Raw genomic sequence first — 284,524 nt, 5'->3', positions numbered from 1 at the left:
AAAGGAGACAACTTTGTAGTTGGCTGTGTGACAAAATAATATTGTCTGTGTAAGGCAATGAAGAGGTTTTCTGTTGAAAAATAAAAGTACATGTTTAATATCATCGGCACTGATGACAGCCACTGGTAAAAATTTCCAGACCTTGTCTGAATCAGTGCATTTACAATGATCTTACAAACTCTCAGATTAGCAATATTTATTCTCCTCCCTTGTTTGACTGGTAAGGAATATTTATACTGGATCTATAAGTCTGTGCCACTTTGCTCTTTACCTGACTGAAGAAGAAGAAGTCTCGCAGATGGACATTTCTGGATCCCCCAAAATTCTCAATTGTGCAGGCAGGTGTAAAATTACCTGTGTCATTTCAAATCAAGAATGAGACACTCAGTTGTACTCCACTCTATCTCAAAATACAACCAATACATGTCTGTGGAATATAAACAAGAAACGTTCGACTCCCAACACTGACATCAATAATTAACAGCGGTGCGCCCAAGGTAATTTACCTTAAAGGATATGCAAGGAACCGCTGAGCAATTTCCTGTTACGTGATAGGTGAGGAGCCGATTATTTGCACTTCCTCACCAATTGCAAATGTATACACATATTTTGCTATTTTAAAATGTTTTACATAAAAGTAAACTTACCAGACTCCAGTTATTGAGGAAAGCTGTGATGAACATCTCACATTTCTGGTACAAGTTCATCATCCAGTCCTTCTTGTCTTAAAAAAAAGCCTAAAGGTGCGATAACGTTTGTAAGCGACCAGTGGATTTAGTCTTTGTTCATTCAGTTGATGCTTTTCTCCAAAGAAATTTTCTGTTTTAAAATAATCATAATTACTTACATTACCCTGGATGGGTATTTTTTCTGGAGCAATTTTGGGTGAGTACAATGATACTGAAGCAGGAGATGAAATTTGAATCTGAATCACCTGAGTCCAAAGGTCGCAGCTGTGACCACTACTCTACCTGCTGCCCCCAGCCTTATATTTACATTTACATTTGCATTTATTTATATGATATAGATTTACATTTGGCTTTATTCATTTAATTATTTTTGTACCAAAAAAATTTAAAGTTTGCAGAAAACTCTGTTTTGGGACTCTCCCCATTATATAACTGCGAAGATTAATACGATGTTGTCTATACATGAGTATGTATAATTTATACTCTGCCGTAAACCATACCTAAGGTCGGCAGTGAGCAAAACCTATGGTGATTCTCTTGGGCCAAACTGAATTTTGAAAGGAACAGCCAACAGAAACTTAAAGCTGTTTTTTAATGATGCATTTAGTGTAAAAGTAAACAAGTGCATAAGTGGCAAGAAAAATCCCAGAAAAAAACATGAACTGGCATTTCCAGGCAGTCAAAACTAAACATTTATTTTCCAAGTGTGGTTTGTCTGGTCTATGTGTTTCTTTGTTTTCTCTTATAACTAAACGTCGAAATGTTATTATACTGTTTTGGACATGAACACGAGAAATGCACTGAGTTCAGATAGTCTGACAAAAAAATGTTCATCTCTTCATCAGGTGGAAATTTTGCAAATTTTAATTTACATAGATGATTTGGACAATTGAAAATCCTTGATTATTTCAAGTTAAACTGAACAGTGCTTGAATGAATACTGTTTTCCGGAATTTAACATATTAATGTAAACATTAGTGGTTTTTTTAAAACTAAACATGGTGAATGTCATGTTTTATTTATACCCTTTGCTACAGTACAGATGCATTTGGCAATGTGGGCCCTGTGCTTTTCAACAGAAAGAATTTAAACCGTTTTACAAACTATGTAAAACCTAACAAGAGTCAAACATTTAAAAATATGCTCTTGCTGGATTCACATAGTAAACACGGCTTATATTCTTTCCATGTGGTGAAGTACACATTGGTTCAAAAAGGGCAATTCTTCAACTGAACACATTATTATTATTATTATTATTATTATTATTTAGTAAATCCTGTGAGCCAAACTTCTGCTGCCTTCGGTGAGCTCTCCCGTCGAGATGCGGGTGCAAGTCCAAGTTCTGCTAGTAGTGAACTTTTACCAATGATGAATAGTTCAGAACTAGCGGAATTCCAGACATACCCCCAACACAGAGCAGCACCTAGCATGATGTCGAGCGGGAAGATGGCCTGAGATGGAAAATCATTGGAACACTTCTGAAAATACATTAACATTTATTCATTTGTCTGACACTTTTCTCCAAAGCAACTTACAATGTTAAGGTTACAATTATTTACTCATTTATACAGCAGGGTAATTTTACTGGAGTAATTCAAGATAAGTACTTCGCTCAAGAGTACTACCGCCAGAGGTGAGGATCAAACCTGTAACTTTTGGGTCTAAAGGCAGTTGCTCTAACCACTACACTACCAGCTGTCCCATATACTAATTAAGTGGTAATGCAGGAGATCTGCTAAAACTTAATCCTTGTCAAGAACTTCATTATTAGGCATGTAGTCCACATTGGGATAAACCAGTAATTCACACAACGGCTTCTCACTATGTGAGGTCAAAGAACGTGTGTGATGGCACGGGGGAAAAGCTATCTGCTATTTACATGCACCATACTGGCATATAATAGACAGTTTTAAAAAAAATATTATAGCATTGTGTGTTCAGATTTTTGAATTGGCCAGTCTGTATTGAAACTTTACATCTTTAACAGTTTAATTTTTCATTGCTGTTTGATAACCACAGTCTCATGAAATATTGAATAGCATATATATTAACTTTACATTAGTGCTGGAATTTAAAAAAAACAACTATATTTACAATGAAGTCGCTACTGTCATAGTGAAAATGTAAAAGAAGGAAATGTTGATTCATTTGGAAATAAACTACATGAACTTATTCACCTGAAGTCAAATAAATCATTATGAATAGTGATGATGTCAGTCATCTCTGGTCTTCAGGAAACCAGCATGTTATTTTACCTTCCAAGGAACAATCATAGGTGTGGAGCTACATATTTTAGATATTTTTTAATGTAAAAAAAAATCCCCTACATTTCTATTTTCACATGATGTGAAAGTGAACCAGTTGTACCAATAATCAATTGCTGCAAACTCAAATACAAAGCAACAACTGCATTCATCCAGAAAAGTTATAAAGCATACCTACCTATGAAAGATTTTACTTACAGAGTCCACTCGTCTTATTCCCAGTTGGCAGCAACATTTTTAGAATCATCTTATGATGATATGGAGGTGATGATTTAGAAAACGATTTTCCTCAAGGTTTTAATGCAAGCAATATATTTACAGAAGCAGTGAAATACAAAACCATTGTTTAAGAAAGAGCACAAAGTCAAGACCTGCAAAAATAAAGGCGAATGACTGAATGGCAACGAAAACAGGGGAGAGGTATTTACAGTTCTCGTGCACCGCAGTCATGGCTCCTTCCCATGAAGAGTGACTTGAGTGCTTCCAGCGGTCCATCCCAACACACTCTTCAAGAGCCACTTAACAAGAGTGGGAAGAGAGCGTTATGAAAAAAGGCACGCTACAGCATGCAGCGAGATTAAAACTAGCTCTCAAGAGGTTTTTGGATAAACTCTCCTTTCCCTGATCTGAACCATAAATCCTGTAAGATTAAGGTGGTTTCTATCTGCAGGCGTGTCAATATTAATCAGAGTTAAAGAAGACGCGACCTCCGACACCCCAAATGTCCAATTAAGCTGCTTTGGTCAAATGGAAAAGCTAAAAACTTAATCTACATTGTGCCACTATTTTTAGTTTCCCAACATACATCCGAAAAACAGGGCAACCTGAAAAAATGTAATGAAAGCCAAGATGGAACCTAGAATGAATTCTCTTAGTCTTAGAGGCCAACAGACACACAGAACTCTAGATTCAAAGTACAAGCGGATTGTTAGAATTTAAAACATTGTTGCCATCCTCCAGAAGGAGGTCATGTTTTTAGCGATTGCACTCATTTTAAATTTGAATTCAATTTAACATGGATAATAGAAAATATTATTTTCAAATAATCAATTGTCCTGCACCTTGACATTACAGACATTTAACACTTGTAAACTGTTGGCTACTATCATGGTGAATTGTTGGAAATGGGCCTCATGTAAATTATACAAACACCACAGTGGAGGTTGGCATCTGGGTACTTGTTGCTTTGTAGGTCCTGGCTTTTCTCATAAAATGCCACAGTCTGTTTAAATTTGATCACATCAGAACTTCACCCGATAATCAAAGTGCTTTAATAACATGCAAATGAGAATGAGACCTACGATCCGAGTTTCCTTTACAACTGCGTCCTGATTTCTTTGTCAGAGAGAAAAGATGCTCCAGTAACCAAACACACAAAGGATCTACTCAAATAAAATGGCTTTTATATGTTCCCGTGTGTCCCTGGTTACCACTGCGCCCTGGGATCCTTAGCATGAACACCTACCTGTCTTTAGCAGAAGACATATGGTATCACATCATGACCTGAAATTACTGAACAAGTGATCTTTTGAACACATCTGAGTCATTAGACATCTAAATCTTTAAGGCCTGTAATTGTAAGCAGCTAACGGGACCCTAAAGTACCGGACTGTTGTTGAGAGCATCAACTTAAGGTGAAAGACACTCTGCCATTCACCATCTGGGGCAGCACAGGAAGGTGGTAACACACTCCGTAACATCACACTGATGGCCCAGTTAGAGTCACATTTCATTCTGAACTTTATTTAACTCCCCAAAGCTGAGAGCATGGCAGATCACGCTCTGTTTGCTTGTTGTCAAAAAGATGTCTGATTGTTTAACATTTTGATTTATTCTCTGTATTGTCTATTGTCTGAAACATGTGTTGGACATTGAGACTTTTTTGTTTCATTTGTATCTTGGACTTTTTTTTTCAGTTAATGTTTCGGTGTGTTATGACATGCGAGGCAAGATTCAGGTGTCCTGCCGGTGTCTCCCAATAATAAAAACTACATTCCTTCAGTCTAAGTCCTGTGTGTGTCTTCTTTCTGACCACCAGACAAGTATTGGACATCTAGACAAAATAACATCAGGAAAATATTTTCAGATAATTAATTCCACCGCACCGTTTTGAAGACACAGAATAAATATAAATTTCAAGTGATTAGTGAATTTATGGAAGTTGCCTCCACGTAAACACTATAAATATTGCTAGGACAATGAGGCTTTAGGTAATTGGTACTTTCACAACATTCATGCAAACATTATTGAATTTATCTGTAGAAAATTTACCTTCACAGGCAGAATTCTCATAAATTGAAGTGGTAGTTGCAGCCATAGCTTTACCTTTTAATTTTTGTTTGTGAACCACAAAATCTACACCCATTTTTGCCAAAATATCAGTAAATACCATTAAAATGACACATTTATCTCAGCAGACAACATTGACCTTCATAACAAACTGACAATATTCCCTTCTTGAATTACTCTGAAATAATGGAAGACCTTCGTTCATTTGGCTGTTTTCTAGCTGTTATGTATCACACTTAACAAACTCTCATTGAGCAAAACAAAACAAAAACAAAACAGAAAAGACCAAACATATCAATGAAGACTAGTCAAATTATTTTTATTTGACTTCTATGTTTTGTCAATGGGAATTGTCGGTACGTTGGTATGTTGTATGTGTGTATGTATGTTGTATGTTTGCACGTACATTTTACGTCACTTCAGGCAAAGTGCAGCAAAGAATTTCCCGCAGGCATTAGCAAACTTTCATCCATTTGTTAATGTGTTCATTCAAAATCAAGCGTAAAAAGCCCAAAATGAAATCTGAGCATTCAAGAAAATGTTTTATTTTATTACAACTTGGTCAGATCAGTGGTTACACACACACACACATTCAAGTAAAATAGTTTTTAGATGCTCCCGAGATTTTCTGGATACACCATGGTTAGCAGGCCTTAGCAGCACTGCCTACATTGACTTCAGCAGAAGACATATGCTAAGATGCCATGACCTGAAATTTCAGAATAAGTGATCTTTTGGCTGTATCTCAATCATTAGAAACCTAAATCTCTAAAACCTGTAATTGTAAGCAGCTAACGGGACCCTAAGGTACTAGAATGATGTTAACAGCATCAACTTAAGGTGAAAGACACCTACGCCAAGTAATGCCAGGAAATAGGTGGATTAACTTTCAAAGAATCTCTTTTTGTCCCCTTCAACCCCTAAACGTATTAGGTAGGCGCCAATGCTAATCCAATGTAACTTCAACCCAGGTATAAAAGAGAAAAGACAGACATCTGAGGGATGTTGGCTGTACCATCTGCAGAAGAAGCAGAGAGGGTAAGAGTAGCCAGCCTCAGGAGGACATCTTCAGTGTGTTCATAGAACCCAGTTGGTTTTGTCAGACTCACTGAGAGCCATACTGAAATGGCCCAAGAGTGGGGAAATGCAGTGTTTGCAGCCAGACGGCGAAACGATGAAGAGACAACAAGGGAATCGGCTTTCACGTATACCAACAGCAACAACACCAGAGGTAAAAAGGATTCCTTTCACTACTGTATAGACATCTCTGTGGAACCATAATATTGAAATACAATGATTACTTACTGTATTTTAATAATGGTTAATAGATTTACACTGAAATACAACACAAATTGGATGGCTATATAGTACTCTGTAGAGCACTGTAGCTTTTGTACTTTGACTTGAATTTAGTAAATATAAATACAACTCGCTTTTCATACCTACTAAATATACACACACACTTTCCAAACCGCTTGTCCCATACGGGAACGTGGGGAACCGGAGCCTACCTGGCAACACAGGGCGTAAGGCCGGAGGGGGAGGGGACACATCCAGGACAGGACGCCAGTCTGCCGCAAGGCACCCCAAGCGGTGCTCGAACCCCCAGACACACCGGAGAGCAGGACCTGGTCCAACCCACTGCGCCACCGCACCCCTTACCTACTAAATATATTTCTTCTAAATTAAAAACACTATAAGTGCATCTTCATTTTATCCAACAGATCCTTTTGAGGGTCCGAATTACCACATCGCTCCCCGATGGGTGTACAATCTCTCCACAATGTGGATGATCTTTGTGGTCATCGCCTCCACCTTCACCAACGGACTGGTGCTGGTGGCCACAGCCAAGTTCAAGAAGCTCCGCCATCCGCTCAACTGGATCTTGGTGAATCTGGCAGTGGCAGACCTTGGTGAGACCCTCATTGCCAGCACCATCAGTGTCACCAACCAATTCTTTGGATACTTCATCCTGGGACACCCAATGTGTGTTCTTGAAGGCTTCACTGTCTCCAGCTGTGGTAAGATGCACAAGTATTGGATAAAATGCTTACAGCACACAAACACTACCAAATTTTTGTTTAGATATTGCACAGAATAGTGATCAAAATGCCTAAAGCTCTTCTGATTCTGGAAATAGGCCAGAAAAGGAATAAATATCAGAAATATTAATGTAATACATATAAAAATATATTTGAATTAGGAGACATTTCTGTGTTTTCTTTTCAACTGATAAATTCACTTGTAAGTGACAAATACATTTTATTTAGAAATCTAAAGAAAGCGAATTTTTAAACATTTGAAAATACTTGACTGGTTAGACATAATGAAACAGAACAATACATAACAATACAATGGATAAATGTAAATAACACATGAAAACGTTACACTGAGCTGTCTCACATTCAGTCTCATGATTTATGTTTCCACTTCACATAAACTGAACAGGTATTGCAGCACTGTGGTCCCTGACTGTCATCTCTTGGGAAAGATGGGTGGTTGTGTGCAAACCTTTTGGAAATGTCAAGTTTGATGCCAAATGGGCAACTGGCGGCATTCTATTCTCCTGGATATGGTCCTTGGGCTGGTGTGCACCTCCCATCTTTGGCTGGAGCAGGTTGGCATTTTCATTGAAGTTTTTCTGTGAGCACACTGACCAAAAACATGTCTTCAGAAAAGAAAAATAAAAACAATTATTTCCTCCATCTCTGTCTCAGATTTTGGCCTCACGGTCTCAAGACCTCCTGTGGACCTGACGTGTTCAGCGGCAGCGATGATCCAGGAGTTTTGTCCTACATGATTGTACTCATGATTACCTGCTGTATTATTCCACTTGGCATCATCATCCTTTGCTACATTGCTGTCTGGATGGCCATCCGTGCTGTAAGTAGCCAGTTCGCAATTACCTTGAAATTAATACTTACAGTGTATTTTTGGTAATTAAATGACAATTAATAGAAGATACTACTATACTGAATACAGTTAAATGAATGAGCGCTTAGAGCCCAAAATGCACGAACCCTAAACTTGTCCCATCTCCCACAGGTTGCACAGCAGCAGAAAGACTCTGAATCAACGCAAAAGGCTGAGAAGGAAGTCTCCAGAATGGTGGTTGTCATGATCGTTGCTTACTGTGTCTGCTGGGGACCATACACATTCTTTGCCTGCTTTGCCGCAGCCAACCCTGGATACGCCTTCCACCCCCTGGCTGCAGCGTTACCCGCCTACTTTGCCAAGAGCGCCACCATCTATAACCCCATCATTTATGTCTTCATGAACCGACAGGTGAGTATAGCTTCCAAGGTATTAGCAGTCGGTCTCACTGGGTAAACTGTGACGGTACTGAGTCTATGCGTATTTATGCATATGCCATCTTTTCAGTTATGAGTGTGCTTCTTTTTTCTTTTTCTAAATCTGTTTGATTTTGCTTTCCCCCCAGTTCCGTGTCTGCATCATGCAGATGTTTGGCAAGAAAGTGGACGATGGGTCAGAGGTGTCCACATCCAAAACAGAAGTTTCATCTGTGGCTCCTGCATAAACGCACCTGTTTTTCGTTCAACTTGGAACCTAACCTGGACAGCTCTGTCGATCCGAGCTGAAGAGATGGAAGAAAAGCAGAAAAGGAACTGTTTGTTTATACTGTACATCTTTTACTTCACATCGCTTTCCCTGAGATTACTGTGGAACACATAATGCAGTTAACATGTGGATTTGTAAAAGCAGCCCTCTTCCCATTTTGCATTCACTGCAGTATTTTGGACCGACCCTTACATTTGCATTGTTTTTTTTCTTGTAAATCTGCAGGGTCTAAACCATGCATACAATGCTTATTGATCCTCTTTGGCTGTTTTTACTGGTACATGTATTAATTTTGTCAATTTAGATACACTTTTGAAAATACAGCTAATATATCTATTTTTCCAAGCTGTCCTTACGGAGTTCCCTGTGAAAGTGAACATATTGCAGAACTGCATAGAACATAATCCACTACCGTTGTAAAACGTGTTTCCACAACGATGTGAAAAGATGTGATGAGCTTATTTTTGTTTATTTCTTTGGAAACCATAAAAATAACTGTAATCATTCTATAGGAATCTGCCTTAGGTAGATTTGTATCTGAATGACATCTTGCAATTTAAAAAAAAAAAAAAAAGTAAAATATTAGAAAATTTATATATCTAATATTGTTTTATGTTTTTTGATGAAAATAAAATGTGCAGCAAATTTAAAACACAAAAATGACTTGCATTTTTCATATATCGACCCAACATCCAGGAAATCGTGATATTGTTCTGGTGTTACTTCAAACAGCAGCAATTAACACAGTTACAAGGGCACATATTTATAACTTAAACACTGCCAAAGTACAAGGCCCAGGACAAGCTCTGCTGTAGCACCACTGCGTATAGTACATATCCTAAGCTGTTCCAAGAGAAATGTTATTTAAATGTGTACAGTTCTATGTCTGCTTGGGTAAAGCAGAGGCCAATCGAGTAAACTATATTAATTTTAATATTTCTAACAAATGTATTTTTATGCAAGAAATTTCATGTCACACTTCCATAAATATAAGCAGGGTGAAAAGTACTTACCCCTGAAAACAATCTTGTTCACAGTTTCTGTGGGTTTCTACATTGTAACTTATTACTCTTACGCAGAATATAAAAATACTCTCAAATTTAATTTTTTTAAATGGTATGGATGCTAATAAATTAGCAAAGGCAATTACACTGCAATTACATATTAGTCCTGAGCAGCTACAAATGCGTTTCCATTTTGAGCTTTAGTAAAAAGACAATTTCTTTGAGTTTCTCTTAATCCCCAGATGAGATGAGGAGGCCAAGGCAATCACTTATTTTGAACATAATGGAGATAAGCTTGTCGCCTGAAGGTGAGAAACATGACACAAGAGCAATCTTATCCAAGGAAGATTAACCTTAAAGCAATACCCTGACTTAAGGTTGACACTTTAAGCGTGCACCTTTTATTTAGAGTCACCAATTTACACAAAGTCTTTACTCCCGAGAGTTGCGTCTTCTCGTACTGGCTTAAATTTGATCAGAAATAATCCTGATCATTTCCGTTCACTATAAAATGTCTAGATGGACAAGCAACACAGCTCAGAAGGAGGAGAGAAGTAAGTCAAACACAAGCCACATGCAGGAAAAACAATTAAAAGAATGGCTGAAAATTGGAGGGAAGTTGTTTTTGCTGCCAAAATACATGAAGGCACAACAAGAGAGTCGCCCTTTACCTACACCAACAGCAATAACTCCAGAGGTGAGACTAGCATCACAGTTTTATGTACAACATACAGCTCAGTTTTTTTGGAATTTCAATAATTTGAAAAGGAGAGTATGCTTTAACCGAACTCTTTAATCATGTCTTTATTCGCGTAAATCAGAGCTAAACGATTTCAATTACTGTAAATATATCTTTCTAAAAACACGAAACTGTTCTTTTGAAAATGTGAGGACATGAACAGAATTACTTTACGGCTAGTTGTTTTTTTTGTCCCAGCATTTTGCATTTTTAATTAAATGTGAGAGAAAACTATCAGATGTGGGACTTTAAAGATTGTAAAGACCGAATTATATATCTATATGCAGTAAATACATATATAATGGATATATAACTATAACCATATCTACATTTCAATTAAAGTTCTAAGGTTGGCCTGAAAAAAACTTTAATTTCATTGAAAACTGAATGAAACGTGTAATTACGGGTACCAAAATTGCAGCTGATAGATCCAGATCTTTGTTTCAAATACTTTATCCTTCATTTTATCCAACAGATCCTTTTGAGGGTCCGAATTACCACATCGCTCCCCGATGGGTGTACAATCTCTCCACAATGTGGATGATCTTTGTGGTCATCGCCTCCACCTTCACCAACGGACTGGTGCTGGTGGCCACAGCCAAGTTCAAGAAGCTCCGCCATCCGCTCAACTGGATCTTGGTGAATCTGGCAGTGGCAGACCTTGGTGAGACCCTCATTGCCAGCACCATCAGTGTCGTCAACCAAATCTTTGGATACTTCATCCTGGGACACCCAATGTGCGTTCTTGAAGGCTACACTGTCTCCAGCTGTGGTAAGATGCACAAGAATTGGATAAAGTTCTTATGGCACAATAGCATTTGAGCAGGTCACTATGCCTAAATCTTAATTAGTGTGGGACAGTAACCCAGTAAAACAAACAAATCAGTACACATATACCCTGTAAGCGGCTTTTCAATAAATCTGTATATTAAACAAAAATGTAACATTTATACAAAAATACATGTAAATATGAAAATCTGTAACGTAATAGTGTCTCAAACAAATATAAATATAAATGTCTATAAGTACATTTTGAAGATACTGTATTATGTATTGGAATGGGGAGGATGCAGTAGTGCAGTGGTTTGGACTGGGTCCTGCTCTCTGGTAGGTCTGGGGTTCAAGTCCCCCTTGGAGTGTCCTGTAACAGACTGGCATCCTGTCCTGGGTGTGTCCCCTCCCTATCCAGCCGTTTGCCCTGTGTTGCTGGGTTAGGCTCTGGCTCCCCATGACCCTGTATGGGACAAGTTGTTCAGACAGTGTGTGTGTGTGTGTGTGTGTGTGTGTAAGAGACAATGTATTGAAACATGTTTAAAGCAGTGTTTTGAATACAGTGATATTTGTTCCACTGAACACAGGTGAACAGCTAGTAGTGTAGTGGTTAGAACTGCCCTCTTTAGACTCAAAGGTTGCAGGTTCAGTTCACATCTATGGCTGTAGTGCCCTTGGGCAAAGTATTTACCCTAAAATTGCCATACCATACCATCTTCCTCCGCTATCCGGGGCTGGGTCGCGGGGGCAGCAGTCCGAGCAGAGTCCTCCAGACTTCCCTCTCCCTGCACACCTCCTCCAGTTCCTCTGGGGAAACCCCAAGGCGTTCCCAGACCAGCCAGGAGACATAGTCTCTCCAATGTGTCCTGGGTTTGCCCCGAGGCCTCCTCCCAGTGGGACATGCCCGGAACACCTCACCAGGGAGACGTCCAGGAGGCATCCGGAACAGATGCCCGAGCCACCTCAACTGGCTCCTCTCGATGGGGAGGAGCAGCGGCTCTACTCCGAGCTCCTCCCGGGTGACTGAGCTCCTCATCTCATCCCTAAGGGTGCGCCCAGCCACTCTGCGGAGGAAACTCATTTCTGCCGCTTGTATCCGCGATCTCATTCTTTCGGTCATGATCCAGAGCTCATGACCATAGGTGAGGGTAGGAATGTAGATTGACCGGTAAATTGAGAGCTTCGCCTTACAACTCAGCTCCCTCTTCACCACAACAGACCGGTACAATGACCGCATTACTGCGGACGCCGCACCGATCCGTCCGTCAACCTGCTGCTCCATTTTTCCCTCACTCGTGAACAAGACCCCGAGATGCTTAAACTCCTCCACTTGAGGGAGCAGCTCCCCCCTAACCCGGAAGGGGCAACCCACCTTTTTCCGACTGAGAACCGTGGCCTCGGATTTGGAGGTGCTGATTCTCATCCCCGCCGCTTCGCACTCGGCTGCAAACCTCCCCAGTGCACGCTGCAAGTCTTGATTTGATGAAGCCAACAGGACCACATCGTCCGCAAAAAGCAGAGACGAGATCCCGCGGCCACCAAAACAGACACCCGCCGTTCCCTGGCTGTGCCTAGAAATTCTGTCCATGAAGATAATGAACAGAATCGGTGACAATGGGCAGCCCTGGCAGAATCCAACATGCACCGGGAACAGGTCTGACTTACTGCCGGCAATGCGAACCAAGCTCCTGCTCCGGTCATACAGGGAACAAACAGCCCGTAGCAGCGAGCCCCGAACCCCATAATCCCGAAGTACCTCCCACAGGATGCCACGAGGGACACGGTCGAATCCCTTCTCCAGGTCCACAAAACACATATGGACTGGTTGGGCAAACTCCCACGAACCCTCCAACACCCTAGTGAGGGTATAGAGCTGGTCCAGTGTTCCACAGCCAGGGCGAAAACCGCATTGCTCCTCCCGAATCCGAGGTTCGACTATCGGTCGGATTCTCCTTTCAAGTACCCTGGCATAGACTTTCCCAGGGAGGCTAAGGAGTGTGATCCCCCTATAGTTGGAACACAATCTCCGGTCCCCTTTCTTAAAAAGAGGGACCACCACCCCGGTCTGCCAGTCCAGAGGCACGGTTCCCGAGCTCCACGCGATGCTGCAGAGACGTGTCAGCCAAGACAGCCCCACAACATCCAGAGACTTGAGAAACTCGGGGCGGATCTCATCCACCCCGGGAGCCTTGCCACCGAGGAGTTTTTTGACTACCTCAGCAACTTCAGCCAGGGTAATGGACGAGTCCCCCTCCAAGTCCCCAGCCTCAGCTTCCTCTACAGAAGGCGTGTCAGAAGGATTGAGGAGATCCTCAAAGTACTCCTTCCACCGCCCGAGGACATCCTCAGCTGAGGTCAGCAGCGCACCACTTCCACTGTAAACAGTGTTTGTGGAACACCGTTTCCCCCCTCTGAGTCGCCGGATGGTTTGCCAGAATCTCTTTGAGGCCGACCGAAAGTCCTCTTCCATGGCCTCACCGAACTCCTCCCAAGCCCGAGTTTTTGCCGTGGCGACTGCCAGAGCCGCGCTCCGTTTGGCCCGTCGGTACCCGTCAGCTGCTTCAGGAGTCCTATGAGCCAGCCAGGCCCGATAGCACTCCTTCTTCAGCTTGACGGCATCCCTTACCTCCGGTGTCCACCACCGTGTTCGGGGATTGCCGCCGCGACAGGCGCCGGAGACTTTATGGCCGCAGCTCCGAACCGCCGCCCCGACAATGGAGGCGCGGAACATAGTCCATTCAGACTCGATGTCCCCCACCTCCCTCGGGACCTGGTTGAAGCTCTGTCGGAGGTGGGAGTTGAAGACCTCTCTGACAGAGGCCTCTGCCAAACGTTCCCAACAGACCCTAACTATGCGTTTGGGCCTGCCAGGTCTGTCCAGCTTTTTCCCCCGCCATCGAATCCAACTCACCACCAGGTGGTGATCAGTTGACAGCTCAGCCCCTCTCTTCACCCGAGTGTCCAAGACATATGGCCGAAGGTCAGAAGAAACGACTACAAAGTTGATCATCGACCTCCGACCTAGGGTGTCCTGGTGCCAAGTGCACTGACGGACACCCTTATGCATGAACATGGTGTTCGTTATGGATAAACCGTGACTAGCACAGAAATCGAACAACAACTCACCGCTCGGGTTCAGATCAGGGAGGCCGTTCCTCCCAAACGCCCCTCCAGGTGTCACTGTCGCTACCCACGTGGGCATTAAAGTCCCCCAGTAGAACGACAGAGTCCCCAGTGGGAGCGCTTTCCAGCACGCCCTCCAGGGACTCCAAAAAGGCCGGGTACTCTGCACTTCCGCTAGGCGCATAAGCACAAACGACAGTGAGAGACCGTTCCCTGACCCGAAGGCGCAGGGAGATGACCCTCTCATTCACCGGGGTTGACTCCAGCACATGGCGGCTAAACTGGGGGGCTACTAATAAGCCCACACCCGCCCGCCGCCTCTCACCCTGGGCAACGCCAGAATAGTGGAGAGTCCACCCTTGGTCGGCTAGCGCCCGAGGTTTGGGTCGGCCAGGCACTCGGCCCCGACCACCACCCAAATCACAATGCACCGGCCCCTTACGGTCTCTCCGGCAGGTGGTGAGCCCACCGAAGAGCCTAAAATTGCTCCCCTGTATAATTGTAAATTGCTTTGGGGAACAGCATCAGCTAAATGAAAAAAATGCAAATACATATTATTTTTACATGTGCATAACTTTAACTTTTATCAAATACAAACAATGAACAAACTCAAAAGTAAATGTGCCTAGTACATTCCATTGTGCTATCTTAAATTCAGTTGTACTAATTATGATCTCAATTTCATCCTTCCCTTGTCCCTTCAACAGATATTACTGCACTGTGGTCCCTGACTGTCATCTCTTGGGAAAGATGGGTGGTTGTCTGCAAACCTTTTGGAAACATCGGATTTAATGGCCGTTGGGCGTCAGTTGGTATAGTTTCCTCTTGGACGTGGTCCATCATATGGTGTTCACCGCCAGTCTTCGGCTGGAGCAGGTTGGCATTTTCATTGAAGTTTTTCTGTGAGCACACTGACCAAAAACATGTCTTCAGAAAAGAAAAATAAAAACAATTATTTCCTCCATCTCTGTCTCAGATTTTGGCCTCACGGTCTCAAGACCTCCTGTGGACCTGACGTGTTCAGCGGCAACGAGGATCCAGGAGTTCTGTCCTACATGATTGTACTCATGATTACCTGCTGTATTATTCCACTTGGCATCATCATCCTTTGCTACATTGCCGTCTGGATGGCCATCCGTGCTGTAAGTAGCCAGTTCACAATTACCTTGAAATTAATACTTACAGCGTATTTTTGGTAATCAAATGACAATTAATAGAAGATACTACTATATCGAATACAGTTAAATGAATGAGCGTTTAGAGCCCAAAATGCACGAACCCTAAACTTGTCCCATCTCCCACAGGTTGCACAGCAGCAGAAAGACTCTGAATCAACGCAAAAGGCTGAGAAGGAAGTCTCCAGAATGGTGGTTGTCATGATCGTTGCTTACTGTGTCTGCTGGGGACCATACACATTCTTTGCCTGCTTTGCTGCAGCCAACCCTGGATATGCCTTCCACCCCCTGGCTGCAGCGTTACCCGCCTACTTTGCCAAGAGCGCCACCATCTATAACCCCATCATTTATGTCTTCATGAACCGACAGGTACAACAAGACGTACGACTTCACGACACCATCCTGCTTTATGGCCCTGTTCTTTCACTTTAGATTTTCTAATTTGTTTGCATGGCCTCTCCAGAAAGTTCTCTCATCTTATTGTGTCCTTAGGCTTGAAAAAGGTGCATCCACTGTCATTGCATTTGAGTCCATCCATCTGGATACTAGTTGTCCTGCTATCACATTTCCAGAAATATTTACATAAATAGTTTATGTTGGGGTGGAGGGTGGGTGCATGGTGGCACAGCAGGCTTGGCCAGGTCCTGTTCCCTGGCGGGTCCAGGGTTCGAGTCCCCCTTGGGGTGCCTGGTGGTGGACTGGCATCCCATCCTGAGTGTGTCCCCTCCCACTCCAGCCCTGTGCCCTCTGATGCCAGGCTAGTCTCTAGCTTGCCGCAACCCAGCTCGGGACATGTGGTTTCAAACTGTGTGTGTGTGTGTGTGTCTGTGTGTGTAGTTTATGTTGTTGTTTGCTTATACCATTACCCTCATGCTTATTTTCTATTTATTAACTCGTAACATAAAGAACAGATATTTTCTCCTCCCAGTTCCGCACCTGCATCATGCAGCTGTTTGGCAGGACGATGGAAGAAGGTTCTGAAGTGTCCCCATCCAGGACTGAGGCCTCATCTATGGCTCCTGCTTAAACCTGCTTTAACAATCCAGCTGGGAACTGTCACGGAAAAGAGGAAAAATGACCCCAAGAAACACGTCCGCATGGTGCTAATTCTTATGCTCACGCAATTTACAAGTCTTGAGCTCTATACAGATGGAATATGAAGAGTTCCCTAACTGTGTGTGTATGAATTCAACACAAATAACAGAAGAAATCAAATATGTCTGAACAAAATTCTGCTTCAAATTGCTGCTATTAATCTTTGCAACATAAATTATTCATTAAAGTGCAGTTTAAAATTTACTTAGACATATCCATTTTCGCGGGATAAAACAGGCATTGTTTATATTAATTAATGTTATATATTTAAGTCTCCCTAACAACAATGTAACCCGTTTATGTTTAAATGTCACCTTCCTCGAAATGCCTTCCTCCGTGAATACCTTCGTTAAATCCGTTTTGCTTTTGTATTTTATACTTTTATTTTGTCATATTACTGTAATGGCGTACGCTAATCAAAGGGGGGCTTTTATTTTGATACGGTGTCGTTATCCCAAGAGCTTTGCATTTACGATTGTCGGCAATCCTATAGGTCTATGCGGTTGGCGCGCAGATACAATTTAGCCGGGCCTGCAGATAGCTGCGTGCTTCAGGGACAAATAAAATAATTTAGTGTAAAGATTTAACAGCCATCCGAAGAGGCATAAGGTTTGTATATAATACATTGTTATGAATGCCCTTTATTAACTGTATTTATTTTCATTATCGAATGAGACGATTTGTTATGTTTTACGGCTGGGATTACGAATCAATGAATGAGTGTGTGGTTGCCCGTTGCTGGGAAGGATTTATGAACTGAATGTGAAATATCTGTATTTTTTTTACACCAGCTCGTTGGTGGACGTTCACAAGTTAAGTTCCAATAAATTATTGAATAATATAAAACAACCAAAACCATCAGTCAAGAAATTAGTCGCGTTGGCCGTCATCACTGACTCAACTCGGTCGGTCAGTCGGTGGGTACGAAAAAACGTATTTGCTAATTGCTGCACTTTTGCAGAGGTTGGTAACTGTGTTTGTAGGCTAGTTAGTGAGTCACTAGGACTGAGAGAGTGGCTTCGTGTGCGGAAGGAGACAGATTAAACTGACTAAAGCACTTTTATGTTTCTCAAAGTAGAGCGAAGTCGCGCGCGAGATGATGACCACGTACCGACTGCGCTTCACGCGCAGCTTTCACATCGGAACGTAGAGTCGCTGCGCCCCCACGTGGAGCACAGCGGCGAAAACCGTGACGATGACTGTGATCCTGACAAGCTGCTGCAGCGTCCGTTTGACTAGAACCACAAGATTCGGCCTTGTTGTTTTCCCCAAGTGTTGCAATAATCACCCGAAGCTGCCAAATAATGAGCTCAGGACATGTCCTTTCAAATCTTGCCATTTGATGCCCAGTTATGAGCTGTCACACCATGTGGCAAACTGCATCGACAGACAAAAAGTCAAGGCAGATATAATTGTGCAGCACTGATGTTCAGAAAAAGTGGAATGTCCCCCCCAGCACTGGGGCATATCTATGCTGCACAGAAAACTGGAATCAAGAGGCAGGTACCAATGTCACGCCATTCATCTGGGGGATCTCTATCTCAGTGATCCAAAGCAGTCTAGAATTTGGTACTTCAAATTATCTGACCTCAGCCTGTCGTGCACGGAGAATTTTACCTTGGAATGAGAGTCTGTAAGTAGCCTTAGGCAGTATTGATGGCTGGCCGTCTGTTCCTTCTGGATGCTGCAAGTCTGCACTTGCATTTTTACTTTGTGTCTAAAAATCACTGTTCTGATGCAAAATTTTTATTGCTTACCCTTTTTTTTTTTTTTTTTTTACAGAGCACTTTCTTTAGTTTTGTAATAAAAACAAATGTCACTTTGTCAAAGCATCGTTGAAGTTAAACTAACATTCTGTAGAGGTTAACTGTATTAATACATACTAGTCTTGTTACAAGTTGTATGTAGTAAGGATGTACTCTGCAGGTGTCATTCCTGGTTCTTTCGGTTTTTAAGGGACTTGAGGTTTGCCTTCTGCAGAAAACATTCACTGCAGTCGTGTGCCTGTGCATGTTTGTGTGTGTTGCGTTTTGCCGGGGACAGAACTGTGCGGGCAGAGTCGTGGATAGGCAGGCGCTGCAGCCACCAGTCGCCCCTTCCAGGCCTGTTCCTTGTAGCCTCTAACCCATTGTGGCAGTAGTCTCCTTTCAGCTCGGAGCTACAACTGCCTTCTGTCGCATACCTGCAATCACTTTGTAGCGTTTTCCCTTTAGTGGTTTCTTTTTGCTCAGTTACTAAAATGTTTTGATTCAGTCTTGAAAGATGGTGCCTAAAAATTCTGTAGCTGCTGCTTTGAACATCATCAGCCAGGACTTTTTTTTTTTTATTTTTTTTATTTATTTATTTAAAAATACAGCTCTTTTGGACAGAAAGAGTTCATCTAAATGTTTGACTGCTAGGCCATATTAAGTCTTGTACTGTTATGTTATTGTTCCCAGGTGTTCCCCTTGCCATCAAAACATGCAGTAAATTTGTCATTTTACTACTCTACAGCTGTTTCGGAACAAAAGGTAGCAATAGATGACCAGTTTCGACTCTTCTTGGTGGTATTCTTTTGGGTTAGCCTCAGTTTGTTTACAAGTGGTAATTTTTTGATGTTTAAAATTGAGCGGAAAACCTACGTAGTTTGTATTAAAATATTTATGTGTGCAGCCCTGATTGCTTGTTTGTTAAACTATTTTTGTGCATTTTAAACTTCAAGTTTAAAAAAAAAATAAATAAATAAAAATCTAGGCTATGCAACCCTAAGAATCTGATGAAAGCTAAACTCGGACAATATTACACTCATTATTGCACATGTCACAGCTGGTAATCACACAGTAACACAGTATTATTTTATTTTCAAATTTATTGAAAAATTTCTGTGTAGTTAAACTGTTCAAAACAAACCTGTGCTTCACAGACCCCCAGGGTTCATGGACCCCTGTCCTGTTACAAAACCTTCTGTTTCAGCTGTCTGTGCCCATGCAAATAATAGTTATATTATATCAATTCCGCTTGCAGATGCCCTACCATGTAACTGCACGTGTTACCGCTGAATGCTGCGTCGCTTTGATGAAACAGTTTTGTTATGAATACGTGACATGTCAAAAAAAAAAAACAATATAAATACAAGCAACGGGACGGCGAATCATCGTACCATTTCATAATATACACACAGCGGCGGATCTTCAGTTTTCTAGTAACACTTTTTAAAAAGAGTTTTTTTTTTGTTTGTTTGTTTTTTTTGTTCCAAGATCACGAGTTATATTTTGATTTCAGCAGCAAACCTTTGGGCACCCATACTTCGGCGCCCTAAACGCGTCACCAGCGCGCTGTCGGAAACTACCGTTTTTGCGACAAAAGGACGCGTCTTTACGACACGGTCGTGCTTTACGGCGCTGCTGTGAACGCACGCTGTCCGCCTGAGAAGCTATGTCGAAAGCGAGTGTGTACTTCTTTTAGTATACATTTTTCCCCCCCATTATAAATCCGTCTGTTCAACAACGAATTAAATAATATCTGTCTGTTGTTTGTTTGGTGTTACAGAGCAAAAAAGAGCAAAACGCCTCGGATTTCGCGGAAAAAAGGTGAGAATGACTGAGAATCATCAAGTATATTCAAATGGAATTTTTGCCTTCTTCAAGAGGTAAAAATTCCATCAGACCTACTAACAATTCTTGAAGAAATTGCTGAATGCAAAATGACAAGAGCTAAGAAGTTCTTCAAGAACTTGTCATTTGCATTCATCACAGTTGAGTTAAACGAACGAGTAGGTTAAAAATCATGTTTTCAAGTCAGAGTTGACTCAATTTCAAACCACTTTTTCTAGTTAAAATTATGAAATATTGAATAAACCTGATTTACTTCTAGTAGATTAGGTTTTAATTATGTGTATATAGGAACTTTCAGTCTTCAAAAGCCCCCCTCAGTTGTTGCTCAGTTTTGGGCAGAACACTGGGAGCCTGGCGTTGCATGATTTGTTGTAATTGTTTCACATTTTCAGATTCTTTAAAATGTTCAGATTTCTTAATTTTTACTAATTTGAGTCTTTTTAATTTTGCTGCTTGTTTAGTTCATTCATAGAGGACTATATTCATTGAAGGATCAGTGGCACACGTTGCTTTGACAGAGGACATCGTGGAGGGGGGGAGCGGATCGGTTTTGAGCTCACAGTTCCATTGACTTGTTCCTCTAGGCTCAAGATGGTCAACATACAAATAGCCAGGGCAGAAGGAAAGACGCAGGGATGCCCAGTGTACGACACATCAAAGCGTATGCGCAAAGAGAGGCCGAACTCAGGAAAAAGAGGGTGAGAGGAAGACCTTATGAGATCTGTCGCACACTGAAATTGGGGTGGCGCTCATTATCGAAGATGGATGTTTGTAGTACAGATGCGTATGTGGAACCAAAGGTTGCCGGTGTGAATCCCATCTCCAGCTGTTGTACCCTTCATCCATTTCTCCAGTAATATTACCCAGCTGTATAAATTTGTCAATAACTGTAAGCAGCTTAACACTGTAAGTTTTAGAGAAAAGCATCAGCAACATGAATAGATGTAAATGTGATGAGTCCTCAGTCTTCTGCATTAAAAAAAAAAATTGCTACATAATTACACAATTTAAATTTCAGCTGGAGGAACTGCAGGAAAAGCAGAAGGCATCGAGAGAGAGAGAGCTGATGAAAAGGCGAAGTCTGGAGACTTTCCAGAGAGATGTGCAGAAACGACAGAGAGAATTTGAGCAAAAGGTAGCTTGTCTGTAGTCTAACAATAACCGCTGAGTGTAACGTGTTCCGAACCACAGCAAATAATCCTTCTGTGATGTATATTTATACATTGTTAGAAAGGGTGACCTTTTGCATGTTTTATTAACTTTGTTTTTAATTTAAGGAAACAGAGCTCCAGAATTTAGAAAAACATGTCAACTTTGAAAATGAAAACTCAAGAAAGGCCTACTACCGAGAATTTAAAAAGGTAATGTTTTGGTAAAATGACATGTATTCAAGTATTAAATCATTATTGTTGTTTAATAGCAATGCTCAGCCTAATGGTATCTTTGTCAAATAGTGATAATTGACAAACTCAGACTCAATATAGGCACAATGCAAGGAAGGAAATGCATGGCACAGATAACAGCGTCATGCTGACACTACTTATGGCAGTTTTTTTTCCTGTTTTAGGTGATTGATGCGGCTGATGTAATTCTGGAGGTCTTGGACGCCCGTGACCCTCTGGGCTGTCGATGTCCACAGGTGGAGCAGGCTGTGGTTCAGAGTGGAACCAATAAGAAGATTGTTCTGGTGCTTAACAAAATAGGTAATGTATGAAAGAAATGTTCCATTCTGTAACATATATGCACTCTTTAGTATTTATATGCAGTAATTGCTGTGATTTTTTTCCTGTTATCTCAGTTGTTGTTGTTAATTTCAAAATAATAAGAAAACTTGATAAATCTTATAAAAATATCAGTTTAGAAGAAATTGAGTCGGTGTTTCAGCTTAGTAGTGCAAATTGCTTTTCCTATTTTTAGTTGTATTGTGAGTTTCCGCTTCTGTACTGCATTTGACGTGTTTTTAAATCTCCCTTCACACCACAATCTCCAGACTTGGTCTCCAAAGACATTGTAGAGAAGTGGATCAGGTACCTTCGTAATGAGTTCCCCACTGTGGCCTTTAAAGCATCTACTCAACAGCAGAACAAGAACCTGGTGAGAAACTCTTGGGGTGTGATTCCTGCTGCCCTGTGTCTTTGAGAATTGTGGTTGGGACTCTGCTCTTTAGCTCCCTGAATCTCTGTCGTGTTGCAGTTATTCTTTAACCAGAGAGCAGGGATTTCTGGCTTTGACGTACAAGGGTCTGTGACCCAGCAGATGCATACCCCTCTCACTGAGACTAGCCCTTTATAAGTGTGCTAACATTGTTTGTTACTATGATGACTGTGAGCTATTCCATATACGGTTTGAGTGACTAATAGCTAGCTGTGGGCTTGCCCCCTGCAGAAGCGCAGTCATGTGCCTGTCACCCAGGCCACCCCGGAGCTCCTCAGCAGCAGCGTGTGTGTGGGGGCGGAGTGCCTTATGAAGCTTCTGGGGAACTACTGTCGCAACCAGGACATCCAGACATCCATAACAGTGGGGGTGGTTGGTGAGTGCCACATGTCACACTATTGGGTCCTTCAATGTCATTTTTTCACCAAGGTTCCCCCCCCCCCCCGAGATATGTAGAATTATTTTCTAGTGATATTTGTAGGGTTGGACTAAAAGAGCTTTGGAAGTTTTACTTTTCCCTTTTTGGTTGTTTTATTCCACTCTTCATTAAATGCATTTTTTTTTTTTTCTTCATTCTGAGGTTCATTGAGTGAAATCGGAAGGTATTTTTCCATCTTTCAGGTTTTCCCAACGTTGGAAAAAGCAGTTTAATCAACAGCCTAAAGCGATCTCGTGCTTGCAGTGTAGGAGCCACCCCTGGAGTTACCAAGTATGTTGACCTGTTAATCCAAAATGAGTCCTTTATGCCACCATGCCAGTGGTTTAATGAAACGACACAGTATGTTGACCTTGATCGGAGTCATTTTGCATTTCCTATATGGTTATCTGCAAGCCTGTGCTCTTGCTTTCAGGTGCCTTCAGGAGGTACACTTGGACAAGCACATTAAGCTGCTTGATTGTCCTGGGATTGTCATGGCAACCTCATCAAGTGATGCTGCCGTGATTCTGCGAAACTGTGTGAAAATTGAGCAGCTGGTAGACCCCTTAGCACCAGTGGAGGCCATCCTGAAACGCTGCAATAAAGCCCAGGTTTGATCATTTTTAAATCTGTCTTATTTTTTTAATTGTATATTTCTGCACTCAGAACTACACGTATACAAGCAGTCGCCGAATTACAAATGAGTTCCGTGTCCTCAGTCTGTCTTTAATTCACATTTTCATGTAAATTGGAACAGTTAGGTATAGTGGGTATCTAATGTTAGTGTGTCCACTGTTTGTCTTAGTGTATTGTATATTGTGCACCTTTATGTGCATAAAAAAACATTAAAGAAACACTTTGGAGACACTAAAATATCTTTAATATAACAATATAGTATTAATAATAATACACACACATAAAAAATTAATGTAATAAAATAATAAATGTAGCTACATTATTTATAATAGAGGCATAAAAAGAGATAAATGTTACTACTGTGATGATGAACAGAGGACACGGAGGAGACTGGACCAAAGTGCAGGATCGTTTATCCAGAATCAAAGGACTAGACATGTTCTCGGGGACAGGCGAACGGTCGGTCAGTTGGCGAACTGAACAGAGGCGAGGATCCGAAATCATGGTCGAGGGACAAGGCAGGCAGTCGTTATCAAAGAGATGTGGAACGGGATTGGGGAGCGATGAGGGACAGGACTTGAAGAAGTGTCCTTTGTCGAGTGCGCTGTCAGAGAGAGAGAGAGAGAGAGAGACTGTGTGCGTGCATGTGCGGGCGCACATGCTAAAGATTAAAAAAACTTTAATGTTCGTTTTTCCATTTCTGTTGCGATTTCACCTTTCACTATATTCTTTAGTTTCAGTGGTGGGGGGTTTTTTTTTTTTTTTTTTTTTTTTTTTCCCTTCCCCTCCCCCCTTGGATGCATCACCTCAGTTGCATCACACTTACACTTTGGTGCCATGGTTAGGAAGGTAGAAACAAAAAAATTAAAGCCAAATACCGTAAGACACGAATCACTGTTAAAAGCACTGTGGCCTGACTGAAAAGAAGGAAGTCTTTGTCCTACCTTGGGTTCACGCTCCCCACCCACGAGCCGATGAACCGCTATAGACGCGCAATGTTTTGATGCGCTTTGCAGAGTAGCGCCCGTTAATGTATATACAATGGTTTGTAATAATAAACTCGGGGTTTTTTTTATATAATAGGCTTAATTATTAAAGTTTTCATTTGATTGTTACTGAAGGGTGACAAAAAAAACAACTTCTGGTCAGCAAAGGGGTGGTTCGTAAGTACAAGCTGTACCTAAATCAGATGTACGTAACTCTGGAACTGCCTGTAGATCTAACGAACAGAGAGGCTGGGCTGGACTTTAATGAAGGTAACAGTGTGTGGTGGGTTACTTACAAAGTAATATGTTGCGTTGCAGGAGACATTTTAATGATACAATGTTCAATTCTTGTACAGTGTCACTGATGTGCTATATCGGCTTATGGGAGGGGGTATTTCTGTGTTCTGATGTGAACGCTAAAATCGGAAGGAAGAAAAGCAAACCAGTGAGAACATCTCACCTGACTGACTGTTTGAATCCGAATATTCAAAAATAATCAGTTACGGCAAACACATCACGTGCCATACATAAAGTCAATAATGTTGTTCCGCATAAACATGAAAAGTCTTTTGCTAATCCATTAAAGCCTGTCACACACAGCACTGGTGGTACTGAATGCGGTATTTATTAACAAGGGTCTTTCCCTTGATTTTAATCTCTACCTGTTGTAGATTATGCAGCACTACGGTGTCTCCGACTTCCGCACGGCACTGGAGTTCCTGGCCCTGTTGGCACGAAGACAAGGCAAGCTGAAAAAAGGAGGGCTTCCTGACTATGACAAAGCTGCCAAGAGCATCCTGCTGGACTGGACAGGGTAGGGAGTGTGCCCAAGGGTCTCGAACGAGTTCCAGGGCGCTGGAGTGACGAGGTCTTAGCCTGTCAGTTTTCCCTCGTACCTGTCTAAATTTCTTGCTGCTTCTCACCATGGCAGGGGGAGGATCAGCTACTTCACACATCCACCAGAGACACACACACTGCCCACACATGTCAGCGCAGAGATTGTGGCAGAAATGGGAAAGGCTTTCGACTGGGAGGAGCTGGAAAAGGGCAATTTGGAGGCACTAGCTGGTATGGTATATACACAGTTACCGCGCTTGTTGAAAATTCACATTTACCCCTTGTTATTGAACTTGTACACTTTGAATTGTGGAAAAGCAGCTTTGAACTCAACTTTATTCATCCACAGCTGGGTTTCCCAGCATTACTGATACAGATTTTTGTAGGATTGTAGCTCTTAATTTGTCCGTGAAGGTATAATAAAATATTATAAATTTCAATGTGTTTAGCACCCCTCGTTCAAAAGATGATACCATGATATGAACATGTTTGTCAAGCTCTCTCCTCTCTCTGTCAATGACAAAATGACTCATAACGTCCAAACATTGATTACAGGAAAGTCCTGTTTTGTATTAATTATTTTTAACGAGGGACGTATTGTCATTTCGACTGTACTCTTGCACAACTCTCCCTGTTCCTTACCTGAAATATGCTTCCTGTGTTTCTCCTGTAGAGGTGAGCTGTCCAGATGTCCAGATGGGGTTCTGCATCAGTACCTCTGGGATGACACATGCAGTCGAGGGAGAATGCCCCCCTGACCAGCAGATGGAAGCTGGAGCCCAGGACATGTTTGAGTCTGATGAGGAGGTGGAGGACATGGAGGATGGTCAGGATCCTGAAGTACGTACAGTCTTGTATTTTTTTTCCCCCTTCACATTACTGCTCTGACTGTTATGAAAGGTCCATAAATCCAGCCAACGAACAACTGTTAAAGTAATTTTTTTTAAAATAGCTGGCATTAATTTTGCTTTTATGGTACCCAAGTGCAAGATTATTTTAAAATGACAGCAGTTCTGAATGCTCTCTTTTTTTATAAGTCCTTTATTAAAGTATGTGCAAATAAGACAATATTTGCACAAAAATAAAGCACCTCATGACTTATAAAAATTCCAGAAAAATGAAATTTTTTTTTCTTATAAAAAAAAATCATAATATACCTCTCAAGCAAAAAAAAAAAAAAAATGGTTTTGAAATGCAACTACTCAGTGTTCTCCTTTGAAAATTTCTTCTCCATCCGTTTCCACTGTCCTTATTTCATTGATTATTCACTGAAGTTTGGGCCCATGACGGTTGAAATAAAAGCATCAAGGGTAAAGAGTGGGACGGCGGAGACGGTGATCCCACGTGCTCCAGACCTCAGGGACATCGTGAATGTTGACCCCCTGCAACAGGGCCAGGCCCTTCAGGCTGCCAGGAAGAAGAGGAAGAAGCAGCAGAAAAGAGCTGGTGGGCCTCTTGCGATCATAAAATGTCATTTTCCGATGTGATTAACTGCTACATTGTAACAAGTGGCAGCAAGTAAAGCACTTGCTGTACCCTGGTAACATTCACTAGTATTTCACTTTTTCATGGTGTCATGCTGTGTAAGATTTCACATTTTTTAAGACACGTAACAGCCTGCATGTATACTAAAATTATTTATCATGCTTCATAAAATAATTATCTGTAACTTCGTATATTTTCATACGTGTAAGTTAACATTTTTTTTTTTTAATTTTATGCTGCAACATGATAAACTGCATTTCTAAAAAAGAATTTTTCTGCTCAGGATTACCATTTGTTTTAAAATGTCCTATGGATTTACTGGGATATTATACAATAAGCTGAACCTTTCTCTTCCTTTTTTCTGCAGACAAAATTGCAGTGAAGCTCTCGGACACACTGACCTCTGCGATGAATTTAGCCTTTGCCGACAGTTGAAAGATTCAGATGCACATTTGAAAGGGTGAAATGTATTTAATAAAAATCCTTTACTTATATGCATCCTATAATTCTTATATGTATTAACCTGTGTACGTAAATTTTTGAATGTTAAATTGAGTACTTTTTAAAGTGTTTTATACTCCGCCATATTTAAACATGAATACTGTATAGGTCAGGTCATTTCCCCATTTACTGTTGTAAAACAAATGTCAACAAATCCATTCCTAAACTGTATTTCACTGTGGGAAAGTATCCTTTTACAAAAATTGTTTTTGACTAAGTTCACCACTGTTTTCACATTTTTTAACCTTAACGCATACTATATACATATCACTCATAAATTAGTTCTTTTATGAATAGTCAAATTTTCAAAGGTACATTTTCCATTTTATTTCTTATTGCGTTTTCTTTTCTATTTTCAAAAATTAGTTGTGAATGCTAGTTAGTAGGCAACACTAAAATGCAGGCAAGTGTCAACTCCCTTCCACATTGTTTACAGGTTTTGTTTGACATTTCTAGAGGTTTCTGATCAATGGCAATACTGTATAAGGAACACTGCACATGTTTGGGATAAATCAGTCAACAGTTGACACCAAGTTGGGTATTTTAATTTTCAGTCATGTTCAGAAGAGTTCTAATTTTAATATAGCTCAAATTTAAAATGATTTTAAAAGGTATTACTGCCTTACAAAAATTTGTGTGCACAGTAATATTAACTTGATTGTACATTCGGTAAAAGTAACATTGGCGGTAGGAACAAAAAGAACTTGGAAGAGACTTCCTGTCTCAGTTGTTTGTAAGTGAATATAATCCATTAGTAACCATGTCGGAAGTTGTTAGTGATTGTTGTCCTGCCACCACTGTCTCAGAAGGCAGATCTCTCCGTAGGCCATTTCATCAACTGCTGGTGCTGGGCCTGTGATGGTGGTGTCGTGATCAAAAGACTGATGGAGTTGGAGCTGTATTTGTCCATGCAGTCATACATGAAGAAGCAGCAGAGCAGGGGGTTCAGCACACTGCCTTGTGGGAGGCCTGTGTTGAGGATCAGCACAGAGGAACTAATGATGCCAACCTGCGCATCTTGAGGTCTGACAGTAAGAATCACACAAGTATGGCTGTTACTGAGATGTCGTGTGGCAGAAAAATTGTCCCGCATTCATATATATATGTATATATAAAGACTGCCTTTAGCAGGGAGGACAGTCTCATACAAACAGGCACTACAGGGGGAGAGAGAATTTTAGCATGACCAGTTCACCTGAAACACGTCTTGGGGCTGTGGAAGGAAACGCAAAATGCTGGAGATGTGAGGCACCAGTGCTAGGCCCTGGGCCACCGTGCTACTGCCACTTAAAGGGTTATTGTATACAGTAAGTGACACTAACGTGGCTAAGGTCCACTAGGTGGCAGGAAATGCTGTGTTTTGAGAAGTCTTGTAATAAACCTCTTGGCCTTTCTAATTTGGACCTGTGCAAGCAATGTCCATGTAACTAGCAGTTTTTAGGTCGTCGTCTTGTCAATGAACAGCTAAGACAAAGTAAGATTCGTCTTCCACACTTTATTACATAAAGTTATTAAAAAGCTCCAAAACCAAAAAAATTTCAGAATGTAAAAACATCACAGATGGAATCTCTTCCTCACTTCCATAAAATGATCATCATAAATTCAAGTGAAACATTAAAGCCAGACCTTTATGACATGTTTCCTACATTGTACGCACACACACGCAACACTTAAAACACACCAACTAAATCTCTGAAGAATACTTTACATTTACTCACTTAGCTGACACTTTTCATCAGAGCCACTTACAATCTTAAAGATGAAAGGAGAACACTTTTACCACACATACAGTAAGTTCTGTTACAATCCAGTCATCGGTGACCCACATCCAACGAAGACCCCTCACACATCGAGTGCAACATCTATAAATGAGCAATAAAAAAACGTGCAACAGAAACACATTTACCACATCATGTACCACACCTGACAGCAACCCGAAAGTCAAGTCAGATCACCAGGTTTGAACAACCAACTGATCAAATCAAACACACATGTTGTGCGTTCATGAATAATCATGGACAGTACTGGGGGGGGAATGGGGCTGCGTTCCTATCTTTTTGTTCAAATTACATTTTTTTTCTCCTCTTTCAGTAAATGTTTCTGGGTGCCATGTCAATTTGCGTTCTCTTCTATTGTTTTGTTTTTTCCTCCCCAGTGAAAACAGGAAAACGTCCATTTGACCTCATTTGTGTTATGTTCATATGTGCGTTTCTGTATTTTTATTGTAGCGAGTGTGTTTTATTGTATTTTTGTATTTTTTGTACATCCATGCAAACAGTTGGTGTTCGTGTTAATCCCTGTACGCAGGCTGTGCTCCGTTCTGATTGGCTGTTATGTTGCTTATACTTACTTTATCACGGGGGAATTCTGGGGGATTCGAGGGGTGACCTCCTAACCGTTGTGTAGAGAAGGGGGGACCATAATGTGAGCTGGGGGACTCCAATATTTAGCGGTTGCTTTTTTAAAGGTTGTTGTGGGGAAGAGAAGTACGCGCTTGATAAAAAGCAGTTTCTGAGCTCCTCTCCAGTCGCTCTGTGGGGTCGATGCTGCATTACTTTACTTGCGTACTTTTTTTTTTTTGTATGTTTTAAGTGTTTCTCAATGTTATGATATTTTCCGCACTTACATTGAATCGATAGGATATGCAGTGTAGCGCGTTCCTGCAAAGAAATAAAGTTAAATTGAGCGATTACAGGCATGTTATCAGCTCAACGACCGTGTAGAACATGCGGTCTCTCTCCAGTAAGTCAGTATCTCTCCAGCCGGACGGTCTCTCCCCAGTAGGACAGTCTCTCCGGACTCGCGCTCCTCTGTGAGCCTCAGCGCTGCAAGGTGCAGGACTGTAAGTGGGTTTATATTTCATATGAATTTGTAACTGAAGTGATGTGGCCAAAAGGTGCTGAGCGCCCTGTGTGTTCAGCACTCAAACGGCTCTTTTTTTAATATCCATAATAATATTGCTTGCCGTGTGTTCAGTACAGAAAAGTTGTTCGGACGCCTTTCTGTTATAGCCTCTTATATATGATGTGCCCAGGCGCTACACACGCGTGTTACACGTGTGTGTGTTACGTGTGTTATGTTGCTTTTGGAAAAGAGACGATTCGCTGGCAGGTGATTGGCGAAACGCAACTAAGAGTTCTTAATATACGGTTAAATTGTGGTAAATTATGATCAGTGCATCTCGCTTGAAGGTACGATGAGTAATTAATAATTTAACGTTGAAAAATAAGAACATTGCGACTAAAACAGAATATTACATAATATAACATATTAACAGAATTTCATAACAGATTATTACGTCGATCAGCAAAATTCTTGTTTGATTTTTACGTTTTCCTAATCTTTGTTTTCTCTTCAAAGTGAATTCGATAAATTGAAGTCCCAGTAAAAACAAAAGTGAATACAATAAAAATTAAAATATATAAATTAAAAGAATACGTGTGTATATAAAATGTATTCAAAATATATGGAAACAACGCGTTTGAATTATTCTACACAAGTTATACTATGTTAATATTGTTTTATTTTATGTAGATGTATTTTATTTAAGTAAAATAGATGGGCAGATGAAATTTAAGTACTGTACTGATGTACAGTTCTGTTTTGGGCATATATTTTTAAGGGGGCCAGAGAGCGTTTCTGGGTGAATAATATTTTAAGCTTTTGAACTTCTCGTATTAGTCTGTTCGTGCTCTGTTACCTATTACTTGCAACAAAATTGACAGTGACTATAAGCACAAAAGAAAGGGATATCAAATAGTCATTCTAATATTGTAATTTCTTTGTTCTTATGCTCTTCATAATGTTTATGATCAGAAGTGAAAAATTACAATGGACTGTTTTCATTTTCATATTGTGAGAGCAATAGAAGACAAGCCTTTCCGCACTGTCCAATAGTCCAATTTGAGCCTTCAGTTAAAGTCCAATCTTGTGCGGCGGGAAGCATTAGCAGATCAGTGCCATTTGTGGCACCTAAACCAGTTTAATGTAGGTTTTCTGAGCTCAGCCCCAAGCAATCCATTTCAGAAACCGTAGGCTTCCGCGGTTAGTCAACTGACTGGAGGTTGCCCCATATGCGGTTTAATCCAGAAGAACAAAACCTCCAGTCAGTTCAATCCATCTCGGTCATCAATGACCAATATGTCCTTTTTCCACAATTAGGTCAAATATGTTCATTCCTGATCTCTTTTTTTCTGATGGCTCCAATACGTACTTTACATGTGGTGCAGTCACTAAGTCCCAAGCTAAGAGTGACCATCATGTGATGTTGATGTGCAGCGTGTGCCGAAGGCCATTTGTCAGGCTTAGGACTAAATCGCTGTACTACGTAAATGTCTTACGCTGAAAAGAGATCATCTGAAAGATCACCTACCCTTCCCTACTCTCAGCTGCTTTTTCAAAAGCTGACAGTAAGTGAGAGAAATGGAGCGGCCAGCAGTGACCGCTTTCCGACAATCCTCTCCCAGAGGTCCCGTAGTGTCAATCCAATCATTCATCATATGTAGCACTATAAAAACGGGCGTTGCAGCAGTCAGGTCAGTAACTCTGAATATGCGAGCTGTAAAAAATTCGGTGAAGAATGTGTACCCTCATGACAGAGTACCTGAGTACCTGCCCACCTAAGCATGCGTACATGGGGTTTGCCCAACAGCAACGGGCTTACCTGAAGCTTTTCTCTAAAGCTCTATACTTTTAAGTTATTATACAGCTGGATGTTTTGCTGAAGTCATTGAGTTGAGTATCTTGGTTAAGAGTACTAGTGCATATCCCCTAGTGGGACTTGGAACCAATCTGGAACTGATCACCGTCATATTACAAGTGTAATCGTTACCTTACCTTACCATGCTGATTTGTGCACTGCACATGATGCACAACAGTGTGGTGATTCAATGAAATAAACCAAGGCCCCTCCTCAGTCCATTTATCTAGGGAGCAACTATACACCTCTGCCACTCAGTATTTTGCTTATATATTGGCAGAAAGTATTGACATCATAGTTTCATTCTATTGATCCTTTTTGCGTTAGTGTTTCAATTAAAGAAAGGAAGTGAGCACATTTTAAAGCCCGTCACCATTTGTACCGATGTCTCTCTTAATGGAGCACACTTGTAGATGCAGCGCTTTCTAAGCGGCTGCAGCAACCTGTCAAGGGTTCTTCTCAGGACATTTCGGTATATACCCTTCCCTCCTATAATGATCCCACAATGGCGTATATAAATATATATAATTTTTCATGCAACAGGACTGTATTTTAGTACATCAGCATTTTTGAACGGTTACACCGTCATTTTACTTCCACAATGGGTATTTTATCTACTTCCTACGATGTCTTTTCCAGGGGGGCGCGGTGGCGCAGCAGGTTTGGCCGGGTCCCGCTCTCTAGCGAGTCTGGGGTTCAAGTCCTGCTTGTGGTGCCTTGCGATGGACTGGCGTCCCGTCCTGGGTGTCTCCTCTGCCCCTCCAGCCCCACGCTCGGTGTTGCCGGGTTAGGCTCCAGTTTGCCGCGACCCCGCCCGGGACAAGCGGCTTCAGACTGCGTATGTTTGTGTTTCGCTCTGCAAAGCACAAGGATGCTGTGCTTCTTGCATAACAAAGCCAACTACTGTACTATATACTGAACAGGGCCAGCTGGTAGGGTAGTGATTAGAACTACTGCCTTTGGACCCAAAGGTTGCAGGTTTGAACCCCACCTCCAGCTGTAGTGCATTTGAGCATGGTACTTACTCTGAATTGCTCCAGTAAAATTACCCAGCTGTATAAATGGGTAAATAACTGTAAGCTTGTCACTGCAATAATTGTAGCCTTAACATTGTAAGTAGCTTTGGAGAAAAGCATCAGCTAAATGAATAAATGTGCTGAACACTTCCTGCTTCCTGTCACATTGACAGTCTCAACCAATCAGAGCATCAATTACAGTAAATGTAACTCACAAAAAAATAGTACAGAAGTGTAGTATTCAGCATGGACTTTTAGAAATAAACTGTTAAATTTCAACTCGCATCATATTAACAACTTTTGTAACACGAATACCCTGACTCAGTCATACATACTGTATAATCCCATGGTCGAATTAAGTTCATGTACTGTTAAACATTACAGAGCTTCTCATCTGCGCAGTGAAGACACGGGATCGTCATAAACATCAGTGAGCAAAAATGTTTCCTAAAACGACTGAAAAGACAGAGGGGTAAATTGAAATTGGAAAAAATATAACCTTAAAAGGCAAGCTACAAATCTTTTAGAGTGTTATAATCATCCACTCTCCTGCAGAATTCATGGTACTGGTCGTAATCATATGGATAATAATTGACAGATACATTTTTATTATAAATTTATTACAGATTCTGGTGTTATAGTAATGCATAAAAATACCTTTTATTTTAATTTTTTATTTAATTATTTTTTTCATTAGAAATAACTGTAATTTAGCCCCTCACACTGGTACCTCATCTGATGGGGTGAGTTTGTGAAACAAGTAATCACATTCGGCAAGGGATGGGTATAATTCTGTTACTTTGTCACGCTTATCAGTTTCCGGTTTAGCAATGGGTCTGTCACAATATGTAACGTTTTACTGCACATTATTAGAAAATTTAGGACAGCAGCATCTAAATAATTTTTACATGAGAAACTTGGAAAAAACTATTGATTTTCTTATGTTTAAAAGATCGGTTTCACGTTATCTCCATCTTCTTGACCTGGAAAATATATGTAGAAATAGAGAGGACAACTTTCTTCTTATGCACAGCACAGGGAAGACAGTGCTTTTTTTTTTTTATTATTTTTTTTTATTTATAATGGTCAGCTCTTAAATGCCTTTGTGAAAATGGAAATATATTAATAATAGATTAATAGCTATCCTTTTTGTTGCCCGGTCGAAGCTGTCTCTGCACAGTCCTGCACTTTCGCTTGAATATGAAAACCTGATTTTCATTTTACTTACAGCAATGTGTTGCAGTTTAACACATCCAAAAATGCTATATAATCACTTTAAAATATAACTAAAACAATGCGGCATCCCAGGGTACGTCTGGCACGTGTATTGTTGGACATCCTGTTAGCGATGCTGCATTTTAACTTTTTTTTTTTTTTTTCCCTCCCCATTTAGTTGACACTTTTCTTTAAAAAAGCCGCTAAGTGTTAAGCAACCGACGAAGATTTGACCGTTTGTACAGACGGGCAACTTTTACTGAAGCAGTTCAGGGTAAGTCGGTTGCTCAGGGGTTCTACAGCTGGAGATGGAATTCGAATGTAAGACCTTCAAATCCAGAGGCGATGCCTCGACACGCTATCCCACCTGCTGTATCTTTTCAGACTCACATCAGCATTATGCCAGTTTTCCCCTCAGAATGAAGTGTTTGGCGTAATTATTTGTTTCTGAGAAGATAATTGAAAAATACGTTTATTTCCATTATTTTACTTCATCAAATGTATACAGTCCTAGCAAGCTGTCAGCAGAGATGGCTCTCAGCCGTCTGCCAGTTTGCCGTCTTTTCCTTTGCTGGCTTGCCTTCTGATCCCACCCTACCCTTATGGCTACCTCTCAAAGACATTTTTCTGGATTCATTGGTTACTCTTAAGTTGTCCCTCGGGGTTCTTAGTGCTTTATGATTTGAGGTTGCCAGAGGAAATAAAAGCATATGTGGTCGACACACGCAGGGCTGTCCAGAAAACCACGGGGAAGATCAGCGCTTCACTGTGTCCTTGTGCTCCGCTCATTGAGTCAGATTTCTTGGTGTGTGTTGTGCTCTTCGTTTAGATTGGCACTGGTTGTGTTCTCCTAGGACCGACAGCATGGACGCGCGATTTGAAGAAGACGCCAAAGACTTCGCTCAGGTTGGGCTCGATAAACGGGGTAGCACAGGCAACCTTGTCCAGGGCCCAGTGCTAGATGGATCCACTGAATACCATACAGGTGAACCTGGTTCTGCCATCAGGACCGAAGAAGTGCTTAAATGTGGTCTGTGTGATGTTAGTGTTAAGACTTACATCAGCTGGTGTGTTCAGTATATCAAATTCTGGAGTCTCTTGCATCTGACTGACATCTGAGAAAGTGGGTACAATATGATTGCTCAGTGGTTTCAGTCAGTGTGTGTGTGTGGGTTGTTCTGTATGTCAGTTTTTGAAACTGAAATGTTCTGATTTTTTTTTAACATTATTATATTTTTGACTGTGTTAAGCATAAGTAGGAAATCAAAATCGGTTAAGAGGTTCTATATTGATTTGTCCCTCTGGCAGATTCTTCAGATGAAGAGACCACAGAATGTAGCCAGGTTGGTCATATAAGTGCAAATCAGTCTCCGACTGATGAGATGTCCGCCAGCGAAAGCGCCTGCCTGCTCACCCTTCAGGGACTGAATCCCACCAGTTCAGCGGAAACAGGTGAAGTCTCTTTGTAAATCGTCGTGATTTCCAGTCGCCTCCAGGTAACGTAACTTTGGTGACTGCAGTAACAACGTTTGATGTTTTCACTATTTCACTTTTTTCCTGATCAACTTCAGTTTTGATTACAATTTTTGATTTAATGTAAAAGTGCCGTGGAGATGCAGTGGACAGTGCTGCAACCCCTGAGCAGTTGCAAATAGGCCTGACCCCCCCCCCTGCTCAGTCTGTGTGGGGTTGGCATGGTATTCTTGCAGGTGCTCCAGCTTCCTCTTTCACTCCAAAGGTGTGCTTGAGATGAAATGTTGACTGTAAATGACCTGTAGAGTGTGTGTGTGTGTGTGTGTGTGTGTGTGTGTGTGCGCTTGTTGCTTTGTTCCCTCGTGTAAATGAGCGAACGGTTGGCTTTGAGTCAAGGTGTCAGCTGAATACCACACAGCAACCACTGTACTGTGCTTTGGAGGAAAAAGTGACTAAATGTAACCATCTTGCCTTGTGAATTTCTTCTCAGAGCCCTCCGACACCAAAGCTCCTGCTGTTGCGAGTTCTGCATGCAGCTTCAAAAATGGCCACGTCTTTCCGAAGGAAGAGTCCAGCAGAGCCCCGCCCATCTGCACTCCACCGACCGCAGCCGCGAACCGACCCCGTCCGCTCTGCACACACTCGCCTGGCTGCGGCGGATTCTGCGAAGCGGAGAAGAAGCACGCTTCCTCCGGCTCCTCCCCCAAGAGCCAACGCAGCCTGAAAACCTCCACGAGTCAGATTCAAGGGGCAGCTGGCGATGGTGAGAAAAGGGTCCAGCTGTACATGGGTGGATGTACCCGTTGACACGCAATTTACACAGAACACCGTAGTAAAGGAAGCCCCCAAAATCAAGCTCAGGTTTGTCCTGTTGACCTCCCCAGGGCAGCGTTGAGCAAAAATGTAATAATTGTTCCCGAATAATGTATTCTGCCAAATGAAATGCATTTCTCCATATTCTTCGCATGATGTTGGCAAATACAGATGTCATCTAGTTTTATTGTTGATTTGTTAATCATAAGATACTTTTCAGGGAATTTTAAAATTGTCAGGGCAATTTAGTGTAGAGTATCCCAAAATGCTTCGCTGTGTGTAAATACAGCAAACAAAAAGCTGCCGGTTAGTTTCTTTTCGTTGAACTTTACGCGCTTTTCGATGAAGGTCCTCTTTTTTTTGTAGACCTTGCCACAAGCGTAGACGCACCAGCTCTCGTGGCTGAAATGGGACCTTCTCCAGACGTTCACGAGCCTTATCTCTCCACCGCCGTGGGCCTTTCTATCCACCGCTGCGTTTATCTTCCAGCGTGCCGCGTGCCTCCGTCAGCCCGCAACTGACAAACACGCAGCAGTCTGGGATATGTATCACGTTTTAGACGATAGCTTTGTCACTTTAGTGAAAACGACATTAGGTACAAGTAATTTCTCACTTAAACTGTGACAACAAGGTAAATAAAGTGTGAGTCGGTTGAAAAAAAGATAGTGTATATTAGCAGGCATTATTATTATTGTTGTTGTTATTGTCAGCTAATATAATAATAGTAATAATGAATAATAAAAAAGGAAAACCACACATAATTACCAATTTTTAAAGCTGGGCAATTTTTACTTGGAGTAATTTAGTACAAGTACCTTGTTCATGGGGACTGCATTGGGAGCAGGAATCAGATCCATGAAACCAGCCATTTATCTACTCATATGTGATGACATGTACACTTAGCATTGTGGTAATACTGTGGTTTTTACATGGAATCTGAATCAAAACCTTTATTCCAAGGTTCTTAGGCATTGAATTATTGCCTGGTCATTTTTAGCTTAATTACAAAATGTATTTAATCGCTGTTTGTGTTTTCTTAGCAGAGATCTCGAGAAAGGATAGAAACTTGCATTTTGCCCTAGAGGGGACTATTAAACTCAGTCCGTGAAGTTTCAGTGTTTATGCTACATAAATCCCTTCATCTCCGTCTTACCGCTTCTCCACATTTCAATTTCTGACACATTGCATAAGGTATTTTTTACAATTTTTTTTTTTTTTACATTTCTCGACAGTAACCCTCCGTTTTACTCTTCTCTCGTCACCTTCCTGTCCCACGTTGTTTACCATTCCCACCCTAGTTCATCTGCATCTCTTTCTGCAACCTTCACCCTTTCCCTGTCGGTGACGCCCCATCTTTTCTCTCCTCCTCTTCCTTCCAGACCTTTGTGCCTCTGTTTTGCTGGCCTGCCTTTTCTGCCAGCTGTGCGACTGCTTGCTGGCCACGGCCGAGGGTTGTCGACTGTGCTTCTCCTCGCTCTGCTCCTCCCTGTGCTGCTGCGACGCCTCATCCTTGGAGGTTCTGTTGGGCTTCGCCCCCCGCTGCAGCTGCGGGGGCTGCCTCGAACCACAGGGCTGCCTCTGCGGCGGAACCGTGTTCGACTGCTCTGTCCTGGACCTCTGTTTCCACACGACCGAGTGTCTGGAACTGGGCATGGAGATCTCGCAGATTCTCTTCCACTGAGGGCTCCGGCTGACATGTACGTGCGCTGCTCCTGCAGGCTCTGTCCTCCACATCTTCCTGCACCTTCTCACTTCCTCCAGTGTCTCGTTACGTTCGTCTCTTAGCACGTGAAGGCAGATTCTCCGTCTGACTTCTGTGTGAGCGCCTTTTTGAACAAAATGCTGTCTTTCTGTTTAATTTATATCGCGCACGCTGTCATTCCAGTCACAGTTCACGATCGTATACGTTGCTCTTTGGGGTGACGTACCTTAGAGCTGGCTCCTCAGAACACATGTAGCAGGTGCCCGCTTTGCTTTTACTTTCAGTTCCAAAATTTTTATTTAATACAATTTTTTTTTTTATATAAATCATTTGCAGATTGCCACAAAAGCACCAATTTCCACAGACAGAATGAAAGAACAGGGAAACGGGTGTGCTTTTATTCCTTACCTTCTTGTGACAGGGGAGGTCCAGTGAAAGGGGAAAATATCGTGTGTGTGTCTGTCTGTCTGTCTGAATGAAGAAGCAGAAGATCCTGTAACTGAAATCACTGTTGGTCATTGTTCCAGAATGTGTGGCGAACGTGAGCTGTGTCACTCAGTATCGGCGCCTCGAGACCGTGTGTGTGACGACTGACCCGTGTCTCCCCGCAGACCGCTGCGCGCGCTGCATCCTAGCCTGTCTGTTCTGCGAGCTGCTGTCAGCGTGTTCCCTGCTGATCCGGTGTCTGGACTGCGGTCCCGCTTGCGAGGGGGTACCGTGCTGCTGCGGGGCCGGCGACGCCGAGTGCGCGGCCTGCGGAGGGGACGCCTGCGGAGGCGGCCTCGACTACGGTGCGTGCTGCGAGTCTTCCAGCTTCCTGGAGCTCTGCATAGAATGTGGCTCCATCTGCTTCGCTGCCTAGAACCCCCGATCCACCGACCAGGACGCTGTGTGCGGATCGCCAGGGTCGCCGGATTGCTCGGTGGCATCGCACGCTTGTCGGGTCTGGGCGAAAGGAATAGAGCGAACAAAGCCGGAGCGGCGCCACTTGGCGTTAGAGCAGGCAAGTGTACACGCCTTTGGAGAGTATCGCGTGAAAACATTTGTTGCTAACATTACTACATTTGAAGTGTAAAATAAATAATTTTACCATTTTTGGAAATAATTTGCATACATTTCTCGAGAAATTATTTCCGACAGTGTTGTGCATCTATTTTATCCAAATGGTAATGAATGGAATATTATACTGCGTACTCTTTTCTTATAATTATGCACTTCGTAATGAGCACGATTTCACATAATTTTTAAAGTGTAATTTTTAAAAAATCGATACCCGTTCATGATATGCCTCTAATGACATGGATTAACAGCTTTGTTCAGTATATTTCCATTAACATACTACACGTGAAATGTGGTGCAGATATATGGAAATCGGTACTTTTTGAGGTACAAAAGTACAGGCAAAGTGCTATAATCCCGTCTTGACAGATGATGTCAGAATCACTGCCATAGTGGAGGCCTTTCAGGCTCCTGAAGGACACCTGAGCTACAGCTCGATTTAATGTAAGAAACTGAGAGAAGTCAGTCAGATCTCTCCTGCGCATTTTACACTATTGGGACTGGAATTTTTTTTTTTTTTTTTTTTTTGTCATTTGTTTCGCTGGTAAATCCAAAGTCACCTTTACCACTAAATCACAATCGATAAAAGTTGAATAATGCAAGGAACCCCTGCATTATGGGTTGAGCTCTGTGGAAAAACTCATATCAGAGAAAATACTCCATAAGGCTGTATTGTAGTGCGTTTTCTAATTTTATCCGACAGTAGCGGTCAAAAGTTTGAGCACTCTTGGGTAATCTGGCCACTGCTTGTATTGGAAGAATGGGAGAGAAGAGTCGAAGCAAAGCAATCCACAAGTGTCCTACATCTGTGGGAACTTCTGCAGAACTCAGAACAACTGGGAAGGCATGCTGGCTCATCTCCTGCTCAGATTTGTCAACCAAATACCTTTTGAAAAACCACTTTCAAACAAGTGTCCCCAAAATTTTGACCAGTTGTGAATATTAAAATCATTTTTGCAAAAATCCTATTTTCTGCATTAAATAATATTACTGCATTTTTTTTTGCACATTGTTAATGTTAGGTCTGATGATCATATTTGTTACCCTACATACTTAGCAACATTGAAGTACAAATAGTTGTCATGTCCGTCCAGGTAGTTTTCCTTCCAGTATCAACATTTCGACTACCCTCTTGAAATATTTTGTTTCCTACTGTGTGTCAGACAAAGTTTGCAGCCAGTGAAGACACCAGTGGCTCATGTCCCTTTCTTACCAGAGTGTGTGCGCACAGGGTGGGGCTGTGGTCCAGTGCAGGGCACTTATCATACATCCTTTTTTCTGTATCACTTTCCACAACTTGTGTTGTTTCCTCACTCTGTTTTGAATTGTGCTTGATGCATCCATCACTGAGAGTACCACTATTTAATAAAATTGTATAAATATCAACCTGCTTCTACTGCAATAGTTGCTGTTCAGTTTTAAAAAAAAAAAAACCACAACCACCCTGAGGAAAAACTGGATTCTCAAAGCTTAGCTCACTGTCAGTTGGGGATTTGTTCATTACCTATTTGAACTGTGCCAAGGCTTGATGTAATGCATTATATATGGTATTTGAATCATAGCTCTGCTTTGTAATTATTCTGAATTGCCTGCCACCACTGCATTACGTAGATAGTTAAATGATAAAATGACACAGGCTGTCCATCAGCTCATGTAGCAATGTGACTAAATATGTATCTAGGTACACAGGTAAATACAAGCATGGGACCACTATTTTGACTGGAATTGGTTGCTGTACACTTTTCCTGGTTTGGAAGATTGATGCGCCTGCTTAAGGAAAAGAAGGTACTCTTTACTGTTTTGAATTTCGCCACTTATACTGGAAGCTGTCATACCGAGAAACTCAGTTTTGGAGCAATTTTATACATTTAAAACATTTCAAAATAATGAGCACATAAGACTAAGAATATGAAGAATGTTTATTTGCAAACAACTGGAGGGAAACGACCATCTGAAGGAATTAAAATGCATTTGACTTCATAATTTCCCTTTAACTCAAAAAAGGTCAGGAAACGCAATACGATACAGTACACATTCGAATTACAATGGCTTTCAAAAAAAAAAAAAGAGTCAAGGTTCCTCTGCCCCTTCAAAGTTAATAGATGATTCCAACTTTATATTGGTAAATCCTATTTCTTAAAAATGTAATGCAACTCAGATTATAGACAATGACACTTTATAATTTACAATTAACCTGTGAATTAGGGCTTAAAGGACTTTGATTTACACCATATCTAAAATGTAATAAATAATTTGTTGTATTAAAGGAATGCTGAGATTAAACTCAGCAAGCTGAATATCTGTTCCATAAGTAGGACAGGTAGCAGGCAGCATAGTAATTAAGGACATGAACTTGTAAGTCGAAGGGTGCAGGTTCAAGGCCCAGTCTGTTATTGCTACTATTGATACTTACCCTAAAACACATCAGTAAAACATACAACTGTACAAATAGGCCTAATACTGCTTGGTCACTTTGGATAAGTGCTAAGGAGTTGTCCAAGCAAAAATTTATAAAAGACATGCAATAAAGGCACAGCAGTATTTTGTCATATATGCATATCCACATCTGTAAACAAACTGCTACACAGCCACACAGTGTATATTAACCAATTTATAACAGCAGTATTTTCATGCTTGTAAATCTTTTCTCCTTTAAATGGCACTGTCACCCCAAGACGTTTAATAAAAGCTGAGAATCGGAGTACTCGTGAGCTAGGGGTTTGGAGGTGGAAGGATGACTAATGTTAAGGGCTCCTCTTAGGTCTGTCAGTTGGAACTCTTCAACCTTCTGGACACATAAACCATCAAAATTACTAGATGCAAAACTAGCATCCAAATGCAGTTTGTATATATTAATGTTAGATCATAAGATAATACCTTAATGAACAATACATTGAGACAAAATGTTACTTAAGTTTTATACACAGTACATATACACAATGGCATTAAAAGAAATGTTTTGCTGCAAAGGTATTTTTCAAGCTGGTGATTATGACATCTTGCATATAATATTGCTTTCATTACACAGTTACAGTAACTAATACCCAGTTTATCCACAGGATGTGAATATTTCCACAAATGTGAATTTTGACTTTTGTATATTTTAACGAATGGCCTTTAGCAAACAGGATTCGAATTGCATCTCATTAAGGCGGTGCAGAATCAGATAGTAAAAGAGAAAAGCTTCCCTTCTTAAGACCCCCCCCATGATATCTCAGGGATCTGATAAATAGAGGTTACTGTCATATAAGCTGTCACTGATCAATCATTTTTTTACCACAAGATCGTATCAGATAAAGCTCCGTTTCCACTCTTTGGTACTGCTTGCCAAAGCCACAGAATGAGACCAAGCACATTTGCCAAGAGGGAACTTCCTGTGATTCATCATTTCTGCACTACTGGGACAGTCCAGTCATGCAATTCCATACCACAGACACGTACCATCGACTACTTAAGAGAATCTGGCTAGCATCAGCTCCGTCAACAAGCAATAAAAATTTTACTGAATGGAAGTGAGAGCCCATTCAATTTTTCTCCAAATGCAGGACTAAAGCACCATTTGGAAACAATGACACAAAATATTGCTATTAAAAAAAAAAAAAAAAAAAAAAAAACTGCTGTTCAGTCACAAGGTCACTTCTACACACAAATTCAAACATGCACTGATCCTGGCTCTTCCTGGTTAAGTTGCATTAATGGGCTCTACAAGAGAAGTAAAAACCAGTGGATCAAACACATTCTGTGACTCAAAGTCCATATATATGTTGTTTAAGGCAAGTCCTTTATCCCATTACACTCTTCCATATTCCCCCCTTCATATGTGCACATAAAATCCAAACAAAAGTATCAGAAAGAGTCAGCGGGTACAGTGACACGATTAAGTCCAGTTTGACCATTTTAACTTACATTTTCAATTTGTGGAAATATTCCTTCAGACAAACTTGGTGATCACTGGTGACTCATTTACATTCACAACTGTCACACCATGCGCATTATTGGATGAAAAACAAACAAGAACATGATATAAGGCAAAACGCATAGATGCCCGAGGGATTTTACAGAAACACGGATTATATAAGAAGTCAGATTCTAAATGCCTTCTGTTCCTCTGAAGGTGCAAAACAAGAGGTAATCATGACCATTTGAATGTTAGGGGCCACAGATGTTTTTACTCCACAGAACCCATTGACACATCTGTGCGGCACTGGTGGTCACTCAGTAAACTGGCAGACCGATCTTAGAGGAAATACACAGAAAGGGAGCAGAGCAAGGTACTGACATGCCATTTTCAAAGCTATTTATGTAACTAGTTTGCATATCTTTATAGTCTCTCTGCACTGTTAAAACAAGAAAGTGTGAAAGCAAAATAAATACACAAACATTGACAGTTCCACTGGATAATAAAATTATTTTCATTCAATAATGCTAAAGCTGTTCTTCAAATGACTATTTCCCCCAGATTACAAAAATTTGAGAATTATAGTATTGCTGTATTACTAAGGACTGAAGTGAGAATTCTACTGCAATAAAACTATACAACAGGATTTGACCTGTGTACAAAAAAAGTTTTACTGCTTTTGAATATACTGTACTGATACAGTAGTATTGGACAATCAGTTGATTTGTTTTTAGCAAATCACTCAAAGGCATGCTGGGAAGGCCCTTGATAGTCACCTGTAAAAGCAGTCAGATGGCAGTTAAACAGCTAAGGAGCTAAAAGCTCCTTGTAGGAAGTCCAAAAAAAAAAAAAATCCTTGATTGTGGAGTTTGCGGATTACTGGGAGAAACAGTAACCCTACAAGGGCTCTGCTTTGCAATGTGTGTTAATTACTTTCAACCCTGAAAGCCTTTACTTACCCTCAGTGGGCAAAAGCAATGGAATTGCCTACATAATTTGATTGTCTGAGCAACATCAGGCAAAGCATTTAAAACACCAAAGTCAGTCTGTGAAAGAAACAGCACGGTGTTAGTCATTTAGAGGCTGGCAGTTTTACATTTCACCTTTGAGGCAATGACAAAGTACATAAATTATGATGCAGAGGGTTTCCCCATCATAATAATTTATGAAATACAACAGTAACTATATAAAATAGCAAAGTGTTCAGATTGTTACATCTTCTAGGTAACTTGACTTTAGTGTTATATTCCCTTTTAGAGAAGCACCTCATTGTGACACAAGCACCAAGTCTCAATTTTAATGTACTAAATATTCATTTATGCACCACTGTAACACTTCAGTAATACTGGAGGTTACCTAAGAACAAATTACTTTTAATTTGATAACTAGAATTTGTTATCCCAATAACGGCAAAAATAACCACCTGTTCCAAATGGTGTTTGCTGGTGAGAAAGGCAACACTGGAAAGGACCAACTGGTGAATGAAAACTAGCAACCAGTAACATGGACTTGTTTCACAAATCTGATCAGAGTGGCCAGTTTGCCGTCTTGTTCATAAAAGAGGTACTTCATCTGCATAGCAGTGGCCAGCAAAGAGTACTTTAGCTACAGGTTACTTGCCCTATATGTAAATACAGGTAATACGGAGCTATGGTTTTCACATTCGACTGCAGCACTTAAAACGTGGCATCATGCTGTTTTACAAGTGTTAGTATCCCTTTGGTATTTCTGATCAAAAAATACACACACACACACACACACACACACACACACACACACACACACACACACACACACACAAATACATTCCCTAATTTGCCATTTCTGAAATAAAGCACTGGATTCCTGAGCTCGTCTGACAGTTTAAGTTCTACCGAAACAAAAGGAAAATTATACCTGAGGTCTATCTCCCTTCCTCAGAGTTCTTCACAACCCCTTATTTTTACAAACCCCAATTGTATAACAGATACCAAAAAAGAAAACTACAATATACAGTAAGTATCCACAGTTTACCATTTCTTGTTTCTGTTCCTTCCTGTATGCAGTAGAACATTACATCTGCAGCAGAAGCTTTCCACACCAATTTCAGTCTACACCTTTCTGAATTTCACACACAGGATACACAGCTCGTCAGAGGATCTCAGAAGGGAACACCATTTGTAGCTCACAAAGTGCAGCTGAACTGGGGAGCGGTTTAAAACTACATCTTTTCTGCTGCTCTGAAGCAGTACAAGCTTTAACGAGAACTCTGGGTAGTGTATGAGTGGAGTATTTCAATTCAGATTTTGAATATTTTCATCCTTCAAAAACAACATGACAAGAGACAAGGCTGCTATCTTGTGACAGGGAGCATTTAGCCATCTCCCACAGTACCTCAGGCCTGACAGCTCTGACCATTTTCCTGTGTGGACCAACTCAGAAGTCTTCCTCCATGCTGAAGCTGCTTCTCCGGCTGCTGGTCTTAGAGGCCCCAGGGGAGACGCCTGAGAACAGGGGGTCAGCGGCCCCGACGGGGGACAGAGCACATCCTTCATCCATGAGCATGTCCCCCAGACCCACAGTGGTGTCAAGATCCACAAAGTTCAAGGTGCCTAGGTCAAGAGGGCTGCTCATGGTCACACCCACCGGCAGTGCTGGTGGTGACAGAAAGGTGAGCCCAGAGGCAGCAGTAGGCCGTGCAGAAGCCCCACCCTCTCTTCCCATTCTATCCAGGCTGAGGACAGTGTGGGATAGAGGTGGTCCTGTCTGCTGCTGCTGCTGCTGCTGCTGCTGCTGCTGCAGGACCGACAGGTCAGAGCAAAGTCCGGTGGGGGCAGGAGGGGTTGAGAGGCCATGTAGCCGAGCCTGCATCTCCAGTTCCTTCAAAACACAATAGCAGACACTGAACCTGCACTAAAATGTGTTACCTGCACTAAGTATTATCTGCAACTCTATGTAAGGAAATCCTTCTCAGAATATTGTACTTGTAGAAATTTCTTTTCAGGACATGGTCCAGAATTTGAATGTCATTTAATAACTGTCATGCCTCACTTCCATAACTAGTGTTTTCCCAGATAATACTTCACAGCTCTGTGGTCAAGGGGTCAGGCCATGGTGCCAGCAACAGCTGTCCCTAGAGCCCCAAGCCATCTGCTACTTTCATACACTCACCTGGATGCGCAGTAGCAGGCTACGGTTGGCAAGCTCAAGCTTCTTTTGCCGTACCTCCACCTCCCTAGCACGCTGCTGCTCTTTCTGTAGCTTCCGGATATAGTCCACGGAGGCCTTCAAGATAGTGCCCTTGTTCCAGCGCATCTCACTGTCTCCAAGGCAAGGGCCAAGGATAGGGAAAAGGGTTTGAAGAGGAAGGGAAAGGAGGGGAGGAAAAAAAAAAAAAAAAAAAAAATTGTCACACTAACACTATGCTATAGACTTTATCCAATACCTTTAAAGGAACTTTAAAGAGTCAAACCACTGGACAGCTGGTAGGGTAGTGGTTAGACTCACTGCCTTTGGATCCAAAGGCTGCAGGTTTGATCCCCACCTCCAGCTGTAATACCATTGAGCAAGGTACTTACCTTAAATTGCTCCAGTAAAATTACTCAGCTGTATAAATGAGTAAATAATTAAGTAGCTTAACATTGTAAGTCACTTTGAAGAACAGCATCAGCTAAATGAATAAATGTAAACTTAAGCCTAGATTGTGATGTATTGATCACAGTTAGATTTTTAGGGCTTGAAATATTAGTCCTAGGATGCTCAGTAATATTGGTTTCATCTAATTCAAGGACAGGGATGGGGCTGACACTCACGGGTCACTGGACTTGGGAATGAGATCTCCCAACTCCTTTATGCGGTCATTGATGTTGAACCTCCTCCTTCTCTCGACTGCACACAACAGAAAGTGTGGTTCAGATGCAATGCAACACTGAACAAATTCTCTCCCTGCACTTGCCCTTTCAGTCAGCAAATAGAAACTATACAATTAATAAGGATGGAGAATACTGACAAACAAGAGTTACTCAACTGAGGTTGTGGTTGTCCTTCTTTTGCCTCTCCTTCAGCAGGGCTTTTGCTTCTGCATCTGAAACAGAGAGAATCAGTCACACTCCAATGTTATACTGGGGGAGAAAAATTTTGTGAACCTGGATAGGGAAACAAAAGGGACAGTGGATTTCCCCATATTTGGAGCTTATTCATCAGGGTGAACATTAGAATCCAATTTAAGGATAAGACCCAATCAATCTACAATAAAAGATTAACAACATCATGAATGCTTATTTTATACTGGCACACAGGAACAATAACATGGCTGTCAAATGGGCATTGGGGTCTAATTCATAAATAAACACAGTGAGCTTAGTGTTTTCCTCAAAGACATTAAACATGGTCAGATGCATCATTTAGAGTGGCATTAGCATGTTAGTACTAGAAAAGGCTTCTACAGGACAGCTCCACTGCAGACGGCCTATGAAGGAGGAAGAAAAGAGCTGTGGGAGCAGGTATTTGCTTTGGGACATATAGCAGACATAGATGAAGGACCAGGATGTTGATGCTTATGATAGACAGTGAAAGCAGATGCCTTTCTTCTACCTGTCAGCTCTGTCTTGATGTTGGGCAGGTCAGCAGGACAGGAATTGCTGACAGTGATGGCTGGGTTGCCCCCCCCTGCCCCGCTGTACACATCAAGGATGTTCCCCGACACGGGTAGCTGCAAAAATAGAGCTGTCAAAAGGTGGCCGTTGCTCCATTCTGCAGCCACAGCCCAAGAGCCATTGCACTTATTACTGAGAGACCAAATGAAACAGCTGAATGTAACATTATAAAAGCTAGAATAAGAAAAAACTTCAAACTCCCATCTTATAACCACTCAGATACTTAAGTATCTGTATGTTAAATGCATACATTCAAATTAATAAATTTCAGGGGCGTGTCTAGACAGGTGGCACAGGGTGGCACCTGCCCCCCCAACACCACTGGGCTGGAGTACTGTCAATGTTCAACATCACTGGATCAGAGCGCTGTCAGTTGCTGCCTGATTTGCAATGCGGAATCACAGCACCACATTTTTCAAAGAGGAGGAGAAACACGAGTCGACCACAGACCACGTCTCTGTTTATGGTATGTACACACTATATATTTTGAAATATGTGGACTGGGGTGTTCTCTGCAGCAAAAATATGCATACGTTAACTCCAGATAACAGCAACAGTACTAGAGCTTGATTGTCCTAGTAAAGATGACCCTCGCAGGTATAACGGCTTCAAAAACTCCCAGGAGACCCATTATATTACACAGGTAGTTTAGCTAACATCCCACCACTACCCCCCATCCATCTGTCCGTCCACGGGCCCTCCCGACTGGTTCTTGTTCCCCCCCCGGTGCCACCTCATTTAAAAAATCCTGGAATCACCCGATACACTGGTCATTTTTAGGATTTCAATAGATTTAATAACTAAAGTACACTAAAGGGATATAAAACAAGGTGCACAGTATATGTTGTTTCAGTATTACAAAGTAAGGTGTAACTGCTTTCAGTATACACTTAGAGGTATGGTAACGTGCAAATGTAGGGCATTATTAACATAAGTCATCTATCGGTTCCATTGAGCAAAACAGCAAAATACAACCTATGAGCAAAGACTCACAGTCCAAGTCAGGGAGATGATCAACTACTGCTAGAACCAATATTAAATGTTGCTTGGAATACTTTTTTCTAAATACAAAAACCACTAAATACTTCTGTCAACCAGTTCTCTCTCCGTTGCTTTTCCAGAACATAATGTGCTTTAGATAGATCACAGCTTCACCCGAACGGTCAACTGATATTTTTATCTATCATCTGATCTTCAAACATACAAAACATCCAATTTACACTACTCCAGTAAACTCAAACACTGCTTCCCCCCCACATCAGTTTACTTCCATGAACTAAAAATGTGTCAAGCAAAACTGATACATACCTCATTTTTTCTAACTTTTTCATGGTCTTTCATCAAAACCAAAATCCTCATACTTCAGTTAGGATAAACTTATCCCTGTGCGCTCACTCATGTAGGTATCAAGACACTGCAAGCGGTCCTGGACAAATGCCTCTGCAGTGCTCTCTACTCTATTCACCACAGCCTCTTCACCTCCACTCTTCTCCTCTCCTCTCTTCTACCCTGGTGGTTGACCCCTTCCTGGCTATGCAGGCCTGGCAAGTGGAAGCCATGTGTCAGAAGTCTGTTTACTCTCACTACCTGCCTACATGCCAGAGGCTCCTAGCACCCACAGCATATTGAGATTCCCAGAAAATCACCAGTTAAAGTGCCACTGGACTAGTCTTTAATCTCTGCAACTCAAAGTTACTTCAGAAATCATCTGAACCAGAATTTGACCAAATTTCTCTCAAAATTTGTTTAATACAATAGGATTTCAATGTCTATTCTGGTTAAACAACAAATTGTGCAGGGTGAATATACCGTATTGGGCAGCTGTAGTCCAGAGTCTATCAATGTCATGATGTCATCATTGAAACTGGATTCAAGGCTGATGATGTCATCAATAACATCTTCAATCTAAGCAAAGGCAAAAAAGGTAGTCAGACCAGTGCTTGTTACTCACTCATGCTGAACATTTGGACTGAAACATCTGTCAAAATTCCTGGACAACAATACAACTGGGTAATAAGTGTATGCAGCCCCCCATGACATTATCATGATGTCCTCAGCATATATGTACACCAGAAAGAGCTTATAAAGACCAAAAGGAGAGCAATATTTTGTCTATATATAAAGAAGAAATTACTATTTCATTCTTTAGATGTCTTGAAGTTATTCTCCTCCAATCCAGTTTACTAAATCTAAATGGAAGATGCTTTGGAGAAAAGCATCTGCTAAATAAATAAATGCATTTAACTAGTACATTTACGGCACCGATCTCATCTACTGAGAGAGAACACAAAGTAATTATGCTGTTTAAATGGCATATAATTAGAGCAGTCAAGACTTGGCATGTGTATATCAGGTGCAGATGTGATTAAGGTAGTCGTGTGGCATTTAGCAGTACATTGTGACATTAGGTCACAGAGGGCAAGCGGAGAGCAGGTACCTTCACGACTGGACTTCAAAGAGTTCAATTACACGTCAGACAAAACAGACAAACATTGCTCAACACCATTCCCCCCAACAAACAAACAAATTTCCATTCAGAGCCCATCCACACACAAGAGTGGTGGATTTACAAACCTCTGAATTTTGTGTTAGTTACCACATAAACACTGTAATGAATAGATCTCTACCTAAAGAATGTAAGCAAAGAAAGGACCAGTGATCCATTTTATGTGACCAGACGAGTTTCACTGAAAAACAGTGTGAATATAAACATCTTGTATTCTGTCTTGGGGAGATAAATAAGGAATACTTTATGACCAAGACCTAGGAGAATCCAAAACATTCTAAAAACCAAATCCAAAGTTCCAGTTTATGTTTATCTAATTCTATACTAGCCCTGTCCAGCACCATTAGTGTGTTGGTTCTGAAGTGGTGCTCAATCTTGCCCTCTCGAGAAGGGCTAGCACCTCTGCTTTTACCCACAATACCTTGTCATTATTAACCTCACTGGAGCAGATTACATTGAATAGATAGATTGAATAGATAACCACGTTTGATATTGAACAAATTCATTACTTTGGCGGTTTCTACATTTTATTTAGTCACACTGTGACACTATGTAAACCCTAGACCTTGTGGCTGTGTTTAGGGTTTGATTGATCATTAAAATCATTTTATGATTCCATTTCAGAGAGGAGAATGGAGAAATTACAATATTTTCTGATTTCACCAATAACTTAGTGTACAAAAATAATTTTGTTTTATTACATTCCATACAAAGTGTGTAACATGTTTGCATAGAAATGTGCTAAAGAACTATCTGGACAAGATTTAACAATACGTTTGACATTTATGAAGTAGTCACAATTCATAGTAGTAACAAACAGCTCAGCAACCCATTTGCTAAAATCTGGCAAAGCAACTACCAAATGGAAAAAGCTGGATACTGGTTAAAATAAAACATCATCACACCAAGGTCTAACTCTCAAACCATAATGCACATGTACCCCAAAGCCATATAAACACATTCCTTTTTAATGAATATTGACTGTATAACATTCTGAAAGGAGCAGTACTGAACAAGACAGCTGTACATGAAATTAACTTTATGCCCTGAAATGACATTTTCTGTCATATTTCTGAAACAAGCTATGGGCACTGAAAAACAATTACCATTATCTCTGTATCCAGACCAAAAATCTGTACATTGTTAACTTACATTTTATTCATTTAGCTGACACTTTTCTCTGAAGTGACTCACCATCTTACATTGCTTATAAAGCTACTCATATTTATTTATCCATTTATACAGCTGGGTTATTTTACTGGGGCAATTCAGGGTAAGTACCTTGTTGAAGGGTACTACAGTTGGAGATGGGAACAGAAACTGGAACCTTTGGGTCCAAAGGTAGCAGCTCTAACCACTACACTACCAGCTGTCCCATTGTGGTCATTCGTAAATTGTTCTCATCTCAGCGACTACAAGGAATAAGCAGATATGAGTGGACATTCTACTGTTTAATGACGTACTACCTCCTCCTTGCTGGATCCCAAGTTGAGCAAAGCCATGGGGCTATTAGGAGCACTGCTGACTCCAGGAGAAAGCTCAGGGGCAGAGTTGGCCTGTGGCACAAGCGATGCCCCCAAAGTATGACTGGCCTCCTTCGGTCCTAAGGTAGTAGAGAGGTATTGCTTCACCTGCTGTCTCTGCGCTTGCTGGATGTGATACTTTGTTGGGTTCTCAAGGTGGGTCTGCACCTATAGAGAGGAGAGAGAAGAGGGGAGGGGGGGAAAAAAAAAGGAAAAAAAAATCAAGGGGAAGTTTTTAAATTACAGCTTAACAGTTAACATTGTATAAATGCTCAGTTTTCAGACCGTGAAGATTTTTAAAAAAAAAAAAAAAAAAAAAAAAAAAAAAAAACTATGAAGGGAATGGCAGCAATGCCCACCTTAAGCACCTCCACAGGCACCTGTGCAGGGGGCAGACGGGGGCCCGGTGTCGGCAAAGAGACGGAGATGGCCGGTGAGGTCGCGGCAGCACGGAGCTGCTGAGCGGAGGCCTGCTGCTGCGCCTCACGCCTTTCTTGCTCACGTGCCTGCTCCCGCATCAGCTGCTGTCGCAGCAGCACACGCGACGTCATGGCGCGGTCTGTGTTGCACAGGGCACTCAACTGTGAGGAGGAGGAGCCCCAAGTTGGTCCATTTATAAACATCACTGTCTCAAATTCGGCGAAACAGAACAACTTTGACCCCCTTTATCACCTGGGAGGTTGACACAAATCACCACTCGCGCATACTATCTTCCACAGGTCAACATTTAAGGATGATACCACTGAAGACAAAAGTGCTAAGATTGACAGTTCATTGATTTCATCTGGAATGGCCCCCGAAGAAGTTCAGATTAGTGTAAAGAGTAACAGTTGAAGAATGCCTTAAACACAGTTTTCAATAACAACTTTTGCCCTTGCTCCTCTGAACAACATTACACACAAGAGCCCAATGATCATTTCATACTTTAAATTTACAGCCACCGTGCCAAAACATTATACATCTTCAGTTTAAAGAAAGAAAATTTAACTGTACAATACATTCCCAGACCCCTACTCTGATTTTACCATGGGATAATACTTTTAAAGACATGGCGTGCTTCTGCTAGATATACTCAGAAATAGCAGGAGTGCTACTAGTTTGGAGTAAGATACTGCAGAAGGTCAGCGATACACAAGAAGCTGATCATATAAATTAAAATGTAATTCTGCTGAGTCACTTGGAAGTCCCTGCAAATGGAAGAAACAAAACGGAAAGCAAACCCTTACCTTAACTCTCCGCTATTCAAACAGCCACACACATTCCATCTCTTAAAGTGGGTCTAAAAACTAGCACACACAGTTGTGTGTTTGTATAACGCTATTTCAACCAGCAGACAGAAGCTGTTCTGAAAGTGGGCTTACTTCATATTAGTCATTTCCTCTAAATGTATAAAGTACACTCACTGCTTCAAAAATTAGCCAATCAGATTTATCTTAAGCAAGTTTCACAATTAAAACTGCTGACAAAGAAAAAAAAAAAAAAAAATCCTGCCCTAAATCCTATCTGGTCTCCTTTCTCCTCATTCTCCCTGAGGGAAACTTAAATTGACAAGGAACATACACCCTTAGATTTCTTATTATTCATTTGGCACCTAGTCAAGGACCGACTGCCCCGCTGACTTAATTTGACTGAGGTTTCTAAAATCAAGTTTTCATGCAAAACATAAAATCCAAATACCAATAAAGGCAAGCTACTTTAAAACTGCCTGCATCACTTCTGTATCAATCATATTAAAGGATTTGGTAATGTAATCCTGAAAACCTATCTGATTGATGATTTCCTGCTCTGGAGCGAGCTCAAAAGGATGGGCAAACAGCTCGGAATTGTCCACCATTCAAAGACTGCATCTTAAAATAGGGTTCATGTAATAAGATACGTACAAAACAAGTACAAACAGAGAAGCACTGTCAGTCACTTGCCCGTGTAATGAAATCCAATTTAACGGCAGGGAAGTAGATGTTTCCCAGCCAAAGTCCCAAGACTAAGAACAGTTCTATACAGCAGATTACGGATTACTGCAGTTTTTTTGCAGAAACCTCAGCAGGTTGTATATATAGAATCTCAGCAACATCTTTGCTTGCTGGGCAGCTCATTAAATCCAAGAGTGCACATGTACGTTCCAACTCAGAAAATGGCACTAACACCTGAACGTCACCATTTCACAAATACACCATGAGCTGTGAGCTAAGCTTCCTAATCACCATGGAGACAAAAGGAGGTGTACTAGTTAAAGGAATGAACTTGTAGTGGTTTGCTGTACATGCGTGAGCAGGAACCCCACAGTTCCATATTTCACCAAAAAAAAAAAAAAAAAAAAAAAAACCCAAAAGAGCATAAAGAAAACTATGCAGCTGAGTACATCATGAAGGAGGAGAGAAAAAAAAAAAAAAAAAAATCATTGTTGTTACCCTGTTATAGTATACAGTAACTGCTGTGTAAGTGCACAGACACAAAGGAGCAGAGTGATGCAAGTCAGTCTGATAGAGTAATTACATACCCAAAACATTAATTTTGTCTAAGCAGAAGTGCACTTACAAAAATTACACATTTCACACGTTAAATACGGTGCCCCAACAACAAATACTTCCCTTTCAGGGATGTGACTAATCGGTTCATAAGCACTGTAAATGCACAGGCATCCACCAAAAGGCAGGAACTGAAGGACTGTCCTGCGGCCAATGGAAAAGTTCTTTTTATGTTTCATGTGTTAGGATATTGGAGAAATGAATGCCAAAAATCCATGTATGCTTTAGTAATGAGGGGTATGAACTCATTTCTACTTTCCCCCCTGGTTAGTCTGGTCATTCTAAATAATTCTTCAAGCTTAGTTACATACATTATTTTAAAAAATTATTCCAAGGTTATATTTGAACCCCATTTTTCTTTGGACGTAGCCAACTATGAATGTTTACAGCAAATAATTAATAATGCAACAACTGCAGTCCTCAGTAACATTTTTAATTCATATGCTAACAAGAACTCAAGCAAAAACAAAACTGCTTCATTCTCCAAATTAAAAAAATGCTTTAATTGCATTTTTAATGCAACTGCAGCAAAATAAATGTAACTATAGCTCTTGAACCACTGTTCTACATGCAAGTCTAAAAGTTTCCAAACTATGTTGCTGGTTTGTCTTCTCTGTGGTAAAACCCACTGCACTGCCTTTAAATAGCTTTGTGATAGATCCTTCTCTCTACCATTTGTAACAGTTATTAGCAGTGCTGATTTTTTTTTGTGCATCGCAAGCTTCTACACTACAGCTGGGAGGATTGGTCAACGATCAAGTTTATATGAAAATCAGCATTGCAACATTAAAAAGAATACTGAAGAATTCCCTTTGTGACACTGCTCATGTAAATACCTTATTAAATTTATCCTCTGCTCAAGCCATTAATTTTTCAAAACTGGAAAAAAGATTGCAAGTACTTCCATAACACAGAAATAGAAAGCAGGTAAAAAATTGTATTACTTTGTTGCACTTTGATGTGCACATTTCCACATGGCACCTTGAAAATTAAGAACTGACAATTTAAAATGCTCCAAAAAACATGGCTTACCCTCATGAAAAAGCCCAATTTTCTAGAGTGCATATTTGTGAATAATCTAGCCACATTGTTTCCTACTGACTCACTTACCTGGTGCTGCAAAACAGGGTGATTCAGAACATTATACAGAATATTATTCACACCAATAGAATATTTTGCTATCAGTTCACCGAACAAAGAAAGATCCAAAACCCATCTTCTCTCTACTTTCCTTTTAAAACTCCTGGAAAGGCACACAGAATGATGCTACATGATAGGTTGTAAATAATATTCTGTTAACCATTTATATATAGAAAATATTTATTCATTGTTATAGAGCACATAATACTGAGATCAGCCTTAACCAACATTACTTATTGTTCTGAAAATAAAGTGGCTATAAACAGGGTCTGTCTCAGACTTTTCCACATTTTAAAGAGTTAAGTTATACATCATTATAACTGACATACACAATTATACATCAATTCTCCTGGATAGTGCAATCTTACCAGTCTAAAATTATTCAGAATTACATTTCAAACGCAACGCAATTCCTTTCATGACATCTTGGTACGCCTGTGAGTTGAGCGTGTTGTCATTTTGGTATCAGCAAACTGACCTGAGGTTGATGAGCTGGATTCTGCACCGGTGGAAAGAACTCAGAGGAAGGGGTCTTCAAAGCATATATCAGCTTTTCTGCACAACCCGAGCAACAGGGACTGAGGGAAAGAGCATGGACACACAAAAAACTGAAACTGTCAGTTTGTGGAAAAGTACATTTCTTTGTTCACGTATTTTTGACATAAATATTACTTAGTAATAAAAACATTAGTAATATTATGCAGAAAGTTCACGTTAAGCAGTCTGCTAAAAGCTGAAACTACACTTCCTCTATGGCTTGAGCCAAGGAAGTTCAGTTCCTCAAGCTCACAAAAAAGCTGCAGGCAGTTCTTATTCAAATGGGGAAGTGCAATTGCCACTCGGTGTTCTTGCATCTATATGTGATTTCACAATGCATGCCAAAGTCATTTGATTGCTGGCTGAAAACAGTTATAATCTGATTAATTCAGGCTGCCTGGTATACATTACAGCGTGAGCTGAGGGCAAACCCTTAAGAGGCACCGAGAGAGGGGTCTTTCTCTGATAAACTGCACATCACTAAACCCTCACAGCCAGGGCAAAGCCTAAAAAGCAGCAGTCCCACAATGCCCCACAAGGTTCATATTAATATCTATACAATGACTTTAAACCACAGGGGCCCTTGCAGGAGAACACTGCTATTATTGCACGTGTGAAGCCAGTGTTTCTGCCCTGTAACAGGCAGATGTTCAGTGCCAAATACCCTGATGAGGGCTCATGAAATTGATAGGAGCAGAGAGGGAGGGGCAGAGGGAAACAAAGTAAAGGACTAAGCAAGGAGTGGGTACTTATATTCACCTGGGGGGTATCTTGAAGATGTCTTTAAACTCATTGGTTGGCCTTACACTATACGGATGCTGACTGCCATCAACATGTCCATTAGAACCTTCAGATGGATTCTATACGATGGCTTGCTTATTTCTAGATTTTCCCAAGTTTTTTTTTTTTTTTTACAAAGCTGCTTCAGTTCCTAAGCAAAGTAACTGGTTACTGATATTTGTTTTGTTAATACTGTGTAAGGTGGATTGATCTGAGTCTCACTCAAGAACTGAGTATTTTTCTGCAATGCATTTCTCTCCATGGTCTTCATGATACTTCCTATATGCAAAAAAGTATGCAATGCTCAATACCAGCAAGCTAATCTAGCAAAGAGGCAGCTGCTTGACTGAAAGAGGGATTTTCTACAAGTCCATTGTAAACGCATGCTAAAAATGCAAAATGTGCTAATCTACTTCCTCCAGAATGTCTTTCATCTTTGAGAGTTCATCTTGCACCACTGCTCTTACGCTGGGAGTTCCAAACACAGCCAAAAACTGTTCAGTCCAGGTCCGCTGGTGGATGTGAGCTGAACACTAGTGATGGCAAAATCGGACACACTCAGCAGGGCACAGGCAAACGCGGCGTTTGGAACACGCCGTAAATCCGCACCACACACCGATCAGAATTTTAAAGGCCAGTCCTCCACCCCCGCATGGGTTCAAGAACAGCAGAGCCCAGCTCCCTGGAGCAGCTGGAACAGGACTGTGAAGGCACTTGCTGCAGCATGGCCCTGTGGCAGACCGCCTGGCATCCAGGCGACTACAATGGCAGCTATGTAAACACAGAGAATGAAGAACTTTGTCGGCTCTCGGATGTCCCCCCCCGTCTACGGCCTTCCTGAAATCTCGTCAGGCTCACGTTCCAGTAGAAAATAAAAAGCCGAAAGCCTTCCTGAAACCTGCAACAAACAGCCCAATTAAAGATCTCACACAGGGTATTAACCTGCTACTGTTGAGTAAAGAGCAAATAAACATCTGGTGAGATACTGGAATCCCAAACCATTTCAAAAGAGTGCAAGCAAGGCTGTCTAATCCTGAACCTGCATGCAAAGACTAAAGTGTCAATGAATGTACCACGTACTTAATGATATTTATACATATCGTATCGTAGCAATATAGATATGATATGAAACAAACATCATGTTAGAAATCGTAGGAAACTGACGAACCATTTGCTCCTGCCGATACCGGGCAACAATCCGCAATCTTGAGTTTACCACATTATTTGCCGTCGACGAAGTAATTCAAGCTGTTAGGCGATATTACGACGTCAGTTATTTTTTCTCCCCTCCTAAATGTCAGTGCTGCTTCATAGCTTTTTTTGCGTTTCTCCCGGGAAGGCAAAACAAAAATACCAAAACAAGAGTAACAGGAACTGCAACTCCGACCAAAGCTGAACATTTCTAGCATTTTTCGTGACTCTTTCGACATCAACTTGATCAAGTGTATAAAAAAAAAAAACAACAAAGTTGGAAAGTAGGCTAACGTATGAAAAGCAAATATAAAGCAACAAAAAAAAAGCAGCGCTTAAGAAGTGTGACAATTTATTTGTGTCGAACCTGGTGTTACACAGTCAGTCATACCGCCGGCCGCGCTGACGAGTTTCAGTTTGTGTTGAATTCGTTTTCTAAAAACAGTTAGGGCTGAGGAAATGTTACAAATGTGAACCAGAAAGTTCCACCAGAGTCCCTGGCTGGAACCTACCAGCGGCGCCCCGCCGGTGGCCGAACCCGAGCGAGGCGTCACTGTGGGGGGGGCGGCCGTGCGTGTAACTGGCGCGGGCACGTCGAGCTCGTGCCGCCGGTGCTCCTCCGGCTCTCGGGCGCGAGCACTCACCTGCGATCACAGCCATGGCGCTCCCGCCGTGTCCTCCGCCCAGTGCTCGCGCTGCGTTACCGCAACGTTGCCGCAACGTTACAGCAAAGTTGCCAACTGTCACTGTGTCCAGCGTTCTCTCAAACCAAGTCCACGCTCACTTCAACTGTCGATGGGTTATACTTTCCGCCATCCGACGCGACGAGTCAGTCAGTCACCACTTCCCCATTCGATTCGCCCGGTTCTGTCAGCCAACATTCGCCATTTTGAAAGAGGAAACGGAGCCGGTTCCAGCACGAGGGCGTCTCCCCTTTCCTCCCCCTTTCTGTGGTGCTCCCCTCCTGTGGATAGATAGTACAGGAATATGTTTCGACTCTGGGCCTCGGCTAAGTGTTCGCGGTGCTCTCCGTGACGCTGACAGAAGCCACTAGTTACTACAGTTGTAGCCCAAAACGGGATTAAAACAACAATTAGATGCACCGACGGACACAGCTTCGGCCGATGTTCTCAAACGACAGCGTGTACGCCTACTACCTACTGTCTTCAGAAATTATTTCTTGTTACTACTTGATTAAATCGGCTCGGCTTCACAATGTGTCCCGTCCAATATGGCGCCCTGGTGGTGGGACACGGACACTGACACCGAAAGCGCTTTAAAATGGGGCGGGCGACTTGTTCTTCGCGCCTCGCAAAGCCTCCTGTTTCCTCTCCAGGCACCCAAATTAGTGCTTTATATAGCTGAAACACTTCACTTGCCACTCATCTTAGCATTTTCAAGAAGAAGACAGCTCTTTTACGATCACTTTTGATTATGACGTTTGAGAAAGTTAATCATTAAAGTGAACTGATCCGGGAAACTCCATCCATCCAATTTCAATAACCGGTTGTCCGCAGGGTCACGGTGAGCCGGAGCCTATCCCGGAATCATTAGGTGCGAGGCTGAGGGGGACGGGGGGCGCAGAGGGGGAGTAGTGCTACACACACTATTGCGATCCAGGCAATTTTAAAAATGCTAATAATACCTATTTCAGGCATTTTCTTCATATATTTTTTTTAATAAAAACTTGGCACACTGGTTATATTATGTTTACTTTTATTCATTTAGCTGACACTTTTCTTAAAAGCACTTACAATGTTTAGCTGCTTTTAAATATTTGCCCATTTATACAGCTGGGTAATTTTACCAGAGTAACTTAGGGTAAGTACCTTGCTCAAGGGTACTACAGCTAGCGGTGGAATTCAAACTGTAGGGCCTACTGAGGTCAAAATGCAGGGCTGTGTACTGCATAAGTAGTGATGATACAGTATTTCAAGAATTTCAAAAAGTATTTTTGAAATGTTGAAGGTAAGTATCAAGCAAAGATATATTTCTTCTACATGGATAAAGTCAGACACCTTGAACTGAACAAGACACTTTATTAAAAAGAAAAAAGAAAAATGACAGGCTCCGTCAATATATTTTCCAGTTCTTTCAGTTTCTTGCCTTGTTCCTGCAAGATGGTAGTTATGGATACAAGGAGGTAACAAACGTTTCACAAAAAATAAGACAATGTGAGGAGGCATCTTTACTGGGGTCGGGGGTTCTGTTATGTCACTGAAGTCGATCTCAGGTTTCTGCTCAAAGCTCTGGAATTATGTAATATTTTCCTCATAACAACACTGTTTCTCTCATGCAAAGTCATCTTCTGAGTCACTCAGAGCCTTCCTTCCACGTGTCGGTTTTAAGAATGATAATAATATACTTCTAGAGATCGGTCCTTTTTCAAGAAAGGAATTCAAATGTATACATAATTCTTACATATATACTGTGTGTATATACAATATATATAGTATAATATAATATAATATATAAACACACATATATATAATTTTCAACATATATTCTCTTTACACAGTTTTCCATACAAATTAATATGTCACTGAGAAACTCCTCTTTCACAGTTGTTTGGAAGCACTTCACAGATTATGGGATGAATGAAAAAACATGATGTTTTCACGGGTTTCACACAAGAGCCGTCGCTGCAACGTAACCAAATTCCACTTTTATTTAATATTTAGTATTGTTTTTGTGCTACAACAGCATTCTGTGAAGCGGCAGCATACAGTACATTGTCACTTTTCCCTATTACATCTTCTGATTAATCATATTGATCATATTGGCTCTGTGTCCCATTCTCACGTGTAGAACCTGAGAACCGCAAGATTCAAAACCTGGAGATGTTTTAAAATCTCGAAAGACCGCCTTTTTGTTTTGAGTAAATTAATTGTGCCACCTAGTGTGGAACAAAGCTTCCTCTAGATATGATCACAAACAATGGCCCATGCAGTTCTATTCCACTTTTCATGTTTTGCTGGGGGTGTCTTAAATTCTGTTTTTGGTCAATTTTAAAAGATATTTGGGATTAAAAAAATGAAGAAATATAAAATAAAGAGATCATACTGTATAAATATGCACTTTGTGCAGAAACACAAAGACAAGTAGGAGAAGGGGAACACAGGGTAATCAACTACATTTCTTATATACTTTCAGCTAATCATTACTGCATTTCATAAATTTTTATTCTTTTACTGTTTTAATAACAGTTGCTGTAATTGGTAACTTTTTATGATGCTATTGATCATATATATTGATCATATATGATACTATTATGGTAAATGATACCGTATATCACTGTACACAGAGGATGGACCGTAGAAGTAAAAGGAGGTCATAAGACACACATTTCCTACAACAAAAATAAAACCAAATTTTTAAACTCTAAATGAGGTTACAGTGTGTGCTCTTGTGGGTCTAGGGACATCTGTGGAGTTAAAGGTTTTAAAGTGAGAAATGGCCACAACTGAGGAGTGACATACCTGCGGTACAAAGTACAGGTGGGCACCATATAGCAGGGACCATCTGTATATATTTGTACATCTATTCTCAGTTGCAGGCATTTTGTACCATTAGTTTTGTTGAATTTCATCACACTGCAGAAAGAATTGCATTTCTACAACAACCACCAGAATAAATCATATGTAAACAATTCCTAACTCAGTGAGGGGAGAGAAATTGAGATCAGTATTGCTCTTCTTTACTTTAAGGAGGATTAGGTGCCTCCAATATAAATTTGTCAATTGTGGCTCAGGACATGAACAAAGCCAGTAAATTCAACATGGATCAAACCCTGAGAAGCCCGACTTTATTAAACTCTACACCATTTTCTTATAATTACATGGGATACATATTTACACAGAACTGGTGCAAAGGTTACCGTATATGCTGTGACACACTGAGCAAACAGACTTGTTTTTTACACTGATCTGGTAAATTTTGTAACTACAGAGTATGCTGCGATGGTCAAGTTGACCAGTTGTTCTGGCCAATGACAGACTCCTTTCAGAAGTTCCTCATCTACAGTGTTGCGTGGTAAAAGTCTGAGAAATTTCAGCTTTAGTTGTTTTGTCATCACAGGACATCAGTTTTTAATAAAAGCACGTGAGAAGATAACTGTTTGATGTATACCAATACCTTTGAAGCACCAGTCCAAAATAACTGATTTAGCATGATTTTAGTCTATTTTTAATTCACTTTTAGGAAACTACTATGCTATCATACAAATCTCCATTAATCTACGTTGCAGTTCAAGAACCTATCAATGTCTTGCTGGCCCAGTGTCCGTGTATTTGTTTGTGTGTAAGCGTATGGGTTTCTGAGTGTGTGTGTGTGTTTACATTTATCAGACCAAGGTCCCTGGAGCAGGCGAGTCAGCGCTCGAGTCTTTCACAGCCAGGTCGTGGTAGAGAGAGAGCTCCATAGACCTACTGGACAAAAAAAACAAATGAATAAAGAATCCCATCCCATCTCTGAAAGTCATTTATGAGCACTCATGTCCTGAAGCCTACACACACATTCAACACAAGTATACACAACAGAACAAGACACACTCGTGACACACACAAACACGTCGACCTATTTACCTGCTGTGCAGCGGGTGACCGTGGAAGCTCGCTGACAGTGTCATCTGTGGGGTGTGGAAGTGAAGGTAAGGATGGTCGCCCTGGACGGACTGGGGCTGGTGTGTCAGGGGGTGGGGGTGTGAGCTGTGCAGGGGGTGATGAGGGCGACGGTGAAGACCAGCCTCTGGCTCCTTAGAGGATGGTGCTGCGTAGCCCAGAGCATTCCTCAGGTACCAGTCCCTGAGGCCTTCCAAAGCCAGGGCCTTGTGCAGGTTGCGTGCTGAGTCCTCCGGGCCCGGGTTCGGAAAGTGAGAGGGTCGGCAAGCCAGCGGGGCAGCAGTCTGCTCGGGCTGGTAGGGGTACAGGGTGGCCGCTGAGGAGCTGGCTGAGACGGCTGTGCCATGGGGGGGCTCAGGATGCCCAGGGAGCAAAATAGCCCCCAGTGGCTGCGGAGGGAAGAATGGTCCACAGGATTTGGTCCGGGTCACTGTGACCCTGCGAAACTCACCCAGCTTGCTCCGGAGCATCAGTGGACTGTGAGCAGGGGGTCCAGTGGGACTCTGAGAGGGGGGTGGATCAGGAAACTGGGTCAATATGGTGGCAGATGAGATTGGAGAGGGATGCCCCTCGGTCTGGATTTTGCTGTTCCCACCAGTCGTGGACGGGTGCTGCCACAGCGGATATTGATGCACTTGTATCTTCTGCTGTTTGCCCCAGATGTAGTCCATGAGGACCGCATTGTAACCCCCTCCGCCTGCACGGCCTCCTACCGATGAGCGCATCCTGCCCTGCTCCCCAGGAGGCTCGCCAGGGTGTCTTTCAGGGCTTCCTCGGAGCACGTAGCGCAGCCGTCCATCCGTCAGTGTCTCGGAACTCTTGTACGGCCCGCCTCTGGGGGGCATTCCGGTGCGACGTCCACCATCCTCAGGAAAGGCTGACCGGTCCAGCAGGGCCTCTGAGCTGTTGCTGCGGCGTGCCTGTGTGCCGGAACCAGGGCATCCACCACGGTCAAAGGAACCTGGCGAGGACCCGTCCTGCAGTGGCACCAGCTGTGGGAAATCAAAGCTGTCTGAACTCTGCTCTGCTGTAGGTCCACCGAGCACTTCAGACCTGTGAGAGGTGGAAAAAAGATGCTGAAACACTAAAAAAATACACATTTGCTCTGTATTAACAATTGGTTATGAACTACTATATACGCTATCTGACCATACATGCCTAGACTGCTCAACACTGTTGGTCATTTATACTGATTATTTAGCTGATGCTTTTTCTCCAGATGGACTTACAGTGTTAAGCTACTTACAGTTATTTACCCAGCTGGGTAATTTTAGTGGTGCAATGTAGGGTAAGTACCTTGCTCAAGGGTACTACAGCTGGAAGTGAGATTCAAACAGGCAACTTTTGGGTCCAGAAGCTCTTACAACTACACTACCAGCTACCCCATTTCCTTCTTCAAAACAGGTTAGATGTCATATCAATTAAGTAAAACTGGTTGACAAAGCCGCAAACCTGTACTGACAATTATTCTGGCGGCCAAAGTAACGCACTAAAAAGAGGTCTTTCTGGATCTGGGGACCTTGGCAGAACACAAGACTCACCTCCAGTGGATGCCGGTTATCGCGGTCCGTGACAGCAGCGGCGTGGCTGGGACGCTCCGGCCCTCCATGTTGGACGTACTTCGCGGAAGGGAGTGACTCGGACTGCATATACCAAGGGTAACAAACTTAAAAGTAAAATTACAGCAGATCAGAGCCACATTTGCCGTGGTCAGTTCTCCCAGCGGATTACACCATGCTGCACTACGGTAGCATGGGTCTCTACAGCTGAGGACACACACCTGGCTGAGCTGGCCACCGAACTGCGCCGGTTTCTCATTTCATAGTAGATCTCCACGGGGGACGGCTTCCTACCGAGCCGCTTGTCGGGGCTCCCCTGGGCTGGGCGGGGGCGAGAGGGGGAGAGGTGGTTCTGGGTGCTGCTTGGGGAGGATTCCCCTGCATGCAAGAGATCAGCAGTGATGCTGACACAGATGTATGCAGGAAGCCATGAGGGAGCAGAATGAGGCTGCGGATATACGCTGCTGTCCATGCAGTTTTGATGAACGATCAGCATCATTCAGCGAGCGCTGCAACCCCTACACTGACTGCTGCTCTCTTGAAAGTTTACTCCTCCAGAACATTAGGTACGCAAACAGTCAACCCATATCCTGGCAATGTCACTGCTGTACTTCATTTAATCACAAAGAGCAGTTATTCTTATTTAGATGCTTAATAAAACAACTTGTATTTGGAAAAGCTTTGTGTTGTGTGTCGGGTGTAAGCACATCTCACCGTTGTCCTGGCCCATGGTGTTCAAAACAGGGGTGCTCTCTGTCTTCACCACTTCATCTAGAGATACGCACACACACACACAACATCATTTCAGTGAGAGGAAACACCAGTCGGTGTACGTCCTGCAGCCCTTCACTCCTCAGTAAGGGGAGCTCCCCTTGCAGCCATCCAGATAACTTTAATATCCTTTTAGTTAAAATAATTGCTCCTCATCAGCATTTCTTTCCAAACCCGTACAGGGTGCCAAATTCAGCACTTTTGCAACTTCCGCCAGAAAAACAAACTGCTGTATTTGCCTGGGGGTGACAAGGATTGGGAGTTCCACTGTTTTCCTTACTCTTGAAAGTAGCATCCACACTTGCTTAACAAGATGACAAACACTGCACATGTTTATTAGATAAACAAGCGCCACGTAGTGCGATTTTATAGCGACAAGGTATTTTTATTTTCAGTAATTTAAAATTTGATTTTAATGTAGTTTAACCTTATTTTCAATCATTTTAAATCAGTTTTAATATAGAATGAAGTTAATACATTTTTTTTTTAAGTCTTGCAAAGCATTTTTATTTATTATGGCTATATCCAAGACTTTTACAGAACCTAACTAGTAAACAAGTATAAAGGGATTTGTTTATTATTTATAATATTGTTTTACTATTAAACTTTTCATGATTTTGTAGGTAAGAAATTTGAAAAAGCCCATAACCTCACACATGTTGCACACACTTATATGATGAACTGCCAACAACCGAGACTGAATAAAAGGTTGTAGAAATGACAACTTTTTTATTCTCAGTAATTTTAAGATTTAAATTAAATTAAATTAAAATGCTAAAACTCATTCTAATTCTTTTAGTTTTTAATTTGAATGTTATTTGAAGTTAATAAAAAATAAAATGCAATAAAATTTCTGAGTGCCAAACTTTTTAATGCAAACATTTTTTTTCAGAATTTCATATTTTTTCATAAAAGGAAACCTAGCACACCAGTTGCGCACCAAAATTTCAGCTGATGTACTGAGAGGTGACAATTAGAAATAGCAATTGCTGCCTTAAGTTTTTCAAAAGGGTGCAGAAAGTGAAAAAGAAGCGAACAGAAGGTGAACGACCTGTAGATTATTCCATGGCTTCTACTTCTACCAATTTTGAGCTGCCAGCAAAGTGCCACCTCTCTGTCATCCTGCACCTTCATGTAACATCTCTGGCTCCAAGATGATGAACATCTGTTGCCTGCACGTCAAGGTCCCACCGCTCTTTTCTTGTACATAAAAATCCCACTCTTGCCATCCACCCCTACGGAGCTGTTGAAGTTGTTGACATTTATATTCATTCATTTGCATTTTTTAATTTTCATTTATTCATTTAGCAGATGCTTTTCTCCAACGGACGTACGACTCACACTAAACAAAAGGGCATTTCATAACAGAAGAGTTAGAGTTATATATGCAGAAATGCAATTTTCATAGCAAACTCAGTTTATCCAACACTGCCACTTTTGCCAGTGAAGATTACTGCTAATATAACTAATGACAAGCCCCCAACCTCCTTACAAAATCTGAGAAATTAACCAGTTTAGTCCCAATGAAGTTCTTAAGTGACCAGCTGTAAAAGTCTTACAATTTTTTATTCATTATAGCTTTATCTGAGGTTTTTACAAAAGCTGGCCAGTGAATAAATTGAGGGACATCCGTATTATTAAGGTTTTATTGTGACTGACTTTGGATTTAAGAACAATTGGAGTTATGAACACACTTCCTATCCCGTTGTATTCGGAAGGAGAGGAGTCATTGTATTCCGCCACCCATTTCTAGACAGTCTGCTTCATATTTAACCTTTTTGTGAGCTCTCACACACCACGTTGTGGCTGAATAATGGAATGCTTTGTGCTTTGAAAAGCAGTTTATATGCTCTACCTGTGTGACAGCCACGGTGGACCATCCTCTTGCTGTGTGAGTGGTGTTGCTCCGGCTCTTTTTGCCTGAGGAGGGCGCCACTGAAAAGTCCTTTCTTCGGCATCCTCTGACTGACCTCCTCCTAGTCACCACATCACAGTGAAGTGAGGTGGAGATATTTAGAGATACTGGATATCCCCACAGCGGAGATACTGTGGAGATATTGATATAATTAAATTCTCCTGCTTACCTCTTCCTTAGAATTCTGCATGGCAACAGAGTGAGCTTTTCCCATTATTGTCCGCACAAGGGGGGGTCTTTCTCCGGCCTCCAAGGGGAACTCACTGGGAAGCTCTCCAGTCATTTCCTGCAGATATTAATGTTGTAGCATCAGAAAGGTGACAAATGACTGCAATATCTTTACCGCATGGGAATGGCTGGTAGTATACTGGTTAAAGCTGCTGTCTTTGGACCCCAAAGGTTGCACGTTTGGATCCCACCTCCAGCTGTAGTACCCTTGAGCTAGGTACTTGCCCTAAACTGCTCCAGTAAAATTACCCAGCTGTATAAATGGGTAATTGTAAGTGGCTTAAAATTGTAGGGGGCGCGGTGGTGCAGCAGGTTTTGCCGGGGCCTGCTCTGTGGTGGGTCTGGGGTTTGAGTCCTGCTCCTGCTTGGGGTGCCTTGCGACGGACTGGTGTCCCGTCCGGGGTGTGTCCCCTCTCCCTTCAGCCTTGTGCCCTGTGTTGCTGGATAGGCTCTGGTTCGCCACGACCCTGCTTGGGACAAGCGGTTGTAGACAGTGTGTGTGTGTGTGTGTGTGTGAGTTAACATTGCAAGTTGCTTTGGACAAACGCATCAGCTCAATAAATAAATGTGATGTAACATCTTATGTGGAATAGGTTACACTGTCAATTAGCAGCAAAAAGGTGACCTTTTGAAACACCCCCATATATCCTAATCTATCGCAATAGGTATTTGAGGGAATTCACCCTTTGAAAAACCCAGATGACTTGTAACCGTGAGCACGGCCACGTTGCTAGAGAGGGATAAGGCTGGAGATGTGGACAGCTGGCATGTAGTTTAAAGGAACCATTCAGTTTCCCACAGCTAGAGCTGTGAAATTAATCACCTGGCAGGTGCTCTCTGCTTCTCCACAACGTGAAATACATAAACTGCTAAATAGTTTTTGTATAAACTCCGGCCATCAAGAGCCAACTGGCAAGCTGCTGTTGCCCTGATCACTCCGATGCTGTTTAAGATTAGTGCTGCAAGAGAACAGCAGGTTACTGTGAGTGACTGATTTAGCACAGGACGCCAAAGAGCACAGATCCATGACACCCCAGCCTGAGCCTGAGCTTTAGCATCTACTCTCTGCTATCCAGGAAAATCCTGGTGGGTTTGCATAGATGAGAAAAGCAAGTGCTCCTCATCAGGACAAAAGGCCAAATGCACACAGATCACCTCCTTTTCAACATGTTCACATCTTCTTGTACATGAAATATGATGGTCTGCATTCCGTAATAAATGACATTCTTTGACTAAGACTACGACTTCCTGTAATTTTACATGTACATTTATTAATTTAGCAGAGGCTTTTCTCCAAACGTGCATCTCAACGAACAATACGAAGAGTGCAGCGCATCAACAAAGGGAGAGATTTGGATGCAGACGTGATTGTAGAGTCCAGTCGATTTGTCACATTCCTCCATATGAACCAGCACACGTGATACGAGCAGCTGCATAAAAGTTTCTATATTATTCAACAATTTCTAATCACAAAATTACTGAACACACACCACATTGGATAAAGAACTGAAAACCTTTGTGCTTTTTGATTTCGGACCTTTCGTGTGTGAGACCACCAAGTGGGGAGAGGTGGAGGAGCGTAGGAGTCTGGTTGGGGTGTATTGAGTGATCAGGTCTTGTAGATATTGGGGAGCAGATCCGTTAATGATACATGACCCCATCCTCTAGTGACTTTGCTCATACCTTTACACACTTTCATATAATGCAAGGTATGTAATGTAATTTAACGGGAAGACATTGTATATTAGAAAGAGCAGGACAGGACACCGACCGCTTCCAGCAGGCAAACCCGTCTGAGCTCCGCCAGCCGACTCTCCAGCAAAGACTGAAGGCTCCGCTTTCTCTCCTGCAGCTCCAGGAGACGAGCCGCCTGCTGCTTGCTATCCCGACAGCTCTGAGGCTCTGCGTGGCAGCAAACACAACAGGCATTGACAAAGTTCACATGTTCACGTTCCCCCAGTTCTTAGAGAGCCAAAACCATGGCATGCATGGCTTGTAAAAGTCATTGTCACAAAGAAGAGTCAAGAGCCCCTTGTGGGTACAGTGATCTGTGATCTGTGACATGGTGTCAATCATTCATTTAGAAAAGACCTGAGAGCAGCTGTAATCTCTTTCCCCAGCTGGGGCACGAACATGGGCAGGATTGTTTCGACTGACTTCGAAACACAAAGCCACCGCTAAAAACACAACATCGCCCTCACCTGGAGCTGGAAGACCCATGGCAGTAATCAGCCGGCCTTTCACCTCCATCGAGTGCGATCGCCCAGTCGTACCAGTCAACTTGTAGCTCACCTACGGATGACAGAGGATGTGATTTACATTGAGAGCAGCTCTACGGTCATTGCGATTAAAGCGCAGAAAAGCACGGTGCATGATGAGCATCTCACTTTGCAGTTATACTCATTAATGCTGCTGTGGTTCAGACTTGTGGCCATTCAGCACTAGGTACTAACTAGCTGTGTCCACAGTGCTGTAGTGAGACCCAGAAGCCTCAAGGGTGCGCCGCTGTGCTTCTCTCTGCCACACAAATCTTCTCAAACACAGTGCCCTGCAACAACACAGAGATTAAACAGAACAAATTATAGTGGGTATAGAATGCACACATTTCATATACTAAACATGTCCAAAACAGTTGCATCAGTAAGAGTAAACAGGCTCAGAACTGCCTCACAGCAGCATAGAGGCACAATGAGCATAGCCAGAAAATGCACACACACACACACACATTTTCAGAACCGCTTGTCCCATACGGGGTCACGGGGAACCGGAGCCTACCCGGGAACACAGGGGCGTAAGGCCAGAGGGGGAGGGAACACACCCAGGACGGGACGCCAGTCCGTCGCAAGGCACCCCAAGCGGGACTTGAACCCCAGACCCACCGGACAGCAGGACTGTGGTCCAACCCACTGCGCCACCGCACCCCCCCCCAGAAAATGCAAATATACACAAATACATAAAGCAACTCAACGGCAGAGGGTTACAGTATTTAGCAGGGGTGGCCATGCAGCTCGAAGGTCCAGAAAGGTGACCAGAGTTCAAGAGTTTTTTCATCTTATTCCGCAGGTCAAGTATTAATGTTTATAGTAAAAGAAAGTTCAACACTTTGGTCAACTATATATGGTTGTGAGAAAAAGTTTGTTTGGAATTGTATGGATTTATAATTATGGCCATTGTACGGAAGAAAATGCTCAATGGAAATAAAATGACACAATGGACAAAAATGTCATTATACTGAATAAAAAGTCTTTTGTATGAAAAACTTAATGTTGAGGGGGTGCAGTGGTGCAGTGGGTTTGGCCAGGGCCTACTCTTCTGTGGGTCTGGGGTTCAAGTCCCACTTGGGGTGCCTTGCCATGGACTGGTGTCCTCTCCTGTGTGTGTCCCCTCCCCTTCCAACCTTGTGCTCTGGCTTGCTGCAACCCTGCTTGGGACAAGCAATTTCAGACTGTGTGTGTGTATATTGTAGTGTTTTTCATTACATGAGGCCCAAGTGTACCTGAAATGTGTGTGAGAAGACTGTCTTATAGCACAGAAACAACGTTCCCAAGAAGCCCATGTATTCTCCACCACACTGAGTTCTGTTGCTCCAGTTTACAGACCCTCTGATTTAACTAAAGCATCTATAAATCCGTCCACACATCCATCAATCCATCCATTATCAATAATGGGTGGCACAATGCAGGGTCATGGTTGTCTGCCTTTCCTGCAAGCATTGGGCACAAGGTATAAGGCAGGGTACATCCTAGATGGAGCACGAGTCCATTAAAGGGACTGATTTAACTGCAGTAGCATAAAGATTTTGAATAGTTTGAAAGGATCGATAGATGTTCTTGCCTCGAGGGACGTGACAAACTGTGAAACTCTGGAATGGCTTTGAGAGAAGGTCTTCCAATACAAAACCTTCTGTGTTCCATATCAGTCTAAATAGGCAGCTCTCCTGAAGGCCACCATATGTGCTTTGAGATCTTACCATGCAACCCAAAGTTCATCAGCACAAGCATCTTGCTGAGATACAGGTTCATAGTACATTACATGGAAGAGACACGGCATGCTCAGAAACAAAGGGTTACACCGAGCAGGAAACTCTAAACTCTAAAACTTCAATCCATCCCACTCCTATGGACAAAGTCCGCTCCTACGTGCTCGTTCTTCTAATTCCTTTTCAATATGTCACACCATCATCACAGGGACTCAGTCTGAGGGCAGTGAGGAAATAACCCTCTTTGAGGCTACATACTCATCAGCAGATGCTTCACAACTCAACCAGAACAAGGGCATTGTGTGTTATCTTCTCTAGATGAAGGAATCTAACATAATAAACTAAAGCTAATACACAACCTTTGGCATGTGTTTGCAGTTCTCGAGTCTGGAACATGCTTTTGAATAATAACGTGCTCTTGGAAATCCTCACAAACTACTCGGATATGACAGGCCTTCCAGAGAGGATCAGATCTCGTAGGCACTGGGATGCTGATCTTTAGACTGTCTTGTAGGAGACTCGAACCTGGGCAGCTACAGGAAGTCATCAGAGCTATTACAGACATATAGACAACAATAAACAATTACAACTTTTACAGAATTCGGTGTGACAAACCTGATCTGGAGAGCAACTGAAAATATCCAGATGTCTTACTCTGCAGTTTTGTGGTTTTTTTTTTTTAATCTTTTTTTATTTAATGCTGCCTGCCCTCCCAGGCTGCTCCAACAAGGGGCGGATGTGCTCACTTCCAGGGAGTAAAGCCTGGGTTTGGGGTGAAAAATGGATGGATCAATGGGCCCAGGGTGGGCCAGTTGACAACGCATTCACTTTCCTCCCCAGATGCAGCTGTATACACTCCAAACAGCAGGCAACGACACTCCAACGAGACAAAAAAAAAGTGCACATGCAGCCGCTACTTGAAACTGGCTGCACTGGTAGGAGGAAAAAATGTGTGAAATTAATACTGTCTGCAGAATGGATCTGCAACCTGGCGTTGGGCACTTCTTATAATTTACGTTCAGCTAAATATAGCCACACTGGCAAGGTGGAAAAAAGTAGAGGCTGCTGGGACCGCTGTCCCTGCAGTAACCGCCAACACAGCTGGTAGACACAGGCCTCCTGGACCCCTCCCTCCTCCTAGCATACCACCCGTAAACAAGGTGTTCAGCAAAGGAACTCTCATTCGGACCTTTGGAAACCTCTGTGGGTCCTGGGGGGGGTTGGGGGGGTGACCTCACATGTTGAGCTTTCCTGCTGCAACAACAGATTGTAGGCCACACACACCAGCAGAGTCCTTCACCTTTGGAATGCTTATGTTTTCCTTGTCTGTAATACTCTGTGATCGATTTATGTGTCAGACAAAGGCAGAATCAGATGGGGGAGGAATGTAGATGCTGGGAGAACGAGGAGATGGAGAAGGAGAGGCGGAAAGCGGAAGAACGATGAGGGAATGGACAAGGCGGACAGAAAAGACATCGGCTTCAGAGATGTGTAGAGGCAGGTAGAGAGTGGTGGAGAGGAACGCCGATTGGAAGACACTCTGCTCAGAAGGCACGGGAGGTCTCCACACACACAGATGACGTCACGCAGGTATAAATCCGAGCTCCTTGGAATCTCCCCTCGCAGTCCTTGGTGGCGGATCTCCTTTTCGGGCATATCTACGGGTTGCGGTAGAACGGTGAGCGGCAAGTAAAGCTTGCAGGCAGAGCAAATCCGTAAACAAGTGCTGTTTATACTCCGACTTCATTCGTTCCTCCCCCACCAGTAACACAAACAGCAGTGCTGAACCCGGGGTGTGTTTACGATTACGTTATGTTTACGGCTTGGCTCAGAGGTATCGTTTTAAACAACACTACTGCAGTGACATGCTTAGTGAAGTTTCTATAATACAAACCTGACTGACTCAGCGATTTACTAATTTCGCCGTTTTGGATCAGTCTGAGCGCTGACCCTGCCCTGCTCTTTTCCTTCAAAACCTGTGACATATAATACATTTCGTTAAAACACCTGACAAAGTCACACGAACCGTTAATGAAATATCATACTGAAACAACGTCCCGTGGGAATGTTCCAGGGCTTCCTTTGAAAAGATCGAGGAAAAAAAAAAATTGTTAAAGGAATTTATCATTGTGCCACAGACGATCTGAGCGTTGAGGAGCGTTAGATCACTAAAGCACACGTCTCCTGTAAAGACCAGTGTGGAAATGCCAATGTGCTATAAAGCACAGCGGCGTGTGCTGCCAATAAACCCCTGTTTGATGAGGAAAGGGAGGAAAACAAGGGGAGATCAGCACTACGTCTGACTCGGGGTTGCCGAGCAGGGCTTCCTGAATGCAGGAACGCCGCAGAGTGAGCCACGGCTTCGTGAATATTAACCTGGTGGGTGGTTTGCAGCTACGCAGGCAACACAACGCACGCCGGCCCAGGACTGCGGCTCCGTCTCCGAGACGAGAGGTCGACCTCAAAAATGTTCCTCTTTACAATGTCCCACAAACTTCGGTAGAAGACCCTCTTTAGGCTTGCAGGCACCCAGAGGTAGAAAACAGAAAATAAAACTTTAATCACTGCCCCAGAACAACACAGTATTCCCTTCCTGTCCTTAGTTTCAAGCACTGACAGCTGGTATGATTTTAACTGCTGTTCGTTTCTTATTTTTTCGTCACTTTTTTCCATTGTACGTAATGCATCTCTTCAGCTTCTCTGTTTTGTATTCCACTCTGAACATGAGCAGCAGGTACTGTAGTGGTTAGAGCTGCACCCTTTGGCCCCCAAGGTTGCAGGTTTGAATCCCACCTTCAGCTGTAGTACCCTTGACCAAAGTACATACCCTCAATTGCTCCACTAAAACTACCCCGCTGTCTAAATGGACAAGTAGTTTACCAGTGTGTGTCAATTTAGAGAAAAGTGGTAAATGAACCCTTCAAAAACTAGTGACAGTTAAATCAAAGTGGCTTCACTGTCATTTCAACCTCATACAGTGAATTGAAACAGTGTTCCTCCAGGACCATGGTGCTACATAAAAGCAATATATTATATTACAATATACACAATAAAAGAACAACATAGTTACAGTTAGTCACTGTGACGCACCCCTGAGATGCTGACGACTCACCAGACTGTTGTCCAGAGGTGTTTATTCAACTGCAGCTCAAACACAATCAACGAGAGTGTTGCCAGCTCATAATACAAGTGCTCCACTGCTTCTCATCCCTCACTGGAGACGGAATGCTATTTATCAACTACTATAGGCCATTTATTCTAGTCATTATTAAATATTAAAAAAATACCAACAAAGACGTGATTGAGAAACTGTATAGAGAAAGGAAGTGATGAGAACATTTATGTTTATTCGGTTAGCTGATGATTTCCTCCAAAGCTGCTTACAATGTTGAGCAACTTACAATTATTTACCCATTTTTAAAACACAGTACTTCTTTTTAACTGGAGCAATTCATGGTAAGTACCTTGCTCAAGGACATTACAGCTGGAGGTGGGATTTAAACCTGCAACTTTGGGGTCCAAAGGCAGCACTTCTAGCCATTATTATCGTTAGATTAAATGATCTTATTCATATCTTAATTATCATAACATTACACTTTATATACATTACACTTTATTATCATTACATCACACACACACACACACACACACATTTTCTGAACCGCTTGTCCCAGACGGGGTCACGGGGAACCAGAGCCTACCCGGCAACACAGGGCGTAAGGCCGGAGGGGGAAGGGGACACACCCAGGACGGGACACCAGTCCATCAAAAGGCACCCCAAGCAGGACTTGAACCCCAGACCCACTGGAGAGCAGGACCCAGTCCAACCCACTGCGCCACCACGCCCCCCTTCATTACATTACATTATCTAATTAATCATTATATTATATTCTTCTGAGATGTATGTCAAGCAGGAGAAAAGTATCTGCAAAATGAATAAATATAACCACTATACTACCAGCTCCCCCGTACTTCACACACACACACACACACAGAGTCTGATGCCACTTGTACCAGGCAGGGTTGCAGTGAGCTGGGGCAAGGGAGCATACCCAGGGCAGAATGCCAGTCCGTTGCAAGGCACAGGACTCGAACCCCAGACCACCAGAGAGCAGGCACAGGCCAAACCCGCTGTGCCACCACACCCCCCATACTTGACATCCAGGTATATTTGTTTCACACAACGTGGAGCCTGAGAAGCTGCCACAGAAAATGGGTGTCTTGTAAGATGCTCAGTATGGCAGCGTAGATGACTAGAACAAGGGACATCCTGGTCTCCGCAATGTCCCACACTGTCCTGCTCAGAAGACGTTGCAGCAGCAAGCGTTTAATACATGACGTGGCTGGCAGGTGAGGGGGCGGGATGCAGCTCTTGTGTGTACACAGCTGGCGGAGGCCTGGCCTCCACTGACCTCTCACATAAACACACACAGCGATCACGCACAGTTGTATGACGTTTAGATGTGAACAACACTTCTTTGCCGACAGCAGCACAATTTTGGGTTTATGAGTAAGGACACCATTTGCAATATAAGAAATATTAACATAAAGTTTGATGAAAGGCAAAACTGAGGCGTATTTCTTTAGCACAACATTTAGACTAGAGGCCCTAAACCTGGGGACCATGGGCCGCTTTGGGGTCTCTGGATGGGCTGCAAGGGGTCCATGAGGTGCACGCTTACTTTGAAAATAGCAACTGAAAGTTAAAAATAAACTGAAAACATGACTATGCCGTTTCTATCTATAACATAATTCTATTTGAATCAAGTTGGGGGGTGCAGTGGTGCAGGGGTGCCTTGCAATGGACTGGCGTCCCGTCCTGGGTGTGTCCCCTCCCCCTCCAGCCTTGAGCCCTGTGTTGCCGGATTAGGCTCCGGCTCGCCGCGACCCCGCTTGGACAAGCGGTTTCAGACAGTGTGTGTGTAATCAAGCTTCAGTGAAATAAATATTTTTGCGCAACATTTTGCAGGAAATTTTTTTTTATTCATCCATTTTTCTAGGAAGGGTTCTTCAGCCTTCAGAGGATTCTTAAAAGAATCTGCAGCCTAGAAAAGGTTAAGAATCTCTGATAAAGATGGTACCTCTGCAATCAGATGTTATTAGCCTTTATTAAATAAGCTATATTCCTATAAGATGTTAGTATACCCTAGAAAAAAGTGAGCTGAATATTTCTGGTGTTCTGCAAATATCTGCTCTGGGCTCTACAAATGGTGGGACAAATTGGAATACATTTTTGAAGTAGATGGCTGAAAAGAAACAAAGAATGACAAACAAAGCACACCTCATGTTCAAACTGCAAAAGGGAAATGCAGCAAAGCAAACTGTTCCATAAACAGTGAGAAAATGCTAATCGCAAAGGGGCGAAAAGGAACAAATTGACAGCTAAGTGCTCAGTTAGACGCCTTGATTGATCTTACTCAGGGGCAGCGAAAGCACAGACTTCGACGGAAAAATTGATTCGCAACAATTTCGCTGAAAAAGATGTGGCGAAACATCTATTTCGGCGAAACGGCGTTGTCGTGACACTACTGCGTTCGCGTGCTGAAAGTGCTGTTTTTAAAGGGGGGGGTTGTGAGTCAAAAAAACACACAAACAGGCTTAAATAAGCAGGCACTTTTGAATTTCAATACTGTGCCGCTACAGTTGCCAAAGGTCACGGCTTTATGATGGACGATGAAAGACGCCCACAAAAGAGGAACCGTAATTCCGTCCGGGAAACGAACGACCCAGCAGGCCTTTGTGTAAAACAAACACCACGTCAAAGGAAAGCATACGTGCCGACGTCGCACCGAGTCCGGCGTGTGTCGGCTGCGTCCTCCCCGTTGCTATCGCGCAACCTTGCCGGATCCGTGACTTGTACAACAGGATCTTCTTTCCATCCACCCCGGAGGGCTCCCGTTTCCCCTCACAACACACTTGTAGGAAAAAGCACTAGTACTGGCACTGGAGGAGCCCTTTTCTTCAGTTCGTGGCACTAGCCACAAGTCTAGTGTTTTCACTTCACTTTTAAGAGATTCTCCCACAGGCCAACAGACATGGTGTTTTTTGCTATTTTGTGGTAACCCTCCACTAGCTCTATACTTTTATTACCCACAACAATGAATATGTCCTCATATCTTGACTATGGCCCATTGAGGTATACACATACACACCCCCACATTGTCTGAAGCCACTTGTCCCAAGCACGGTCACAGCAAGTCAAAGCCTAACCCAGCAACACGGGAGCATAGGGCTGGAGAGGGAGAGGACATACCCAGGACAGGACACCAGCCCATCACAAGACACCCCAAGCAGGACTTGAACCCCAGACCGACAGGAGAGCAGGACCCGGTCAAACCCGCCACACCACCGCACCACCATTGAGGTATAGCAATATTAAAAGACAAGCAAACAGTTGAGAAGGGTATCAATTTTCTCTGTCCTGTCTTCATCTGACCATGTTTTTTTCCCCATCAGTTTATGTTTGGCTCTTTCAAAAGCATGACTAAGTTCTTGTTTTGTTTTGATTCTCACAGTGTGGATGTTGCGGTATATCCAAAGCTGGCTGTTTGTGTCCTTAACTGCTTGGAAAGCATTGCTCGCATGTACATCTGAATCCAAATCATCGCATCTGATGCAAACGAAGACCCTCGAGGACTTCAAGCTGCTTATATTGGGGAATGGAAAGTTAGCCCACAGACAAGCTCTTCTCCAGTCTCATCAACAGCAGCTCAACAACTTCCACCTGCAACTGATTTGAGAGCCACAACAGAACACCACCACCTTGCTTTTTCTAAACACTCGAGGCTGACAGAAGAACACTGCTAACACGAACACAGAGCTTAACCTGTGAACGTCACTACTAGTGTTTCTCAACACCTTACCTGCCACAGAACCATAGAATAAAGATGATCTAGCAAATGCAGTAGTCCTTCCTTAAAGATATAGATGCGTGCAGCGAGGATTTGCAGGTAATATAGAAACTTTTTATACAGGGTGAAAAGGCCAGGATTTCCAAGCATTCGTTTGAAAACCAAGCATTGGTTTTTGTAAAAAAAAAAAAAAAAACCCCAATGATCAACATTAGTGACTATTGATTTCACGGCACAGGGGGCTGCGGTGATGCAGCAGTTTTGGCCGGTACCCGCTGTGCGGCGGGTCTGGGGTTCGAGCCCTGCTTAGGGTGCCATGCAGAGGGCTGGCGTCCTGTCTGGGATGTGTCCCCTCCAACTCCCCCTTCAGCCTTGCATCCTATGTTGCTGGATAGGCTCCGATCCGCCGTGACCCTGCTTGTAGACAGTGTGTGTGTGTGTGTGTGTGTGTGTGTGTGTGTGGGTGTTAACACTGTAAGTTGCTTTGGACAAAAGCATCAGCTCAATACATAAATGTGATGTAACATCTTACGTCTAGGTAGCGGCTCCAAACGCTACACATTTCTGCACTACACCAAACAATTAAAATGATGTAATTCTCTGTATCGAATCTGGATTTCGAACACTTTTTTAAATCATTTTTTCATGCTTCTTATGCTTTTTTTTGAACAGTAGTTTCAGCTCAGACTTCAGACACAACACCACCAGTAATAGATGGGAACACTGACTCTTACAGCAGAAACAAAGACCAAAGTCAACACCCATCTTTCTTCAAATTCCAGCAGTTCTGGGATGTCGTCTGTAGAGATTCCCTTCTTCTCCAAGGCCTGTGGATCCTGACTCCACGTGCCTCGGCGGAGACAGGCAGCTTTATGCATAAATTCATACACGAGGCGGATGAAAAAGGCATCTGAGAAGATGAAAGGCTCTGCTAGTGGGAGAAACATGTGAGGGTTCTCTCTGAGAAAGCCGTGGGGACTCATTCACCAGCACAGCTGTGGGCTTCCTGCAGAGGTCTCCGTCCCCCCGGCCAGGGGTGGGGGTTGAGTGGAAAGGGTGGAAGGCCGGGTCCAGGCAGGATGGGGGAGCCCACCACACTGCTTTGGTGAGGGCTACGTCTCACGCTTCAGACGCCCAACGTTTCCTCTGAAATCGCCTGGAACCACGATATAACCAGTGTTTCCGACACTTCGTGCTGGAACGCTGGGTGTCATGCTGGGACCACCGCTTCGGAGCCAAAATTCAGTTGGAAAGCTTGCTGGGCTGCAACATGGTCATATTAAGTGGGTGTCACGGCAGCAGGGCACCAATCGCAAACGTTGCCAGAATCCCAGCAACACTCCCAGCAGTCACTCTGCACCTCCTTTGCCAGGGAGTACATTCAAACTTAACAGCCTATTTACCATTTAGCAATGTATTAATTATTTATAGGAGCTGCTTTGTAAGGTACAAGAAAAATATGGTAATATGAAACTGGAAAATGTTTTTAAAATAATGAATGTCCAGATGAGACACATTGTATATTGCCTTTTTTTGTCGATTATTTAAACATTTCCCCACTATGATCAGGGGTGAGAATTCCGCAAAGTTTAGAAAATCTGTAGTGGCTGTATGGTAAAATTGGCTGTGCGTATTTTAAGGTAATAAGACCTGATAATGTCTTGGTATGGTATTAAAAAAAATGGTAAACTACCATTTTTTACCAATGGGAAGTGAACTTTTAATATTGTTACTGAATTCAGGAATTCTTGCTAACTTTGTTGCCTGCACTGAGCATCTCTCCTGGTGTACCTGGAGTTGAATGTGTGTACCTGGGGTGTGATCATTGCTGACCTCTGAGGACCCTAAACAGATACACAGCTGCTCTCCTATCTCTCTGTCGTCTATGAAAAATTTGTGGGGTAAGGAGAGGGTTTCTGGTGTCCAAGATCATGGTAGGGACAAACAACAAGATTTGTTGTTTGTTTGTTGTCTATCTGTGTTCCAGCCAATTGAATGCAGGGAGTTATTTGATTCTACCACGTTCTTCCCATTATCAAAGAATGTGGTACGGTCAAATAACTCCCTCCATTCAATTGGCTGGAACACAAGTGAACCATTGTCTACTGAACTTTGTGGGTGGGGTGTGTGTTTTCAGTAGTGGCTCATAGGGGACATAAGGGGAAAATGACTATAGACCCCAGTTTCTTCATCAGGCATGTTCCAAGCAGAAAAGACTGACTCTAGAGGGACCAGCTAGGACTATTCAACTAGGTTTGGGTTCTAGGCAGGCCGTAAACCACGTCATGGCAAATGAGCTGCTTTAACTTCCATTCAGAGCTCTTAGCCAGGTAAGGAGAGCTTGGAACCATAATGGAACGAGCACTCCAGGAATGCGAATGAATTGCCCTGGAGTGGGTCATGACTGCCTCCTTGAAACACTGAGTGTGTGCGAAGGGGATTTGCGGACTGGCTGTGCTCAGGTGTGTTCATTTTCCTCTGAACGGGATCACTTCCACATCTCATCCAGCACTTGCACAAGTCTTCCACCACTCAGCAGTAAATGTGCTGGTAGGTCTCAAGGGACAGAAGTGTCCTTGATGAATCCCTGGAATGAAGCTCTTATTGTCGTCATCAACGGATATTTAATTTACTCTTTAAGAGGTGTGTTAAGGGGAAGAACTGCATCAAAATCTTTTTTTAATAAGCAAACAAAAACATGCTGAGGTTGCGAACAATACATTCGCGGAGAAATATTCCCAATCTCCGGTGATTGCCTTGAAAACATGACCTACATATTTCTGCCTATCATGGTTTCAGTTCTTCACAGCACCGCAACGCAAAATATGTGGAACGATGAATGGAAACAACGGCGAGGAACGCAGTTGGCGGTGAAGGCATATGTTGCATGGCAACAATGTGGAAAATCATATTCCAAAAATAGCTGCATATCATGAGTACGGTGGAGTACTGTCAATAACCCTTAACCCCACCTCGTACCCATTCATAGACATCTGGAGGATGGTTTGCGTCAATCAATTATGATCTGTAACTCATATCCTGATATAATCTATTATACTAATAGTTTATAAATTGATATATTTTTCCATCACTATATTAAGCTGGTCTCTACTAACTTAGCCTGGACAATTACTGAAATTATTTCCAATCCATTAATAATGTCCATGTTTTGTTGTAAATTACTGCAATGATGCAAAACAGAAAGCGTTGCTTAAATAAGTGTCTTTATCCTTCAAAGTAGCATCAAAACCCAATAGAAGGTAAAACTATAGACGCGCACTGCAAAATAAAGCCAAACAAGATGGTGTTGGCGCTTCATTCTGAAGCTTCTGTCACCACTTCATTCTAAAGCTAATAAAAGCCACAATGAGTCGGTGTTGTTTATTCCCAGGAATGTGCTGAGAGGTTCAGTCAGCCGGTCTGACAAGGCAGGGAGGATGACAACAAGGTCAATATGCAGTCTTCTGACAAGTAGCCGGCTGTACGGCTGCGCGAGTGTGTGTGTTTTGCGAGCATACACGCGTGCACGTGCGCCAGGCAGAGTGGCCTTCCGCCAAGTGTAGCGGTGCGAACGGCGCTCACGGCACAAGACGACCGCACCGAAGACAGCGGGAGACACTGCGGCAGCCACATAGCTGTGTTTTCCAAATCACGGTGACTCACCGTCTAGACGGGGCATGAGCACATCCGACCATGTTCAAACCAATATCCCCGCTGTAAAACATGGCTCTGGAGCTTAGCTACGTTGCTCACATAAAGGCCCCGCGGCCCTCATACCGCCGTAAGGGGTACGCTACGGGAATGTCCAGCACTCCAGCCACGAGCCACAAAACGCTCTTCGGCACAACTCGTGATTTGACAACACGAGTCAGTTACAGAACCTCCTTTGCATTGGTGAAGAAATGCTTTAAAAGTTGCGTGAAACATTGGCGGTGCAAGCCCTCGCGTTCATTTTCTCAACAAACTTCTGTCATCATGAGTATTGCTTTTGATATTAGATATCATATTAAAATACCGCAGTATGGCCAAATAAAAAAAAAAAAAACAGCCTTCGACATAAAAAGTCAGGGTAAAGACATATTAACCCCACTTTGTTGGCTCTTATGTTAGATAAGAATAAAAATTAATTAAGTCAGATTTTTAAAATTGGGAATGTAATAAAAATTCGAAATATTCGTTTGGTTCCTGCTTTTCCAAATAAACAACCCCCAGAGTTGATTAAGAATGTATTTAACACAGTGGATCTGACAGTTCCTCCTTGATCAAATTCTCTGGCCAGTTACTGTAGAACAGTACCGCTTAACCTCACGGTACCACCTTACTGGTAATGTAAAAAACAATGTATATTTCACTTTGAGCTCTTTTTCTATAAAGAATCCCTTGACATATGAACCAAGGGAGCAGCATACAGGTGAAGGAGGATTCATTATACAAGTGAGAAAAGAGGTATCGAGGGGTACAGCCATCAGTTCTTACCTGTTATTGCCCCGGACCCCTTCTGCTCTCTCACATGCCCTGGTGTCCCAGCCTCGAGGAGGTGGAGGAGATGCAAGGTGGTGTAGCCTTCCCCCTGAGTGAATCCACTCTGCTGGGGGCACAAGGACAGATCCTGAACACTACGCACTGTCGAAGACCCGGCACCCAGAGTTGCACGACAGTGTTCCGAGGAGAAGCAGAGGACCCCGTGGGGAGGCAGAGGTGGGACACCTGCTTTTGCAGCCAGCTAGCATAGTGCAACAGCCTATTTGAATTCAGCACTAACACTGGAAATTAGTTCAATCAGATAGACTTTACAGTTCTGTGTGCACTATGGTATATTACACACACACACACACACACACACACACACACACACACACACACACACACACACACACACATTTTCAGAACCGCTTGTGCCATACGGGGTCACGGGGAACCGGAGCCTACCCAGCAACACAGGGCGTGAGGCTGGAGGGGGAGGGGACACACCCAGGACGGGACGCCAGTCCGTCGCAAGGCACCCCAAGCGGGACTTGAACCCCAGACCCACTGGAGAGCAGGACTGTGGTCCAACCCACTGCGCCACCGCACCCCCCTATGGTATATTACTGTGTATAAAATCATGTGCAACTGAGAAATGTTGAACAAAGCCTATCACTAGTCCATTCGCCTGGTCAAAGCATAAAACGTAGATAAAAATAATATTACAGTAAACTAACAGAAAACCTTGCAATGGTAAAATATTCAAGAGCGACACAGATGTCATAATTAGACCCAAATTTATTCAAAACTATTCATGACTTTCTTCAAAAATTCTAAATACATTAAAACCAACTGACTGCAAGAGAATCCAAGGATAACCTTTTTTTTTTTATTTGTTCCATAGGGGGCGTGGTGGTGCAGCGGGTTTGGCTGGGTCCTGCTCTCTGGCGGGTCCGGGGTTCAAGTCTTGCTTGGGGTGCCTTGTGACGGACTGGCGTCCCATCCTGGCTGTGTCCCTTCCCCTCCGGCCGTACGCCCTGTGTTGCCGGGTTAGGTTCCGGTTTGCCGCGACTTCAGTCAATGTGTGTGTGTCCTATTTGTTCGCTGGTTATTTCTCTTTCATTCGATTGCGGAAAGTTACCGTTTGTCTCCGAAATTGCTGCGGACTGTGCCGTATGACAAAGGGTATCTCTTTAGGAGACAGCAGACCAAAGACGCCGTGTATTCTTAGGTCTTCACCGAGCGCACGAAAACTTAGTAACATGTATAATACCATAATAACACGAAGAGTATCTAGAGTAAGAGGAGGTGGAGAGCCACGCAAGTGTTCCTGAGCCCCTCTTAAAAGACTCTCGGAGAGAAATGCAGCGTAACTGTCTATTTTAGATTAGTGTAACCAGTCTGATTTTACAGCTGATGGTTAGCAGCACTTATTTGGCCCCAGTTCCATTTAAAAAACAAACACCCCCCTGTAGCATTTTGCATTTGCAGAAAATGCACAGTGTCCCACACAGTGGAGAAAGAGAAAGGGAGGAGAGAGACAGGGAAGGCAGAGGCCTTTGATTTTGGGATCTGATTAAAATATACGGCAAGCCTCCAGCGGCAGTGTGTGTGCTGCCCTGAATGTCTAATTGGAAAGTGGAAGCACGGCGAGCTCTAATTATACCCATTGCTGCGCGCCGTCTTCCTGTCTCCCTATCCGTGTCCCCTCTCTCTCCACTCCTCCCACTGCCCAGATCCTTCTTTCCCAAACAAAATGCCCCACTATTCCCGGGTCTCCATTCATCCCTTTCCTTTTCCACCCCTGGCTTTCAATCTTTCCCACTGAACTCCCTTCCAGGAGTCAAACGAGTTCACTTGAGAAGGACCTTGAAGAAATGCCTCTCTTACCGCCCCTCGTCAACAGATGTGTGTAAAAGCACGAGAGAAAAGGTGACACGGCACACTGGCCGGCGCAACAAGATCTCCGAGGCCTCGCCGAAGCCGCCGTCCGCTCCTCTTTCCAGTTAACCTTGTTTCCTCCAGAGAGGGGCCTCGACTCCTCTTCCACGATTTGCAGGCAAGAGCACTGCGCGCCTTTATTTTACCCTCCACATCACCCAACAGAAGAGTATTATTAAAAACTTGAAGGTTTTGTTTAAATTTGCATCAGCCACATAACAGCTCCTCGGTACTGGAGGGCACCAAAATATTATAAATAGTACTGGTGGTGGAGTTATAGACAAATTGGAGGGGGGGGGGAGCATAAGGGCTTGCAACACCCCCCTCCCATTATTAACCTCTATATATTTGATACATTTTATACATACATACAGCAGCACGCAGAACATTCAGTCCACGTTGTTAATGCAATGTGAAACACGTTACCGTTTGTTGTTATTAATATACAGGTAAATGGTGGGGCGGGTGGGTGTCGAGTGAGCGGCCACGCACCTGTTCGGGTGGATCCGTCCTGAGTGGACAGGGATGTGGATGTGGATGTGGGGACGACTCAGCATCACAGCATGCGTGCCGCGCTTCAGCAATGACACATGATCATGCCGCACCTGGAGGCCGCCGCCGCTGCCCTCAACACAGTGTCACAGCGACGGGCTGGGAACAGGGACGCGTGTTTTCGCCAGCATCAGTTTTTCCCACTTGCGCGGAGAGAATCAACTCCAATGGCATCGGAGGATCTTGTTGCTTCAGCGCAGGAGGAAGGAAGGGCGCCGTTCGCGCAGCTCATCGAAGAGGGAAGAGAAATGTGCGCAGGCAGAGCAGATGTGAGATGGGACAGCGGCGGGAGGAAGAAGAGCGTCTCTCTCTGCGTCCCTGCAGCCGGGTCTCAAGGAGCCGCTGAGGAGAGGTGTGCAGGAGCTCCGCGGCCGCGCGCGGCTCCGCGAGCGAGCCCCACGGCGGCGGGGGGGGTCACCAGTGACACGCGCGCACTGACACCACGCATGAGAGCGGCGTGCGGAGGGACTGGCCCGGGCGATCGCCGCTCCGAGGCGGAGAGCAGGTGTCTCGTCGCGCCGCCCGTGTCACGCTCGCACAGACGCGTATCGCGAAGGCGCAGCGCAAACACGCGTGCATCCGCGTGCCGCGCGGGTCCTGCAATTTCAACAAACAGGTAGTCTCTGCTCTTCTTCCTCAAAACGAGTGCTTGAAACGTTGGGCGCAAATCACAGCGAACGCTCCCCGCGTTGCCCCGCACACACTGCAAGGGGGATTTTTTAAAAAATTCATTCAACACTGAATGGAATGTCTTTTGCTGCAGTTCAAGCAGCCGATCCGCGGGCTTCGCGGCGCGAGGTCGAGGAGGAGCCGCGGCGCAGCAGGGCGTTGATTTGACGGAAAAACGGGGCTGTTGTTGCGATTCCTCACTTTCGGTGGGCTCACGTTCCCATTACTAAGGATTCATCGGATGCCTCCCCTCTGCGCTCTGCATGCGGGTCCTGCGGTCCTCGGCATCCCCACGGCCGTGGATCCGGGAGCTCCTCGAGCAGCGCACGCGTGTCACCCACCGGTCCGTGTGAAGGTTGGGTATCTGTTCTCTGCTCACTCACTCACTCGCTCTCTCTCTCTCTCTCTCTCTCTCTCTCTCACACACACACGCATACATACAGACAGACACACACACTGCGATCATGCTGCTGCTGCTTCCCCGCTGTTCAATATTCCAAAGCCGGCCTCTGCAGTTAACTCTTTCCTTGCCGCCACCCAATTAACGCGGATACCCTGCTCTTCGCTGAAGGACTCCATCCATGGCATCCTTAGAACTGAAGAAAATATTTACAATTCTTTGGCGTACGCCAAAGAACTGTAATTTTTTAAATACTTTATATTATTCTATACTATATATATAATAATGTATGCGATAACTTGCGTATGGGCGTAGCAATTTTACCTCACGATGTGATAATTGCTAATTGCTTACTCTAATGGAGGATTATAGAATGAACGAACGTGGCAAGAAGCTCGTTTAAAAATGTTGTGCAGATCGCGTGTAGCTCAGTACAAGAGCAGAAGGCGACACAGCTGCACCGCCGCACCGAGCAGGGAAACCGGCGGCGGGTTTTCGTTCACAGTTAAATCCCCGCTCTGTTGAACGTGGGCTTGGGAGCAGCGCCCCCTATAGGACTGTAACTAACTCATTTACGGCTCGCGGACGCTCGCGGACTTCAGGCGGCAAAATGAGGCGGGAGAAATTCTCGAGCGGGTCACCTCTCGGTGCACCTGAGCTCCTGTGGAGGGCGGTAACTGCTCTACTGTCGATGAGGCACACAGCCCCAGTTCGTCTGAACAAAGCAAACATTAAGAAATAGGCCTATTGTGCATTAGAAATAGGGTCTTTGTGCGACTTCAACAGAGCATCTGTGAAGTGAGGACTTCCCATAGTATCCTTAATAATCCCAGTTCATTTAATTAAAATAAAATTCTACATAAACTCATTGAGACAGTGATGTTCATAGGTTTTTGCTCAATGGAACACACATAAGTTCCAGGGGAAAAAAAATGCAGGTAATCAGTTGAGAGAGGTGATAAATTTCATAGTAATGGTGTACATTAATTCCTTTGGAGTTGTTTAAATCTCTACAGTGTTGTTTGCTGTATGTATTAAATCTATACACACAGGCCACTTCAATAGATACACCTAGCTAGCATTCGAAACCCTTTTTTAACCTTCAGAACACCATGAATTCGGCAACGAGGGGTTGATAGCTTCACACAGTTTTTCCGTTTTTTTTTTTTTTTGGATGGCACATTTATTCTCTATCTTATTCCAAAGATGCTCTATTGGCTTGAGGGGTAAGGACTGTCCAGGCCACTGGGGTAAAGTAAAGGCACTGTCATGTCACTGTCATGATCCTGAGTTGATGTGTATTTTGTGACTTGGCTCATTGTCCACCTGGAAGTATCAAGGCTGAGGAAGGCTGGACTGACCATGAAGGGATGCACCTAGTCAGCAACAATGTCTTGGTATTTTGTGGCATTTAAGCGATGCTCAGTTGATACTAAAAATCTAAAGAAATTCCCCACGCCATTGCACCACCACCATCTTCCTAAACCACTGATACATGGCAGGATGAGTTCATACATCCATTCTTTAACACCAAATTCTGACCTTCTCATCAGCACGTCACAACAGAAACTGGGATTTGACAGACCAGGGAAGGTTTTTTCCACTCCTCGGTTGTTCAGGTTTCATGAAAGCATATCCAATGGAAGCTCAAGTTTTTGTTCTAAGCTCACAGGAGATGAACTCAGCATGATCATCTGCTGCTGTAGCCCATCTGCTTCAAGCTTTATCAAGGATTCCGAGATACACTTCTTCACACCACTGTTGTACTAAGCCGTTTTTTCTTGTGGAGTGTTAATTTGCCCGAGTCCTGCCACTTTTCTAACCTCTCTCAACAAAGAGACTTTTTCAGCCTTATTACTGCCACTAAATGGGTTTCATATGACCATCATACCATTCTCTGTAAACTCTTGACACTGTAACATGTTAAAAACCTAGAAGGGCAGCCATTTCTGAGATGCTGGAATCAGTGGAGTATGACTAATGATCGATGACCATACTGCATTCAAAGTCACATAGACCACGTCTGTTTCAACCTTCAGTCAAACAGTAATTCGATCTCTTAACATTGCATGTTTTATATACTGAGCCACAACTAATTTGCTTACTAACTGTGAAGGAAGGTGAGTGCATATCCTGGTGCAAAACATTACGTTTTTTAAAAAAATACATCACTTGTCATACTCTATAAAAGGCACCGTGAAATAGTAGCGGTGGGCAAACCACACTTTGAGAACTACGGCAGTAAGCTACGCGTTGAACAGCAACTTGCTTGTGAAGTATGAATTGAGCAAAATAAATCAAAAAGCATGAATAAAAAATTGACTGCACTTCAGTCTCCATTGTAGGCAACTTTGCAACCCCTACTGTTTATGTTTCTTTGAGGAATCCTAACCTGCTTTCAACAAGCAATTTCAGTGACAGTTCTATGTCAAATCCATATTTCAAATAAATAGTGTGCTCCTTTTGTTTGATTCAAGAGCTGAACAGCTGTATTATAGCCACATTTCGGTGTTCCGATGTCATATCATAACTTTAACAGTGGACAAGTTGCAGCAGTTAAGTTGTCTTACATTGTTAATGCTGAAGTAATTAAAACAAGCAATTTGTTGAGCAGTACCAAAGTGTTTATTTATAAAAAAAATGTATTTTACAAGCATCAAGTCAGATAAACTGTAATCAGTTTTTCATACTATAATACATAAAGTTCAAACATACCACACATTTTCCAAAAGAAAGATTAAACAATCATAATTTAAAGCAAACATTCTGCATTCATACTTCACGCTGTTCTGATGCCAGAAACCTTGCAGTCATTTCTGCTCTTTCATATTTAGCAATTCAAATTTAGTGTAAAAAAACTTTTCATATTTATATACATTAATATAATCTTAAACAGTATCATAAATATGTTACCTTCAAAAGTCCTTCTAGACTCTCTACAGAACATCTGGGGGGGGGGTAGATTCTCATGACACAAATTGTTTTCTAAAGTTTTGTCTGTTTCAGAATGTGGCAGTAAAGCTGTACTGAGTAAATAGTGCAGTGTTTCTCCTGATGAACCTTATCCAGTTTCAATGGAAGTTCTGCAGTTCACCAAGCCCAGAAGAAACGGTGCCATTTTTTGTGCCCCAAGACAACCCATTTCTTGGTCGTTTCCACCTTACTGTGCCACTTTATAAAGTCTTAGTTGCCATACTGATTTATCAAGGAACAAAGCTTTCAGTCATAAAAGGTGATCATCATATACTAATAGCATTTGGGAGAGTTGCTGTACATTTTGTAAAGCTATGAAGATTTTCATGTCCAGTAGTTTTGGCAACATGAGCTTTGTAAACAAAAATATAAGGATAGCTTGATATTTGAAAAAATACCTCATCAATAGCAAATTACATTTACTCAAATGTTTCATCTCCCAATTTCATAATTCTCTTCTCAAGTGGTGAATGTAGGAAACAGAATTATAGTTTTATTCAAATTGCAGCATCATCGTACCAACATCACAGTGCTAAAACGTTAAGCCAATCATTTTAATACAATTTTTTTTTTTTACAGTTCTACTGCAAGAAGGAGAAAAAATAAAATGAACAAGTGGTGCAGAGTTTTCCCCTAAAGGCATAATGTGCAAAACAAAGCTGCCTCTACAACTGAGGAACTAAACAAATCCTATTTATAACTGAATCTTAAATCACATGAACAAGGATGTTCAACAGGTAAAAGAGGTAATGAAACATAAAACATATGTTATAACAGCCGAGCTGCAAAGCATATTGTAAATAAGCGCCCTACTATGACTTTGTCAACGTAGACCGTATTCATTCAGTTACGCTTGTCTAAGAGCAAAATGAGGTGTTTATGTACTGCCAGCACAGTTTGCCCAACACACACAGTTAATGCACCTTACAGACTATCAGAAGAAACTCACAGAAATGCACAGATGGTGCAATTAATGTCTCATTCACGATTCATGTTCATTGTTCTAGTTGTTGTAAAAGTATAACAAGGGGGCAATTCCAACCTTAGAGAGCAAATTAAGTTTTAAATATAGTTTTAACGTGATGAAAGTCATTACATGAACGAGATTTCCAGTTCTGCTAACATGATCTAAACAAATGAACCAGACCTATTATGATACCGTTAATGCATTTGCCTCTTCCTGAAATTGTTTGGCACTCGCTAATTGATTTAATATTTTTATTTCTACAATATGCACACAATTTAGCTTTTATTAAGTTCTACTTTCTCATATTACTGATAAGTTGTTCATTGCACAGGAGACAGCGCAAGAAGCAGCATTTATAATATTTTCATTTATAACACCACTGGCAATATGCATCCTGTGAGATTAGAAACCAAAAAGGAATTACTGCAAATACTCTGGGCAACCTTAAAAGTAGGGCACATGTGTTGGGTGTTTCATACACATCACATTGGAAGGTTGCCTAGGGAAGAACAACTATAAAATGTTTTACACCATATGAAAGCTTCTGAAATCTCAAAAACCCTTTAACTTCTTAGTGACCTTTTTTTTCTCCACAAGAGAAATTCTATACAACCAAAAAAATGGGTACTTCATCTTAATAATCAGTTTGAAACAACCCAGAACTGAAACAGAATGTTGAACAAAAACCTGAGTAAGAGGTAGTCAGCAAGATTATATCTTTTTTTCCTTTTAAATGAAATAAACATCTGGAAGGAAAAAATATATATTCAGGATTTCTATGGCACCATAACTTCACTGATTGGTGGTGATAATGGAGAATGTTTTACATTCCAATATCTGTCCAGGTCATCCCCAGCCGAGTACAAAATAAACCTGAAATAAACCTAAAAGCAAATGACAGGCTTCTTAGAAACCTTGACTCTGTATTCACATTCAGCATGCTTGGCTTTGCTGACGTTTGTGAAAATCCACTGGGAGATATCAGCAAAAGGCGCCTTTGAAGCTGCATAGAGTCCTGTAGGACTTGAGCAAAAGCCTCATGAGACGCATGACTTGATTCTTCACAGCCTCAGCGGAGCGACGCTGCACTTGGCGCATCGTTCCTTTGTCCGCGGTACCAGGAAGTCGCAGGTGGCTGCCCGCACGTAGGATGTAGGTTCGAGGCCAGCCCAAGGAACAGTGACTGGGTAGCCCTGACACACAGCGTACCTCTCCAGGTCCAACAACAGTGAGACAACATGGACCACAGAGACCAGGCGGGACGGGTGGACCTCATACAATGGGTGGGTGAGGAGAAGTGGCTGGTCCTGCACACTAACCTGGTAGTGGAAACCAGACTCAATCTGCACCACGGTGTCAGCCATGGTGGACAACTTGGAGCACTGAACCAGCTGCAGCCTTGGGCCTTCCACAATTAGTCCCACCCAGTGCACTGGCAGCACTGCCCTTCGCAGATCCTCAAGGAGCTGCAGGAGTTCACGGTTAATTGGGAGCTCTGTTCCAACGCCCGTCTGGGCATTGTCTGCCAGGCTAAATATCTGGGTGATCTGCAGAAAATCAGAGGATGAGAATTTGTTCAGAAGAAGCAACATCAAGATGTGAGTACAGGGCACTAAATACTGGCACTACGTGAAAGAACACACCATAGGTGTGACCTCCTGCACGTGAGATTCTCCAGTGTCCACCTCCACTACCCGCATATTCTCGCCCAGGTCCAGACTCGCCCTCTCCTTCCCAGAATCCCCCTCACCAGCTTTCTCGGTCATTTGCGGCACATGGTCATATGCCCATATTGCTTCCTGGTAAGAGAGCAAAAAGAAACAAAAACTAAAAACTATCGCTCCAGTTTTCAAAACATGATCTATATAGGAATCACTCACACAATGTACAATCTCATGGTCTTAGCAATTTAAACATTCCCCTGGAAGAGTGACACTCACTGAGACAGAGATGGAGGGTTGGTTGGCCTCAAGAACCTTGGAAGCAAAACCATTCTCTTTCAGTGCTTCTTGCCTCCCACTGGTTGTCTTCACATAGTTCTGAAGGAAAAGCAGCACAGGTCAGAGGCCTGGAGAATTTGGATGACACACCAGTGCATTAGTTCTTGAGGTAAGAAAAATCAGAATATTAATCTAGGATATAAGTAGCATAGATATACATAACCTACCAGTCTTTATGTATGAACCAGCTCCTGTAAACCAGTTCTGGCTACAACTTAGCAGAGAGACAAGTAGTGTATTGAAAAAATGTTGTCACCCCAAGTTCCCAAAAGTTGCATATCTGAGTGCGGATGAACTGCAGGCTGTTGGAATCCAACATGCCCTTAGCTGGCACCTATGCAGGAGACTGCTCACAACTGCAGCTGACTTAACCACTTTCCTCCCCTGGTCTAGACCTAGTCAATATTAGTGAAAAACACAGTTAACACAAACACTTCAAGTCAATTATTAGAGTAAATGTTTTAGTGTTTGTAGCAGATTCCTATCCCAACGTATGTTAGGTATTGCTTTTCAGCCTCGTAGCCTCAGTAGAGGACACTCAATAGTCTGGTATGACCAATAATATAATGCTATTTTAAAATTGTTTTTTTTTTTTTTTTTTTTTTTTTTTACACTTGAGTTATCTTTTCAGCATTTCAAAAGTGCAGTGTTTTATATATTATTAGGGTTAGGGTTCAGCTGTATATATTATCATAACCCTAACCCTCTTTTTTTGGAAGAAAAGTGTAAAATAAGAGAATAATGTGAGATGCCTGCAGCTTGTACTCGGAAGCTCCTTCTACACACAGTATACTTATTACGCATATCTTTATCTCAAACCTAAGGCGTAATGAATCACCATATGTTCATTTTTAAATCTGCATTCCTAGAGAAACACAGACACTGAGAACCAGAGTCTCTCTTAGCTCCTGTCTGCCCTGATATGGGTGAGATGTTAGTAGTGCTGATGTTGCTCTTCTGGTCCAGCAAGCAGTGTCCATCTATAACAAGGCGACACTCAACATTCTCCATAAAAAAGCCTCTACACAACAGACACTACAGGAGGGTGTTTCTCACCTGTGAATGTTGCGCAAAGTCTCCTCCATCCTCTTCAGTCACAGGCCCATGAAACCCTGGCTTGAATATAGCCATGTAGCCTTCCTCATTCTCATCATCAGTGAACTCCATATCATCCCACAACGCTTCAGATTTCCGCGATCTGCCCCTGCGAGCACCATACTGATAGTGTGGCCTTGGCCTGCCCAGCCCCACCCAGCCTTCCGGAGTCAGGTATTCAGACTTTCCCAACTGGAAAGGCAACAAGTGTCTCTGTCAAATACAGACACAGAAAGAAAATTACTACTGAGAACTGGTACTGTCTGAAAACACCCTACTATTCTTTCCCCGCTCCTCAGTTTCAACTGTGTAGAGTGATAATTGAAAAAAGTAACAGAATATTAAAAACGCAACGATAATTATAATGTTGATGTGTTCAATAAACAGAAAATTAAGTGGAAGACAGTAAAATAACAGGCCCAAAGTAATAATCATGGAAAGAAAATCCCAAACATGGAAGCTTCTCTAGGCTATATTTCTGCTATTCATTTTGAGAGAAGACACCCACCATAGCCTGCCTCTGACACTGGCGGAGTCGACACTTCTGCCTTTTCTTGTTGCTCCCCCCAAATTTGGGCTTGTCTATGCAGAAGTCACAGGAGCCGCAGTCCGTGGTGTGCAGGCAGGCATTGCACATCCCGCAAGAGCGCCGATTGCGCTTCTTCGGTCCGCCCTGCAATAAAGCGTGGAGAGAAGAAACTGCTGCCGAGTTCACACACCAGAGTATGTTCACGCACAATGTCTTCACTGGGAGGGGCATAGTAGTGTGTAGTTTCAATTTACACACTTTGCATGAAAATATGTATGTGTAAACAATGTTGGATGTGATAAAATTACTGATCACATCAAACATTTTTTTCCCTTGAGAAAACCCCTGGTGTATATTTGGTATAAAAACTGGCAGAGCAGAAAAACAGGAAAAAATAGATTAGTTTGTTCAAATATGGCAGCATCTTTCTTTACCTCCATGTCGTCATCATCATCCAAAAACAGCGAAAAATCTTCTGAATCACTATGTTGGAAAATGGAATATGGCTGTATCTAGGGAGAGATAGATAGATAGATAGATAGATAGATAGATAGATAAATAAGGTTCTGTTAGTTTAAAACTTTGCCAAATATGTATGTGATTTTGTTATACCTATGCTATCACTGTTATAGACAGACGGTACATTATCAAAACACTTAAAAGTAAGAAACTTAATGGCAATCTTTTTCCCTTGTAGTCACACTATCCAAATGTTAGATACGTATACAGTATATGTGAAATGTCTGGTATGCAATAACGTAACTTACTGAACTGCAAAGTACAATACTGGATAAGGGGCACAATGTAGACCAGAGAACCAGATTAATTTATAAGGATCTCATACAAAGCAGAGGCGATATATTAAGATGGTGCATACTTGCAGCTGCACCCTACAAGGTGGAAGTCACACATTTAAACATTTGTCTATATTAATACATATTTGATTTTAAGGAAAAAAAAAAATTTGTCCTCTAAAAATGGTTAAAAAAAGGGGTTTGTAAAGTGACAGGTATGTGTGTACATGTATATGCATACAGCAATTCACATTCTGAAACTACAAAAAAAATAATTCAAACTGGCTACCCTTTTTTAATCACATTATCACCACTAGAAAAGTTGCCTATAAAATGTCTACAGCATTTTCATTTATGTAATTTCTTCCCTTCGCCATTTGTTGCTTCGTTGTTATTTTCATATCCATGTGGCATGGCCTGTAACAGTGTGCTGCTATAAGTGTAAAAACATGGGCCTTTCCTGCCTCTTGGAAATCAAGATTCTGGCCCTCCCAAGCAGGGTAGCACCCTTCCTACCTTGCCTTTATTTTACTCTTTGCTTTGGACAAATGCTCTTGTGTGGTAGCAAAAGGGGGACCCCATTAATGTATACGAACTGCTCACACCCCCTAATATAACGGAGAAGTGGTTTCCCCATGAACTTCAATTTCACCGTGCTTCTGATTGGATGAGTTACTGGCCTGGTTTATGGTATTTCATGACACCATAATACAAGCTTATAATACAAGTGATACCTCAGCAAACACATACAGTTTAACAATTTGAATCTCACACTTTATTAGATAAACAATTCACTGAAGACAACTTAACAGAACCAGAATAAAGCCCAGCTAGTCAGTTAGACAAGCACAGAGAAATGATGGTTCAATCAGTCCCTTTGTGGAACCAGAAAATTAAAGCCATTAAACATATTACACACTCTTTCAAGTGAGCAGTTCATTTAAGTAAGAAGCTGCAAAATGGTCAATTTTAAAAGTACTGATTTTTACATTTATTCATTTAGGTGGCACTTTTCTCCAAAGCAATCACAATGTCAAGCTACCCACAATTATTTACTCATTTATACAGCTGGGTAGATATACTGGAGCAATTTAGGGTAAGTACCTTGCTCAAGAATTCTACAACTGGAGATGGGATTCAAACCGACAACCTTTGGATCTGAAGGCAGCAGCTCTGACTACAACACTACCAGCCTCTCCGTTATTACCAGAGTTCAGTACTGACCTGTTCAAAGACCGATGTCTCTTTTACAGTTAACACGTCAGACTTAATACTGACAAAAGCTTTTCTTTACAAAACAATGTTTTGGTTCTGATTTTGTTTCATAAACAAACTGAGAAAAGGGAATCAACTTTAAAATACAAGACAAAAAAGGGAACCCATCTAACCACTGCTTTGTTCACTGAGGCACCTGTGTACTCCTTAAACAGATGTACAGAGTTCCAGCAGCACACTCACCGGCATATTCTCCATCTCCAACTCATCCTTGGCTTTATTCTGGGAGAAACATTCAAATAAAAATAAAAGCCTTGTCATGAGTTGCCCCTTCAGCCTTAATTTCATTTCTGTGGTGTGGTTCTTAATCAAAATGTCAGTCCCCCCCCTCCCCCCCTTGTTCTCAGTAAATTAAATGAAATAAACCCCAGGTGCAACGTATAAGAGTTCTCATATACATGTAATGAGAGAAACCACAGGTTTGTGACAGTGAAATGTCAAGTGGATAATAAGAAGCAGAGTCCTTGAGTGACACCATGGTTCAAACTTCCCCTCCCCACACACACCTCTCCCATACGCTGCGAGACGGTACCTTGCGGATGGGGCAGAGACATTTCCGCCTCCTGCATCGCACAGGCTTCCGGGAGTCGGGGTTCAGCAGCCCGTTGCGGCAGCTGGCACACGTTCCGCAGTCCTCGGTGACAAGGCAAGCACGACACTGCCCACACGGAAGCCACTGTAAGAAGCAGCCATGTCAATCACTACTGCACATGTCCTTTCCCGTCCAGCCTACTTTTCTGGTGTCTCAAACTACAAAAGAATACACTTTATGGACCATGACCAATATGAGGATTCTTAATTTTCCCTTACCTTTCTGAAGATAATATTTCTGCTATCTGGCCTCTTCTCAGCTAAAGATTTATTAATAAAAAAAAGTCAAATGAAAATATTCATGGTCCTGAGGAAACAAAAGCATATATTTGAACCCAAAGTATTTTTCACCAAGTTTTTTTCTAGGATAAGAAATTCGGTATTAATTTGGTAAGAATTTGTAAACAACTAAATTGCTCAAATAAACGATTTGTTATAACTATGTTTTTCATTATAGTAAATTGCTATTATTCCAACATTTAAATCCTTTCATATAGTATTAAAAAAAAAAAAAAAAAACCCTAAACCACTGAATGGACATTAAAGAATGTGTTTGTGACGTACACCTGCATTTTGGGCACAAAGTCGGCTGGTCCATCCTGTTCAAATCCGCATAAAGATATGGACTACCACATTTGGTACAGTTTCTGAAACAACAAATAAATTCCCTTTGTCAGCATATGTGCTGGACATTTTTCTCTTAACTAAAATAAATGTATGTGGAATGAAAAGAAAGGCTAGATTAGGGGTCAATAGTCTTGGTTCTCACAAGCCTCAAGGTATTCTGGATTTTATTCCATCTGAGCCTTTACCTTCCGGACTTTAACAGGAAGTACCGACTAATATGATCACATTAACATTATTTCAATTTCATAACCCTTAACCCTAGGCTTGATACTCACGAAAATAACGTGTCTGGTGTTGGGTTCCTGCGTCCACCCTCCCCATTCACGGTGACAGTGGGATCCAGAGATATGAGCTCTGGGCTCAAAATGTGCTGAACTGTGAGCTTTTCCTGGGGGCTCCCTGGGACACCCCAGGAGCTGTCCTGGCCCTGACCATTGGCACCATATGGTCTCTCCGGTGTGGAGGCCGGATTTCCCGCAGCAAGCGAGGGGCCTGGCTCAGATGGATCCAGGTGATGGAAAGGGGGTTCGCCGCTTGACATATCTGCAGTGCTACAACCCAAAGAGGTCACTTTTCCAGGGCCAAGAGATGTAGTGTTACCTGGGCACTGTGCTGCCACATCCACCTGAAGCGGGGATGCTTGAACTGAACACGGGGGAGTGCTGAAGGAGTAAGGAGAGTGCGAGGAGGTACTGCTCTTCTGCAGGGAGCCACTAGACAAGAAGGACATGGGCTGGTGTCTCTGAGATCCAGCACCATGGAGGTGGCCAAGAGGGGCATCAGGAGAATAGCAGCAGTCCACTGGGCCCATAATATCTGAAAAAACGCTCTGCTCACTGTTGATGGGAGATTGGTCCCTCTTCTAACTCAGCAATGCCAAATGGAGACCCGATCAGTGGGGATTAGCATAAAACAAGAAAAAAAATAAAGAATGTTAATGGTGGAACTCTGCTTACATAACTTATATGACAGTACTACCACAAAGGCATATTTTTTATAATTATATGATTTTTGTTCCCAGATTATCACATTCACATGAGGAAAAGAAAAGCAGTGTGACCAAAGCTTAATTCTTAGTACATGGTTAGTATAATATATTTGTGATTTTCAAATAAAGATGATGTTTTCAAAGTCTTAAAGTTACTGAGCAAAAAAATACTAAACCACAAAAGGCAAAAATATTACGCACAGAAATGTTTTTTGGGAAGACGTGATCCAACAGGCTATTGCAAAAAGCAAACATCTACAGTAAAACCCTGAAACTCATTTTAATACCTGACACTGTAGTTCCCCTTCATAATTTTCCTTTTGCATTTACACTATTACATCAAGTTTTATTCCTCCATTAAAAAGAGGTGCGTTATGGGGGAAAAAAAGTGATATTTCCGACCCTTGTCAAAGACAAGACACACACTTTCTGAACTGCTTATCCCATATGGGGTCACGGGGAACCGGAGCCTAACCTGGCAACACAGGGCGTAAGGCTGGAGGGGGAGGGGGCACACCCAGGACGGGACGCCAGTCTGCCGCAAGGCACCCCAAACGGGACTCGAACCCCAGACCCACTGGAGAGTAGGACCCGGTCCAACCCACTGCGCCACCGCATTCCCCAAAGACAAGACATTTGTTAAAAAGTTGAGTGGTAAACGGTCTCAGCACCAGTGAGTTTGTCATTTGTGTTAAGTAGCTTGTGTAAAGATTGTGGGTACATTAACATACACCAGGTGGAAAAGGAAGGGGGGGAAAAAGTACATCAGCTACTCAACTTAAGAACGCTATTGGGACTGGAAGTCTGTTCATAAGTCGACTTGTTTGTAACTCCAAACTGACTTGCACTACAAACTCACAGTCAATAAAATCTAGACAAACAACCACTTATTCACAGATTCCGTTTTGGACAAACATCAGATAAATCTATAATAAAACTACTCTGTAACAATTTCATGCTTCCATGACCAATAACCCCATATCCAATACAGAGTCAGGGCAATTCAGAGCCTCTCATGGGAGCATAGTTCTTGAGGTAGGGTGAATCTTGGGCGTGACACCAGTCCATCGCTCTCTTTATTTAACTTCAAACTACATTACAATTAAAACTCAAAATTATTGATTAGAAAAACAGGTCACCTCCACAGCCTCCTGCTCAGTATTGATGGCTATGAACTATTCATCCCATATGCATGCCCACTGTTTCTCAACTTCTGGTCACTTTCAACTTTACCATCCACACTATCAGTAACTGATTAATTATAGAGATGCACCTTGTTTTATTTATGGGTTCACTATAAAAATTTTACTAACACTCCACTAACACCTTCCCTCACTACTATGCACTGCCAACTGTTAAGCAATTCATCCCATAAACATATGCATCGTCTTGTACAAATAAATATCATACAATTAAACACATAGCATAATTACCAGCAAAACGATACTACAATACTAGGCATATGCTGTATATATTAGCAACCTTTTGAAAAGATTTGTAACAAATGTGCATCAAGAATCTTGACACATCTACCTTTCTTCTCCTTCTCATCTTCCTGTAAGTGATTGCATCTAGGAATTTTCCAGATTTGAAGTCAAATGTGGAGAGATCCATAACACCAAAAAGATGTTTGGTCAGTTCAATCTTACTTCTGAATCGGTCACCACTGGGGCTGCAAATGACAAAAACAGGTGGAAAAAGATGTAAAAAATCAAAAGGTTACGTATAAATCATTAAGTCTTTGTGGGCCACTGATAGCGTACTCATTAGAACTGTTGCCTTAAGGTCTAAAGGTTGCAGGTTCGAAACTCACCTACTGCTGTAGTACTCTTGAGCAAGGCACTATCCTAAACTGCTCCATTAAATTACCCAGCTGTATAAATGGGTAAACTGCTCTAGGTGGCTTGATACGGCAAGTCACTTTGGAGAAAAGCATAAGCTAATTTATTATAAGCATCATTACTAAATTGGTAATGACTTCAGCAATATGTCTTGTACTATTATCAAGAAACCAATTAAATCTGAGACAATATTGACTTTGTATTTTGCTGGTGTACCTCATGTGGTCAGACTGAATGCATTTTACTGAACACACAGAAAAACTGACAAGTTGCACAGGGAGTTTCTATCATGATCACTTCAATCATGAGCGTGAAAGGGCAGCGCAGACCCCACGGACTCGTACCTCATGTAGTATGTGTCCGTCTTGCCGACACTGAAGCCAGAGCGACGGAAGACTTCTTTACGTTTCCAGCCTTCTCCCAGTACAGGCCATTCTTCCCATTCTTCATCAGCGATGTTCTGCCGCCTCCTGCGCTTCGGGGCAGACCTGACAGACGGACAATATTTTTAAAGTGTCGATTTCCCTTCTAATTGCAAACTCCCCAAAGCAAAAGTAAAAAAAAAAAATTAAGCTACATTTAGAAGCTGTGGTACCAGCTGGTATTCAAGCTATGAGTATGTTCATATGTACATGACTAAAGTCCAAGTGGAAACATACACTCCACTGTTGCTTCTGCTCTTCTTTTTGAAGTTCCTCTCACTGCCTGCCAAACTTCCACTCCTTTCACTCTCTCCAGCCAGGCTCTCCAGTTCTGCCTCCTGTCTACCATTCAGGTGCATCTCTCCTGGAAGGATGTCCAGCTCCCAGCTCTGCCGGTCATCGTCCTCATCATCCTCCTCTAGAGGCTCCAGCCAGTCTTCAGGGGGTTCATCTTTGGGGGCCCCAGCACCCTCTCTTGAGCCCGCAGAACCTTCCCCCACCTCCTCTGTGCTAGTAACACCGCAGATGAGCTCCTGAGAGTGAGCCGCCATGTCTCCTGGGGATGACTGGGTCTCCTTTTGCAGGGACTCCAAGCTTGACTGTGACCCATGCTGACCCACAGAGCCAGCACCCCGATTGCCCATAAGTTTCACTTCATCTGTGGTGGCTACTGTTGCTTTATCAGCCCCTCCATGTTCATCCATGCCTCTGCCCCTACGAGCACTCTGCTCTCTTGGGCTTCTTGCAGTGACAGGAGAATTCAGCAGTTCCTCATTCATCTCATAGGCCCCAGAGCCCACCAAGCCATGCACACTCTATTAAAAGGCCCAGAGCCTGGTGCCCTCCTTTCTGCTGCCCCACTGTGTTTGTTGAATGTGCAACTGATCTGCAACTAGTGCCCTCCCTTTGCGTGTTTTAAAACACTATCTTTTCAGTCACAAAAGGCAGGGAGGAGTTTATCAGTATCGTTCCATACTTGGTTTCACATGATTTTGATTCCATCCCTTGGCTATTCATTTAATGCAGAAAGGGCCAACCTGAGAAGCAAAAAACATTCACAAAAATGAACAGCCTAAAACCAAATGCATTAACCACTTTCTTTTATAAAACTATGAAATGACACTAACAATAACTATCGTTCATAATGACGTACTTGTACTGTGTTGTAGCAGATATGTAGCTGTAACAACACACACTTCCTTATTTTGAAAAGTAAATGATTTACATCTTGAAAAGTTCTTCTTTTTTTTCCAATTATTATATTTGGTGGTAATGGTGAACTGTCACACCCTGCGATGGACTAGGATACTGTCCACGGTGTGTATCCCCCCGGACAACCAGTTAAAAGTCATTGTGTGAGTGAGGTGGACTGTCACTTTAAGTGAGTTACGCTCTCTAACTTTGTGGGCAGAAACTCCATCTGCTATTCTGTGTGCTGGCACAGTGTTTTCTCCAGTCCTTCAGGACAGAAAGTACACGCTTTTGTGCTCTCCTGTACTGATGATCATAGTGTTTTACTGTAAGGTAACAGTATGCCACAACAACACAGCTTTCAGTTCAGGCAAATGTGAGTCAATGACGTCACATTTCAACAGCAATAATAGAGTATGCGGTGACCACAGTGATAAACAAAAAAATATGTCCCAAATAAAATGGATTTACAGAAATGGACCGACATGTATCGGAAGTGTAAACTACATGTTGAATTATCACCGAAAAACGATTGCAGAGAAAGTAAACTTCGCTCAGAAACAAACAGGTACAACTGCCACAAGGCAAAGCAAGGTGCTATTGTGGTACAATCACAGTACTCAGTTTAGCGCGATGAACGACACGCCGGATCTGAACAACGTTAGGTTAGATGCCGACATTTTGTGAACGTTTACATCCATCGCGTCAAGTTCGCGCACCAAATCCGCTCGCTTCGGTTGCCTGGCAACCAAGAGCCCCTCCATCACATGGAGCTCCTCGTCACTCCTCCAAAAATCGATGCGATGGACGCCTCTGCTTCGCCGTAAGGACCGCGCGTTTTTTCCTCACTGGAATTTGGAAACACTAAATGTGTCTGTCACCCAAATCTAACACCTGCGGTGATTCGGAATTCAGTTGAGGCATTTATGTTTGACTGTGAACCAAACATGACACTACTAACTTCCGAAGAGCAAGATGAATTTCTCAGCAGCAATATGATCATGCTGCGGTGAAAAGGGAAAGGCAGCATGGTGCGAAAGGGGGAAATGAGAGCGGACTGTGTGTGAACACGTGAGGAAACTTCACGGGTAGCAACATCTTTATCTGCAGGGAAAGACAAAACTCAGCTTGAACGCAACTTGTCAAAAACGAAGCGCCACACAACAAGCAGCCAGTGGGACGGGAGCAGCACCCTTCACGCGTTAAGAAGACAGGTCACTGCAGACACAACAATGACAATGAATGTCATCAATCTGTCCTCACGAGGAAACCAGCAAACCAAACGCGAAGTTCATCGACCGTCACCGTTTGGAGCGAAAACGTGCAGCCATCGATCGTCACACAAGCTAACACGTTTTTGAGAAACCAAGAAGACTTGCCGGTTCAAAATATTAATATATACACCTGGAGAGGTGGACCTCCTTCACATGTACCTTGCTAGTTTTTTACGCTGTTGCCCAATTCTTGCCAGCGGAGACTCGAATCGAACTCCAACTGGCGCAAATATTGACAGCAGCAGCTTTCAGTTTCAGCCTCAGCGAGACAGAAAATCAGCTGAATTCGTTCACTGCGACTAACGTTACAGTCAGACAGCATGCGTGCGTGGCACTAAAATATATTGTGTGATTTATGAGTATATACGAAGCGCTGAAAACGCATCCATCGCAAAGCAAGGCGAGCTACATTTAACTCTTGATCAACAATCACATACAAAATTACTCACGGTGCAGGAACCGGAAGTGCTCGAAAGAAGTCGGCGAGTACTCTGCAATGTTGAGACAAAGAGGCTGCGCGGAAGAAACGAGCGAGCGAGAGACCCGTGTCACGTGATGAGGGTCGGACGACAGCGGGAACAGCGAGCGGCACCCTTCTGTCACACCTCTAACTCGAGCGCTGCGGGTGGCGCATGTGCGCGATTGTGTCCAACTTGAAATTGGTTTATATTCTCAAAGGAATAAAGCACAAATGAAAAATAACTATTTTATTCACTTTATATGTCTACATATAGTGTTTTTCCATATTTAAGTCGTATTATTTTATTTTTGTTACACAACAAACAGCTGCAGATTTGGCAGCAGTAGTAAATAAGTAGTTGATCACGAAAATCTGACCTTACATGATGTTATTTCCAAATTAGGTAAACGATTTATGTCCACACTGACCACAGGCAAAAAAAGCCTGAAGTAAAAACAATATAATTCGTTTTCCACTCCAGTTTAGTTACAGAGTGCTTTGAATCTAAATCACTTTTACTGGATCAGGAAACATAAGCACTTAGTAATAGTCGTCCATAAGAAAAATTACCGACCACATGTTTAACTACATTTTAGTTCATTAGTAAATTAAAATTATTTCTCATTGCGGTTATTATATAAAATATACAGATAATTTTAACAGCTATAAAATTTAAAGAAGTCGAAATTTTACTCATTTAGCAGGTGCTTTTCTCCAAAGCAACATACAATGACTATTATGTAGTACTTGAATTAATGAACAAAGGAAGGAAACGCTATTAATTCGCTATTAATGGCAGCACAGTGAGTAGTACTGCTGTCTCACAGCACCTGGGGGGTGCGAGAGGATGTGGGTTCGATCCAGCTCAGTCTGTGCGGAGTTTGCATGTTCTCCCTGTGTGTGTGTGTGAGTTTCGTCTGGGTGCTCTGGTTTCCTCCCACAGTCCAAAAACATGCTGTTCAGGTTCACTCGTGGTGTGTGAGTGGCAGAGAGAGTGTGTGTGTTCCACTGATGTATGGATGAGTGACCCAGTGTAAGTAGTGTATCTAGCAGTGTAAGTCACCACGGTGAATAAGGTGTGTGGGCTGATAGTAACACTATATAGAGTTCATGGAAGTTGCTTTGGAGAAAAGCATCTGCTAAATAAGTAAATGCAATTCTTTATTAGTCTTGTACAAAGTCCTCAGACCAGTTGCTTTAATGTCCCACCTGATTTTCTCTCAGCTGGTCCTCATTAAGTCCATGAGGCAAGGCAGGGGCAAATAGAAGGTTGTGGTCCATCAAATCAACCCTCACAGTTCCAAGGCTGTACCACCTATCAGCTAACACACACACACATTTTCAGAACCACTTGTCCCATACGGGGTCGTGGGGAACCGGAGCCTACCCGGTAACACAGGGCGTAAGGTCGGAGGGGGAGGGGACACACCCAGGACGGGACGCCAGTCCATCGCAAGGCACCCCAAGCAGGACTCGAACCCCAGACCCACCGGAAAGCAGGACCGTGGTCCAACCCACCGCGCCACTGCACCCCCTTCTTACCTATCAGCTAACAATATATTGCAAATACATAGAAAAGTCAGTACTTGGGTGGCCCCCCTGAACCCTTGCTCCTCCTGGAGTCCACTAAAATTTCTTTGGTCTCTCCAATGCTGAGCTGCAGCTGCTTTATTGCACCACTCAACAAAGTCCTTCACCGGGTTCCTGTGCATGTTGTCTTGCCTATCTACATACACCCAGCAATTGCCGTGTCATCTGAGAACTTCAGCAGATGACATGACTCATTGTGTTTTACTTAAAGGCAGAGTTGTATGTGGTGAATAGGGTTAAGGTGTAAGCACTGTCCCTTGAGGAGCCCCAATGCAGCAAGCTACCATGCCTGACAAACACAGCCTGATGAACTATGGTCTCCTAGTCAGATAGTCCAGAACACAGGGCACAATAGATGTGTCCACCTGCATCCATCAAACCTTCTCTCCCAACAGTCGAGGCTGTATAATGATGAATGCACTGGAGAATTTGAAGAACCTGATCCTCACATTGTTGCCTCACTGTGGATTGAAGGTGATACCTTTATCCAAGGTAACTGCTGGATAGGCCTACACTAAATTAACTCCTGAGAACAATTCACCCACCTATACCATAGATCAATATGACACATAAGCAAGATAAAGGCAAACAGAAATACAGCCCTCTCAGCCAGAAGGACCACAATCGCCCAGCAGAGCTAATAACCCAAACCAGTCCTACAGACCCAGTGGCATTACTAGGGGGTGACACCGAAATGGCTGTCTATAAAATTTTTGTGCAGTGTTTCACACATACACATTCACTGAAACTACTTGTCCCAAACGGGGTTGTGGTGAACCAGAGCCTAACCCGATAACACAGGGTGCAAGGCTGGGGGAGAGGACACACCCAGGACAGGATGCCAGTCTGTCACAAGGCACCCCAAGCAGGACTCAAACCCCAGACCCACTAGAGAGCAGGCACAGGCCAAACCCGCTGCACCACCGTGCCCCCTGCAGTGTTTCTGTAGAAATGTATTATTTTTTACAAAAATATCCCTGTAGTTACTTCTAACAACAAAAATATTTTTCGTAAGCCCATCTAACATGTATCAATATAGCTATAAGGTTAAAACTCCATGCTTATTTACTTTTTGAACCTGCTCATTATTACCCAATTACAATGACGCTTCGAATCACGTGGTTTCCTCTGCACGCGCTACGAGCACGCGCTCTTGTTTTCGTTGCTGCAAGTGTTTTTATAGCCGCTGATTTCGTCAAATTTTCTCGTCTTTTAGCTACAGTATTGTAGTAATTAGTATTTGTGAACCTATATCAATAACGTTAAAATAAACAATTTTGATGTAATTCCTAAACGTTTTTACTTCGAATTCTACTGTTTTCTTACCGAATTTTCACTTTAGTCACGTGAAACTATGTAAATGTAAATACATTTAGGCTGTACGTATGATATTGTAATTTAAAGGTGTAATTTTAATTTTGCTAGTTGTTTATGACAGTACTATTGCCATATTCAGTGATATACTGGAATTACGATTTACGAGTAACATGATTAGTACAAAAAAAACATTACTAAGGATTCAGGTTTCGTACAGGAGGTCCGGGGGGGGTGACACCATGATTTACCGCACTGGATGACACCAACCTTAGTGACGCCACTACAGAGTTCAGAAACGGGGCTCATCTCAGTCTCCCCAACGCCTGTCCAACATGCCAATTACGCAACTATTTACGGTTCAGTACCCCAATCCTACCTCTAAGGGCGCAGCTGAATAGCGGACGCTACATACCATTAAAAACGTTAAAAACCGTTGTCGAAATGGTCTCAACTGTTAATAACAAGTCTTATTGACCGTTTTTCTCAAAATAACACTTATGTGGAATTTTTTCATAAAGACACTGTGACTCCCTCATAAATGGTTAAATAATATTCTGGTATTTAGACATTTTTCATTGCATTTATACATTAAAGTTGCAAGCTTCAGATGCACTATTTTTAACATTATATTTTGGTATCTGTTTGTATTACAGGTGGATTTTCAAACAGCCAAACTGGGGGTCAGTACGTCACGTCGCGATGCACCTGGGCCATCGTTGACACCTCTCTTTCTCAAAGGATCTCTTTGACTGATGACAGGCAGTGAGTCGACGACCGAGCGTAACTGCGCGGCTGCTCACGCAGAGCGACATATTCGAAGGATCTGGAACGCGATCGGCGCAGCATGTGAGCGGCGCCTGAGGTGGCGAACACGACCTTTCCTGACAGCGTGGGGTCGCAACGGGAAGTCACGTCATACATTCTCGTAAATTGTGTGTTGATGTTTTGGAAGGAGCTGCCTGGTTTATTTCTGTTGCCTGAGCCGCGGATGCCATGAAACAGAGGCAGTAGGAGTCACAGATTATGTGAAATCTGTGTTCTGGCGAAGGATGCGCATTAGGGTTCCATTCTTCACACAGCCCGTCGGCGTCGTCTGTTTTAAACGAGGACTCGTTCGCCGCCTGCCATAGACTACTCGCGGTGTCTAGCTAACTAGACAAGTATGACGATTCTACCGAAGAAGAAGCCGAGCTCGACGGTCGGAGTATCGGATCACCCCGACGAGGCGGACCGCCGGACCTGTTCGGACTCCCATTCCCTCCCTCACCAGCATGGAGCGCGAGTAGGAGTGAGGCCCAGAGCCTCTCCGCCACCCTGGTCCTACCAAGCCGCCCCTCCGTCCTCCAGGGAGGATAGGCGAAGCGAGGCTAACCCGCGGTCTCAGCAGGCCTCTCCTCAGCCCGTGGGACCGGCGTCGCCTTCCAGACCGGGCGACGGGAGCGGCGGCACGGGTGTGTCGTGTGTGGTGGGCGTTCGCGGGGAGCTCTCGAGCAGCGCCGGGGTCGGCAGCTGCTGCTCCGGGCCTGGGCTGAGCAAGAGGCGGCGACAGACGGTGTGTACCGGGGGAGTGTCCGGCGTCGTAGTCGGGGGCAGCGCGGCTGGTGGAGGTACCCCCAGCTGCCCCGAGCCGGAGGAAGGAGCCGGAAACAACAGCGAGGACGAGTACGAGAACGCGGCCAGACTGCAGGCCATCGATCCGACGACAGCCGAGCAGGTGCGGCGGACACGTCTGCAGCGCGCGCGCTCACACTCACACGTACACACTAAGTTAGCTTACTTTATTATTATTCGTTATGGCCTCATCATCATGTTATTGTACCATTATTACTATTAGCTGTTAGGTGACAAGTTCATTTTACCCAGGTATTCTTAGGTGGCACAGCGCCTGGTGGTGCGCCAAGAGGACATGGTTCGATCCCCGCTCAGTCTGTGTGGAGTCTGCATGTTCTCCCCGTGTCTGCGTGGGTTTCTTCCGGGTGCTCTGGTTTCCTCCCACACACAGTCCAAAGACATGCTGTTCAGGTTCCCCCATAGTGTGTGATTGTCAGAGAGAGTGTGTTCCACTGATGTAGGTATGAGCGACCCAGTGTAAGTAGTGTATCTAGCAGTGTAAGTCACCTTGGTGTGTGGGTTGATAACACTACATAGAGTTCATGGGAAGTCACTTTGGAGCTACTAAATAAGTAAATGTATGTACCAGCGTGGGGTAAGGACCTTGATCGAAGGGTGGATTGTGGTTTGAATCGGGAACCTTCCAGCTGTCAGGGCACAGGATGTGCTGATGCACCTCTGTCTACTGCGCATCACATGTGCTGCATGTGAAAATCCACCTTAGTCAAATGTTTATTCACATTTACATGTATTCATTTAGCTGACACTTTTCTCCAAAGCAACTTGCAGTCTTTTAACCATTTATTCAACTGGGTCATTGTACTGGAGTAATTTAGGGTAAGTACCTTGCTCAAGGGTACTACAGCTGGAGGTGGGATTCAAACTTGCCACGTTTGGGTCCAAAAAACAGCAGCTTTGACTGCTACCAAAATGCATTGCTTGAATCCCTGTAAGATATGCAGTGTTTTTTTCCGGTAATATAGATCATTGCCGAGCTCCTGTAAGATGACACTTCAGCAACTCTTTCTATCTGCTTTACTCAAGTGTCATCTGTGCGTCCCGGTGACGTTTGTTGTCGCCACAGGTTTGTGGCTTTTGTGTGGCCTACAGTTCCAGTGTTGCATGGAAAGACAGCAGCGGTATGGAAAGTGTTTCCATTATATGGTTCTCCTTTGTTCCTTATGTGTTTGCTGGACTTTTTCATGGTCCGGAAGTTCCACGCTTTTGACAGCTGTTGCCATCACAACTGGTGATCTTCTGGATTATCAGTTACACCATTGTAATAGTTTCCATATTGTATGTGCAGTTAATCGATTTTAATGTACATTGCAATAGTTTGTTTCTGGAAGTAATGTTTTTTTTTTTTTATTTATTTTTATTAACTCCTATTTAGTCATAAGAAACTACTAAGTCTATATAATGCTGTGGATAAAGGCATAGTCTTGTAACCTGAAGATAGTTTGGCTCCAGCAATTGTAATTTAAGTGTTGGAAGTTAATTTTATTTTGTCCAGTGAAATATTCAACTCTGTAAATCAGTAAAACTGAATGTCCATTAAGTAATTAAATAGCCATAACATTTAACTCTTGTAACTCAAATAATCAAAATCTGCTTTATACAACTGAGACATTTGATTTGTTTGGTAATAGTTGTCATTTTTTTTATTTTTTAAATTATCTGCTTAGGTAACTGGGAGTACCCTATGATCCACACAGGTTTTAAGGTTAATTTTTTGTAATAGAAATCTTTCTCAGATTAAAATAAACATAGGTTCATGGTGCTTTCTTTTATAAAACAGACTAACATTTTTGATTTCTAACAGTAACACAACACTTAAAATTAAACCTAACATTATTGCGGAGTATATCGGTTTTCTAGAGTGCTGTCCTCTGTTTCGTAGCAGGAGGAGTGGTTTGAGAAAGCCTTGCGAGAAAAGAAAGGGTTTGTCATCAAGAAGATGAAGGAGGATGGAGCGTGTCTTTTCAGAGCTGTTGGTAGGTGGAATCAAGATCTTAATGTCCACTGTTTTTTTCTTTGAACAAAAAATGATTACTTGGTTTTAAAAATGAACACAGGTAATAACTTCAGTACTAATCAGAACTGAAAATGCCCTTTTTGAGTGGTGCATTAATGTTCTAAGTTGAAATTGATGTTGGATTTGGTCATATCTGCAAATATTACTGATTATACCATTCTTAATGTAATTGCTGTGGTTTTTCCTGGTACTTTTATACAGCACAAGACTTTAATCTATGTTTAATATTGAGACTTTTGTCAACTTAAATGCTCAGAGATAGAAAAAATAAATCTGTCCAAGGTGGAAGAGTTATTTTTACAAGGTTAATTAAATAAATGCATTTTTTTTTTTTTTTCTCAGCTGATCAAGTTTATGGGGACCAAGATATGCATGATTTGGTCAGAAAACACTGTATGGATTATCTGGTGAGATGTTACAGGAAACAAATTCAGTGGAATGTTTCACTTGAAAAATTGATCCACATTTTACTCATTTGCAGTGGACATAATACATGCTTTTCAATTACAGATGAAAAATGCAGATTATTTCTCAAATTATGTCACTGAAGACTTCACTACATATATCAATCGGAAGAGGAAAAACAACTGTCATGGCAACCACATTGAGATGCAGGCAATGGCTGAGATGTATAATCGTCCAGTGGAGGTTTACCAGTATAGCACAGGTTTGTTGAAAGAATTTATAATTTTGTAATGTTTTTTAAGAAATATAATATCTAAACTAATGCTGTTCATATCAGTATTATATGTACAGTTGGATGTCATAAAGAATAATAAAAAAACCTGAACTTTTTTTTTTTTTAATCTTTATCTTTTCCCCCCACTTTGTAATTCCAGAGCCAATCAACACATTCCATGGCATCTATCAAAACAATGATGAACCAATCAGAGTTAGCTACCATCGTAATATTCACTACAACTCTCTTGTCAACCCTAGCAAAGCCACTATTGGAGTAGGGCTTGGGCTGCCTGCCTTTAAGCCTGGGGTGAGTAAGGCTAAAACTTTCATATTTGGAACTTGTTAAACACAACATGGACACAGTAGGTTATTAGAGCTGTTGCCTTTCAGCCAAAGGACCAGGGATCAAATCCCTGCTCCTAATGCAGTGCACTTAAGCAAGAAACTGATTGTCAATTGCTCAAGTTTAAATCAATCTGCTGTATAAATTGATAAATAATTTTTAAGCTGCTTGCAACTATTTTGGAAAAAAGTGTCATATAAGTGAATATTATTAATAACTTCAGTTACATTTCTGTACAACTAATATGAAAAACTGACAAATTTATCAATGCTTGCTAGCCTTTTGTTGATTTGGTGTAAGGCAGGTAGAAGTATTAGATTTTTGTGTATTGTAGATGTTTGTGAGAGATTGGAAATTATTTGGGAATTCCTGATGCTACATCTGACAACCCACCAAACCCCCCCCCCCTTCCAAGCAGTATGCAGACCAGTCGCTAATGAAGAATGCCATCAAGACCTCGGAGGAGTCCTGGATCGAGCAGCAAATGCTGGAGGACAAGAAGAGAGCTACAGACTGGGAGGCGACCAACGAGGCCATTGAGGAACAGGTGGCACGGGAATCCTACCTGCAGTGGCTGCGGGACCAGGAGAAACGGGCGAGACAGGTGAGTACCAGAGAGGGGTTCAGCATTTTTCTTTCTTTTTTTTTTGCTCTGTAGCTAGTGTTCCTCAGTCATGTTGAAGACCACCCCCTTGTGTCAGTTTCGTTCAAGGCAACAGTGGAATACGTATATAAAAGTGATTATTGTTGGCCCTCCAATGTTGGAGTACAGAAATGGCTCTATTTTTAAGAGCCATAATTAATGTTCACTTAAAATTTATTACTTACTTGGTGTAAATTTATTCATTACATATTTATTCAATACATTATATATTTGGAAGAAATTGTAGTACTTTTTACAATCCATTTACAAAAATTTTATTTTGTTAGAAAATAATTTTAGATGAAAGTTGTGGAAAGGACGACTGTTTATGAGAGAACCAGGAAATGCTGGATTCTAACTTCTACAGACTAGATCATAAAACTATAAAACATGCAGTGGGTCTGTTACTGTGAAATCCTTGCAGGGATTCATTTTAAACTACTTTTTCAGTGACCTCATCTCTCTGTCTTCCACAGCCACGCAAGGCCAGTGCAGCATGCAGCTCAGCCACAGCAGCAGAATCTAGTGTTCCTGAGGACTGGAGCAGCCGCTCACCCCGGCAGCGTGGCTCAGATGCGTCTCCTGAGCATTTGGGTTCCTCCCATTCTGAAATGCCTGCAAAGTCTCCCTCCACTGCTGGAGCAGCCTTGGTCATACCCAAGCCCCCTTCACCCTGTGCTCCAGGTCAGTCACTGGAAACGAGGGTCACCATTTGCCAAAGCAGATGGATGCATATTACACTTTCCATAAAAATACTGTATTCATGTTGTAGTATATGTCACAGAATTGCTAAAATTCAGTGATGGGGGATCAGAGTGAAATTTAAGAGACCCTGTGTCCTGAGACCGCATATGTTTCTGGTGCTTATGTCGTCTTCCTCAGGTCCTAGTAGCCAGTTCTCGGTGGGTCAGGACAGAACTACATCCTCCCCTCTGGTGTCACTGTACCCTACTCTCGGGTACCGTGCGATCATGCAGGAAATGTCACCGACTGCCTTTGGTAAGATAAACCAGTCTCCAAGGTCCCAAGCGTCATACAATATGGGTGTGATAATGTGTTTGTTTATATATTTTAGTTGGGTCTTTGTTAGGAGCCTACTGAAAACTTTCATCATTTCATTTAATTGACTACTAATTAACGACTAACTCAGGTCATTGCTGAAAGAATAGTTTTCAAATTAGAAAGTCATGTTCCTTGGACTGTACAGGTGGTTCTCAATTTATGACGAGGTTCTTTTCCTACAACTTTGTCAGAAGTTGAATTCATCATAAGTCGTAAATTCGTCGGTCTGGTTTGTATAAATGATATATCTAAACCCTGAGAACATATAAATAAATAATTAATATGCATGAAGGCTTAGTTGTATAATATCACTGTTATATTTTGCACTGACTTCATGTTGTGTTAAAATAGTACTCATATATAATATAAATACAGTAATTTTCATGGTTCACTTATTTACACTTTCATGTGTAAATTAACTTTTTCCCCTTTCTACACCACCAGAATATTTGTTTCTGCTAGCTAGCCATTGTTTTTTTTTTTTTTTTTCTTTTTTTAAAAAGGTAACTTGAATGGAATCACAAACAAAATCTAAAAAGGTTTTGTAAATAAAATGCGATCAGTGGTAGATGTACTTACTGAGCAATAAGAAATATGGGTGCTTTGCGGCTGCAGCTACAACCAGTGTCATCATAGACCCGATGTAGCAGTCATCGTCAGATCTAATAAGATTGATGGCATTGACATTGTAAGGATGAGTCGTCATAAGTCACATGTCCTAAGTGGACAACTACCTGTACTTTAATTTTTACAGTTGTGAGTCATAGACCATTCACATTTGCTTATTTAACCTTTTCTCTGACTTATAATGTGAAGGTATTTAGTGGAGCAGGAGGTGAGATTTGAATCAGGGTTCTTTAAGTTCAATGTGGCAGCTCTAAACACTATACTACTTTGTCCCAGTCCACATTAAGAACAAAACAAAAAGCATGTTAAGACAGAGAAGTTCCTAACTCAGTTTAACACAATTTTTATATTCTGTATGATTTGAGGGTATGATATTTCTGAAGCTTTAATATTTCCAATAAACCTGAAAACAAGGAAGAGGGAAAATTGTTTTATACATGATCAGTTTTGTCAGGGAAGTGACAAGAACGCAGGGATAAGAACAGGGACCAGAACAAAGTCACTCGCCATCATCATGTCTCGTCATTTGTCTCTTTAGGTCTAACAGACTGGGAAGATGATGAAATTTTGGCCTCTGTGTTGGCCGTTTCACAACAAGAGTACCTCGATAGCATGAAGAAGAACACAGCACACAGAGAGCCTTCTCCAGACAGCAGTTGATATGATGGATTTCTTCCCCTAAGTCATCTCAGCATTTTTTGGTGTTGACCTCTATTCTCTCCTCTGCCTCTTATAACCCAACCTGTATTGTACCACTATAACCATGCTTATACCTTTATAATACAAATTATAGTAGCAGACTTATTTAGATGCATGTTTAAATAAAATCAACAGCATCATAGAAGAAATGTCCACATACATACTATTCATTATTAAGGAACAATTTGTTTAATATGTTTAATTTCCTTTTTCAGGAAAAATTGAATAAGTGCTAAATTTGTTTCCTCACTTTTTTTAGATTTAAATTTAAGATGAAGCACGTCCTTTTTTTTCCCCCGTTGAACAATGTATAATCATAAACATAAGTTTACAGGAAGGCAAATACATATATTGGTATTTATTTTACCACATTCTAACAGCACATTCTTTGCATGTTTTCATTAAAATGAGGTGATGTATATGTTGGCATAATTGTTAGCATTTTTTTCCAATTTCTTTAAAGCATTGAGAAAAATTCCAGGGAAAAACATGTTAAGGTAATATACATAGTTTGTGCAACAATTTTATAAGATTTTGGGAAAGCATTTTTGGTGGTTTTTCAACTTAATCAAGTTAATGGAAACCAGCAAGTTTAAGTTTATGCAGAAACCAATAAAATGAACGAAAATGTGAGCAGCTGCATTTTTTATTCTCTTGATCATTATTGCATACTACATACCTAATTATCATATTAAAAATATAAATTACAGCTATTATGTATTTCAAAATTTTTCACTGTAGAATGAGTTGAAACATATGTTTTGGAATGTAATGAAATCTCATATGTGTGGTCTTTTACAGTTGTTTCAGAGTGAAGTTGCTTACAGACTTAGAGCACATCCAAAGTATTTGGCTAGCATGAGTTTACAGATAGTTGCACTTCTGGATGCCTGGTGGTCCCACACACAAGAGGCCCAAAATCTAAAGCCCCAAGGTTATCGGTTCAGGTTACACTGTGGTGGAATGAGCTCCCTCCCACACTCAAAACTGCTGGATCATGCTCAATGTTGAAGAAGGGCCTCAAAATATCTGTTTTAGACCCACTTCCCTCCTACTGTGTCTGCCCCATAAACTTTAACAACATTATCAGTTTAAAAATACTCACTACCAATTCTATTTGCAGCTACTCATATAATGTATGTGGATTAAAGGGTGGTGTATTGGACTATGTAAGAGTACATCAAAAATGCACTATTCTTTGAGTTGTACCTTACTTTGGAGAAAGGGGTCTGCTAAATGAATAAATGTCAATGGAAATTTACTTAGTTGAGAGCTATCTGTCACTGGTGATTCTTTCAGCTTGATTGGTAGGTGTAAAACAGGAGTGCTGGAAAAGTTCATACCAAAACTAATACTGTACTGTACAATCTGGGTTTGAGCCATGGAAACCATTATCCACACACCATTCACAAACTAAACTTGAGATTTCATTTGCTGGGTGAGACTTCAAAAGCCCCTGCACTTCAGATTTAGTATCTGCCTATGCAGAATGTAGTTAGTTCATGTACTTTCACAGCCACTGGCGAACTTTTCTACAACGTGCGCGTTTGACTTTGAGTCACGAAATTTATGTCCTATCTCAGCTTCCGTAGACCGCGGTAAAACTTGACGGGAAATACGATATCAAAGTTAGCGGCAACGATTCAATGTCTGTTTGCGGGATTGTCGCGGCAGACTTACTTGTCGCAATTATCCTCTCACGTATTACGTTGGACGTGATAAAACGTCGGCCGTGACTAAACTCTGAAAAAATGGACGAAGACTTCTCACTTCACCAGGTTGTCGACAACAACACACCGTGGCTTTTTTTTGAAGACGCGGGAAAGGCACTTTTATGGCTTTTGCCCGCGATATTTAAAAGTTAATCTAGTCAGTCAGTCAGTCACATAGTGTGACCGCGTTCTGGTGGCTGACTTTGAGTTTGAGGTGACGCTTAGGTCTTGTGATGTAATATTTGGTTATTATTGGAGTGTTTTATAATTTACGTTTTTTTTTTTTTTTAATTCCCCCTGGCTAAGTTGACTGTTCTGAATTAATGTTCTGGTATTGTGTGTGATTTGTTTAATAATAATAAAGAAAAAAAAAAAAGTTTGAGGTGACGCGGCGAGCTTGCTGTGCGCTAACTGTGTCCCAGGCAGTGACGGTCAGGTGTCGCTAACCTTTTCTTCGTCTTGTCTCCGGCCTGTGCAGAGACTGAAAGCTGCGCTGCACTTCACAGTCGGCCGCCTGTGCGAGGATATTGGAGGAGACGGTGGGAAGAGGTTCAACAAGGAGGTGCTGGCGGCCATTGCGGAGACCACCTACAGGCAGTGCGGTGGGTGCGGGCGGACGGGCGGCCATAGACGGCTCTTTCACACACTAGGGCGGTTTAGATGGGCGGTGTATCTGAGACACGTGTCTTTGGAACCCGGACTCTGCGAGGCACCAGCGCTACCCGCTGCACCACCGTGCCTCCCGTGAATCAACCGACGAGTGACATTCATGCTCATCTCATTCATTGTTTGGCTGTTTCGGTTATTTTTCGTTTTTTTTTTTTTGTTTTGTTTTGTTTTACATGTTGGCTTTGTACCTGTGTTCCTGCTTCAAAATGTGTGTATCGTTCAAAGTATCCGTTGGTCTTTATGTAAACACTCGTCTAAATTGTTGCCTGGCTTGTGTTCCATTACAGACATTTTTGCAAAAGATCTGGAGGCCTTTGCAAGGTATTCTGTTTAAAATAATTACCCAACTATCATGTAAAGTAATACAACTGAACTGTAGAATAAAGCTTTTCCTGGGCTCATTGAAAATGTAGAAATTTGTATTGCAAAGTAGTTTACTTCACGAATATAATGTGGCCATACCTGTGATATGCATTAATCTGTGTGACTTTTTAATGTGCTTTCTGAAGGGTTGTTTCATTCTCATCTCAGGCATGCAAAAAGGACCACGGTGAATTCGGAGGATGTCAAGCTGGTGGCTCGGAGAAGTACGGCACTGGTGAGGATGCAGAGAAACTTCCTTTCACACTCAAGTTCTTCATGCAAGTGGCATGACGAAGGGGGCTGAAATAACACCTAGATCAGACACTGCTAAAGATGAGTATTTCTTTGGCCACAAACCTTAATTGCAAGTCAAAACTGGATTTAAAACAGTCACCCTGGACACACAGGATAGCACACTAGATGGCTTCTCCAAGATTTACTTGTGTTATTATATATTAAGGTAGGAAAAAAAAAAAAAAGTATGGTTCAACTTGTTACCGAAAATCTACTTTGGCATTCCTTTACAAGTTGTCCGGGTTACCCACTCTACACCTGCATTCATTAATCTTATTTCAGACCTGTCAAAGTAAAAATGCAAAGGACAATTTTTTTTCCCTCTTTTTCCCAGTAGGACTGAAGTCTGCCATTTAACAATTTAGGAATGAACCTTGTAAATATAAGAATTTTGTCTATTGTTCAACATGCTTGCTGTCTAGAGGGGGAAAAAAGTACTTTGGATTCTTCTTGCAGTACAACCACATTACGAGGAGGAGCGAGGAGCTTGCATCAACAAACCAAGAGCAAAAGGAACGGAGGAAGAAGAACACAGGAAAAAGGAAGAGTGAGGATGGCCAGACTGGGGCTGGAACTGCAGGCAATGAGGATTGTGACATGACCTAAAATGAGGAATTTCCTGAGGTGTCTTCCATGAAAAGGAGAAAAGGTGTAAAACGCTTTGTACGTAGTGACATGCATACATGTCGTACATGTCTGTTCTCCCTACTCCCCCTTCGAAGTGCAAATCAGTGTGACAGACAGGAAGGAAAGCACAGAATCAACCAGAGTAATACTGAACTGTTTATAAAAAAAAAAAAAAAAAAAAAGCTCCAGACATTGGCACAAATCTCTTAACAGTTCATTCTCCACAATGCAGTACGCATTTTGGAGACTGTTATGAAAAACCCAATAAAAACATTGTTTTTCAATTGATTGTATCAATCTTTGGAGTGGCACATGTCATTAAAACTGAAAAGCATTTTAATTTAGCTTTTATCAGTCAGTAGACAAGGGCTTAAAGGTTTTTTGATGTATAAAACCACATAGTGAAGATGTAGTTCAAGGTTATTTGTAGAAATCAAATCTTCCTACAAGTGGCTGTGGCCACTGGATTGTTCTTGTACCTCTCTGGTGAACAATGACAGCAGCACCCTACTGTTGTACTCAACTCCCTTGTGGTTGTGAGTAGGATATTACCATGTATGAAATCAATTCCTCAGGTCTTTTTTTCATGACCATATACTTTCAACATTTTGAAGACTATAAAAATAAAGCAGATTTCACACAGATTACTGCCTCTTAACATATAGCAGTCCTATGCCTTCAGCTACTTTTGACCATATTCAGGTAGTTCTCACACACAGAGCATTTATTGCAGTTAAATGTAGTATCAGACATTAGCTGTGAACACTGGAAAATGATCTTTTAAAATGGCAGAAGAAACATCTGTCAAAAGAAACAAAATGTAAATGATTTACACTGGTACTATTCAGACTTGCTACACACTGAAGATCCATGAGTAATACCCATATTTTCAGTTGACTGAACCACTTGAATGAATGGAACTTAATTTAACTACAAAATCTGGTATTACACTATCCAAGTTTCTTTAATTGTGCACCTAAATGTTTCATAATTACACAAATTTATTGAAGAAACTTTAAAAAAGTAGAAAATGTACAATTCATGGGATTAAAATAATGGAGAAAATGTATGACAAGTTATGTGGTTCCAGGTATCAGCTTTTACCTTTGCAATTAATATCATCCTTTGCAAAATACAAGTCTTACAGCAATCCTTTTGCGTACTTTATCACAAATGTCCAAACGTGTCCTAAAAATGACCTACTACAACTCATACTATTATACTGTATCAACAGAAGAAAACCTGTAAAGAATCGGCATTGTCAAATAATGTAGCGCACACAAATTTTCTGTAAAATTTATCCCATTAACATGTGTTTGAAACATTTAAACATAGGAGACTTTGCTTTCAAAGAAATTACCCAGTTTTGTTCTAAACATTTACTCTGAAATCAAACGATCAACAAACTTGCACTGAGTTTTCATATATAATTCAAATAATGCAAGGTATATTTGGCTTACTAAAAATTCTAGCCAATAATCCACTCTTGTTTTAAAAGGAATTTGGGTTTAGAGATGGGGGGGGGGGGGGGACAAGCAAAAAAGAAAAGAAAAAAAAAAAAAAAAAAAAAAAGGGTCTCCCTTAACCCCCGCCCCGTTCCCATTTTAAATTGTCCATTTAAATGTGAGGTATTTCCAGGGATCATGGTTAGAAAGTGAAGAAGCCCCTTTTCAGGTAAAGGCATTCAGCTGCCATCCCTCACAGTTACTGTTGGGACCATCAACACTCCATCGACTCCGGTCTTCAGTCTTCTGAAAATAGACTTCTCTGGATTCAGGTGTCAGCCTGGTCAGCAGTATCCAAGGTCCCTAAATATGTGAATTAAATAAGGATTTTTGCATTTCAATTAAAAATCCAATTGCCAAAATGAATATTAAATAGACAAATGCCTATTCAAATTAACTTTATTAGAGATCTCCCTTCAATCGACACGTCATAAAAAATGCACTCAACACACTGAACAAAAGCAGTCTAAAAGGACTCTGAAAGACTTCCAGATCTCACCATTTAGACACAGATCACTTACACCATCACACATGCCTCAAGCTCCCCCAGTGTCCTCAGCACAAACATCACCAGCATCAAGTCACGTGTACACACTGACAGTTCAATGACAAGGAAAGTAGAGCACACACCATACAGCATTCACATCAGATAATATAGCAAGGAAAGTTACAAATATGCATACTGCTAAACATTCCACTACATTGTTTTCTACTTTTATGTTTAATCATAACACTAAAGGAAGGGGGTGAAAACAAACCAAAAAGCCCACTAGGGACCTCCAAGCAGAAGTTATTGAATGTCCTTGTGATGCCTCAAACACGCTTTCTTGGGACTGCTGCCAAGGCTTCTCCCGTTCACACTCGCGCACCAAAGCCACAGGTTCGTCCAAGCTCTCGCAGTCATTAGGCGCTCTTTTCCTTTCATCGCACAACCAGTCTTTTCCACACTTGCTTCGTTCTTTTTCTCTCTCCGTTCGCTCATACTCAGTCTCACGCCTGGCCACCACCAATCCATCCTCCAATCCCACTCAATGTTCTCAAAAGCGTTATTAGCACAGAAAAAGATTTGTATTCCATGAAAAAAGTGGAGAGAAAAAAGGCAACACCCACCGTCTAACACAGTATATGTAGAGTGAAGCTGCGCTCTTTGATGGCATAGCATTTACACATGGGAAGAGGGGAACTGATACTGAGACCGCTCGAACATTGCTGCCAATGAGGGGCTTCTTCCCGGGAAATTGGAAAAGAGGTGGTGAACTGCAGAAGAGATTTCAATGAAGGCTTTTCCGTAAAACGTTTAAAAAAAGAGAAACTGCAAACAGAACCTAATTCAAGACAAACCAATAAGACTGTGGTTGAACATATACTGAAATAATACTCAGGAAATTTCATAGCATTACTAAATCACAATCTAGTTTGCCACTAAATTTTCATTTTAACATGAAAAACTAAATAAATCACACTTTAAGTAGTGTTTTAACTCTTGATACTGGCAAACAATTCACTTCAACCACTTCACATTTCTCATGTGCAGGCTAACCCCAATGTACAAAAACATTCATTGTATGTTCTAGTAACAAAAAGAAAGGCAAAACTGCATTTTAAATACCAAGAATATTACAAGTTAATCTTGGGGAAAAGTTTTTTTTTTTTTTTTTCCTCCTTTTTTTCTTTTTCAAAATACTTACCATACTATCTAGAAGTGCAAACACTTCAAAAACAAGCTACATTCCCCAGCCTGATGACTTTGACTCCATACTGGAGCCAAAGCTGGAGTTGAAACCACTACTGCTGCTGCCGGAATTAGAGCCAGTCCCCCAGCCCAGGCTAGCGGAGCTTGTGCCATAACTGTTGCTGCCCGAGCTGAAGGACTGGCTCTGCTCCCGAGTCGTGCTAGTTTGCCCAGCAGGAGTACTGCCAGAGGCGGCCGACTGGCCCTGCTGACCGGCCAGCATACCCATCATGCCCCAGCTGCTTTGCAGGGCAGCCTGCGCAGCAGCCATCATAGCTGGGTTTAAACTAAAAGCACCAAAATTTACACTACTACCCATGTTGTTAGTACTATTCCCAAGCCCACCACGATTGTTGCCAAAGCCCTGACCTCCAAACCCTCCGTTCCCAAACCGGCCCCCGCGGTCCATCATTTGCCTACTATTGTTATGCTTAGGCTCTGCATTGGAGATGTGTACGCTGACGCCCTTAATGATCAGGTCCTCGCCACAGAGAGACTGGGCAACCTGCGGAATACACACACAAGATGCACACCGGTTACCGTAAAACCGCAGATGGCACCAGTGAAAGAAAAGCGGCGACCGCCACACCCGATTACCTGATCATCGGCAAAGGTGACAAATGCAAAGGCCCGGAATGGCTTGGGTATGAAGACATCTGTGACTTCGCCATACTGCATGAAGAACTGGCGGAGCTCTTCAGCAGTCATGTCTTCAGTACAGCGGCCCACAAACACTTTTCTGCTCCTCATGGGCTCATCGGGGCCTTGCTGTCACACAAAGAACACAAACGTGCAAGAGATGTCAGGCACGGAAAGCCACCCCTCTCCCCAGCCTCCTTTTAACTCGGACAGGGCAGTCCGAGTTCAGGCCGAGTTCCACTTCTTAACGTCCACGTTAACGCCGACTGTACTAGTGACACGGCGCGATTGAAATAAAGGGATGACAACCACGGGATGGAGACAAAAATACCTTAGAGTTAGGAAGTTTACAGTCACACCATCTTCCATCAATCATGTGCCGCTGTGACATCACTTTCACTTGTGCCTCATAATCAGTGAACCTTACAAAGCCGAACCCTTTAGAATTTCCAGTTTTCACATCTCGTTTGACCTAAGAAGAGAACATTGTCAGCATTTAGTACTCAAGGTAACCCTATCTGTGACATGGAATAAAACTTAAGTGGACAGCGACTCCGATGGCAACAACCAGTTACCTCTGATCACAAGTATCATCGACGGAACGGGATCCGAGGACATTCAGCTTTTTCGGAACACCGCAGGTTTGGACTTTCATAAACGGACTGATTTATGGGATTGAAATGATTCATTACTCACTTTCCATTAGATTTATTCATTTAGCTGACACTTTTCCCAAAGCACCTTGCAGCGTTACCGACAATTATTTACCCATTTATACAGCCGGGTCATTTTACTGGAGAAATTTACGGTAAGGACCTTGCTCAGGTCAAGGTACTACAGCCGGAGGTGGGATTCGAACCTGCGACCTTTGGGTCCGAGGGTTGCGGCTCTAAACCACCGCGCCACCTGCTGGACACCGGATGTGCAAGCAATCGTGCGGCTGCATCCATCCGCTCACCTGCACCATAATAACTTCCCCAAAAGTGCTGAAGTAGTCCTTCAGATCTTGCTCGGAAGTTTTCCAGGGCAAACCCAGGACGATCAGGTCTGATGTCTTCTGATCGCCCCTCTTTATCTTGACCGCCGAAGAAGCGTCGATCTCGTCCATTTTCCTCTTGTTATCTGGAGATCGAGCGCAACACACATTTTCCACGCTAGTTAAGAACCGCGATTCGCACAACAACAACACACGCGCACGCGCGCGCCCTGTGCGTGTTACCTTCCAGAACAGAAGCCAGGGGCCACTTCCTCGCCTCGAGACGACGTCCACCAACTAACTTTCACACAAGTTCGATTAAGAACAACCGACGCAGATGATCTGGGACTCTGCCACACACACACACACACACACACACACACACACACACACAGACAGACAGACTCCGCGCTGCCCTGCCCCCGTGGCGGCCGAGCCGAGCGCCCCTACCTTTGGGATAGTTCACGATGTAGACCAGGTTGCCCCAGCCGTTCTCGGGCGCGTGCAGCACGCCCTCCACGAGGCGGACGCCCCGCATGCACTGGGACACGGGGCTGCGGTAGCGCAGGCCGCACGCCCCGGGAAACTGGGCCGCCACCGTGGAAAGCAGCACCGTGCCGTCGTCCTCCGAGGGGATCTCCATGGGCTCCTCGTTCTCGTCCTCGGCCACGCGAATGTACAGCTCTGCCATGGCGTCGCTCCGAAACGAAAGCGCTGCGTGCGTGCGTTCGGGTTTCGTCGGGCTCCGGCGTCCGTGTGCGGGATTGCGGCGGTCGGGTCGCGCGGCTAATAATACTAGCAGCGAGCTACACAATCAGACAAGTGACACAACACAAGTCAAGTGTGGGCTTCGCGAGTCTCAGTCTGCTAAGTAAGTAAGTTTCCCTCTTCCTGGGCGCAGTTCGGCGGAGGCACGAGCGAGGGCCGATTCGAAGTTCTAACCGCGTGCGGGTCTCGGATTCTTACTTTTTAAAAATTAACCAGCTAGCCTACCCGGGTGGCCATGAAAGGCCAGGAACACGAAGCACGTTTTCGAAAATGAATGAGGGCTTTTCCGCGTTGCTTGCGGCGCGGCTACAGATTTCTATTCGGACAGATAGTTGAAACGTAAATTGTTATTTCTGCCGCAACGCAATAAAAGCGTCTAACGCGAATGCGTTGAATCGATTATTCGAACGGCAAGACAGAAAAACCAACGTAATATGCAACTCCTTTCTTCGCAAACTTCAAATCAAAATGGCTGCCCTGTCTGTGTCATTCGGGGAGTTACGTCTTCGTTTGGGGAGGTCTTATTACCCGCCGAAGGAGGCCGCCTCTGAAAGCTAAACTACCGTATTAAGACACACACATAACTTTCATATGGGACAGAAACGACCCTCTATGACTGTTCATTTTTTATTCGCACATAATAAACGTTTGAAATAATCCACTGCACGTGACATGCCATGCAGGCGAATTGTGGTACAGTCCGGCAACAAAATCCATTAATTAAACCGACTAATCTACGGTCGCGTTCCGTTACTTTAAATCGCGGTTTGCATAACTAGATAGCACAAAATTTTTCAGAAATTCTTTAGGAGTTTATTATGGGTAAACAGCTCTTCGCGCTGGAATGCATGGCAATGACGTCATGGCGTGTGAAACAAAAGGAAGTAACGCTGCGCGCGACGGACGAGCAGCTCTCCGACCGGGCGCAGTGTTAGTGTACGAGTTCCGCTCCGCGGTGTACTGTACTGTACTGTACTGTCTTCAGAAGGGAGAGCACGAAAATAGGCTCATGAGACGAAATTGCTCAAAATTTATGTGTCGTTTCGCTGCAGCTACAAAACTCTGTCGTGCTTTTTTGTTTCTGGATCAGATGTGGCTGCTGGTCTTCGAATGTTTATAATTAGAACTTAAAGTACAGTTGTCACTTGCTATTATTATTATTATGTATTTCACTGATACCTTGTCCAAAGCCACTATAACAACTTAACATAATTTACTGATATTTTTCGTTTCTACCAGCAGCCATGAGGTTCTAGTCCTCTCGCTGCCTGCAGGGAGCATCGACCTCTTAAGACTAGGTGCTACAAAGATTCCTCTCCGCTACCTTATTTAAATATATTTCTTTACGTATTTATTTCTTTGTTTGCTGTTTGTATGGTGTATGCTGCTGCAGTCTAGTGCAATGTTCCTCTCAAGTTGAAATGAAAGTCTTGCTTGCTGGTCTCCTGCAGACTAAGGTTATAAATAGAAATTAGGCAATCAGTACACAGACAGTAAATACAAAACCAATAAACAGACAATGCATGTAACACTGAAACATTATGTGCAACACCAGGACAATATATACAGAAAGACACACCAGGTCAAGTCTTTTCGTGTGAGTGGGTGTTGGGAGTAACCATTATGGCCTGTGGGTAGAAGATGTCTTGAGTGTTGTGGTGCGAGTGCTAATAGTCAGGCACTGTACCTCCTGCCAGAGGGGAGGGAGAGAAAAATGCTTGTGCAGGGTCACTGAGCTTTTTAATAATGATGTTTGCCTTTCTAAGGCAATGTGTGCTCTTCATATCTTCTACAGGGGGCATCTGAGTTCCACTGATATTCTGGGCTGACCTCAGCACCCTCTGTAGTGCTTTGCGATTCTAGGCTGAGCAGATGTTGTACCAGGATGTGATTCAACCGGTCACGGTGGACTCCACTGTGCACCTGATGAGTAGAGCTGGAGATATTCGGACTTTCCTCAGGCGTTTGAGGAAGTAAAGGCGTCGGTGAGCGTTCTTCACCTGGCACCGCTGTCACAGAAGGCACATCTCTCTGTAGGTCATCTCAACACTGCTGGTGATGGGCCTATGATGGTGGTGTCGTGATCAAAAGAATGGTGGAGTTGGAGCTGTATTTGGCCATGCAGTCATACATGAAGAAGCAGTAGAGCAGGGGGTTCAGCACACTGCCCTGTGGGAGGGAGTTAATATGTCCTAGCACCAGTCTCTCAAAGCATTCATCACTGTTGGAGTTTGTGCAACTGGTCTGTGGTCAATGAGACCATCCACTAGTGTCTTCTTTGGCACAGAGATGATGGTTGTGTTTTTTGAAGCATGCAGGGATTTGAGATTCTTTCAGTGAGTTGTTAAAGCTGGGACAACGGGTAGCATAGTAGGTCAAACTCCTCCCTTTGGACCCAAAGGTTACAGGTTCAATTCCCTTCTAGCTATAGTACCTTTTGAGCATTGTAAGTTGCTTTGGAGAAGTGTCACTTAACAGAATAATGTAGATACCTGTGAATAAGTCCACTAACTCATTGTAGCACATTTTTAAAACACACCCTTTAACACTGCTTTCTCTGGGATTAAGAAATTCTTCATTAATTCTTTTCTGGACCAGTTCTGGGGAAACACCATGCTCTCGATATACTCAGTCAATCAGTCAATGGTTTATTTATCAAATGCACAACAATACAACATACAGCAGTGGTTGCTGGCAATGAAATGTCTTTTTCTGCAAGCTCGGAGGGGTAAAAAAAATAACATTAAGATTACAAATAAGTTAAAAACATTTACAAAATACAACACAATAGGAATTGGGTAACACTATTAACTATTAAGCATGGCCTTGGAATTTGGATAGCCTGGGGTTAGAAGCTATCCCTTCTGCCATGCCAGACGGAAGAAATGGATCTTGAACTGTCAACCACCGTATGGTTATAAACCCATGTTATTAAAATCTGTTACCTACTGACCCCATGGGGTTGTATAGCTTTGACATTTGGCAAGCTTCTGGCTTCACTACTTTGTTGTATAAACCTTTACAGTTTACACTCCCCCTTTTACACTTTTGATTAAAACAGAGTAACCTGGAGGAAGTCAATTTCTTGACTATAATTAGATTTCTTGAATTCACCCAGTAAATATTTTGATAATGACTTTTAAATGACTATGGATATATTTTTTATATGTATGAATATATTTTTCTATCCCATCGTGTGTTAATGTCTTTGTCCATCTGTGTACTTCATATAACATGTTTTGTTGAAATATGATACAAGTATTGTAATTTCTCTGTGTTAATAAATACTTAACTTTCACTTTTTTAAAAATTTTCCTTCATAGTGTTATTGTAGGAAGGGTATTTTGCCAAACAGGTCTTTCAGAAATACGGCATGGTCCATGTATGTTTTGACCATTTGTTCATTATTTAAGGCTTCACTCAGTATAAATAACTAAATCATGCTGATTACACTGTAAATACACACTTTCTGAACCGCTTGTCCCATACGAGGGTGCGGGGAGCCGGACCCTAACCCAGCAACTCAGGGCATATGGCTGGAGGAGGAGGGGACACACCCAGGACGGGACGCCAGTCCATCACAAGGCACCCCAAGCAGGACTTGAACCCCAGACCCACAGGAGAGCAGGACCCGGTCCAACCCACTGCACCCCCCTACACTGTAAATAGTCAGAGTTAATGATAATTGTTTTGGTAGTCATATATTTAAAAACACTGAAACAGATGCTTTAAGAGATAAATGCGGGTTAATATTTTAAATCCAAAATTTCCAAAACAAGTGTCTGTTCAGTTAGAAGGAACAGTTAGTTGCATGGTGGTTAGAGCAGCTGCATTTTGGAGCCAATGGTTTCAGGTTCGAATCCCAGCTCTAGTACCTTTCAGCAAGGTACTTACACTAAATTACCCAGCTGTGTAATCACTGTAAGAGTCAGCTGGGGGAAAAATGTGTGAAACTTGTACATACAATGTTAAATAATCCAGAACATATGATCACTTATGTTTCTTGCCTAGCATAAATTAAATTTTGCGTTTATACTTATGTATATATTATTTAAGCATTTCTAAACATTATTTTCCCCCTCTCTTTAAGGAGAGAAACTTTACTGCGTTTCGTAACACGGTACATGTGAGATGTAGTTACAGATGGTCACCGCTACGCGGCGCTCCGGTATTCGCTGCTCCGCAGGCGATGGGGGACGTTGCTTGTGACCGTCGCTCTATAATACTGTACACTTCATCCCCGTAGGTTGGTCTGCAGATCCGCGGAGTGTTCCCATTTTAACTTGACATCAAGCTACAAAAACACAATAGAGAATTCGCTTCATAATTGTGTATCCGTGTATACACCAGGGTATTTTTACTGGAGTAATTTGTAGTAAGGGCACGTGGGATTCAAACGAATCCCTCTCCTACAGCTCGAACCCATCTGCTCTCCTATTAGACATTCTTCAATTATTTTATATTTGCCGTATGAAAATAAAAGTAACAGTGATTCACATCCATTACACGCAGCATTTTTAGAATTTTCTCCTGTTTAGTTTTTGTGTTGAGATTTCAGAAGTACTAGTAGATGCATTTTTAATACGAAATTAATTTAAATTACGTAGGGCACGTAGGAGTATTCCTTGTTGTTTTCTTCACGATCCTAACTTTTTTGTCAGTAAAGTAAACCTCATCCACACCTCCAATTTGTACACATCCAGTAGCAAAAAACGACCCAGTGTTAAACAAGTAAATGAAAGCAAAACATTATGTCTACGGAAAATATTTTTAAAGCGACAGATACACAATTATTCTACCTATAATTTGTAACACACTGCATATATCGTATTTTTACGAACAAAAATTTCAGTGTGACATGATCATCATGTTTACTGTTAGTCTTACTGTTTCACCTTACAATTAGTTTAATAAAATGCAATATGGCAGTATTTATAACTTATCGATTGTAGACAAAGTTACAGAACTTATTGAAGTAACTGAATGTAATTTGTTGATATTGGTCGACGATGTACAAACAACTGGAATTTATGTTTGTTTTCTCATATAGGTCTTTAAACTCAGACTTGTCGAGCTCTGCTAACCCAACCTAGGTTCTGGGCTCGATTGAGCTCGTCTGCTCTGTGTTGCACGCTGTCGCAGAAATTCTGACGTGTTCCCACGCAGACTCAGCTTCGAGGAGCTACTAGTCGAGAACGAGCGCAAGACGATAGTGAACACTACGACATCAGCGGGTAAGCTAACTATTCATTGCGGGGGTATGCGTATTTTATTATGTAAAACAGTTCAAATAGGGTTCTGCTGTTTTCTTTCTTAATGCCACGAATTGCCGTTGAAATAAATTAATGCTCTACGTTCCCGACATTATCACATTTTTGAGGCATCTTGCTCACCGTCGCGTATTCATTGCATTACTGCTAGTGGACTCTTCCCAGTTCGCACTGGCTGATGGTAGTCGGTGTTGTTGATGACCTGCGAGTGCTGTTTGTGGGCCGGAGGTGTGCGCTATGGACTACAACATCCAGTATCCTTTTAGCATTAATTAAAATCGGGGGTTCGCTAACTTGATTGTGGCTATAATAGTAAAGATACTACTTGCTGACATTTTACAGAATAAGTGGCCTGAGGGGATTTCTCAGTTTATTTTCATGAGATGTAGAAGACAGCGGTAACGTTAACGTAAGAAAATTCAGTGAACAGGTTAGTGAAATTCTAACTGTACCGAGACAGTTTTATCTGTGTGGGTGTGCGATTTGTGAAGGCAGCACTACTATTTACTACTACTACTAGTACTAGTAGTGTAGCAAGCGAGCTAATTGACTCGTCAGGTGGTCTTTTCAGTCAGTCAGTCAGTGTCTTTAAATTACTACGTGCTTCAGAATCGCTGAAAGAGCACTCCCCTGACACAGTAGTGTCTTCCTAACACAGCAGTGCAATTTTGACGTGCATATTATGATGTCGCCGAGAGAAGGTTTGCTACTTGGCAGCATTGAACAGATTGTTGTCTTAATTATATTTTAACGGAAAAGTTGTTGCTACGGTTACAAAAGTTGTTGCCGTACACGCTCTGACTAGCTACAAGGTAAACAATGGCTTTAAAAATCATTTAGCAAGTAATTTTCTACGTGATCAGTTGTGTAAATTTTGCATTGGGGGAAAAGTGATGAATGCACAAGACACGTTTGTCAGATCTTTGAGCCGCGACGAGAAGGAGAGAGGGTTCAGAGCCCTGAGATATTGTTGGTTTAGGGGAGGAGTTAAAATTTGGGGGATTTCAAAGAGCTATTCATTCATCTGTTTTGTATAATATATGCAAAAACTGTTAATCTGTTTCTAGGTCAGAGGAGCTTTCCCGAAGTGCTTAGAAATAACCTTTGCTCTATGTCACCACACATCCTAGATGTGCCTTGACTTGTAAAAAAAAAAAAAAAAAAGTTGAATCAGGATAAGTTGTCAGGCCTTTTCTGGATCAGAACATTTTTTACAATTTGTTCTTCTGTATTGTTGTGTCTTGAAGAGACTTAACAACATGCATTGACAAATCTGGAAATAAGTCCACTGATGATCACATACATGCTTGTGGAAAACAAATTGACTTTATTTTAGAATCAGGTATCTGCATTCAAATATCTTTTCTGTTGATGTAATCATTGTATTTCTTTTTTCCTGAAATGTGTATGTCACGTTGCAGAACAGCGTCTGGTAAATGAATAAATGTAAATATATTAATGTAGTAAATGCAACTAGAATAATTGGTGTAAAAGTAAACACAAGTAATCCAATACTTTAATACACATACAGTGTTGTGCATAAAAATATTTGGGGTTCTTTTTGACATCACTGATGGTTTTACACCTTACTTGTGGAGAATTTTTTTGGCAGGAGAGCTGCTCGTAGGTGGAGTTGAGCATGGATGGAGTCGTGGGCCAGAATTCCTTTTTAGTGAACTGGGACCCAGGTCAATAGTTACAGCAAGCGTTTACTTGCAGTCATTGCAGCTAAAGATGCCATAACCAGTTACCTTTTCACATGTATGACTGAACATGTCATTATGTTCCACACCAAGGAAATTAAATAGTGGTTTGGCTTTTTCCTCTCTCAGGCTCTGTTCATATATTGGGGCGGCACGGTGGCACAGCGGGTAGCACTACTGTCTCACAGCGCCTGGGTGGTGCGAGAGGACATGAATTTGATCCCCGCTCAGTCTGTGTGGAGTTTGCATGTTCTCCCCCGTGTCTGCGTGGGTTTCCTTCGGGTGCTCTGGTTTCCCCCCACAGTCCAAAGACATGCTGTTCAGGTTCCCCCATAGTGTGTGACTGACACAGAAACTGTGTGTTCCACTGATGTATGGATGAGTTACTCATTGTAAGTAGTGTATCTAGCAGTGTAAGTCACCATGGCGAATAAGTTGTGTGGGCTCATAACACTACATAGTATCTATTGTAAGTCGCTTTGGAGGAAAGCTTCTGCTTAGTGAATAAATGTAAATGTAAATATATTACTGAAACTGATAATCTGTTGACATTAAATGTCAAAAGCTACAAAAAAGAGAAATTTAGAAAAGGTTCTAAATACTTTTTCACAGCTCTGAAAGTTATAGTAGAGTTATTTACAATGTACTTTATGCTGGTGACATGATCAGCTGGCAACAGAGTAGAGGAAAAACAAACCCCCTAGAGTGGCTGTAGCTAGAGAATGTAAACCTGCTGAAGGGTGTGTTATCTGTAATCATACAAGCTTTGTCTGGAATCTCTTCAGTGACTTATCAGTCTATGATTCCTGCATGTAGTACGTGGTTCTTTGGTTTACTGCCAATGAAGGAAATGGAGCAACCAGATCACACGTATCAAATTTTGCTAATGTAACCCTAATGGAAAAAAGGCTTTTTTTTTTTTTCTTTTTAGGGGCAGAATGTCAGAAGGTGACAGTGCAGGAGAGTCAATCCATGGGAAACCATCAGTGATCAGCAGCTTCTTCATACGGCTTGGGCAGGTATTGACATATATTCAATATTCCTGCTTTCTGTGTTTGTCTAAAGATTTGTCACATTTAAATGCAATGTGCATTTGTGTACACCTTAAAGGTTTTAATTTTATTTTAAAAGAACAACAGTATTTCCTATGTTGAAACAATATCATTTTAGTATGAAGTAACTTAGGCTAAAATCCATCCCCAACTCTGTCTGCAGTCTGCTTTCTTTGTGTTTCATTGTTTTTCATGTGTGTACTTGGGATTTCCATATTCCAGAGACATTGTGTTCAGGTGAACTCATGACTCTTTAGTACCTGATTGAATGTGCCTATTATTAACCTGCTGTGGACTGGCATGTTTGTTGCACACTCTGCCTTTGTATCACTGCAACCCATTTTAGTTAAGTACCCATACAGTACATGTATTTTAATTTGAATTTGTCACAATAATGGATTTCTCTTCCCCCCCACCCCCAACCTCAGATTTATCAGTCCTGGCTGGACAAGTCAACACCCTTCTCAGCTGTGCGATGGGGAGTTACTCTTCTTTTAACTGTCATCTACATGATTAGAGTGTATTTCCTACAGGTATAACAACAAACATTTTCATGGGAACTCAGTTTTACATCACTGTTTTATTACTAGCTAATACTGCTTGAATTGACATTCTTTTTGTACTTTCAAAGAAAGTCACATTGGTATATATAAAAATTGTGGATGTAAATAAACTTAAATGTACAGTAATAAATTGTATGGTGAATTCAAAAATAGAATACCTTAGTCAATGTTTTAAGTGTCATGTAATGTTAACTTCCTCTGCTTTGTGTTGGTAGGGATGGTATATAGTCACCTACGCTCTTGGGATCTACCATCTCAACCTGTTCATTGCATTTCTATCACCAAAAGTGGATCCATCACTACTGGAAGATTCAGGCAAGTTTGAATTCATTTGAGTTCACTGAGCAAGTTGAAGAAAATGTGCTTTTGAGCAATATTAAGAAGTTTTAAAAAGAGATATCTATACATAGAGGGGGCGCGTTGGCCTGGGTCCTGTTCTCTGGTGGGTCTGGGGTTCGAGTCCCGCTTGGGGTGCCTTGCGACGGACTGGCGTCCCGTCCTGGGTGTGTCCTCTCCCCCTCCGGCCTTACGCCCTGTGTTGCCGGGTTAGGCTCCGGCTCCCCGCGACCCCGTATGGGACAAGCGGTTCAGAAAAAAATATCTATACATTTCACCAGGAAATGACAGCTAAAGTTTTTGCTGCTTTCAAATCCGAGATTGTTAGGACTGTATCAACTTTGTGCATATTTTTCATAGACGAAGGACCTGAATTACCTACAAAGCAGAATGAGGAATTCCGCCCTTTCATCAGGAGACTGCCAGAATTTAAATTTTGGTGAGAACTTTGTTTTTCTATTTATCGTTGCTGTTTATTACTGTAGTAATTTTATGGGTTTTTTTTGGTCTATAGTTGTATAGCCTGCATATTTTTTTCTTAGAGGAATGAAGTTTATTCTATTAGCTGTGTTTTTATTAATTATATTATTTAGTTTATTTTTTCCTGTGTTCTGTTGAATATTAGATTACTTGTATGGCCTTCCTGACTGACTCAACAAGTACACTTTTTTTTTTTTTTGAAGGTAGTGTTTTGTAGTCCCTTGTCATCTCTAGATGGTTATTTGCCACTTGTTACCAGGAGTTCCACAGCTTCTTGAAAAAACTTGAGTTTCATATTTGACACATCTGACATCATAAATCGTAATCTCACTGCCAGTTGTGTAATCATCTTAACATTCCTGCAGTTGCTCCTCACCCACCAGCCTTATGATAATTCTGTAAAGCCTTCAAAATGTTTATGTGCTGTGTGCATGTGCTCACTGTTGAATTGAATAAATTAATCAAAATGCAGGGGGGGGAAAAAAAAAACTGAGCATCTAAAATGTATAAAGTGCATCTGCTGTACAGAGCTTAAAGACAATTCAAGAGCCGTTGAGCATTTAAGTGTATCTTTATCTGCTGGTTTTGTGCAATACAGTAGTCTCCTAACTTGGGCTGCAATGAAGTATGTCAACTGTAAGTGCATTTAAAAATCACCGTTAGATAATGTATACTATTTGTATACTACCAGAGTTGTTTCTGAGGGGATTACACGTGTCGTTATTTGAATTGTAACTGGATGTGAAACATTCACCTCCCTTTTTGACATCTCGTGTGTAAGTGTCAAGAGGCCATCTGAGTTAAGAGCAACAGGGTTAATCCAGTTGAGCTCTGGTATCTCTTAATGTATCCAAGTTACAGTATTGAATACAGAAATATTATTGGATAAAGACTGAATCTTGGGAAATTTCTGGAAGAAAGACAAAGGTCATGAGTCCTGGATATTAGGAAAACACTGGTGCTTTATTTCTCCTGACAGCTTTAGCCAAAGGTTTAATAATTATTGTAAATAAAAATGGAGAAAGAGTAAAATCTTTGTAATGGTTTTATGACAAACATCTCTAGCAGAATAGCAAATAACAAACTCCATTCTACCCTATTAAATGCTTTTTCAGGATTAATAAGAATAACCAGGACTGGCTGTTCATCTTTTACAATACAATTTTTACATTTAAAAAAATTACACACATTATTGGAGCCATATTTATCTTTTACAATTCCGGATTGGTCTACTATGATAGTTTTGGGAAGAAAGGTTTCTGGCCTCAGGCCAATGATTTGGTTGCTGCAGTAATCATATTCTCAGGTAGAAAGAAAAAAATTGTAGTGCATTAGATCCTTTGTTTAAAATCCAGGTGAATTTACGCAGTGTTTCAGAACTGTGGAAAATGACTTTTCAAACATCCTAATTCCAAGTGTATGGCATATTTTAGGACACACCATCTTGTAGGATTTCACAGGGAAACTGTTAAATCCGGGAGTTTTTTAGTGGCATTAACGGAATATTCTCCCAAGCCTTCTTACGAGTAAATGCATACTTGCATGTGTAATTATTGTTTGGTTTTTTAGGGGGAATTTTTTTGTTTCCTCATAGAAAATGCCTCCACGTTCTGTGGTTTTAGCAGTTGTGCATATTTTATTTTTTATGTCACCATTCACTGATTTCCTTAGAATAAAGTATCCTCTCACACTACAATTCTTCTTTCTGTTTCAGGCATTCTGCAACAAAGGGCATTGTCATTGCCATGATGATGACATTCTTTGAAGCCTTCAATGTGCCAGTTTTCTGGCCGATACTTGTTATGTACTTCATCATGTTGTTCTGCATTACCATGAAGAGGCAGATAAAGGTAATGGAACTAGGGGCGCATGTTTTGCCTGTGCAGCAAACCATTAAGCCCCATAGGTTGTCGTCTTTGTTGTTTACTTAACTGAAAGGTAAGAAATTGGTAGCTCTCATTATTTGAAATGGAAATGAATATTTTTGTCTGATTGTGGATTCATTTATTTTTACAGCATATGATCAAGTACAGATATATACCCTTCACCCATGGGAAGAGGACCTACAGAGGCAAAGAAGACACAGGAAAAACATTTGCTAGTTAAAACAGTTTCCGTTTGAAACAATCTAATCATTTAAAATGTGTTATACTGTAGGTATGATAGGGAATGGGGCTGGGGGGCTGTTTATGGTATTAGATGGCAAGAAGAAATATGTAAGCAAAGTGTCTTTGCTACAGGGTGTTTACTTCCTATGAAGCTAAGTGGACACATTTGGAATGTGTGTGGGGGGGTTTCTTTTTTTTTTCCTTCTTTAGGGAAATGCAGTGTGCTTTGTGTACTGCAGGTTAAAAGTAAACTGAAAAAAGCTGAGGTCCAGCAGCACACACAAGTGTATGAGCTCTGGATATGGATTAATTAAGAATCCCCACTTCAGATCTCAGTATTGTTTCATTGGTGGTAGTTCTCATCCTGAGGCCCTCAGGAGTTATAACCACAATGTAGCATTCTTTCTGGACAGTTAGTGATCCACTTAAGGGTTTTGTGAATCCACTGGAAAAGTACACATAAAAACCATCCTTTTTTAACTTATGGGTGTTTATTGTGATGTCTTTTTGTAGTAATTTTGATTCACTAAATACTTGCTTAGCCTTTTATAGTGTAGGATTATTAAATCTCATTTCCATCACCAGGCATATGAATGCAAGACAAATGGCTGTATGAAAACCATTATAGAAAGAGTGATAACTAAGTCATCGTTGAAAGCAGCTCCACTGAAGGGAAGTCCTTGTGGTACCACTTGTTCTGATGAACCGGCACAAAGTTGCAGCTATTGGCCTGTCATCCCAGGTCTGAAGGATGCTGGGCTTTGCATTTTTATCATTAGACTGAAGTTTTACTGTAGTTTTCAAAATTGGGCTGTCAGGGTTTATTCTACTCTGGATAAAGTTTTTGCTTTAAAGTGAAAGCATCTAAAAAGGAAAATGTTGCCTTGCGAGCAGAATATTTTTACCTTTATTAAATAAAAGTATTGTCCCTACTACATGTATGTGCACATGCGTTTGCAGTGTTGTACGTTGCCTTGTAAAATTGTCATAAGGTTAGAGACATACAGAGGCTTTAAATTTATCTGAGGTTTCCTAATGTCAGTTTAATTCATTTACAGTGTGCACACATTTTTCGTTGATCATCATAGTTTCAAAAAGTGCTAGCATTCCATACAATTTTTCTCTCTCTCTTTGCAGAAGTAACATAAGGAAAATTAGGAAGTTATAACCTTTAGTCTTGCAGATTTGCAGAAAAATTAATTTCAAATTTATTTTTTTTTTGTTGTTATACCAGAAGGGTTTTGTGATAAAATGGCTAAAAATCTGAAAAGCCTGAAATGCCCCTTGAGAAAAGGATGTCATTCATCCTGCTTCGGTTCATCGTGTTTATTGTATTGAAAATTAATGCATTTTACGATTTAGTGTTTCAACACATTACTATTCTAAATATACAGTGTCAAATCTGTCCAGTCATGAGAAATTGGGTTGTAGTCCTGCTGCAAGACACGTAACAAGTTTGCATGTTGTCAGGTTGATATGCAGAGAAAAAAAAAAAACGTGGGTAATTTTTCATTCCAAATTCTTGAACTGTTTCTTTATGCTTTTAAAAATCTTATGTATGTGTAGTTTTGATCTTAAGTCTGAAACATCAGTGATAATTTAATTACGCAAAGTGAAAGTTTAATTAAACCTGATCAATATCTGCCTGCATAACTTTGTCTGTATTTGTGCTGTCAGGAAAAAAATGTGCAAATAGTTAATTTGCAAGATGAATGAGCATTACATGCAACACTTAAAACACCTGCAGATTGAGCCCAGTATCCTAATAGAGTGGTTTGCCTACTCCACAAACAAAATGAGTGACGTGAGTGAAGTCAAAGAAAAACATCTTCTTAAATGTAGTCTACCTTAATTACATGTAAGGCTGGAATGTATTCAGAATTTTTTTTCCACATGTAAAAATGTATAAAGTTTTTTTTTTTTTTTTTTAAAAAGAAGCTTGCTGTGTCATGGTATTACAAAGGTCCTACTCTTAACTGAAAATTAGACTAAGTGTAATAGCTGTGGACTTGTCACATTTGTGTACCAGTGAGAATTAGGGATTCAAACTTGTGTCCTATCACACGGCCTTTTACAAATAAACTGTAAACATCTATCAACTCAATTTTTTTTAAAATCATCTAACAGCTGTACAAAACAGCTCTGATTACATGAATACCCTTGGAAGTGCCATTGAGTCAAATCCAACTGAACTTCTATTCATGTGGTTTTCTTGGGAAAGGAAGGGAAAAGAGATGGTTTACCATTGCCTTTTACCATGCCTGTCTCCTTGCAGTGGGAGAACATGCAAACTCTGCACACTCTAAGCAGGATTCAAACCCACACCCACTGAGCAGCTGAATACCCTTACTCTAGTGTACATAAAATTTAAAGTCTGGAAGTCAAGAGAAGGTCATCTAGCCTGAAACATTTGTTAATAATGCTACACAGCGCATCTAAAAGTATAGTGCCTGTGTGTTTTGCAAAGTGAAATACACAGAGAGTGATTTTGTGAAATTTATTTCTTTATATTGTAGACATCTGTCAGCTAAATGATCAAAATATCTCCGCTGAGGGGATGCCCTGCCTCATGCTCTATGCTTCCATGCTATATAATGGAGCTCTGTGACCCTCCACTGGACAGTCTGTTATTGATAATAAAAGAAAGTATAACATTAGAAGACAGGCTAGAAATAATATTATTACAAATATAAAATATGTAGATTTTATCATTGTCAGACATAAAATGTCTTTTCTGGTATTTTAATTAACTTTACATAAACGTTTTTCCGTAAGAAATAACGATAATTCAACTCCCTTACAGTAGGAATTTGCTTAAAAGAATGATTTCACACAAGTTCATCCCACTACATGATGAATTGGTGTGCAAGGTATGCATTTAATTTGCTCAGAATGGATTTATTTGTCATTACTGCAATTCAAAGCTTTTGGATTTCATAAAATTTTCATCGCTGCTGAAGAAGATCGAACATACAAAATCTTCACTTGTAACTAAAGTGGGGAAAACTGCTTAGAAATAAGCTTAGTGTTGTTGTTGAAATGAAATGCATCTTAAAAAGCGAGTGACCAATTCATGACCACTCAGAGCAATCAAAGTTATCAGAGCTGTGGCCTGAAAGCATGGAACTATGTCAGGTTATGTCCAAACATACAAATTTTATACGTTCCAAGGGCACGATGAAGAGAAACAGTTTTATCTGCGACAAACAGAAACATGGCAGATAATAAATAAAGGATGTAGAGTAATATGGTGTTATGAGATACATTAAATAAAATATGTACATAGATGTTTCTTGCAATGGTCTGTTATGCAGCAATGATCCTTTACGTGGAGTCAAGATGAACTGTAATTGATCTCAGATTTGCTGAATAAAGTTACAAACATCAATTTGAGAAAGTTAAAATAGTACAAGCATTTCCAAGCACCTGTCCAAATGACATTCTTTTCATAAACCTCATTTTTGTATTGGCAAAGGCTGGATGTGGTCAGCAACTCTCCTGTGAAGCATAGTAAAAAATCAGCATAAATGGAAATGAAGAAGGGTGATAAATGTCATGTTAAATTACCTTCGCTTCGCAAACGGACCTGGGAATTTTTACACGTTTGGCCGTTTTGGTGTCTTGTCGGCCACCATGTCAAACAACATATGGCTCAGATTAGGAATTACGGTTCTTTGTTGGGATCTCGTAAGAGGAATTGATGCATGTAACTCGTCAGATTTCAGTTCACATGGCGACTATATTCTGGGGGGTCTCTTTGGAATTCATGGAACTGACTCCACTATTGATACACTACACAGGTTACCGGAAGCGTTGCAGTGCAGTACGTAAGTGTCTTTGGAAACTCTTGTATTTTTTAAACCTTACTTATAATATGGTGTATTAAAAAATACTTAACATTATTGTGCATTTTTATATATTCACAAATCATGCATAAAAATGGTTCATAAAAAGTGTTTTTCGTTTTCCCGATTAATATTTATTGCATTAATCTAATGTACTGCTACTATATTTAAGCACACCACGCTTGGCAACAGTACGTAGTAAAATGTAACTTTAGAGTGTCAACAACAGCCTGCGGTCCTTTCAGGTGAGTGTTGTCATGGAATAGTGCTGTGGTCTAACATGAAAAATATATTTCAATTAACTTTAACAAAAACTAGGTTGGCATATTGGATCAGTGGGTGGCACTGATGCTTCAAAGTGCCTGAGCTGTGCATCCTGGCACAGGTTCAAATCCAGTTCCATGTTCACCCTCTGACTGCGAGGATGTTGGCCAGGTGTTCCAGTTTTCTGCTACAGTGTAAAGACTTTTGAATAGGGCACTTTAAATTGATGTCAGCGTGTGGGATTGCTATGTGATGGACTCACATCTCGTACACTGTGTATACTGTGGGTGACAGGGGGCACGGTGGCACAGCGCCTGGGCGGAGAACGTGTGTTCGATCCCCATTCGGTCTATGTGGAGTTTGCATGTTCTCCCCGTGTCTGCGTGGGTTTCCTCCGGGTGCTCTGGTTTCCTCCCACAGTCCAAAGCCGTGCTGTTCAGGTTCACCATAGTGTGTGAGTGACACAGAGAGAGTGTGTTCCACTGATGTATGGATGAGCGACCCATTGTAAGTAGTGTATCTAGCAGTGTAAGTCACCGTGGTGAATAAGGTGTGTGGGCGGATAACACTACATAGACTTCATTGGAAGTCACTTTGGAGAAAAGCGTCTGCGAAATAAATAAATGTGAATGTACTGCCTCACACCCTATACCTCTGGGATAGGCTCCAGACCACCTACAGTGGACAAGCAATTGCTGATAATGAATGAAGAGAGGGTGCATTGCATCAAGAGAGTGTATTTCTTTACCACAGTAACACATTTCCAGGAATACCGCAGCATGTGAACGATGCTTTCTTGTTTAATGTCTTTTTCTCAAATATTTTAGATACTATACTAATGCAAACATGTCTATTTAGGATACACTAATTTGTTCAACAATGGAAATGGGGTTTTTTTCAGATGCAAGTGGAAAGAAGCTTCTATAAAAATCTAGAGATAGAAGGTAGCGTAATTTTATTATTCAGAAAACCCCACAACAGTGGCACCGTACAGGTAAAAATTTACATTATATTATGCTGCTCTCAACCTGGATCTCCCTCCAACAAACTGGGCTCCAGAAATGGCTGTCTAAAGGGGTGTTGGATGTATAATTGTTATTTGCAGACCAATCATTGGTCAATTTCATCTTCTAAGAAATAATTTTGGCCTTCCCAATACAGACTTCTGTAAATAACTTCAACTATCTATTTTATTGCTGATCTAGACAATAGATTACGATCAAAATTAGCAAAAGTTCAGAAAGAGTTTATTACACCAAACAACTCCAAGGGCATAATTTATGAATCATACAGGCCTTATCAAATGCTGGTACTGGCTCCTTTGGTGCACTGAGGGAGACTTGGGAATAGGACTTGGACTTGTCTTTTAGCAATTATGAATGGTCATCTAGATGTGCTAAAATCTTTCCTGCCTGCAATTCCCCCAACATTCAGGAACAGAACAGAAGTTCATTCACAGAATCCACCTCACTCCAGTGCATCTTCACAGGATGTTCCCAGGGACATCTCAGCTGCGTTTTAAATGCAAAGCCTCTCCGGGCACTTTGACACATTTATTCCGGGAATGTGATACGGTACAACTTTACTGAACCAGGGTACGCAAAAGAAACCTTTAAAAAAAAATTAAATTTCTCCCCAACTATTCTCTCGTTAAATCACAACCCAAACTCCTTTTTGAGGATGTTATGATGTTAGTTACGTAGGCTACCTACTCTTACATCTTGGGCAAATATATTTTTTATTTTAATGCTGTGGTCAATACCAGAAGTTACTCCTGCAATCATGTGGCTGACTGAAGTGTTTAAATTTCTCCCACTTGAAAAGTTGACATCTGATTTGTGTGACATTTCTAATGCATTCTGCAATGTCTGGACACCCTTCAGGAAGTTATTATAAAGTTATGAATGACCATACCTCTTATATATTGCAACCTTTTGACCCTGAGGCTCCATGCATGTGGACATATTTGCAGTTTGTCAGTGTACTGCCTATATCTGTATAGCAGATATATTTATAGTATTTATAGAAAGCATAGCCTCAGCTTATGGCAATAAGGATGGACTAACAGCGAACACATAAATTATTGCATGAAAATGTATACGTGTGCCTGGCTCATTCACCTTCATACAATTAAAACATTTTCCTCCATTCTTACCAGTCTTCTATCCTTTTATTCCAGACTAACATTTCTACCAGCAGGATACCAGCAACTCCAAGTGTTCAGGTTTACTATAGAAGAAATCAACAACTCCACTGACTTGCTGCCGGGCGTGATCCTTGGCTACGAGATCTTTGACTACTGCACAGATTCGCTTAACTTCAGGGCTGCATTGGACTTCCTGTCCTCAAAAGGAGTCGTTCCTTTCATAAACATCCCACGCAAAGTCATTTCTGTAACTGGTCCATTTGGAAGTCAAAAAACTTTAACCGTGGCACCACTCTTCATGGCTAACCTAATGCCTATGGTAACGTTTATTTATCCCACTTATGTCCATTCCCGTACCGGTAAGTGTGATGCATTCTGTCTGTTGCAAACCTGGCATCAACAACTTATTTTTCCTTTGTGCAGGTCAATCATGGAGCCTCCAGTGTTGAGCTGAGCAATAAATACTTATATCCTTCGTTTTTCCGAACCATTCCAAGCGATTACTACCAAGTGCGAGCAATTGTGCGCATCCTGCAGTATTTTAACTGGAACTGGATCGCATTTTTCGGAAGTGACAATGCTTACTCTCAGGATGCTCTTACTGTTTTCATGGACGAGCTCAAGACAGCAAACATTTGTTTGGCTTTTAATGGGATCCTCTCTGGTGACACCTCGAAATACTTCGACATGTTTGACAAGCTGAACATCCTGAACATCAATGTCGTGGTGGTGTTTGCTAACATTGAGTTTGTGATCCCATTTATTGAGAAAGCCATTGAAAAAAGAGTGCGGAAAGTATGGATTGCCAGTGAGACGTGGTCTTTAAATCAGGACTTGATGAATGCTGACGGAATAGAAGCTCTGGGTGTTATTATAGGCATGTCCATCCAAGGACAAGGAACTTTACTTGGGCTTGACAACTTTATCATCAATACGATGCATCAGCAAAATGATACCAAATGCCCCAGTGGATCGCAGGTGAAGAAAACATGCAACCAAGTTTGCTTTGAGTGCCTCAAGACAAATCCAGAGATCATCACCCATCAGGACCCAACATTCAATTTTGCCATTTACTCTGCTGTGTATGCTGTAGCTCATGCCCTCCACAAGGTTCTTGAGTGCGGATCCAGTTCCTGCAACAACTCAAGACCGTTTTTACCTTATGTGGTAAGCTTGGCAGTCTGCTTGAAACAGATGCACAAATATTTGTTTGGCACGTGCTGTTTATTGAGCTCAGCGAAAGAATTGTAAGTTCTACCCATTATTACACAGCTGGTGTCAAGCTAAAGGGACTGTGGTATAGCACTTCACACAAGACCACAGCAGTCTTGACATGCATTTGATCTTTAAGCATAACCATTTATAGAAACGCTAAGGTCTTCTCCTCACTCTGTCTTCACTTCCAACATTCCATGGAAGCAAAATGCACTTAATGAGATTTGCAGAATTCCATGGAAGCTCAGGGAATTCCTTTTGGATGGAATACTACCATTCAACACATATTACACTCCCATTAAACAAATTGGCTTATAACATGTTTTTATTGTAATGTCCCAATTGTAACATATGATGCAATTTTAACCCTATTTTTAATTTTGTGTGTGTGTGTGTGTGTAGTTTGTCAAACATGGTGGTTTCTCATGGTTTCATTTTCAACATTCTGAGGTGATGGGCATTAGTGTCCTGTTTAACATCTCTGATAAGGTTATATTCAGTTATTTACCATCATATGAATGCTTACGCTGTTTTGTTTACCTTTGGTTTTAGCTTACTAATGCACTAAAAGGGATCAGCTTCACTTTATACAATGAAACGATGGTATTTGATGAGAGCGGTAACCCACCCGCTCGGTACACAATTGTGTACTGGGACTGGAATTCAAGAAACTTTGTGAAAATTGGTTCTTACTATACAGATCCCGAAGTCCATTTCATTCTTAATGAGGAACTTATTAATTGGCAGGGCAACAAATCGGTAAGTATGCAACCTTTCCTTGATTCCGCTAATTACATTTACACGTTTACATTTAATTACACAAAAGCGTCTGCTAAATGAATAAATAGAAATGTACACTTTTCATCAGTTGATGGTTTTGGTCATATTTAAAAAGTACATGACAGCTACAGAAGGATCTGTGCATTTCTCCAATGTCAAGTCTGAGTATTGAGTCAGCAGTGAAATTAAGTTAATGTTGAGAAGAAAGAACTGTATTACAATACTTGCAATATACAGTATAACAGAAAATATTCGCATTGACAAGTCGCCACCCCTTAACACCCCCTCAAACACACACACACACTTTCAGAACCACTTGTCCCATACGGGGTCACGGGGAACCGGAGCCTACCCGGTAACAGAGGACGTAAGGCCAGAGGGGGAGGGGACACACCCAGGACGGGACGCCAGTCCATTGCAGGGCACCCCAAGTGGGACTCAAACCCCAGACCCACTGCAGAGCAGGACTGTGGTCCAACCCACTGCGCCACTGCACCACCCCCCCTCAAACATAAAATGAAGAAATTGTTCCAAAGCAGACTGCTTCATCTCATCTGTATTTGACACCGTTTCTTTTCAGGAAAATACACTCCCTGTTAAATGTCAGTATTGAGGGTTGTCGATTTACTAGACGGCTGCGCTCTTATCGGCTTTGCCGGCACCACAAATGCCGCCGCTGTTACCGATTTGCAGGCCCCGGTGCTGAGGTGTTCGAAGGATTGTGATGCTGGCTACAGGCGGGTCCAGACGGCCTTCCACAGCTGCTGTTTCGATTGCGAAATCTGCATTGCTGGAACTTACATCAACAGCTCAGGTAATATGCAATCGCGAGTAAACGAGCTTATTTCGAATAAAGCGTCCACCTGAGTCATGTTCGTGCTGGCTTGATGTTCTGACTGCTCTGAATTTATTTCCGCAGCTGACCCTTATACCTGCCTGCCGTGCAAAGAGGACGAATGGTCTCAGAATGCGAGCACATCCTGCAACAAGTGCTTCTTACAGTACCTGTACGAAACAGAACTTTTGTCCGTCGGGCTCATGTTTTCTGCTTCCTTTATCATCGGTACTTCCGTAGCCATCGCGGTTCTCTTTGCTTACAACTACAATACTCCTGTAGTGAGGTCCGCTGGTGGTAAAATGTGCTTTTTTTTACTCAGCTGTTTGGCTCTGTCCTCCACCTGCGTGTTCTTTTTCATCGGTCGGCCGGAGCACATCGACTGCATCATGCGCAACCCTGCATTTGCAGTGTTTTATAGCGCCTGTCTGTCTTGTCTTGCAGTGCGCTCCTTCCAGATTGTGTGCGTCTTCAAAATGGCAACGAACTTACCAAAGGCTTATGAGTTCTGGGTCAAGCACAACGGGCAGTGGCTCATCATTGTGTTATTTGTAGTCGTGCAGTTGTTCTTGTGTACGTTATGGATAGCCGTCGACGGACCTAAACCCGTCCAAACTAAAGTCCAAACCCAAATCATGTTTGACTGCACATTAGGAAACTCTGCTATTTTCTACCTGATTATTATATTTTTAGGTTTGCTCAGTGTCGCCTGCTTTTCTTTTGCCTACATGGGAACTGACCTGCCAGAAAACTACAACGAGGGAAAATCGATAACGTTTAGTTTGCTGATATTTTACATATCTTGGGCTGTCTTCCTGACTGTACGGCTGTCTTCCAGTGAGAAAACTACAGCCGCCGTGAATGCCATTTCAATCTTATGCAGCCTCTATGGCATTCTCTATGGCTATTTCTTTCCTAAGAGTTACATCATTATTTTTAAGCCAGAAAACAACACAACTGCGTACTTTCAAACATCAATCCAGAGTTACACACTTCATACCAGCAGCATGTGAAAGGAAGCCAGTTGCTTCCTTAGATTAGACAAGGAGGCGATTGTTGAGCTCTTATTTGAAAATACACTCAATCCTCCAAGGATGTACGCAAAATTAAAATCACTTAAACAAACACATCATATTTTTCAGTTTCATCAACAAATTTGTTTAGCAGATGCACGATTTCTGTACTACACTGAAATATATGTAACAGGTCACACAGCTTTGCACGTACAGGTGACTCATGCGTTCTATTTTTCCCCATGAATATGGCCAGACCAGTGAGTGGTTTGAGCAAAGGTTCTGCAGCATGAGGAAAAAAAAACACCCCAGGGGTCTTATCCAGGAATGTTATTATTAATTCTTAATCTATCTGATGTTTTGCAAATTTGTGTATCTGTTGAATATCAGCTCCATCATCATCCAGAATATTCAGAATTCAGATGTTTTCAGGTTAAAAATCTTAAGAATAATGCAGCAGGACCCCTGTAAACCGATCAATTAAAGTAGTTGTTTTGGAAGGGCATTAAAATTAACACTTTCCCAACTATCAGCGACTCAGCGACAGCAACTATTGAACTCCTCATAGAAAAAATGTACCAGTGTACTGTATATGTTTTGTGAATCTTAACTGGACCAATTTATGGTAAGTTTGTTTTTCGCTGGTAATTAGTTACTAAACAGTGTAAACTTTGCTGATGATACTAATGATATTATTATTATTATTATTAAAATAACCGGAACTCAGACTATTGCTCTGTATCTGTCCTTGATGAATATTTGCTTGGTGAATGTCTTTAGGGATGTTCACTGAATGTGGACTCTGAACAGGTCTGCTCACCTGGGGCGAAGGAAGCGTGTCACGTCCCACAGGGACAATACCCCAACGGGCCACAGGAGGCGCCAGTCGGTGCCACTAGCCCAGACCCATCATGCACCTGTCCACAGTCTGATGGTTACTAGGGTATAAATGGAGCAAGCGGCCATGGATAGATCGCGAATTCTTAACCAGCATTTCGTTGTGCTCTCTTGGCGATCGTTAGTTACCCGTTTCCCAAGCTTTGTTCCATAGGTGTTTATGTTCCCGCGCCGAGTGCCCGTCTTCTCGACTCCTGCCTTTTGTGCCCCGGTCCTGGTCCCGTGTTCCAGTCCGGTATTTCGTTACGCCTCCGTGTTGGAGTCCTACTCGCAGATTTCACTGTTCACCTTTGTGCGAATGCATCTGAGTCTCTTTGTTCCGTGTTCATCGTTTCACCTCTACTCTGCACTCTACAGTGTATACTGTGCACTTATAAAAGCACTTTGCACGTGGGGTCATTATTTATACTTTTCGTCCGCGTCCGGACGTTACAGCAACACGTCCGTCCGTGTCGGGACTTTTTCCGGACCCTACGGTGTGACACGATGATGACAATGATCTGACCTCGTTTATGGCTCCATCTGAAGTTCACAACACTCCGAGTGCTTGCATATACTTGTCATTTTTAAACACTTGCATTTCCCCTCCCGGCTTGGCGTACAAGTGCCACAGAAACGGACACGACGCATTTTGATTTTAATAATAGAACATTACGATTACGGACGGCGGCACGGTGGCGTAGCGCGCCTGGGAGCTGCAAAAAGAACGTGGCTTCGAACCCTGCTCAGTGTCTGTGGAGTTTGCGTGTCCTGCTGTGTCTGCGCGGGTGTGCTCCGGTTTCTTCACAGTTCGGATGAATTGGTAACACTAAATTGCCCATAGTGTGTGGGTGCACAGCGATGGAGTGGCATGCCGTCCAAGGTGTGCCCCCTCCTCCGTCTTTCGCCTAGTGCCTCCGAGATAGGCTCCTGATCACCGCGACCCTGCTCATCAGAAGCGGTTTTTAAAAATGAATGGCTCGATAGACATATAAGAACTTTCTCGTTAGGTCAAAAACGTACTGTATTTTGTGTTTGCTATGAGATTCGCTCAAAACAAGGCGAATGAGGTGAACGCAGGTGTTACTTCACCGTACGGAATGGTAAGATGGTACCATGGAGCAAGTACCCAAATCAGGTGTGAACAGTACAGTGTATGTGTTCTGAGGCACCAGGTATCACGAACATTTCAAGAATCCCCCCGTAGCGCTAAATTCTTTCCCCACACCGTGGCGCTGCACGCAAGTGCAAAGGACATTTTAAAAATAAGCACACTCTTGTGTTGATGCTTTATTAATCTATATTCATCTAGGGGATGCTTTTCTCCAAAGCGACCTCCACGGAACACTATCTAGTGTCACCAGTCCACACCTTATTCACCAAGGTGACTTACACTGCTAGATACACTACTTACAATGGGTCACTCATCCACACATCAGTGAAACATACACTCTCTCTGTCACTCACACAAGAGATGATTTAGGTACCAATTAACCTGACCGGCAAGACTGGACTGTGGGAGGAAACCGGAGCACCTCACACGGACAAGGAGAGGAGATGTAAACTCCCCGCAGACTTCAGTCTCTTCAAGGGGATCGAACCCACATCCTCTCGCAACAGCCAGGCGGTGTGAGACAACAGCGCTACTCGCTGTGCCGCCGCTACCGATTACTTTTACCTTCAAAGATTCTTTGTTACCACTGGCGATGTGGTATAATGTGGTGGAGATGGATAGATGGAGGAAGTTTGGGATATTTTGTATGGGGAAAGGGGTGCGGTAGCGCAGTGGGTTGGACCGCAGTCCTGCTCTCCGGTGGGTCTGGGGTTCAAGTCCCGCTTGGGGTGCCTTGTGACGGACTGGCGTCCCGTCCTGGGTGTGTCCCCTTCCCCCTCTGGCCTTACGCCCTGTGTTGCCGGGTAGGCTCCGGTTCCCCGCGACCCCGTATGGGACAAGCGGTTCTGAAAATGTGTGTGTGTGTGTGTGTATGGGGAAAATCGGATTACTGCAAAACCGCTTGAAAAAAACATTTGTCCCCATCCAGTGTCCGATAGGAGGAGTTCAGTGCGCAGCCCAGGAACTGGAGCGAGTCCCCTGTACTGTGGTAAAAACACACTGTTGGACCTTGTTTTGCTCCTTATTTGTAACAAGGTCTCCCTGGAAAACACAACATTCGTCGCACGACTTGGATGCGTTTTAACTTGAATCTGAAATTCAGAAGAAAAAAAGTTTTTTTTCCCTTATGTTTATATTAAAAAAACGACTGAAGCTTCAACGAAAACTGACTTGCGGCGTGACTAGTATATTGGCACTGATATTAATAAACTCTCTGCTCGCAAGGGGAATCAATTACCGATAATAATATGTTTGTGTGATTTATGAAATTACGAAATTGCAATTAGTAATAATATCATATTACTTCATATCGGTTTATAAACAGGTCTAGTCCACTAAGAGACCTTGTTTCCTATTGTTGACGCTCATTCGTGCTGTGTGGTTCTAATATAGTATAGATACTGCTTTTGTTTCGGCGCATTTATGTTTCATTTGGGCGACACGGTGGCACAACGAGTAGCGCTGCTATCTCACAGCGCATCGCACCCGCTCAGTCTGTGTGGAGTTTGCATGTTATCCCCGTGTCTGCGTGGGTTTCTTCCGGGTGCTCCGGTTTCCTCCCACAGTCCAAAGATTTGCTGTTCAGGTTCCCCCATTAGTGTGTGTGTTTCACTGATGTATGGATGAGTGACCCAGTGTAAGTAGTGTATCTAGCAGTGTAAGTCACCACAGTGAATAAGGTGTGCGGGCTGATAACACTACATAGAGTTCATTGGAAGTCGCTTTGGAGAAAAGTGTCTGCCAAATTAATAAATGTAAATGTCTCCAACATGAGTGCGATAACATGCTGAGTAAAACCTTCAGTGGCCACGCAGAGCCTCGCGGCGGGAAGCGGAAAGCCCTTTTTCCATGGTGGGGGAGTCGCCGCAAACCCGAAACGTTAAATTGCCATTCTGTTGCGCCATTGAGTCTTTGGCCACGCTGTCTTTCTTGGGGCAAAAGCATGACAGTAGCAACTAATTGTCTCAATGGTGCCACTTAGTGTGGCATATGGGGCTGCTCGCCAGGACGGCGCGGAGCGCAACAAATAACAATTTCATACCAATTTTCTGGAAAATGTCGCGCACAAAACCAACCACACAAGTTGTGTAGGTGAACCCGACTTTTGGTGTCTGTCCCCTAACCCACCGCTTAAGAGGGAAACAAAGAGAAATTTAAGTTATTGCAGGGATAGATAGATAGAGAGATAGATAGATAGATAGATAGATAGATAGATAGATAGATAGATAGATAGAAAAGTGTAACGCTCACACACACAGAAGGGGACATACATATATAGATGGATGGATAGATAGATATAATTTGTTGTGGTCTGTATTTTCACGTAATCCACTTGTGAAGTCTTGCTTTTGTCTGCTTTTAACAAGAGGCACCAGCGAATCACATTCATTCCACGACAGAGCGCATATTTCCCGTTGCTGCAAAATATGAAGCGAGGAAATCGGAGGAACGCCCTCCGGCCTTTTGAGCGGAACAGGCCAATTTTCCACTTGTGGGACAGAAAAGAAATGTCCTGGGAAACGCGCATCCGCGGTGGACGAGATGAAAACCCTTTCTCTTGCAATGGCCAATGCCCCCGACGGCTCGCAAGGACGCAGAAGACTGGATTCATGGCTCGAGGAGGGCCGGTGTCTGTCTCCCTAACGCAATTGTTACTCTCCGAATCGATACCAAAATACATCCTTTTATAACTGACCTTAAAAATAAAAGTTGCAGCCCGCGAGAGCCAATTCCGTTCGTGTACAACTTGTGAAAGTAAAACAACGCAAAACGATAACCTAAGGAGTTACAGAAATCGTCCCAAGTATCTGCAGGAAGAGACAAAGAAAAAAAAGATGCAAGAATTTGGTGGAAGAAATAATGAACAGAAGTAGAATTTCCGATTTGGGCAAATTTCCCTTTCGTTTCCATATTTATAAGCACCCTGAATCTCAGTAAAAATAAAACATGTGAAGATGGTATGTATAATGTGTGTCTAATGTATGTATAATGTGTGTATCCTAACCTACAACTATTCCAAAAATGGCCATTCGACCAGCGCCCATTTCTTTTTAGACCGCTTGCCTTCATATTTGTTATTCCTGGGAAAAAAATAAATAAATAATAGCTACTAAAGGCAAAACAAATTTTTACTTAAAAAAAATCACCGTTGTGATTTCTTAACTGAGTCTGTAATGTGATTTACGGTTAAACACACTGTACAAAAAAAGTCCCACTTTCTTTCTCATTCAAATTTTTTTCAAGTGGTCCTAAGAAGTAAATGACAGATGTTTAGCAATTCAAGGCTCTTGAATGGGCAAAGAGGCATGGTGCTAAGCATAAAAGGGGGCTTCTTTTGTTCAGCACTTGTCTCTTTCAGCCGGGATAAGAGAGACTTCCACAAAGGATTCATCCTCCGTTCAGTTATAAAGTTACTTTGCGCTAGTCCATTTGGGCCCTTGGGAGAACACAAAGCCATGTTAATGTGCGCCTCTCCTCCTTTCACACTGTAACCCCAGCGCACACAGCCAAACACACTCCTTTGTGACTCTCTGGCAAAGCGAAGCCTTAAATAACCTGCAGCCCAGTCTATAGAAATTCATGGAACTGCGTGTTTGATGAGGCTTCCTTCAAACGGGCCATGTCGCGTGGCTCTTCATACCATATTTCATCACTTCAATGATACAGAAGCGTCCGCTTTGCTCTGCTTTCTCTTGCCGCTCACTGCGCGCGTCACTGCCTGCTCTGAGTCCTGCGAGCGCACATCTGCTTTTTTTTGTTCCTCCGGTTTGGTGGCTCATATCTGAATGATATCTGAATTGAGGCGGTTCCTCAATTTTCTTCGGTGTCTGAGGTTCTATTCTCCTTTGAGAGATAGCCTTGGGACGAACTTAGTGTCTGCATTTTAAGTGGCAGCCTATCCCGAAGCACCGCAAATGAGGTTAGAATCGTCTACAAACGCGTAATGCAAAAATCAATCTCAGTTAACCACTTGCTAATATCCAGGGTTGTGATCATATTACATCACACTGGTCTCAACCGCACGGGTCTCTCGCTACATCCCAGAAGAAAAGAGATGTTTTCACGGACTCAGGTTCTGTACACGCGCTTCACTTTCACTTTGCTCTTTACCCTGCTTTCTCTTGCTAATGCGGACTATGCGGCCCCCTTCAGAGCAGCTTTATTGGGGGTAATTGTATAATTACACGTCTAACTGTTATTCACAGAACGTGTAATACTCATATTATGACAATGATTATTTGTTGCTCATCTGGCATAACAAAGGTCCGACGCACTAAATGGCTCTTTTTGTAAGTGTATAATTGCGCATGCAATAATTATACAGTATATGTGATACTTACAAGACTCAAATATAAAGGTCATCCACATTTGACCTATTCTAGGCCACGAGCCTTTCAGGTAATTTTGCACAAAATCTGTTGATGAAATTCATTTCTTAATGCAAGAATTTGTTTCAATGTTTTATTTACACCACGTTTAAGGAACCTGATCTGCGTTCGCTGCGTTTCTCACCTGATCTACACTGCAGTGAGCAAAAATGCTCTACAGACTAGAATTGTGCTAGAATATGACGCGATATCAGTGTCATACGAGAGTAATAATAATACTATATTCGCGGATAAGGAGGGGAAAATGAAACATTAATTAAAATGTGACGTTTTCGGCCTTTTCCTTCCCCCCAGAACATCGCGGCGGTGGCGATGCGAAGAAGTGGACTCACTTTCTTTCCATTGTAACGCGATCATGGCGATGCCACGGTGCTTTGGCCAATGGGACCCCTCACTGTTAAACGCGAGCGTGAAAAACAGAAATAAAAAAAGGACAAAAGAAGGCAGTCGGCCTTCGTGCGGGGAAAAACGACGCTCCGATTTCATACTGATTTTGCGGTGTATTGAGCTGTGCGCCCTGTGGCGGTGCACCAATTTGTCCCGACATTTCACGGAATCGCTTCCAATTTACACCACACATGTAGAATGTAAAACGCGCTCCTGTCCTCGGAAAATCGGCCCGTTTCACCTTTTATAAGTGGCGCTGTTGGCATTTTGTTCTCCTTTTTTTATCCTTTTATTTAGAGAGTGTAAACTTCATTACGTGTAAGGTGTTTAAAGGATTGGTTCATCATCAGCTCCTGCCAGTGTTGCAAGAAATAGATTTGAGGAGTAGGGAAATGCGGAGAGACAGATAAACAAGGTGCCACGAGCTCGCATTCTTATTCCAGATTTCTAGGAAAAAAAAAAAAACAGTTCATGTATCTAGTGTATGCAGTCGGGGCTCAGGAAACTTGTTTGATTTCATAAATGTTTCATGCGTTCCAGTTTAATTTGAGGTTTTTTGTGAAGGTCTGTTCGTGCTCCACTGGTCCTCGTTTTTTTCTGCAAATCCTTCACACTTTCGCAACCGAATGCGAAACTTTGACAACTCTCCTGCCAATAAACGGCTATTGTTTGGTAGAGTGGAGCGCGATCAAGTTCGAGCTCAACAAATGGCGTTTAGTGAAGGTGACGATGTACTTTGATTACCTTCTGTTTTTGCGGACAAAAAGGAGACGATAAAGGATCAATGGCTTTTCACTCCACGCACACAATGCCTCCATCCTCAGCCGGCCGTCCCAGCTGAACACACACTCATGTTAATGCGAGGAACTCACACTCTCTGCGCCTTTCACTCCTTTGTGTGTCTTAAATCAAAGATTTAAGCATCTTTAAAAAGTGTGTCCACGCACACCCCACTGTCCGGACGCGTGTCTTACAGTCGAGAGCACTGATCCCTTTTCTGATGTGTAAGATGGCATTTTCTCATCTCCGAGGACTTTCCTTCGGTCTATATTGCTCGTATAGGTATAAACAATATTAGCTTTTGACCAGTGTAACCCCTTAATAAACACTGACAAAGACCGACATTACATTGCATTTTATTTTATATGTTTTCAGTATAAAAGATATATTTCTCAGATATGTTTCAGATCATGAGGCATATTCACATGGATGTTTTTCCAGTGTAATTTTGTCCCAAACAATAGATTTGTGGCCTGAATCGGACATGAAAGAAAGCACGGAGAGAAATCAGGGGGAAAACCTAGCTGGACTAAGCCTAAGGGTGCAAGATATTTATGTGCCGAGAGATTTCATTAAAAATCGGAGGTCGAGAAAATCACGTTCTTTCATTTCCTATAAATGCATAAAAGATGTAGTGTCCAGGTGAACATTATTACACAGGGTCATACAGTTAATGTGATTTGATGAGCATTTTATGTGCTGAATAACGTGATTTTAAAAAACAAGGCGAGTCTTTTGCATCTAGTCAAAGGAGCAGTTTTATCGCTACCAGAAAATTGTGATTCGGCGAGGACGCGAGGCATTTCCACGGCTCGCGCGGACACGGACTTTTGCTTCGCCGTCAATAACCATTACGCGCTGATTTTCACGCTTTGCTGTCTCACCTCACGCGTTGAGGTAAACACGCGTCTCGTGTCCGTGCGTTATAGTTACATTGATTGTACTAAAAAATTATACAAGGGATAAGCAGCAGTGGAAGTTTGTGTGAATGTGCACGTGCATCATGTACCAGCATCACATCAGCACTGAAAAGTGCAGCGCAAAAACATTTATTTGTCCCACTTTTCAGTTTAATATTTCGGTACGCTTAGTGTAGAAGCTGTTGGCAAGAGTAAAGGCACCGATGTAACACATTTGGAGATACAGATCCGTCCAGTGGACACAAGAATCAGTATTTTTTTACACAGGAGGGAAAGTGATGGGGGGGGGGCATGCACGTTGTGTCCCCCTAGTGTTTGTCTATAACTCCTCAGAGTACTGCCACGCCCCTGATGGGTCTGGGGTTCGAGTCCCGCTTGGGGTGCCTTGCGACGGACTGGCGTCCCGTCCTGGGTGTGTCCCCTCCCCCTCCGGCCTTACGCCCTGTGTTACCGGGTAGGCTCCGGTTCCCTGCGACCCCATATGGGACAAGCGGTTCTGAAAATGTGTGTGTGTGTGTGTGTGTATTATCTGAAATAGTTTTGTAGCTGCTTGGCTTCGTCAAAATAACAGGTCGTTGGGCAGAGGAGCACTGCAGTGGTTACACCTGTCAACTGGAGTCGTGTCCTTTCTTCCTGCCCATTGATGCCGTTGCCCGGGGATTCACTGCATTCACATGTTAAACAGGAGCGGCTATAAATTCACACGTGGCGCTGGAATTCCTTCACTGACGGTCTGGAGCGAAGCGACACATCTGATCAATCCTGAAGATGGTGGCAGCATCCGAGTGTTCAGCCAAGGCTCAACTCAACAACGCCAGAAGGGTTGGTATAAGTGATTTCTTCTATAGTCTCTTATATCACTATGACGTCATTATTTACCCCTTCTCATGTTTTCTCTTTGTAAGGTTTCAAAACCCATGATGGAAAAGAAGAGAAGAGCCCGTATTAACGAATGTCTAGATGAGCTGAAAACCCTTATGGAAAACTACTACACTAATTATGTAAGTACAGAAACAGAACATTCAGAATTTAGATATGGCTTTATTTGTTATTGTTGAGGTTATATAACAACGGCCTTATCTTTAAAAGTATAGAGAGTGAGATGAGGCAAATAATTAGTGGTCATTTAAAGGTAAAACGATACTTTGTCCCACCTTCATTTGAATAGTTCATTTCTTTAATAATTCAATACCTTGAAACCTCACCTATACACATGATTTAAAAGTATTTTTAATTTGCAGCATGGCTCCCAGGAAAATATAAATTAAACACATAGTTCCCCGTATGACTTTCCATCCTTTTTTTCTTTGTTTTTTTTTTTTTTTTTACAAATATTCCTGTTGAAATCGAATTGGTAAATTTAAATTCCCCTTTTATCAGATTCGCAAACGGAAGCTGGAAAAGGCGGACATTCTGGAAATGACAGTGAGACATCTAAGAAATCTCCAGAAAGCTCAGCAAGGTTCGTTTCTTCAGTTATTATTACTAGTTGCTGTGGCCAAGACGCATGACTGATCATTGTAAAAAAAAATAATATAACCGATGCTATTCAAGTAATGCAATTGCACAGTGAGACTTTATGAAAACTCCGACGAGATATACTTTGCAGACGAAGAACACTACTAATAATTTTCAATTGGTGTGTGTTTTTAAGGCCACTTTCTGGATGCCAGCTGTGTTGAATACCACGCAGGGTTCCAGAGTTGCTTGAACGGGGTGAATCAGTTCTTCCTGGCCGCAGACCACCCGCACTTCCTCCGTCTCAATGTCCTCAAACATCTGTCTGGGCAGCTGTGCGGATCGGCTGCGGGTTCCAGCACCGCGGACAGCGACGCTTCAGGACGGGTCGCGATGTCCCAGAGCGTCAGGCTCAGCAGGGAAGAGGCCGAGAAGAAGTGCCGCCTTCCACCCCCACGGCGCATCACGGACGGCGACCAGCAGCAGCCGAATGAGATGAGCGCTGGGAACGAAAACGAGACGCGAGCGCTGCCACGCGTGGCGAAGGAGCGCAAACAGTGCGCGTGTGTCTCATCGCACAGCTACTGGCGTCCTTGGCAGAAAATGTAGTCCGCAACGCGCGGAACGGACACATCTTCTACTCAGCCCATCTTCCAATTATTACGTATGATTAACTTATAACTGTATATATGATGTGTAGTGAGTTTTACCGAAGTGCTCTTTTTGTATGTAAAATTATTTTCATTCTCACAGATGATATTTTTGTAATAAAATAAACTGTTGGAAAACCTTCGCGCTTTTTCTTTTGTGAAACAGAACTTGAGAAAGTGTTAGAACTGTCTGCTCAGCTGAACTCTCTGTATAATTTTACCGAGTGCGTTAACGCAGATTGAAACGCAGCGTTTTGAAAAATCTGCTCTATGTTTTTAATGAAATAATACTTTTTAAGAAAAACCTTTAACAGAGCCAATAAAACCTCGGACACTGAGCAGTTATTAAATTTGCGACATATTACCGATAGATTAAGATTATAGGGCGATATAAGAATTTGAGGGCCTGTATTTCAAAAAAATCACCCACATAATAATGAAAAAGGACATACTTTTACATTTTACCTACAAATTAGCCTATACTACTGCGACTGGGCTAACAAAGAGGGGACGTGTCCCCTCCAGTACTGTACTCCTGCAAGTTTAATATGAGCCCAACGTGTGTATTACTGTAGTGACTCCTAGCACTATAATATGGTCCGAATGATCTTCCCCCCCACCTGATCAGTTACATCGAAAGTGTGTGTGTGATGCACTTTAGTTAAGGTGATGCTCGGAAAATGAGTGTTAAGCTGCTGGACTCCACACTCGGGCTCCACGGCGGTCCAGTGGCCACATTGTGCCTCATTTCCTACGGCTCCATTCAGTCTTTATTTCCAGATTGAACGCATTACGGTCCGAAAAATCGACCAGTTCACAAGTTCTTGTTGGATTTTCTGCTTCTAATCCCGACAGTCACGCACAGAGAGGAGAGGAGTGGTCTTTCTTTAATTTAGTCATGATCGAGTGACCTCTTCCCAGGAAATATTCAAAATGAGCCTTACGTGCTCTTAATTGAACTATTTGGGGAAGAAAAACTGTACTGGACTGTAATTTATCGTGCAAATGTCACACCAGAAGCCTATAAAAATCACACAGAACAGAAAAGGCACATCTGAGTTTTTTTCTTTTTTTTAATATTAATGCCATCATATTAGATACAGCATCAGTCCAAAGGGTTTCGTGCAGTTTTCTGACAAATATTTCACTTGAAATCACGATGGCGTAATGGAAACATTTAGTTTTATTGTGCTTTACTGAAAGTTTTCAGAATTAAAAATGGTAAAAAAATAAATTCGTATGGCATCAATCTCATCACGCACGTTTCCCCGATTTGTTTGTTTGTTTTTGATTTTTTTCTTAATTTAAGTATACATCTATCCACTTATCTGACGTTTTCCTTCGAAGCGACTTAGACAGTTAAGGTTATCTAGAACTGTTTACACATTTATACAGCTGAGGAATTTTACCGGAGTAATTCAGGGTAAATACTTTGCTCAATTAAGGGTACTGTAGCAGTGATTGAGATTCAAACCCATATCTATCTATCTATCTATCTATCTATCTATCTATCTATCTATCTATCTATCTATCTATCTATCTGTTGTGGGTTTGGGGGAATTTCTGGTTGGTCACTTGCAGATGTCTGACTGCAGTTTGCTGCTTTTTAGTGTCAAGAAGACTGGCGGGCCAAGAAAAGATCATCCGTCCACATTTCACTGATAGTGAAGTCGATCGAAGAGAACCATCGGAGCGAATTTTCGGGAGCGTTAATACAGCAGGTCTACGAGAGAAGTCAATGACCTCCGGTGTCGTCAGGATGGCGAGGGCTGAACTGGAGCGCGCCTCACCCTGCGCTCCCAGCTGGACGGGGGCGCGCAATTTGCATCATACTGTGTGCAGCGAAGCGCAATTGACCAGCGGACACGGATTTATAGCGGTGCAAAGCGCCCGGATTCCCTCACGCTCGCGCTTCACTGCGTGCAACGCAAAGAATGGTACCTTTTGTGGAACGTGGTCCTTCAGGCAGGCAAACACACTTCTCTTCTGTTCTTCTCAATCAATGCATCACGTTCCTTTATGCGTGGCATATTTTCTATTTCGCTTCCTATAAATAAACGCTATCCAGATGTTTAAAGGTAAAAGGTGGTTATAGTTTTGATGACATTTAATGTAAGGTACATGATTTGAATCATTTTTATAATTTTTATAAGTAGTGGCACTACAAGTTAGTTCAGGTACGGAGGGCAAAATATTAGCAGTAGTATTGACAGGAGTTGTACACAAGTATTCAGTGGCGTCACTAGTGTTGGTGTCACCCAGTGCGGTAAATCATGGTGACACCTCCCCCTCCCATGGACCTCCTCCTTTACCAAACCTGACTCCTTAGTAATGTTTTTGTACTAATCATTAGTCTAATGTTACTCGTAAATCGTAATTCCAGCATATCACTGAATATATATGGCAATAGTAGTGACATAACTAGAAAAATTAAAATTACACCTTTAAATTACAATATCATACACACAGCCTAAATGTATTTACATTTACATAGTTTCACGTGACTAAAGTGAAAATTCGGTAAGAAAACAGTAGAATTCGAAGTAAAAACGTTTAGGAATTACATCAAAATTGTTTATTTTAACGTTATTGATATAGGTTCACAAATACTAATTACTACAATACTGTAGCTAAAACAGGAGAAACCTTGACAAAATCAGCGGCTATAAAAACACCTGCGGCAACGAAAACAAGAGCGCGTGCTTGTAGCGCGTGCAGAGGAAACCACGTGATTCGAAGCGTCATTGTAATTGGGTAATAATGAGCGCTCAGAGCGAGCGCATTGGAAGGTTCAAAAAGTAAATTAGCATGGAGTTTTAACCTTATAGCTATATTGATACATGTCAGATGGGCTTACGAAAAATGTTTTTGTTCTTATAAGTAACTACACGGATATTTTTGTAAAAAATAATACATTTCTGCAGAAACACTGCACTAAAATTTCATAGTCATTTTGGTGTCACCCCCCTCTGATGGTATGGTTCGCATCCCCTAATAGCTATACTGCAATTATTGGGGGTGATTCTGCTGGCTGGAATATTGGGCCCCATGTCCCCCCTCCCAGCCTACCTTTGTTATGCCGGCCTTATTTATTTACTTGGAAACTAATATTTACATGTCGTTTTATTCATGCAACAAACTGTGATGTGTCATATTTATGACAGTTCTCATTTTTTGTGATTTCATATTTATCCTTTTCTTCTGGCCACATTACTCCTAGAACCACCGCACAGTGAAAATGGAGCAAAAAGGTGCAAAAACAGCTCAGCAATTTCCATCCTCAGTGTGCTGGTGTGGGGGGGGGGGGGGGCACGGTGGTGTGGTGGCACAGTGGGTTGGACTGGGTCCTGCTCTCTGGTGGGTCTGGGGTTCAAGTCCCGCTTGAGGTGCCTTGTGATGGACTGGCATCCTGTCCTGGGTGTGTCCCCTCCAGCCTTGTGCTCTGGGTTGCCAGGTTAGGCTCTGTGACCCTGTATGGGATAAATGGGTCAGAAAGTGTGTGAGTATGCTGGTGCTCAGTTTAGTCATCACAATGACTGATTGCTCAGTCACTTTCAGCTTGGTGCTATCCTTCCTCAGAATATAAGAAGGTGTTATTTTTAAATTTACCATTCGGCGAGCCAGAGCCTGGCCAGGGGCGCAGGGCGCAGGGCCAAGGGGGGAGGGGGCACGCTCAAGATGGGACACCAGTCCGTCGCAAGGCACCCCAAGCAGGACTCAAACCCCAGACCCACCACACAGCAGCCCCCTCCCACAATAGTTCATATTTTCATGCTATTAAATAAGGGCACTCTATGCAATTAAATGATGATAATGTGAAGAAAAACTCCTAAAAATGGGCTTGCACTGTTGGAATAAACTGTACAAATTTAATAGATTTACTCCTTTAATACGGTGACTTCATTCGTTAATGGATCAACCAGTAAACTTTATGGTTCGGTTAGATTGTTTTATCCTTCATGTTGCTCACTCTGGAGGTGCTACTACACACTAAAACTGCCATAATGAGTGTTGTTCTACTTAAATTTGAAGTGATATTAGTACAATAATACAAAGCTGAAATTTTATTATAGAACCCATAGTTTTATTTCTTTTTGCCTTCCTTACAGAATATAATCTTGGTCAGTTCAAAAAGTGTAAAACACCAATAAAACATTTGGCTGATGTCCGTTTCTGTAAGGCATATTACAACACATAACACAAAATACATGAAGCGTGATTTCAAACAAGTGAAAGTAATTTTTCATCTTCCTCAGACGGTTGCTTTCAAATTATTTTAAGAAATCAAAAATAACAATTTGAAATATATGTAACCAACATAAACACCAAACATTGTGCCTTCAATTAATAATTATCTGTAGCCTCAGAAGGAATGTCAGAATTTCAAGTTTTTCTAAATAGAGTCGAAAAGCACAAACGAAAAGATTGGCTCAAACATGTTGTAATCATGTACCTGCGTGCACCGTCCCATAGGAATACAGAACTAGGAAGTGTTTTTGAGGGACTGATGTATTAATAGTGTTTGTTAATTAAAACTCCACTGTGTCATTTTGTACTTAGCAATTTTGTATTGAATACTGGCAGTTTTCATTTGTGAGATCTCTGTAAAACGTACCGATGCATATTGGGACCAGCTCCTCTGCAATACCTTCCCTTGAGATCCAGATTTGGTCTACTGTGATAAGAAGCCTTAGGGCAGTGTTGGCAAATTTAGTCTGCCTGAGAGTAGTGGCAAATACAATAGCAGCAAATGTACAGGCCTGTAATATAGGATATACCGTGGCTTCAAAAGTGTCAGTAGCACCTACTGACTTACTCCCCCCCCCCCCCCCCACCCCCGCCCACAGAGATCATCTTTGGTGCTTTAAAAAAGCTCCAGACTGAAAACTTCTTCCCATATTACGAAAAACTCCATTAACATTCCACACACAAAAATAAACAAACTCAACAATAATGTTAATAATTCATTTATGTAACTAACTTGACATTAATGATAATTATTCATTGAAACTAGAGCCACACCTTCCTTAGCTGGTGGATTCTACAGAATCAGACTGAAATGTTCTATATCCAGAGGATGCTGAAGGTGAGCTTAAAAAACTATTTGTGCTTCCTTTGTTTTCCACTGATGTCTGGCGGTCCTGGACTTCGCAGCCAGTTTTGGGTCTCTGGGAGGACTGGTCTCCAGTCCACGATGTTTGGCTGGTGGGGATCAGTCTGGGAGACTGCTTGCTGTCACGCTGCTCTTCGCAGCCCTTCCTGTGGCTACAGGCAGCAGAGCCGAGCTCTGCACGTCGGCTACCCTCCGGCGAGGGGGAGCTCCCGGTTGCGTCCGAGGGGCGACGCAGGGCCTGTGGCTCACATTCGAAGTCGGTGAGCGCAAAGTGCGTGCAGAGTGAGATGCGGTGCTCGTGGGCATCACCAACAAGGGAGAGGGCTGAAGCCCGCCGGGGGCTCCTCCGTGGGCTGGGCAGCGGCGTCTCGTCGATGAAGCTCACCACCTCGTCCCTGCTGAAGCACTTTAAGTCCTCTTGCCGGGGCTCCGTCCAGGGGGTCGGTCTGCTCGAGTGCACTATATCCTCAGAGGCCCGCCGTGCACGCCTTGGGCCCCTCTCCTTCTGCGGGGAGGCCAGGCTGCGACGCCGGCGCTCCTGCAGGGGCACGCTGTAGTGGGAGACGGCAATCATGTCCTCTGTAGATCCCCAGCGGTGGAGGTATGGAGGGATCTGGCCAGTGGTCCACATGTCGCTTTCGTCGTGGGAATACCTTCTCGTAGGAGGCACCTACCGCGGCCCACACGCGGGAAGACGACAGAATTGGAGAAGAGCGGGTCAGTACGTGGAAACAAGCAGGCAGCAGTCAATAAATGTCTGGGCGGTGAGGCTGAAGTTGACACGGTGAGAAGGAACATCTACGAAATGTTTTCACATTCACTTGGAATATCAAAACCGAGGTATTGGGATTCTTATACATGTGTTTACTGGGATTTTCAAATATTTTTCCGATCGAGAAAAGCAACTTTTCCGTTTCCAGAAAATTCAGTTTCAAAAGAGAAAGCGGTCGAGATCAGTTCTTATTACGTTTTTCATATATACACTGGCTCCTTGTGTTACAAACAGTTAAGCTGCACATTTTTGAAGATGCAAATATTTACCAGTTCATTTATTTAACTGTAATTTCTTCACATGCCTGTTTTGTAAAAATTCCGTCCTTTACAAATCAAGATGTATCTGCATTTCCACGCACAGTTTATACCTGTCACTAAAATGAGCAAAAACACAACGAGGTATGTAATTCAAGTTACGTCAATAGAATTTACAGCTGGTGTCTGGTGTTTCTGAGCATTGGTGAGTAATGACAAGAAGACAAATGTTGCAGATGTTTATGGGATGAAGTGGTCAAAATGTTTGTTGCGAGAATATTTTATTTTCAGTTATTGTAAATTTATTTTCATGTAGCTATGAATGTTTTTCTTTTTGAAAAATGCTGAAATGAAATGTCCTATTGACTATTTAATTTAATTCAGCGATGTGCAAGGTTTTTAACGTTAGTTTACTCGTAACTGAAGCTGACAAACACCGGGCAAGCTTGTGATGGACGTGAGGAATCGGTCAATGCCATTGAATGGGGGCCAGTGGAGGTAACATCCATTTTATTTCCAGTAATTTTCAATGTGCTTTAAGTTAATATGAAAATAATAATATAGAAGCATTATTCTGCAATGTGCAGGCAGTCCGCGGATTACGAATGAGTTCTACGTCTTCAGTCTGTCTTTAAGTTGGATTTTGACGTAAGTCGGAACAGTTAGGTATAGTGGGTATCTAATATTAGTTTGTCCACTGTTTGTCTTAGTGTACTGTATATTGTGCACCTTTCTATGGATAAAGAACATTAAATAAAAACTTCCGGATACACTAAAACATATTTAATATAACAATATAGTAATAATAATAATAATACAGTGTAGTGATGTAATGATAACAGTAATAATAATAATTAAAATAATATATGTAACTACAGTATTTATAATAGGGAGAGACATAAAAAGAGATAATAAATGTTACTACTGTGATGATGAACAAAGGACACGGAGGAGACTGGACCAAAGTGCAGGATCGTTTATCCAGAATCAAAGGACTAGATGTGTTCTCGTGATTGGGGACAGGTGAATGGTCGGTCAGTTGGCGAACTGAACGCAGGTGAGGATCCGTGTGGTCGAGGGACAAGGCGGGCGGTCGTTATCAAAAAGAAATGTGGAATGGGACTGGGGCACGATGAGGGACAGGACTTGGAAGAGCAAAGTGGAGTAGGTTTGAGAATGCAGAGGGGACGGTTGTTTCACGTGAGATTCCGCAACTGGGAAGAGGTGGAGAAGTGTCTATCCGAGTGCTGGTTGCGGTGCGGGGCGAGGTCATGACGACTACAGTATTTATAATAGAGAAAGAGAGGGTGTGTGTGAATGTGAAACTAATGTTCGCTTTTCCAATGTTTGCTTGCGTTTCACTTTTTTTCCGATTGCTTTATTATTTCCGCTTTAGTTTCAGTCGTGAACGTTTTCCTTTTCTTGGATGCATCACCATCACTTGCATCACATTTACACTTTGGTGCCATGGTTATGAGGGTAAAATCAAAAAAGTTAAAGCCAAATACAGTAACACAAGAGTCACTGTTAACAGCAATGCGGCCCAACTGAAAAGAAGGAAGTCTTCGTCCTACCTCAGGCTCACGCGCCCTGCCCACGAGCCCAGGAACAGCTGTAGATGCGCAATGTTTTGATGCGTGTCACAATTTAGCGTCGGTTCGTTATGACGAATCTTTGTGTGTAACTCCAATTTTGAATATAATGGGCTTAATTATGAAGTTTTTTTTGATTGTTACTTAAGGGTGACAAAAAAATCAACTTCCGGTCAGTAAGGGGGCCGTTCGTAACTACGGGTTGTACGTAAGTCAGACATTCGTAACCCCGGGACTGCCTGTAGTGGAAATTTATTGTGCTGATGCTTTTCTCAAAAGCATCTTACAATGTTGAGCTGTTTACAATTATTTACCTATTTAGACAGCTGGGTAATTTTACTGGACATTTATCAATGTAACAGGCACCTGTCTCCAAAGCACTGACTATTAATACTAGTATTTAGCTGATGCTTTTACCCAAGCTGACTTAGCACTGCATGATGCACTGCCCTAAAATCTTTGAAGTCATTCACTCATCCAGAGCACACACACACAAACACACTAGCGGCAATTTAGTGTCACCAGTCAACCTGAAACACATGTCTCTGGGCTGTGGTAGGAATCTCATGTGAACACAAAGAGAACATGTCAACTCCACACTGACTGAACAGGGACTGAACTCACATCAGATTACAGGACCCATGTGAGACACCTCTGTGTCAATGGATACTCCATGTCAATTTGTCCATAAAGTATAAATTCATTTGCAGTGTATTCATTGATTTCTTTTGTTTTTATTCTTCTCTTGCTTTTTTGCATTAAATGTTGACTTAATATACAAACATCAAGTATCGTGTGTGTTTAATTTGTAACGGTTTGTTAAGCACTTGTACAGGCTATGAAAGATGTGAACAAGTGTAGGTGGACAGAAAAAACATTATTACAGAGAAATGAGTGAAGGGAAAGTGCCTTCTTGTGTTGTGCCATGATAACTAATGTTAAATACTGAAGTAATTGTGTCCAAATGAATCAAACTTGCTGATATTTTATCATAAATGCCTGTAAATTTTGGGACTCAGGAATGCATATTCTTTGTACTGTTGAGATTAATGGTAATTGTATCTTAACATATAGCGGGGTTCGGTGGCGCTCTGTGGTGGGCCTGGGGTTCGAGTCCTGTTTGAAGTGCCTTGTGATGGACTGGCATCCCATCCTGGGTGTGTCCCCTCCCCCCCAGCCTTGCACCCTGTGTTGCCGGGTTAGGCTCCGGTTTGCTGCGATCCCGCTCGGGACAAGTGGTTGTAGACAATGTGTGTGTGTGTGTGTATCTTAACATATTTCTAAGTTATGAGAATTCACCTTATGAAGGGTTTGTCAGGAATGCATTATCTTCTTACTGCAGGGGAAGACAGTATTTACAGCTTGTGTCTGGTGCTTGTCACTGTCAGCGATCAATGAGATGGTGAATGGTTATGGGATGAATCGGTCAGCAGTTGGAATTGAACAGGAGTGTGCAGAGATTAAGTATTTTTCAGACATTTAAAATTAGTTTTAATTTTAAATGAATCTGAATTTAAAATGTAAAAAAACTTTTACAGAGTAATTTTGTTTCGTCAAGCTAAATCAGATTTTTCGCAGGACCTAACCCATAAATGAATTTAAGAATGTCCCTTTTACTAAGGTTTTATTGTAAAGATAATAAAGAAAACTGAAAGTGGCATGAAGATAATAAACACTGGACATGCCTGTATCTTTGAGACTGCATAGGAGGTGGCAGAGATTACGCATTTTTTATTTAGAGTAATTTTGTATGAGTTTCACTTTTAATGTGGGTAGAGGGTAATTAAAAATACACCCGGCAGTCTTACAGAGTATTTTTATAGCTTCACCTCAAGTTCTCACGCAACTGATCCTGAATAAATCAAGTGACATCTATATTATGTAGCTTTAGTTTATTGTGGCTCAGTGGTAAACGACTTTAGATTTCTGAAAAAACTGAGACTCAAGCAGACTTTCAATCCCAGTTGTGTTTGTAAGAGGAGGAGCCAGCGTATGTCGGTATTTGTAAACGTAACAGATTTTTGATGTTAGCAATGCCTTTTTTTTTTTTTTTTTTCTTTGCAAAATACCACACAAACACTGTTATGTGACATTGTGGCAGTACATAATTACTTCTGGAAATTAATACTCACATTCCACATTGTTCTGAGGACTATGCAGGAGAGACATAATGTCAGCTTTCACAGGTGAAAATCTACTTATGATGCACATTGCAAAGCCTGGCTCTGCGGTCAAACTAGGACCCTACAATGATTTACTGTAAATGCTGGTCTTGAAATAGTCTTAAAATGTAGTGTAATTTCACTGTCACTTATTTTCAAGTTTTCTCAATAAATAAAAAGTTATTCTGACCTTGTCACAGAAACTACCATGCCTAAAATGATGATGAAAGAAGTTGATTTATTAAAGTCAACATCTCCAGCAGGAGCAGGCTTTTGTGCCGGCTACAGGACATTGTATCTGCTCCCAGAAAGTCTTCCGGTTTCCACTTCCTGTTGCAATCATTGCCGCTTTTTTTTTCTGTTAACTGACTGCAGTTGTCAGGGTTGCAGCAGTCAGGAGCTTTTTTTGGGAAAACCGGGCGCAAGGCTGGGAGGGGATAAACCCTGGCCGGGACACTAGTCCATCATGAACACTACAGGCAATTTAGCGTCACCAATTAAACTGAACTGCCTGTTCTTGGACTGTGGGACCTAGAGGAAACCCATGCAGACACTTGCTGTGCTATCGTGCCACCCGTACAACTGAAAAGTTTGCTTGGATCTGCTTAAAAGTAGTGATGATGGCACTGAAGGGCTCTGTGGTGCACTGGGTGGAACTGCTTACTTGCATTATCTGGGCTGTTTGGGTATAAGTTTAAATCCAGGTCAGTCTATGTTGTCATGTTCTCCCTGTGTCTGCACTGGTTTTCTCCCAGTGCTCTGGTTTCCTCCCACAGTCTGAAAACCTGCAGTTCAGGTGAACTGGTGATTCTAAATTGTCCATAGTGTGTGAATGGATGTGTGTGTGTGTGTGTGTGTGTGTGTGTGTGTGTGTGAGAGAGAGACCACCCTGTGATGAACTGGTGCCCTGACCAGGGTGTACCTCCCCTGAGCCTTGAGCCCAGTAATTCCCAGATAAGCTCCAGGCTCCTGCCACCCTGACCAGGACAGGTGGTCATAATTTCAGCTGAAATTATGACCAAATCATACAACTGGCATCATTTTGCATCCTTTCGGAGTGGTATACATTACATTATTCTCTTGTTACTCTTTGACTTAGTCCGGGGCCAAGGTTGATTAACGTGAACCTGTTCAGAAGTGGTTTGCGACAAAAAGAAAGAATTAAGACAGGCCTTCGCTTAAATAATTTCCATGGCTGTGAAGAGCCGCCACTAACAGAAATATAGCACGTCATGCGCTGACAGTTCTCTGTATAACTGCCAAGTAGAGTCATTTTAAACCTAACAGCCACATGTAATTGCTGTGACACCACATTTCAGCTATGAATAAATAAATAAGCAGAAACAGAAAGCAACTGAGAGACAGGTACTGCTTTGTAACTTGTCCATTCAAGACCAACTTGGAGCCTAAGAGCAACAGCAGGGGATACAGTAGCTCTACGAGTGACGATGTGAGCAGCAGAGGGCAGCAAAGCATTGCTCAGTAAGGAATGATAATGAGGATGAAGGCAATGAAGAGGAAGATGATGAGCGGTAGCATAGCTGCAAATTGCACAAACATGCACGGAATACAACTCTGCTCCTGAGTCCGAATCAGTTATTAGCCAACAGTGACAACGGACAATGGGGTAAAACCATTCATCGACTGCAGGTGTATTACTTCCGCTCTGCAACATCACCAATACGCAGAGATTTACATGCAAAATAACAAAATATCTATAGATACTGAAACAACTGTACAGGCGCTTATCTATAGACAGATATTTGTAAATGATGAGCAAAAATTCCTGTATGTCAGACTCTGGTATTTATGAAGTCAATTTATTTCTGTCTTTCCACAAAGTCCCAAGATGGCATGCGGTGCTGTTGGAAGACATGGCAGTACATGCTTTTACATAAATTCAGACATAGTGACGGTGATTCAGCATGGGAAGATGACAGCTACTGTATACGGGTCTGCTTTTGGGTGATTTTATTGCTGTACATACAGGCAATACTTTGAAATAATATTTTTAGAAAATTAATAAAAGAATCTGGAGCACCCATTGGCTACTGAAAATATAATGTAAAAAATCTAGTGAAGTGTTTTATTCTGTGGACTTAATATCCATAGCGTGTTTGATAAATCGAGAGGCGGAAGTTACCCGACGCCGAACATTGTCACAGCGCTCCGCGTACAGATGAACGAACCTCTTTGACCTTTCACGTTCATGTTTTCTTTTCAAACTGAATTGCTTTTCTTTTGCTCCAGCCTTGTGCAATTTACATGGTACTACGAGCATTTCCGTTGTGATGGGAAATGACGTGCAGTTAAATGTCTGCGGCGAATGCCTTGATGAAGCAGTTGCAGCCAATGTTTTTGCCCTCGGTGAAAAGGAAGGCAATCTAAAAGAGGGGTCAGCAACTCCAGTCCTGGGGGGTCACAAGAGGCTGTTTTTCATTCCACCCTTTGCTGCTTGCAGTTTAATTGAAGCCATTATTTCAGTAGGAAGAGGCATCACCAGGAGGTCCAGCCATTAACCAGCTGCAGGACGAAGGCTGCACTTTGGGGGGGGGGGGGGGGTCATAGAATCTCAGCTTAGGTATGTGTCCTTAAAGCCCCCCTTTCTACAAAATTTGGCGCTGCTCTTAGGGAGCCAGTGTGAAGGACATTTGCATGCTATCAGGGTGTTGTGACATTCTCAATTTTGCCTTAAATGTCAGCCACAGCAGCACTTACTGCATGTGATGCTGCTCTTCAAAAAAAAAAAAAGAAAAAAACCAGATGATTTAGGGCAACATGTGTTGTTAGAGCAGCAGGATTTAGACTCTCGAGGACTGGAGTTGAAGCAGCTCAGTCGAATCCCGCAGGAAAGGAAGAGCCGCTGCTTGCTCTGAAGGTAAGGCTGTCCACATTCAGTCCTCAGGGGCCGTGGTCTCCAAACACGGGCAAAAAATAAATGACCTGCCGGTTCCGTCACGACTCATGCGCTCTCGCTATGGATCGTTCCAAGAGCTCTCTAAATGCTACGTTTCTGTTCAGCCGAACGCAAACTGCGGACAAACTGGGTGTCCCAGCTGTCACGTATTCGCACTTGAGGACTGCGTGCGGAGGACCCGATTCAGCGCTTGTGGGCAGAAGAGGAGCATTTCACAGTTCTAATGGTGACTGGCTTTGATGCTGGACACAATGTGACATGAGTCTGAAAATGGTCATTCAGGTGCAAATGTGCAGACTTTGAACCAGGTGGAGAGAGAGGGTCATCCATAACTGTGGCAGATGAATCTATAATCAAAGGCATAAGTTAGCTTATATCTTCAAAGCCCTATGTGCCACCCACCCCCTCTATGGCGGATGGCACAGGACATTTAAACATTGCGTAGACCCAACGTGCACGTACAGACGAAGGCGACAGATGGATTTAGCCCAAAAACAGTCAGTCACATGTACCCTGCATCTGCCAGTCAGTTCAATCAATTAAAATAACATTCCTCCCGATTTCATGTTTCGAGATATTTTCATATTCTCCGTCGGGTGCAGTTTATCACAGTTGAAAAACCGCCCAGCAGATCACACAATACCACGTAGGATTAAAAAAAAGAGGGCCACTTGGACATGCACATTACTGACATTTAGTGTCACTAAAATGGCCTGCACATTTCTGATTAAAATGAAAAATTGACATAAATATACCTGCAGATACTGCATTTTATCCTCCTGTTGTTCTCTCAGTGGGTAGCCCTGGGGGACACCCCTTTCTAAGGTGGAGAACTCGTACTTGGCAATACGGTCTACCGTCATGTTATCAGCAGTGGAGCTATTGTCATACGGCCTGTCAAATATTAAGTCCGGATGAATTCCTCCATCCTGGCTGTTTTCTGCGAATGCAGAAAGCATATACATCAGAACTTTTAAAAAGACGTTCTCAAACACAGACAGACAGACAGACAGACGTATAGATAAGAGAGACAAATCATTCTTTTTTGTTTACTTTGTCCTTTTGTCTGCTTTCAATTCGGTCTTTAAACGTCGTTCCACGTTGTATCCTTCAAACGACTACCGTACTGAATTCTTCTTAGAAAAACGATTATTTTGGAACCCACTGACTGAAAAGCATGACTTTAGAGAGTCATCTGACATAAAATGTAATGGGCACCCTTAATTATGGCAATGCGCCATGTTGAGACACTTCAGTATTATGGATCGCCTGGGTTGGAGCTCTCCAATATGACATGGGTCAAAACCGCACAGCAGTCATTTTACACTAAAAGTGTCATTAGCACAGAACAGTCATAACTCCACGGTTTCTTTTCAAGGCAAATGAAGTGTAAAATGCTGATCTTGAAGCAGCTGTGAGCTGGATGTGGGATGGAGGGTGATGTTAGGTATCGCTAAAGCAGTCCGCCATGCAATTTCACACACTGGCTTGGCAAAGAAGAAACAACCCTCATACATACAACTGAGCTGGTTTATACACGGCAGTCCCTCTGAAAGCAGGTAAAGAACTGGCATCATTCAAATGAGAGAGAGCAAGCATCACAGACAACATCTTCATCTCTGATCGTGTGCCTCATCTTCCCTCTCCAACTTACCGTCTTCGTACCTTACGCGGAAAGCCGTCAAAATAAGACTCGGAGAAGAGCTGATTTAAGAATGACCCGAGATGCAGCGATTATGAAAATATTGCATGAAATTATAAGAAGGCAAACTGTCACTTAATGGCTTTGGGGGGGCTTTAGCAAATGTTTTCACTTAATTTACTGAATGGACATTCTTTGAAATATCTAGAAAGAAGCTTTCATTCACGGTGCGTTGCGAGCTCAGATGTCGGCTTCATGGAAAAAAACGTGCTGGTGTCTCTATGGAAACGAGCCGTACAACTGCAGTAAGCGAAGAACACCTGCGGGCTGTGGACGTAACGGAGCATGAGAGGTGAGCCTCTGAAAGTTTGCACCGAATCAGACGTTCGAGCTGCATGTAGTGACTCAACCGGAGGCAGCATGCGGTCCGAACAGCAACCCGCACGATAACGTTTTCGGCTGCACTCTGTCCCACGCTCGCTACGAGAACAATATAGTCTTAGTCCTCTAGGAGTTTGTTACAGGTTCGATCGAAACGACGACACAGATAACAGTAGGAAACTATTTAAACTTTCCTGAGAAATTACATGTGCTAAACGTGCCAAGTTTGAAAATCAACCTGCAGTCAAGGCTATGCGAAGTGAACGAACGGCTGCGAGCTAAATGACTTCTAGCACTCAGGAGATTTTCTGTTTCGGTAATGAAGTAAGTGAGCCGTAGCCTTAGTTTGCGACAATGAGCAGCGGCGTAAAAACGAGCAAACGTCACTGCCGCGTCCAGCGTTCACAAAGCGAGGTCTACCAATACACTAAACCAAAGATTTCCCTTCCGCCCCCACTCGCAATACCGCCGTCGTTTTCCCCTTGACCGCTCACCATCCTCGACTTCATCGTTGGACATGATGGCCACGCACTTCTCCCACACGGTCTTGGCGTCGGCCCGGTAGCGATCGCAGGCCCACAGGAACATGGGCAGCAAGATGGACTGGGCGATGGAGCACCAGAGCACGCAGAGCACCATCCAGTTGTAGGACCGATCGTATTTCAGGCTGGCAAAGCTCACCACCTAGAGGGGAAGGCCACAGTACAGCTGCCATGTCAGCCGCAAAGGACCATGGCTGAAACGTTAACCCTAATGCTAACTCGAGCCATGACAGTCATCCAGGGTCAACAGATGGTTGTATGTAATTAAAAAGGGTGCCGGGAAAAAAATTCCTCCAAGGGTAATGCCAATTTACCCCCTGCAGTGTAGCTAACTGGTGGTTAGCAGCGTTTGCACCGTAGGCGTGACACCGGTCTGGGGCCTGGCCCTGAAACGCGTATGTTTTCTGGTCCTCCACACACGCTACTCAATCCAAGAGGCACAGCTTGCACTTCCTACTCTCAGCTGAGATTTTGTGTTACGAAGTAGACAGGTGGAACCCAACAGTACATGTATTACACATATCCCACATTTTAATACTTTACTTCAGTTGATATTGTGTGTCTGTGTATATGTATATAGAGTATACACATGTACTATACACACGTAAGTGTGAAATGCTCAGGACCGCTCACAAAATGTCATGTAAATGGGTCAAAAACTGAATTTCTTTGGAGAAAAGCATCAGCTGAAGAAGCAATAAGTTATCAATTTTCAAAGTGATTTAACCACGCTTGTAATCAATGCTGTGCCGTTTCTGTAATCTACAGGTAGAAAGAAAGCCACTCATAGCACGGAGGAGGTGTGACTGCCTGACGCACCGCAGTAATTTTTATTACCGGTTGGCTCCTCTTTGGAAATCTTTTAATGAACAGATGGCTGTTCATTAAACCAGGGTGAGCCACCAAGTCATCCTGTAATGTGCTTAATGCACTGCGGTGACCATTGCATTAATATAACATTTACCAGTGTAGGAAGACGAGAAATCAAGATTAATTATGTAAGCTCTACAACGGTCTTTCAGGAAAGTTTTGGAGACCTCTTCAAGGACTTCTTAAACATCATCAAAAGGATTGTTCACAAACTGTCTTATTCCGTTATTCGGCATATCCTGCCAAGACATCTCATCAACATTGGATCATCTTTCCTGTTGAAAACACCAGCATCTAAGCAAGGAACCTAGTCAAAAAGTTGCGTTCTGTTCTTTCAGGATCACCACAGACAAATAACTTTATTTTTCATTTTTACTATAATTGATGTCTATTCTGTCAATAGCATTGCGTATGTACAGTGTATGAATGAATATAAACATGGCATTAAGATACACACACACATTTGCAGCTATATGTATTTGAGGAATGTTGGAAACTTAGGTTATTTTGCTTCTTCCAGCCGTTAAATAGCCAGTCGAGGACAGTAAACTAGAAGAACAGGACATACCAGAATGGGGAACCCTGTGAGGAAGTCATAGATGAAGACAATGCCGCTGATCAAGTAGGTGATCTGTAGGGAGGTTTTGATGGGCTCGGAGCCATCGATCGAGGAGCGCCGCTTTCCCTGCGCATCTTCCACCACGATCGTGGGCACGTTGAACTTGTTCTTGTCGGCCTTACGGCCCACCTGCATGGAGAAGGTGTGGAAGAGGGCAATGGCAATGCAGATGACGCCCATGGCCACACTACCACCAATGAGCAGCAGGAAGCAGACACCGAAACCCAGGCCGATCTCCGTGACAATGAAGCGGCAGTCCTGCATGTAGAAGCGTTCGGTGGTGTCGTGCCAGCCCACGGCAGGCAGCGCCGACAGGATGAAGGAGACCATCCAGATGGCCATCACGGTGTGCACAGCCTGTTTCTTTGTGTTGCTCAACCTGGAGTATGAAGATGCGAGAACACAAAGAGAGGCTCAACTTTCAGCCTCCTCACAGGGATCAACAAAAAGCAAGAGCCTGTCTGCAAGGTTCCAGCACTAGGTTTAGCAGTGAAAAGAGAACGAAATGCATAAATCAGTAGAAACCAAAAATAAATACAATTTCAGCCGTGTTCAGCAATGATCTGGTGACCGATGATGCATGTCCCTTTAACGCATTTTCTAATTGCGTAATAAATGCAGTTATCGGAGATAACGCAAGCGCCTTTGCAAACTTCTTTTACAGCAAAATTATATCCGGCAAAGAATCTACCCTCTGTAGTACTACCCTGCTTTATACTCTATTAATGAAGTGCGCTTCCATCCACGTGACAGCGCTCAAACCCTATCCTATAAACATACTGTTTCTTTTCCTCCAGCCAAATCACATTTGTGAAGTTCAGCTGTAAACTGTGTTGTTTTAAGGGAAAAAAAATGACATCGCTAAAACCAGCCCAAATTTAACACGAATACCCTCCTCCAGTAACGCATGAACAACTCTTGATGGCTTACGTCTGAGTCCGGTAATGAACCGTTTCCTGGACACCTGTGTGGCCTCGTGGCACGAAAAACTCCCCGCAAATGAGGGCTGAGCGCCCAGTGTCTTAACCCCGTAGACAGAACTCGAGTAATCTGCTGGTGCCGTCACGGAACGTAATCATTCCTAGATGAAATGCGATAATAACAGCGCTGGATGCGCTGCATCCCACCCTCTCCGGCTCAGAATCGATGTTCTCCGCTTGGAGGTGCTTAGTAAGGAAAAAGAGGTTTTCCACAAAGAAAAACAGCCTGTAGCCTTCAGGGAGCTGCAATGTTCAGGCAACGACACAGGGTACTACATCAACAACTTTCTCACGTAATACCTTACTCTACTGGGAAATGTGTGTTGGAGTTATTGTCTGTTTTTTAAATCAAGTGTGACTTTCAGATGCAATACGTCACTGGAAAATAACTCAATATGTGCAGCTAGGAGGTTACTCAAGTTTCCTACGATCCTCCCTCCAAATGGAAAATTTCCAAACGGGGAAAGAAGGTACCGGCTCATTTTGGAGAACATCTCGCAGGCAGACTCGGGGAAGACCCCTGGGGAACCCTGGCTGGCCGTGAAAGATCGCCCAAGCAAAACAACCCCTCCTCACATGAGCCTCCGGAAGAGGTCCTTCGCGGAGGAATTTTTTTTCACGTAGCTGCGGTGCACGCATTTGAAGAGTCGTGCACCGCGTCCGCTTGTTTAACTCTGTGTAATGTGTTCACCGTGTCTTCCGTGCCCCAGGCAGGTAGTGTCTGGTGTCAGTGTCCTTGCTGGGAACACACACACACACACACGTCGCGTGTGGATGTGTGCCTTTGCTCGCCCACGAAGTCAGAGCGCCCGTGTTTCCCGAAATGCCCGCAGTGTGAGGCAGATTGACGTCACGGAGCCGCAGGAACGCATAATGAAAACGGAGAATCTCATCAAGTGAAGATCCGCACGCCCCGGAAGACAGATGTGGGAGCGTTTGTTTCTGGTACCGGGGAGAAATGTATTATTTATGCATTCGGATCTTCCTTCGGGGCCAGAGCACTTCTCCCTCCAGAAAGGGGTGGAGAATGAGGTTAGAAAATAGAGGTTAAAACTGGAATTTATATATTTTTAAGCACTTGAAAGCGTTCTGAACAAATTAAATCTCCTCCCTTTTCGGCAATTAGCCGAGAAGCAAAAATGAATCGTAAACATGGGGGGTAAACAAATCTCCGCTATACAACGTGTGCCATGTCTGCTAATTATTACCGTCCTAAACACGTTCAATATTTATCTTTACATGTGTTGCCAATAACCCTTATGGGAATAGGAATTTGAATTTTACGAGTTTGAGCTTCAAGGGGGTGCGGTGGCTTGGTGGGTTGAGCCGGGTCCTGCTCTCCAGTGGGTCTGGGGTTCGAGTCCTGCTTGGGGTGCCTTATGACATACTGGTATCCTGTCCTGGGTGTGTCCTCCCCCTCCAGCCTTACGCCCTGTGTTGCTGGGTTAGGCGCTGGCTCCCCGCGACCCCGAATGGGACAAGCGGTTTGGAAAACAGGAATTTGAGCTCCTATCAGGAAAGGTATGAAGAAGCTGACAATAGTACAGTAACTTGCCCTTCCTAACATTTGAGAGAAAAAAGCAGCAGATGAAACCACAGGAGTTGTATGCTTGTTGCTGTTTTGTAAATCTTGCTCTGCTTCAGCTCTCCACCTCCATTCACAAGACACTTTCTGTACCTCCATCACCCCCCTGTCTTGTGTCACTTTCTATATGACCCACCCTGTCATCCCAGGTTCTCAGTTCAGTATTAAGACATCAGGAGTCCAATGCACAGTAAAGGAAGACAGCAGCAGCAAGAAATGCCAGTAGTGCCACACGGTGTCACTTATACCTGTAGTTGACTGGCCAGCGGACCATCCACATGCGGTGGTAGGAGAGGGAGGTGACGGAGAAGCAGGTTGCTAGGGTCAGGGTGTAGAAGGTGGAGACGAAGACCTTACAGAGCCCCTCATTCCACTCGTAGGTGGAGTGCTGGCGGCGTAGCTGGATGATGGAGTACATGGTGATAGGGATCCCCATGTTTAGGATGTGGGTTCCAGCCAACGTGCAGATGAGGAACTCTAGGGGCTTCCATTTCTTCTGTTTGGCACTCACACACAGGATGCCCCAGGCGTTGGCCAGGATGGAGAACCCCGAGCAGACCAGCCAGGCCACAGCATTGCTGTTGATGACCTCATCCTTCATGGCGGAGCGATGATGCACCCTTGGATGGGAGCGTGGAGACAGGAGCAGGTGGAGTAGGCGGAGTGGCGGGAAAGAGGGGCCGGGCAAGGGTCAGCATCCTACCGGGGTGGAAGGTCCGTCTCCAGAGGCCAGGTGAAGGGTGCAGAGGGCATGGCGTCCTCAGTGGGGATGGGGGACAGAGGGATTCTGCCCCTGTGCCAGAGCACAAGAGATCAAACACAGAAAAGTGAGAAATGGTACACATCTTAGGTACAGAATGAGCCAGCGATCATTTTCATTCCATAAGGAGAACACAAGAGTGCAATACTTTATACGTACATGTACGCTCAAGGCGGGGGCACGGTAGCGTAGCAGATTTGGCCTGTGCCTGCTCTCTGATGGGTCTGGGGTTCGAGTCCTCGTTGGGACGCCTTGGCTAGACTGGTGTCCTGTCCTGGGTGTGTCCCCTCCCCCTCCAGCCCTGCGTTGCTGGGTTAGGCTCCGCTTCGCCGCGACCCCACTCAGGACAAGCGGTTTCAGACAGTGTGTGTGTGTGTGTGTGTGTGTGTGTGCACTCAAGTGAGGATCAGAAGTCTGTTTGTAACTCGATCGTAAGCCAAAAGACACTTTGCCCCTACAATAGAATCTAAGAAAGCGCATATACTTATATTGACCTTGCTTAAGGGTCCTAGGGCAAGAGATTGATTTAAACCAGCAATTTCTGGGCCCAAAGGCAGCAGCTATAACCACTACACTACCAGCTGTCCCGTGCACGACCCAAAGAATCAGTATCAGGTTCTGTAAAAACCTCAGATTAAAGGTAGGCCATAATAAATGAAAAGGTAGTTAACGCTCTGGACAGGATGTCAGTCTATCACAATATAATACTTATTACTATTATTACTTACTCGCTTTTATTATTTTTTATTAATTAGAAATTACATTAAGTTTAAAGCCTGAAAAAAAGATGTAATCTCATTTAATGCCAACTGTTGACTTTTGTATCACATAAGGATGTCCAAAGGTTGCCAGCTTCAGTCTCATTTCAGTGGTTAAGAACACACAATGAATTTTTTTTAATGTTTGGAAAATGTTTGTATCTTAGCAAAGTTTGTAACTTGAACAATCGCAGCATGTGTAGGCAGTGTGTATAACATTTTACAAAAAAATAATACATAATATCTGAAACTATGTCTGTTCCAATAATTTTTCTTTTTCAAATGTTACATTTTATAATAAAAATAACACACACACACACACACACACACACACTTTCTGAACTGCTTGTCCCATACGGGGTCACGGGGAGCCGGAGCCCAACCCGGCAACACAGGGCGTAAGGCCAGAGGGGGAGGGGACACACCCAGGACGGGACGCCAGTCTGTCACAAAGCACCCCAAGTGGGACTCGAACCCCAGACCCACCGGAGAGCAGGACCCGGTCCAACCCACTGCACCAGCACACCCTCTCTTGTTCACACCAGCTACTGCAAAACCATGAAGCCTAAATAGTTTGTGGATGATCTTCACTCAGTACTTGTAGAGAATCAGTGTGTGAAGATATGTAGTGTGTGAGTGACACAGAGAGTGTGTGTGTTCCACTGATGTATGGATGAGTGACCCATTATAAGTAGTGTATCTAGCAGTGTAAGTCACCATGGTGAATAAGGTGTGTGGGCTCATAACGCTACATAGAGTTCATTGGAACTCGCTTTGGAGAAAAGCGTCTGCTAAATATATAAATGTATCCAGAGCACAGAATGATCCAGAACCCCCATGACCCTCACCAGTCTAAGCGATCTTGCAAACAAATGGAAGGAAGGAATGTAAGACAGAGAAAGTGCAGTTATGTTATCTTTTGCATTAAAATAATCTTTGGTTTTATTTTAAAATAGTTTGTTTTTGCTGCAATGCAAACAGCACTTGAACTGCAACGTGGCAATTGGTTTTGGTTGTCCTTGGCAACCTTACAGCAGAAGATAATAAACACACCGCTGAAGGAATGTGGCAAATCTTTGTCTCTCCCCTTCTACACATTCAGAAATAAACATCAGCTCCATCGGATGAATGGCTACCTAACGTAAAAAAATCTCCAAGGCGTTGCTAAATGTAACTATCATCCATGAGAAGCACGTCACAAAAATGTGCTGAATGAGCAGTTGACCCAGCATTGTGATGGCATTTACACATCCATACTCCACCCCAGTCAATCTCTGGGCCATGGATGAAAATCTCTGCACCAAACATTCACATCAAGGGGTTTAACATCTCATTAGGATTTTACACAGTTGTATGAATCCCAAGAGTAAATTGACATTCGGCGAAGCAGAATGACAGCACAGATAGAATAAACTGTCCGTCCAGGGTATGGGGTGCAGGGACGGGGCAAGGTGACTGCTCAGTGCAACTTTGCCCACTAACAAACTGTGCTTATCAATTTTCGGGATTTCTTCTCAAGCCATTCAGCACGTTAAGATCAGATAAGTGCTGATACGGCTAACATACCACAAAAGCTAAGAAGTCAAATACGGTGTCATACAACTGCGATATAAATACAAACCTTGAGCACAGCCAAATGTTGAACCTTCAGGTCATATTATAAGTGGTAGGTAGATTTACCCTTTTAAAGGTTTCGAGTTGAGATGAATCCAAGTCTGAGATTATGAAAATCATTTAGAGACTACATTGCAATTACATTCAATTGCTGTCATTAACTACGTTTCAAGTGCAGGGTCGCGACGGTCTGGAGCCTGTCCCGGACACATAGGACGAGAGGACGGGTACACCCTGGGCAGGATATCAGTCCATGACAATGCATGTAATCGCATGAATTTACTGACATAGTGAATTGACTTTTATAGTGTGTGAGTGACACAAAGAGTGTGTGTGTTCTGCTGATGTATGGATGAGTGACCCAGTCTAGACAGTGTATCTAGCAGTGTAAGTCACCGTGGTGAATAAGGTTTGTGGGCTGATAACGCTACATAGAGTTCATTGGAAGTCGCTTTGGAGAAAAGTGTCTGCTAAATAAATGAATGTAACTGTAAATGAATTAATAATCAACTGTGAATCCAATAATCTATGTTCTCGATGCATTTTTTTTCTTAAAATCAAGGCTCCCCTGAAGGGTTACTAAGGTATAAAACAGGCACCGTGACACCAACACACTTGTCCGAAAGGTTGTGCAATATCATACTGAAGTAAAGCCCGTACTGACCCGTGAAAACGCTACAACGACGAAAAGCAACTCATCAGCTGCTAATTTGCTAAACCGCGGGTCGACATGCCATCACTTGCTGCTCATTGCCAAAGGGTGGATTTAAGACCTGTGAAGTTCCACACGTCGTGACCCAGACAGGCCCATTTTTTGGTCTTGTGATCCCATGTGGACCACATGCATTCCAGACAGCTCTTTTATAAATAGTGGTCCAAAAAAAACAAGACACTAAGTTTGAGGTCATAAATTCCCCATATCAGGTAACCAGTGCAGTGAAACATAAATACTTTCAAGGGACAGATCAACTGCTGAACCACAGCCCGTCTGTTACCGCATTTATTGACAGGATCATGTTCTTTCTGTTCTATCTTCCAAATTCTCTTGTAGAAAGCAAGAATAAAACCCGGAAAATCCACGAAATATCTAAATTATTTGTGTCTCATGTTATTGGCATTTTTTTGTACTGGTGTTTTGGAAAAACAAAATTTTATGAGAATTATTAAATTAAACCCCTGCCTTTTTGTCAGTCATACAACAGGTATAAAAATGGTCACAGACCTTCATGGTTCTGCTGTTTCCAGTGACCCAGCAGAATCATAGCTGCTTGAGAGTACGTGAAGCCCTTGTGACCCTTAGTTTTACCACAAAATGGGTATTTGATGAGAATCAGTGCTTCTCATGTGACATAATAGACATATAATATAATATATAATAGACATGTGACATAATGTGTAATGACCAATTCCATATGTTGCTTTAGAGGAAATCATGTGTGGAGTAGAAACACACAAGCAGTGCAGGTGTAAAAATAAGTGAAGTCCAAAATGTATTTGTTAAACCAAGTAGGTAAGTAGAATCAGGGATGCAAATCATAATCATTTATACATTTCACCGGTTAATTTTAAAGTTTAACATTCAGATTTCAGATCAGTTTAATTTAGCATTTTATACAAGAATATTGACCATCCTTACGGGGTTCACATACTTTCCAAGCAGCACTGTAAGCATATTCACTCAAACACATGAGCAGTCTAATACTTCCAGCTCCTGAAACACAGTTTGATTATACTGCATTAGCCTCAGCTGACATAATTTATTTTCCACAAATTTATATCGTTTTATTTACCTTAATCTGTGAAAAAACATGGATGTCACCCAAAACAAACAGAATAAGGCAAGCTTCATAATATACTTTAGTGCTTTAAGATTCATGTTAGAACAAGAAAAGATACAGAGCCACCACAACCCTCCGTATAATTTTTACTAAACTATCATCCATGAGCAACATGTAACAAAAATGTAAAGCATTAACAGGTGCCGTTTATTTAAGGAAAGATTTCTGTCCTGACTCTTTGGGAATGATTTCGGCTGACATGCAAACATACTGTATGAGGTTGTGAGATAACCCACCTGTTGGGAGCTGAAAATTTTAAACGTAAATTAATTTTCAATTTTCATAACTGGTCAAAGACAGCTACCTGCATGTAACATCTACGGTTAACCACTACTTCTGGAATAAGGTTCTCCAGAACCCATCCAGAAAATCTGATTTCAACTTTGATACGCAAGTTTCATGATTTATGAATATAGATTTTTTTTTTACTGTTTCGTCTGATAATTTTTCTGGATTACCAGACCTTTGATTAAAAAAAAACTTGGATTAGGAAAGTACAAAGTATGATAATTTTGTGTGTGGGTTCCTATTAGTACAATGGAACCTCGGAACTTGAACAATTCTGAACTCGAACAATTCGGAACTCGAACGAGTCGTTTGAGAAAAAAACGTCTCAGAACTCGGACGAAATTTCGTAACTCGAGCCGATGAACCTCTCAGGCTAAAACCTGTCGGACACGTGACGCGTCTTTTTCCCCGTAAAACAAAGGGTGCGTATGACGCGTGTGACTCGGTATGAGTCAGTCTTGCCTGAAAACTCAGAGTGAACATCTCGCTGAATTGTGCTGTGATTTTCCACGTTTTTGTGCTTTTTTATATCTTATATTAAATAAGCCATCATGGGTCCTAAGAAGGTTACTAGTGAAAGCAATGAGCCAAAAAGGAAAATAGTGAGAGCCACGATAGCTAAAAAGGAAATAATTGAAAAACACAATAGATAGAGGTGTTTGCGTGGTTGATCTGGCTGCACAGTATGGAATGACTAAATCTATGATTTGCGCTGGGTTTTACACTTTTTATTTATGGTTTTAGCATCAGGTATGTATGTATATAGGTTTAAATAAGCAATCATTTGGGGGTCTGGAAGAGATTAATTTAATTCACATTATTTATTATGGGAAAAATTGATTCAGAACTCGAACGCCCTTCCGGAACGAATTAAGTCTGAGTTCCGAGGTTCCGCTGTATTTGTTTGAAACCGCTTGTACAGTACCCAGCATACCCCTTACAGGCAACAGCCCAGAGGTACTGTGGATTTATTGTGGTAAAGAACTGTACACGCCAGCCTCTAACCTCTATAAAATGAGACAAAATGTCTCTCTCCCACCAGATGTTCTCCAGTCAACATCAACCTGTATAATTCATCAGAAGCAAACACCATGCAGTGTTTTCATCAGTTCTTCTTATCGGAATCGTGCAGGGTCATGTTCATAAAACTACGTTTAAGCAGAGTAAAAATATTTTATCCAAGGAGGAATGCTCTCTTAGGAAGTACTGATATGAATACGAAGAGCGGTTTGAAATGACAGCTTATCGAAGTGAGGGCAATTGAACTCGGATGACACAACATCTTCGAGCAGTCCTCGAGCTTCACACCACACAGACAGTCCCGCGCTGCCAGTGAATGTTTATTCCTCGACTTCCAATAAATTACGACAACTGTGTCCGGAGCTGCCGTTCTCTGGGGAAAAAGGGTGATGTGACAAATTCCGTCTCTATCAGAAGGCAAGGGCAGCAGGTTGCTCGGTGGCTGGCGTTGCCATCTGGTTTGAATCCCAACCCTGCTGTGGTACCCTTGAGCAAACAATGTGAAATATGCATTCAGTTCTTTCATTTAGAATGTAAAAATAATTGAGATTCTTAGCCGGGGATGTAGCTAAGAATTCTGGGTCGCCTAGAAGAATATGGCTCTGTTCCCCCTTTAAGTGAAGTGACCGGTAGTGTGATTTTTACGGTCCCTCTCCAGATGTGGGCCCCTAGAATTGCAGGCAACTGCCCTGATTCTATTTCGACCATTTAGATTTGTGCATCTGGCAGATGCTTTTCTCTAAAGCGAAGACAGATCTGTGTACAGCCTCACAGATAAGACACATAGCTGTAGGAGCTGACAAACTAGATGTGACAAAAATAAGAAATGCAATAATAATTTAAATTAATAATAATTTAAAGACCTAGAAAAAAAGGATAGCCACCTCCTGGTTATGAACCTCGGTGACAGTAAAGAATTCGGTACTTAACTCATTCAATATCAACAGTCACCTATTTAGTCACCCCGATCTCCACGAAAAGCAAAAAGTCTCGCTGGCCGAGCGACTGACTAATTTAGCGCAAATCATTGCCGCACTTGTGCCTCTGTGCAGTTGATAGACTTAATTCTGGTTGTATTAAGCAAGGCAGGCCATATTTCTTAATTATTCTCTATTACACACTTTCAGTTCTCAAAGACATGAGCACAATGGTGCAGCTGTAGTGCTGCTGCCTCACAGCGCCTTAGTCGTTAGCGTGTAGTTTTGAATCCCGCTCAGGCTGTGTGAAGTTTGCATGTTCTGCTCGTGCTTACGACGCTTTGCTCTGGCGCTCTGGTTTCTTCACACGGTCCAAAGACGTGTGTAAAGTTAAGTGGTGTGTCCAAATCGGCTGTAGTGATTGAATGTGTGAGTGAAAGTGTGTCTGTGTGTGTGTGATGCGATGGTCTGGTCCAGAGCATACGCTCCTTAGCCTTGTACCGTGCTTCCGCGACAGGCCTCCAGTGACCCTGATTTGGAACAAGCGGTTAAGGATAGTGACAGAGTGAGTTCTTAAAGTCAAAGCAGAGGTAGACGATCAGTCCAGACAACGGACCCATGAGAGTCTTAACATGTGCTTCATATTTTATGTGTTTCCTAACTGTAACTGTTGTGGAAAACACAAATATAAAGTGATGCAACCGTCGAAGCATCACTTTATTCAGTTTCAACATGATCATGATGCTTATTCTTTTGAATAATAATTATACATGAAAGATAATTCCTTTAATGGGACAAACGCAGTTACAGGCTGTACGAAACCCTCGCCGATAAATTAATCTTCAAAACGCATACTAACAACATTAGCAACTTGAATCAAAAGCTTCATTTTAAATCAAGCCAGTTCACTGATTGCTGCTGTGTTACTTCATTTCATTCCATTTCTCAAATGCTTTACCACGTTTGTCCGTGCTTCAGACATTAAATTCACACAGAAACGATCAAGTACGCTCAGCTACAGAAATCTGCCTCCAAAAACGCATTCAACTCTGCCACCACTTCCTCCCTCTTTCCAAACCATTCCTAAAGCTTGTTTCCGCTTTATACCTCCAACTTTGGAATTACGGAGCCAAAAATAGGTGAACTACGACTGAAACTGCCTTTTTTTTTCTTTACCTGTCCCTGGGTTCTGCCATCATTTTGTAACATTTTTCAATGCAGAAAACATCCCGTGCAGCGGTACAGTTGAACTAAGAGCATCGCTCCTTTGTGTGTGGTAGTACTCCATATTCCCCAGCTGGCTGGGCGGCCCATTCATCTTGTCACATGGAAGAAGAGTCTCTCAGTCTTCATTTTGCATTCATCTTCCATGGCCTTGCCCTGGGGCACTCCATTTACCAAGGGCTTTCCTCTAACCATAAATGTCACGGCAAGAACCTTCAAATATGGACACACCTTCAAATATATCAGAACACTGAAAAGAAATAATAATAATAATAATAATGATAATAGGAAAGCTTTCTTCACACTTCTCCTGAAGGTGACCAGTTCATACTTGGAGCTGTGTTAAGGATGAGATTAACACATTATTTTACCCTCACAGCCGACACAGCTCGGGCAAAGTAAGTACATGATGAACAATATTATATATCCATGATGAGATTTTCGGTCGAGGCCATTGCGCTTGATGGAAACTGGATATCAGAGCGTAATGTACAGCACTCACTCACACCCCTCACACACCGCGTATGTTCACTGCTAGATGTTGTACAGTCAGTACTGTACTGCATCAAATGGGTGTTGGACTGGAGGGAAAATTAATAATCTCCTGCGTTATTCCCCGTCGTCGTCCGTCCATTGAGAGAAAAGAAGGAGGCAGAGGTGGGGGATGGGAGCGATGGCAAGACGTGGGACCGGACGGAGCTTTTCCTCCGTTCGTCATCATTGATTGTCACTCCAAGCAAGAGTTACCCGAATGAAGAGACACCCGCGAGTGTCAGAACCCCAGCTAGTTGGGCTCGGGGAGGTACCGAAAGGCGGTGAAGAATCCCGATTTAAGACGACGGGCAGCTGTCACCAATCTGGCACAACAACGAGCGCTGACTGTGTGTGTGTGTGTGTGTGTGTGTGTGTGTGTGTGCTTAGTTTTCACTGAATCCACGCAGCAGCATGTAGGTCTATGTTAAAAATAATTAAAGCAGCGTCTCCTACGCTTGTGACACACAGCCTATGGTGACAGACAGATGCGAAACAGATGTTGCAGAGTGGAGTCACAACAAAGGCGCGCGTGTGTGTGTGTGTGTGTGTGTGTGTGTGTGTGTGTGTTTCATTCCCGGTCGATGCAGTTATCAGATGAAGCGCGCGACTGTACTGGGAAAACACTGATGGAGGAGGAAGAGTAACAAAAAAAAAAAAAAAAAAAACGCGCAGGTGCGTGTGTGAAGCGGTCCTAAAAATCTCACCTTCGTGCGGCGTAGAATGAGAAGCTGCCCTCTTTTGTCAGTCGTCGCGCCGATCTCTTTCCCTCCTTGACCTTGTAAAATAATCCACGCGCGCCTGGTGATGATTGACTTTTCTAGATACTCCGTTCCGTTCGGGAGGAAATGAGCGCCGCGCGCAGGATCTGTGGCTCCGCGCAGAAATTCTTTCAAGGAAATGGACATAAAAAGCAGTTGACGCGCGAGGTCACGCGAGCCGCGTATCCCTACATCGCGAGCCGCTCACTGGAGGTCCGCGAACGGCGGTCCGACGCGCAGAAAATGGACCCGCATCCCGGAATCCGCGGCCCCCGTAGCTTCATCATTGCGCGCTCATCCTCATGGCGCTGAGCAGCGGCACATGCAGCTGGACTGACGTCTCCCTCCGCCGGGAGCGCGCTCAAAAGGAAGAGGGAAGGAGCGCGCAGCTCGAGGACTACAGGGACACTGTCCACGGGAACGGGGTGCCGCGTGAAAGGCGGCGGATTTCATCTCGTCGCATTACTGCGCCTCGCGCTTAGTTTCATTCACTGAGACAAAAGAAAAAGGAGACGGGACCGGAGCACGCGCGTCCGCACGGGGATGTCTCACTGCGTGTCTCACTGCGTGCTGTGTCTTACTGCATGTCTCACAAGATGTCTCTCTTATGTGTCCCACTGCGTCTCTCGCCAAGGTCTCTCACTCTGTGTCTCTCCGTATGGCTCTCTGCGTGTCTCACTGTGTGTCTTACTGTATGTCTCACTCTGTGTCTCACAAGTGTCTGCGTGACTCTGCGTGTCTTACTGTGTCTGTCACTAGGTCTATCACTGCGTGTCTCTCCACATGTCACACTGCATGTCTAGCTGCGTGACTGTGTCTGTCTGCGTGTCTCACTGTGTGACTGTATGTGTCTCACTGCATCTCTCACTAGGTCTCTGCATGTCTCTGTATGTCTCACTATGTGGCTCTCGGGGTGACTCACTGTGTGACTGTCTCTCTGCATGTCTCACTGTGTGACTCTGCGTGTCTCACTGGACGTCCCTGTATGTCTTTCCAAGTCTCTGCTGTTTATTTCATTGGCTGTCTCCATCTCATTTGCTTCAAAATGTGTCTCACTTCGTATTTCTCTCTCAGTGTCTCACAGTGTGTCTTACTAGGTGTCTTTCTGAATATGGATGTCTCTTTACATGTCTCCCTGGATGTGTCTTTCTGCGCCTCACGGGCTGTCTCACTGTGTCTCCATGCTCTCTCTTTCTCTCTGTCCTTCTGGATGTCTCACTGTGTGTCTCCACGGCTTTGCTCAGTTTGCCGTCCCCGTGTCTCTTCATCCCCTCGCTATGAAGCGATAGATTAGATAACTGTCTTGGACTTTTACTCTGCCATGTTCTACCTCGACGAAGAGTCCAGTTTACCAGATTGCAGGCGGACAAAACATGAAAAAGGACACACGATGATTAAACCCTATTCCAGCCACATGACATTGCTCTTATGTTCATAAGAACATGTACTGCAGAATAACGTCTCCAAGCAAAGCGAATGGGAAACATATGAGTCATATTTAATTTTACAGTGGCGACCACTAGAGCTGCATCACGTAGACTGCAACAGCTGGGTTTAGGGGTTCATTTTTCTCATCTCCAAATTGCACCATCAGCCTAGAGACGTGCGGGCAGGATTTCCCTCAGCGCCAGTGGACGAAAGTGCCGGAGAGGCGGTGTGGAAGGAAGGCACTTTGGACACGTTCCCTTATCTCGTCGTCTTCATCCTGCACGGTGTTCGCTCGGGGGCTGCTGGCTTCCAGGTGCACCTTCAGCTGCATGTTTCCTTTTGTGATGCGAATTTGTGTTTACGCTGACATGCTGCTGTATTTCCGATCATCATTTGTTTTCCTTTCCACCTGCTCAATTTCATTGACGTTATTTCCCTATTACGTAACATACGCGGCTCCGACTTTCTCCCAAGTCCTTTGCTTTATGCATGAATGGATCCTCCCCTGGAGGCTAACGTTGCACCGAGAGCCAGAGACAGTGACTGAATTAAGTGTATTTTGTAGGAAGACTTCAGTCACACGAGGTGCCATTATAGTAAGTCACGCAGAGCATGTTTTCCAAGGCGCTGCTGTTTTGAACAGCTCTAACAGCGCATGAAAACCAGTCACGTGGGCAGCGCGAGAGAAAACATGAATGAAGGAATGAAGCCTGGCGCTCGCTGTTAAGTCTCACACAAAGAAATCGTGGGGATTGTTGAAAATGACATCGCATAATTTTTTTTTTGTTCTGCTTTTACAGAAGTCAAAGTACAGTGCACTCGAAACAAGCAATAAGATGGAAAGAAGTGTGGATCCAAACGCTGCGTTCATAAGGAGACAATTTTGCAGTAACTTGAACTAATGTTGGGCTGCACGGTGGTGCAGCGGGTGGCGCAGCTTTCTTACACGCAGTATCTGGGTGGTGCGAGAGGGCATGGGTTCAATCCCTGCTCAGTCTGTGTGAAGTTTGCATGTTCTCCCTGTGTCTGTGTGGGTTTCCTCTGGGTGCTCTGGTTTCCTCCCACAGTCCAAAGACATGCTGATCAGGTTCTCCCATAGTGTGTGAGTGTCAGAGAGAGTGTGTTCCACTGATGTATGGATGAGTGGCCCAGTGTAAGTAGTGTATCTAGCAGTGTGAGTCACCTTGGTAAATAAGGTGTGTGGGCTGGTAACACTACATAGAGTTCATTGGAAGTCGCTTTGGAGAAAAGCATCTGCTAAATAATGTAAATCGTAATTCTCAGAAAAATGTCAGGGTACATCTTTTCATAATGCCTTTGTTATAAAACATGTTGCATACTAATAATAATGTTGACACTAATTTAAAAAAAGCAAGAAAATATTTTATGTTACTCTTTAAACTTAATCTTTGGCATTAATGGAATTAATTAATTTGGAATAAGACCCATATTCACCTTTTGGCAATGATGCTTTATAAATTTTCAGTAGACAGGCAAAGATGCCTGGATATCCGGACTCTTTCTCTTTGGGATTTTACTTCCCCTGGACCATCCCAGGTGCACTTCCAGTGAAGGTGGGGGTTAAAAGCAGAAATGGACTTTCCTCTAGATTTTCACAATTTAGAAAAAAATCTTTGCCTACAAAACACTGTGCGATGAGCTTGTAGGTTGTGTGGTGGTCAGGGCTGCGGCTTGGTGCCCCCCTTTTCACCACTTTCCACCTTCGTACATTCAAGATGCATGCTGTCCCGATGCATGGTAGTAAGGGGACGGGGCGCAACACGGTAGGATTCAAGAGAACAAGATTTCATTGCTGGAATTAAAACAGATTCAAACCATCAGCTCTCACTTCTGCATTTTCTGCTGTATTCCATCTCTCTCTGCTCCTCTGTTCTGCACGTTCCACATTTTGTTACTGTGCCCCCCCCCCCCCCCCCCCACACACACACACAAGTCAGTTTCTCCATCTCTGCTCTTACAATTGCTTATGGTTGTAACAGCTCTTAAAATGTGTCCTTGATAACAAAGCACAATGTTTCTATAGGACATTCTTACTCTATTTAATGTACTTCTCCGTTTAAGCTGTCCTGGGATTATAGCTTTAAGGTGCTATTTGGCATTGTTACACCTGAGAGGAGTGAGATCATGTTACATATTCTTTTGTATGATTTTTGTTTACATTTCTCTGCTTACTGCACCAGACAGCTCCAAGGGAGCATCAGCTGCCGGGTGCCTGTGAGGTTCCAGTTCTGTGAACCTTTCATATGGTAAAAGCAGCAAAAAGGACAAAACTATACTAATGTTTTCTATATGCTAACTGGGTGAATGACAGGTGGTTACAAGAGCCCGTGTCAAATCTCAGTCACAATTTCTGGGGAACTGAGGGAAAAGAAGAGATGGGCATGTGAAACAATTGCATTGTGAAGCACAGCCAGAAAGCCTCGTTAACAAGCATCATCTATGAGATGTGGCGCATCTTGGGCAGAAGAGGTGCTCAGCTTGACTGCAGCCTCAATCCCTAAGTTTGAACATTGTCAGACACTAACTGTGAGTGAGAATTTTGCAGGGATCAGGTTTAACTGGCATCAGTCCATCAGGGAGAAGAATGGCCGGGTAGACCTCAGGAGGCTACTGTGTAAAGAACATTGCTGGGATGTAATAAGCATCTGACGCCTTAAGGTTGCCTGCCATGAGAGTTAGCAGCACCCCTCCTACTAAGACAGCAGCTCCCGCATGTGGTCTACCATGGTGGAAACAGCGGAGCGAATGTACCGTTCCCCATTGTCACACTGTCCCGAACGGCAAAACAATCTTAAACCTAGGAGACCATTCTCTCAAATTAGGACAAATTTCACCCCCGCTTGTCTACATGCAACATGCCGATTCCCGCAAACAGCCTGACACATAATCGGATGATTGCAGGGGCTCTTCCATCTGCAGAGTGACTCAAGGGCCTTGGGCTCCAGCCTGGCTTGCTTATGTAGTGCAGCAATATGGATGCCTTCCTTACAAGGGCACACTTGTGTCAGTGATGTAACCATGCAGGGACCTGGGAAGCAGCAACTGGCAACATGTATTTTATGTTTATGTACTTTAAACATGGTGTTTCAAGCTGAATATCACACCAGCACCATGTGCGCAGCGGGTGTCGAAAGTATTCACAACCCCAGACTGCTACCACAATTTTTATTTACCCCGTTTGGCTCTTAGCCATTTAATAACTGGTAGTTAGTCCTTTTGCAGCAGTTACAGCCTCAAGCCTTTTTCTGGTGTGTTGCAGCCAGTTGTTGGGATTCCCATCTACAAATAGTTCAGATTCTAGTGGGACAGGCTGAGGGTCTACTTTTTGATGACAGTTAATACTAAGGCAGTGAATAATTTAAAAGATCCCTTTCTCACTTGTGCCTCTTTTATTTACTTTTATAACAAAAGTGATCACGTCCCATCAGAATGTTAAGGATGTCTAGGTAACCATGCGAGAAATCCAGTTTAAATGCATTGTAATTTTCAGTTTTACGGTCTGGGGGATGAATACTTTATACGCGCACTCTGTGTATTGCCTTTCTTTTAATACACAGTCAATATCAGTCCAGGTACTTTGCTGGACACAAATGTCGATTCCAAAATGCATTTTATTGCAACTTTGACCATCGCAGATTCCATTTCACCAGATGATTTGAGGATGTGTAGAGGGAACATTTTATTCCCTTTGGTTGAAATCTGGGGATTCTGAGCCGCTCTCTTGCTCCCTGCGTATGGAAAGGTACCGTGGTGAATAGCGCCGGTGCCTCACAGCTCCTCTGCTATATGTTGGAAAGAGGGTTTGAATCCGGCTCTGGCTGTGCATGATGTTTCAAAGGGCTTCCTCTGAGTAATCCAGTTTTGTCTCACAGTCCAATGGTGAACATTTCATTCCTGAATCTCATTTAAATGTGCGAGTGATAAGGTGAGTGTGTTTTATCGGTGTGCTGTAAAAATGTGGATGGCGCTTTCGTATGACATATCCGGCACTGTAAGTTGCCTTAGACAAAGGGAACAGATAAAAATACTACTCATTCACTATCCTTAGCTACTTGTCCAAGTCAGAGTAGTGGTGGTCCAGAGCCTTTCATAGAAGGATAGGGCATAAAGGTAAGTAGGGTACACCCTGGACAGGATGCCTGTCCATTGAAGGGTAGCCACACATTCACTCAAACAGTCACATACTGAGGGCAATTTAGAGTTACCAGTTGACCTGGAACATGTCTTTGAACTGTGAGAGGAAACCAGAGTACCCAGCAAAAACAGACACAGCGAGTAGTTGCAAACTCCACATAGGCTGATCCAGACAACTGAAATTTGTGAGAAAACACCTCTCATTCAGTTTTTCAGCCTTCCTCTACATGTACATTGATTTACCATCCTTTAAAGCTGGGAAGGAAAGGTAACACTAAGGATGCTTTTTTAGTTTTATCCAGGCTGTACAAGAACAGTTCTTGAAATAACTAAGTGAAATCTTTTAACTATGCTGACCGTAGGAATTCTTTTTTAAAAAATTCTGAAGAAAAGCAGTTAGGACACAACATAAAAAACAAATCCAATTGTTATTTGATTTTCAGGAGCTTCTTTCATTGTCTATAACGATTCTGAGTAAAGTCCTCTGCTTCTTCTAAACAAGAGTTGGCTGTTGCAATAAACAAGTTCTTATTTCATATTTTATGACTTTCATGTAGGGATAACCTGACACTTAACAGCTTGAAGCGAACACTTTGTGTGAGGAGATCCTCTCACATTCATTCAATCTAGCAGATAAATCATCACAGACGAGGTGAAACGTAATCATTACCTCAATGTAATATGAGTTTGCTGAGATAAAAAATGGAATGCATCGGTGTTTGTATTCTGAATGTTTTAAAGGTAAAATATATTAATCGATGTACCAGAAGTACAGACTTGCAAACATAGATAGATAGATAGATAGATAGATAGATACTTGAGCTCCAGGGGAAATTCAGTGTAGATTATTACAGTGTAGATTGTAACGACATTTATAGAAAATGACTTTATTCCTGGAATTCATTCACTCTGTATGAAACACAGCTTAGTGCATTCTTCAAGATTGTTCTGTTCAAATACAATACTCTGTCCACTGCTTTCCAGAAGTAAACATTATAGTGAGACATTGCACAGACACCTTGGGTGCAGGATCTACAGCTCAGAATACCACTCTCAGGCCTTAACACCCACTGCCAGAGGAGCTTTTGAAGCCCTGGCTGCCCATTTTACCGGCTATACACTGCAAGGACCCAGTCTCCATGCAGTCCCATGGAAACCCCTGGGAGGTCACACATTTTAGCAAAGCCCTCACTTACAAAGCAAACAGGGTGAGACTGTGGGCTTTCCCTCACTCTCACACAGGCTTGGCGTGGGTGCCAGGAGGCACTGAACCGCACCGCTGATTCCGGTCATTGTGTGTGTGTGAGGCATGCCCTCTGAGAAGGAAGACATTACACTGATTACAATGCTGTGTTAAACTGCTCGCCAGACATGGGAGCCCTACCTTGGAAACTAGAATAAACGGTTCTGTCCCTGTAGGAATTATTGTATTGATATTATGACAACGTTCCCCTTAAGAGTATGATGTAATTTGACCTTGAAGGACCTCCTTCACTGACTATACCGAATTAAACTTGAGGGGGTTAAATAGTTTTGCAAGAAAGTATGAGTAACGCAGAGTCAGAATAATAAGACTTTTATCATATTACATGTGCCGCACTCATGCATGTTGAGAAAGCACTTCATTGAACCTGAAATATGACAAAGATTAAGATTTAAGAGTGAGTGAGTGAGTGAGTGAGGTCTGATTGTTTAAAGTTTGGCAGTGAAGTGCTATGATGGCAATGACAAGAATAAAAAGGGAGGTAAGTAGATAAATTGCACTGAAATGCCAAATAAAACTTGGCAAAATGATTTAATCACTGCAGTGTTTCTGTACCTGCATAATTTAGCATTGAATCACTTAACTGCAGTGTGTATAAACAGATGGGTGTATAGTATTCAGTGTCATTAGTGCATTGTAACGTCGTGATGTGTTTGATAATGGAACTCACTTATGAATAAATTAGCCCAATGAAGCTCTCCCATTCATAAACAGCATCATAAAGATATTATGTTTACAAGCTGCAACATAATGAAACAACTCACAGTGATCTTCAAAACTTGCATTTGGTTACAAAATCAGTATTTTCAGTAATTCATTGCTGTAAGGTATTTCTGACTGCGAAGTCACACCTAAGTCACTTAGTCACCCTTTGAAAATGACAAACATGGGTGCAATTAGCCTCAGTCAAAGCACTGCTGTAATTCTAAAATTCATTTTTTAGTAACTGTGAGGGGCGCAGTAACACAGTGGGCTTGACTGGGTCCTGCTCTCCGGTGGGTCTGGGGTTCGAGTCCTACTTGGGGTGCCTTGCGATGGACCGGCATCCCCTCCCGGGTGTGTCCCCTCCCTCTCCAGCACTGCACCCTATCTTGCCGGGTTAGGCTCCGGTTTGCCGTGACCGCACTTGGGACAAATGGTTTCAGCCAGTGTGTGTGATTTTTCTAGAACTGTCCAAATTGCCGAAATACACGTGCTGAGGCTCAGGGCTGAGGGCCACTGCTGACCCCCAGATTCAGAAATTCCTGCACTATGAAGCACAAAACCAGAAACACAAAGGACAACTCCTACCACGGCTTAGTGCTGTGCAGTTCCAATCTCCACACATTGTGTATCTTATCAAAACTCTCCCAAAAATTATTTTATTTTCCACTTTTTGTGGGGACGCTGCAACATAACTGGTTCGTCCTTTCGAAGGTCTTCACACGAGTCGCCCCTAGAGAGGATCGCAAGACTGAAGTAACGCTAAACACTTTATTTAAGTACATGTCAGATTTCTGTTTCTGTGCGTCTAACCTTTTCATACAAGCACAGAAGCTCAATTTCCTCTTCTCTTATGAAGAATCTGCAGGGACACAAAAGTGCGTATAAAGTGAATGCAATGAAATTGCTGGCAAGATGGTGCTGGAGAAAGTACGCCGTCTGAATAATGCGTTTCGGACATTTATTGACTCGCAGCTCTTTAGGCACTAGGAAAAGTCCATTATAAGTGATGAGTGATTACAAATAGGAGCACAGTGGCAGAATGACAAGGAGGAAAGGCCAAGGACCATGTTTTGTGGTGCATCGAGTAAAAAACACCTTGCATTAAAAGCATCGCAAACAGGAATGTTTCAGTTCTTCCTAAGTACTTGCACCAGTATGACAGTGGGTTGTGCCCCTTTGGGTCACTGATGAGAATCATTAGAGTTCACAAAGTACTGTGTGGTGACCCTTCATCACAGAGCAGAGTGGGGGTGCAACACAATTAGGACAAGTGCATGTCATCACTTACTGGCCGTCTCCAAAATGCCGCCACTTCAGTTGAATGGTAAATAATCGACACAACAGCCTCAAGGCTGAAAACATTTGACGGGGTCAAACCGATGGGCTTTGTCAAGGATGCAGTCAAAACTAAATAAACAAATATACGATTTTGCAACAAACCCTCTGAAAATGACAAACGCGGGTGCAATTTTAGAAAGCATCAATCAAAGCTTTTTCTAGGCTTTAAATTTATGTGCATTTAAAAACTCAATTAAAAAATCAGGCTGACACCGTTCTTGAAAGACAACAGATCTTAACCCCCTGGTGACCATTTTCCATGAACGAGGTATCTAAATATAAGCTCATGTGTCATAGTTACAGGGTTTCTATGGCAACCTAACTTGTTTCAAGTCTTTGTTCACTCTGGAGGGGGTGCGGTGGCGCAGTGGCGCAGTGGGTTGGACCACAGTCTTACTCTCCAGTGAGTCTGGGGTTCGAGTCCCGCTTGGGGTGCCTTGCGACGGAGTGGCGTCCCGTCCTGGGTGTGTCCCCTCCCCCTCTGGCCTTACGCCCTGTGTTGCCGGGTAGGCTCCGGTTCCCCGTGACCCCGTATGGGACAAGCGGTTCTGAAAATGTGTGTGTGTGTGTGTGTTCACTCTGGGCTATATTTTAAAATCCAGCTGAAAAAGTCTATGAGAAAATGAAATTGTCACCTTTGTGCTCTATTCTTAATATGAACACACTAAGACTTAATAAAAACTACAAATAGGACAAAATAATACTTTTCATGAAAAAAGATACAGTTAGCGGGTTAATTTGTGTGATATTTGCTCTCAATATCATACCGGGGGGGTTAATATTGACCCCCCACCACCACCTCCCCTTCTTACAGAGCACATTCTAGTGTCATGCAGCCAATCCCTGCCTCTCTCTGCCAATCTGATAAAATGGGACACTAAAAATAGACATGAAAGGGAGATTTGTCTCTTGAAGAAATATGATCTTGAAACAAAAATAGATGGCACTCTCACGCAGATAAACTATACATAAACCTCAAGACGGTGTTTCCTCTGCAAGATTCCGTTTATATAGAAAAAATTGTCGTGCGGCACCGTGTTGTATGTAGTACTTACACTATATGTGACTATTTTTATTATCATTATGGACACCGTATTATTGCCATATGTATGTATGACACTGAAAAGAAACTCTTGCTACCGAAAGTGTGTTATATCACAATTGTTGTTTCTAAATGTGTTATGAATGTGTTATGAAAGTGTGTCACCATTATATCTGACAGTGGCATTCATATGTTGCTGTGAAACGGTACTTCACTGCTCTATGCATGGGTTCCAATTTGTTGTTGCCGTGCAATAGTATGAAGTATCATAGCGATTAATAAGTGCGATGCAGGCTTTTTGATTTGTGTGAGGTCACTCATTTGTGTTACAGGTCGCTGCACTTTGCACAGTTTGTACATACGATCCTTAAAGACAGTTTCAGCGCTGGTGTTGCTATCGTACACGCAAATTATACACATTATTCTTTTTGTAGACCTACGTTCGTTAATTAAGTTGTCTCTTGATGAAAAGCCTCCACTGCAGACCAAAGTGCAATGGTTTGAATGTCACCTCCAGCCGTAGCACCTTCGAGCAAAATACTTACCCTAAATTGTTCCAGAGAAAAATCACCCAGCTTCACACATTTCTGAACCGCTTGTCCCATACAGGGTCGCGGGGAGCCGGAGCCTAACCCGGCAACTCAGGGTGTAAGGCCGGAGGGGGTGGGGACGCACCCAGGACGGGATGCCAGTCCGTCGCAAGGCACCCCAAGCAGGACTTTAACCCCAGACCCACCGGAGAGCAGGACCCGGTCCAACCCACTGCACCACCGCGCCACCGCACGCCCCCTACCCAGCTTCATAAATGGATAAATAATTGTAAGTCACTTTGGAGAAACGTGTCAGCTAAATGAATAAAGGTAAATGAATACAAAACAGGGGGTGCGGTGGCGCAGTGGGTTGGACCGGGTCCTGCTCTTGGGTGGGTCTGGGGTTCGAGTCCTGCTTGGGGTGCCTTGCGGCGGACTGGCGTTCCGTCCTGGATGTGTCCCCTCCCCCTCCGGCCTTACGCCCTGTGTTGCCGGGTAGGCTCCGGTTCCCCACGACCCCGTCTGGGACAAGCGGTTCTGAAAATGTGTGTGTGTGTGTGTGTGTGTGTGTGTGTGTGTGTGTGTGTGTGTGTGTGTGTGTGTGTGTGTGTGTGTGTGTGTGAATACAAAACACGAAAAGGAAATTTGGATCTCAATCCTGTTTCAGGGTTGACGGTCCATTCAGCTGCTGCATCTGGGTGTATTCTGAGTAGATGAGACAAAGCTGGGCTCTACTTTCTCCTGCAGAACATTGACTACACACACACACAATGTCTACAAGTGCTTGTCCCAAACCAAACCCAGCAACACAGGGTGCAAGACTGGAGGAAAACACACAGGATGGGACACCAGTCCGTCACAAGGCACCCCAAGCAGGACTCGAACCCCAGACCCGCCACACAGCAGGCCCCAACCAAACCCACCGCACCCTCTGCTTAGAATCAGTTAAACTAAATGAAAGACAAATGCAGAAGAAAACCACTAAAAGAAGATGCTTCAGGAGGTGCAATTTTGAGCGAGGGCCGGATCTCTCTCTCAAACAGTCACCGCAAGCCCTGCAGGAAGAAACTTGACTCGAGTGCATGTGATCATACGCCACTTGATGTCCGAGGACTTTCATTTCATCACCTTGGCCTCTTCTACACTTAATGTCTTTTCTTTTTCCATTTCAAAGGGAAAAGTGCTTCTAGGGGCCTGAAGATATAATCTCAGCTCTTTCCTTTTCATTAATTCATGCTCCACTGTGCATAGTTCATCAACCAATACAGCACATACACAATTAATATGTCATGGCTAATTTACACACACACACACACACACACACACACACACACACACACAGTCTGAAACTGCTTGTCCTGAACGGGCTCACGAAGATCCAGAGCCTAACCCAGCAACACAGGGCACAAGGCCGGAGGGTGAGGAGACACACCCAGGGTGGGACGCCAGTCCATTGCAAGGCACCCCAAACAGGACTCAAACCCCAGACCCAGCAGAGAGCAGGATCTGGCCAAACCCACTGTGCCACCACAGCCCTGGTTAATTTACCATGAATTAATTATGAAAATCACACTGTTGGGGAGGGGGTAGTTTAATTGTTAGTGCTTTTTTCTTTTTTTACTTCACATCATCTAATAACCATTGTTGTTGTTTTAAAGGAGTGCAGGATTATGTAGGGTTGCGCAATTCCAGATACTATGAATAACTGCTAAGACTTTACAAAAAATATAATAAAGAATGTACAGTTATTGAAGGCTGTGCTGCAATTAGTTTGATGGACAACCAACATCTTGTGAAGCACAGTGAAACTAGATGTGCCCTTGATGAACTATTTCCTGTTTCCTTCTGATGTCGGATTCTGCTCCAGGTACCATGGAAACAGAGGCAGTGAAGTTAGATTGAGACACATGAGGACAGTGTGCAGTTTGCTTACTTGCCCATAAAAAGTATGTAATATCCTTTAAAATATAATATCTTTCCTGTTTTGCCTCAACTCTGATTAGATACATAGTTAGTGAAAACTGATGGCTGGATGGATGCATGCTTCTGTCTTTTCAGTAACCTTTATAACTAAATGGTACCACTTTCCATTTTTCACCTGTATTTTGCTGCACTTATACACACACACACAATGTCTACAACCGCTTGTCCCAAACAGGGGGTTGCAGCAAGCTAGAGCCTAACCCAGCAACATAGGAGATAAGGCTGGGGGGGGGACACACCTAGGACAGGACGCCAGTCTGCTGCAAGGCACCCCAAGCAGGACTCGAACCCCAGACCCACTGGAGAGCAGGACTGTGGTCCAACCCACCGCGCTACCGCACCCCCGACTGAAAGGCTAGTCAGATAAAAAATATTGTCAACATAATTTGAGCTGAGTATTTTTGGATATAGATCAGATAAGTCTAGGAAAAACAGAGTTGATGACTAGGAAAATTCCCTGAATCTAATAACAACAATAAACCCACTGCAAAAATGCAAAGACTGCAAACACCATATTTTAAAAAACCGAAAGAAGACAAAAGGGCTAAAAACACGAGTCTTGCATCAAAAGCCTGGGTGACTGGACATAGTTCATATTTTTCTTTTTGATGACAAATGATGTCCCAAGAAGGAGGTAATGAGTTTAATAGACACCATTACGTGTTTTCCGAAGGACATTGGACTGGGATTTCGAGACGTGCTGTACTTGTGTTCATTTTTACCAAGTCTTTTGTTGTGCGTTTCTGATCACTCTGTGGAGAGAAACGACCCCCATTTCAGCTCTTCAGATGTTTCCTCTTGCACTGCAGGCATAGAAGTGGTAGAGTTTGGGAACCCAGACCACTACGTGCCACCCATCAGCCTTTGTGGAACACCTGAGGAATTAAACAAGGAACCTGTGTACAAAGGCCTGGAGCCAAGAGGAAGGTTGAACACCACAGAAACATGACTTTACCAAACATGGCTTTACCAAATGGCAAGGGTTACACCTCATCTTCAGCCTTGTTCTCATCAATTTCTTGTCCCCGGTTGAGAGAGAGCTGAAATGAGAGGTGACACCGGAAGCCCACTGCTTGTGATTGACACTGGAGAGATGGGCAACTCTAGACCATATGTAACAGATGAGGTGACCAAATGGTGCTTCACTGGTATACAACCTTGTAGAATATTAAATGACTGAGTCCATACAGCATGCAGTACCTAGTAGCTCATTACTAATATTCGGTAACATCTGTAGAGGATGAATGGTGATCCATGATTAGCCCGATAACCCAAAACCAGAGAAATCACATTGTTCTTATTAATTACTTGTAATATGAGTGAAAAAGTTAGTCTAATAATGGTAAAGTACTGTTGTAGGAACACAAAGTACTACACAGAAATACCCAACACTGCACATTACAGCACAACTATGTCAACCGATCCATGTGCTTTCAGTGGGAACTTCACACAGCCAAGGGCAAAAGGATTAAAGGCTAGAATGGACTGGAATGGACTGCATGGACACTGTCAACTGCTGCTTGACTTTTGGGGTTTCCAATCTTTGAAAAGAGTCCTCAGACCTGAAAGTTCAGCATGCGTTCAGGTTCATCGCCAAAAAATAAGATTCTTTCCTTGATTTCTGCAGCTGAGAAAAATCATACCATAGTGTTTTCAACGCTTTCTAGGAGCAGAAGTGTAGGGCATTGTGTTTTAAAGTAGCATTATTATTAGCTTTAATATTAGCTAGGTAAGTAGGATATTTTTAATTGGAAAGAGTGGGAGGCTGGTTCATAATGTCTTCATAAATCCACAGTTCTGTTATGGTCAACCGTAATAAATTCAAGGCAAACAAAAAGTGATTCCCCTTTTGATGCTGTGGAGGAGAGTTTGCATTTGGAGGTGTGAAACGGATGGTTCAAGAATGGCCTTCACACTGGGAAACATAGTGCGGCTTGATAACATGCTCATTCTTGCGCTGTGAAAAAGCAAACGCCTTGCAGGATGTGTCGAGCCACGCTGCCTGCAAAAACGCACTACTCACTCTCGTTTTAATTTATCAAGTGAGCCCTGTTTTCGTTTTCTTCCACGTGGTCCCTCAAGACAGCCTATCTGAATCACCCCTGAGTGTTTTTGTGCATCTGTGCTTTCTGATGCTGAACAAATTATATGAATGGGCACGTATAAATATACTGTTTCACTCAAACAACCAGCAAACTGCAAATTAATACAGCTTTGTCCTTTGGCACATAGATTTTCTGGGCAGTAAAATGTCAGACAGTGAGATTATTATGAGCAGTGTTTCCATGGGAACTGTGGGTGTGGATGGGGCTATGCTGTTAAAAATAATGTAATGGTGTTCAGAGTTACGCGGAATGAAACACTTTGCCATCACAATGTTTAAATTGCACATAAAGATTCAGGAGAAAAAGACTTATCCTAACCCATTGCCATCATAATGCCTTTTTTTATTTGTTCTGCAACAGTGACAAGATAGAAGGTGTATGAATGCCTTACGTCTTGATCTGACTATGTTAAAAACAGCCCAGCTATCACACACTGTCTGAAACCATTTGTCCCAAGTAGGGTTGTGCCACACCAGAGCCTAACCCAACAACACAAGGTGCAAGGGACACTCCCGGGACAGGACGTCAGTCTGTTGCAAGGCACCCCAAGCAGGACTCAAACCCCAGACCTACCTGAGAGCAGGACCTGAGCAAACCCACTGTGCCACCACACCCCCCTGGGCCTGGACATCTGAAAAAAAAAAAAAAATCAAAAGTAAAGAATCAAGTAAATATACTTCAATGAAGAATGAGGAGGCTAGAAAAAGGATGTTGTAATGCAGATGTTAAAAGTAAAGGTTACGTCATTGAAAGCCTTATAATGAAAGTACATTTAGCCAATGTTTCCAGTCTGGCTTCATGACTAATTGCTGCTGAGACGCTATTTACATAAAGACAGGCTGTTGATTTAAGGTGTGATGACAAGCTGTGATATATGACAGCTTTAAAAATAGAGAACTGGAGTCTCGCTACATGACAACATCCGAACACTACAGTGTGAAGTCATTGTCTCACCACTTTGTAAAATGCCAACAAGATGTTTATTACTTGCTGGTATGGTACCTGTTAATAACAGTAGGGAAGTGTGCTGGCATCGTGGCACAAGGAGAATAGCTTTGGGTATTGAATTAGAGTCACAAAGTGCTTCATGTACAACAACAACAATAATAATAATAATAATCAAATAAAACAAAATTGTAGATAATAATAATAATATTCTTCTTCTTCTTATTATTATTATTATTATTATTATTATTACTATATTGGGGGGTGTGGTGGTTCAGTGGGCTTGGCTGGGTACTTCTCTCTGGCAGGTCTGGGGTTCGAATCCTACTTGGGGTGCCTTGTGATGGACTGGCGTCCCGTCCTGGGTGTGTCCCCTCCCCCTCCAGCCTCACGCCCATGTTGCTGGGTTTGGCCGTGACTCCGCTCGGGACAGGTGGCTTCAGCCAATGCGTCTGTGTATTATTATTATTATTATTATTATTATTATTATTATTATTATTTTAAATTCTGAAGCTGAGTATGGTAACTTAGGAAAGTATCTTTTGTGTGATTAAAGCTTGCCTTAGTATCTTAACTAAGTTCTATTATATTCCTGGAACCATAAAGTCCATTTAAAAGAGTCTGAAATGAGGTGGTACAAAGAATGCTTTACACGTGGCTGGGCTGTGTTACCAGAACACTGGGCACTGGATAACTAACAAAGTGAATCCAGCTGCACTCAGTTTCCCCAAAGCAGATGAGTCCAAGTGATGGAGAGACAGAGCTGGCTGGAGGGAGCAGACTGCGTAGAAGTGTTTCAGCCGTGCAGAAGCAGGAGAAACTGATGTCCCTGCACTGAGTGGGAGGGGATCTTTGCCGAACCCGATGAAGATTCTGCCCACACGGGTTACTGAATCACTCTGACTGCAAGCCCAGCCTTAATTAGAGAACAAAACCAAAACGGGAAACCTAGGTTTTGTGTACGACGCAATAAGAGAAATGATGTCCCCACACACATACAGATTTACACGATTCCAGCTGTACTGTAAAATTCTCAGGTGGCTGAATAATCATTGGCAGGAACATTACTGTACTATTCTCACTGTAGCTGGTGTCCAGCAGAAGTTTCACACGAGCACCTGAGCCGAGAGAAGACCGCTCTACAGACACTGTGTGGTGCAGGAATCCTAAACGTCCCGGTAAGAATTTATTCTAAGAAAGCTGACGTCCAGAATAACAACTACTACATTTGCAGATATGACAGCTATGTCTTCCTGGTTAAAGTCTAAGATGTACACAATAACTGTAGTTAGGATCTACTGTGAATGACAGCCTTTAGGACTAACAGATCCTTCAGCAGAGCAGTGTCCAACACAGGTCATGAATTAAGTCCTTTAATGTGACAGCATATTTACTGGGCCTGTTTTCACTGAGGAATTCATACAAACCCAGTCTGAAGGCGCAGCAAACGGAGCCTAATCCGGCAACACAGGGCACAAGGCTGGAGGGGGAGGGGACACACCCAGGACAGGACACCAGCCCATTACAAGGCACCCTATGCAGGATTCGAACCCCAGACCCACTAGAGTAAAGGCCTTGGCCAAACCCACATGCACCAGTGCACCACCAAACCCCTCAATGTAATAATAATAATAATGCATATTATTGTTGATATTATTATTATTATTACTGGAATTCACACACACACACATTTTCAGAACCGCTTGTCCCATACAGGGTCACAGGGAACCAGAGCCTACCCAGCAACACAGGGCATAAGGCCAGAGAGGGAGGGGACACACCCAGGACAGGACACCAGTCTATCACAAGGCACCCCAAGTGGGACTCAAACCCCAGACCCACCAGAGAGCAGGACTGTGGTCCAACCCACTGCGCCACAGCATCCCCATTATTGGAATTCAATTCTGAGAATTTTTTCCTTGTGTCCTCTTCATAATAGATGCAGCAGCAAAGTTAAAAGTACAGATTGTTGAAAGGAAAAAGAGTTAGGGACATCATTCATTTTTAGTCACTTCCGAAGGCAGCTTTTCTCTCCAAATCAGACGGCTCAGCCAAGCAATGGTTTGAAATTATTAAATGAACCTGCTATAAATACTTCATTTATGATGTTTTGTTGCATGATATGTCATATGATAATGTCATAATTTAGCAATGTTGAGTGGAGCAGTAAGAGGGGCACAGTGGTGCAGTGGGTTGGACTGGGTTATCCTCTCTAGTGGGCGTGGGGTTCGAGTCCTGCTTGGGGTACTTTGCAATGGATTGGCGTTCTATCCTGGGTGCATCCCCTCCCTCTCCAGCCTTGTGCCCTGTGTTGCTGGGTTAGGCTCTGATTTGGTACAACCCTGCTTAGGACAAGTGGTTTCAGATGATGTGTGAGTTAAGCAGTATGGGAAGGCAATATTAATACCATTGAGAAAAAGAGGTGGCATGTTCTTATATTAAACAATTATTTTGGCTGGATAAAGGTTGAGGGACAGTCAGGTCTTGATTTTTTTTTCTTTGGAGGAAACAGCAGAATTTGAAACGCTGAAGGCTAAAGAAATGATGGTGTTGAACGAAACTACGTTACATGACCTCAGGAGCAGAATCCACTGGTTTCCCAAACTGGCAGACCGATGCCTGATGGAAAGAAAGAGAACAATTCTTAAATGTGATGAATGAATCTTTTTATATACACCCATTCCTTGTGGAACAAAGCTCATTCTTTCTATGAAATTGTTGAAATTCCATTCTGTGGAATTATTTGTTCTGCAAAGTAATTTTCTTTCCAGCTCTTCTTTTAATTTGATAAGGAGTAAAAAGTAGAGATTTTTTAAGCAGCTGTAGCTGGTTTTAGGTGTGTGGGACCTTGTTATCTGAGCGTGGAGCTTGTTTAGGCTTCTAATCCACAGCCTTAGCAAAGATTATAGAAAATCAGTGGGTGTTCTTTACCTCCTGGGCCAAGAGCCTAAAATCAGGTCATTTATTATTTCCAATACAATTCTCTGGACAGGGAAGTGATAAAATTGTTTTCTACATGGTTACCAGTAGGTCCTTAGTCATTTTCTCCAGGTAGGCCCAGCATCATCCTTTTACCCTGTCAAGCATTTAGGTTTGGGTGGTTTGACTATTGGGGGTGTAGTGGTGTAGTGGATTTAACTGGGTCCTGCTCTCTGGTGGGTCTGGGGTTCAAGTCCTGCTTGGGGTACCTTGTGATGGACTGGTGTCCTGTCCTAGGTGTGTCCCCTCCCCATCTAGCCCTGTACCTTGTGTTGCTGGATTATGCTCGGGCTCACTGTGACCCCCTACTTGGGTTGAGCAGCTTCAGACTGTGTGTGTGTGGTTTGACTATCTGTCCAGAGAACACAGTATCTCTACAGGCTGAACAATTTCAGTGGAAAATAGGTGAGCTTCACTGTGAATAACTACACTTACACAATACACTAATTTATAAGATATTGTCTATGCAAGATATGAGCAATCATGTCCTACAAGGGTCACACATTATATGCTTTTTTAAAATATCTCAGCAAATAGTTGAATAATTTAAGTAATTGCTTAGACAGGAAATTCACCTGTAAATAATTTAGTGTTCACATTCTGGCCAGTTTTTGGCCGGAAAGAGCAAAAACTCACAGAGCAGGTAGCTTTCAAGGGCATGATCTGGGCTATAATTTTATAAACAATAACATGCTGTTTGTATCCTCATATTTTAGCGTGCTGAACGGCAGTCCAGGGATTGGCAAATCCACATGAAGTCATTTAATACATCTCATAATTGTGTAGTTTGTGAAGCAGCAAGTGGTTCAGACATCCCAAGTGTCATTGCGGGGTGGGAAAGAGCGACGTGGGAAAGTGCGGGCTCACATGTTTTATTAACAGGACTGGACTTTAGGAGGGTCTCAATTCGTGCAGAGGTCAGGCAACTGGCAAATGTCGGTCAGGGGAGGCGGCAGTACTTGCGGTCCAGAGACAATCCAAGAAACAGAGCCAGAAACCACAAAGAGGAAGCATAGGGAGAAGAACGCTGCGGTTTCTCGTGGGAGGTTCCACGTTGAGATGCTTCCAGGGGTCCTTTTATGCTGTGCTCCCCGGGACGACCACTGGATGAGGGCGTGACACCTAGATTTTGTCTTCTGACATCTCACATTGTTACGGATTCTTATACTCATGTTTTTGTATGAAAACCAATAGGCTCTCAATTTCGGATGGAGCGTTGCAGGTTCTGTAGATGGGACTCGGTCAAACACCCTGAGACCAGACTATCAGGTCTCTGCAAACAAACTTCCGGCAGCTTATTAAAGACAGAGCAAGAAGACAGACAGCTGAGCAGGAACAATACAAATACAAGAAGGATGCCGGTGTGTTGTTGTGCTGGTATATAAGGTGTATGATTGTAAATTGCATTGTTTTTACTGCATTCCTCTTTGTATTCCAACCATTGTATGGAAAATGTGCTTTTTTGCTCCTGATTCAGTGGCATTCAAGCATCCAGTGCAGCCTTCCATGTATCCATATACCATACACCCTTGAAATCTGTAAAAATAACGTAAAACTCCATTGTTATTACTTAAGGCAGTAACACGTGAGATGGGTATGGTTTATTGTGAATGTTTCTTTTAATTCAGCCATCAGTGTTCATTATGGTTCTTCAATGTGGGCAATCCAAAACTGAACATTTTTATTTAAGGGTACTTCTGGAGGAATCAAGCTGGCAACTTTCACAGGTATTACCAAAAAAAAGCTTAGTCATTGTTATTAACTACAGTTATTTGTCTGCTTTTCAGATATTGATTAATTTACTTTCAGTCTTTTCTGTATTGCTTTCATCTACCTTGGTCTTATTAATGCCATGTGAAATAACATGAAAACAATTATAATACTAGTTAATTAATCTAATTAGACAAATGATTCTGTTTTATTAGTACAATGTTGATGTCAACTTGATTCTTCTTCCCCTTAACAGAATTTCATTTTAAAAATATTATTTTCAGCACAAAATAACTGATATTGCATTAACAACAAGGACTTATTTAAATTATAAAATTGATTGTAGATTATATCATTACAGAGCCTTTTCACTGAAGATGTATTTTCTTAAAATGTGGTGATATACATTTTTAAAGTGTAAAAAAATAGAAAAAAAAATCATATGAAGGGAAAGTTTTACCACACCATCAAAGAATTCCCTCTCTCGCTCACTTTCATTAAACACTTGTCCTGGTCAGGTTAATGGTGCTCTGTAGCCTATCCTGGAATCACTGATGAGTGAAGGTACCCTGGGGATGGGTCACCAGTTCATTGAAGGTCATCCAACAATTATACACTGAAAATTACGCAGTGCTATTCTCCACCAAAACAGTACAGAAAGAGTGGTGTGTTGCAGGGTAGTAGTTTGAGTAGCATCAATGTCTTGCACTTTGGCTCTGAGCAATGTTGCGTGGCTACCAAGAGGTAGCATAGTGGTTGGAACTATGGTCTTTGGATCTACAAGTTGCAGGTTTGAGTTCCCCCCTCTGGCTATATTACCTTTGAGTAAAGTAGTTACCCAGCTCTATAAATAGTTTAATAACTATAAGTAACTCAACATTGCAAGTTGCTTTGGAAGGTATCAGCTAAATGAAAAAATACTATGTGTTCATTTATGGGCTGAGGAAAGCCATGTGCGTCAAGAAATATCCGTCGTGCAAAAAATAGCCTGACGTGCCTATCGTGAATGGCACAGCGCTACTTCTATTCGGGTGTACTGTGCATGAGGAAGCACTTCATCTAGCAGATTGTTGCTTTCAGGCACCCCTTACTTTGCACCATTATATTTCCTGCCAAACACTGGCATTTGAAATAACAAATGACCGCCTGTAATCATATACTTCTCCAGGTTCTGTTCCCGGCCCATTAGTTCCAACACACAAATCAGTTCTAAACTTACATCGAATCAATACATTCAGTCCTACTTCTCTCCCTCTCTCCCGCTGTCTCTCTAGACACACTCTGCCCAACACTGCATAATAAAAAGGCTTAAACTGCTTCATAATGAGGTGTTACTATAGAAACAGGATTTGAAACTATTTCCAGACATAGACAGCTAGAGGTCCTGAATATAACATGATTTTTTTGAAAATGTGTATATTATTGCCGTAAGACATTGAAAGCCACTCATGGAGACGTAACTCTGCGTTACACGTTACTGTTTGCAATTTGTGGTTGAACAGAAACAAGCTTTGTTTCAGTACTAATTGTACACATGAAGTAAATTGTTTGATATTTCAAAGGCTGCAAGCAAAACTGATGTTTATAGCCAAGACCTGCTGCCATGGTTACTACTGGTGTCATTGTAGGGCTGACAAAGGCACAGGCATAAATTTAAATTCTCTTTTGTAGATCTAAATATAAACAGCTATAGCAACCATAACAAATGTTAATTTAATAGTCAGTGTGTAGTGTCCTGGATGGTGCCAATCCACCATGATTTAGATGTCATACTGACAGCAGTTTCATTGGAACAACTTGAGAAAGACAACGCCTCTACAAGCAAAGCATATAGCTGATATCATTCCTCACTCCCTCAGTTGTTCTTTCGTTAGAACTCTTAGAGCTAACATTGAACATGGAGCTTTAAAAATTAAAATGTGCATTTGATGTTTTGTAGTAACTGAACACACTATCAACACAGTTTATACTTCATGGTAGGGGAATGTACAAAAAAACAAAAGAAACAAACAAAAAAAATCTGTTAGGGTCGCCAGTATGTAAACTTTGATTCTTAAAATATTTCATGGCAAAGGATAAGGTGTTGTACAGTTTAGGACCACAATAGCTAATAAGATCATTTTTGTCAGTGAAAGACAGTGATTGTAAGAGCATAGTACCATAGTGGTTTGTACTCTTACCTTGGGACCTGAAGGTCACAAGTTTGAATCCCATCTCTAGCACATTTTTTTTTTGTCTTCATTCAGCCTCATTTCACTAAGTTTGAGCTTCAGAATAGTTTTAATAACCTTTGGAATTGTCTTGTTACATTTTCTTCAGTGGCATCAGGGTTGCATGAGTGCCATTGCTGTTATACACATTGTTACTGTTAACATTCAGCAGTTCTTTCTGGTAGGATATTTCAGATATTTGGAACAGAGCTACACAATTTTAACATTATGATATGCTTGTGAATCTCTTAATCTGGTGCAAGAAATAATTTTTCTTGACAAGCCTTTCAAGATTGATTGGTTAAGATGTGGTTTCAGGTATATGTACAGTATGTAAGATACATTCAAATTAACCCTTGAACAAGGTACTTGACCTTTTGGTGTGTATCAGGCTTGCAAGTTACATCAGTGGGCTCTAGCTGGAACAGAAAATAGTCTTCAGTAGTTCCTCTGTGTCACCTGACTTTCTCAACAACGTAGGTTCAATAACAGTGGCCTGCTGTTTGGACAATCTTCATCCTGATCTCTGAGCTCTACGAAGCAATGTTCGCCTCAAGCCCTGGAATATAAAAGAAAGTTACAAAAGCATACGTCATCCTGTTGCTAAGAACACTGATTTTGGAATTGATGCAAATGTACAAGTACATACAAGAGGAAGAAGCAGGAATTATCAAATGTACTGACATCATGATTACCGTGCTCTCCTGGACCATCGATTTTCAGCCTGAAACCAGAAAAGGATCCAAAGCAATGTGCATAACCAAGCACATGCATTGAACAATTGGCAACAGCTTCATATGCATATATGCATATTTGGAAATTAACTGCAAGCAGATATCTTGTTGTTTTTGAATGACTTAATGCCAATTACAAAAGCGAAAGCAATTAAAACAGTCTTACGCTGTAATTCCACGATCGTTACAATTTAAAAAGTGCTACCAACAAAATGCTAGAAAAGTCATCGCTTTGAAAAATCTTAAGAAACACGTAGCTGCGGAACACTGAACTGGCATGAAGTGGTAAGACATTGTATTAGGCCCTTCACACTTATTAGATTCTCCATGACTAGATAAAATAAAGATGCCCATTCACAAAATACATTTTTCTGTCCATGCTTACTAAGTACCTAATAACACTCTTTGTCATTCATTTACCTGATACTTTTCTCCAAAGCAACTCACAGTGTTAAGCTATTTACAGTTGTTTACCTATTTATACTGCTGGGTAATCCTAGTGGAGCAACTTTCAAGGAAGTTTCTTACTCAAGGGTTGTATAGCTAGGATTCAATCCCAAAACTGTCAAGTCCAAAGGCAACAGCCCTAAGCCTACGCTACCATCTATTCCACTTCACCAGCTTCACCATCTAGTACCATCTGTGTACTTCAAATTAACAATGTATTTGCAGGAGTAAACTAAGATTCATAAAGTTTACCACATATAGATCCTTCATCATCCAAAGCAAAAATGACTAGATTGAGACATAATCTAGTCTCTAGTCCGGCCCAATGATAGTGATGGCTTTGTAGGTTTGGGGTCAGTGTGACATCCCCTATAAAGTAGAATGTTACCTGCACATACTACAGAGTGTGATTGCCTTACTCCTTGATCTCGTGACATTTCTTCTTCAGTGCCTCGTAACACTCATTAGAACCATTGATCGGAGTGCTGTAGGCAAAGCTGGAGTAGTGTAGATGAGAACAAAGGCAACATCTCAATTCAGACAGGATTACTCAGAGTTCTGACTGAAATGTCAGCATTAGTAAGCACTCATTTTGCTCCACTTCTTTATAACAAGTAGCTTTGATAATAGCAGGAGTCTAGTTTCCATATCAGGCCCCGTTGTTATGACATCAGAGCAGTGAATTGGTCCAACTGACAGCCGAGTGACTGCACCCAATGACAACAAGGCCAGTGACCCTGTAGCTGGTAGCGACAAATTTAGACTCATACACTTCAATCCATAGCAACAGGACTAGACTCACAACCACATCTCCTTTTCAAAGCCACATGTAATGACCAAGGTAATAATTATCATAATGTCCATATCTGCAGCAGAGGCTACTGTGTAATAAGCTATTCTACTTGCCCGGTAATTGGGTTTGTGAATCTAATGGATTTCTACCGTGTGGATAAATAGAACTACAGTACGTAGTGCCTCATAGTTCAGTGCCTATGTAGTGCCTAAAAATGCTCTTCATTTCAAAGTAACATCTGCAGGATCTGCACCTACCTCACAATGAACTCAACTCAACATATGGTCCGGACCGTGGTGAATTCCTGTCTGGACTGCTGCAATTTCTTCCCGTTTGGTCCTCTGGTCTCTGCCATCAAGCTTGTCCAGTTTATCCAGAATGCTGCAGCGGGAGATGTGCTTAACCTGCCAAAGTGATCCTATGTATCTCTCCGCCTCATCCCTCTTCATTAGTTGCCTGTCACTGCTTATATCTACCTCAAGGCTCTGGTTAAGGTCTTCAAGACCATCAATGGATCTGTACTCCAAGACCTATAGGACCTGATCATTCGCTACACTCCGCCCAGATCACTATGCTCCTCAACCTGTGGTTGTTTGGTGTTCCCACACACAAGAGGTCCACAATCAAAAGCCCAAAGGTTCTCACTCAGAATCCTTCTCAAAATTCAAGAAGGGTCTCGATCTCTTTTGGAACACGTCTTCTGAACTTCTCTCATAAACTTTCCCTATAATTGAAACATGATTCCCTATAAATTTTATGTGCAACTAGTTGTGTACTGCATGCTGGTAAAAACAGTGGCTTGGGATTAAACGGTTGTATTTTAAGGATCAAATTTTGTTCTTCTTTATTTCTTTCAGTGAAGCCTTTCTCCAGAACAACTTAACCATTTATACAACTGGGCAACTATACTGGAAAAACTTTAGGGTAAATAGCTTGTGCAAAGGTACCACAGCTGGAGGCAGGATTTGAACCTACAACCTTTGGTCCCAAAGGCAGCTCTAACAGCTATGCTATATCTCTGCCTCTAGCTGTTGCTGCAATATACTTTTCTTTGAGTTTTACATTATTTTGGAGAAAAATCATCTGGTAAAAGAAAAAATGTAAGAGTAAATATAAAAAGCACTAACAAATCAGATTTTAAATACTATTCTTATAGGTAACTTATAGGTAAGTTGACTGTGTAGCTGCACACAACTTGCAACTGTAAAATCCTTCATCCTGAACCTTCATATGCCTGACAGCTCATGCTTGCTGTCAAAACAACTCAGTGTTCCAATGTCTTTTATTACAGAATATTAATACAGTATATTAAAATATCAGAATACCTTGTTTAAAAGCCTGGATGAATGGAATTTGTTTAAAATAATTTTATAAGTTCTATACGATGTTTGTGCAGTCCAGTGACATGGCCTTTCTGCAAAATATGGGTGAATGAGCATGATTTTTTTCCCTGCAATGGACTGGCATCCTGCCCTCAGTGGAACCTGCCTCATACCCTATGCCTCTTTTTGTATGTAATAAGAATTTTATGTTTTACTGTATCGGTCTGTAAAGTTTTATGACAGTCCTATAAATCTGTGCAAGCAAAGTGAGAGTAGGCAAATACTACAAGCTGATTTGTTCATTGATATATTGCAGTCTTGAATTCAAGCTTTTGTGAATTCTGCATTTGCACTCACCTACTTTCACCCAGGGAAAGAAACTCCTGTTCTCAACTGTTCCTGTGTGTTCCAACCACTTTAAACTGTGAGTATTCCTTGTTGGGTCTGCTTCCCCAAAGGGTGGCATCATCACTGCATGGCATTACATAATGTAATAAGACCAGATATATGATCATAAGATGGTACAAAAATACTGAATGTTGCAGGGCAGTGCAACTATGGGAAGCTATAATGAAAAACTAATGAATGTGTGATTATGTGGGCTGCTGAACTCATGAAGTCATGACAGGACATAAATGAGCCATCAGACCCTCAATCTGGGAGGAAAAAATAATATAACAATATTAATATAGTAAACAAGACATTTACAAGCTTGCTACATTACTGAACTGTCCTGGCACTGTACTCTTAGCTAGAGGAATACTTTGTTTTAGTCTCTCAAATTCAGCACAGTGTTTACTGAATAAACACACACACATTTTCAGAACCGCTTGTCCCATACGGGGTCACGGGGAACCGGAGCCTACCTGGTAACACAGGACGTAAAGCTGGAGGGGGAGGGGACACACCCAGGACGGGACGCCAGTCTGTCACAAGGTACCCCAAGCAGGACTCGAACCCCAGACCCACCGAAGAGCAGGACTGTGGTCCAACCCACTGCACCACCACACCTCCCTCTGAATAAACACATTTATCCAAATTAAGTTGCACAGCTGATCATTCTTTCACGGTTCAATAATTGTTGAAGCAACTCGGGCGCCTTGCTGCAAAACACACGAATCCTGTGCAAGGAACTTTTAATTTTGTCAGTTCCAGGGGAAGTTTCAATGTCACTGTCCACTTTACGCAGAGATGTGTACGGTCCACTGTACACGAGGAATTCTGCTTATTTGTCAAGCAAAACACTGCTAGTATTTCAAATCAATTTTCCACATCCAAAATGATGTAATACTACTAGATCGATCACACATACCCTCTGAGACCACTTGTCCCAAGTCGGGTGGCGGCAGCAAGCGGGAGCCTAACCCAGCAACACAGGGCTCAAGGCTGGAAGGGGAGGGGGGCACACCCAGGATGGGATGCCAGTCCATCTCCAGGCACCCCAAGCAGGACTTGAACCCCAGACCCACCAGACAGCAGGACCCACCCAAGTCCGCTGCGCCACCACACCCCCCACTACTAGCTAATATATTCCTTAAATCTGAATACAAAGACATCATTATCTCTGCATATAGATCTGACACAGAGGCCACATTTCAGCATAATTTTTTAAATATTTTCACACTTTTAGCAATGAAATTAAAAAAAAATCTCAGAAGGAAATGTGTATCTTTTTAAAGATGTGCATAAAATAACTAAAAAGCAGAATAAACACTCTTTCACTGTACAACTTAACAATTGAAAATACACACACTTTCAGAACCGCTTGTCCCATACGGGGTCCCGGAGCCTAACCTAGCCACACAGGGCATAAGGCTAGAGAGGAGGGGACACACCCAGGACGGGACGCCAGTCTGTTGCAAGGCACCCTAAAGGGGATTTGAACCCCAGGCCCACCCAAGAGTAGGACCTGGTCTAACCCATTGCGCCACCACCGCGCCACTGCACCCCCCTCTTGAAAACATATGTATCAAATATTTGATAAACTCCATGACATATGTATCAAATATTTGATAAACCAACATGTTTTCTTCTAGCAAATTAATTAGATATTACTATGCCATTTTAACATGAATTGTTTTGCTTTTAATGAAACACTCCTGGGGGTGCGGTGGTGCAGTGGGTTGGACCACAGTCCTGCTTTCCGGTGGGTCTGGGGTTCGAGTCCCGCTTGGGGTGCCTTGCGACGGACTGGCGTCCCGTCCTGGGTGTGTCCCCTCCCCCTCCGGCCTTACGCCCTGTGTTGCCGGGTAGGCTCCGGTTCCCCGTGACCCCGTAAGGGACAAGCGGTTCTGAAAATGTGTGTGTGTGTGTGTGTGTGAAACACTCCTTTAAAAAAGCGAAACATCTCAGTTTCTGAAAAATAAATGGAGAGGTTTAGCGCCGACACAAAGCATTGCACAGCACATGAAATGCTTCTTAGTAACTTCTTTTTCTTTAAATAAAGTGTTGGGCCACGCAATCGCTCCAGCCTGAAATTCTGATCACTGCTGTGCATTCTAAAACCGTAGACAAGTCACTGTCATGTTTACTTTCCCGAAATATATTTCTGTTGAAGCTGCCAAGTTTGAGGCACCACATTTTTCCAAGGTGTTTTGTCCTTGGAGTTTTGCATTTTAAATGTTTTCAGCCTTTTAGCAAGAGCTGCTGATTGCATATTACACTGCACAAACATTGCAGGAGCATAAATGTTTGATCGCTCTCCAAACGCACAACAGACAGCGGCTTCGTGCAGCACGACTAGGGGTGTCTGCAGGTCTTAAATCATGTATGGGATGAATTAACCCTCTTACTTGTCCTACGACATTACAGTTACCAGTTCCTTCACTCACACCTGTCTTTCTCCCCATGCATGTGATGAATGTACACACACTTTTCCCTGCTCGGTCATCACTGTTCATGGAGTGCCGCCGACAAAGATGTATTACCACAGTATAACGAATGCAGAAGGAGATGCAAAGTCTTTTAGAGAAACTATGCTTTGCAGAGCAGAAAGAAAAAAACTCTTTCTCAGCACTGATTACACACTCACACACTAATGGAATTTTAAAGTGCTTCTTCCCCGACAGCAAAGTAATATCCTACCGCGTATACTGTACGTCCTTCGCTGGAACTAACGCAACACTGAGAGCACGAAGACAGGCAATTTCTTGAAAACATAAAGCTCCGGTTGGATCACTTTGTGAATGGGTAGATAGTGCAAATTAATTAACAGGCAGAATGTAACTAACCCTGCCCAACCCTTTCACACTGCTGGAAATGTCAAGGATGCTCCCATCCAGACTCCACCAGAGGCCCCTTGATCCAATCCGGAGAGGAGGCTGACAAATTAAAATTAACTTTGCGTGCGAATTACGTAGGCAGCAGAAATATCCATAGGGACATCCGCTGGTGTAGCATTGTGGCGTAGCTGTATCCTTGTCAGTGATTTCAGTGTCGTACAGAGTGATGCTCTCACTTCAGGGGCTGGGGGTGAGATGGGCTTCAGGTTGGAACAGAAAAACAGGCAGATCCTGTGGGCCTGCATTCGTGGAGCAAATACACGCGTCGGCCTAAGCGGCCGTATCACATGGATACGTAAAGCATTATGGATTATCACGGATGTCATTTTTACCATGGCGTATTTTGAGCAGGCAATTTAAATGTAGAGCAGAATACATTTTATTCTATTTTTGTTTCTGAAGCTCCATATTGAAAAGTAGCACATTTTGGTGAGAGTGAAAGATTCTGACAGATTGAATGTGAAAATAACATTTGCATTTTACACCCAGCTAAAACCTTGCTGACAGGTTGGTTGCCATGCCAACCATACAAAAATTCTCCTACTACACAGGTGCAGCATATGGACTCTCTTGCAACTTGTTACTGTGGTTTAACACTTCCAGATTTTCCACATGTATCTACTTCTGTAGCACCTACGTATTTATGTATCTGTGACTCTCACATTTATCTGGGTTTGTTTAAATGAAAATTCTTCCTGAGATAAGCTGGTCATTATGTGAGAAAGAATCAAAGGCAGATAGTTTCTAAGAAAAGGGCCATGAAAGAAACGTGGAGTTGGACTCATAGAAACACTTATACTAAAAATATAATTGATATAAAAGAAAATGATATGGGTATAAATTACACATTACATAAAAAAATGCTGTTATTTTGTATAAATCACGTACCTTTGTTTCCCTGCCCAGCTTGTGTTTTCACAGCCGAACGTCTAATGCCAGTACATATCCTTGATGTTCATACATTTATTTTTAAAGAAATAAAGGGAAAAAGTATAGAGTGACTGTTTCACTGCAAGAACCAAAATTATTGAGACCTTGATACCATACCAGCTGGGTTCAGAACCAATCCAGGAACGAGAAACTTTGAACAATTAGCATATTAGTTGTGCCTGTTGACTTTCAAAAGGGAACTCTTAAGATTGAACGGTCTTCCCATCTCACTCTTATTATCTGAAAGTTTTGTTTTTTTTCCAAATGGTTTTTTATCACTGAGATGGACTGATGTCCCATCCAGGGTGTATCCTCCATCAGCCTTGTGCTCAGTGATTCTTGGATAGGCTCTGGACAGCCATGATCCTGATCAGGACAAGCGATTAACGAAAACGGATAGACGGGTGGATAGTTTTTTTCTCATTTTGGTTCTGTTGACACAACCTACTTAATTACTTTGTAAAAAGTAACGTACACAATACCTTAACCATCTCATCGGTGTTCTGTCAGGAGTGAAAAGTGAAAAGTGTAGAAGTATCTCTGCCTCCTCTGTAGTCTACTTTTTGGGACACTTCAGGGAAACTTCAATCTCCGGCAATCAGTAGGAATGAGAATTCTCATAATCCCCCCCAGCTCCACAACAATTACCGCTTTCTAATCTCTAGTTTTAAATTTCAGTGTTTATTCCCGCTACTTTGGTGTGTTAGCAGCACTCTGCATAGTGATGCACAAGCAGTGCGGGACCCCTGTGTTTGACAGTGCGTTAACAGCGGGCAAACAGGGTGTCGGCCGTGTTTCGACAGCAAGAACCCCTGAAGTGTGACGTACCGCCGTTCCTGTTGACAGACATCACTTCACAAGAGATTAGTCCGGGCTTTGAGCAAAAAATACGTGTAACTGTTTCCGTTGACTGTGTTGCACAGGTCATGTTACTCCGTTGCACTGTCTATCCATCTGTTTTGCACTGTCTCTGCACCTTGTTGAGAGTCTTTGTTCTATGTGTTTGTGTAGCATCTGTATGTCTCTGTATCGGCTGCTGTATGCAAATGAATTTCCTCCCAAGGATCAATAAAGTACTTCTTATCTTATCTTATCTTATCTTTTCTTATCTTATCTTATCTTTTATCTTATCTTACTTTATCTTCTCTTATCTTCTATTGTCTTGCCTTGTCTTATCTTATCTTACCTTTTTTTACCTTATCTCACCTTGTCTTATCTTATCTTTTCTCATTTTATCTTATCTTATCTTATCTTATTTTGTCTTGTCTCAGGCCCCTCTTCCTTTTCAGCTGCTTGTTACCATATCTTACTCTAATCGCTCTTTGTGATATTTACCACACCAGTGCCATAAAAGCAGGCAAGACCTCAGCAACGGCCTTATGCGAACATCTTTAAGTGGATCTGTATACTTAACCAGCCAGCTACCACAAACCTACTCACTAAAATGATTCATTTGAACAGTCGTGCTTATAGTGTGCAATAAACAGCGCAAAATCACTCCTGGTGCCGACATGCAAGGCTGCCCTAGGAAAAGGGGTGGCTGACCAGGGGGAAGCTCGCTCTCTCGCTTCCTTTTCAGCCACTCAGTGTTCGGCGTCGCTCTCCGACTGGCTTCAGTGCTGCTTGTGAGCAAGTGTGACGCATCGCTCCCGCACACGAAGCCCCCGTCCTCCAGCGCGGCTTGTGACGAGATGGAGTGTGACTGGCAGTCAGTAACCTGGAGAAGGAGGGAGGCATTCAGGGCAGAGACTGGGGGGGGGCAAGACTGGCGCTACCAGGGTCAAACACCCAAGAGGGCAGGAAGTTTACCGGGGTCCTTTCCTGAGATCGAAGCTTCGCAGTGAAGAAAAGTGGTATTATAACCTGATAGTTTACCCTCTCCATCCCTCTTTGGAATTATGGAAACCGTTGTGACAAGGTACTGGATGACATCACACATGAATTGCTATATTTAATAATGACCCCTGGTAAATATCACAAAGTAACGGCAGTCTTTAAAAGGGCGTTTTAAACCCTTTTCCCCAGTGCGACTCGGTTGTTTGAGGAGCAAGTCCACGTGTGACGCACTTACATGCAAGCTCCTCTCCCAGCCCTAGCAGAACTGCGCATCTAAAGCACACTCCTCCACGGCGTGTGATGCCTGACGCTAAGCAAGTATGACAGAAGCAAATAATGTCTGCTCCCATTATCCTCTCAGCCCCAAGGCTTCACAGGAGCCTTTAAAGGGGCAACATGGACAGAGCGCAACGCACAAACATGGTCAAGATACCCTCTGCAGCGCATACACGCTGACACGCATTCGGACCAAAGGCAAACAAACACGTGCGTGCACAAACATGAGCGCACGCACGCGCACGCACAGTCACACGCGCGCGGAGCTCCATCTTGCTGTCTGCCGAATCACATCCGGCAGAGCAGGACGTACCCGGTACCAGCCCAGCTGCTCCAGCGGCGGCTGCCATTTCTCCTCATTGTTTCTGCCAGCGACAGACCCTCAGCACTTAGGAACCGGGCCAGAGTCATTTATTAACCATGAATTGGCCACCCTCACAGGGCTAAACACCACTGGCTTCTTGTACTGCCAGTACCAATATTTATTTATCATGAAATGGCCAGCCTCACTCCATGCCTCAAGAGGCATTATTGCAAGGATTGTTATTTACTAACCACGAACTGATCCCCTCCCTCGTATTCCTGTGTTTAACTCCTCAGACCTACTGAAGTGATTGAGCTCAGAAATAAACCACAAGAAATTCTCTTTGATGGAGCAATATAGAACATAAACCTAAAGCCAGGTTTCAGCGTGAGCGCTCAAGCCAGCCAGTGTGTGCGACCCTCCCCCAATTACACGCACAGCGTGGACTATAACCAGTAATCAGTAACCAGTAATCGGCAGCCACGGAACAGGATCCCGAACTTAGCTTCCACAAACTATTGTTCTGCCTGATCTTTTATAGATTGGGGAGCCACTGCGACTGGAGAAACAGCAGAAATGTTAATGTTTTTTGCCTCCCTCTTCCTAAGAGGTGGGATTTTTTTGTTTTCCTCTCCTCGCTTGCCAGCTGGCTCCTCTTACCAGTTAACTATTATTTGCTGCTGTTCTGTACTGTATCTTTCCCTGGGACTTTGTTCAGTGTTCCATGTTACCCTGGTGAGAAAAGAGGCCTATGGACATTAATTTAGCAGGACTAAATATGCACCACAGCCAAGCCCCTAGCAGCATTAAAAATGTATCTAAATATGCTCATTTCTGAATAAATACTCAATCCTGGAGACAAAAAACTAAATTTTAAATGTGCTCTGATCTATCTTTTCTTGCATCGCTAAATGTTTCATCTGAAATTTGAAATCTGCATTATAAAACTGATTTTAGTACTGCTCGCACACCACTTTACTCCACGCTCTGGGTGCAGTAACTAAAGAGCTGACTATCCCTAGTGTTAGCAGTTCTCAGTTACAGAACAGCTAACACTAGGGAGAGCTAGCAGCACTTAGCAGATTAGCAAAACCAATATGCACACAGTCAAAATGTGTAAATACAAAACCACGAAATTAATGAAAACACCTGTCGTATGAAAAAGGGGTATAACAGTTCCACACACATTCCAAGTACACATTCCACTGATGCAGCAGTTTTCCACTGAACATTACCCTGTTATATAAGGGATGACTTTGTCCAAAAAAATGTATCTCCAGTGGCTACAATGATTTTCCCCACCAAATTCAACAGCACCTTCAGTAATGGAAAGAAGTCAATTCTCTATATGAGGAGCAGCAGTGCAGGGAGAGACTCAGGTTAGAGCCCTGCAGAAAGCCCAGCACATGGTCTTTGTCTCACTGAAGGACCGTGGACCACAAATTAAGAATGACTCCAAAAACCGGGCTTCTTATGGTACATTTCTATCTACATTCAGCAGCAACAATCATCCAAGAGCGCACAGGACAAGAGAGAAAACACCAACAAGGGTCACCAGCTGTGAATGCATTTATTTACTGTTTTAGTAGCCAGAAGCCAATTTTTTGCCACTCAAAACCCAATGACGTCATTGCCAATCCTTTTTGATGTGTGGAGCTACAAAAAGCCTTTCCGCCCCCTGGTGGCCTAGTGGAGTACTGACGTCAGCCACGAGTGCATTTTACTTTGATTTACCTCCCAGAAATCATCAGTCTGGGGTACAGGCTGTTGCGTTCACTGAATTAGATGATTTCACGAGTGAGTAATTCTCCTTTGGGTAAAATAGATGTCACAGGAATTGGTGAGACAGCTCCTAGTTTCTGGAAAGTGTTGCAAGTAGTTCATTAAGAGGGGTCCCAAATTCCATTCCTACACTTACATTTACATTTATTAATTTATCAGACACTTCTCCAAACTAAGCGACGTACATCTCATAGAAAATACAATCTGTTCATTACCTAGGAGAAAGAGACACACATAACATAGATAGATGCAGACGTGTGATTCTTAAGTGCAGTTTTGTTACTTTCCACCACATGAACCAAATCAAAATGCTCATCACGACACGAGTAGCTGAAAACTTTATCCGAATAATTAGAATATCCCGATTTCTGATCACCTTCCTAGTAATAATTTTTTTTAGACATATAGAAACATTTACGTTACGTACCTAAGAGGGCAGTATAAAGAGACAAGCAATTAAAATGTCAAAATGGTAACGTGGACAGTTATGTAAAGCGTACGTTTGTCAACAACGTAACTTTCAAATAATAAAACGTATAAACATTTTTTAAAAAACTTTAAAATTTGGTAAAAAGTTTAAAATGGGATTTTCCAACACGAAAAATTATCATGATGAGATATAAAACGTAAAAATGCCTAAAAATGTGCTATTTTCTGTTAAACCTGGTATATGAACACCCTAAGCTTTTATATTTAGCAGACGCTTTTCTCCAAAGCAACTTCTAATGAACTCTATGTAGTGTTATGAGCCCACACACCTTATTCACCATGGTGACTTACACTGCTAGATACACTACTTACACTGGGTCGCTCATCCATACATCAGTGGAACACACACTTTCTGTCACTCACGCACGATGGGGAACCTGGACAGTATGTCTTTGGACTGTGGGAGGAAACCAGAGCACTCGGAGAAAACCCACGCAGACACAGGGAGACCATGCAAACTCCACACAGACTTAGAGGGGGTCGAACCCATCGTCCTCTCGCACCACCCAGGTGCTGAGACAGCAGCGTTACTCATATAATTGATTCATATTCATACTCACACACACACACACATTTTCAGAACCGCTTGTCCCTTACGGGGTCACGGGGAACCGGAGCCTACCCGGCAACACAGGGCGTAAGGCCGGAGGGGGAAGGGGACACACCCAGGACGGGACGCCAGTCCGCCGCAAGGCACCCCAAGCGGGACTCGAACCCCAGACCCACCGAAGAGCAGGACTGCGGTCCAACCCACTGCGCCACCGCACCCCCTCATATTCATACTCATAAATCAATAATGAGGGGGGGGCGCAGTGGCACAGTGGGTTGGACCAGGTCCTGCTCTCCAGTAGGTCTGGTCTGGGGTTCAAGTCCCGTTTGGGGTGCCTTATGACATACTGGTGTCCCGTCCTGAGGGTGTCCCCTCCCCCTCCAGCCCTACGCCCTGTGTTGCTGGGTTAGGCTTCGGCTCCCTGAGTCCCCGTATGGGACAAGCGGTTTCCGATGGTGAGTGAAATCAATAATGAAATATAAAACTTAATCATTCATACACATTATATAAGGATAACTGAGACAAAGAATGTAGTAATCAGAGGAGAATGAAAACAAGCTTCTCATAGCACACACACATTCTCAGAACCGCTTGTCCCATACGGGGTCACGGGGAACCGGAGCCAACCCGGTAACACAGGGCGTAAGGCCGGAGGGGGAGGGGACACACCCAGGACGGGACGCCAGTCCGTCGCAAGGTACCCCAAATGGGACTCGAACCCCACACCCACTGGAGAGCAGGACCTTGGCCCAACCCACTGCGCCCCCGCGCCCCCGCGCCCCCCTGCTTCTCATAGCAATACCTTTATTTTCCAGCTTCTCCGCTCCGCATGTCGTGCGTCTCCGCTCGTTTCATCTTCTCCATCGTCCGCCAGAGGGCGCCACTGTCCACGGCGCTAGAAAGCGCATAACGCAAGACACCAAGGTTTTGAAACATCCTTGTGATTTTCATTTAAAATTCCTACTTCTACAACAGAATACTTGACAATACTGCTGTTACAGAACTTTTTTATGCATTAAAATCAAATTATTGGTACAGCATGCTCTAAAGATACTAAATCAAACTAAAAGTGTCCATAAATCTCTTTATGCCATCAGGCTGCAGGGTGTATTTCTTTTTTAAGACAGGGAACTGGTGGCGCGGTCGACGACAGTCTGATGTGTTCTCAACAGAAACACAGATTTTCTGGCATTGCTGTGACATTTCTTTGAGTAGGAAAGGAAGGCGTGTGATTAAATAGTGGGAGCAGCAGGTCTCCAAAAGCCGCTGAGAGGGCATTTCGAAGAGGAGCTTAGAGGAAGGGCTCAGGAGGTGTTGGCCCAGCTGACACGGTGCCAGGCTCCGGCATTCCCTCTTGGAGGGACCTGCTGCATGTCGGCACTGCACCCGTGATCAAGGCACATTCATTCCTACAAGGCAAAACAAATTGTATGTGACACCTGATTTGTAGAGCGAATGAGGGTACAATCATGCACGCGCAAAAAATTCATACACGATATTTATGGTTGCGTATATTTGTGTGTAACGTCGGCGGCAGCTCACCAACACTGCTACACCTCGGCTGTGACATTCCCTGAGGCTGGTGATCTCTTCGCTGACAGAACCCCTGAGATGGGCAACAGAGGGGAATCTACTGCAATCTTAATATCCCTTAAAACTGTACATGTGCTCTGATAAAAAGAAAGCTGCATTGGCCCTTAAGACAATTTGACATTTTGACAAGACTATACTGATTTAATGATGCTAAACATATAGCCTGTGATGCTTTCCGTGCCATAAAAACATACATACATACATTTTCAGAACCGCTTGTCCCATACAGGGTTACGGGGAACCGGAGCCTAACCCGGCAACACAGGGCGTAAGGCCGGAGGGGGAGGGGACACACCCAGGACGGGACGCCAGTCCATCGCAAGGCACCCCAAGCGGGACTCGAACCCCAGACCCACTGGAAAGCAGGACCGTGGTCCAACCCACTGCGCCACTGCACCCTTTCATGTCCTCTTATCAATATATGCAATATGCAACTAGGGCTGAATTTGTTGTTTGTTAATTTCACTGTTAGTTTTCTACTTTCACTGCCTGGACGAGTGTTGTTTAAGGTGGCAGTCGTAGCATGAGAGCGAGATTAAATCCTGCTGTGCTGAAAAGGTCACAAGGAATTCAAGTCATAGTTATCGTGGCTGCCATTATTTTCACACCAGCATATTGTCATTTACTCATAACTTTGCTCTCTTTTTTTGATTGCAATAAAGGAACAGCCAAGTTTATTAGATTCTGGAAGTCTCTGCAAACGATGGTGAATGAAACCGAGCTATTTTCTTTTCTCTGCGGTGCTTTTGCAGTTTGTGGCACTGTTGCCTCCCTACTCACGGACTGCTGGCAGGTAAAAATCCTGCGGGATTTCTTTAAGCTGGTTGTATTTCCTCTCCACATTTTTCATGCAGGTATTGCATTTAAACAGCATCAAATATGTTGCTTGATATGGGCCGCTTGATAATTTTTTTGTTTTGTCAAAATATATTTTAGATCTCTGTATTGCGATGAAAAAATAAAAAGTAAATAATATAAGAATTATATGCATATATATATTTATTTATATTATGGAAAGAGTGTGATAAAACTCAACCAGTGAGAACCCTAATTTGCAGTACAGGATAGGAATAAGACGCAGTAAAAGAAAACCTCAGTCTTAGCATTTAATTATCGGTGTAATTCACGCTGTGATTTATTGGCATGTTTTCTTTGTGTTCGCAATCCATGTCGTTGCCTTCAGATAAACAGCAAGGGTTCTGTTGTTCTGAGCATTCGTTGCCGGGGACTTTGGAGAGAGTGTGTTTGGGATAACTTTGTAAAGATGTGGACGTGTGACCAGTTCAGTTCCTACCTCAACCATCACCCAGGTATATCCAGTTCTACAACATAAATAAATTTACTGATATAAAATATGAAGGTCTGTTTGCTGTGGATTACATGCAATAATTATTTGTAAAACTCGAAGGCAGTCACATGTGACAAGCAGCTGAGCAAATTTAAGTCCATCTTCTCTTCATTTGGCATTTTTTACACAAACTTGTAATGGGAAAATGCATTGGCAAATGAAAGGCCAGTAACTAGTGGTTTTTTCCCCAGCTTCGGTTGTCATTACCAGAAGCCTCCTCACTGCATCGAGTGTAATGAGCTTGGTGGCCTTCCTGTCTCTACTGCTGGGGTCCAGACAATTTCATTACTGTAAAGAGGCGTCCACCAGGAGACTGCTGCAGCGACTGTCCGCAGGGATCAGCTTCCTAGTCGGTGGGTCCAACAAAATTTTGCATTTCCTGTCTGTGGTATTATGAGCAGGCTAACGTTAGTAATAGTTCTTTTAGTGGGACTAATGTGAACCGGATTAAATTGTCCCTATCATCGTCAAGAAAATTTAAAATTATGTTGCATTTTAAGGATATAAAACCAGTAAAGTGTGTATTAAATTAAATTTCTTGCCTTTTTCACTCTTATCTTAGCCTAGAATTAAAATCAAATATTTGTTCACATTTCAACGGCTAATAATTTTGTCTCAATGAATATCAAAAGTGAAACCCATTTGAAAAATCAGTAGAAACTGGACATTTTCTTGGCCATAGCTACACTGAGGACGCTATGCGTTTCATGTCTAACAGCAGGATATCTTGTTGAGAGGTGATGTTTCTCAGCCTGAAGGCCACAACCTAAAAGATTGTGATGCTGAAGTCCAGTGGTAATACTAACAGTTAACTACAGTGTGTTGTTTGTTGATGTTAACTTTTAATATACCATATTTAATTGCTCATTTGAAGCACATTGTTATCAATAATAATGAAAAAAGAGCTAGGTTTATTAAAGATTCTTTTTTTGTTCTGAAAGGGTAGTTAACCTGTTGTCTTTCCTAGTAAACTCTGGACAGAATGTAATAATCCAACTGCAGTGATTCCAGTAGTAATGCCAATAACGAATTTTAATAACCAATATTTCACTCGTAGGTTGCATTCCAAAGTCATTTCAAGCTACTAAATTTGGAATACTTATTCTTCCGTCCCTTGGAAGAAACAACCTTAAAATGTGATTTGCTAAGAACACATTAGACTGCCAGATTGTGAATGAATACATGAATAAATAAGCAAATTAATTACATTTATTCATTTAGCTTATGCTTTTCCCCAAACCATCTTACAATGTTAATCTACCTACAGTTATTTACCCATTTAAACAGCTGGGTAATTTTACTGTACAGTAAGTACCTTGCTCAAGGGTGCTACAGCCTGCAGTAAGATTCAACCCTGTAACCTTTGGCAGCAGCTCTAACCACTATGCTACCAACTGCACCTAATCAATAAAGAATAATAACAGATCATATTCAACAATAAACCAGTGGCTTACTCTAGTGGTGTGACAACTTGTCAGGTATTGGGGGGATCAATATGTGATCAATAGCAACAGAAGTTACAAATATTAGAGGGACACATTAGACTTGGCTGAATACTGACGGGCCCCCGAGCTCCCACCATTACACCTGTTCCTAAATCATTTCAGTTTTGTAACCATTAAACAGCAGTTCCATAACGCAGAAAGAATATTTTAACCATGTGAACATGATTGACTTTTTGTGTGTTTTGAAAGGGTCACCTTCTCTGAACAAAATATTTATGAGGGTCAGGAATAGCAAAAGGTTCAGAAATGCATGATAATCAACTGCTGAGCAAGGATAATAATATAGATTTAACAGTATCAAAACTGTAACATCTAATTTACATTTACATTTTACATTTATTCATTTAGCAGACGCTTTTGTCCAAAGCGACGTACATCTCAGCAAAAGCACAATTTCTACATTACATTAAGAGAAAGAGACATAGCTGCAGACATGTGACCCAAGTAAACCTAGTTTGTTGCCTACCACTTGCTGCATCGAGGTTCATCGTTCAAGTAGGTTCTCTGCTGGAATGGAAACTGAAAACCTCACATTGAAAGTCAAATGCCAGGCTTGAGAAATATTCTTTTAAACATTTTCTTTTTCAACAGGATTTTCATCCTCTGCAGCTATTGTTTGTTACTGTGTTCACGTGTTTCACATGCACAGGTTTGAGGTAAGTATTGCTTTGAGATATGACAGTAGGTACAGGAATTCTGAAAATGCTAAACTTTTGTTGTATTTCTAATATTCTTCAATATTAGATCAAAACTCCTTTGAAACGAAAGTATTGAGAACAAATGGGCTATTCAGCTGTACTCAGGGGAGAACTAAGCCCAGAATGTTTTTGTTCCAGCTGGGCAGTGAACCCCCTGATTCAATTTACTGCCCTGACTGAACCCATTTAACTTCCTCACGGAGCTCTTGGTGTGGTCAGGCAAGCTGGAAAACCAGTTGCACTCTGAAATACCCAACCAAATGTATGTGCTACAAGTTATTGGTTCTTTCCATTGGTACCTGGTAGCACAAGGGTTATGGCTGCAGGGAGTATAGTGTTGATAAGAGCTGTTGCCTTGCAGACTGAAGGTTCCCAGTTCAAATCCACCTTCTGTTTTACTAAACTTGAGTACAGTACTTAACCTGAATTGAATGATTTATGACTGCAAAGTATTATTCTGCTCTCCAGGTATCACTGAAAATTCCAGGATTCCCTAGCTTTGAATATGGTTACTCTCTTTGGCTAGCCATAGGTGCTACTTTGGGTGCCTTCACTACAGCTGTCATCTCTTCTTATGACATCTGTTGCAAGAGATCAGAAGTAAAGAACAGTATCAGAAGATGTGACAGCCTTCGTTTTCGAGAAGATGTTCTTACCACTTATGTGTAAATCCTGTGTGTTGTTTTAAGATGGCTAGTATTCTGTTCCAAGAGTCATTCTCTTACACTGAATTACTCATGATACTTAACTAAAAGATGTCAAATGATGTTCTATGAAATAAATATTCAAGCATTTACACGATGTGAGAACTTGTGTATAGCAGTGCTGCTTGAAAGTCTGTGAACAACTTGTGTCCCTTAGTTTTACCAAAAAAAACGGTTATTTAATGAGAAGCAGTGTTTCTCATGTGACATGAAAGGTGTGTAATGACCATATCATATGTTACTTTACAGAAAGTCATGTGTGTTGTACAAAAAGCAGAAAAGGTGCAAAAATAAATGAAGCCCAAGCTGCAGTGATGAAAACAAGCAGAATGAGGAGTGTGAATCATAATCGTTTATTCATTTTATGTTTATTGAAATATTTAACATTTACATTTTATAAGGTTATTTTATACAAGAATAATGACCATCCCTATGGCGCGCACACTTTCAAGCAGCTCTGCATAACAGCTTTGACTGTCGACAACATGATGTACCTAACTGCATCAACACATTAAAGTAAAAAGTCAATAAAGTGCTTTCACTTATATCACGCTGTTATCGTTCGGAATAAAAGTGATGCTCCTCAATCCTTAAGCAGCGCGCGCGTCTTATTCCTGCGCTGCGGTCCTGCCCCTTTAAGGGCCCGAGAGCCCGGTGGCCTCAGCGATCTTCCCCTTTATGGATTATTCAGCGGGAGCGCGAGTCGCTCGACCGTCCCCTTGATTGTGCTCGGTTTAGCGCACAGGTGAATTCGCAGAATAACTGGTACTAAGCCTTGTTGATTTACACTTCTTTCCGGTGTCGACACTCAGCGGCTCGTGACCGTACGGTCAAGTGTGGGAATTTCTTCAAGTCAAGGGATGTCGTGTCCCTTTGGACGTGATATTCATATATATTATATTGTCGTCGAAGTAAACGTGTCGCAGGAGGAGAGAAATTTCCGTCCGTAGTAGTTCCAGAAACGAGGGGATGAAGCTCTCGTGTTTGTAGCTCCGTTCGGCTGGTGTTCGCTCGGTGTTCTTTAAAGTCGGAAAGCGTCGTTTTTAAACTGTTTGCTCTTAGTTTCGGTAAACTGCACTCAGTACGTGTCGGATGGCTGCGACCTCAACACGGACTGTTCGTTAGTCGGAGCCGTACTCGGAACGTGTGAGGTAATTTTGTGCTGCGTAGGTCGTAGGAAGATCTGTGTTGAAAAAACCCAAAGTGGTATTTTATCATTAAATTTGCCGAAGAATGCCGGCACATACATACAGATAATCTCGATTCATAGTAGCGTATTTATTTCTAAGCAGTAAAATCTGTGGGGAGCCTCTCCTTCGGATGGTGCAGTGCAACAGGAGGTCCTGAGTCGGGGACAGTTGACCGCTACTTGTACTATGGTGGTGGAGAGGACGCTTCTCGCCGCGCGCCAAGGAGATGCGCAGACTCTGAAAGTGCTATTTGCGGAGAAGGTGCTGCACGCGGGCGTGAGGGACCCGCTGGGCGCCTCCCCGGTGCATCACGCTGCCCGGTGCGGGAAACTCCCCTGCGTGCGCTACCTGGTGGAGGAAGCGGGTTTACCCGGGAACTGTCTCGCGAAGAACGGCGCGAGCCCGGCGCACGACGCCGCGGCCACCGGCAACTTGGCCTGCTTGCAGTGGCTCGTGACGCAGGGAGGGTGCCGAGTGGCGGTAAGCCTTCTCTTCTGTTCTGTGTTGTTTTTCCTCAGGCCAGGGGGGAAACAAAACACCTCTATTCCAGTTTAAATTACTGTGAACTTCAGGAGCTGCATCTTAACCGATATCGAAGAAAAGAATTAATTTCAGGAAGAAAGAGCCCGTTATTATGGTGTGACTGAGCGAGTGCTTTTCGACCACCACAGGATTCCAGCAGCACCGGGTGCACCTGTTGTTCCTGTGTGCCGTCGCGCTCCTGCAACTTACATGCAGTAAGAGCAGTGGATTACATTTGTCATTCAGTCATACAGGCTTCAAAAGTTACATCACTTTACACTACATGTAGTACAAGTGGTGTATTTACTGTGTTCTGCTTGGTGTCCTCAAGACTGAGTGTTTGAGGGCCCGACTGACTGTCCTCCTCACCGAATGATGAGTTCCTCGCAAGTCTCGTGGGTTCACATGTTTCTCAAATATGACGTCTGCACTCACTAAATGTTTTATCTGTATATTATTTACCTAATCACACGTTTTCCCTCAATATGTTTGAGACTGGTGTGTTTGCAAATAAGTTCTGCCGGAGGTTTCAGAAGCGAGGCGGACTGCATCAGTCATTTAAAAAGATGTGTGATATTACTTTTAACTTTCAGTTGGCAATACATTTATTTTATATATGATTTTATTTTTAATAACTAAACTAAAATATGCATGATATTGGGTTAGCTGGTTGTGCACTTAGATAAAAGCAAAACATTGAGTAGAAAGTAGGCTACTAAGTGACACGTTCTGTCATAGAATATTAAAAAAAAAAAAAAAAAAATTGGTGGGAGGGTATCGGGATTTGTCTGTCCTGTGTTTTATGCACCTACTCTATCGATGAACCTCAGTGCAGCAAGTGGTAGGGAACAAACTAGGTTTGCTTGAGACTTTCATGTCTGCAGCTATGTCTCCTCTTAATGTAATGCATAAATTGTGCTTTTGCTGAGATGTACGTCGCTTTGGACAAAAGCGTCTGCTAAATGAATAAATGTCATTGTGGTTTTCAGTACTGTACTTGACACACACACTGTCTGAAACTGCTTGTCCCAAGTGGGGTTGTGAACTGGAGCCTAACCCAGCAACACAGGGCACAAGGCTGGAGGGAACACACCAGTCCGTTGCAAGGCACCCCAAGCAGGACTCGAACCCCAGACCCAGCCAAGCCTGCCCCACCACCGCACCCCCTTACTGTACTTCACACACTGTCTGAACCGCTTGTCCCATTCGGGGTTGCAGGGAGCCGTAGCCTAACCCGGCAACACAGGGCGTAAGGCTGGGGGAGGAAGGGACACACCCAGGACGGGACACCAGTCCATCACAAGGCACCCCAAGCGGGATTTGAACCCCAGACCCACCAGAGAGCAGGACTCGGGCCAACCCACTGCACCACCGCGCCCCCCTACTGTACTTCAGTTCAATTCAATTTATTTTTATAGAGCACTCTTCTCACACAGTGACACAAAGTGCTGGAAAAAAAGAGGATAAGACAAATAAACAAATAAGGCAGTTGACTATATACTAGAGAAATAAATTATCAATGCAGTTATTGAAGCTATGAGTAAGGCTACTGGTGATGGAGGGAAGGAAGAAAAAACTTCCAACTGAAAGTCAAGGGAGAAAAAACCTCTGGGGGTCCAAAGTGCCTGCGGCTGCCCATCACTCCTGAGCATTCGAGATTAATAAAACACTTTAAAGTCCATTACAACAAAAAGTAAAATACTTAAAACAGTATTGACCTTGAGGTCTTCTGTGCATGAAAAGTTTGTTGAACCTCATGATGGTGGAATTCCTGATGTGGCATTTTGGCAGTACTGCTGTGTAAAAAGACGCATTCCAGGTACTTTGACAATGTTAATGGTTTAAAGGAGATTTAGAGGAAACCCTATATATAGCTCGAAGGGGGATTAGAAACACATAATAGACAGCACACAAAGACGTAAGGCCATTGGCAGGAAGTCTGAAAAGCTGTTTGTACTAATGACATTTGAGTATTCGTTGCACGCCCTGGTCAATGTCTTTTTCCCCGTCTTTGTACTTCTGTTAACACTGGCAGCCAACTGTCAGTGTACATCAATGACAATGAACACTCATTCTGTTACTTGACCTGGCTAAAGCTTTCCCGCCAGTTGAACTCACTGTGGCTCCCACTTCACCAGTGCTAGACGTTTAAGTCCCACTGCATTTAGCAATGTCACAATATGACCAAACTGTGTGCAGCTGGTTGCTTGAGGTCCGAATGGAGTTGAGAGTACATCATCCTGAGACTCATTCGTTCACTTTTGTCCATGGTAGAGGACACTTATTTTTCATGTATCTCCCAAATTGTACATGCTAAAATGTGGAGTCATAACACCTTATATGTCTGACCATATAGAGTGAATGTTGTGCTTGTTGTGGAGTAGGGCTTGGAAAAATTCTGAGAAATTGTATAAATATACGCCCTGTGTTGCCGGGTAGGCTCCGGCTCCCCCGCGACCCCGTATGGGACAAGCGGTTCTGAAAATGTGTGTGTGTGTGTGTGTGTGTGTGTGTATCCAAAAACTTTCTTTGCTTGGCCTCAGGAAGATATAACAAATGCAGTAAATTAGAATGGACAAGAAAGTCATTTTGAGGGGGTACGGTGGCGCAGCGGGTGTGGCCTGTGCCTGCTCTCTAGTGGGTTTGGGGTTCAAGTCCTGCTTAGGGTGCCTTGTGATGGACTGGTGTCCCATCTTGGGTGTGTCCCCTCCCCCTCCTTTGTTGCTGGGTTAGGCTCTGGCTCACTGCAACCCCACTTGGGACAAGTGGTTTCAGCCAATGTGTGAGGAAAGTCATTTTTTCTGTGAGCTGAATCTTAATGTTTAACAACATCCGTCTTTCTGTAAAGCCAAAGGACTTTTATTTTCATAAGATCTTTATAGGGTCTTCTCAGGGTGGATATATAGAAATTGTGTGAATTCAGCTGTTTTGCCAAACCAACAAAGACCCTAAATATAATTGGGTTTAACACATTTGACCCGGACCTGTACATTACATTTAATTTGTAAAATATTTAGATGATAACTAATAGCTGTTCATAGCTGTTAATTATCATCTGTCTGTAGAGGTTACAGTTATGCAGCTGTTAAGTAACCCAGTAACTGAGCTAGATGGTGTTGTGGGAAGGGGGCCCAAAGCAACTCGAAAGGGAGTAATTGCTCTCTCTAAAGTGGAAGGGGTATAAAGCTTGTAAGAAGTATAATTTAACCTCTTTCTGTTATGGTACATGATAATGACATGCTTTAGTAAACAGCACAGTGAAAAAAGTGGAAATTGAGTTGTGCTGTTAATGTTTTATTCATGAAGAATACCATTCAGAGGATTTTCAATACTTTCAGATATTAGGCATCTTACACCAGAGACTAATTAGCTAATTAAAACTTTTAATCTTAAATATTTTTTGTTTGCATTCTATTGTGAACTTGATTTTGCCCATGATACCACACTGTGGTGGTTTGTTAAGATGTAGTGTTTTTATGTTATCCTTGCTTTTTGTGGCTGCTCAGTGCATTGATCCTGACATTTCTTCCGCCGTTCACTACTGGCAGGACAGAGACAGCTCTGGGGCCACTGTCCTACATCTTGCAGCCCGCTTCAGCCACCATGAGATAACTGAATGGCTATTGAAGGGAGGGGAAGGTGACCCCAAAGTGGCCACAGACACAGGGGCACTACCTGTCCACTACGCTGCTGCTAAGGGAGACTTGCCCACTTTGCAGCTCCTGCTGGGACACAGCCCAAGGTAAACCTGTACAACACTTCCACTTAACAGCAGCTGTTTCTGGCGCACAGTCTCCTGTTGTATGATCACAAACTTTTTAGCATAGGATATAAGGTACATTGTGTCATCGTAATAAATAACTTTGCTGGCTGTTGCAGCTTGTTTTGGTAGTTAATCTCAGTTTAACAGTTTCTGATGTATTAGAGTTGTGGTGCCATGCTGACTTTTTTCGTAATTATGTGATATACCGTAGGTATTGGTTAAATGCTATCTCTCCTATGTTTGAATTTTAATAACTCATTGTGTATATGGTTGAGTTTTAAAATGTTTAGATAAGCTGAGCAGGTGAAGGCTTATCTCTTTACCATTGGCCAGAATAACATGATCAAAGTTCCTGGTGCAGATAATTCCTTCCCAGCCTAGATTAATTTTAAATCACGTGTGTATTTGGGTGTATTTAAGACATGAAAGGTATATTTTATTATTTATATTTATTTGAATAAAGTTTTATGCAGCTACTTGGAGAAACCATCTGCTAAATGAATAAATGTAAAATGTAAATATATACTTAATTGTTTTTATTCTTATTAATAGCAAGTAAAGAATTGATTAATCCAAGTGAGAAAGTTCAAGGGATGATCAAATAAAGCATGTTTCACAAGTGCAAATACACTTAACAGTGTAACAGAAATTAAAATTGTTCTTATGAAAAATAAAAATGGTATTGAGTCCTGTGCTAATATTTTCATTCAGCTGGATTTCAATCATGCAATTTATTCATCAAGAGCTAAATCACAGCTAAATTTATTTACAGTTTGCAGCAGTAAAAATCATACATAGAGAAGATGTGCATTTTAATACTTAGTCTGGGCAGGAGATACCCACGATGTTACAGTGATGAGTATGCAGCGTTTATGAAAGTTGCAACAATTGTTTTTATTGCTTATTTCCTCATACCTCAGAATTGGGGACATGCGTGACCGTGCAATCAGGGTGAAAGACCAGACAGAACTAGTCAGCAAAGACCCATTCATTCACAAGTATTGTTTACCGTTGTTTCCCTGGTGACAAATAATAGCTGCCTGGCCATAAACTAATGAGCAGTTTACAAATCCAAATGAATAGAAATCTGTTCCCTAATAGGCTCTACAATTGTTGAGATGAAGCTTTGGTGGGACAGAGATAACAGTCCTGCCAGGTGCTTCATACAGCACTGGAGAAACATGGCTTTTAAGCATTTCATGTGTCCCTCTTGTTCTTGACAAGCTCTAAATATTCACCACTACAAAAGGATGAGTAACACCTAAAGTGCAGCATTTGTATAATATTGCCACATCCCACTACAATGCCTGTTCACTACCACCTCAAGGTCTTTTATTCTTTTTATTGAACCAGCCATTTTTCAGAGGACGGAAGGTATAATTATAGGCATGGTTCCATTAGATTGTAGCATCTTTCTCTTTCTCATGAAATATCAAAATTGTTACTTTAAGTGTAAAAATTCTCATCTACTCAGTGATGGCTCCTCTCACACATACTGTGTGACAGTGATGAAAGTTGTCAGTACCACAAGAAGTCTTTAAAAGTTTATGGAATTATATGTTTATTCATTTATAATTAAAAGTACAAAAGTAAATCAGTAAAAAATTTCTTTAAGATTGATGTATTGTGCCATAATGTACCTGTTGTGTTCTTTACAAAAATGTTGTGAAATTCACTTTTTAGTGAGTGACACAAATCAAGCTAAAACTATCAAAAGGGAACAGTCTGTTGGTAAGCAGACTGGCTGAATAATAAGACCTAAGAATTTTGATTAGGTAAATTTTCTGCTGGCAGCAAATACATAAGCTTTTACTGCCCAGAAAAGATCTTACTAAAGAGCTGCAAGAAAAGAATTAAGAATAAAGACTACAAATAATAATAATATTATGACAAATAATAAATGACATTTTGTCCTAATTTAAAAAATATGATTTATTGCTCAAGTGACCCCAATGATGCCCATATCAACACAGGAGCGAAAAACATTGCTGCATGCCTTCTCTGAAATGCATGCCAAGAGCCATTGTTATGTGAAAAACATAACACACTTGAATCTGAAAGCAATTTGTTCAGATTACACCTACAAAAACAAGAGGCAGAGAACCCAAGCCATGTTCCTCTCCCTTGTACCCTTCTTTAATTCTTAATTTTTAGTGTGTATTTTATTGTGCAAATGAACTACTAACTTCTTTTTAAAACATTACCATAATTTCTAAAGGAAACAATGTATTAAGTAATCTGGCAAAAATATGTCCAATTTTAGCAATAACCAATTAAGTTAATTTGAAACAAAACCAAAATTAGGTCACTTTTACCGCATTTGCAATATTGTCATACTCCACTCACACACACACACACACAGTCTGACCCGCTTGTCCCATATGGGGGGGGGGGGGGTCACAGGAGCCTAATCCGGCAACACAAGGCTGGAGGGGGAGGGGACACACCCAGGAGGGGACACCAATCCTTCGCAAGGCACCCCCAGCAGGACTCGAACCCCAGACCCACTGGAGAGCAGGACCCGGTCCAACCCACTCCACCACTGTGCCACCGCACCCCCTGTACCCAAACTCAGTCACAAGTTAAATCACAAATCTTGCCCACATTGCATTTGCCACAGTGTGTATGGCAGCCACAACAGCAAGTTAACTTTCTGGAATCTTCTGCTACACCTGGTGTACAAAATGGGCTCATTACTTTCACAGTGGCTTAAATGGGGGAATCCATGTGGTTAGACCTTATCCATTTTTGTTAATCTTTTTTCTCTGCTCATGTGTAACCCACTCCACTTGAAGTTAGTAACTCTGGAGGAAAACCATTTGGTTTTATCTTTCAGTTATTCAAACCAGAAAGGGACTGAACTTTTAATTTGCTTTACGGGGGAGACAATGTTAGTGCATACACTAATATGCAGAACAATAACTGGCATTAATAAATGCACCAATTTTCATACTTAACTAGATACTTAAGAACAACTGTGGAAGATTTGTTGCATTCATAAGGCATTTACAAAACCAAAACCCTTTCGGTAGCTGCATATATGTTCATGTGTTTGTATTTTGGCATTTTTTATGATTGCCAGCGCTAGTTCTCAAATAAGTATAGACTAAATTTCTGTAAACAAATACAGCTGCCAACAGCATACACCCTTATATGCGAGTTTCTGTTTGACTGGGAATGGCCTTGGTGATGTTGTGTGGATGGGATAGTATACTCTGTGCGTATGTATAGATTGTATAAGCTGGCAGGAGGTGGCCAGAATAGGCATGTATACTGAGTGAGACTTGGAGAATTTATGTGTTACTAATCTGGTAGTGCTTCACTCTCCCTTTGCCCCAGCTTGTATCGGTGAGATCCATTTTCCGCTATATTCATAAATGATTAAGGCATCCCTTTGCTTCCTGTTGACAAAGATCCAGCCAATGAATATTTAACTCTTGCTTGTTTTCTGTGGGATCTTTCTCTCCCTTTGAACAAAAGCTGGAGTCATCTCTGAAACTGTAGATGTGTGTTGTATTCCACTCCTTACACCCTGTGGGGTTCTGGGGGCCGTAATACAAGCTGCATATATAAGATTAGCTCACTGAAAAAACAACATTTTATTCCTTGCACAAAGACATGTTAGGTTGTCTTGGTGGCCAAATAAAGCAGGACCTGATGAGATTAAGGGCAAATACCCTGTTCACTCCCTGACCTTCTGCTGTGGCTGGGGATCTGGGACATAGTGTAATCATGTGGCAGGCATGACAGTTAGATTTGGGACTGGCGTAATCACTGGACACCAGTGACTGTCCACTGATCATAGCTAATCCTGCATGCATTAGGGGAGTGAAGCCAAAAAATTGGAATAATCAAATATACACCCTATTAGTTTTGGTTATACATGAGTGCGACTCCAAAATTACTGACAAAAAAGAAAGTTTCACAGTAATGTTCCAGTGAAATGTTCTCATTCATATATTTTTAAATGCACCACAGTTGACAAGACACAGTTGTAGTCTGGAAATAAAATACAGGCAATTTCTTTGTTCATTTAATGGTGCATCATTTTGTCAATGTGTAGAAAAATTCACAATGAGCAAGTTTTTTTTTTTTTTTTTTTTTACCTATTTTATCAATGCTTTTTTCCAAAAAGGGATAAAAATTTTCAGTTTTTCACTGCTGCCCTTTTTACAGTATTTGATGTTTTTGTGTGTATTTTAACTCTTTGTTAATGCTTTTTTGTATGCCTTTTCTGCTTTGTACTGTTTTGTTTTATGTTTACGCAATCAGTGTAGTGAATGCCCAGACAAAGAATGGTGCCACGCCGCTATACCTGGCTTGTCAGGAGGGCCATCTGGAGGTAGTGCAGTATCTGGTGAAGGACTGTGGGGCGGAGCCACGCATCAGAGCCAATGATGGAATGACTCCCCTCCATGCTGCTGCTCAGATGGGTCACATGACAGTCATTGTTTGGCTGGTAAGTTTGAGGACCATAGTATAGACCACTGTAGCTTAAAGGCTGATTTCCTTATTCTCATAGAATATGCTGCCACAGTTGTCAAATAGACATTTTGTGTGCAAACTTCCATGCACATCATGTGTTCTGTTCTTACTTTGAGGTCTGAAGAAGTGTGTCTGAAAATGTTTGTTTTCAGGGTTTCTCAAACCCTCTAGACCCTCTTGGACTTGCAGCTTGCACAGTAGAAAAAAACTGATTAATTCATTTGTATTGTACAGTACTATGAAAACATTAGTCCCTTTTCCAGGTACACATTTCATTATCTCACACACCAAAGAAATAGCATAAAAACAATTCTGATGTCTTTTCTCTCTTAGGCTCTATTCATAGATCGCTATAACTGACAGAAAGGTCTAATCAAAAATGTCAAAAAGCTGAAAAAATAGAGAAAACTGGAAAGAGAGCAAATACTTTTTCAACAGCAATGCATATTTAAATGGACCGCAAATGAGTGTTGGTAACTGATGGTCTCTGTTTAATTGCACTGATTATGGTTTTGTTGTTTGTGCAGATGAGTTTCACTCAGATCAGCCTTTTGGACCGAGATGGTGATGGTGCCACAGCCATGCACTTCGCAGCTAGCCGTGGCCACGCCAAGGTCCTCAGCTGGCTGCTGCTCCACGGTGGTGAGATTGTGACTGACAACTGGGGTGGGACGCCCCTGCACGATGCTGCAGAAAACGGGGAACTGGAGGTGGGCACTTAATGCACCATGGGAATTTCCTAGTGTCAAGTAGTAAAAACACTTATTCATCCAGATGTCTGCAACAAGTCAGGTTGAATTTAGCCGTACAACAACAGAAATCATTATTCAGTTTGTATTTTGTTGCTAATAGGATTATTTAAAAAATGCATTCCTGCTTAAGCTGCTTAAGGCATACCCAGTACAAGGAAAAATTTTGGAGAGTGCTTTGTCTTGGCGCAAAGTATTGTCAGTTGTGACGATTACTGAACTACTAGAAGAAATTTTAAATAAATTTAATAAATGTCAATAATGTGAAAAAGAAAATTTGAAGTCAGCTATTTTTTCCTCATTTGAACTCTTCATTTCAAGGGATATGAAGTACCTTCTGTCATAATCTCCTCAAACCATTTTATATGTTTTACTTCTGTATAAAATATACTGTAGGCTAAAGATGCCCCTTGAAAACCATCTTAAGTACCTTATAAACATCCTTCACAGTTTTCTAAGTCTTTGCATGAGTTTTGGGAAATATCATTTCAGTAATACAGTATGTTGTTTTCAGATTCAAGTTATCTTGTCTTAATACACAACTATATGTCTTAAAACACAATTGAATGTCTGACACAAATTGCAGTCAAGGGCAAACCGTATGCAGAAAATGCAAGTCTAACTAGGACATTTGTTGCAGTTGAGTACAAAACAGCTAGATACTGAGAAAAATGTCTGTTTGTTATTTTCAGTAATGTTACTTTTCATGATGTATACTAAATATTTAAAATTGTTGAAGCCCATAAACAGTATGAGGTACTGACATAAATCTAGCAAAGTGTAAATAACAGCGAGATGTAGAAAAATGTCTTTTCCTTACCGTTTGATATACAGTGTGATTACTACACATGTATCTTTTTTAATGAAATCTAGTCATCAAACACCAAAAAATAATATTGAAAACTCAGTTTCCAGAAAATAGGTCTGTTTTACAGCTAAATCAGTTGTCATATTCTGTATTTTTTTGTGTTCTTTGCCTCTACAATGGGAACTGGCAGTGCTGTCAGGTCCTGGTTGTGAATGGAGTAGATTTGGGGATGCGAGACCTGGATGGATTCTCAGCAGCGGACCTTGCTGAGTACAATGGGCACGCTCAGTGTGCCAAGTACCTGCACACCGTTGAAAACATGGTGAGAACAGCAAATGTCAGGAACATTTGTTCCACCCTGTACCTACATCATCTTCAACCCCTAGTTCTCTGTCACACTCACCTTTCCCTTTCTGATGTCTATTACTGAGAACAACCGTGCCGACTGGGTTACTTGGGTAATTCTCAGTAGAGAACGTGCTCATGTTCAGTTCATACTTTGAAAATACTCAGATGTTTTGTGGCTTTAGCCATTCTTTCTAAAGTTGATGTAGTCACAATGGGTTATACTTTGTATTACTCTTCTAATACGTGGCAGTTTGTGGTGTTACTGTGGTAATGAGGATTGACAGAAGTCAGGGCTGTTCGTGTCACAAGAAGTCATTTCACGTATAACTTTACATGGCACTTGCACTCCAGATAGAAGGGAATTGTTTTTTGGTTTCAAGTTGTTTGCAGTAATAATTATCTTCCTCTTCCAGCTGCATAAATGAAAAATACATTGAAATTGACAGCTGTAATTGTTGTGGTATGTGACATATGTAACACAGACAAAACAAGAATTTATTAGGTTAGGACAAGTGCTATTGAGTCAGATTCACCTCATGGTAACAACTTATATGCTTTTCAAAATAACGGAGGGTACAGAAGTGGTTTACCATTGCCTTCATCCATGCATGTCTGAGAACTGTAGGAGGAATCTTAATGGGAACATGTAAACTCCACAGAGACTGAGTAGGGACCAAACCCAAGATCTGAAACCACAGCTCAGAAGCTGTGATGCATCAGCTTTCCTGGTGGGCCACAGAACCTTTTTTTTATGTTTGAGAAGACTTCAGAGGTAATGATTTAGTTACTAATTTGGTAGATTTGGTAACAGTTTGTTTACCATCCTATTGAATTAGATGATTTGCAGATCCTCCCTGCCTAGTCAGCCATGCACTTAGGAGAGCAGTCAGGCCAACAAATGTTGTCTTCACAAAGAGTTTACGAGCACCACCAAGCAACAGCACAACTGAAGAACAGAAGACCTTGGTTCATTGTCTACTAACCATTAATTTGTTTCTCTTGCTGGGTAGAGATTGTGAAGATTTTGCAATCCACCTGTAATGGAGTACTTGTTGCTGTGATCAGAATACAGGCTTGACATGCTTCTTATGTGGTTTGTGTATCACAAAAAAATCAGATCACAGGGAGTATTCCTGTATTTGTTTTGTTTTACCCGTGAAGGTTGCTATTTAATGGAGGTATGGGGGTGCAGTGGGTTCAGCTAGTGCCTGCTGTGTAGCGGGTCTGGGGTTCAAGCCCTGCTTGGGGTGCCTTGTGACAGACTGGTGTCCCGTCCTGGGTGTGTCCCCTCCCCCCTCAGCCTTGCGCCTTGTGTTGCTGGGTACCTACCCGGTTGTTGACAATGGGTGAAAGGTCAGTATTTATTAATTTCATAGCAAATGTCATTCTACAGCATGAAAAATAACTTCAAATGTAATCTGTAGTAAATTTTGTTGGGAGCTCAGCATGGATAGTTCTGAATTTCTGCAGTGTTACTGTTTTGATTTTATGCATATCAGATGTATAAAAGCCATCATGTTTTGAGTCATGAAAAAGATATGGTATATGTTGAAGGTCCCTTGTACAGATTGATCCTTTTTATAGGACAAAATGCAGAACTAAACCTAAATATATAAGTAAAACTAAACAACAAATTGATCTCAGTTCCTCCTTTAGCAAAAAACTGTGAGGAGTACAAGATTTTTGTGTATCAGGAGGAATATAGTTTTTTATAAGTTGTCTTTGAATATATTTTATAAAATGTAACTGGTAACACTGATCATTTGTAACTGTAAGTACACAGGTGCTTTTAGGATAAAGTTCTATCCTCTGTCTGAAGTGCTGCTCTTATGATCCGTCCCTTTCTGTCCTGCAATGGATAATCCTATTCTGACAGGTCAGGATGGGACAGGAGTACTCAGAGCAGACTAAAGAGGGTGTGACTCTCACCCTGAGGATAAGCATTATCTTACGGATCATGTCGGCTTTTCCTGTCACGAAAAGCCCCCCTGACCTGTAACAAATTGGGAGGCTAGGCTGAGTCTCTGATGCACTCTTGAACACTGAGTCACCGTTGAACAGAAGCAATTCATGCCATGAAGGAAGCGGGACCAATAATATCAGTACAGTGTTGCAGAAAGGAAGAAAACATGGAGTGGTCTCATCAGTAAATATTGTTCTGAAATGTTTTTGTTCTTCTGGTGTATGTAGTTTACATGTAGCATATACATGTACATATGTGTAGATACTGTATTTCAGAGGTAGATGGTACAGTAAAGAGAAAGCATTCATAGCTTTTGGGTCTGAAGAAAAAAGTTGCATGTTCAAATCTAAGGAGAATGAGGTGCCTTTGAACAGAAGGTTTTACCTAAACTGCTTCAGAAATATACAGCTTAGTGAAACTATATGCTATATATATATATATCCATGTGGGAAAGCTTGTTGCAATGAATTAAATTATAATATTAATTTTTTAAGCTGCAGTAGTATTAAAACCTACCAGCGGTGAACCATTGATGAGTAGGAGTATGCGCAGTGCAATAGCGTTTTCCTCTGACTTTTTTTTGGCTTCATTCTAAATGAAATATGTTGAAGCCACAAGAGAAGAAAGGCAACTCAGACTACTCGGTGATGTTTGTGCCTCAGCTGCTTGCGTAAAACGTGTATACTCGCGCAAATGTGTGTGGGTGTGTACTCGCGTGTGTGTCCATACAGAGTGTGGAGCACCGTGTGCTCTCCAGGGACCCGTCGATTGACCTAGACAGCAAGCAGCTGGACTCCGGCCTCTGCTCCCCCAACAACACATTCTCGTCCTCCGTCCAGCCTGCCCACTTCCAAGTGGGATCCCCCGCAAGCGCTCTATCCAACTATGACTCCTGCACCTCCAGTCAGTCCAGCACTGGGGAGAAGAGGAGTGGAGTTTCTGGAACACGGACCCCAGCTGGTCAGTGACACACAAATATGCACATACTGCGCGCCCACAAATGCATACACAATACTCTTCATGCATCCATACCCATGTCGAGATGTCAAAAGATTAAATGAGCTCTGTATAATATAAGAATCCCTTCACCACAAAACCAGATCTTGGTTTGATGAACTTGAAGAATGAAGGTGCATAAGAGACTAACACTGTGTCAGAAAAGAATGCACCACTGCCTGGGCTGAGAGCTCAGGTGTATGCAGTCCATCATGGATCTTGGATGTGTCTGCTTTCCTTAAACCTGTATTGCAGTTAAAGTGGCCTCAGAGTACAGTGAAATCAGATTGTTGCATGATTTATGTATAAAATTTGCATTGTCTTGAGAAGCTGTTAAAGAAACTCTTCAGTGTGACAAGGGATCACCCAGAGCCAGCTTTGGCAGAAGTCTGTTGTCTGATAGCCAAAAAAATGACAGTACATCACTGTCAGTCATAAAGCAAATTGTTTAGTGTACCGATTTAAGAACAGGTCCATGTATCGGGTTTAGCAAATTCCTCTTTTATTATATCATTATTCAGTAATGCTAGTGAGGAGTGACACTCTGGATCTGCCTGCTTATGTACTGACTGCTCCTTGATCTGCTGGTGAAAGGTTCCTCAGAGTCAGCTGTCACAGACATGCAGACCTACATGGACATGTTGAACCCAGATGCAAGAACAGGAATGCAGAAGAAGGGGGTGCCACATACCATATCTCCTCCACCCCCACCAGCCTATCCTCCTCCCCTACCCCCACATCCCCCTATCACTACTCCTCAAGTTCCAGCCCCACCCAGCTACCCTGCACCCAACACCCCTGAAGATCAGCCCTCAGCTGAGATCTACTTGAAGGTGAAGAGCAACCTGAGGCATGTGGAGAATGATACTGTTAAAAAAGAGGTGAGTTCTTACTGTGAGCTCACAGTCCACACACAGCTTATAGCTTAGATGATGTGCATGTTTTGACATCTTGTAGTGCACATGCACAGCTTATGTTACAGGAAGTCATTACACATTCTGTATACTGACCTTATAACTTGTGTACCATATTGGAGGTACACACCTACATATGTTGACACAAATTTACAGGTGTACATAAACACACATTTCACTCTTTTCAAGTTGTGAGAATGTTTCATCTGTATGAAGATTCTTTCAGCTTGCAAGATAAGGACAGTTGCAATCTTTGGGAAATTGTGTCATTCCTAAATATTAGAAAACTTAACAATTGTTTTTGGACTTTGCCTAAAAAAACTATAGTTGCCCATTTCAAATAACATGAAAATTAAAGCCTACGTAGGATTAACAGGATTATACTGACCTTGTATAATACAGGAAAAAGCCCCAATGTGTACTGAACCTATTTCATGTCATTAAGATCAATACTACCAGTCCCCAGCAGTGACCCCTTCAATTCAGGGCAATGCTAATGTTCCTTATGAACAGTACCACCACCACCAAAAAACCATTCTGATAAATGTAGAATTAAATTATACATTTGATTATATAAATAAATGCAAGTTTGGGGTTTGTTTCAGTCATGCAGTATCTTTGTCTCTCTGACAATGACACAGTTCTTGAACTTGACATCATAAATGTTCCAACTTCTGGGGTCTGTTACTGTGACTTAGTAAATTGAATAACAGGCATTGAATACTGGTACTATGTTGAGGCCTCAGTGTGTGGCCTGAACTCAGTGAATGTTCCTAGCAACCCTTCAATGTCATGGGAGACCTGGGTTTGATCCATCATCCTGTTTCCCCAAAGATGCTAAACTGGAGTGTTCAGATAGCCCTTGGTTTTGTCCATGAAAAGACAAGTGTAAACACATGTCACAGTGTTGACATCCTCACGGCTTCCTAAAAAGCTTATGAAGCAGATATGCTTTCTGTCATGGATGGAGGTATTACCCCACATTCTATGTGGTTTTGACAGCAAGTGTCTTGAAACACTGATACTGGTAGCAACGGTTTTTAAAAACACTTAAGGAAAGATACTGAAGCTTATAGAATTTGGATTTGGATTTTTCCACTGTATTTCATAGACTGTAAAAGTGCATTTAGAATCAAACTACTCACATTTCCCATAATTTAATATTTATTTTTTATCAAGTACTTCTTGCAACAAGGGTGATGCAGTGACCCAGTGGATAGAGCTTGTGCCTCACAGCACTTAGGCTGTGGATTCAGGGATGGGATCAGCTCTGGCACTCTTTGTGTGGAGTTTACATGTTCTCACAGTGTTGGTGTGGGTTTCCTCCCACAGTACAAAGGCACATGTTTCAGGTGAACTGGTGACTCTAAATTGCCTGTAGTGTGTGTATATGTGAGTGAATAAATGTGTAATTGCCCTGTAGTAAGCTGACATCTCATCCAAGGTGTACCCTGCCTCGTACCCTATGTTTCTGGGCCATGTTGTGAATGACTGTGACCAGGTATTGGACAGTGAATGATAGTGAATTGATAATGAATGATAATGAACGTTTTTCAATGCTCTGTGTCACCTCAATGAGATGAGCACTGTACAACTAAACTGAATTGAATATTTATTACTAAACTGCAACTTTCTTTTGTAGCTCCAGTACAGACAAGAAAGTAGATTTTAGGCAACATAAAGAGCATAAAAATTTAATCGCCTACATTTATACATATTCAAAGTGGTTTATAGAACTTTTATTTATATGGAAGGAAATTACTTGAGACAACAACAGCATTAGGTACTTACAACAAAAGAAGGCACAGAATATGCTATAACTTTTATGTTCAGTGTACCCAGATCTTGATTTGATGAACTTGAAGAATGAAGGTGCATAAGAGACTAACACTGTGTCAGAAAAAGCCTCTTTCACCTCTGTTTGCTGTCAGATAACTCCTTTATAAACATCTCTTGGAAGGTTATTCATACTGTAGTATATAGCAGCTACCCTTTATCATCTCAAGAGTGGTATACATCAACTCATGGGATCAGAGTTAAAGAAACCCTGTTACCTCAATACTGCTGTGGGTATTAGAAAGACAAAAAGGTTGCTGGGAGGTGGTTGAAGGTGACTTCAGGCTGCTACAATTTGATATGGTAGGTGTGGTTTATTGATGAGGTGTCTGGGTAATTTGAGAGGAAAGGTAGTGTGACACTGGTGTTGAGGATGAGGGATCTAGTGACACCTTGCCTCAGGGTATATCTGGGCTGTGGTCGGACTCAAGTGGGTGTTGAAGTCAAGAATCAAAGACATTAAAGAGCAAACTAAGGTAGTTGCTTTCCTCTGGAGTGTTTGGATGTTTTAATGCAGACAGCTTTGGGAGGACCTGCAAGGATTGATGCAGGAAGTTTGATACTGTAGTCATTGTGTTTCAGTTGGCAAACCAAGAGTTTCTCAGGTAAGTCAGTCTGAAATAAAGGTTTTACCTGAATTTAAATTTGCATTTTTCTGACTATACATCCCTAAGTTCAAGAGCGATTGCCCTTACTTTTATTCATTTTACAAGTGAAGCTGAAGTCTGAAAAAATGCAGAATACGTTCTGAGTTTGTGTATACTATGAAAATAGGCATCTTTGTTTGTTGTGCTAATGCGTGTGAAATGTCAAAGGAATTAGTACAGTGAGAAGCATAAGTATTGTTAAAATTGTAAGTAACAATTGTTTTTGTTGCGTACTCCTGGAATTTGGTCAAAAATGGATATGAGGCTAAAGTACAAAATGTCAGGTTTCTGGGTAATGTTTTTCATACAGGTTTAAAATATGTTTTGTTATGTCGTACAGGTTTTGTTATGTAATTCTTTGTTCTTTGTCACTGCCAACTGAAATATAGGGACAAATAAAATTAAAGCAAATTAAAGTTTTGGTGAGTTAGTGTTTGGTCGCATGCCCTTTACATGCATGCAATCCATCGACATCACCAGATTCTTGATATCTTTCGTGATCTACCAAGCTTTAACAGCACACTTTCGGTTGTTACTTGTTTGGAGGTATTCTTGTTTGTTTCACCAAATGAAATGCATGCTCAGTTAGATTTAAATGAGGAGACTGACTTGGCCAGTTTAAAATTTTCCACTTTTTTTGTGATGAAGTCCTTAGTTAAGTATGCAGTGTATTTTGGATTATTGTCTTTCTGCATTATGGACGGGATGGAAGGCATGTTTTTCGATGTGAGAAAATAAGATATTTCTGTACACTTCAGACAAGCTGACATTCTGTACTTACTGTAGCCTTGTATTCATCATTTGATCTGAAATACAAGTTTTGTGAGTATGCAACAAAATAACCAGTTTTACTTTATTGTCCCAATACTTATGATTCTTACTGTAGATGTGCATGGTTGATTGGTGAAGCATGTAGAATATCAGTTGTTGGATTTAGGGTCATGATGCCTGATTTGATTATGCTTCTGTGCCATTGATAACCCATACTGGTAAAGGCTGATGGGCTGATGATGATTATAGAAGTTTTATTAACAGATTTTGACTGTTAAACCCTCTTTCTTTTGTTCCTGTTAATGTTGCACCTTCATTTTCATTCAAAACTATATACTACTGAAATGCCAAAATCAATAGACCCTGGACAGTTGGAAGGAACACATTCCTGTTTATATTGTTTGTTTTATTAACCTGGATTACACAGCTGTGTTTTAAGTGACAGTATCAATTCTTTGTCTTTTCTGATTTGTAAATGTGTTGCACATTTGAGGTAAAGCTTTCAGTTCTTAAACTAAGAGAGTGAATATTTGAAATGAAATTTGCACTGTTAATCAGCCAGCAGAAGAAAATTTTATTGTAGAGGAAAAAGTACAAATTCTGTATTTGACTTAAGTGAGAATTGCCTAAGTAATCCAAGTGGGGAAACCTGTGTGTCATGGCTCTGGTCACTTTTTTTACAGTATAATGCTTCATAGGGGAGTATTCTGTATCCAACTGAAGACCATGAAAAGTCTTTTCTCTTTTTATATGTCTTTATATTATCCTATGTTTCACTTTTTCATTGCATTTTGGCCTATAGTTTTTAAAGTAAACTTACAAAAACTCAGACTTAAGCTTCTGCAAGTTGGGAGTAAAATTGGTAGCCAGAGAGATTTTGATGTTTAAAGTATTATTGAGATGTTAATTCATGATTTATGTGTAATATTGTGAAAATCAACGATGTCTTAAATGTTTCTCATGGCAGCTGAACTTTACAGTTTTTGATAACCATTCTTAATAAACTTTGATTTGTAGTTTCAGAATTTCAACAGAGCTTGTAAGTCAATGTCATAACTTTTTTAAAAGAAAAAATGTATTCCTTTGATCACAGTTTAAGTGACTTATTAAAATTAACATGATGCAGAGTTGTCTGTTATGTTAGTCATGAACTACATTATTCTTTTTGAAAGCAGCTGACTACAGGAGAGAACTCAGACCGGCTGCGCAGAGTAGACTCTAACAGGAAGTCGCGCAGCTTCAGCAAACAGCCCAGCACTGGGGATTACTACAAAGCTCTGGGCAGTGACACCGCCAGCGGTCGTGGGATTAGGGCCATGGTGCCCAGTGAGGAGGTAAACTAGTCACTAGTCATGACTGTTTGCATGGAATGAATCAATAATGGTGAGCAAAAATAATAATGTGGATGGTGATGCTGATTCTGAAATAGCAAGGTGAATTTTACAAAATATAAACTGGCTCAGTTAATTAAACCAGACAAGTTTCTTTACCGCTGGCTTCTGTAAAGCTCACACAGTTAAGCCCTTTAGCCCTACACAACTGCACTGCCTGACTCTGGCCCAGTGAAGATCCCTTGACAAGGCTTGACTCCTGCATGAATATTCTAGAAACTGTGTATTAAACGTTGACAAATCTGTCCTGTTTGTATTGGCACTATTCTGTTAAGTACCCTGCAGTATTTAGTGTACACACATATACAACATAGATGTATATGCATATGTAAAGTGCACACTGAACCTTTAAACCTCCTGAAGTTCATTACCATCTCTTTGGTCTTTTCAGTGCTTAGTTGCAGCTGGTTTAACTTGCGCCACTCAACAAATTCTTTCACTTTCCTGTCCACACCCATACCCGCTGTATCATCTGAAACTTCTAGAAATGACATGACTTGTTGTACCAAAAGTCAGAGGTTTATGGACTGGACAGGAAAGCAGTCAGCTGTCCCTTGTGGGGCTCTCAAGCCATACATGGCCATATCTCACAAACAGACAGAGAGCCTGATGAACTGTGGCCTGCCAAGCAGGTAGTTTAAAATTCAGGATACAGTGAATCTTGGGAAAGGTAATATACAGTTGAATTCATGTGAATTAGCTAAAATTGAATGCTACTGTAAAAGTTAGTGAAGAGCCAGCAGATGAATGCTTATCAATACTTACCAAACATAAACCATTTGTATAAATAAGAGTTCACTTTATAATATGTTGTGGTTTAATTTTTGTATCAAAGAACTAAAGATCTGGTTATTTAGCTACTGGGCTGAACAAGATAATGAATTAAAAAATGTTAGTGTATGTTAGTGTTCAGTGTCTTACACAGTAATACAATGCAACATGTTTCCATTCAGTATGACAATTTTTGTATTAAATGGGTAATTGAGTAGTTTTGTATGTATGGTATAATTCCATGTGAGGTGTGTGGGCATGGATGTGTTGTGGTTTGGGACGGGTGTGTTGTTTTCTTATGGTAAGTGCTTTACTTGTGCATGTAAGCATGGAATATAACCTGCTTTGGTGTACATGTACATTACAAGCAATTCCACTTGTTCCCAGGGTTCCCTGCTGCTGGAAGAGCCAGCTGATGGCCTGGAAAATGGAGCTTCAGATCATTTCCTGCCCCCACCCCCACCACCTCTCCCTCAAACCCAACACACACCCACACCAGCTCCTCCTCCACCCCCACCACTGCCCTCAGAAAACCCTCCATCCAAGTACAGTTCCAACCAGCGTCGCCCTTCGTCTTCTGCTGGAAGTGAGTAATCTCCCATTTTAGTTTCTTTCTGTGGCTGATATCAGTCTCTTGCATTCCCTCTTATAAGCACTTTAGTGATACTGGAGGAGCAAAATCAGCACTGGGTTCTTAGCTGTACTCTCCTAGCACCTGATTACAGATTAACGCCAGGAGTGATGTTACATGGATGAGTGGTTAAGTCTTCAACCATTTCCTTAATGGCAGCCCCACCCAATGATGTGCTTTTATGCTGACCCTGTATATGACCCGGTATCCTTTTACACACCAGACTGCTCCTTATCCTACCTCTGCAACACCTACATTACGAAACATCTCTGTTCTGTGATGCTCAGGGCACACACAGTGCTCTGAAAAAAATTATGTTTTACAGCTTTTTGATGCTAAATTTGATAAGGTCTCTTTGTCAGCTCAGGAAAGGAGCTTGAGAGAGAAAAATTGACAATATAGTTATTTCCTTTAGAAAATAATTAAATGTGTAGTTATACTTGTGAAAAAAATAATTTCAGTTAGTAACTGGTTGCACCATCTTTAGCGACAATGACTGTTGTACCTGTTGACCAGGGTTTCTTATCACTGCATCAAGCAAATTTGGCTCACTCCTCCATGCAGAAAAGCTTTAGCTCAGCAAAATTTAGATTTTTTCAAGCATGAACAGTTCTTTTCAGGTCTTGCCAAAACCTTTAAAAAATCTCAATCAGATTCAGGGCAAGACTTTGGCTAGACCCTTGCATAACTTTATTATTGTTGCTTTCACCATTCTGATGTTGCCTTGCTTGTCTGTTTGGGATCATTGTGTTGCTAAATGCCAGCTGCACTTGACCTTCAATTCATAGACTAATGGCTTGACAGTTTCCTTAAGAATATTTTGATACAAAGATGAAATCATGGTTCCTTCAGTGATAGCAAAGTGTCTGATCTGATTGAATTCAATGTGAAAAATCTGCAAAAAGGGAGAAACTGGAAAAGGGGCATATTGTTTTTTCACTGCACTGTACCTCTACTTTATTCTTCCTAGGGAAATTCTAATAAAATAAACAAAATGTTAAAAAAAGCTGAGATGGTGAAGTTTATACAATTTAATTATAAAAATGTACCTTGCAACTAGCTGCTGAGGTGTTTCGAGAAAAGTCACAGATATTAAGTATATGCAGGATACACTATTTCTCTTGAGCTTGTGGATAAGGGAGGCAGTTCTGACAACCTTAAGTAAAAATGTCAAAGAAAAAATCTACAAGTTTTTTGTACATTTTGTTTATTTTATTTGTTTATTCTTTCTTACGCCCTGTGTTGCCGGGTAGGCTCCGGTTCCCCGCGACCCCGTTTGGGACAAGCGGTTCAGAAAATGTGTGTGTGTGTTTATTCTTTATCTTCTCATTAATCCTGCATTGTAACTGCTTCTTTTTCTTTTTTCTTTTTTACAATTCCTTGTTCATGGTCCTGTTTTCATGCTCGTATGTCCATATTATTAACATTATATCCATGTGTTCATGGTCCTACCATCACACGTGTGTGGTTGCTCTCACCTCTTCAATGGGTTTATCTTTGCCTGTATTGCTGCTTTCCCTCTTTTCAAACCTAAATTTTCCCTGTCTTTGCTGGTGCTGAACTGTGTCATTTTCCTCAACAATAATTCTGTTCTTCACTTTTCTACTTATCTTTATGGCCATTCTGCTTTCTAAACACTGTTCCGTATCTAATTCATCTGCTGTTTCCAGCAACTGGAGATGTGGTCAAGCCAATAAGAAGTAAGTCTTTCATTACTGTTATTTCTGGATAACAGTCATGACCAGAGGTGGGTAATAATGAGTTAAATTTACTCAGTTACATGTACTTAAGTAAATTTCAGGAGATACTGTATTTTTTGGAACAGGTTTTGATAATAATAGTTTCTACTTTTAATTAAGTACATTTATAAAGAAAGAAATGTATTTTTACAGTGTTACATTTCTATCACCCTCTTCTTGTTACTTCTGAGTTTTTTAGTAGTCAAACATAGCACCTGGTTCCACTCAAAGTTCTGATGGTGTTTGGCAAATTCCAGCCGCTTTAATTTGTTCCATGTTCTCAGTAAAGCTTGGTACATTTGGCATCAGAAAAGGGATACCACTAACTTTGGAGGCCATTGTATGTGAACTAATTTTAATTAATATGTTGATTAATACACTAATTGCACATGTCTCAAGCAAAAGTGTAATGATCAACAATGGTAGTACATTGTATTGATAAGTAGTTTTATTATAGTTTCAGTATTATATTGCATTTACAATAGTGCTACAATAGTGGTTGCTACTATTGCTTTTGAAAAAAACTAAAATTAACCATTACTGAGATTTAAATTTATTAATTTAGCTGATGCTTTTCTCCAAAACAATTTAAAATGTAATTCAACTAAAGGTTGTTTACCCATTTATACAGCTGGGTCATTTTTTTACTGAAGTGATTTTTTTGGTTAAGTATGTTGCCCCGGGGTATTATAGCTAGAGGTAAGATTCAAACCTCCAACATCTGCGTCCAAAGGCAGCACCTGTAACTACTACACTATCAGTTGCCCCTTTACTTACTAGCTAACTACCACATTAGCTGGACTGACTGAGCAAAGTAAAATTATTAGATTTGACTAATCATCTCAAAATCAGACTATCATCATTTTTTTTGTATTTTTTGTTGTCATAGAATTTTGTAGTAACAGAAATTTATTTATTTAAAATATGTACAGATATAAATTTCAAGTAGTGAAGATTGTGTAATTCAGCTGTTGCCACTGTTTTATAACACAGGTTTATAAAAAGCAAAATTTAAATTAAAGTAAATACATATTGTAATTGTTTTTTAGCTTGACTTTTTACTTATCCTTAAGTAGCTTTTTGGATGGCTGCTCTTATCATGCTCTGTGTAACATCATGCTGGTACAACAGGTAATAGTAGTGCCTCACAATTGCTGGGTTACTAGGTCAGGCATAGGTTCAAATCTCAGCACCTGGGACTTCATACCTTCTGGCTTTGTTTGTAACCCAAAGACATACACAGAATAAGGCAACCACTTCTGTAGGCTTCCTTACCATGAAAATCCCCTATATTTGCTCATTTAGCAGACACTTTTCTCCAAAGAGACTTCCAGTGAACTCTATGTAGTGTAATCAGCCCACACACCTTATTCACCAAGGTGACTTACACTGTTAGATACACTACTTACAATGGGTCACTCATCCATACATCAGTGGAACACACTCTCTCTTTGTCACTCACACATTATGGGTGAACCTAAATAGCATATCTTTGGACTGTGGGAGGAAACCTACACAGATACAGGGGGAGCATGCAAACTCCACACGGGGATCAAACCCATGTCTTTTCACACCACCCAAGCCCTGTGAGGCAGCAGTACTACTTGCTGTGCCACCATGCCACCTGAGGACACTTTTGAGTGGAAGTCAACTCAGTAGCCTACTTGAGTATTTCTTTAACAGTGCTTTGAGTGAGTTCTTGTTTATGTTTACACTTGCTACCTCTGGTCATGACTTGCTAAACATGCACCTTCCCTGTCTAATTCTAGGCTTTTGTCTAACTATTTTTCATCCGCTATTTTCTATGATGTCCCTAAACTGACCATTGGTATTTGCAGTATGGCATATTATACACAGTAGAGCTGAGAATGTGTAGTTCAGCAAAATTACTTAATAATATTATATTAATTACAGTAACTAGTTCCGAGGATCTTATTCTGTGTTACTTATTCAGCCATTTCACTACTTGTCTTGATGAAGTACATTATCAAAATGCTGCCACCCTGCTTTCTTGTTAGCACTGTTTTAAAGCAAGCTCAACTGTAAAATACTATGGATATCATGGTAACTTTCCACAAATAACCACCTCACTGTGTTTTGATCTATACCACAGGCACAAAGTCATTCAACATGATGTCCCCAAATGGAGACAACTCTGAACTGCTTGCGGAGATTAAAGCTGGGAAGAGCCTGAAGCCCACGCCTCACAGTAGAGGATACTCAACCATCTACACCAACAGAGCCTCAGAAAGCAGTGTAAGGGGTGGATATTCCACTGCCTTTTCCATCTTCAGATATCTTTAGAGCTACATTCAGATTTCAGTGTGTTTTGAAGCAACGCATTGACTATATTAAAATTAAAACCTTTTTGTTTTCATTCATTTTAAATGTCATCTCCTTAAACTTTTGTTTAATGCTATTGATCAACTCATCACGTAAGCACGTGAAGTGTTTGTCAGCTTCCAGCCAATTTCAGCCTTTCTTATTATTTAAACATGACTCACTTGCTATTTTTAACTGCTTGTCCAAGTCAGGGTTGTGATGGTTGGAAAGGACTGGGTACTATGCTATGTAGCGTCCATATATAGCTATAGTATACAGAAATACTTTGTAAGACTTTTAATATTTATTACTTCTTAGCTTATATCTAGCTTAAAACTATGTCTGTCGACAGTCCCAGAGTGGGTATCCCACTGTGGCTTTCAGCACTTTCAGCACAGAATGCTAGCAGTATAGTTGTTGTGAAAATAAGGAATAGGAGCGTGTAAATCCAGCCTCTTTTCAAGTTTGAGAATCTCACCCGCAGGGTTGGGTATCATCATACGATTTTAATGAGCAAATATACAGCTTTGTTAGATAATTTAGAGTGAAGTTAGCATGAATTGTGTTCAGGTGAAAAAGGGCTCATCGTTAGCATTCCTCTCATTTTTTAGGGAGAAAATCCTACATGTCCATTGACATCCTCATCACAGTCTGCCTCCCTACCCCATGCGGCACCCGCCACACCTACCACCACTAGCCCAGAAAGCCCGTCTGCCTCCAAGCCCCTGGTGACCTCGTTTAGCTATGAGCAGCTGCCCCCAATGGTCAATGGTAACACGGAAACCCGTAAAACCAGCGTTGTAGATGTGGAGGCACTGGTCCCCACCCATGACGAGCAGGGACGTGCCATTCCAGAGTGGAAGAGACAGGTGATGGTGCGCAAGCTCCAGGTGAAGCTGCAGGAGGAGGAAGAACACAAGCGCAAGGTAGGTATTGTTAACTGGGAGTTTCTCGTTGAAATGGGAGGAGTTTGTGTGTTGTTGGAGTGTGTGTGTGTGTGTGTGTGTGTGTGTGTGTGTGTGTGCACGTATATATATATATATATACACGTATGAAATTAAGGAATAGGAGCATCTAAATATGTGTGTGTGTGTATGTATATATATATATATCACATTTTTGTGTGTGGTCAAAAATGGTGTTTTTGTTGTGGTCATTGTATGACTTCTTTAGCTTTCTTATGCTGCATGACATTCTATGTGAATCCAGAAAGTGCATCCTTAAAAGTGCTATTAAATGATATCCTTTAGCAATCATTTATTGTTGATCTTTTAACAATAGGGATGTTTCTGTTCATTCATTCATTTGGAATAATGCATAAGTGGTCCTGCTAAGCTGAGGCAGTACTAATTTTCATGCCTCTTAAAACATCTCTACTGAGCAGAGATGTGTCATATTAAAGTAATATTTTGAATGGCACTTGAAAGGTGTTGCTTCCATGCTTTGTAGTCAGATTCTTTTTCATTTTGGTAGAATTTACAAACATTGCAGAAGCAGCATTTTTCAATCTTAACATTCCTGGCAAGATCCAAAACTATTTATTTATTATAGCTATATCCAAGATTTTTTATAGAACTTAATCCATAAAAAAACTGAAGAACATTATGTAAAAGTTAAGCTCTTATTGATAGTGTGGATATTAAAATTTAAAATGGCCTGGAGCTTACAAATGTAGTGCATGCTTATAGGAAGAATTGGTCAGCTATCAGGAGGGTGTAGAGATAGGTTATTATTTTCAGCAATTTTAAATGAGTTTTAATATAGTTCAATATTTAAAAATAGAAATGTATGAATATTTTATTAGATTTATTTATAAATTGAATTATGAACACACATCGAATCCCAACAATGTTCATAAACTGAGGAACCAGTGTATAGGGTGTAAGGAGAGGTGAAGATTGGGTTGGACAGTCATAACTGAAGTTTAACTATTTCATCTTATTTGGTGTCAGAATAAAGAACAATGTAAAATAAATTGGTTTACAGTTATATGTGATTAAATTCCACTCAGCTGAAGTGATGGTATGGAAACAGTAGTTCTAAACTGTTGACACAATTTGACCTAATTTTATGTGTTTTATAGAACCTAACCCATAAATAAACTGAGGAACATCTGTAATTACTTATATTATGTAAAGGTTAAGCTCTCTGTTGATAATGTGGAGTACCTTTCAACTGGGCCAATACTTAACCAAGGTAACTTTGAACAGTGATAATCTGTCAACAGCCTATAAACATATGTGCTTTTATCTAATTCATACACTAGTTCTCAGTTAAATTAAATGAAAATACCCCACCAGAGGGGGTGTGGTGGGTTGGACCACAGTTCTGCTCTCTGGTGGGTCTGGGGTTCGAGTCCCGCTTGGGGTGCCTTGCGACGGACTGGCGTCCCGTCCTGGGTGTGTCCCCTCCCCCTCCGGCCTTACGCCCTGTGTTGCCGGGTAGGCTCCGGTTCCCCGCAACCCCATATGGGACAGGCGGTTCTGAAAATGTGTGTGTGTGTGTGTGTGTGTGTGTGTGTACCCCACCAGATAGTTCAGTTCAGAGTGGGATGGACACAGCATCCTAACATTTCATCCTAGGAAGGCTCTGTCATGCTATTTGAAATTGTGTTCTTATACTTTCTGTGTAAAGAAGTGAAGTAGGACCATGTAGCTCTCAGCTGTCACTCGATCATTGTGTATAATGCACCTGCATTTGAAGTGAAAGATTTTAAGACTTTATCCAGTGTTGCTGTTGATCAAATGAAAGCATGAGCCTTTTTCTTTGCTTCTTTTATTGTTTTCATTAGTTTCAGATTCAAATTGATAATTTATTATTCTATTTACAGAGCAAATCGACAGTTTTCATAGATATTTCTGTATAAGCGGATATATATATTCAAAACAGCAGAAAATGTATACACTAGACGTTTCATGTTCAATATAAAATTTCTGTGAATAGCTCAGTTAATCAAACTAATCAAAAAAATAAAAGAAGCAAAGAAAAAGGCTCATGCTTTCATTTGACCCTACAGACCCAATAAACCTTAAAAAAACAAGTATACATTAAGAAATCTTTCATATCTGTTCATGTTTAACCCTTTCTTGGAGTGCCTTCATGTTGCACAAAATATGTACAACAAACCTCTGGCATCAGTGCTGCAGATGAGAGGCAAAATGTTTATGGTTGAGTGTGAGCTTATACCATATATAGGCCTATATTTACTACTAAAACTACATGCATTTCTCAAAAAAGCTTCACTGGCACAAACAGTTTTTTAATGATTTTCCAGTAACACTCTGCAAAAAACTACAACCATTAAAAAAAATGCAAACACGAAGGGTTGTGTGCTTTCCGAACTTCTTAATCTAAATTTTTTTTCAGTCTTTCTGTCTGAACTTTGTGTGATTACAGAAGTAAATGCATGCAGCATGGTGTGAGGCATTCCTCCAGAAATGTATACCAGAAACCAGAAGGAACACCTACCCTTGTTTTGTCTGATTTCCAATCTAGTTTGCAGCCAAAGGATACGGTCAGCCCCAGGACTGGCGTTACTCTCATGTGCACAACGCAATTCTAGGCCCATTTGGGGAGCTCATGACAGAGGATGACCTCATCCGCATAGAGAGGCAAATTGAGAACCTGCAAGTTATGCATAAGGTGCAGGAGGTGGAGTCTGAGCTGGAGCAATTGGAGCATGAGCTTCAGCAGCTGCTACCAGTTTCAGCAGCCCTGAATCATGAACATTTTTCTGTCAACCCCAAGCAAGTCCATGGACAGGCAGAGGACCTCCCGGCATGGTGCAGCAAGATCTCAACATTGCTAAAGAGCATGGCCATTCTCCTGGCCACACTTGGAGGCAAAGAGATCGACATTCTAGATATAGTCTCTTCGAGGTATTTACAGGAGGAACACAAAACCACAAAGATCAATTCAGCCGAGCCCACACAACCATCTACTGCTGTAAACATTGGACGATCTCAGTCCTTTTCCACCAGAGAAGAGGTTGAAAAGGAAATAAGACAGTGTGGAGTGTCGGTTAAGAATTTGAAGGCAAACTACGAGCTGCAGAGTCACTCCAAATCTACAGAGCACATAGGCCGAGTGTACAAGCGGAAGCGGTCTCTACCTGTGGGTAGTGAGTCTGTGAGTTACAGGTCAGAACCCATCTTAGAGGAAGAATATATGTGTTCCACAGAGGAGTTGCATTGGGCCAGTGATGGTGCACCATCAGGTAACATTTCTACAAATGAGCTGGTAGAGGAACCCTTGATTATACCATCTTATGCTCCTCTAACTTACACACCATCTGAAAACTTCTCACAGTCTGACCTAGACCAATATGCACAGTCAATGTCCAGAGACCCACTGTTGAACCCTGATCAACAGACACGTAGCTTGGAGGTGCAGACTGACTTCAGTTATGTACAAGAATGTATAGACATGAGGAAAGAGAGGATTGTGTTTTTGTTTTTGGAACACTGGAGAAAATACACATTCACTGAATCTGTCAGGCCCAAATATGCTAAGAGACAAGGAAGTGGCACTAATGAGCAACAGTCTGCCTATGACCTTAATGGTGCACAAATGGATAGCAATGAGCAGAGTGAAGATGACCGTCTCATCTACCACATGAAGCAGCGACAGGTGGTTGGGAATTTAATTAGCCATTGGCGGACCATTATCAGCCAGGTCCCCACTAGACAGCTCCGCCGTCTTAGCCGTGCACAAATGATATACTGGCCAGAGCATTTTTTACCACACATTAATGGTGCTCCAGTAGCTTATGATAGCTTGACCCTTGACCTTTTCATGCTTGGCTATTTCCAGCTCCTTGAGATGAGCATGTCCCGTGCAGAGCGGAAATTCCGTCATCTGCTGTGTTTTGAGATGTTTGACCATCTGGGTAGCCATAGCTGGGAGCTGATCCGAAGGTTCCATCGTGAAGTTATGGAAGAGATAGAACACGGAAAGAGAGAATGGTCTGATGGCTTTGAGGACATTAAACAGAGGTACTTTGGTGACACAGTGCAAGCTGATGAGGCAGTCAGTCTTGTATACCTTGAGAAACCTGTACAAGCCCAAACTCTTGAGGTTCTACCTGAGGCATTGCCTGAACTTCACCCAACTGTTTCAAGTCAGGAAGAACTGAATTCTGGCCCTGGGATGCAGGAGGACTCCATTCAGCTCATCTCGGAGCTAGGAGAGTTCAGCAATGAGGAAATTTGCAGATATATAGATCGTAGCTTCTCATTCTGGAAGGAAAAGGAAGCTGAACTTTTTGCCATTTGATATTTGCCATTTTGACATACAATATAATTGAGAAGTAAAACAATGTGTAAAAAGCAGAGCCTGAAATATGCAGTTTTTGGAAATAAATTATTGAATGTTAACCGTAGTTTCTTCAAGAAGGTAAGCTCAGAGTTATGTATATGAGATTTTGGACATGTTGGTTTTAAGCCTAGATTTAAAGGTGTCCAGATTTAAAGTAGTGTCTTATTATTTCTGATGTTCTGGACTTGGCTTTTAATTGAGTTTTTTCTGTGTATAAAAGTTTCCAATTTAACGTGAAAAAGTAAGTAACTTTTTGTGGCTCATTATCTGTTTTTTATAAATTAATGATCTTCTCTTTTTATGAACATTTACAAGAAGATCAGGAAGGAATTATACTCTTTATTCATGAAAATAAAAGGTATTTGATAGAGCTACACAGATATTAACTTGAATTTGTCTTTTTTTCCTTGAATTGAAATTTTTTTTCTACTCAAGCGGATGAAGTTTCAAATGTAACATGCCTTGGAGCTTAGATTCTTTTAATTTATTTACTTTGTGTTGCTAAGTGCTTTTGATAGGTTTCATTGCTGTTTAATGTTTTTTTCATTTGTTTTATGACCATTCCAAGGAAATGCGAGTTATGCGGATTTATTTATCAAGGTACTATACTCTGGAGTTGCTACAAGCATAATTATTAATTTGCAGCTGAGCTTATCTTTTTATCGAAAGCATATTCAATAAAAGCTGGCTGAAAGGCACTACAGTAGCAGGTAATAGGGCTTGAACAAGTATCCTTGAGGTTACGACATTATAGACATTACATAAAAAATTGTCAGTCTACATATTATGTTATTTGTGTAAAATTATGTATTATCATACTGATTGATATGTAATTAATATATTATTATGCATAATAAAAAAAATGATATAAATGCTAAGGAAAATATTGTGTTTGAATAAGATTGTAGTGTGTTACTGTTTCTGTTAATTTATTGTGCAGTGAAGGAAACTTACTAGTTCTAATATTACGGTAGATGTAATAATGTCCAGGACCATGCTACAAGTTTATTTCCCATTTATATAACTTGCCAAAAACGTGAAATGTTGTATAATCTTTAAATAACTAAAAAAATCTTCTAGTCAGTACACAACATTTTCTATAATCTTTTTTTTTATTTATTTTTACTAATTGTGCATTTTTCTGAGATTTGCATGTTTTCTTACATTATCTGGAATATATTATTGTAAAAGGAGAATTCTGTCTTGTCGGACAGATTGTAACGGATTTCTTCATTTTGTGTACAGATAGTAGTCACAGTTATGACCATATGAGAGGAAGTGTATGTTGAAATTATTAAGAAAGACAGGTTGATACCAGCAGCCGTGCTTGCGCAGAGCTTAGCACACCTTTGGGTCCTGGCCTGTGCTAAACGGGTCCATTTTCCTCCATGACCAAGCAACACTAACCCTCTTTAGTGTCCCTTCTAGTCACTCAACTACAGCTTATTGTCTGGTGTTACATCATCTTACAACTCCTGATTTTCTTTCAACAAATCAGTCTCAGTAAGAAGGTTTCTCTTTGGTAAGAAAAAGTAGTGCTATACTTTATCATGTACAGATAAAATACTTATATTCATTTGTAATGCCAAGTCTTTAAGTTACTTAAAGTAGTAACAAATATGTTAAGAAAATGTTTATCAGTATGTGGCTTGATTCAAGTACTTCTATTTGTGTTGTTTTTTTTTTTTTTAACTCTACAATCCTTCTGCTGGAGAGTCATTAAAAATGAAAGTTTGAGATCAATTTACCCTGAATGTGTGAGCGCTGTCAATGAAAAGCATGGGTGGAAGGAATACGATACTGTGAAACAGGAGCATGTTCAGTGAGATCCCTCCATGGAAAGCCTCTAATTACCATCTGTCAATAGACTTTTTATCATTTAGAATCCTTTCATTGAAAAATACAGAAATTGTAGTTTTAATTATTATTGCTCTTATTGTTGTTATAGATTCATGGGTTACAGTGTAGTGTTTTCCAAAAAAAATATTTATACTGCTTTATTGCTTGTATGTGAGTGTGTTTCATGTATCAGCTGTGACTGGATTTGAGTGAATGTGGTAATTCTAGAATTGTCTCATGTTAAAAATGGACTTGGCATCTGAAAAAAACTTTTTTCAACAAACAAAACAAACCTACATTTCATTCCGTATTTAAATAGTATATATATATAGTTATAACGGGGCGCGGTGGCGCAGTGGGTTGGACCGGGTCGCACCAGGTCCTGCTCTCCAGTGGTTCTGGGGTTCGAGTCCCGCTTGGGGTGCCTTGCGACAGACTGGCATCCTGTCCTGGGTATGTCCTCTCCCCCTCCAGCCTTATGCCCTGTGTTGCTGGGTAGGCTCCGGCTCCCCATGACCCCGCATGGGACAAGCGGTTCAGAAAATGTGTGTGTGTAGTTATAACACATTGCTGGGTGTATTAAAGATCAGGATGCCATTTTTAATATCCGTTATGTAGACATAAAAAGTGAAAACACTTTCAGCCTGTGAGTAGCTGTAAAAGCTTTGGACACCGACAGAATGGAAGTGTGAGGTATTCATTATTAATGAACACTAGGTTTACTTAGTGGCAAATGTGAGTAAATCTTTGAATTTGTTTATTATACTTTTTATGTTATGAAATACTGTGCTTTTCACTGCGTGTTAATATGAGAGGTATTTAGGGCTGTACTTTTAACACTTTTCAATGGAAACTATACTTTTCATTAAATAAATTCTATCACTTTATAATTCTATAAAATTGGAATTTTTTAAATAATGCATTTGTAACTATTTTCTGTCTTCCTTAGGATGCATTTCATAGAACAAGTTCTATTCCCACGAAACTATTAATTCCCATTCAAAGCTGTAACAACATGTTGGATAAGCTATAAAATGGCACGGACACTTTACATAGTAATTTATGTAGTATTTGGTAGCGCTTTGTCAGCAATTATCTTCAGCATAGTAAATGTGCATAAAAGGGGTGGAGCAAGAGCTTGATGGCTAAAGAATGTGTGTTCAGTTCCTACGTACTGCTCATAGAGACAGCAACTGAACTGCGCTTAAAATGCTGTGCATTTGAGCCTACTTAGAGATATTGAAATGATTTGTTTTATTTGTCTGGTTTGTCAGAAATAAGGTGCTAATATTAAAATGTTGCAAAAGTTTTGGACTTGTTCACTGCATGCATCAGTACAGCCACAGAACATAAATAAAATTGTTTTTCAGCAGAGTTGCTTTTCTAACCGGCAGGCTGAGAAGGACCAGGCACGACTGGCCTGCGTACCTGCCTGGAAGAGGGACATCATAAAGAAGAAGCTGAATGATGAGAAGTAAGTGAGCTTTGCTTTTCTCTATAGAACTGCTTTTCATTGTTTACCATCCACAACATTCCTTTATCATAAATGAAAAGCAATTGTATGTGACCTATACACGCCAGCCACAATAGAAAACAGCTTGATTAGATTTAACCATGGTAAATATAAGAACACCAGAATTAGTTCACTGTCATTGTGGCCACTGCAATTTTTAATAATCTGTTTAAAATTATTTGGTGGTATTGTATGTTAAATAAAAATATTGTAGATGTTTAGCTTTAATTTCCTGTAATCTTAATGTAAGGAATCTAGGTCTGCAGAATGCTGCTGTATTAGAACTGTATACTTCTTTGTGAAATGCTTCTCTATGTTATTAGTTTCTCAAATTTATTTTTTATGCTTTCCTCCTTTGGGTCGGACAGGGAGCTTAAAAGGTAAGACTATTTCTGAGACTACTTCATTTCTCTAAAAACCAGTATACCTTAAATTTAGTCGTCATGTTATTTTACCATAAATACTAAACGTTCAAGTGCCATAGAAGGGTAATGATTTTTACAATACTGCTAATTATCACCATCATCATCATCATGAATAGCACAGTACTCCTTTGCACACTAATCAGAAGGATATATTACTGAAAAGTAAAATTTGATTTGAATCCATTGTTTTCAGGAAAACATTAAAAATTACAACCTGCCCCTGTAAAATGAGTGCAAATATTAAGGGAACTCGGATTTACAAGCGCATCCTATTTGTACCCTAAAGTTTGCATTAACAGCCATTGACTCACACTGAAATTCCCTATAAGGACAGAAATTTCAATTCAAATACAAGGTACACATATACACATAAGGTGAACCACCCCCCTACACATATGGTGTGGCTTCTCCTCTGCACCTCATTTGTCTTGTAAGCCATCTACCCACCTGCAAGCATATATCAGAAATCTTGTCACCTTTTTATCATGATGTAAAAATCATAATATATAATAATAATGAATCCTGAAGCTAAGTTTTAAAGAAGGTGTTACAAGACATTGAAAAGGCAAAAAGGCAAAGGAAAGTCTTACTCTTTGGTTTAAAACTGAGAAAAAATGCATAAATTTCTCTTGCAAGGCAATTATCATTGCAAATAACTTTTTGCTTGATTTAATTGATTATTTATTTATTGCATTTATTCACCATACATTCGCATGGGTTTCCGGATGTTCTAGTTTCCTCCCACAGAACTGTTTGGCTTTAAATTGCCTTAAGTGTGTTTGATCGCCTAGTGATTTAATCCATGGTGTACCCTGCCTCCCTCTCTATGTTTCAGCATCAGTTTCAAACCAGTGCATCCCTGCATTGGATTTTTTCCTGTTTAAAAGGCAGATATTATGAATGTGTGGTGAAAAAATAGGTGAAGTTTTTGCAGCTCACAAAAGTATTATTTTTCCATTTTAATGAAAAGTTTGTTTTATGAGAACTCACCTTACGAGTAGATTTTCAGGAGCAAAGTACATTTATGCTAGAGAAGCCTTCTATTGTAAACGCTGGTAGGAACACTCTCCCCATCTCTCCATCTAGTGGTGTGTGTAAAACAGGTCAGCTCAATCAATTTATCACACTGAATTTAATTTAGCACATATTCTTTGTAGTTGCAAAATGATAATTGTCATTGATTTAGCAGTTGTTTTTGAACAAATACTGCTGATTTCATTAGCTTTCATTAACATTTACAGAAAAGAAGAGGAACAGGAAAGAGTGAGAAAAGAAAATGAAGAAAAATCTGAGCTGGAGAGACTTCGAACTTTGGGTTACGATGAGACCAAGCTGGCACCATGGCAACGGCAAATCATCCTGAAGAAAGGAGATGCAGCAAAGAAATAGACCCTCATCAGCCATTCCCATCCTACTTTTTTCCTCTGTCAAGGACCCTCTGAAGGCTCAGCAGGCACTGAGCGACCATGGCGAAAGACACAATTACTCAGAAGGCCACCACTTCAAATAAGAGTTTGTACAACTTATACTATTTGTAGCTTCATACAGCTACTCTGAAAGCATGAACAACCTTTTTAGTATAAATTGCTTCATCGGTCTTCCCTTGCCATTTTTGCATTGTTTCTCATATATGAGGCTAACTGATCTCAGTATTTACTTCGGTCAGCCAGGGTGCCTTGTGGGTAATGAATAAGACTATGTGCCATGAGTCATATGTGCCAGTAAAGGCAGCGCATCTTCAGCAGAGGGAGTCTGTCATGGTAATTCATAGTTAGATGATGCCTATTAGCATGTCGTGCATAGCATATCAGAGTTCTTGTACAGTACATCTTTGGAACATTTAAGTGGAAAAACTAGTCCACATGTATCAGATAGTATTGTCATTCAGTTTAATAGGACTGTTATTAAAAAATTTGGAGCAAGTGTTTTCAGTACATTACCATATGTGTTCACATTATTACCAGTTGATTGAATTAGACATTATGTCTTCAGAGAGGAAAGGTATTTGTATTTGTATTTAATTCTTGACATGGCTTATGATAAATGATAGGTGAAAAGTTAACATTTATGGGACTAAATACAAACTAACACTCTTGATATCTAGTGATAGATTAAGATTTGTACAGGACTAAATCATTGTTTACACACATCATCTGAACCGCTTGTCCCATACGGGGTCGCGGGGAGCCGGAGCCCAACCCGGCAACACAGGGCGCAAGGCTGGAGGGGGAGGGGACACCAGTCCGTCGCAAGGCACCCCAAGCGGGACCCGAACCTCAGACCCACCAGAGAGCAGGACGAGGTCCAACCCACTGCGCCACCGCGCCCCCCCAATCATTGTTTAGTTCTTCGCTATGCTTAGCTTTCCTACAGTGGCTATGATGATCTTTTTGTTATATTTTTAAGATGTTATAGTATGTTTAGTTTTTTAGTTAAAGTAACAATCAGCAGTACCATTGTGACAAGTCTGTTTATGTTTAAAATCAGGCTTTTTCTGGTAGCATCTGAGCAGTATGTTAAATCAGTGTGGAATGAATGTACTCCTTTTGCAAATAACACTGTGTATACAGTCTTAGACCGTATATAACAGGGTCCCATACAATGAAAATCAATACAGCAACTTATGAAAATATTATCATTTTTTCACACAATAGATTTCTGATTATGTCAAGGACATTTTTGCTCATTATGCACTTATTTTACTTGCAACAGGTATTTTATTCTGCACCACAGCATTAGCGCTTATATTAGTTTTCTTGGGACAGAAGTAGACTTGGACTCATGGTACTAACATCTGAGTTATGAATTTAAGATACAAACATTTCCCAGTTTATTTTTAAGCGCATTTTTTATATAATTTCTCTGTAGAAAATGTCCTGCTTTTCTGCTCTCTGCCATGAGATGGCAGCAAAACGCAATTAGAAGAAAACAAACGACAATCTGGGAGGGTCGTTTCTCAGCTATTCAGGAGTGATTTCATTCAGTCCATTGTTTATTTGTTATAGCTATATCAAGACCTTTACAGAAAGTACAAATCAAATAAATAAAAGGTATGTGTCTACTACTATGTTTTTGTAAACAGAAGCCAAAAGTGACTAGATGCTGACACATTAACTTACTATGACACACATTTGTTATTTAAGGTGAAACAGTTTTTAACATGTTCTCTCTTCATGATCTTCCATTACACTCAAAGTCTTTATACTTTCTCTACTATGCTGTCATTCCTCTGTAGCAATGTCTGTATATAGCAGAACACAACACACTGGATAGGTAAAGGAGGTTGTGGCGATTACATTTTTCATCTCATTACTTTAAAGTGGATTTAGCTTTAATGTGAGTTCATGTTAATAAAAGATGATAAAATAAACTGGCATCCCATTCATGCTGTACCTTGCCTCACACAATATTTCCAGGACAGAGGAACAGAGACCCTATAAATCTGCTGAATTCTACATTATCCTGAAAACAGTGCCTGCTATTGTACAGGTAGGGTTTTGAATGTAGATGGTTGAATTTCTATTTTAATGTAGGCACTAGATGGATACAGATACTCCTTCAAACAATTTAGTAACTTGGGCCCACTTCACACTTTTTCTTAACATGCATATAAATCATAATTGAATCACTAGATTCAGCATTATTCATTTAGCTGTTGCTTTTCTCCAAAACATCTTACAATTATTAACCTACAGTATTTATACAGCTGATTAGTTTTTACTGGAGCAGTTCAGGGTAAGTACCTTGCTCAATGATACTGCAGCAGGAGTTCGGATTCAAATCTGCATCTTCCTATTGCAAGTTGATGACTTTTGCCACTGCAAAATCTGCTGCCACTAAATACTGGCTTTTAGAAATAAACTACAAGCATGTAACTATTTACTCTATTTAAAGACAAACCCTTAAGTGTAAATAAAGCCTTAATTTTGCAGTCAAATGAAAATCATGCAAAATCAAACAATTATACTACACGGTGTGTCTGACGGCATAGTGTCCACATGCTATACTGAGTGAAAGACATGAGTGACCTCATAATTTTATTTCCTTATATCATGCAGTTAAACATCTGAACTAAATTATCAAAATATCTCCATCCAGTTTGTACCCTGCCTCACTCGCTTTGCTTCCAGAATAGGCTCCAAACCTCCAAGGCTCTGAGTATTGACAAGCATTGACAAGCACAATAAATGAAAGAAAATATAACATTAAAATGAAAGCTAGACATAAATTTTGCTACAAATGTCACAAAATATGTTGGTGTTGTCATTTTCGGGCTGAATGTTTTATTATTTTAATGAATTTCAGGTGACACTTTTTGTCCACGAACCAATTATTTATTTATTTTTTTTTTTTTTACAGAATAGTGGTAATTTGATCCCCTCACAACAAAATGTTCTTAATGAGGAGATTTACTGGAATGCATAACCACTTTGTATAGACAGTACATGAAGCATAAACATGTAGAAGAAAGCTGTTTCAGCCAATGTTTGGAAACATGCAAAGTAGCATATTTTCTATACAATTCAGCATTTCAGACATTAGTCTGAATTACTTTTTCTCTGTCATTATTACTTTACTGATATTAAATCTCCGCGTATAGTTGGATGGGTTTGTGCATAAATTACTGAAATATTTTCATTGTGAAAGAAAACTATAAAAATATCATCTGAACAAGTGAATTGTGTGCAGTCTTTGTAGATACGGGAAAATGCTATTCCTTCTGTATCTGCTACATATCTACATCTGATATCAACTAACAGTATCTGTGAAGGAAAAGCAAGACTCACAACGGCATTACAGGACATGCAGATATTTTGAATATTGGACTACTGATAGGCCTGTGAAGTTGCACCCACCTTGTGTTACCATGGGTTGGGTGGGGGTGTTCATTGCTGTTGAAGCTAGAAATGGAAATGCAGAATAATTCCCTAAGTATTTAACCATCAACACCTCATTGTGACATTTTCATTGTCTAGTTATCTTTTGTTTGCTGTCTGTCCACCTATCCACTTACAAACCTCTTATCCTGGTGAGGGTCAGGATTGCAACAGGCCAAGCAGGATAGACCACACTTCCCTTTCCACAACAACAGTTTCAACTCCCCCTGGGGATCCCCAAGCATTCCCATGCCAGACTGGGAAATTAATCTCTCCAGCACGCCCAGGATCTGTCCCGTGGTCACCTCCCAGCAGGACACGCCTGGTACACCTTCCGGAGAAGAACAGCAACTCTACTCCAAGAGGCACCCTTTATCACTGAGTTCCTCAACCTGTCATAAACTGCAAGCCCTGCTATGCTGTAAAGGAATCTCATTTCTTTCACTTATAACTGCAGTTTTGGTCCTCTGGTCATTCCTCAAAGCTTGTGACTACAAGTGGGTAAACTGCAAACTTCCTCCAAGGAAACTTCAGAATCAACACCTCATTTATGCACGGTGTTTACAAGAACATATTTGCTGCACCAAATCTTGCAATTCCCCTGACCACACCAAAAGACCAGGGTACTGCACCCAACCTCAAAGCTCACCTTGCTGGTGGTGAGCCCACAAGGCAACTCCGCCTAGTCTTTTCTGGCTGCACCTGACTGGGCTACACGGGTTACTCAACCAGCAGGGGTTCACGGGTAAACAGCACCCCCAGGCCTGCTGAATCTTGGATGACCCAGTCTGGGAGAAGTACTGTTATTTTTGTTTTATTGTAACATATTTTACTTAGCCTGATAATGTAAGCCAGCTTTGATAAAGAATTCTAGGTGTGATACCAGCACCCCGTGTCGACTGAATGTGATGACTGCCTGCCACGCTGAACGAGACGTCCCTGTGTGAACTGGTATTAACACTTGGCTACAACTTTATTAATCAAGTCTTTTTTTAATCTAGAATGCCCAGGAGGGGTGGATAGCCACTGGCACTTGGACCCCCAGAGTTTGTTTTCCTGCCTTACCTTTCAGCTGGGAGTTTTGTGTTCCTTTCCTCCGTGGCCAGTAGGCTTACTTACAGTTTTAATAACTGCATGGATACCGTAGTAACTTAACATATAGCCAATTATCTATTTCTCTCATGCCTTTTTTCAGTGCTCTACATCAGTGTGTCAAAGAGCCCTCAATGAAAATAAATAAAGTATAGAACCTAACAGGCACATTAGAGTTAGAAAACAAAGAGGGAGATTAATTCTGTCACAATAAGGTACAGTCATTACATTAGCTCAAGGAGATTTATAATGCTAGATAACCAGTTTCACAATGATCAACATTTTCAGCTGATGCTTTTCTCCAAAACAACTTAGAGTGATAAGCAAATTGCAACTATTTAGACAGCTGAGTAGTTTTACTGGAGTAACTTATGGTAAATGGAAGGGTGTTATAGGATTCGAACCTGCAACTTTTGGGTCTAAGGGCAGCACTGCTAACCAGTACACCGCCAGGTGTCCCTATACAGTGAGTTATTCACTAAGTGCCGTGAGCGAAGGTACTACAGCGCGCGAGGGGCAGCGGAGGGGAGGGTCAATCCGGGCACCTTCACGCTGTAAGGCTGCCTTAACCGCTCCGCTACCTACTGTCCGTACAGCGCCGGAGGGTGCCGGGAAGTGGTGCGCGCGGCTCTTGCGTCTGCCTAACGAGCACGAAGACGAGGCTCCCGTCGGCCCTCCGCTCACCTGTAAGAGCGACGCGCCGCGCGGACCCGAATCTTCGGGAGGAGAGGGCAACGCAAGTCAGGAAGCGCGCGGAGAGCCGTGAGCGAGGCGGCGCACGGGAACGCGCTCCCCACCGGCCACTCGCCCGCCCCGAACCACATTTTACAGTACTAGCGAGGTAAATTACGGTAAACCGCATGAAATAGTGGAAAAAAAAATTTAATTGTGGTCGCTTGTCTTCCGCCGAACCGTGAGGACGTCGTTTTCCACTGGAGCGTGACGTGCCGTGCGCGAGCTGGCTGCCGAAGCGAAGAGGACAGGCAAAGTAAAGTTTTGTGTACTAGAAGTAAAGGCTAATTATATTTCCTTGTTTCTGAAGCGAATTATATAGTTGGAGTGAACCGGGACCCAAATTGTGAGTTCGGAAGGTGTTTCGGTTGAATTAGGGTAATCAGCGGAATTAAGCCCGCGTGTGTGGTAACGCTAGTATCAGTATCAGTAAACACACACACACTTTAGTAACGGGAAACCGAATTCTTCAACTTAACTAACAGTGTAATACTGTGTGTGCTTCGGTGTTCGCGTTTAAAGACTAAATGTTGACTTTGCAAGGTTAGTAAGGGCAGTGGCCTGGGCGACACTGGTGTTTGTGTGTCCCCTTTGTCAAACTGTTAAAGTTAAACACTTTTACTGTTACTGTAGTCTTTTAATCGGTGTTTGCGTGGGGGGGGATTGGTGTGTGTTGCATTTACCATGGGAAGGGCACAGAGTCCCTTTGGAGCAGAGACTTCTCCACATGCAAAGAAACTGCTCGCAGTGAGTCTTTCTTGCTCCCTTCAGGAAGGGTTCGAGTGTGTTTATACTGGAAATTATAATTACGATACTGTTGGGCTTTTCTGTCAGGGTCATTATTACTTTTCCCAAAAACAGTATCTGACCTGCTGCACACCCTTTCACCTGCAGGTTAGGGTTAGTGCCTTCAAGTCGGGAGTTGATTCCTGGCGGTTGCTCGTCGTGTGCGGTATTTTAAGGTATGGTACTGAAGTGGTTTACCATTGTCTTCCTCCGTGAATGTCTTTGGACTAAACCCACAGAGGGAACGTGCAGACTCTACATGGACGGAGCTGGGTTCGAATCTAGACCCAAAACGCTGTCGGGAGCTGTGAGGCATCAGCATTACTTTCTGTGTCACTTTGCTGTGAACCCTTCAGTGAATGTGGACTAGTGAATATTTTTATGTGGTAGAGAAAGTATTAGTATTTGTTTAATCCTAATTCCGATATTTAGCCTGTGATTCCAGTGCTACCACTTGTCACCTCTTCAGTAACTATACGAGTGAGACTTGACTTTTTTTGCTTTTTCCTGAAATGCAGGGTCCCTCTGGTTTTGGTTCTGACCCGCAATATTGGCAATGATGTGCTGAGAAGAATTGCTGGTGGCACGGGGCTCACGGCCAGTGGTGCATTTGGCCTACATGTCTCTCAAGGGTTTGGAGAACTCTAGTCCTGGACAAATGGCAGATGAGGCACCTCTCCTGCTGGAGCAGCACTTATCGAATTTCCAGCTGGACTGCCACACCGGCTCTAGGCGAACAAAGGGTACAGTGGTGGAGGCCTGCGATGGGAGGAGTTCTAGTAAAGTTGTGCTCAGCACCCAGAGTAAGGTCGCTCTCAAGTTGGGCACTCAGCAGCTCATTCCCAAGAACCTAGCGGTGACCAGCCGCACCAAGACCCGCCACCACACTACCGTGGTCACCCTACCTGTGCAGCTGCAGAGCAACACGGACAAGCGGGTCTCAGCACCCCCCTCAGATGTCTCATGGGAGGACTATGACAGTGATGGAGAGGGGGGCTCCCTCCAGAGAAACCGCAGGAACAAATCATACCGTGCTGCTGTGCGGTTCTTAACCAATGATGACATGGCCATTGAGCAAGGCACTAACTCTCTCAACACTGTTAAAGAGGAGGGGTCACCCATCACCCAGCGTGACAGCAACCCTCGACATAGCAAGGCAAGTAGTGTGTTTCAGAGTGGGATGGGGTGAAATATTGCTCCGCAGTTAGTTATTTATATGAACAAGTGGCAGGATCTCCCCCATCATGGTACTACAGATGCTCCTTGACTAACAGTGGGGTTACGTTCTGATAAACCCATCATAAGTCGAAAAAGAATACAGTACCCCACCGACCGAACATCATAGCCTTGCTTGTTGAGCCTTAAACGTGTTCAAAACACTTACCATAGCCTACAGCTGGGCAAATTTAAGCAGGAGACACACATGGCTGTTTAGTAGACATGATGGGATGCGAAAACACAAAAAAACTTTCAACACAGTATTGGTTGTTTACACTTGCAGTTGTTTACACTCGTTTGCGTGATTGCTAAGGAGACGGCGAGCGTGGTTGAGTGGATGTTGCGACTCGCTGCCATTGCTCAAGCATCGGGAGAGAGTATAGTACTGCATATTGCATGCGTGGGAACAGATCGAAATTCAAAACACAAAGTATGGATTCTACCGAATGCGTATCGCTATCGTACCATCGTAGTTTCGAAAAATCGTAAGTCAAACCATCGTTAGTAGAGGAGCATCTGTATAGGCAGAAATGGATGTCCTGTGTAAGTTGCTGTTGATGGGATGAACTTGGAGAGGTAAAATCTGCAGACATTTCTCACATTGTGGTGTCTGACACATGCATTTCTGCATACTTTGCTGCTACAAGTGTAATCTTTTTTTAATGTTCAGAGGACCCTGAGACGAAGAAAGAACCGAAAACATAAAGGCTCTTTCAAAGATGGTGAGAGTCATAAGCTGCTGTTTCACATCATTGATTTCTGTGTAATGCAATTTCAAGTGTGAGAACTTGATGTCTTTAGAAAAAAGCATTTACAGTGCAATAAATTTGCAATTTTTACATAATGCTAATAAAGGTGTCAAATGGGGAAAAGTATATTGCATGGTTTATTATGAACAAATAAAAGCACTTTTATTATTTTGTGTTAAATTAAGGATGTTGGCTAACTTACACCCAGTTGACAAAATGTATTTGGTAATAAGTTGTGCATTAGAATGGCAAGATGCTGTAGCTGTTGATAGTGTGGACTGAGAAGGAGGAGATGGGTGGAGAGCTTACTTGAATCTTTGTAATGGTAGTAAGATGGTGTTCATCCCGGCTTGCTGACTCTGCCAACTGTTGCAGAGCCTCGCCTCTACCAGGAGATCAGAGAAAGAGGCCTGAACTCTAACAATCAGAGTCCTGACGATGAGCTGCTGGACAATTCGCCTGTCGAGCCTCCTGAGCCAGATCAGGGCATAGTGGTCAAGAACTACCGGGCTGCCCACCTCTCATGGAGCCAGCTTCCTCAGGTGAGTCTCATTGTGGGAAAAGCCATCATGCAAAACATCTGCATGGGCAAGAACAGTCTGTTTTTCCTGCTTTGTTTGCTTGAGGTGCTTTCACTGAGTATTTACTCCTACCTTCAAGGCCAATCCTAAAAACAGTGTAAGTTTGATTTATCTCCAAGATATGCCTGATCTGGGAGGGGGAATGTTTTTTGTAAACCACCTCAGTTGGTTATGCCTGTTATATTATTTCATGTTCTATAGCTGCCTTTAAGTTGTCTTCATTATATTGTTCACTGTGCAAAGACCTCTGTAATGACTGTAATCTGAGATTTTAGTTGTGCTGAGAAGTTAAGAGTAGGAAGACCTCAATACTGTATATAAACAAATGAATGTTTCTGAATGAAAAGACCATAAACAGGAAAAACCTGTTCCCAGGTACCTGGAAAGGAGTTCACTTTTAAGTGGACTGTGAAGAGATGAGTAATTGTGTAGGTTATTTATTTCCTTTTAAAGTGTTCATTGTCTGTCGCTGAAGGTTGTTAATGCAAACTATTGTTGTACAAAAGCTTGTAAAGCAACAAACTCACAATTTCCTTTGCAGCAAATTCCCAAGAGCACTTAAAATGAGCTTAACAGTGATTGAGCTGTTTCATATTCAGCAGTTAAGTACTTCATATCTGGATAAAGAACAATTTATTGATAATGTGAAATAGCTGATGTATGCATTTCAGGTACAGGAAACTGGTATTCTCCTGAACATAACATCAGCAGAACGCAAACGACAAGAGGTGAGTGACTGTACAAAAGTGGGAGGCCTTTTCTTGATTAAATAAAACATCCCATTGTGAAAGCTTTGTACTTCTGTTATAATTCCTTTAGTAACTGGTGTCGATGACTTGACTTTTAACAGTGAAGCATGAATTAGGTGTTTTTTCTGAGTGCTTCCAAAGAACAGTATACTGTTGACCTTCCTGGCATCTGATGCTACATGTTACCCATGCTTACTTGTGACTTTCTCAGTGCCCCCTTACCTCTCTCTGTACATCGTCTCACAGGTAAAATACAAACATTTTAGATTGGAAAGACTTTTTCGTCAACTTTTCAGGTGCTTTGAATGCTAGGTTCAAGTAATATATTTTTGATTTCTGATTCTAGTGCGGATTTATACTCTAAGAATTTCCTCAAGGACTGTAACTCCTAGAATGCTTGGTCCATAATAAATGTTTGAATGGCTGTGTGTTGCAGGCCATATTTGAGGTCATTACATCTGAGTACTCCTACCAGCACAGCCTGAATATCCTGGTGCGTCAGTTCAAAGCCAACAAAGACTTGCGGTGCACCATGACTGCCACTGAGCATCATCACCTGTTCTCCAACATCGCAGATATCCAGGCCGCCAGTCAGCGGTGAGGAGACCTGTGAAGGGTACCAGGACGTGCCAGGAAGAAGGGTGATTTTCTTTTGGGTGGGGGGGTGAAAGGCTGAGTCATGCTGAAAATCCATGGGATGCTTATGAAGGCTTGTGGGGAGCAGTGAGAGGACTCTGTGGAAGCCAGACAAAGCACTAAAGGTTTGTAAAGGTGTCTCGAAATTGGTAGCTGAATTTTGGAGTAGTGAGAACAGCCACCAGGTGTCTGGTTAGAATGAGAGTGCTAACAAGAGGAATGAGGCTTGAGGCATGATAGTGATATGGGGTATGAGAAAAATAGGGAAGGAGCTGGGAGGTGTGAGACTCTCCTTCAATGATATGGGGGTGGTGGGAGGGTTGGTGAATAGCTGTGGGAGGGTTGTATCAGTTTCAGGGATGGGTTCTAGCATGAACCTCTGAAGTTCCGTGTCATACCTGAGCAGTACGAACAAAACAGGATGCACAAAAACTACCAGTAAATAACCTGTGTCACAGAAACTCCTCCTGTGCCATTTCTCTGTTTTTGAGTTCCTATGAAAAGGCAGAATAAACAGGCAGTTGTAGGGTGTGGAGGCAGTATGAAAAGATAAGTCCTTGGGCTCTGGGGGGCATGTCTCCTCTGGAAACCACCCCTCCTTGCTGGTTTGCAGTAACATGTAAGAACCAACGGTCAGGTTTTGACACGTCTGCCAAACTGGTTCTGTGGCTGAGCAGTGGGACAGGGATCTGCTTAAAGATACCTGGTAGGCCTGCATGTGGCAGCCTGTCAGACCCATGTGTGTGATCTCAGGTCTGAGATTGGGGCAGGTTGCGCTGGATCTGATGCAGCCTGTTGATGCTTTCTGTGCAGTGGCATTCAGCTGCTGATCCTTATCGGGGGTAAAATTTCTATACCAATGTGATGATACCATCCTGTTCTGCATATTTCAGTTGTTCATGCTTAATTTCCAAATACTGAATTAAGCAGCTGTGTAATTGTGATTTATGAACGAAACAAGGGCATGGAGGTTTTGTCAGTTTGCTATATGGCTTTCTTTCTTGCCATTCTTACGTGTGTTAACCATAGGTATCAGTGTGGTCACAGTGCCTTAATGGAGGGTAGTGGCAGTGTCATGATTGTCCAGTTCAGTTTACTTTCACACCCAGTTGTTAATCTGCATTTGTTCACCATGAATATTTGTACGGCAGTGGCATAACTTGTCAGTAACTTGGAGACGAGATATTATCACCGGTACTCAAGCACTGGGGGAAGACATTAAGGCTTGCTTGAACATTGGGTGAAACATATCCCCTTCTTTGCTCTACGAATGGTGTTATGTGGTACTCTGATTTTTAAAATCATTAACACTTTCTCTCTCTATGCGGTTAGATATTTTACTTGAGCAATTGATCTGAAGCACCTTACATCTGCAGCTCTCCATGCTCCCTTAACTACCCCCATCTTTGACAGGTTTTTCGAGGACCTGGAAAGAAGGCACCGTGAAAATCCTTTGATCCAAGACATCAGTGATATTGTGCAGGAGCATGCGACTCGCCACTTCCAGCCATACATCATCTACTGCTCCAATGAGACCTTTCAGCTCAGGGTGTTCCAGAAACTTCTGTGAGTCAACATCCTCAGCCCGATTGGAGGCACCGCTTATAAAATTTGGAAAAACACTAGAGAGATCAAAACATGACCCTCCTTACCTCCCTATGCTGTTTTCTGCCATTTTTAACTGGACTTGTTTTGACTTAAAAATGGATTTCACTCCAGAACACTTACCTTGGCAGTTTCTCAGATCAGGAAAGGCAGCATTCCTGTATTGTCTTTTTAAAAGCAACACAGCTACTAATGCAGATCACTCCTTGGAAATGTTATTTAACCATCATGATTAAAGATGTCGGGTGGAACGTTGTATGGTTTGCATGGGTATTTGTGTCTTTGTTAGAGCAAAGAACGAGTTCAAGGAGGTGTTGAAGAAGATTGAGATGAGTCCGGAGTGTGGAGGCCTCCCCATGATCTCATTCCTCATCCTGCCTATGCAGCGAGTCACCCGCCTCCCACTGCTCATGGATGTGAGTGTTGCAGACTCGCAGCTTGTTGTGAAGCTGCACGTCATATACTCTACACCTCAGATGCTCACTGCAGTTACTGACTACACGCTTACTTTTTGACCAGTGCATATGTATGTACAGCATCAACACACATTCTGTGGCGTACGTAAGCCTGCTGCAGATACTGGTATTTGCATGTACATAAATCTGCAAAACTGGTCTTCTTGTGTCACTGTCTACACAGACCATCTGCCAGAAAACTCCTGAGAACACAGCAGAGTACTTCAGTGCAGCATGGGCACTGAAGGCCATCAGCAAGGTAGTGAACAACTGGACTTGATCTGTCAGTTCCCAGTGTCTGCTGTGGTGTGCTCAGCCTGGTTGGTGCTCTTTGTAGCAATTAATCAGTAGCACCTCTGTTAGGCTCAACTGAGCATGAGCTGAAGTACAAGTGATTAGAGCTGCTGCCTTTGCGCCCAGAGGTCGCAGATTCAATTCCCTCCTCCAGTTTTAGTACACTTGAGCAAGGTACCTACCCTAAATTTCTCCAATAAAAAAAATGCCCAGCTGTATAAATGGGTAAATAATTCTAAAAGCTTAACATTGTAAGTCACCTTGGAGAAAAGCATCAGCTAAATGAATAAATGTCATTGCATACAGCTGATGCTGTTATATTGAGGTGATGCAACAGTTTTAAGTGTGGAAACAATCTGCATCAAGGCAAGAACACATCCAGCTTGACTTAACGTGTTGGGCACATTATTGCTACTGTTACATGCATGAACATTTAATCTTGAAATTGAAAGTGACTTTGGTCAAAGTTGTCAGCTGAATAATAATGTGACCTATTCATTGCCTGCTGCAATACTCTGAACTGGCCAATTGGAGTGGAACTTAATTTTATTTGGTCAGTACAATAAATGTGTAGAACAGTGCTGTTCCAACATGGACTCCTGAGTGGATTTTTTTTTTTTTTTTTGTAAGAACAGGTAGGAGGAATTGTGAAAATGTACAAGTAGTTTGCCACATTACCCTGCACCAGGGTAAGTTAAAGTAAGCAAAGTTTGCTCAGGTAATAGCCTATTGGTGTGTGAACTGCTTTAAGCACTTACAGCTTTTTATCTCTTAAGCAGCATTTTTTTTTTTTAATGATTGGAAAAAAAGGGAGGTAGAGGAAAAATCTGCTCAAACAGTATGTCTTGTAGACCATTTTTTAAAGCAAATTTGCAGTTATCTTTAAGCACCTAGAAAAACTGGACACCTCATGCAAAGCGTTTCTGTCGAGACTGCTCATTTATGTGGTCTTACATTTCAGCTGGTAAAGAAATGTAATGAGGGTGCCAGAAACATGGAGAGGACTGAACAGTTATGCACCATCCAAAAACAGCTGGACTTTGGCAAAATAAAGGTATGACTGCTGCACTGCATACCTGGAGTATGAAGTTGCACCTGTCCTCTATGGGGGTGGGTGGTGTCAGCATGGAAGTTGATGGGACCCTCTGCTTTTCTCTAGCCGTTCCCCTTGATCTCCTCATCACGGTGGCTGCAGAAGTCTGGGGAACTGGCTATATGTACCGAGGAACTCAGCATCTTCTCTAAAGCCTTCAGTGCCAAGAGCTACTACCTCTTCCTATTCAACGATGTGCTTATCGTCACTAGGAAGAAAAGGTTGGTGTCTCGCGCTTCCACCGTAGTAATTTGTTACTGCTCATGAATACTGCCACACAAACGGTGCTGTCAATAGCAGTTTAGTATATTTCATGAAGAAGACATGAAATTGCCACTATAAAGCTTGACTTTTGCAAGTTTGAAGTTTCCACCATTTGATTTCAACTGATCACCCATATGGAATGAACAAGATCTGGGTGATATTTACAAGTGTAGATTTCTAAGTGGAATCTTAGTGTGTGACTTTGATTCTATACCAGTTCACTAGATGTTACTATACACCATTTCACTGAAATATAGTTAAGCAGGTATTATAGCGCAGTACATACTGTAGCACTGCCACCTCCCCATGCCTAGGCTGTAGGTTCAGTCCTTGTTTAGTCACTCTGGGGTTTGCACATGCACCCATGCATGTGTAGGTTCTTCCTCCAACTGTTCCAGTTTCCCCTCCTCCCCTGGCTCCAGTTCAGAGTCATGCGTTTCATTTGAATTGCTGACTCTTAAGAAGCCGTGTGTGGATGCACTACATTGCTCTGACATATAGATGGGTGAATGACTATGGAGTTTACTATAGTAATCTGGTGCTGTAAGTCATCTTGAATACAGGTAGCGAGTACACAAATAATTGCATGTTGCTTTGGAAAAAAAAGTGTCAGCTAATGAGGAAATGTACATAAATGCAATATAAATTTTTCACTTCAGTGCTTTGCAGATGAAGAACTGATTGAGATACCACTCTGTCTCAGAATTGAATACCGATTAACAGTTTGGAGTTTGCGTGTTCTTCCCATGTCTGCATGGCTTTCCTCCGGGTGCTCTGGCTTCCTCCCACAGTCCAAAGACATGCTGTTCAGGTTCCCCCATAGTGCATGAGTCACAGAGAGAGTGTGTGTTTCACTGATGTATGGATGAGTGGCCCAGTGTAAGTCACCTTGGTGAATAAGGTGTGTGGGCTGATAACACTACATAATATCCATTTTAAGTCGCTTTGGAGAAAAGTGTCTGCTAAGTGAATAAATGTAAATGTAACAGAGGTTTAGTGTTACACAACCTGATCCCTGTGTGTCAAAAATCTGTATCTGTTTTTCAGGGCCATTCAGTTCATTTTTGTAGAACTGGAAAGCATAACATTTTCTCTGGGCCAAGAGTTATTTTGTCTAAAGGACAGCATATCTTTGTGAAAAGATGTTACAGCCTTCCAAGAAATGTCTGTTCAGATGCATTAAGGTGTTTACACACGTGTGCACGCACACACACAGTGTATGGGCAGTAGTGCCCTTGTCCCTGGATTAGAATTTCTAGGCTTGCAGTCAAGAGGTTTTCAGCCCTGCCTAAGGAAACATGAGCTATGTGGTAGAAAAACTTTGTTCACATAGGCTGGATTTGCCTGGGAGCACACAGCACTTTTCTTCATGGCTGTTTCTACCATAGGCCTGGTGAGAAAGAAGAATCTTTTCCTTCCTTTGCTCTGACTGTTTGTTCTTGTCTGACCAGTGAGGAAAGCTATGTGGTGATGGATTATGCTACACTGGAGAACCTGGAGGTGGAGCTGGACAGATCAGATGGGCAAGTGTCCCCACCAGTGAAGCAGAACAGCCTTTACTCTTTCAGACTGCGGATGAAGAAGAACTGCGATGGGCGTGCAGAACACATTGGCCTGGTGGCGGAATCTCAGTGAGTCTCCACTTTCCAGCTCTCTTCACATAGTCATTATCTATTTACTGCATCTCCCCCTAGTGGTAGTTTCAGATATTGTCATGCCACTGAAGTACAGTATGTGTACTTTTGTTTGTTGTTCTCAGGGTGGATCGAGCTCGATGGATAACTGCTCTGCAACGGCACAAGAGGAACGATGATACAATCAATAAAGAGGGTAGGTGTAAAAATGCAGTGTTTTTTATTAGCACACATGGTCCCTGCTATACAGTATGAAGAGGTACATATACTGAGACAAAGTGGATATTTCTTTTGTGGAAAAAATGTTAAGGCGGACCAGTGTGACATAATGAAGTGATTGCAAAACATAGAGACCTACTTAGTAGCTTCTCTTGTTTTTTTGCGGGGGACACCTTAGATTCTCCTTGATGTGGAAAAATATAGGTAGTCTATAAAGTTGGGATATATTTTATCCAGTATATTTGTACTTTGTCCAAAATCCATACAAAGCGAGACACTACTGGCAACTAAAATTTTGCAATTGTCTTAATCAAAATAGCTGTCGACACGTGACTAGTACATTGCACAGCATCATTTCCTCACCTTGTGCAAGTTCTTCCATAAGATTTTATGGACGGACTAGTTTTTTGTTTGACAGGTCTGCGTAACATTTGTTTTAAGCTGCCGTATAATACAAAAGGTGCCCTACAATTTTAGATCTACCCCAGTATGAAGTGACCCAGGCCTACCTTCCAAAGGAGCCGGATGAACTGGGGCTGCAGCAAGCCGAAGTGGTCATTGTCCTGCAGGCCAAAGATGGTGAGACAAGCACTTTCTCCAGTCTGATGACCTGTCCACACCTTTATTTGAGCCTATGTCATACTACTGCTTGTGCCATTTCAGACTGGTACCAGGGTGAGCGGATGCGAGATGGACAACAGGGTTGGTTTCTGAGTAGTTGTGTTACTGAGATCACAAACCGTGCAGCTGTGGCAAGCAACATGCGCCGCATGGAGCGACTGCGCAAGGAGACTAATGTGTGAGAATGATTCCCTCTCCCTTGTTTTATGGAATATGGGCATGCTGTGGAAAGGGCTACATTGAGCAATGTGTGTATGGGACTTTTAAAGGGAGATTTTACTGAGTGTGTTTACATAGTATGGACTGCCATCTAATAAACAGTGCATCTTTTAACAGGGGTTAAGTGATGTAAAGCAGGTGGTGTTTGTTTTGTAGGAAAAGTCCAAACTCCTTACCATGCCATAATAAGAGTTCTCAAAAGGTTGCATTTGACTTTTATTTGCGCTTGCATTTTGTTAAAATTCATGTTGTATACATAAAAACCTTTATTTAAAAATGTCAAATTGACCAGATATCAAAGAACTGCTTTAAAAACGATTTGGTGTAAAAACTTAAAACCAAATTTACAAAAAACATGTCATTTCCCCCAATAAAATTTGTTGTTTAAGCTGTCATAAGTAATGGGAAAAAAACAGGGCTGCATAGATTCTGCAGGCAATTGGTGGGCATCTGGTCAAACGCATGTTGCAAGCTTTCAGGATCGTCAAGTCAAATCTGTTTCTTATTGCTCAGATCTTTGATGTTTCTTCATGTTGACATGACTGTAAAAGGAAAAAGTCAGAAACACTGTCTAGTAAATAAACATTTTACAGTGCTCTAGTAGGGCATGCCCTGTTCTCCAGTTCCTTACTTTTAACCCCCATGTAAATATTCTTTAAACAGGAAGATGCTGTACTTAACTCATTCTGAAATGGAGGAAAGCTTTGATAGTTACAGGAGATGGAAGTCAGTCATTTTCCAACTGCAGCATTGAGACTCACTGGTACCTACCCGGTGATGGTACAGATGGTACTCCGGCCTTTACTCAGCCCCGCCCTGCTCGGCCTGGGGAGCGGATGGCTTCTCCGCTGGCGTGTCCACTGCCTTGTTCTCTTTTCCTTCCTGGGGCTTGGTGGTTTGTGGGCGTCTACGGCGGTAGTTGAAGTTGCGGCGATACCGACGCTGTCCGGGATCCTGGTTCTTGCCGGCATCACCCTGGTTCTCCTTGTCCTCCTCGTTGACACCTTCTCGGGGAGGTCTTGGACGAGGGGCACCCCTGCAGGGAAAGGCAGGCAAATTCCCATGAGGCTTGCAGACATGTCATGCTTGATCGTGCTCCCAGTACATGCTCTAGGGACAAAAACTAACTTTTGATAAAAACCTGTTTAATAAACATTTCACTTTTAATAAAAAAAAATTGTTCTATATTGCCTAAATATAGTTCATGAATTACTAGGACAGGTTGGTTCCTTAATATATAATGTGCAGATTACTTCAATATGTCTTTGCAGCAAAAATCCAACCGCTAGGGGTTAATAAGAGCTCTACTGCCACTTACAAATCCTCATGTTCATGAGCAACATGCAAACCTGGCTGTGAACCTTGGACGGAAGCCTCGGTAGTAGTTCTGCCTCATTGGTTTGTTGGCCTGGTCAACACCGCCCTGGTTCTCTTCACCTTCACCGCCCTGCAACAGAGACTCTTCTTACCTCTCAAGGCAACAACACAAACCATCCGAATTTCCTGAGTCACCCGCTACAATCAGTCTAGTGTCCGTACCTCAGTCATCTCTGCCCGGGGTGCATTGGTGTAAGGCGGACGGCGGCCATAGCGCCTACGGACAAAGTATGGGGGGTAGCGCCTCCTTGGTGGGAAGGTGGGCCTGCGCTGTTGAGGTTGCATCTCCCCCTCGGGAGCATTCTCCCCCCCTTCCCTCTTCTCATGGCCCTCGCCCTCGCCGTCGCTCTGGTAGTTCTGCTGGTAGTCACCACGTGGGGGACCCCTGCGACGAGGATACCTCCTGTAGCGATTCCTGTCTGCTGCATATTTGCTCCCCTGAACGGGGACCCCCCCTGGGCCAGTGACATTGGCCGCCTCTGCACCCTGTGGGAAGAAGACCACAGCAATCCATCAGCTACTGTCACACAGGTGCAACTTGAGTCACATCCGCCTTGTTTGAAGTAACTGATGTAGTACAGGCCAACTAACTGACTTAACCACAAATGTTTGTTTGCACTGCAGCAGGGTCCCTTTTCCCAGTGCTTTCAACTTATTTCCATTTCACAAGAACGCTGATGTGCGCAATGACTGTTGTATGCTTTTGTTTACAATCATTTTAAACATTTCAAATGACAATTCATGGTGTTGGGGTGTCTCATATGCTGAACTATGATCCACCATGCCTGTTTCCTAAGCACACATAGAGCAGTCTACACTGTACATTGAGATTATTCATGACCAAACTTTATTCCCAGCACAAGTCTTGTATAGTCTGTCAAAGTACATTTCCTGTCTTATAAATTACAGAACCATAATGCTCACATGAGTAACAGTCATCTTGAATTCAAATGTGCCAGAAAAAAAAGCATGACTGCATCCATTCAGCTTTCACAGTACAGTGACCACGGGGCACAGGGCTTAAACACCCATCGCTCCAGCCTGCCAACAATGCTACAGCATTCTTTCAACATACTACTAGTTATTCACTTGTCTTCACTGTGAAAACAAGTCACACAAGTTCAACACGACTGTTGACTCCACACCCTGGGGTCAGCAACACAACTGTAGTTATAAAGTAACAAATCAAAAGTACCAGGGTTTTACTGTAAACTAAAGCCAATCTGCTGATCAGGCAGAAAGTCTGCAATTTTCTCTTCTTCTTGTAGTTTAGCTAGCTGGTAGAGCAGTGGTTACAGCTGCTGCCTTTTGACCCAAACATTGCTGGTTCAAATCCCACCTCCAGCTGTAGCATCCTTGAACAAGGTGCATACCCTAAAGTGTTCCAGTAAAATTACCCAGCTATATAAACGGGTAAATAATTGCGAGCACCTTAACATTGCAAGCCGCTCCGCATAAACGCAGCCGCTAAATGAATAAATGTAAATGTCATTGAGAATACCCAAGTTCCCAGAATAAAGGCACTGAAGCAAATGTCAACAACCACTTACCCAGGGAATGCAGTTGTTTTACTACTATATTATTTATTACTGCACTTCAAGCTATTTATATTCATCTATCTCTGGCTGTTGTCAGCCAGGGCCTCTACACATATGTAAGTACTCATCTTTCTTATTTGATCCATATTCAGATGATTAATCAGTAATTACCTTTTCTCCTTCAACCACATCAAACTCGACAGTCTCTCCATCTCCAACACTGCGAAGGTATTTTCTGGGGTTGTTTTTCTTAATGGCAGTCTGTTGAAAACATACAAAAGGTAAGCACTTTTTGTGTTCAACTGGTGTCCTTTAACATTATGAATGAATAAATACACAACTGACAGAAGACCAAGACATTAAAAATGACATACCTGGTGTACAAACACATCTTCCTTTGTGTCATTCCTAGTTGAAAAACAGAAAAGTGAAGAAGTTTTCACAATGGATTGGGGGGGGGGGAAGTGTACCAAGCATACTGGTACACACAGGTGGTGTGAACTAACTGGCTTAAGTACAGATTATGTTGAGCAGGTAAACAAGAGCCAGTGAGCGATGAGACGTCCTGCTAATAGGATTGGACACAGCGACTAAAGACACGCGTACCTGTTGATGAAACCGTAGCCATTCCTTACATTGAACCACTTCACAGTCCCCAAAACTTTTGTTGCTGTAAACAGAAGTGACACCATGTGAGTTCAGAGCAGCTGCTACTGCAGATATGAAAATGCAAGAGACAAAGTTACAGTGTTAGACAAACATGTAATACGTACATATTTTAAACTCAATCTCCACAAAGAGAGGAACATTTAACTAAATTTTAAGCAGTATCACACTCCACTTACACTACAGGTCTCTCTGCTAGAGGGAAAAAAAATGATATAATCCCGAGTGAATGACAAAACAAAAGGCATCAGTGGAACTAATCCTCGCCGGCATCCGAGAACAAATGACTGCCGTTCGTCCCTGCGGGGGCCCTTCTGAAGAAAGCCCAACCTGAAGTTGAACTTCACCAGCTACATCGACGATGATGTCCGACAGGTACCTCCACGTCAGTCCTCGGCTCACGATGCAGTAAACACGACTTCCTCAACTTATACCACTGAACCGCCGAATTCAGTAAGGTGCCAGTGAACGTGTCCCGCTCGGCAAGAACGTACAAGGCTTGAAAAGGAACACAGCTACTATTTTTAACCTCGGAGCGCGGCGCTTTTTTTAGACTCTCATGTGAAAGAACTGCTGCCGCAGCAAGACGCGCGCGGTCAGTGGCCGCTGTCCAGCTGAACGGACCCGAGGCCGCGCGAGCCTCGTCCCGCACGCGGGAGGCACGCGGGCCACAGGCACCGCAGCGCGTCCTGCCGCCCGCTGCTCTCTTCTCCAGCGCTGCTTAGCTGCAGCACCGCTCGCACTCGTGCGGGTCAGTGACGAATCGCGGCCCGTTTCCTGGAACCAGCGCGAGCGACCAGAAACGAGGAAGTTCTCATACGTCTTACACGTGGTCCATCCTATGGTAAAAAGGAAATCCCAGACCACGCCAATACTTGAGTTCTGCGGGACTCCCACGCAGACTTCGAATTGAACGGAGCAACACGGAAGACACACGATACCAGTGTTGGATTACTGCCTTTAAAATGTCCGAAACGTTTCGGTCCGTTTCAGCCATGTGGCTGAGCGACTCTCGCCTCGGCCTCGCGCCAGACACAATCGACTCAAGCTAAAGTATACAACTGCCCGCGGCGTTTTTCAGTCATTTTAAAATGCGTTTTTTCGATTAAAAAAAAAAATACGCGGAAACCTAGCTCACACGACATTCGATTCTTCCGAGGACTCGGAAAAAAAGCCAGTTAACATTCCCCAGACAAAAGGTATCGTCTCGTATCCAAACAGCGCGGCAGACATTTTGGATTTCAAGCCCGTCCGAACGAGTTTCCTCGCTGGCATTCGGTGGCAAGAAAGGAGACTATCGGCATCTAACGCGACACATTTACTTGTATTTTAATGAAGTTATGTTTATTCAGGCACCTTAGCAGCGAAAGGGAAACGTTAGAAGAAAAGCAGACTCGGGAGATACGATAAGATACCGTCCTTAGCACTGCCTGGTGGCTGGTAGTTAGTTAGCAACGGAGCTAGACAAATAAATACTCTGCGCCGGCCACCGTTACCACCCTTCACCTGGTTAACTTTCACAATAACTATTTCTTTCGAATGTACAACGAAGAGTTGGCAAATAAAACGGGACAAGAGAGAGTCACGGGGAGGGGAGGAAGGCCAAACTCAAGAATGTGCGCCGCTGGTTGCCGGCGGTCCTGGCAGGCACATAATTATATACACACACCGCGCGCGCGCGCGCGGCCGGAGAGCGACAGAAAGCAAGGCCTGGTGGTGGTCCGGCGTGGCGCCGAGCGAGCAAGCGAGCGCTCTCCTCCTGGCTACAGGGAAATCTCCAATCGTATCGCACAATAAACCGCCGATGAGCCAACTCTCGAGTCTCTCTCTCTCTCACTGACTCTTTGGCCCGATCTCGATTCCAGCCCCTTAGCCGAACCGCCCCGGCCTCGTGCGCGCTCTATCTGACGCGAGGATCGACGTTAGACCTGGAACCGGGAACGACGTGAACTCAGCCGACAAGAAGAAGGGGCCGACCGTTAACCGACCCGATCTGCCTCAATTCCTCACACAAAGAGTTTCATTACCGAGTCAACAAAATCGACAAGTCATCAAAATTCATTAACTAAAGGGAATATTTTATGTGGTAAACTAAGAAGACATGCTTTGAGTGAATAGTTTTGGGGTTCAAGAAGTTATAAAAATCAATAAGCAATGTAGAAACCACATCCGGGAAACTCACCGATGACCTTCTTTTCCCCCGCGGTAGCTGCGGCTGCCGGACTGGAAGGGCTCTCCGCTTCGGCAGGCTGAGGCGGCTGTTGCTGTGTCTCGGCCTCACTGCTCATGTTGGATTTCTGGTTGTTGGTGCCAACTTATATTTGTGCCGGCGGTGGCTTTCTAGTGTTTTTTCCCGGTGCTAGATGGTAACCTGGGCCGGCGGTGGTGGGGCTGCTGCCTTCGGGCTCTCAGCTTTTCTTTCTCCGCTCCCGTTGCCGATCGAACTGGACGGATTGAGAGTCAATATCGGGCAATATTCTGAGGCAGCGACACTCCCATTTTTTCATTGGATTGGTCAATGTAACTGCTCGTCAACATTTGTCGCCACCTACCGCCATTCTTATTGGTCAAGAAAAACTGAGGCGCTACCCAAAGAAGGCTGTCTTCTTGGTAATTGGTATATAGTAGAAGCAGCGAAAGTAAGCCCCTCCCACCAAAAATCCACTGGAAACATATTGCCTGGCTAGGATACCAATCCATTGTATGACTGAACAATAAAACGGCTAAAGATTATAATAACGCTAATACAGTTAGTAATGCTTGTTTTTACGTGCTGTTTGCTCCACTGTGCTGCTAGTCTTTATTAAGTTACCGTTCGGCGGTGTAAATTACTGCGTTGGAATACGATGCATATTATAATTTTACAGTCAGTGTAGCTACGAGGACTAATTGGTTGAGTTTATTGTATTAAACTACAAATTTAAAGCTGAAACGTTTAAATACGAGTTGTT

At 42.2% G+C, this 284,524-nt stretch overlaps 17 protein-coding genes and 1 long non-coding RNA gene across 45 annotated transcripts; 11 read left to right on the top strand and 7 right to left on the bottom strand.

Moving 5' to 3' along the window:
- The first annotated feature begins 6,358 nt into the window (after positions 1-6,358).
- On the top strand, positions 6,359-8,780 carry opn1lw1 (opsin 1 (cone pigments), long-wave-sensitive, 1). Its single transcript, XM_018725556.2, has 6 exons — positions 6,359-6,473; positions 6,967-7,263; positions 7,691-7,859; positions 7,960-8,125; positions 8,288-8,527; positions 8,682-8,780. Exons 1-6 carry the CDS (start codon positions 6,368-6,370, stop codon positions 8,778-8,780), a joined length of 1,077 nt encoding a protein of 358 aa, XP_018581072.2. The 5' UTR covers positions 6,359-6,367.
- Positions 8,781-10,422: 1,642 nt separating this feature from the next.
- LOC108918401 (red-sensitive opsin-like) lies at positions 10,423-16,678 on the top strand. Its single transcript, XM_029247909.1, has 6 exons — positions 10,423-10,522; positions 11,040-11,336; positions 15,166-15,334; positions 15,435-15,600; positions 15,763-16,002; positions 16,562-16,678. The coding sequence occupies exons 1-6, from the start codon at positions 10,423-10,425 to the stop codon at positions 16,658-16,660; spliced, it is 1,071 nt and encodes a 356-aa protein (XP_029103742.1). The 3' UTR covers positions 16,661-16,678.
- A 3,400-nt stretch (positions 16,679-20,078) lies between these two features.
- gnl3l (G protein nucleolar 3 like) lies at positions 20,079-27,964 on the top strand. Its single transcript, XM_018725199.2, has 15 exons — positions 20,079-20,155; positions 20,257-20,297; positions 20,906-21,019; positions 21,340-21,456; positions 21,599-21,682; positions 21,889-22,024; positions 22,312-22,415; positions 22,707-22,851; positions 23,097-23,184; positions 23,327-23,504; positions 25,187-25,329; positions 25,447-25,583; positions 26,026-26,192; positions 26,627-26,798; positions 27,205-27,964. Exons 1-15 carry the CDS (start codon positions 20,143-20,145, stop codon positions 27,270-27,272), a joined length of 1,707 nt encoding a protein of 568 aa, XP_018580715.1. The 5' UTR covers positions 20,079-20,142; the 3' UTR covers positions 27,273-27,964.
- A 1,595-nt stretch (positions 27,965-29,559) lies between these two features.
- On the top strand, positions 29,560-39,355 carry LOC108918158 (uncharacterized). 4 transcript variants are annotated; one of them, XM_029247608.1, is made up of 6 exons: positions 29,560-30,180; positions 35,123-35,253; positions 35,577-35,720; positions 36,232-36,504; positions 37,934-38,251; positions 38,868-38,946. In XM_029247608.1, exons 2-5 carry the CDS (start codon positions 35,133-35,135, stop codon positions 38,233-38,235), a joined length of 840 nt encoding a protein of 279 aa, XP_029103441.1. In that variant the 5' UTR covers positions 29,560-30,180; positions 35,123-35,132; the 3' UTR covers positions 38,236-38,251; positions 38,868-38,946. The 4 variants fall into 4 exon arrangements, with proteins under 4 accessions (XP_029103441.1, XP_029103443.1, XP_029103440.1 ...); XM_029247610.1 differs by lacking the exon at positions 37,934-38,251 and having other exon boundaries at positions 38,868-39,355; XM_029247607.1 differs by having other exon boundaries at positions 37,934-38,932.
- Positions 39,356-44,997: 5,642 nt separating this feature from the next.
- On the bottom strand, positions 44,998-59,499 carry tfe3b (transcription factor binding to IGHM enhancer 3b). 4 transcript variants are annotated; one of them, XM_018725723.2, is made up of 11 exons: positions 59,211-59,499; positions 58,694-59,013; positions 56,020-56,119; positions 52,236-52,457; positions 51,820-52,044; positions 49,657-49,752; positions 47,786-47,903; positions 47,220-47,276; positions 47,005-47,080; positions 46,364-46,511; positions 44,998-46,072 (listed from the first exon to the last, which is right to left on the bottom strand). In XM_018725723.2, exons 4-11 carry the CDS (start codon positions 52,425-52,427, stop codon positions 45,629-45,631), a joined length of 1,356 nt encoding a protein of 451 aa, XP_018581239.2. In that variant the 5' UTR covers positions 52,428-52,457; positions 56,020-56,119; positions 58,694-59,013; positions 59,211-59,499; the 3' UTR covers positions 44,998-45,628. The 4 variants fall into 4 exon arrangements, with proteins under 4 accessions (XP_018581239.2, XP_018581238.2, XP_018581240.2 ...); XM_018725722.2 differs by having other exon boundaries at positions 58,694-59,499; XM_018725724.2 differs by having other exon boundaries at positions 52,236-52,435; positions 58,694-59,499.
- A 1,946-nt stretch (positions 59,500-61,445) lies between these two features.
- On the bottom strand, positions 61,446-69,587 carry ccdc120b (coiled-coil domain containing 120b). Of its 3 annotated transcripts, none has more exons than XM_029247901.1 (10): positions 69,529-69,587; positions 69,343-69,433; positions 68,913-69,043; positions 67,083-67,199; positions 66,854-66,974; positions 64,942-64,998; positions 64,449-64,605; positions 64,210-64,311; positions 62,633-63,721; positions 61,446-62,476 (listed from the first exon to the last, which is right to left on the bottom strand). In XM_029247901.1, exons 1-10 carry the CDS (start codon positions 69,574-69,576, stop codon positions 62,392-62,394), a joined length of 1,998 nt encoding a protein of 665 aa, XP_029103734.1. In that variant the 5' UTR covers positions 69,577-69,587; the 3' UTR covers positions 61,446-62,391. The 3 variants fall into 3 exon arrangements, with proteins under 3 accessions (XP_029103734.1, XP_029103735.1, XP_018581042.1); XM_029247902.1 differs by having other exon boundaries at positions 61,446-62,473; XM_018725526.1 differs by having other exon boundaries at positions 64,449-64,548.
- A 38-nt stretch (positions 69,588-69,625) lies between these two features.
- LOC108918400 (uncharacterized) lies at positions 69,626-85,127 on the bottom strand. 2 transcript variants are annotated; one of them, XR_001964845.1, is made up of 3 exons: positions 84,869-85,127; positions 82,448-82,559; positions 69,626-69,689 (listed from the first exon to the last, which is right to left on the bottom strand). It is a non-coding gene; the product is annotated as an uncharacterized LOC108918400 (long non-coding RNA). The 2 variants fall into 2 exon arrangements; XR_001964846.1 differs by having other exon boundaries at positions 82,448-82,556.
- A 3,823-nt stretch (positions 85,128-88,950) lies between these two features.
- Positions 88,951-103,065, bottom strand: mbd1b (methyl-CpG binding domain protein 1b). Of its 4 annotated transcripts, none has more exons than XM_018725186.2 (15): positions 103,014-103,065; positions 100,337-101,136; positions 100,022-100,165; positions 99,370-99,508; positions 97,124-97,710; positions 96,786-96,868; positions 96,441-96,481; positions 96,163-96,306; positions 95,814-95,852; positions 93,996-94,073; positions 93,541-93,705; positions 92,994-93,245; positions 91,878-91,976; positions 91,581-91,736; positions 88,951-91,484 (listed from the first exon to the last, which is right to left on the bottom strand). In XM_018725186.2, the coding sequence occupies exons 2-15, from the start codon at positions 100,876-100,878 to the stop codon at positions 90,999-91,001; spliced, it is 2,955 nt and encodes a 984-aa protein (XP_018580702.2). In that variant the 5' UTR covers positions 100,879-101,136; positions 103,014-103,065; the 3' UTR covers positions 88,951-90,998. The 4 variants fall into 4 exon arrangements, with proteins under 4 accessions (XP_018580702.2, XP_018580705.2, XP_018580704.2 ...); XM_018725189.2 differs by having other exon boundaries at positions 92,994-93,224; XM_018725188.2 differs by having other exon boundaries at positions 103,002-103,025.
- Positions 103,066-107,024: 3,959 nt separating this feature from the next.
- LOC108918201 (OTU domain-containing protein 5-A-like) lies at positions 107,025-114,266 on the top strand. 2 transcript variants are annotated; one of them, XM_029247636.1, is made up of 9 exons: positions 107,025-107,645; positions 109,446-109,536; positions 109,920-109,984; positions 110,088-110,244; positions 110,417-110,565; positions 111,020-111,205; positions 111,721-111,928; positions 112,127-112,243; positions 113,472-113,593. In XM_029247636.1, the coding sequence occupies exons 1-9, from the start codon at positions 107,094-107,096 to the stop codon at positions 113,591-113,593; spliced, it is 1,647 nt and encodes a 548-aa protein (XP_029103469.1). In that variant the 5' UTR covers positions 107,025-107,093. The 2 variants fall into 2 exon arrangements, with proteins under 2 accessions (XP_029103469.1, XP_029103468.1); XM_029247635.1 differs by having other exon boundaries at positions 107,094-107,645; positions 109,443-109,536; positions 113,472-114,266.
- Positions 114,267-115,273: 1,007 nt separating this feature from the next.
- cenps (centromere protein S) lies at positions 115,274-118,826 on the top strand. Its single transcript, XM_018725931.2, has 5 exons — positions 115,274-115,410; positions 115,823-115,946; positions 116,301-116,334; positions 116,545-116,611; positions 117,127-118,826. The coding sequence occupies exons 1-5, from the start codon at positions 115,384-115,386 to the stop codon at positions 117,274-117,276; spliced, it is 402 nt and encodes a 133-aa protein (XP_018581447.1). The 5' UTR covers positions 115,274-115,383; the 3' UTR covers positions 117,277-118,826.
- Positions 118,827-118,834: 8 nt separating this feature from the next.
- Positions 118,835-123,734, bottom strand: LOC108918549 (TAR DNA-binding protein 43-like). Of its 4 annotated transcripts, none has more exons than XR_001964852.2 (7): positions 122,600-123,730; positions 122,132-122,295; positions 121,505-121,645; positions 121,132-121,302; positions 120,955-121,039; positions 119,913-120,059; positions 118,835-119,105 (listed from the first exon to the last, which is right to left on the bottom strand). XR_001964852.2 is itself a non-coding variant. In XM_018725930.1 (6 exons), the coding sequence occupies exons 1-6, from the start codon at positions 122,838-122,840 to the stop codon at positions 119,965-119,967; spliced, it is 948 nt and encodes a 315-aa protein (XP_018581446.1). In that variant the 5' UTR covers positions 122,841-123,729; the 3' UTR covers positions 119,154-119,964. The 4 variants fall into 4 exon arrangements, 2 of the variants coding, with proteins under 2 accessions (XP_018581446.1, XP_018581445.1); XR_001964851.2 differs by having other exon boundaries at positions 118,836-119,105; positions 120,904-121,039; positions 122,600-123,729; XM_018725930.1 differs by lacking the exon at positions 118,835-119,105 and having other exon boundaries at positions 119,154-120,059; positions 120,904-121,039; positions 122,600-123,729.
- Positions 123,735-127,923: 4,189 nt separating this feature from the next.
- On the top strand, positions 127,924-136,491 carry LOC108918318 (protein RER1). Of its 2 annotated transcripts, none has more exons than XM_018725443.2 (7): positions 127,924-128,151; positions 130,822-130,909; positions 131,371-131,475; positions 131,721-131,820; positions 132,202-132,280; positions 134,036-134,171; positions 134,338-136,491. In XM_018725443.2, the coding sequence occupies exons 2-7, from the start codon at positions 130,829-130,831 to the stop codon at positions 134,425-134,427; spliced, it is 591 nt and encodes a 196-aa protein (XP_018580959.1). In that variant the 5' UTR covers positions 127,924-128,151; positions 130,822-130,828; the 3' UTR covers positions 134,428-136,491. The 2 variants fall into 2 exon arrangements, with proteins under 2 accessions (XP_018580959.1, XP_018580960.1); XM_018725444.2 differs by lacking the exon at positions 127,924-128,151 and adding an exon at positions 128,422-128,617.
- Positions 136,492-138,062: 1,571 nt separating this feature from the next.
- LOC108918277 (taste receptor type 1 member 1-like) lies at positions 138,063-144,527 on the top strand. Its single transcript, XM_029247956.1, has 6 exons — positions 138,063-138,256; positions 140,718-141,003; positions 141,108-141,851; positions 142,452-142,658; positions 143,373-143,493; positions 143,599-144,527. Exons 1-6 carry the CDS (start codon positions 138,063-138,065, stop codon positions 144,525-144,527), a joined length of 2,481 nt encoding a protein of 826 aa, XP_029103789.1.
- A 9,233-nt stretch (positions 144,528-153,760) lies between these two features.
- Positions 153,761-155,059, top strand: her3 (hairy-related 3). The gene is made up of 4 exons (XM_018725398.1): positions 153,761-153,814; positions 153,898-153,993; positions 154,373-154,454; positions 154,647-155,059. Exons 1-4 carry the CDS (start codon positions 153,761-153,763, stop codon positions 155,057-155,059), a joined length of 645 nt encoding a protein of 214 aa, XP_018580914.1.
- A 5,068-nt stretch (positions 155,060-160,127) lies between these two features.
- LOC108918274 (probable G-protein coupled receptor 153) lies at positions 160,128-184,706 on the bottom strand. Its single transcript, XM_018725397.1, has 6 exons — positions 184,190-184,706; positions 174,781-175,325; positions 171,917-172,346; positions 170,431-170,620; positions 168,669-168,853; positions 160,128-160,883 (listed from the first exon to the last, which is right to left on the bottom strand). The coding sequence occupies exons 2-6, from the start codon at positions 175,131-175,133 to the stop codon at positions 160,128-160,130; spliced, it is 1,914 nt and encodes a 637-aa protein (XP_018580913.1). The 5' UTR covers positions 175,134-175,325; positions 184,190-184,706.
- A 41,226-nt stretch (positions 184,707-225,932) lies between these two features.
- LOC108918273 (espin-like) lies at positions 225,933-262,376 on the top strand. 8 transcript variants are annotated; one of them, XM_029247980.1, is made up of 16 exons: positions 225,933-226,380; positions 226,519-226,899; positions 230,490-230,683; positions 234,977-235,163; positions 235,717-235,899; positions 236,937-237,068; positions 239,789-240,017; positions 240,648-240,934; positions 245,394-245,555; positions 246,771-246,969; positions 248,685-248,714; positions 250,867-251,009; positions 251,687-252,001; positions 259,625-259,704; positions 260,103-260,123; positions 261,410-262,376. In XM_029247980.1, the coding sequence occupies exons 2-16, from the start codon at positions 226,606-226,608 to the stop codon at positions 261,555-261,557; spliced, it is 2,604 nt and encodes an 867-aa protein (XP_029103813.1). In that variant the 5' UTR covers positions 225,933-226,380; positions 226,519-226,605; the 3' UTR covers positions 261,558-262,376. The 8 variants fall into 8 exon arrangements, with proteins under 8 accessions (XP_029103813.1, XP_029103820.1, XP_029103814.1 ...); XM_029247987.1 differs by having other exon boundaries at positions 225,933-226,899; positions 245,397-245,555; positions 260,112-260,123; XM_029247981.1 differs by having other exon boundaries at positions 225,933-226,899; positions 245,397-245,555.
- A 4,192-nt stretch (positions 262,377-266,568) lies between these two features.
- On the top strand, positions 266,569-278,106 carry LOC108918487 (rho guanine nucleotide exchange factor 16-like). Of its 3 annotated transcripts, none has more exons than XM_018725790.1 (16): positions 266,689-266,978; positions 267,764-267,831; positions 268,174-268,811; positions 269,544-269,595; positions 269,998-270,164; positions 270,875-270,931; positions 271,389-271,549; positions 273,002-273,154; positions 273,483-273,609; positions 273,833-273,907; positions 274,904-274,996; positions 275,102-275,256; positions 276,751-276,930; positions 277,059-277,129; positions 277,630-277,731; positions 277,816-278,106. In XM_018725790.1, the coding sequence occupies exons 3-16, from the start codon at positions 268,275-268,277 to the stop codon at positions 277,953-277,955; spliced, it is 2,070 nt and encodes a 689-aa protein (XP_018581306.1). In that variant the 5' UTR covers positions 266,689-266,978; positions 267,764-267,831; positions 268,174-268,274; the 3' UTR covers positions 277,956-278,106. The 3 variants fall into 3 exon arrangements, with proteins under 3 accessions (XP_018581307.1, XP_018581306.1, XP_018581305.1); XM_018725789.1 differs by having other exon boundaries at positions 266,689-267,125; XM_018725791.1 differs by lacking the exon at positions 267,764-267,831 and having other exon boundaries at positions 266,569-266,978.
- Positions 278,107-278,195: 89 nt separating this feature from the next.
- LOC108918488 (Y box binding protein 1) lies at positions 278,196-284,031 on the bottom strand. Of its 2 annotated transcripts, none has more exons than XM_018725792.1 (8): positions 283,756-284,031; positions 281,514-281,577; positions 281,282-281,315; positions 281,079-281,168; positions 279,532-279,855; positions 279,342-279,439; positions 278,764-279,028; positions 278,196-278,534 (listed from the first exon to the last, which is right to left on the bottom strand). In XM_018725792.1, the coding sequence occupies exons 1-7, from the start codon at positions 283,859-283,861 to the stop codon at positions 278,794-278,796; spliced, it is 951 nt and encodes a 316-aa protein (XP_018581308.1). In that variant the 5' UTR covers positions 283,862-284,031; the 3' UTR covers positions 278,196-278,534; positions 278,764-278,793. The 2 variants fall into 2 exon arrangements, with proteins under 2 accessions (XP_018581308.1, XP_018581309.1); XM_018725793.1 differs by having other exon boundaries at positions 279,354-279,439.
- Between the last annotated feature and the right edge of the window lie 493 nt (positions 284,032-284,524).

Source organism: Scleropages formosus, chromosome 22 (genome assembly GCF_900964775.1).
Source record: "Scleropages formosus chromosome 22, fSclFor1.1, whole genome shotgun sequence".
NCBI classification, from domain to species: Eukaryota; Metazoa; Chordata; class Actinopteri; order Osteoglossiformes; family Osteoglossidae; genus Scleropages; species Scleropages formosus.
Note: the sequence above shows the minus strand (reverse complement) of the source record. Positions and strands in the feature narration are given on the sequence as shown.

Excerpts from the sequence above, each read along its gene's own strand:
- opn1lw1 (XM_018725556.2), top strand. The coding sequence starts at position 6,368 with ATGGCCCAAGAGTGGGGAAATGCAGTGTTTGCAGCCAGACGGCGAAAC. Across the intron at positions 7,264-7,690 it reads CTTCACTGTCTCCAGCTGTG|GTATTGCAGCACTGTGGTCC; the intron begins GTAAGATGCACA and ends TAAACTGAACAG. Across the intron at positions 8,126-8,287 it reads TCTGGATGGCCATCCGTGCT|GTTGCACAGCAGCAGAAAGA; the intron begins GTAAGTAGCCAG and ends CATCTCCCACAG.
- LOC108918401 (XM_029247909.1), top strand. The coding sequence starts at position 10,423 with ATGGCTGAAAATTGGAGGGAAGTTGTTTTTGCTGCCAAAATACATGAA. Across the intron at positions 11,337-15,165 it reads CTACACTGTCTCCAGCTGTG|ATATTACTGCACTGTGGTCC; the intron begins GTAAGATGCACA and ends TCCCTTCAACAG. Across the intron at positions 15,601-15,762 it reads TCTGGATGGCCATCCGTGCT|GTTGCACAGCAGCAGAAAGA; the intron begins GTAAGTAGCCAG and ends CATCTCCCACAG.
- gnl3l (XM_018725199.2), top strand. Across the intron at positions 23,505-25,186 it reads AACGCTGCAATAAAGCCCAG|ATTATGCAGCACTACGGTGT; the intron begins GTTTGATCATTT and ends TACCTGTTGTAG. Across the intron at positions 25,584-26,025 it reads CAATTTGGAGGCACTAGCTG|AGGTGAGCTGTCCAGATGTC; the intron begins GTATGGTATATA and ends TTTCTCCTGTAG.
- LOC108918158 (XM_029247608.1), top strand. The coding sequence starts at position 35,133 with ATGGACGCGCGATTTGAAGAAGACGCCAAAGACTTCGCTCAGGTTGGG. Across the intron at positions 35,254-35,576 it reads ATCCACTGAATACCATACAG|ATTCTTCAGATGAAGAGACC; the intron begins GTGAACCTGGTT and ends TCCCTCTGGCAG. Across the intron at positions 36,505-37,933 it reads TCAAGGGGCAGCTGGCGATG|ACCTTTGTGCCTCTGTTTTG; the intron begins GTGAGAAAAGGG and ends TCTTCCTTCCAG.
- tfe3b (XM_018725722.2), bottom strand. The coding sequence starts at position 52,427 with ATGACGTCGCGTGTGCTGCTGCGACAGCAGCTGATGCGGGAGCAGGCA. Across the intron at positions 52,045-52,235 it reads TGCCTGTGGAGGTGCTTAAG|GTGCAGACCCACCTTGAGAA; the intron begins GTGGGCATTGCT and ends TCCTCTCTATAG. Across the intron at positions 47,081-47,219 it reads GAAGGACAACCACAACCTCA|TCGAGAGAAGGAGGAGGTTC; the intron begins GTTGAGTAACTC and ends TGTTGTGTGCAG.
- ccdc120b (XM_029247901.1), bottom strand. The coding sequence starts at position 69,576 with ATGGCCACAAGTCTGAACCACAGCAGCATTAATGAGTATAACTGCAAA. Across the intron at positions 69,044-69,342 it reads CATGGGTCTTCCAGCTCCAG|AGCCTCAGAGCTGTCGGGAT; the intron begins GTGAGGGCGATG and ends GCTGCCACGCAG. Across the intron at positions 62,477-62,632 it reads GGTCACCCGCTGCACAGCAG|TAGGTCTATGGAGCTCTCTC; the intron begins GTAAATAGGTCG and ends TTTTTTGTCCAG.
- mbd1b (XM_018725186.2), bottom strand. The coding sequence starts at position 100,878 with ATGAATGAGGAACTGCTGAATTCTCCTGTCACTGCAAGAAGCCCAAGA. Across the intron at positions 100,166-100,336 it reads AGCAGAAGCAACAGTGGAGT|GTCTGCCCCGAAGCGCAGGA; the intron begins GTATGTTTCCAC and ends TCCGTCTGTCAG. Across the intron at positions 95,853-96,162 it reads GTCTCTGCCCCATCCGCAAG|AATAAAGCCAAGGATGAGTT; the intron begins GTACCGTCTCGC and ends TGTTTCTCCCAG.
- LOC108918201 (XM_029247635.1), top strand. The coding sequence starts at position 107,094 with ATGACGATTCTACCGAAGAAGAAGCCGAGCTCGACGGTCGGAGTATCG. Across the intron at positions 107,646-109,442 it reads ATCCGACGACAGCCGAGCAG|CAGGAGGAGTGGTTTGAGAA; the intron begins GTGCGGCGGACA and ends TCTGTTTCGTAG. Across the intron at positions 110,245-110,416 it reads GGTTTACCAGTATAGCACAG|AGCCAATCAACACATTCCAT; the intron begins GTTTGTTGAAAG and ends TTGTAATTCCAG.
- cenps (XM_018725931.2), top strand. The coding sequence starts at position 115,384 with ATGGACGAAGACTTCTCACTTCACCAG. Across the intron at positions 115,411-115,822 it reads AAGACTTCTCACTTCACCAG|AGACTGAAAGCTGCGCTGCA; the intron begins GTTGTCGACAAC and ends CGGCCTGTGCAG. Across the intron at positions 116,612-117,126 it reads CTCGGAGAAGTACGGCACTG|TACAACCACATTACGAGGAG; the intron begins GTGAGGATGCAG and ends TTCTTCTTGCAG.
- LOC108918549 (XM_018725929.2), bottom strand. The coding sequence starts at position 122,840 with ATGGCAGAGCTGTACATTCGCGTGGCCGAGGACGAGAACGAGGAGCCC. Across the intron at positions 121,646-122,131 it reads GGGAAGTTATTATGGTGCAG|GTCAAACGAGATGTGAAAAC; the intron begins GTGAGCGGATGG and ends TTCTCTTCTTAG. Across the intron at positions 121,303-121,504 it reads GTAAACTTCCTAACTCTAAG|CAAGGCCCCGATGAGCCCAT; the intron begins GTATTTTTGTCT and ends TTTGTGTGACAG.
- LOC108918318 (XM_018725443.2), top strand. The coding sequence starts at position 130,829 with ATGTCAGAAGGTGACAGTGCAGGAGAGTCAATCCATGGGAAACCATCA. Across the intron at positions 132,281-134,035 it reads CTGCCAGAATTTAAATTTTG|GCATTCTGCAACAAAGGGCA; the intron begins GTGAGAACTTTG and ends TTTCTGTTTCAG. Across the intron at positions 134,172-134,337 it reads CCATGAAGAGGCAGATAAAG|CATATGATCAAGTACAGATA; the intron begins GTAATGGAACTA and ends TTATTTTTACAG.
- LOC108918277 (XM_029247956.1), top strand. The coding sequence starts at position 138,063 with ATGTCAAACAACATATGGCTCAGATTAGGAATTACGGTTCTTTGTTGG. Across the intron at positions 141,004-141,107 it reads TGGCTAACCTAATGCCTATG|GTCAATCATGGAGCCTCCAG; the intron begins GTAACGTTTATT and ends TCCTTTGTGCAG. Across the intron at positions 143,494-143,598 it reads AACTTACATCAACAGCTCAG|CTGACCCTTATACCTGCCTG; the intron begins GTAATATGCAAT and ends TTATTTCCGCAG.
- her3 (XM_018725398.1), top strand. The coding sequence starts at position 153,761 with ATGGTGGCAGCATCCGAGTGTTCAGCCAAGGCTCAACTCAACAACGCC. Across the intron at positions 153,994-154,372 it reads AAAACTACTACACTAATTAT|ATTCGCAAACGGAAGCTGGA; the intron begins GTAAGTACAGAA and ends CCCTTTTATCAG. Across the intron at positions 154,455-154,646 it reads TCTCCAGAAAGCTCAGCAAG|GCCACTTTCTGGATGCCAGC; the intron begins GTTCGTTTCTTC and ends TGTGTTTTTAAG.
- LOC108918274 (XM_018725397.1), bottom strand. The coding sequence starts at position 175,133 with ATGAAGGATGAGGTCATCAACAGCAATGCTGTGGCCTGGCTGGTCTGC. Across the intron at positions 172,347-174,780 it reads CGCTGGCCAGTCAACTACAG|GTTGAGCAACACAAAGAAAC; the intron begins GTATAAGTGACA and ends TTCATACTCCAG. Across the intron at positions 168,854-170,430 it reads CAACGATGAAGTCGAGGATG|AAAACAGCCAGGATGGAGGA; the intron begins GTGAGCGGTCAA and ends CTGCATTCGCAG.
- LOC108918273 (XM_029247980.1), top strand. The coding sequence starts at position 226,606 with ATGGTGGTGGAGAGGACGCTTCTCGCCGCGCGCCAAGGAGATGCGCAG. Across the intron at positions 259,705-260,102 it reads AAGAAGCTGAATGATGAGAA|GTCGGACAGGGAGCTTAAAA; the intron begins GTAAGTGAGCTT and ends TTCCTCCTTTGG. Across the intron at positions 260,124-261,409 it reads TCGGACAGGGAGCTTAAAAG|AAAAGAAGAGGAACAGGAAA; the intron begins GTAAGACTATTT and ends TAACATTTACAG.
- LOC108918487 (XM_018725791.1), top strand. The coding sequence starts at position 268,275 with ATGTCTCTCAAGGGTTTGGAGAACTCTAGTCCTGGACAAATGGCAGAT. Across the intron at positions 271,550-273,001 it reads ATCCAGGCCGCCAGTCAGCG|GTTTTTCGAGGACCTGGAAA; the intron begins GTGAGGAGACCT and ends CATCTTTGACAG. Across the intron at positions 274,997-275,101 it reads TGGACTTTGGCAAAATAAAG|CCGTTCCCCTTGATCTCCTC; the intron begins GTATGACTGCTG and ends GCTTTTCTCTAG.
- LOC108918488 (XM_018725792.1), bottom strand. The coding sequence starts at position 283,861 with ATGAGCAGTGAGGCCGAGACACAGCAACAGCCGCCTCAGCCTGCCGAA. Across the intron at positions 281,169-281,281 it reads AAGATGTGTTTGTACACCAG|ACTGCCATTAAGAAAAACAA; the intron begins GTATGTCATTTT and ends TGTTTTCAACAG. Across the intron at positions 279,029-279,341 it reads CGTCCAAGGTTCACAGCCAG|GGGTGCCCCTCGTCCAAGAC; the intron begins GTTTGCATGTTG and ends CTTTCCCTGCAG.